General features: G+C 53.5%; 13 protein-coding genes and 1 pseudogene across 29 annotated transcripts; 6 read left to right on the forward strand and 8 right to left on the reverse strand.

The window, feature by feature from the left end:
* Positions 1-994: 994 nt before the first annotated feature.
* Positions 995-91,208, forward strand: LOC122363737 (autophagy-related protein 16-1-like). 4 transcript variants are annotated; one of them, XM_043333339.1, is made up of 15 exons: positions 995-1,279; positions 1,695-1,883; positions 43,447-43,551; positions 45,284-45,420; positions 47,109-47,248; positions 47,529-47,691; positions 47,856-47,944; positions 48,247-48,376; positions 49,323-49,428; positions 50,743-50,885; positions 86,030-86,153; positions 89,088-89,267; positions 89,594-89,675; positions 89,882-90,037; positions 90,393-91,208. In XM_043333339.1, exons 3-15 carry the CDS (start codon positions 43,455-43,457, stop codon positions 90,484-90,486), a joined length of 1,641 nt encoding a protein of 546 aa, XP_043189274.1. In that variant the 5' UTR covers positions 995-1,279; positions 1,695-1,883; positions 43,447-43,454; the 3' UTR covers positions 90,487-91,208. The 4 variants fall into 4 exon arrangements, with proteins under 4 accessions (XP_043189274.1, XP_043189272.1, XP_043189275.1 ...); XM_043333337.1 differs by having other exon boundaries at positions 1,012-1,279; positions 1,546-1,883; XM_043333340.1 differs by lacking the exons at positions 995-1,279; positions 1,695-1,883 and adding an exon at positions 43,027-43,240.
* On the reverse strand, positions 30,193-42,990 carry LOC122363739 (sodium/potassium-transporting ATPase subunit beta-like). Its single transcript, XM_043333343.1, has 6 exons — positions 42,464-42,990; positions 40,397-40,540; positions 37,045-37,164; positions 34,444-34,736; positions 34,023-34,197; positions 30,193-31,196 (listed from the first exon to the last, which is right to left on the reverse strand). Exons 1-6 carry the CDS (start codon positions 42,549-42,551, stop codon positions 31,093-31,095), a joined length of 924 nt encoding a protein of 307 aa, XP_043189278.1. The 5' UTR covers positions 42,552-42,990; the 3' UTR covers positions 30,193-31,092.
* On the reverse strand, positions 52,154-72,221 carry LOC122363736. Its single transcript, XM_043333335.1, has 4 exons — positions 72,106-72,221; positions 63,229-63,608; positions 56,611-56,815; positions 52,154-54,709 (listed from the first exon to the last, which is right to left on the reverse strand). Exons 2-4 carry the CDS (start codon positions 63,596-63,598, stop codon positions 53,188-53,190), a joined length of 2,097 nt encoding a protein of 698 aa, XP_043189270.1. The 5' UTR covers positions 63,599-63,608; positions 72,106-72,221; the 3' UTR covers positions 52,154-53,187.
* Positions 91,209-91,274: 66 nt separating the features above from the next.
* Positions 91,275-93,727, reverse strand: LOC122363741 (transmembrane protein 249-like). Its single transcript, XM_043333346.1, has 5 exons — positions 93,160-93,727; positions 92,614-92,779; positions 92,298-92,449; positions 91,914-92,034; positions 91,275-91,513 (listed from the first exon to the last, which is right to left on the reverse strand). Exons 1-5 carry the CDS (start codon positions 93,336-93,338, stop codon positions 91,451-91,453), a joined length of 681 nt encoding a protein of 226 aa, XP_043189281.1. The 5' UTR covers positions 93,339-93,727; the 3' UTR covers positions 91,275-91,450.
* Positions 93,728-94,082: 355 nt separating this feature from the next.
* On the forward strand, positions 94,083-110,333 carry LOC122363742 (monocarboxylate transporter 13-like). Of its 2 annotated transcripts, none has more exons than XM_043333347.1 (10): positions 94,083-94,230; positions 97,413-97,552; positions 101,339-101,471; positions 102,694-102,837; positions 105,682-105,817; positions 106,466-106,596; positions 106,899-107,098; positions 108,131-108,257; positions 108,571-108,735; positions 109,075-110,333. In XM_043333347.1, exons 1-10 carry the CDS (start codon positions 94,164-94,166, stop codon positions 109,830-109,832), a joined length of 2,001 nt encoding a protein of 666 aa, XP_043189282.1. In that variant the 5' UTR covers positions 94,083-94,163; the 3' UTR covers positions 109,833-110,333. The 2 variants fall into 2 exon arrangements, with proteins under 2 accessions (XP_043189282.1, XP_043189283.1); XM_043333348.1 differs by lacking the exon at positions 94,083-94,230 and adding an exon at positions 96,695-96,763.
* A 185-nt stretch (positions 110,334-110,518) lies between these two features.
* Positions 110,519-120,991, forward strand: LOC122363734 (solute carrier family 35 member F6-like). 3 transcript variants are annotated; one of them, XR_006253415.1, is made up of 8 exons: positions 110,519-111,145; positions 111,530-111,834; positions 115,722-115,892; positions 116,234-116,503; positions 116,793-116,947; positions 117,496-117,586; positions 119,216-119,671; positions 120,065-120,991. XR_006253415.1 is itself a non-coding variant. In XM_043333331.1 (7 exons), exons 1-7 carry the CDS (start codon positions 111,069-111,071, stop codon positions 120,154-120,156), a joined length of 1,161 nt encoding a protein of 386 aa, XP_043189266.1. In that variant the 5' UTR covers positions 110,752-111,068; the 3' UTR covers positions 120,157-120,991. The 3 variants fall into 3 exon arrangements, 2 of the variants coding, with proteins under 2 accessions (XP_043189265.1, XP_043189266.1); XM_043333331.1 differs by lacking the exon at positions 119,216-119,671 and having other exon boundaries at positions 110,752-111,145; XM_043333330.1 differs by lacking the exons at positions 119,216-119,671; positions 120,065-120,991 and having other exon boundaries at positions 110,733-111,145; positions 117,496-119,056.
* A 6,105-nt stretch (positions 120,992-127,096) lies between these two features.
* LOC122363744 lies at positions 127,097-132,942 on the reverse strand. Its single transcript, XM_043333350.1, has 4 exons — positions 132,775-132,942; positions 132,055-132,228; positions 130,925-130,998; positions 127,097-130,039 (listed from the first exon to the last, which is right to left on the reverse strand). Exons 1-4 carry the CDS (start codon positions 132,923-132,925, stop codon positions 129,785-129,787), a joined length of 654 nt encoding a protein of 217 aa, XP_043189285.1. The 5' UTR covers positions 132,926-132,942; the 3' UTR covers positions 127,097-129,784.
* A 913-nt stretch (positions 132,943-133,855) lies between these two features.
* LOC122363725 (DEAD-box helicase Dbp80-like) lies at positions 133,856-145,506 on the reverse strand. Of its 2 annotated transcripts, none has more exons than XM_043333295.1 (13): positions 145,429-145,506; positions 139,907-139,942; positions 138,954-139,021; positions 138,224-138,543; positions 137,920-138,012; positions 137,553-137,655; positions 137,312-137,426; positions 136,370-136,547; positions 135,940-136,050; positions 135,641-135,767; positions 135,218-135,380; positions 134,793-134,984; positions 133,856-134,512 (listed from the first exon to the last, which is right to left on the reverse strand). In XM_043333295.1, exons 3-13 carry the CDS (start codon positions 139,014-139,016, stop codon positions 134,448-134,450), a joined length of 1,530 nt encoding a protein of 509 aa, XP_043189230.1. In that variant the 5' UTR covers positions 139,017-139,021; positions 139,907-139,942; positions 145,429-145,506; the 3' UTR covers positions 133,856-134,447. The 2 variants fall into 2 exon arrangements, with proteins under 2 accessions (XP_043189230.1, XP_043189231.1); XM_043333296.1 differs by having other exon boundaries at positions 139,911-139,942; positions 145,429-145,503.
* Positions 145,507-145,809: 303 nt separating this feature from the next.
* On the forward strand, positions 145,810-154,822 carry LOC122363726 (leucine-rich repeat and coiled-coil domain-containing protein 1-like). Of its 7 annotated transcripts, none has more exons than XM_043333301.1 (19): positions 145,810-146,030; positions 146,214-146,346; positions 146,694-146,822; positions 147,433-147,622; positions 147,828-147,955; positions 148,293-148,415; positions 148,728-148,811; positions 149,341-149,481; positions 149,793-149,932; positions 150,452-150,625; positions 150,896-151,018; positions 151,276-151,375; positions 151,538-151,612; positions 152,181-152,329; positions 152,617-152,803; positions 153,333-153,485; positions 153,766-153,867; positions 154,187-154,300; positions 154,530-154,822. In XM_043333301.1, the coding sequence occupies exons 3-19, from the start codon at positions 146,706-146,708 to the stop codon at positions 154,644-154,646; spliced, it is 2,217 nt and encodes a 738-aa protein (XP_043189236.1). In that variant the 5' UTR covers positions 145,810-146,030; positions 146,214-146,346; positions 146,694-146,705; the 3' UTR covers positions 154,647-154,822. The 7 variants fall into 7 exon arrangements, with proteins under 7 accessions (XP_043189236.1, XP_043189239.1, XP_043189233.1 ...); XM_043333304.1 differs by having other exon boundaries at positions 145,810-145,871; XM_043333298.1 differs by having other exon boundaries at positions 145,812-145,871; positions 147,403-147,622.
* Positions 154,823-154,995: 173 nt separating this feature from the next.
* Positions 154,996-158,659, reverse strand: LOC122363727 (tetratricopeptide repeat protein 36-like). 3 transcript variants are annotated; one of them, XM_043333305.1, is made up of 5 exons: positions 158,606-158,659; positions 156,982-157,117; positions 156,455-156,646; positions 155,969-156,141; positions 154,996-155,684 (listed from the first exon to the last, which is right to left on the reverse strand). In XM_043333305.1, the coding sequence occupies exons 2-5, from the start codon at positions 157,097-157,099 to the stop codon at positions 155,586-155,588; spliced, it is 582 nt and encodes a 193-aa protein (XP_043189240.1). In that variant the 5' UTR covers positions 157,100-157,117; positions 158,606-158,659; the 3' UTR covers positions 154,996-155,585. The 3 variants fall into 3 exon arrangements, with proteins under 3 accessions (XP_043189240.1, XP_043189241.1, XP_043189242.1); XM_043333306.1 differs by lacking the exon at positions 158,606-158,659 and adding an exon at positions 158,421-158,463; XM_043333307.1 differs by lacking the exon at positions 158,606-158,659 and adding an exon at positions 158,264-158,283.
* Positions 158,660-159,091: 432 nt separating this feature from the next.
* LOC122363745 (transcription initiation factor TFIID subunit 4-like) lies at positions 159,092-169,665 on the reverse strand. The gene is made up of 13 exons (XM_043333351.1): positions 168,840-169,665; positions 168,318-168,494; positions 167,535-167,660; positions 166,697-166,813; positions 165,809-166,030; positions 165,465-165,587; positions 164,079-164,270; positions 163,384-163,526; positions 162,986-163,173; positions 162,549-162,679; positions 162,037-162,219; positions 160,950-161,099; positions 159,092-160,018 (listed from the first exon to the last, which is right to left on the reverse strand). The coding sequence occupies exons 1-13, from the start codon at positions 169,650-169,652 to the stop codon at positions 159,905-159,907; spliced, it is 2,679 nt and encodes an 892-aa protein (XP_043189286.1). The 5' UTR covers positions 169,653-169,665; the 3' UTR covers positions 159,092-159,904.
* A 1,235-nt stretch (positions 169,666-170,900) lies between these two features.
* LOC122363749 (differentially expressed in FDCP 8 homolog) lies at positions 170,901-179,992 on the reverse strand. The gene is made up of 7 exons (XM_043333356.1): positions 179,955-179,992; positions 176,476-177,184; positions 174,320-174,484; positions 173,561-173,730; positions 173,192-173,305; positions 172,769-172,993; positions 170,901-172,576 (listed from the first exon to the last, which is right to left on the reverse strand). Exons 2-7 carry the CDS (start codon positions 176,888-176,890, stop codon positions 172,112-172,114), a joined length of 1,554 nt encoding a protein of 517 aa, XP_043189291.1. The 5' UTR covers positions 176,891-177,184; positions 179,955-179,992; the 3' UTR covers positions 170,901-172,111.
* Positions 179,993-180,369: 377 nt separating this feature from the next.
* Positions 180,370-216,473, forward strand: LOC122363732 (dedicator of cytokinesis protein 9-like). 2 transcript variants are annotated; one of them, XM_043333329.1, is made up of 41 exons: positions 180,370-180,507; positions 183,882-184,003; positions 184,346-184,462; positions 186,445-186,617; positions 188,736-188,912; positions 190,328-190,430; positions 190,780-190,981; positions 192,287-192,444; positions 192,821-192,970; positions 193,234-193,434; positions 193,737-193,900; positions 194,163-194,318; positions 194,582-194,664; positions 194,899-195,149; positions 195,465-195,715; positions 196,149-196,236; positions 197,862-198,050; positions 198,442-198,471; positions 199,365-199,550; positions 199,888-200,088; positions 200,464-200,508; positions 201,340-201,486; positions 201,683-201,881; positions 202,193-202,371; positions 202,702-202,952; positions 203,905-203,990; positions 204,230-204,407; positions 205,152-205,334; positions 205,608-205,777; positions 207,790-208,044; positions 208,337-208,497; positions 208,802-208,922; positions 209,143-209,351; positions 209,660-209,801; positions 210,096-210,237; positions 210,671-210,791; positions 211,068-211,214; positions 211,518-211,643; positions 211,910-212,047; positions 214,678-214,797; positions 215,045-216,473. In XM_043333329.1, exons 2-41 carry the CDS (start codon positions 183,908-183,910, stop codon positions 215,393-215,395), a joined length of 6,447 nt encoding a protein of 2,148 aa, XP_043189264.1. In that variant the 5' UTR covers positions 180,370-180,507; positions 183,882-183,907; the 3' UTR covers positions 215,396-216,473. The 2 variants fall into 2 exon arrangements, with proteins under 2 accessions (XP_043189264.1, XP_043189262.1); XM_043333327.1 differs by lacking the exon at positions 180,370-180,507 and having other exon boundaries at positions 183,685-184,003.
* Positions 216,474-219,315: 2,842 nt separating this feature from the next.
* Positions 219,316-233,443, forward strand: LOC122363733 (annotated as a pseudogene).
* The last annotated feature ends 1,743 nt before the right edge of the window (positions 233,444-235,186 follow it).

Here is a 235,186-nt window from a genome sequence, read left to right on the forward strand (position 1 = left end):
CCACTGGCTTCAGGGCCGGCGCCGGACGCTGGATCGATGGCCGCCGCCCAGCCCGGCCGGTCGGTCCGACGGACCAGCACGGCGCGACGACAGGAATGCGGGCGCACCAGCGATAGCGACCGACGCACCTACCCAAACACCTGCCGCCGGACTGTGTTTGCAGGGGAGGTTTCCATGGGGAGAGCGGCATCTTCTGGGTATCGCTCGCGTCAAAGGTGGCTCATTGAATTTTTAATGACATTGGTTTGCCCACCACTCATCACTACACCTTCTTGTACTTACCACTGCATGCTATGTCAAAGCATGTCAGAGACGAACATAAGACTACGACACTGCGGAGTAAGGTCTGAACATTTATTTACTTTTTGCCAGTTTTGCTTGTCTGGGCAGTGACAAGGCCGTTGAGTGGTCTGACCCAAAGAATTATGTTCTAAATAGCCGGCTGGGCAGAAATGAAGGGTCGGACAGGCGTGCTCTCTGGCCGTCTCCATGCAGTCGGCCGAATGCAGGCCGGCGGCTGCAGCGGGCCGCCGCCTTACGAGCGAGCGGCACGGCGGCACGGCCGGCCGCAGGTCGATGGCGCCATGGTCAGACGGCGTCATCGCGACAGCGCCCGGCGGAGGCGACGGCTGACCCCTCGCCGACACCATGCGACCGAAAACGTACACAGCGTGGAAACGGGAGGAGCGTCCCTCCCCATCTATAGTCCTTCACACCATATACCATTCGGTTTTCATTGGTGGGTTTCAGGGATTGATGATTTGACCACGGACATGCCACATGAAAAGTCTGTTGAGTTATGAGCTACAGTAGCTTTTTATCCAAAGCAATATATCAAAATATTTATCAACTTCGTTTTCTCCTTGTCAGATTCAATGCCACAGTGCATTGAATCCTTGAATTGGTCATCCTTGCTGAAAGGGAAAGGAAGTTTTTTTTAGAATATGGTAGCACTGCAGGTAATTTGGTAGCGACGACAAACGCAACACGTTTTTGGCGCAAAACAATTTTGAGCATTCCACGGAGCATTCTGAACATTTGAATTGAAAATGTCTGTAAATATGGTCATGATTTGTCCGTTTTGTCAGATATTTACGGAATAAAAAGTGTTGGATATGTGTCAAGACTCTATACCAACATAAGAGCATACATTCATTGTACATGAGGAACTCTCAGTTTTTGTCTCAAATGACAATTGTTGCTCTTGTGACTCACCTGAAGCTTTCTGAGTTCTCTATATACCGTGCTGCCGGCTCTGGCTTTCCTGCGAAACTACACGGTAAATACGAGGCCTAAAATGGTTAAATATGTACGTTAATGAATTATCTATATTGCGAAGATAGTGATAGCAAAATGATTGGTGACGCCATGCACTCGTCGGTGTGCATTGTGATACAGGTAATCAGAAGGTGAAGTCGAGTTTAAACTTGGGCTCCCTAGGTATTCACCTCATCGTGAAGCTCATTACCATGAAGGTGTGTATGTGAAGTAATGCCCAAATTACACATGATCTCCGATCACAGATGAAGGTTTCCTTCTTTTCAGAAGTTTCATGTTCAACATAAATTGGTAGGCACACTCAAGCCGCATCCGCGTTTTTCTCCTGAACTGAAACAAGCCACGCCTTTAGATGCCTTTTCCTCTATCAGCGCCACGATTTTTATCCCACTGATGTCCCGTGTCCTGTCCTTTAGGGCGTCCCGTCAGCGATGGTGTTGGTGAAGCATCCAGTGTCCAGTTTCCGAGCGACCCAGCGCGGCTGCTGAGTGACACTGAACCGTACTGAACGACTCAGCCGACTCGTGACTGCGCGGCTGCCGCTGCTGGTCCGCCATTCCATGATCCTCCGAGATACCGGGAATCCGCCGATCGTCATCGGTGAGGTGAGTTAGTATGCATATATGATATGCGTGCCGTTCGTGTTGTGTGGTATAATCCATCTACAACTGTCCACGCAGAAACACTATGCTTTCAACAGCACTTCAAAAACAATTCATCATCGATGAAAGGTGGGTGGCTGATAGCACAACTCTTAGTTCCTCATTTGAACAAAAATGATTGAAACCTAGTTCAATGAACAAAGTTTGTAACGGTGACCGAAATGGGAGCGCTTTGTCAAAGTCCGAGGTTTTACGAAGTTGCCATTTGCTACCCATCTTTCAATGTTTATTCAATCAACTAAGAATTGTCTGGAAGCAATGCGCAGTTTGTAGCCGTATTGTGATTTTCCTTTGAAATCCGAGAAAAGTGGTGTCGCAACGTAACTGCGTCTGAAGAATGTCCCAACCAGACTTGTGACAGCTCAAGAAAAAAGTGAGCTCGCTCAGCTCAACTCCGTTTTATCCGCTCCCGCTCAGCTCCCGCTCAGTTTAACACGGCTCAGCTCAGCTCACGCTCCGCTCAAACCGGCTGTGCTCCGCTCACGCTCAGCTCAGCTCAGCTCAGTTTCCGCTCAGCTCAGCTCAGCTCAGTTTCCGCTCAGCTCAGCTCATCTCAGTTTCCGCTCAGCTCAGCTCAGCTCAGTTTCCGCTCAGCTCAGCTCAACTCAGTTTCCGCTCAGCTCAGCTCAGTTTCCGCTCAGCTCAGCTCAGTTTCCGCTCAGCTCAGCTCAGCTCAGTTTCCGCTCAGCTCAGCTCAGCTCAACTCAGTTCCCGTTCAGCTCAGCTCAGTTTCCGCTCAATTCAGCTCAGCTCAGTTTCCGCTCAGTTAAATTCACGCTTAGATCGTTCAGTCGTTCTTTTTAAATCGGACATGCTTAACCCTCGCCCGTATAGGGGGGGGGGGGGTCGAACGGACCCCCCTCTGTTTTTCGCGAATAACTCGCGTAAAAAGCGGCCGATCGCGACGAAACTTTCAGTACCCTCGCGATAATCAATTTTACACCTATCCTGAAAATTTCATGACCCTGACCCTAATGACCTTTGACCTGTGACCTACTTTTCGAGACCATGTTTGGCCGGAATCGCGATTCGGCGTATGTCGGCTCGCATTAGCCGCGCGTTAGCAGTCTTTTTGTGGTTTCAAGCGTTCAAACATGGGATATGATGTTGCTCCCATGCATTAGGGTGGGTGTCAAGGTCACCGGAAGGTCAGGTCAGGTCATTGACCTTTGATGACCTCGGTTCACTTTTTCGAGTTTTACATGTTTCTAGGCTAGTTTTTGGAGCTGAATTCGAATTTAGCAACCATTTGAACATTTACGAAGCAGTTTTGGTGCCTTCGTAACATGTTACGAAGCTGTCAGAGGCTACTACGAATACCCGGCAAAATCCTTACTGGTTGACCTGACCTGACCCGACCTGGCCTCAATGCATAAAGACATCATCAGTGATCATAACTAACATGATATTCGTGATCAGCACCCCGAAAAAACCCCATAGCAGCCACGTTTTACGACGTTCTAACAGGTCCCGATTTTCCCGACTTTTGGGTCATTGACCTGACCTGGAAGGTCAACCGATAACCTAGGACCTTAAAATTGGGTATCATCGGCTTCCTCTCGTCGCGGGCAGCACGCTCGTTTTTTCCGCGAAGCTCTAGCTCGATCAGGGGCGAAACGGCAAGGGGGGGGGGGTCCAACGGAACCCCCCCCCCCCTATACGTTCGTGGCTGGAAAAACACCAATACGGGCGAGGGTTAAAAAACAGACCAACTCTTGGCACATAAGTAAGTCTCCTCTAACAAGGAGCGAGGCAACTTACACAATGGGCAAAAGACTGCTCATTAAGACCTTGAGACTTTGCGAGTCGTGCGTCTACTTGGACTCAGACTATAGTTAGGTACATGAAATGGACTGTTCTTGGCAGTGTTATTACATGTTATCAGAGTGTGCACCCGCGATGTTAACATAACATATAAGTTCAAAATATACGAACGAAAAAAGTCTGGACGAAAAAGTTTACCGACGAAAAAATGTACAGACGAAAAAGTGCCAGACGAAGAAAAGTCGGACGAAAATCTGCGGACGAAAATCTGCTAGACGAAAAAAACGCCATGGAATCATCTCAACTAGGCGGTGTTTCACGGCCGAGAGCAGCACGCCCACGCCGCCATCCGCTCTTGGCACCCTGCCAGGAGCTGACGTTACATTTTGGGGTAGTGTTGGAACTTGGAGATAAGAGTTTGTTCATATCTCCATGGAAACCCCATTTGACACGTGTGACAGCAGCGTGCTGTTATCAGTGAAACCAACACCACCCTGATCTCAACCAAGGCAATATCAACACAATTAGAATTCATAGTCGGCGTGTGAATAAGGGAGCTTTTCCCATATTATGGACATCAGAAGGTGAGAGTTCCAGTTAGCGCCTCTGCCCCACCCCACTTTCAATAGGATATGGTTGCTTAGCCCACATTCAACCAACGAAGAGGAACATTATTTGCTAATTCCTAACTGTAAATATTTTATGCAGAATTGCAGAGGTAAGAACCCTTATTGATAAAATTAATTTAAATAACTGCTTAAATAACAAAGTGAAGAATGCTGAATTGTACATTGCGGAGCAGAGTGTCAAGGCGAAGCATCAAAGCCTGACAGTAGGTGTTCATCTTGCAGTCAGACTTGAAACTTGAGACTGGCTGTATTAGCCTGTAAATTGGCCAAGACCCTGGTCTTCCAATTTCCATGCAATATGGATGAAATAAATTAAGCTTGATTAGTGATTAATATTGATTTCTTTAGAGTTTTGATATTTTTAAGTGCGATCACGAAGGCAGTGTAATTGCTCACTCCATAGCTAGCTCATAGCTGAAGCATCAAATCCTGAGTTAATTTCCAAGCATGAACTGAAAAGAATTAGAACTGGATCAGCTCAGCTCAGCTAAATCAGCTCAGCTCAATCAGCTCAGCTCAGCTCGCTCAGCTCAGCTCAGCTCAATCAGCTCAGCTCAGCTCAATCAGCTCAGCTCAGCTCAATCAGCTCAATCAGCTCAGCTCAGCTCAGCTCAGCTCAGCTCAGCTCGCTTAGCTCAATCAGCTCAGCTCAGCTCGCTCAGCTCAGCTCAGCTCAGCTCAGCTCAGCTCAAGCTCATTCAGCTCAGCTCAGCTCAAGCTCATTCAGCTCAGCTCAGACAGCAGCTCAGCTCAATGCATTACTGAGCCGGCTCAGCTCACAGCTCAACAATTTGGCAAAATGTTGAGCCGGCTCATGAGCTGAGCTGATTTTTGAGCCGGCTCAACTGAGCTGATCACAAGTCTGGTCCCAACATAGGCTACTGCTCACTGCCATTGTAACGTGACAGCGCCTGAAGAATGTCCCAATATAGGCTGCTGGCTACTGCTCACAGCTATGGTGCTGTATATAAAAAAATACTGTGAAGCTGCGGTTTTATTGGTCTTCCATCACTTTGTTTGGAGTTTTCCCTGCAAAGTGTGAAGTGTGGGATTCTGTGTATTAATCCTTTTTTTGTGGGACCAGGAACCCAGTGCATGGCCTAAACCGCCGAACGAACAGGTCTGCAGACCGGTTATAGGTACCAGGGATTACGTTATACTTATTTCCCGGCAAAATAGCCGAACGTAACGAGAATCTGCTTCGTTGTACTAAAACACCCACGGCGCTCGACTCTTACCCGACCTGGGTTAGTTCATGACAACTTCTTTGAAAACAATTAACTTTTTAGAAACTTCTTTCATGCAGATTTCACTTGTTTAAGATGTGACCTGGGCCCAGTTCATATAAGAAAGGCCAGTCGGGCAAGTGTCACTTTTCCAAAGTACCACTTTTCAAAAGGACACTTTTGGTAACATTGGTGCCGGTGTGTAAGGGTGGCTATGCCTATATGAACCCGTCTGTCGGGTTCCTCTTTCCAATAAGTGTCCCTTAGCAGCAAAGGGGCTCTATATGAACTGAGCCCTGGCCTCAAATGGCCGTTCACAACAATCAGTCACTCCAGTGGCTGTCGTGCTGCCGGTCGCACAGGGGCTGCGTCCCAGTCCCGTTCAATACCCGCGGCGAGGGGTTCCACAACGGATGGGGGCCCGTCAGCAGGCCTTACCGGGCCGTCCTGTAGCCAGCTCAGCCCCAATCGCGCCATCATGCGGGCCCAAAAATGAGTCGGCCATAGTCGGACTGCAATGGAACGCCTCCGTTTCGTGAGGAAACTGGTTGCCGATACACAATCACGGGCTCAAGGACCGTCCGGGACGGCGCCGTGAAAGGCGTAGCATGACCGTCTATCCTGGTGACATGGGGCTTCGTGACAACCCTCGCGACGCTCGGGACTTTGCATGGATACAACCGCTATCCGCTACATCAAATGAGATGCCACTCGGGACGACTGGAGTCCAGTTTGGCGCATCATGTTTGCAGTTCGGGCTGCCTACCTTACCCTCTCGATCTGTGTGCTCTGTTCCGACTGAAGTTGTTGCTGACCGTCAGCTCTGGACGAGCGGTGCTGTTTGTCGGCGTGCTCGGATGACCGGTCGTTTACGAGGATCCCGCCACGTTGGGGTCCCTTTCCGCCGGGTCATGGGTCCATGTGTCAATCCTCATTTCTGAGGACCCCGGCCTACGCACGGACCCGAGAATGGGCGCCAATGAACGGCGATTGGAGCCATCAGAGGAGGCGAGGGAGAACGGCTGACGAGACCGGCTCACTTCCCCGAGCGAGGTCAGACGCGTCGCCGACCTTCCGGCAAATCTGGGCCGGCCTCGTCAGCTTTCAGCGAGCTAGATGTACTCGCAGGCAAAAACTTCAACGGGATATTGGCACATGTGTCTGAAGCTGTTTCCGTGCTTCTTTTGTGTATGCAACATCACTGCTTACATTTTGTTCAATTATTTAATGGGTCCCAGCTGACGTATGTCCTTTTTTAATGTCTGCTTTTACAGGTGCATGCGATTCGCACCCCATTATATTGCGGCATTTTAATCAACTACGTGACAGAATGCACTTTTTCCGGCGTGCTGTTTTCTTTTATTAGCCCCCAAGCGCCATGCCTGAAGCGACACAAAAACGACACCAAAAACAACATAAGAACGTAGCGTACCCCGGTATATAAACTTTTTACACCTGTTTCTCATTAGCCTCACGGCTGCGTCTGCTCCCATACCCAGCTGTGGCCGGCTCGCCGCCAGGGCCGGCGAGCGGACGGACGACGGTCGTGCCGATGTAGCGACAGCGCGTCCCCTCCCGGTCGGACGGCCCGGTCAGCGTCTGTCCACGTGTGCATTATGCAGTGACGCCCATCAGATGGGACCGTCATGAAAATGCGCCGCTGGTCCAGCCTTGAACCGCGCTGTGTCGCCGAGGCCGTGCCGAGGGGGCCGGCGGGTCGGCCTGTCACCAGGGCGGCCGGCGCGCCGCAGGAGGCCCCGCTGGACGGGGATGCGCCGTCCGATAGTGTTGGAAACCCGAGCCGGCCGCCTCTGCCGGCCCCCGGGAGCGGGCAGCGCCACCCGAGCCGGCGCGCTCCGCCCGGCGCCCTGTGTGTCCCACCCCACTGTCCTGCGGCAGCTCCGGAACTGTGTATACAGCGGGGAGACGAGGTGACCCGCGCTGCTCCCGCTCGGCCGGAGGACACGCGCACTGGGCGGCCACCCCAGGCCACGGCGGTGTCGACATCGAGTCGGACACCGGCCGTTTGTCAGAGCGACTCTCGGTCTGGGTAGTTTCCATTTGTGGCCGGCCACGAGACGACTCTGCTCGGACAGCGGAGCGGACCGGCGCGGAGCGGCGACACTCCCCTGACAGGGGCCAGGAGCCGCTCTAATGCCGCGAGGCTCCACGACCGCTCCGCTCCAAATGATTTCGTTTCAATTAATTATGTTCCGTTCATTCGTTCGCTCGTGTCAATCAGTCTGCGCCCCCCTGTGGCCGGGGTGTGTCCGAGTCCGGTCGCGCTGCACGCCGCGGTGCCAGTGACACCCCCGGGCGCTAATCGTCCCCCTGCGCCGGTCGATTGGCGCTGCTGGACTTTTCCATTCGATCGGCCGCGTCCCCGGGCGGGCCGACCACTCCCCGTCTGGACAAACGGTAACCAAACACATTGCACGGAAGCGTAGCGGCGAACGGCCTGCAAACGTCAGAGGGTGGTCCAGTTACGGCCCCGTGTGGCGCGGGCAGGGGCGTGGAGCTGCGCCCCTTCCAGTGAACGGCCGCGGAGGCTCAGAGCGGCCTCCAAGATAGCCGATGCAAGAAGGTTGGCGGCACTGTCGTGCTATCTCGACTAACGGAGAGTTTGATAAACCCCGCCATGTTTCGCTGCGCTCGGAATCGAGACGAGGGCGCCGGTTGTATAATTGTGCACGGTACTGTGAAGGGGCGAGCGGCGGCCGCGGTGACCGGTCTAACCATAACTTCCTGGTGTCCGGGGTCCTGTTAGGCACTCGGACCGGGAGTGAGACGGCCTCAGGAGGGACGCGGCGCCTGTCAGTGGCAGCGCGTCTGACCCAGATGCTCGCCACAGTGACACCGAACATGGTGTCTTCTGTCCGCTGTCTGCTCTCCATCACCGCTTTACAATATCCATTGGACGCAATGGCAATGATATGGATGTTGAGACAGCCCCTAGGGTGGACGATGGACATGGGTCGTTTCGGCCACGACCGCTGCTGGTATGGTGTGAAATAATGACCAAGCCCGCCGCTCCGTAGATTTTACATAAATTGAATAATTTTTGTTATCCTTCTGAGTTCTGAGAGAGCTGAGATTCTTCTGAGAGAACTGGGAGCACAATGCGATTCTCCCAGCCGATGTTGAATTGTTTTTGAGACATCGACAGCACCCGATCGTCTCACTAATGAGGGACACATCCGGCTAATTAGGACGGCCTCGATGGCTGGACCTGAAACCCGAAACCTGCACCGCGTCTGTCTGCCGGCATAAATAAAAGCTGACATTGCAAAAATTCCTAGCGTGATGGTAAAGAAGAGCCGTGAATGCTACGGCCTTCCTTTTTGATACGGTACGCTGTCATTTCGGACCTCCCTACCAATTTAGCTAATGGCACTAGGCTTTCCAGGGCCACTGTTTCCCTGGTCCCAGCCAGCATCGTGTTTACATAATTGGAAAGGTGCTTTGCCAAGCTCGTAATGTAGTATGGATGACACGCAAGCCGGCCTTCAGGAGGCGCCATTATAAATGGGACTTTCTGGTAACGAGAACCTGGACAAGTCTGTGGCAGTGCCGAGCCGCACCTTGTTCCAGTACCAAGTGGTCGGGTCGATACAGCTCAATGTTCACTCAATAGGTATTCAATCATGATGGTCGATATATGCGCCGCAGCTCTTCGAAATATGAACCAGTGATTGGCATTTTTTCCGAATATGCCTTGACTGGTGAGTGGGCGTCTTCCGTTGGAAAGTTACTTCTTGTAGAAATGCCCATAGCCAATACGTTGTTCTTCCAGGGCCTGGTAATGACGGTTTATGGCCGCTTTTGTCGGGATTTGTGTGGCCCATCGGAGTGAAGACACTATAACCAAAATTTACAGGATGGGCTGCAGAAGATTAAGATGGGTCGGCGACCACTGATTAGAGCAACTGAACTCGATTATGCCAAAGCTGTAAATCGGTTAAAATTGTTCCTTGTTTGAATTGTTCCTGCAGCCAGTTGAAATTGGGTCGGTGGCGAATGGTGGTGAATGTAATCTTCAGTCTTCATCGCGTATGTAGTTTATCTGCCGTTTTGGATAAGCCGTCTGTTTGACCTTATTCTGTCCTAATTCCTCCCTAAGCGGGGTGCTGCCGAGTCGCCTCTGGCCGGGCGCCGGGCGCCGAGTCGCGGCCCCTCCCTGCCCCCCGGAGTCTCGGCCCCTCCCTGAGTCGCCGCGGGTCACTCGGGCCGCCGCCGGCGGTGACGCGGGTTCCGCCCCCCGGCCGGCCGCCGCGCCGCCCGGTTGGCGACACGGCCGTACTAGAACTGTCAGCGTCGAGGGGCCGGTTCGGCGAACGCGTCCGGCGCGGCGTCTGGAGACCATCAGCGGTCCGACCGCCGCGTCAGCGCCGCTCCCGGCGGACGGAGCGGTCCGCGCTGACCGCTCCGTGCGGCCACGTGGGCGCCGCCTCGCGGCCCGCCCCCCGGCTGGAGCGGCGCGCGTGACGGCCGCCGCTGACGGTGACCCCCTTCTGTGACGACCCCGGGCGGCGCGGCGGGCCACGCGGCCGGGCCGTGAGGGCCAGAGTCCGACCGATCGATCCGCCCGGCGGCATCGGCCTCCGCCGCGCCGTGCCAACGCAGCACGCAGCACGCAGAGTCGGCCCTGCGGCAATCAGCCGGCCGGGCAGCTCACGTGTCGCCCCTCCGCGGGACGTGACCGCGCTGCGGGGCCGCGGGCCACGGGCTCTCGCAGACGCCGCTGACGGCCAGACAGTGCCACATGCCACACGACACATGCATTTTAATCACCGCGCCCGGCGAGCCGCGACGCGCTGCCGTGACGCCGCGCCGCCGACACGCCCCGGTCGGGCGAGGCCGGCAGAGCGGCTCGTCACATGTGTCTCCGAGTGATTAGAGTGACTAACCGGGATCGATCTGCCGCCGGGCCACTGACGATCGAGTGGCGCCCGTCGGTCCGTTCGACCGTCTGTCGGTGGCGGCCCACCCAGCCGACCCCGACCCGCGCCGGGTCGCCGCCGGTCGCCGCCGGGTCGCCGCTGGTCGCCGCGCCGGTCGCCTGGCCGTGCCGGCCGTCCCAGTGTGAGGGATTGGACCGTAGATGAGCCGCGGGAGGTATTGGACAGCCAGTCAATGGTGAATAGGGCCGACCGGTTCCGGGAGCCGGTGCGTGGCGAATGTGGCGGCTCGGCGGCGGTGAATGGCGCACTCCCGGCACCTGTCCCGTCCAGGCACACCGCTCGGCTCCCCGCGGCGCCCGGAGCGGGGCTGGGTGGGCGGGTCGGCGGCGCTCCCGGCACCGAGCCGAGCTGGTGTGGGTAATGTACACGTATCCCAGTAAATACACGGTCATTTGAGGTGGGTGGGCGGGACGGGCTGACTGGGAAGGTGACGTTAAACGGCCGCCGACAGACCGGGAGGGGCGGAGTGACGCCTCCCTGCCGGCGGCGGACGGTGCGCCCACCGCGGTATCGGATTGATAGGAGCCGCGCCGCTCCGGCGGACAGGTGGTCCAGGAGTGCGGCCATTTCCCCGGCCCACGCCCCCCCCCCGCCCGGTCACAGCCGGTGCGGCGTCCCCCGGCGACCCGGCACTGATCGCTCACTGTCCGAGCCGCTCTGCGATCTTGTCTGCTCCTCGCGGGACCTCCGACAAGCCCTGCGCGCGCGTATCTCTGAGCTATTTTTGCCAATAGGCTGGCACAGACTCTTCTTTCTTTGGCTGTTTTGCACGTAAGGAAAACAAACCAACATAAGCTGGCGTCTGGTTTTACCAAGAGGGGCGCGGCTCTAACGAGAAAGTTGGGTTCGAATCGCAACGGACCTCAACGGCCGGCGCCATTAATTCTACATGTTTGTGGTATCAGAAACGGTACATGTTTATGACGAACCGCACACATATACAGCCTGGAATGTATATGTTTATGCACGCTACTCTGTCGTAGATATCAGAGTGAAAAACGGTCACGAGACGGATACCGTTATGTATGCCAATAGTTAGACGTCAGTCCACTCCATACGTATATGGCAGTGACGCCCACTCTTATTTCTGACTAGCCCTTCGACGAGACGAAAGAATGTTCTTGTCATTTCTGTGCATCGGAATTCCATAAAATGGCAATCAATTGATAAGGTACCTACTTGGATTTGGACAAAATATAAGTATGACATCAATGCTCTCAGAACTCCTTTCAATTGACACCACTGCGTCGCTAAATTATTTCCGTAATGATCCCAGGTGTTGTATTACATCCTTTTAGTCAGACCGTTTGCGTATTTTTGGCAAAAGTTATAGTTACAAATTGAAAGGTTATGATAGCAAAAGTTTTGCTCCTCCGTCCAGCGTGCATGAATCTGATGTTATTCTTGCCTCGTATAGCTCGGTGCCCCTGATGCGTAAGTAGGGGAAGTTGGGGGAACGCCGAATACTTTTTTCTGACGCCCGTAGCACGCAAGGTAGACAACATAAGCTATTCTTGTTGGCGTCATTCGAGAGGCCAGTCTTTTGCCTTTCAAACATACCAGGCGCATTTGATAAATTCGCATACCGTTAAGCACACAAACTAAAAATATCAAAGAAGTGACTCTTTCGGCGTTGCCCCGGACTGCGGGGAAAGCCGAAAATGGGAGAAACTAGGGTTACCCGCGTGCTCCGCAACGCTAAGGGGGGATTTTTTGACCCGTGGGTTGGTCTGTGTCGATTTGGTTGGTAAATATCCATTTCGTTCGATTGCTTTTTGACGGCCAAGCATTTTGTAAGAAAACAAAAAGATACATCGCATCGAGGTGCCCGTGTCGTATTATCATGCGTTCTACTTTAGAATGATTCGAAAACTGGCGTGAAGTCTTTTGAGGGCCATCGATGAATTTCGCTAAAAATGACAATGTAATGGTTTGGAACATTTACATTTTTAAGGATACTGTTGCTAATTATGCAAAAATGAAGAGTGAATATTGGACAGAATTGAATGCTCTACCCAATGGTACCATATTCAATTGCCAAAGGTATCAGGTTATGCAGCAAAACCCGTGTGATTAATAAAGTGGCACAAAATTGACAAACACCATTTTCTCCTGTGATTTGCACCACCTTGATTTGGATCAATCAGCTTTTCATAATTTTTATATGAGAGGCGGTACCTTTCTCTTGCAAATAGGCGTTGATTCAACTCGCTCCATTTAACGGTCACCTAAAAATAAGATTAATTCCAAAATCCCTCAAAAACCGCAATTTTTCAAATAAAAGTGCCCTCTCCGGTGCACGTGGCGCGTGCTATCCTCTGCATTGCACACCATTCAATAGCCCGTTCAATTCTGTACACGATGCTGTTTTCCCCGTGCCGGTCGGATCCCTGGTCACCAAGATATTGCACGGGAACTGGACCCGTGTCGGCCAAAATTAGCCATTTTCGCCCGATTTCGCACGCCGATTTATACATGTAAAGTCTATGACGCGAATTTGCACTTTTTGAGCACGCACCACGCGCTCCCTATCGACCCGATCGAGCTGAGACCCCTCAAAGGCACGTCGCGCATCCTTGATCTATGAGTTGTGCAAATTTCACCGGGCTAGGTGCAACGGTCTGGCCTGCAGTCCACGCAAAGCACCATCAAGTCGGGACCTCGGTAACGGACAGACGCACCCTCCTCAAATAGTAGTATAGACAAGCGGCTGCGCCACTTGCTTTGCTGCGTGGTAGGAAAAATTGTGGCACCAGCCAATTTGCTTTCGAATGGTATTCGATTCAAATTGATGTGTCGTTTAGAAACATAGATATGGACGGATATGTGAAGAGAATTTAAAAAAGAACTGTTCTGAGGCCTTTGTTGGATGAAATTTGGCTGATACGGGGTCAAGACAGGTCAAAGGGGTCAGCCCCGGTCACTTTGGGTGAGGCCAGGTCACAAAGGTCACCTCTCGTCCGATGGGATCAGCCCGGGCCACTGTTCAACTTTTGCCTCCACCACTACCCCTTCCCCTACCACTACCCCTACCACTACCCCTACCACTACCCCTACCCCTACCCCTACCACCGCATCTACCACTACCACTACCCCTACCCATACCACTACTACTATCCATACTCCTACCCCTACCACTGCCCCTACCACTACCCCTACTACTACCCCTACTACTACTCCTACCACTATCCCTACCCCTACCCCTACTACTACTCCTACCACTACCCCTACCCCTACCCCTGCCACTACCCCTACCCCTACCCCTACCCCTATCCCTACCCCTACCTCCTACCACTACCACTACCCCTACCCCTACCACTACCATTACCTACCACTGGGTCATGTCAGGTCACATATTAATTGGATCCAATAAATGTTTTTAAAAATCAGAATTTAAAAGATCTTCTAGCCCCGCTCCTATTCGTGCCATTCCATTACCCTTAATCGATTTTGTCGGAAGTGGCGCTTTGTGACAAATGTGGCGTGTTACGGCAAACGCGGTGCATTTTCACCCGGTGATTGAGCATGCATCTTTGCACCAAATTGCACCCATATCGGACCATATTTGACAAAACTGTGCGATTTGCGGCAAAAATGAAGCCCTGAGATAATTGTTGCGCATTCCGGCAAACGCGGCGCATCTTACCTGTTGGTTGAGCATGCATCCTGGCAACAAATTGTACCTTTATCGGACCATATTTGACAAAACTGTGCGATGTGCGGCAAAAATGACGCCTTGTGACCAATGTGACGCCTTGCGGCAAATGCGGTGCATTTGTTGATTCCTATCACAAACAGTACCCATTTAGCGACAATCAACACATTCCCTCGCCACTTTTCATTCAAATTAAAAACTTGCCCATCCGCCAATGCGAGGCACCCGCCACCGATCGGCATGCATTTAGTCCACAAAGTTTGTCGACCCCGGCTCTCAATGAAGATCTACGAACCGATCAAAATTCCATTGGCGTTCTTCCAGCGCGCGCCACGCGCGAACCGTGCACCCCAGCGAGTGGAAACCTAGAAAAGGCGCTGACCCGCTCTATCACCTAGAAGGTGTGCAAATTTCAACCTCCTACAACAAACCGTCTGCCCTGTAGCCGTAACAAATTGAACCCACTACACGATGTGCGGACACACAGACTCACAGACTCACAGACGGATTCTGTTTGAATAGTAAGTTAGACAAGCGGCTGCGCCACTTGCTTTGCTGCGTGGTAGGAAAAATTGCGGCACCAGCCAATTTGCTTTCGAATGGTGTTTGATTCATGTCGATATGTCGTCTAGAACTATAGATATGGACGGAAATGTGAAGAGAATTAAAAAAAAACTGTTCTGAGGGAGTTGTTGGATGAAATTTGGCTGATACGGGGTCAAGACGGGTCAAAGGGGTCAGCCCCGGTCACCTTGGGTCAGGCCAGGTCACATAGGTCACCTCTCGTCCGCTGGGATCAGCCCGGGCCACTGTTCTGCTTTTGTCTCCACCACTACCCCTACCCCTACCAATACCCCTACCACTACCCCTACCACTACCCCTACCACTACCCCTACCCCTACCAATACCCCTACCCCTACTCCTACCCCTACCACTACCCCTACCACTACCACTACAACTACCCCTACCCCTACCCCTACCACTACATCTACCCCTACCCCTACCACTACTACTACCCATACTCCTACCCCTACCACTACCCCTACCACTACCCCTACCACTACCCCTACCCCTACCCCTACTACTACCCCTACCACTACCACTACACCTACCCCTACCCCTACTACCACTCCTACTACTACCCCTACTACTACCCCTACCCCTACCAATACCACTACCCCTACCAACACCGCTGGGTCATATCAGGTCACAGAATAATTGGATCCAATCAGTACTAAAATATCAGACATAAATTGTTCCCAGCCCCGCCCCTATTCGTGCCATTCCATTACCCTTAATCGTATTTGTCGGAAATGGCGCTTTGTGACAAATGTGGCGCATTGCGGCAAACGTGGCGCATTGCGGCAAACGTGGCGCATTTTCACCTGGTGATTGATCATGCATCTTTGTATCAAATTGCACCCATATCGGACCATATTTGACAAAACTGTGCGATTTGCGGCAAAAATGGCGTGTTGTGACCAATGTGACGCATTGCGGCAAACGCGGTGCATTTGTAAATACCTATCAAAAACTGCACCCATTTAGCAACAATCAACACAGTTTTCGCCACTATTTATTCAAATTAAAACTTTCCCATCCGCCAATGCGAGGCACCCGCCACCGATCGGCATGCATTTAGTCCATAAAGTTTGTCGACCCCGGCTCTCAATGAAGATTTACGAACCGATCAAAATTTCATTGGCGTTCTTCCAGCGCGCCCCACGCGCGAACCGTGCACCCCAGTGAGTCGAAACCTAGAAAAGGCGCTGACCCGCTCTGTCACCTAGAAGGTGTGCAAATTTCAACCCCCTACGATATACCGTCTGCCCTGTAGGCCGGCTAAATTGAACCCACTACACGGCGTGGCGGACAAACAGACAGACGGATCCTGTTCAAATAGTAAGATAGATGATCTACGGGAATGCCGAAATTGATGTTTTGCTATTTTCATTTTATCTCAAATTTTATCCAGAATTCGTCAAAGCTGACACGCGTTTTAAGAGCTTGAGGACGCTTGGTGCACACTGGAAGTTATAATTGTGTGATATAATAAGAAAAGGCCAGGTAAATCATTCCTTATGGTAACAGGCCGTTGTGTCGGTTGAAGGTGTAATTTGTGTGACTAAAAATACGCGTTGCTATTCTACAGCAGTAAAGTTCACGTAGCGTGCTTTAACGCGCGTAATTGCACGTTTTCGGCATTACCCCAGCCAGTCATACTTTCATTTGCAGGCCCATAACTTTTCAACGTGCCGTATAAATTTCAAATAGGCAGCACACTTATGCAAAGACTGCTGAAGATTACTTGACCGAATTCGCCAGACAAACGGTAGCATATGAGTAGGAAATGCAGCTTCGAAGGCGCATGTAGTACAAAGGAAACGTACCTTGAAAACGCTCTTGGCGCCCTCACAGCCGAAGTATTCCGAATGACGACTGGTAACAAACATGCGATGATTGGTAGTCACTTAAGCTTCAGTCGATCACTGACAGGTGGCATCCATGTCGTACGGTTTTCGAAATATCTCGAATTTCGGCTTTGCCCCAACTCCGGCATTGCCCCAACTTCCCCTACTCCGTCGGGCGCTGAAACTCTGACACAACTTAACCGTAACTTGTAAGTACATTCTTTTTAAATAATGTATTTTCTGCGTCCTGGAGCTCAAATTAGGTCTGGTGGCGTTTCTCAGAAGTGCGGGCCAGCATAGAATGTTTGTTTGATCGATGTGACCAGTGCGAGAGGCCAGACATGGACTGATTCCAGGCACGGGAGAGACCAAACCAATCGTCCCGGATCGGTAAACACTGCCGAGTGCCGCGAGGGGCTGCAGATGGCTAGATCTAGCTAGATCCTCGGCCCTTGTTATTGCTCTCGCCCTGTCATGGCGGCTAGGTCCGGTAATTTCCCCTCTCCTCGCCCCGGGGCACGTGCCCCACCCCCACCCCCATCCCGAGCACAACCCGGGCAGTGGCGCCCACCATCGACAGGTCCCTCCCCATCGGAACAGCCGGGGACGGGACGTGTTGCGTCACCGTCCCCGCGGTACGCAGGGGAGCCGCCGCCTGGGGGACACGTCTCGGGACTTCCCCGAGCTGACGCGATGCCCTGGAAGCGGCCGATAATTTGCGGTGGGCTCTCTGGAGGCCCCGGTGGGTGGGAGGGAGGGGGGTGGGGGAGCTGTCGGCGCACTCGGTCACCCCTCACAGGATGTGGGGGGGGGGGATGCTGACGTGCACGGCTTCGAGCCGTGTCTGTAAGGCCGGCTGGAAAAGATTACTACGTCTCAGAGGTTGGCGGCGAACGGCGGAAGGTGACCCAGGCGATGACTTGGTCAGTGGCGTCATGGCGCTGAGGGAGACATCAAAACAGGAAAATGGCCTCGGTTTGCAATGCATGCTGCATGATGATGGAATGTAAAAAGTGGTGCAATGACGTACTGGTAAATCAACTTTAAATAAAACTGGTCGCTTTTTCGCACACAAGTATGTGATATCATCCCTCTCGGCTCTTTGTCTACATGTTCCGCTTATTCATATTCCGTCTTATCAGTAGTCAGCACCATGTCTCGTGATGGCAGCGTGTCTCCGTCACTTCTCTGAACCGTCGTGGCGTGGTGCTACTACTCCTGTGTCGTGGGAGGAAATCTACCAAAAATGTGCATGGTTTCGGTCAAATTGCAGTTGCCGAGTGTGTATACATACTCGTAATGTGAGCTCATGCGGTGTTGGTGCCTCTACGCTAATGTCTCAGGTGCATGCATGGCAAAGAGGCACATAAAATGTGCCTTCGTGCATGGGAAAATGTTATGACTTTTCAGCCTGAAGATGCCAGCAGGCAACAATTTTGACTGACCTCAAAAGCCACCTTTTTATATGTGTAACCAGCGCACACACAATTGAAAGCCTTTTTATTATGGGGGAAGTGCCGAGTTCTTGTTCGTTTTCTGGCTACCTTTGGTGAAATTATATCTGCTAAGAAAGCGTCGGCGGGGGCGCCAGAGGTCTTCATCCTCGCATGATGCTGGGGCGGATCATGTAGCACACTAAAGCGTCGTTTAACTGCAGAAGGTGGTGCATTTTGCGGCACGGTTGGTCTCCGGCCTCCGCAAATATGACCACGTGACCCCTGCTCTCGCCGCGCTCGGCTGGCCCAGCGTGCGGGAGATGATCGCGCGTCGTGATGCGTTCAATGTGCACCGTGCTCTGTTCGCCGCCGCTGCCCCCGAGTCGTTGCGAGCTATGTTTCCCTCACGCGCTTCCGTCTCCGAGAGGGCAACGCGCGCCGTCGCCGCGGGCCCGGCGGTGATCGAGTTGCCCCGAGTCCGCCTAGCGGTGGCCAGGCGGCAGTTTCCCTGCCGAGCTGCCGCAGCTTGGAACGGCTTGCCGCGGGAGGTGACGGCGACCGCCTCAAGGCGACAGCTGATGGAGCATTTTAAAGTACAGCATTGATTGACGCAAAATTTGACTTATACTCTTTTATTCTTTGCATGTTTGTGCCTATATATGTGTGTACCTATGTGTTTTTTAGCATAGTTTTTTTTTTAGCAATGTGATATTTACATGTACTGACTGGGCCGTAATAGCCACTCTGTTGGAAAAGCCCTAATAAACGAATACGAATACGAATACGAATGGTAATGCTTTGGCATTTTGACTAATGTCTGCTCAGGCTAATGACTAATGGCCAGACTTAGTGGTGTTTCTTTGGATGCCATGCCGTTCTATTATCCAACCATCTTGTCTCCTGTTTGCCTGTTTGCCTTCAGGAATTAGGCGGTGGCGTTTTCTTTTTGGCTTTGCCGTACCTAATGGCTCAGTGAGTCAGTACGCCGCTACCTATTTCAGACCGGACCACCGTAACGGTGGCTGGATATATTCTTAGATAGAGGTGATTCGTTTCCAGTTACATAAGGCACTATCGCCGCAATATTATATAACTCCATCTGCTCGAATTGTCTCCCGGACTTTACTAATGGACTTGCCACACGACAAGTGACATTGATAGATGTCGGCCTGTATATGAATTTGTTCATCGGGTTGGGACCTCTGATCAGAGGAGCTCACTATGTTGAGACGCCCGCCGTGTCTCTGCACCGTGTCTGAACGCGACACGATCTGCACAGGAAGTCTGCAGGCCCGCCCGTGACGCTCAGTAATCAGGCGCCGCTCTGCTTATGGTAATGATAACAGGCGGGCTCATACTGCACGCTCCGGAGCACCAATGCGGCGGCCGTGTTTATCACCGAGACTGCGGTCTCCGGATCAGACGCCCAGCCGGTCCAGAACAAACCCAACTGCTAGCTTAGAGTATTCGTCCCCCGCCTAGGGGTTCAGCAGGTCTGTGAGCAACGCTCCATCAAAGTGGGATCATGATTGTGATCTGCTTTCTTCTAACATGGCTTAAAAATGCAGAAAAGATCGTCAGCAGTCGCATTGTGTTCGGGACTGCTCCAATCTCTGATCATCAGTCCAACAAAGTATTCATGGGCAGCTTGGTGATATGGTGCACATACTCTGTACGGCTGTCCTTGTGCCGTCAGCTCGTCATGAATGAAACAACAGAGTCCCCCAGGCATATCCTGAAATATCCGACTGCGACACGCCTCATGTTTTATGAAAAAAAAAGTAGACGAATCCTGTTGCCGCGCTGTGCACCTTTGCTTTACCGTTTTGAAAAGCTTTTTTATATTGCCAAACCAAGTAAACATTTATTTGCTATGCTGGTGCCTGGAACTAATCCTATGCGGCCCAGCCTCTGCCCGAAATGTGCTATATCGTGTTCAGTGATATAGTTAGCCTTACTTAGAAAACAAAAGCATTATATCAAGTTAGCAGTTCTATAAGTAGTAAACATATTTTCACCCCCTAGGGCAGTGACTTTCAGTGGTAGGTAGTTTGCTAAACCAAGTTAACATTTATTTTTGCCATGAACTTAGTGATATTCCGCTCCACCCACTTCAATTATTCGTTTTTTATCAAAGGTTGAGCTTCTTCATAATTCCACTCAGATATTTGGTCGCGGGTTCTGCCGCGAAAAAAGTTGCCTCTTCCCTTGCTAGCGCTGACTTGTTATCCCAGCGGGTTATTCTCCTGGCTACTGCCTCCAGAGCTTCAGTGCTCATTCGGACTTACCAAAGACCACATGACCACCGTGGCTCGTTCCCGACTGCGCCGTGAATGGCCCGACTGCGCCGTGAATGGCTCACTGCGCCGTCAGCGGTAGGTCGATATCAGTATAGCTCAGCCGGCGGCTGCACTCGCCTCTCCGTGCACACACGCACACACGCACCCGAGATCGATGCCTCGGTTATTATTGAGGGGTGCCGGTGGCGCGGCAATGCTCCAAGGCCGTGCCGCGCCGGAAAAACGGCTCTGGCGTGGAAACTGATAGGAAATCGTTACCACCCGGCGCCGACTGTATTCTGCCCAGTAGCGCTGATTATATTCTGCCCAGTGGCGCTGACTGTATTCTGCCCAGTGGCGCTAACTGTATTCAGTTCTGTGGGCGAGGCTGCCTATGGAGCTCCTGCAGTGAGTGCAGGGTCGGTTCTGCGAAGGTAACAAGCGTCTGTGTTGTAAGCTGTCGCCTCGATAACTGAACACGGTGGCTTCGTGTGCTGTTGCAACGTCCAGGCGCCATAGATCGACTGTACCGTGCGTCATAGACTCAGTTTACACTGGGGACGACAGCAGTCAGCCCGTCACTGTGTCACTAATATACAGCCAGAGTTTGACGTGCTGCACTCATAATCTAGTCAGATGACAGGCGCTATTTGCCGGAAGTGGTCCTCGCTGGTCCGTACACTGGCAGCAGATCAGCGCATTCCTGCAATTCTGTTTATTTCTCGCTGATGTCATTTCATGGGACATCGGAGACGCCCCCTGCTGTCCCGAGAAGCCGGCGTTCGATAATCGGCGGCTGTTACAACACACCCTTCTGGTCTCTGTGACCGAACACTACTCGATAACTTGTGATTCAGTTTCACCGGGACGGAGCGCCCGCCCCGGTAGAATGGAAAGTTTTAGTCTACATATGTAGTCTGCTAAAGTCAGTGCTTTGAGCTCCGGACACTTGTTTGCCTTTAATTTTTGAGCAAGTACCCACTATGCAAATGGAGAGGTGTGTGACTTCTTTATGTATCAATGGCATGAGCTCCGGACACTTGTTTGCAACATCAAAATTTTGGAAACTCTGCAATTGTCGACACGGCCGATTCCGAATGCGACTTAACTATGTAATGCTGCTATAATGGCCGATTTTTTTAAAATGCATTTGTTATCTCACTAGGAATTTAATTCAAGATGTTTGAGAACTTATTCGAAGAGCGTGAATGTTAGTGAGCTTTTTAGGTAGGTTTTGGATTTTCTTCTCAGCAACGGATGGCGCAGTTTTTAGGCCTCCAGCTTCATCTGGAATGTTATAAGAAGGGTCGACTTTGAACTAAAATATTAACCTGTCATCAAATCCTTCTTTGGATACATTTTACGAGACCAGAGTTGGCTGCTTTTAGTTGTGATTAGCTGATGAAGTGACGAGTCCTGTCTTTCAGAATAAGGACATCACTATGAAAGAAAAAATGAGCTATCGGTTTTCAATCTAGACCCGAAATGGAAAATCTGCAGACGTAGTACTGGCATATGTAAAATGAGTGCCAGCGTCAGTTTTGGGAGAGCTCACAAGGGAAGGGCCCATCCACTTATTGACGAGTACCTAACGTCAATAAGGCGGTTATGTGGGTGAGGGGTAGATCGGAAGCCTGCGTTGAAGATAAAAACGTGGAACCAGCTTTGCCAATATCCGGGTCTGTAGGTATATCTACTTTGTATTATGTTTCAATTCAAATTACTTATCACAGACGGCCACAAAGCTATCTGGCGGTCACGCGACGCGTTTCCTTTCAGGCACGCCTATGGATTTCGCAGACATTTAAAGCAGTTTTAAGCAGTCCCTCAACGTATAGCCTTTCTTTTCCGGATTAAACGGAAAAGGCTGTTAGATAATTGCGATCACAATGCTGCACGATTGGTAACATGCAATGTAGTAGGTCCAGGTGCATTACGTAACCATAAACTATAAGCGGTTTCCACGCGGAAAGGTCCAATCCCTAAAAGGTCATTTCATCGCTGTTACATCGGTGGAGGCTGATGTATGTGCTAATGGAGGCAAAACGTCTTAAATATATGTAAAACATTTGTGTGTACTGACTACTGTGTAGGTGTGTGCACGGATGAAGTATTTACTCTATCTCTAATCCATGGTATGTGTGTGGCGCCCAATCCTGCTGGCATCATTAAGGTGGCATGGCAACGTTGTGCGTCCGGGCCCTGGGCTTGTTTTCTTATTGTAAGCAATCATTATTTTTGGAGACATGCCCGTTTTGATGTGATTTTGCGCTGGAGCTATCAATGCCTTTGAAGAGCTGAACGATGAAGTATAGGTACAGTCCACAGCAGAAGTAATGTGGGGTTTCAGTCATGGGTATGTTCTGCTTCTGAAGCTTAGGAACGATTAACCAGACTACAATGAAACTTTGAATGTAGCTTATATGTATCGTCACCCTTGCAGCTGCAACTTTAGCTATTGACATCTTCTTTTCGATCACTCCGCATTAAACAATCGCCAGTAAAAGCCAACCGTTGAGATTGGTAAAACCCTACATTACTTTAGCGGTGGGCTGTACCTTTCTAATCTCATGGATGGTCATTGGTCACAGTTAATTTCGACGCCAAAACGACTTCCTATTGAGTGATTTCCGCATTAAACGTGTTCATAACGATTTTCATTCTGGGTTTATTGAGGGTAAAGTTTCAGTTGAACTTTTCCGTTTTTTTTCGGTCCTACACTGGGATTATCTCGAACAGTGGTTTTTATGTCACACATTTCGAGTTTATTTGCGTAGTCTGTTTTATAAGCGCATATGTAAGCAGCATGCTTCCATTTTATTGTCTGGAGCGGAATCAGGGGGCCATCTTGGCCGGCCGCCTGTCTCGTTTATTACGGGGATGGCTCGGCTACTGTGGCAGTGTCTCTTATCAATGTGCGAGTTTCGCTTTATGCTCACTCGAAACATTTTGGTCGCATTCGACTATGTTTTCTTTGCCAGGCTTAGTTGCCAATTGCCATATGGTTTCGTGCATATGCCGTTCAATTTCATGTTGGATATTCTTTTTACCGATTTTAACCGTCCTGCATTGGACGCGTGGGCAAATCCTTCGATGTGTCGGTTGAGGGTGTCATTTGTGAGCACCACTTTTGGTATTTGACACCGAGATAACTCGGGACACGCTCACTTCAGAGCAGTTTTTAGCTTTACAACTAATATCGTTCTTACACAAATCGGATTATCTGTACGGAAGGCCGCCTAGTGTGAGGCCGGTTCCGCGTCGCTCAAGGCCAGACCTCTCGTGTCATGCATTCGGCCAGTGGTCATATCGACATGAAATCAAGACGTGCTGCCGCAGTGCATTTTTCCCCGTTGTCTTACATTCCAGCTAAGTCTGGTCGCTCGTACCTGGTTACTGGGTAGTTCAGGCACCATACGCCATCGTGCTTACAGGTACGAGTATAATGAAGTCAGCGTGTGATGTGTATTGTGTATTCCTATGTCATGTTTCGGGAGGCCAGCGCCGACCACAAGCGTTCGGGTTTGAGGTGAAAATTTAACGGCTGTGAACATTCCTCTGCTGGGGCGCGGAGGGCTGACAGCGGAACAGGCTGCTCGCTGTCACGGGGTCAGGTCGGCGCCCTGATTCACGACACGCCGCTGCCAGACGTCAACAGGCATTGGTGCTCGCTTTTCACGGAAACGTAAAGCATAATTGCCAATTTTTCTTACGTTTCCATAGAAACCGAGCGCCAATACCTGGTAGCGTCAGGTAGTATTATGCGCTGGAATAGGGTCCAGGCGCTGGCAGGCCCGGCCTCAGCCTCGTCTGACAGCACGGCTAGGAGCGGCGCTCTCTGTCATATGGTGGCGCGGCCAGGCGTGGCCTGTCTGCCGGCTGGTGACATGACGGCTGACCTTGCAGTGGTCGGTCCGTCCTCTGCAGTCATTATGCACGCTCTCAGCGGCCGGGTCCGGTGGGCCGACCGTCCGTCCGCCACTCGACGGCGGCGGCGTCTGCCGGCACCTACAGACCGGTTTGGTGGGGACCCGGGGCGTTTCTAGCCGGCCGGTGAGCGATTCGTGTCGGTTCCACCGCCCGGAGACTGCGCCGGCTGCCGACAGGTCCCGGCACGGTATGCAGACGATAGTGGGGGCCCGACAGCCGCCTGGCGACACCCCGACCGGCCGATCAACGCCGGCTAAGGCTGCTGGCCTCCGCAAATCAGTGTCGATCGCGCGGGGTGCGCCGCTCAGAACCGGGCAGAGCTGGGCCGGCTGGGTCTCCAGGTGCGGGGTGGGTATTCAGATGACGGAATGTAGGCGTCACGCAGCCATCCCTGCTGCCTCTGCTGATTATTCGTGCCCTTGTTCGATACATCCTCTTCGGAAGGTGATTTTGAGTCGTGTATATTTTCCCGACATTAAAAACGAGCGAGTTCGGCTGGTGACGCGAGTGAGACGGCTGCCAAGAGCACTGGAAACGATGTTTTCAGCACTGTATAGTTTCCTCGCCGTGGCGGCTTAGGCAGATGGCGTGCACAACCGCCCGGTGATAAGCGTTACATGCATGCACGGCCGCTTATCCGCTTTTTCACCCCAGTGGTTCGGGTGAAATAATCTAGGTGGAATACTGACCTAGCAACGCCTGCTGCTGGATCCATGCAAATATTGCGGACGCTTCAGTTTCATTTGCAAAGAAGTATAGGGCTAGCTTCTGAATTAACGGGCAGCAACTGGATCTGTTCATGATCGGTTACCTGTCTTGCACCAATAAATGATTCGTGTTGCCAGTGTTGCATTTGGATTTCAAGCCAGGACATTGGTTGACAGTATGGTATTGCTGGAAAGTGCATACGTAGGTATGCTTCACGAAGGATTTTAAAGGTAGTGTGCCACCTTTGAATGATTTCCCATTTTATTTTTCCTGGGATAAGAAGCTTCTGTTTTTACCTAATATCGCAAAAAAAAAATCAAAAATGGGCCTAAAATAGTGCTTTTTTCGCCTAAAAGTTTATCGGTTTTTCGATATGTATAACAACTGTAGTGGGCTCACCTGCAAACAGGCGTCGGCAACAATCACGAATGCGGCGCACATGTGACAATAAGCAAAGGTCATTATAGAGTTACGACGTACGGGAATGAGTTATCAGCTGTCTAATCGTAGACAACACAATGTCGAATTTAAACTGTAAGCCTGTATTGGTATTGTTTCTTTAATTTGGGTGTCGAACATTTATTTATGGTTGGAAATATTATTTTATGTAAAATAATTGATATGAAACAGCCGTCTCTAAAGTTATGACCCCATCTCACCACATGAAAGTGGCAGAAATGACAATGATCAGCTGACGCATTTTTCTTGGCCGAAGTCAGAGCGCGCGGCCCGACGCACCACCACCGCGCCCAAAGCCAAGGCCCCGGTAACGTGAGGTAGCCGAGTCGGGGCAGCGTGCGCTGACCCAAGCCGGGGCCGCGGCTTTGGGCGCGGTCTACCGCATCCCCGCGGGCAGCCCCGGGCTATCACATGACACCGGGAGGACGCGCGGCCCCGGCTTGGGTCAGCGCACGCTGCCCCGACTCGGCTACCTCACGTTACCGGGGCCCTGGCTTTGGGCGCGGTCTACCGCACCACCTAACAGGCGTGTTCGAAACCGCAGGAGATGCTGATGAACGGGTTTATCGAAACTTGATTGGATGAGCCTATCGGTAATAGCGATTTCAGTGTGTGCATTTATTGTTCATCGTGGTGTGAAATGTGGTTGGGGTACGACCGACAACCCGTCGGGGCGAATTTCGCACTGGGTACTCAAAATTTGAAGAATTTAAGACGTTTCCATTAGTTTTAAAGGTATGGATAAGTTCTAAAAATCCGGTTCTCCTTATCTGGGCCATTAACTCCATACGGTCCAGGAAAGCTGGCACACTACCTTTAAGGGCGCCATTCAAAATGTGCCGGAAATAGAACCCCTGGCAACACCTAATGTTTATCATTAACTGTTGTGAAACGAGATGCACAACGAGATGCAGATATAATTCGTACGATTTCTGAAAGGACATGCTAAAGCCCTTGTTACACTGCCGAATTTTGGTACACGAATGTGCACGAATATGCAAGTCATCCTATGTCGCGGACCGATTCGGGATCTTTCTTCCACGGTCTTGGCATTTCGCAGACCAGTCGGTGCCCACCGCGCGACTTTTACGGTTCGTCACGACCGCCACGAATATTTCATGAAAAATGAAAATTTCGTGGCCGTTCGCCGAACTTATAATAAACGAACGTGATCGCCAAACACTCGCCGAGTCACCGCCGACATGTCGCTACGTGCGCCGACTTGTTGCCAAGGTATCGCCGACTATTCGCAACAGATTCGCCATTCATTCGCGATGTTCGCCGAATCATGGATCAGCTTCGACCCGCGCACGATTAGGGGGGCCCCCCACCCGTTATCTGCAAATCGGGCTCTGTCGGCGAACTGTCCGCCTCTGTCGGTGAACTGTTCGCCGATTTCCTACACGACGTGATTCGGCGACAGGGTCGTGGCCAAAATTCGGCAGTGTAACACGGCCTTAATAGACCAAACAACCATGCATGGCTGCTCTAAAACGGTTACGAGTTAATAGTTGACGTGCTGCTAGCCGACGGCTTGGCGCATAATTCGCTATTCGAAGCCAAGAAGTCGGCGGTGTGTGGCGATAATTCGGCCGACACCTGGTGGCACGACCTAATTCAGCCCTGGCAGCTCCTCTCAGAGTCCCCCTGTCCCGCTCCGAGTCTCTCAGTTCAAAATGTGCCCGCTGATGCCCTTGGTCCGCTCCGAAATCCCAAGGACCATCAATGACTGGCACAATGCTGTGAGGCGCATAGTAACCTTGGGGCGGACGGCACGCCATCGCTCTTCCATGGTGGCCGCGAGGGGAGCTGTTACAACAGCCGGGGCGACGCTCCGCTGCTTTCACATCGCGGCGGCACCAGCAGCAGCAGGCGCCCTGCGTGTGGCGCTCACACACACAAACGCGCGCGTCCGTTGCGAAATCGGCCGGCGCACGGACGGGTCTCGGGTCGGGCGCACCGTCTGCTGGCGGTCGCTGCGCCCCTCGCCGCCGCAGGACCGGTCCAAGTGGAGCACGCGCAGGGGCCGTGCCGCCGGTGGTGGTGTGCCGGCGTCCGACCGGGCCCGGCCTTGGTCCAGTGGCCGGTCAGCCAGCGCCGCCCGAGACCGGCCAGAGAGAGTATACAGGCCGCCCGGGGCCCCGGCGGCCGGCCGACCGACGCCCGCTCTCCAGACCCCGGCTCAGATACCATCAGCAGCCCGGCCCAGCCCGGCCCGGGCCGACTTGAACCGCGGCGAACGCCGACTCGGCCCGCGCCGGCCGCCTCCGACCATTTCTCGGGAGCCGGACCGGCAGCGGTGATGGCGGCGGCACGGCTGGCGGCCGATTTCTGCCAGATCGGCGGCCGTATAAGGCGCGCCTCGCCGCGATCCAAAGTGCCCCTCGCACGAACGTCCCGCACGGGCGTGCGCACGAGCGTCCCGCGTGCTTGTGCATCGGGCACGACGCCAGTATGCACATTGCACGGTCTAATGGTGTGCCCTATGAACGGAAAAGAGGTGCGGCAGTTCAAGGCGTGGTCTGCTCTGGCTGCCAGTCGTGACTGCATAAATAATACGGGCATACGCGCTTATATATGCGCATTAATTTGGGCATGGCTACTATGTGTAGTACTCGAGAACATGGGCGTGATTTGGCCCACTGTGGACCCGTGTGCGCTGTTACCTATTGTGTCGATCAGGGGGCGCCGTGACGGGGCGCCTACTCACGATGTATCAACATTTACCGACAGGCCGAGCTGTGAACAGAAGGCGCGGCGCCGATCCCAGCGATGCCAGCTCCCGGCGAGCTGCAAACAATGCCCTCTCCCCGCGCGGCGAGCACGAGCCGTGAGCGGGCGCCGCGGGGCGCCGCGGGGCGCCGTGATGCCGCCCGGTGATTGTTGACTCGGTACCATGGACAGCACGCTACCGACGCCATGACGGGCGATCTTTCAGAGGGCTGCGGTCGAGGCCGGCGTGACGTGCATGTCTGATTTACATTGTTGTGGAGGGGAGATATGTGAATTAGATAAGGTCCATTATATTTCAACGCGTTGGCTGGCACTGTTGTTTGAAATGGGAATAATAGTGCCGGCGTTGGATATTACTGTGTAGACTATGGATAGGTGAGTGCATCTCATTTGCCCGGCAGTCAAACCTAGGGCTGTAGTTAATTGCTGTTCGCAGGCTGTTCGTTAGGCCGTACTTCCGTAAATTGTTCCCATATTATGTACAGTTTATTAGGCGATGATCCCGTGAATTGTTCTGTTCGCTAGATTTCGTTCCCGGTTGCCGTTCGTTGGGCCGCTCTCCCGTCAGGTGTGCCCACCCGCGTCCGCTCATCAGTGGCTCCGTTTTCCTCGTTCGCCGATCCGTTTGATATCGGATATTTCCTCGGTGAGTGTCGGACGCCCGGTGTGGTTGCAGCGTCTCCATCTGTGCGGTGCCAACAGCAACACCGCTCGGCTGGACGGCTCCCAGCCGGCCGCGGCTCCTGTCTGTCCTACCGAGACCCACAGAACGGCCAGAGTCTGTCTGTCCTTCTGAGCCCTAACACAGCCGGCCGACCGGTCCGGTCTAGGGCGCGACCCGAGCTACCCACGGCACGGGTCGGGTCGTCACCGTGGGTAAAGGTCACAGCGATCGGTACCTCACGTCAGAGTTCGGCCCGGCTGGTGGCTGGGTCTGTTGGTGCCGCCTCTCGCCGGCCCGGACCGGAGACAGACGGTCGGTCGGCGCGCCGCAGCCGACCGGGGACCGCCCGCGGCGCTGCCAAATTCCGCTCCGGCGACGCACCGTGGCGGTTGGGCGGCGCCGCCCCAGGGCTGCGAGCGGCGCGGAACGGCCGCCCGGCGCACCTCAGGCCGTCCATTCAGCGCTCCCGCGGCACGGTGACCGCCGCGGCGCGACACGGCGCGTTATGTGTCCGCGGCTCCGAACCGAGCGGCGCGGCGCAGGAGCCGCCGACAGCTGCCTGTTTATCCGGCCCCCCGCGCCGCCCCGAGCGTCGTCGGTCGCCGGTGTCGGCCCGCCGCTGCGGGGCCATCGACGTCGACATGTACGGGCAGGGCCCATCGGGGCCGTCCGCGTGACGCGCACCGGCACCGCGCACGCATATTGCGGCAGCGGGACGGGCACAAAAAGTCCACTCTCGCCAGGGGCCAACTTAAATTTAACGCCGCCGGGTCGCCGGCCGGTATTTTTAGCCGGTCGGCAGGCCGGTATCGACCGCGTGACGTCACGGCTCCGTCGGAGGACCGCGCCCTGCGGCGGTACCGACGGCCGACGGCGCTGCGGCGGAGACCGGGCCGCCGCTCGGCCGCCATTTGGCAGCGTCCGCCGGCGGCCGGCTGGCAGCGGCGCCGCGCCGCGGCCGCTCTCCTCTCCTCTCCGGCGCCGTTCCCACGGAACGGTCCCGGCGGAGAATAGTCCCGTCGGCCGGTGACGGAGCGCTCGGCGGCTCGGCTCGGCTCGGCCGGTCGACAGGACAGGCCTCGACCCAGATCGGCGGCGTCTGTCAGCGCGGCGTCCGTCCGCCGGCCGGCCAGGGCGCGGCTGTTTATTTGAGCGTCGTGGCCATGTGCGCCGGCCGGCAGCCGGGCAGGCGGCGCCGGCGGCCGTCCTCCGCCGCCGCTGCCGGCCGGCAGCAGCCACCATCGATCCCCGCGCCGCTCGGCCGACCGACCGACCGGCCGAGCGACCGGTCGGCCCGGCGACCGCCGCACCGCCGGGCCCCACCCACCGACCGGCCGGCCGGACCCGGCAGCCCGACCCACGCCCCGCGCGTCCACTGCAGCCGCCAGACCAACGACTACTGTGGAAATTTATTTATCTAACAGAGCACTGCTCTCGTAATGCACCATATGTGATGACAGCCAACGAGTAAAACGGACAAGACACGGGCCCACAAGGCGGCGCGAGGCCGCACAGGCGGCTCCAACGACGCTGGAAAAGGTATATCTACAATTTGACAGCGTGTCACTGCGACTGGGCCTGGGCGGCTGCTGGGCCCCCGGGCGGCAGCCGGGCCGACCGCCGCCCGCGCTCTCCCTCCACCGATCGCATTCAACATCAACGAGACGTACGACGGTGCATGTAACAAGTACCTACCGCTGGCGATGCGCGGGTCCAACTGGGGGTGACAGGGCGCCGCGGGCGCGCCCGCTCGGCTGGGGCGCTACTACCGTCCAATATGGCAACGAGAGGCTTGAGCAAAACTAATTTAGAAGGCCGTTGGCGCCGTGAAAGCCTTGAATAGCTGGCCCTCGAACACAATCATATAAAACAAACGCAAAAACTAAAATATCTCGTCTATGGCTAAAACCGAGGGTTGGCATTACGGGACCTGCAGGGTGGGTAGTCCGACTGGCGCGTGACAAGATTGCACCCGGCGGGCGCGCGCCGGCCGTCCCACGCAGAGATTCGGCAGCTGCGGCGGGACCGCGCCGCCGGCCAGAGGCGCGCCACGCACACACGCACGCGCGCGCCGCACACACACAGCCACACGCGCAGACGCACGCACACACGCTCCCAGGCAGCTGAGACAGACGGCACACACAGACTCGCGCGCGCGCACACAGGCACACAGACGGCGGCCGGCAGCGCCTCGGTCCCCGGCGCTCGCTCGCTGGCACTCGCCCCGTCCGCTGTCCGACTCCAGACGCTCACTAACGCAACACTACGTGTGCCGTCGGGCGGCGGCGGCAGCACCCTCAGTCGACCATCAGCTCCAGGTGCACCGAGCCCTTCCGCTCCTTCCGGTCGTGGAAGATGTTCTTGGCCCAGGCCTTGCACTCGATGTTCAACAGGACACCACCTGAAAGGGGGCCGGACGGGTGCGTCAGCAGGGTCAGAGGTTCCCCCGGCTCGCCGTCCGCCGATCGGGCCCATCCAAGGACAGATGGGACAGTGACGCGACGCAGGCGGCACACACATGTCTGGGACGACGCTCCCCTCCCCTCCCCTCCCCGGCAAAAAGTGGCGCGGCGCACATGACCGGACTGGGCGTCCAGAGACAACAAACGGGCGGCCGGGACCGTCCGCGGCCGTCCGGCGCTGATACGAACCACTGACAGGTCGGCGGCCAGCGCAAATAAGCAGCACTCGAGCATCGTCAGTGGAGCAGGACGACCGCACAGCCGGCGAATTAACCCTCGCCCTGGCAGGGCATTTTTCATAACACGGCCTGGCAGGGGGGGGGGGGTCGATGCGACCCCCCCCCTCGCGATTGGCTCCTATGGCACCTAGAAACACCAAATTTGGTAGGTAGGTGGGCCCCCCGGAGTTCTCGCCCCTGTGCAAATTTGGTTGCTCTAGGTCAATATTTAGGGGGGTTTTGGGGGGTATAAATGTAAAAATTTCGCTAAAAACAGGTCAAAAGTTTTTCGCTTATAACTTTTGATCTAATTAAGATAGAGCAAAAAGAAAAGCACCAGTGAACTCAGCACGTCAAGGCGCGTCGAATGATATACTTTTTAGCTTGCTTAAGTGTACTTAAAGTTTTTCTTAATTTTTAAGTAAACTTTAATTAATCAATTAAGTTCAACTTAACCAAATTGCATCATATCGCATATCATTCGATTCGGCTGATCACCAGGAACACAATGACACCATTTTTTAAGCTCTAGCGTCATTATGTGCCAAGTTATTGGCAAAAACGTCATTTGACCTCAGTTGACCTCATTTGACCTGACCCATGGATAACTACACCAAACAAAGAAGCACCAAGTGACCTGCTGTTAAGCACTGTGGTTTCAAAGCACAAAAGTGATATAACGAAGCGGATATCTCCAGTATTTTCCGAATTTAGTATTTTCCCATAGGCTTAACATTACGACGTAATGACCTCTAACTGACCTCAGGTCAGTGACCTAAAAAAACCCGAACTATATGTTATACAACTCGGTGAACTTAGCACACCCTGAAAGTTTGAAGGAAATCAGTCCAAAACTGTGAGCTGGACAGGTGCATAAAGAAAGTTGAAATTTGACCATGACCTTGTACCGGTTTTTCTGACCTGGTGACCTGACCCAAGGTCACCCGGACCTGAAATTTTCAGGTCATGTGTAAAAAGGTTGCCCCATAAGCTGTGCCAAATTTGGCGGCGCTGCGCGCCGCCGTTTTTACGCTATCTCCGAAAAACCTGAGGGGGGGGGGTCGCATCGACCCCCCCCCCTGCCAGGGCGAGGGTTAACACGGGTGAGGTCGAGAAAAAAAGGAACGTCGATATCATAAAATGTCAGGTTCTCAGAATACCATGCGTGCTATCCTATCTTCAGATTTTGACGATCCGAACGCTGTTGTAATAACAAATGAAACGATAATTAGCTTGGTCATCGCAGGTTTCAGAGGCCGGCAGCTATTTTAAGCAGGCCGATCACGTATACTGAGAGATGGGAAGTGGAACATTCCACTTAATTTTGAAAAAATGTCGCCAGTCTTCGATAGATACTGACGAATGCCACACCTTCAACCAGGGGTCTCACGACAAACGTCGGCATCATATGAAATCCAGAGAAAGTCGCGCCCCTCCTTGCTTTGAAACTGAGACACGCACACTGGAAGCAAAGGCGAACTGCCTCAGCGATCTTACTATGGTATCAGAATTGCATTATCCATGATCCACGTAGGCATGTATCTTTGAAGAGGGTAGCGGCAGGCGAGTCTGTGCAAAACACTGCCCCGATTTTATCGCATCTTACTCCAGATGCGATGGCTTTACCGCGGCCGGCGGCTGCACTGAAGTGAACGGCAAATGGACCCGCGCCACGGCACAGAGCAGACCCGCCCTCCCCGTCTCCTCCGCCCTCCCCGTCTCCTCCGCCCTCCCCGTCTCCTCCGCCCCTCCCCGTCTCCTCCGTCCCTCTCCTCTCTCCTTCGCCATCCCTCTATTTCTATTCCCGCCGCTCCAATCGCCGAGGCCATCGGTCTCTCGCCAGAGGACCGTTTCTTGGTAACATGTCGTCACCGACGCGGGCCAGTGGCGACTCCCGGCCCCTCCGGGTCAGTGGCGACGCCGCTGGGGCCGGGCCGACACAGCCGCCGTCAAATTAGACGATTGTGCAACGTTCACCCGTGCCGGCGGCGATCGGGCCCGGCCAACAAACCGGTTGTGGTTGGCCGTCGCCGGCAGACGGCGGCTCGGCGGCTCGGCGGTGGCAGCGGTTAGCGCACGCCCACAGACCGCCGGCGTGCCAACGAACGTCATCGGCGGCTAAATCAGCCCGGCCGCCACCGCTGGCACGGCGCGCCGCGAGCCCCGCACATGGGACACCCCGGTGACGCCACCGACCCCCTCCCCTCCCCCTCCCGCCGCGCCGGAGTCGACGGAAGCCGTACCGGTGCCCGTCCGAGAGGCCCTTGCGACGCGGGATTTCGTCCGGCTTATGATTAGCTGGTCGAGCCAGTGGAGGAAACGCGAGCCACGAGGCTGATGGCTGGCCCAGGCGAGCCCTGGAGACGGTGACTGGCCCAGGCGAGCCCCGGAGACGGTAGTGGCTCAGGCGAGCCCCGGAGACGGTGACTGGCTCAGTCAGGCAGTGATGATGGTGGGGCTGGCTAAGGCGAGACGGACGGATGGTTGCTGGTTTAGGAAGCCGCGGATGGTAGATGGCTTAGACAAGCCGTGGAGTCATTCACTCACGTTTGACGCTGGCGAACTCGACTGCCACCAGTGGTGACTGGTAGCCGGGCTGGTTCTGGAACGGGTAGTAGTAGGCCGGCATGCCCGGGTGCGGGTAGTAGTTCACCTGCCCGATGTTCTCAAAGTCGTTGGGGTTCTCTCCCTCGCACGTGATCCAGACGTTTTGTTTGTTGATCTGCGGACAGGGCGGGTCGGGCGGTCAGCACGGCCAGGCCGCCGTAGCGCGGATACATCAAGTGCGAAGGACGACCAAGAGGTGCTCAACAATACGCGTCTAAAAGACCTTTGCTAGCGGCCCTGCCTGCCGGCTGCAGCTATTTGGCGAAGCTCGTGATTTGTCGATGAACATCGTGACTCATTGCGATAGGCTGTAATTTCTCAAGACCCGACCCGCGCGGCACTCCCTCCGCGAGTGTCTCACCTCGTTGGAGCCGGGCTCGGTGAAGTCGCGCGCGATCACCTCGCGCACGCTCTCCGGCATGTTGTCCGGCAGGTCGTCCGACGTCGCGTACACGTCCGGGCGCCAGTTGAAGATCTTGTTGAGCTTGACGATGATGCAGGGGTTGCCGGCCTCGTAGCCGAAGTTCCTGTCCTTGCTGCACTTGGTGCCGAGCTCTGCGATGTTGAACACGCAGAAATCGTCTCCCTCCATCTCGTCGCCATAGGTGCACGTCTTCATGTTTTTCTTGTATTTCTCAGGGACTTGCTTGTACTCTGTGGACGATAAAAAGAGGGTGTTATCAAAGCGAAACGAACTTCTGCAGCACTGGCAGAGGGACGGTACAGGTCACCGAAAGATAGTGGGTTCGACTCAAACTCGTTACGGGTTTCCACTGATGACGGGCGAGGTTTGCACTGTGTACTATGCAGGTATGTGACTGAACAGTTTTGGAGCGTAAAATGGATGCTGGTCTTGTCAGTACACATTTTTAGTCGCACCTCACCAGGTAGTACAACCATTTCCCACTCGTACAACTCCTTGTGTGGTTTGTGGTTTTACGCCAGTTGTTGTGCCTGGTACGCTTCTCACGCCGTTTGTCAAGTCAAGGCCGCCAGCGTTCCTGCGGTATTATGAACAGGGAAAGACCGCATTACTCCCAGACCTTATTCACAGCAGTTACGAGTAGGAAGAGTGGAGTTCGTGTGTAGAGGTTCCAAAAGAACGCACACCGCTGTTCGTAGGGACGATGGTGTTCCGTTTTCGCTCCTGTACCCCAGTGTCCCAAAATCATATTTTTGCTTGGGTGTCAGAGGGGAAAATTGCTGACCAAAAAAAGGATGAGAGTGAAAAATTGTCGGTCAGGTAAGGCCCAAAAAGAGTGGGAAAATGATCAAAAACATTAATCTATCTACAATTGTGACAGATGCAAAACAACCATTCACGCAATTGTTCCTTCTCGGTGGAATTGGGAGTGGAAAATTGGGCTTGAAAACTGGAGGTGAGAGTGAAAAATGATTTTCATTTGGATGTCGTTTCCCACCCACATCTACAACTTTTGGGACACTGCTGTACCCAGCAGGCAGCGAACGCTGACCGCCGTCTGGGGGCGCGGGCCGGTGCACCCTTCGATGGGCTCGGCTCAGCACCCGGGGGTCGGGTGTCGTATATTGAGTGTTGACGCCCAGCCTGTAAACTGAGGCTGCCGACGCCGCCCCACTGGCTGCTAAGCTTGCCGCTAGAGTGTTTGGCTTGTGGTGCATCGTGAATGCTACCAACTTGTTTATAGAAACGGCGCACGAGTCCATTTATGCCAACACTTAAAGATAGCGTATTTCCTCATCACTACAGTTTGTCAGAACATGCCTAAAACAGCGGATTTGGAGAGCAATGGGCTCAAGGCGACTCCAAACAATATGTTTTGTTCGAGGGCTAGGTCGGACACAGTTTGATGAGGTTGTAAGTCCGTTTGGACTCCTACACCGGCACGGTCACGGGCGAGCTCGACCCCACAGGTGCTGCTCGGTCCGCGGCGCAGTACCCCCTCTGTAGAGCGGCTCCGCTCGCTCTATCTCTGAACACTTGAACAGCGCTCTACTGTTCTTGAGCTCCATCGTGGCAGTACGTAATGACGAGTGGCGAAACACTGAAACACGGTCAGAAATATCTGATGATCGTTCTCGTATGACATTCGCGGTACATCCCTCGGGATCTGACGTCAAGCCGTTCTGACGTACATTCGCGTCACATGCAAATTTGGCCAACGATAACACAGGCGGTCCAAGTAAAATAAGATGTACAAAAGACTCGGCAAGCTTTGAAACAGGCTTTCATGTGACTGGCACAGCTGTTCCGTTCGGAATATGAGAATGGAAAACTATAGGGGAGAGTGGGGCAAAGCGGCCACCCTAACGCTTCTCACGATGCCAACGCTTGATTTTTAAACTTGGAAAAATTCTTTCTATACCAATGTGATCCCTATTAACCCGGCAGTTGCTGGGGTATTTCGCCACCCACCGTTTGCTGGGGGGGGGGGGGGGCGTTAAACGCCCCCAGCCGATAACATTTTATAACATTTTATAACATTTTAACTCTGTGGTTGAGCCAATTGCGTGAAGCAGGTGCACGCAGAGAAAGAGAATCGACCAATCTCAAGGCACGAAGGCACGCACCTCTGATACAATTTACAAGTGACCGGCCTTCACTAGGCAGAGCCATGCATAAACGCATGGGATGCAAATCACTCGTCACGGGCGGTGACACGGCACTCTCCAGCGGAGTGCGTGTGTGTGGAATTTATGGCCTGCCGCCGCAGCCGAGACAGCTCCGCCTCGTCACTCTGTAGTACCCAACGCACAAGGCTGTCGTCCTGAGCAGCGCCGAAGTTTGATGAGAGCGCACATCAAAGAAATTCTGTTTGAGGGTGCACCTCACTGATTGGCGACTCCACGCTATTCAGTCCCAGTTTTCACCTATTTGCACCAGCGCTGCGTCGGTGCAGCGTAGGCTGCACTGTGTTTCGTTGCGTGTATCCCAGAGCCCGCGGACACTGCCACTAGTTGTGACTCCTGGTTCCGTACTTACTTTCCGTGACATTGGTGAGCTCGCTGACCCAGTGGCCCCAGTTCTCTCCGGGGCCCTCGTTGAACATTACTAGTGTGCTCTCGATCCGCTCCGCGGGCGGTCGCGGCCGGAAGCCCAGACCTGGGAACACACGCAGAGGCGACAAGAGTCAGTTACAGGTGAAGTCGCAGACGATTTGCACGGCACGTACCTACTGTGCACAAACAACTGGGCGGCTTTTAGGATGGGATGCGACTATTCGCCACTTTCTAGTCGCATCGGGTCCAAATCATTGCCCACGATAGGTACACAACATTGAAATGCAATAAAACTTAAAAGAAAAAAAAGATACATGCAGCCATAGGTCGTAGGCCCAGAGAAAAAAGGTCGTGATGTAGCATATGAAAAAGTAGCAAAACTTTACCAGCCATTGCCCGCGGGTTACCATTTAATTATTGGGATATGCACAGTGGTCCACGATAAACCCACGCAGCACCTTATTGGAATCCTTACATCAAGCGTGATCAATATCCTAACCAAGTTACCAGGCATATTACTTTGGGATACGTGTTTACAGCTTGGGCAATACGCAGTGGACGTGTTGCGATGGACCTATCTAAAGCACACAATGACATAACAAACTGCAAAGATCTCCTTTGGCACAGCAAGCTCCGTTTTTCTGCGATTCGATTCTGGGCCAAGGCCGCTATTCGAGTCAATAACAATGCCTATGGCAATGTCATCCCTGGTAAGCCCTGGCATCCCGACCGTCCTGGTAAGAGCCGCCCATGGCGGGATGGCGATGTGACGGAGCCGGGTGCCAACCGGGACCAGCCGGCCTCAATCGACTCAGTCGACAGGACGCGGCGTCATGGCAGCAGACGAGGATGCCAGCTGTTACCGCCAATGGACGGTCCGTGACCCGAAACAGGGAAACGCTGGACCGGAGAGCCAAACAGCCAGCGGAGACAGTGCTGCGGCTTGAACTGGAAAATAATAAGACGATGCCGCCTCCATTTTAATATTTTTAGCGGGTCCATGTCGAATTTCATTCTTAAACCTTTTTTGGCACCATCGTTTTCACCGCAAGTAAAAGTTCCTGAAATACCCGTATCTAAGTACGCCAGTCGCCAGCACATCTGTTCCATGTGTATTTATGGATTCCATAGCATCGTTATCTCAAACATCGAACGCGTTTCATCCACTCCGAATATTACCACACTGTAGCCACACGCGCCACCCTCGTCACGTATTCAGTTGTAAGCGAGCATCAGCATAGGCCATCAATTGTGGTACTGTCGATTTCGCTGAGACAGGGCCAGGTCAAATAATTCCTGACGGCCAAACCACTCGAGACGTTTCCAAGAAGTGATCAAGCGTCCAAAGACACGCAAGCTAACGAGCCGCAATCCGTAGAGTATCGGGCGAAAGGAAAATGACAGTGGAGCTGGAGGGACCGTGAAAAGTTTTAGGCTTTTTTGCTCCTTTCCATGTGCACAATGCACATCTCGCTGATGCATCTGAAATGACGCACGGAAGGATCGAGGATGCCAGGTTGCTATAATCTGAAGGGTATCAGATCATGCCTACTCGGGGCTGATCTAATTAGTATTTTACATAGTACGTCGAATCTGGGGCAGAACGCGGTCAATGTTCCTGATAATTACGGTGCGCCCATCAGCCGGCGGGTGTGAGGGCTCGAACCGGGGAGCCGGCTCGTTACCGCCGCCCATTACTCGGAGCATGGCACACATGGCCACTAGTGGGAGGGGCGTATGAGCGGCCCGCTCAAGGTCAGGCCGCGGTCACGTGACCGGCCGCGGCCGGCGGCGGTGCGCGAGCGGCGGCCGCCTGGCCGGGGTCCAACTGTGACGCGGTGACGCGGCATCCTCCGACCTCCGCCCCACAGGACGCTGCCACCCCCATTTCACGCGCCCCCGGCAGAACGCACCGAGTGGGCGGCGCCGCGCCGGGGCCGGAGGGGAGGGGCGCCGAACGGGACCGGAGGGGAGGGAAGGGGCGCAGACCGGGACCTCAGACAGGAGTGGGCGGAGCCCCGCGACGGGTCTTCAAAAACAGTCGCTGTCAGACCATCGAAATGTCAAAGGTCAAAGAAGCTTCCAGGGCAGTCGGAACACAGGACGTAAAGCCAAAGTTGGGGCGTTTGCTAGAGACGTTCGCCATTCGGCCAACAAATGAGCAAAGATGACACCGGTGAGTCATCGCAATAAAATCGAAGATCCCAGATAAAGATCCCCGATTCAACCTCTTAGATCCATGCATGTCTAGCCGGAACCACCCGTGAGTCATCGCAATGAAACTCGGAAAATGTTTCAAATTTAGAGCGGAAAGGTTCTTTTGCATCGGCAACTGATACCGTGGTCACTGGCCATGCCAGATTAGCAGTCCAAAGTTGCGTCCACAGATCATCAATTATTCGCGAACAGACAATTTCGCAGGATAGCATTTCGAGCTTCCAAGATAACGTCTGCGAGCTGACACACTAACATGACGTTAACAAGAGTGGCAATGTAGGTATGCTCCAAACTCCAAAGCCTACAATAAAATAAACTATAAAGAATGGAAAACTTGATCGCCATTGCAGCTCAGTTAGTTCTAGACAAATTTTCTAAAGCGCTTTTTCATACCACCTCAACACCAGACTCATGTCACGCTGAATTTCTCTTTCAGACATATTCAGTATGCTTTTTGGACTGAGACTATTTCAGTCAAGTTCTCTTACCCATAGTTTTCACAATGAAGAGTAACAGAAACCCCGAAGCCCTTCTAATTCCATACACCCAGTGGCTAGTGCTGCTAGTTTTCCACGAAGTCTCATTCAAAAGCCTCAAAATTGAGCCATCAGCTACCTTTTGAGCACAGTTCTAGTATGGGATATTATTACCATGTATTTTGCAGCTTCTCGATAAATCACACACAGTTGCAACCGGCTATCAGCTATCCATGGTAACTTTTGACCACCTGACAAGTTGAATATGTATATGCATGACAAAATTCCCCCGGAGAATCCTTTCGCCAATGCCTCGCATTTGTATTTAGCCGATCGTAGCGCTGGTACACTACATTCTGGCAAAATGATCCGACCAAGATCAGCTCTCGTTTGACAGGGGTTAGGAGAGGGGAGGGAGATGGCCCTTGAGCTACCACGAGTATGACACCCGACTCGGGCAGTGTTGTGTTCTCCGGCTCTGGAAATATCCAGTGGGAGTCGTACGGAGCTGGGTGCCCCTCGTTGCCGTTCACCCCGCGCTGAGCGGTTCCACTGCCCCGCCCCCTCGGCCGCTCGGCCGACGGGCGCGTGGTGCGGATACACGCCGGGACGGCGGGCTCTGCCCCAAGCCGGGCCACTCACCGGGGTTTTTGCCGATGATGCTGCCAGTGTTGGTGTTCCACCTCGGCTCCTTGTAGCTGATGGTCTGCAGGAAGATGAAGAGGCATAACGACCAGAAAGCCGCCAGGCACGAGTAGAATATAATATAGAATACGGTGATTTTAACTGAAACGAGGAACAGAAACACCGGTTAGTCGTCGGCATTGCTTCACTGCACACATATATCTCACCGTTCCTGACTCAGGAGCGCGGGAACTACTTTCAGACTGGGGGGGGGGGGGGGGGGGGCACACCATCATAGAGATCAACGTAGGGTACCCCCAAATCTAGTTTTCTCACCGGTTTTAGGCCACTTCTTTTTCATCCCTTAGCTTTTTCAACAACAACAAAAAAACATTTGCAAAAAAGTGGGTATTCCGTCTCAAAGTTGTGGGGGCACCGCCCTCACGGCTCCAGAGTTGGGGGGGGGGGGGGGGGTAAGCTGCCCCCACTGCCCCCCCCCCGGTTCCCGCGCCTATGGTTCCTGTACAGTACACTTTTTCAGAAGGCGCCTATTTCGCTATTCGGCATAAGCTTTACATAGGACTTGAAATCACATGAAAGCTCTTGATGTTATGATTAATGCTAAACAATAAACATCATGAATGCTTCTAAGCTGGTGGGCGTGGCTTCACACTTAACTGAACGTCAGAGGATGCTTGAATGCCTGGCCAACGCGGCTACTCTCAAACAAGGCGTAACGAACTAAGCTGCTATCCTTGCAAAAAGACCCTCGAACACCAAATAGACGTGTTTTGGGAAGTTTTATTTTCAAGTCTTACATTACGCTCCCGGTGAACGCTGTGCCTGTATGTATAGTTTCCAACCCTCCATCTAGCCGGTTGATGCTCGGCTCTGACACCGCGCCCACGGTCGGGCCCACAGCCTTTCGCTTCAGCCGGGGGTCGTTCGTACGAAGTCGGAAAGTATTGAGCCGGGGAAAATCGAGCCCGCCAATCCGGCACCGTGATCCGTTCCATTCTCCACGGCTCAAGTGAGCTTGAACTTTTCGAAATGGATAAAAATGGCAGGTGGTTAATCGTAAAAGCTACTAAAATGAATACATTTTCACCAAATTCAGTCATCACTACGTTGTCACTACACGAGGAAACCGATCCTACCACTGATTTTTAATTTAAACGGTACAGGTACCCAATTATAGGGAACAGGGAATATTAGTGGCACTAGATTCCCGAATTGTCAAAAAGTTCCTTCTGATTGAGGCAGTTCCATTATTGGGGCGTAAATTGACCTTAACTAAATTTCAGGTCACGATCAGGGCCTGTCCTGAGTCCTCATTTCAAGTGCAAGGGACCAGCATGCAACGGGTCGGGAAGTTCCTCATCGAGCGATGGTGGCGGGGTCGAGTATTCGGCCCTCGAGAAATGCATCAAACTGCTTCAAATACTTTATCACTGACTCTGGAGTTCCGCTTAGAACTACGGTAACTGTCTGGTTGCGCCTCACAGATGACTTTTTGGTGAGCCTTCGGTTTTTGCAGATCGCAGCCCTCAGGGCTCGGCCAAACCAAACCCCTGGGCCAGGCTGAGACAAGCGGTCGGAACATATGTAACCTGAAGCTGCTGAGCTTGCATAAGTGCTGCTGCAGGTCAACGCAAAGCCAAAACATTAGGGGAGCCCATGTTGATCTATTACCGCCGCTAGCGAATGCTTCCACCCCTGCGGATCAGGTGATGGCACCCTTACAGTCTAACCACTTTGACACATTTTATGAAATAAAAATAAGGCTGGGTGGTGAAACGATCTATTCGAGCTGGGATTACTAGGAATCCGATGCTTGGCACCCTCAGGCACCCTCAATTTACGCAGCCAACCGGTCCGTACGCTCATCGGAGGCGGGGTCGATGAAGGGCAAGTTTGATACGGATTTCAGGTAGGAAACTGGATGTTACATGAAATATTTTGCACGGACAAATGCCAAAGATGATATTAATGACTTTCCGCGAAGTTATAAGCCTGAACCAGCGCTCGCCGTGGCTCAATGGGGCTGTGTGACCACAAAACCATGGGTCGATATCGGGTACTTACACCAACTAAGGCCGGTACGGCCCAGAACCGTCTTCTCCTCTCGGTTCCATAGAAATTCCGCGAAGCTAGCTTTCTGTGGTGCAGGCATTATCGTCCGATATAGGTCAACACTGTCTTACACTCTTGAACATATAATTCACTCTTAAAAAACACCCGTTCCCGCACACACTCACACTCCCCCACGGCCCCGAGACGACAGCGCCACTCTCCCGGCCGGCGAAAATGTCAACCACCGGGCCATCGACGCAGTGGAAAATTTCGTCTGCTAGACAAGTACCAGTACTTGTAGGTTTGTGCTGTACAATCGATGTGAATTGCATTTTATTTGATGAAATACTGTGACAAAAACATTGTTTATATTATTTGAAAAGTAAATTGCATTCTGTGACTCCAATACTATAAAAGTTTCTTAGATATTACTGTACTTGTTTCCACTGATTGAATGTTTCGTTCCATCTCTAGAAATACATCGCTGCTGTTTTTATTATAAGATCAGATCCATCGATAAAAACAATTGTGTTGAAAGTTGTTTTTGGGCATGGATGATGTACATGTGCTCTAACGAAAAATGTTCGTATTTCAGCATTTTGATGCTTCTCTCCTAAGTGCTTTCGTTTCTGTTTTCAGCGCCTCCGCCCAAAATTTTGCAGCATTTTAGTTACAAGCATTCTTTTGTCGCTCATGCGTTACTTTCCCTCCTTTCTACAGTCTACATGTAAACATTTGTGTTTTGTCATTTTATTTTGGCGACTGGTGGCAAGTGGTGGTGGGCAAGTGGTAGGTAGTAATTGTATATTTATTTTATGGTGCATCCCCTGGAAATGTCAATTAAATTATTTAGTTAAGCTTTTCGAAGTGATTTGAGGTACGCTAGTTGTGATGTTTGCTGCAAGTGAGCATTGACCTTGAGATTGATGCAACATTAAAAGTGAGGGGACTCTGATGCCAAATGTTCTGTTTCTTATTTTCCTTTTTCATTTCAGATTTCAACATGGCTGAGCTACCCAAGTGGAGAGAGAAGATAGTAGATGCATTGCGGGAGAGAGACATGCGTCAGGTGGAATGCTTCCGAGGACTAATAAATGATTGTAAGCAGGAATACATTCTATTGGTAAATTATTTCTACATAAGTCAATTAGGTACCTGTCTAACCAAGCAAAAAAATTGTTTTTTAGCTTTTTGCTGAGTCTTTCATGCATAAACATCTTTCAATAACTTAGAATGGCCTAATGACAGACTTGGGCTTTGGCATTCAGTGTAGGTATATTGATATTCTGATTCCCATTTCTAGGCTCTCGACTCTAGCCACCTTAGGTAATGAAACTATATTCCTTTTCTAATATAAATCTCAAAAGTTGTATGCACAAGTCTGCATTGGTTTCCACACAAATGATTGCTGAACCCTGAGGATGCCAAATCCAAGGAGTTAATAATACTGTAAAATGGGGTGTTAAGGGACAGTGGGGTGTTAAGGGACAGTTGCATGGGAAAAACTTTGAGTCATATTAACTTCCTAATTTGAGTAGGTTCAATAAAAACTTCAGTGTGGTAGTTGACACTGTTTTGCTCTTGACCATAGGAGAAAATGGTATGGTTTTTCATGCAAGTGATTTGGTTCAAAAATGGATTTGAAAATCATGCTACATTTTCACAAAATTGAAACACCTCCAAAACTTTGTGTGTACCACATAAACTAGTGGGTGTACAGGGAAAATGAATGCATAGGTGTATTGTCACATGTATTGCACATGTTTCCTGAAAAACTTGTGCAAATCCACCCATTCATTTATCATCCTCTTCCTCTTTTCCGGATACATGCATATTTTGAGGTGGATGTGGGGTGCTAAGGGACAGGGAAGAAAAAATAAAAAATAAAATCTAAATATAATTTAATTAAGTAGGCATGGAAAACACCAAATTCCACATAAAATGCTGGCAAGTTCATGCTTTTATCTCTAACACATCTTAAGTTATGTAACAAAACATCTCAACACTCTTTTACAATGATGGGTCAATGGAGACTGATGTAGGTAAATGTGATGTCATCATAAAAAGGCTAAAACAAAGAGGGCAACATAATGACAAGTGACTAGCTTCAACATGGGTTTTTATTGATGACAGAAGGGTACTTTTTGGTTATGTTTACCTTATAATTAGCACTTTTTCCACAAGCGTAAACTGCATTACACGTAATTGGCTAAAAAGGTCATTAGTGGTGAATGAACCTGACTTGTTTTGTGACAGAATATGCTAAACATTTCAATAAATAAATTGTGTGCCCTCCCACACCCCAATTGTGGGCATTTGATGACCATTTCTTGGAATAATATAGGTGTCCCTTAACACCCCACATTGGGGTGCTGAGGGACAGTGATGAAAAATAATAAAAAATAATATGCAGGCATAAATCTTAAAAACTTTAATGTGGCAGGCATGTAAAGCACCAAATTCCACATAAAATGCTGACAATTTGGTGCTTCCATCTCCAACCCTTCTTGAGTTATATAACAAAACACCTCAAAACTGTCCCTTAACACCCCATTTTACGGTATAAAGTATTTTTGGGGGGAGGTTGCCCCATGCATCAGATCACACCATGTTTCTGAATCCTTTTATGGTTCAGGCCATGCAACAGCACACAATGAAGCATATGCAAATAGATGTTATGCTTGGAAATTTCTGTGCTAACCCTAGACTGCATCAAGTACGTATGCAACTGAAGATAAGTACATTTGAAAAACAAATAGATAGCAAATGCATTGTCATAGATACATGCGCCCAGCTCAGCTCTCTGACCACAGTGTGTTTGTGTGCTGGCAGACAACCGTCTGTTTGAGGGTGCGGACAGCCTGCGTCAGAACATCAACAGGACGCTGTTCCAGGAGCGGGCCGTCGGTGGCCACCAGATCAGTGGAGACGCGGGGCCCGCCCTGGCCGCCGCCACCGAGAAGATACAGGTGAGGTGACTGCAGGGGTGACTGGACTTGGCTGCACCGTACCTTTGGAATGGTCTGCGATGGCAAGTCATGTGAAATTTGAAGATTGGCTTGCTGATGTACATACATACATACATACATAAAGGTTTATTTGACCACGTGACAGTCAACGACTGGTAAAAAGGCCGTAATCGAGCAAGTCCGGAAAAGAGCTTGCAAAATCATGATAGGATACGAAAACTACACCGACTACGCCTCTGCCTGCCAGCTCCTCAACCTCGAGACGCTGAGTGAGCGTCGCGATGCTGCCCTCTGCAAGCTGGCGGCCGACATCCTCGCCAACCCCGCCCACCCACTGTACCCGGGCGAGCAGCTGGCAAATGTGAGGCGCCCTCTGCGCCGGCAGCGAAAGTTTGTCGTACGGCGGGCCAAAACTGAGCGGTATAAAAAGTCCACTGTGCCTGTACTCATAGATCTAATGAACAGGATGTGATCCCCACGTAGATATGCTCGGAGCTCTTTTTAAATGCACTGTGTTTTTAATTTTTGTGATGCTTCTCACTTCTTCATGTCGTGCCACCATTGCACAGGAGCTCATGTGTCACTTGCTAAGTTGATGCTAAGGGCATTTGTGGTGAGATCAGGGAATTAGGTGTACTCGGTAGCAGGGCTGCGGAGTCGGAGTCGGAGTCGGTCGGAGTCGACAGTTGTGACCGGAGTCGGAGTCGGAGTCGGAGTCGATTTTAGAAACCCGAGCCGGAGTCGGAGTCGGAGTCACCGAAAATCCGTCGACTCCGCAGCCCTGCCAGGTCTGCGGAGTCGGAGTCGGGAGTTGGAGTCGGTCGGAGTCGACAATTCTGCCCGGAGTCGGAGTCGGAGTCGGAGCTGGTTTTTGAAAGCCGGAGTCGGAGTCGGAGTCGGAGTCGCTGAAAATCCATCGACTCCGCAGCACTGCTCGGTAGGGTTAAAAGGTCAAGTTTGGTGTTGCTGAACATTGCCCATCTTGCTTACACTGTCTCTAACTGACTGTGGCTGATTCCGCAAAATATGCTGTGCCATATCGTTAATGAGTCATGTTCCTTCTGCTAGAGTAGAACATGAGGTTGCATTATCGGAAACTCGGTGATTTTAACAATGCCAATAATCCATTTTCCGGTCGGCCAATGCGATTGCGTAGTTGAATATAATTGGATGGATTTTCAGAACTACATTTTTCTCAATCAATTTTAGGCACAAATGTATTGGTTTGTAAAGCTTAACCTTTGCTTCTTAGAGTTATTGCGATTTTACTACCATTCATCTATTCACCAGTAATACACCTTTTGGGCGAAGAACGAGCGAGTCACTACCACATGCAGGGAATCATTCACACATTCATTCATCCACCGACAAACTAATTTAATCATTCACACATTTGTTCATTCATTCACTTTTCCAAGCAGTAATTCATTTATTTATTTGTCCACTCAAAAAGCTCAGTGGGCTGAGTCTCCAACTCGGTGAGTCGACCCGTTATTGACTCCAAGCCGGGCCGCTTTAGCGCTTTCTGTTCGTCCCAAACCGCCGTGTACGCTGTGGTGTAAGTGACAAACTGCGCTGCTACTGTAGCAGAGATCGCGCTGTCTTTTTACGTTTGTCTTCATGACTGGTCGTACCCACTGAGCTGAGTTACCGTCACTGTCTGTAGCTGCACCCTCTGCGTGTGACAGGTACTGGAGCAGAAGCAGGTGCACATGCTGGAGGAGCTGACCAGCCTTCACCGGAGGCGGGGCGAGAACGCACAGATGATCGTCGACCTGAACAGCGACCTGGCCAAACTGCGGCAGCAGCTGGCCGCCACCGATCAGCTGTCAGTCTGAGCGGGGGGGGGGGGGCAGATCCGCTGGGATGCAGGGATACCATACGGCTGGTCATACATTTGGTCGGTGACTTGCTACCGCATGCGGTCTAAATGCGTTATGTAAGTCGTAACATGATTTCATGCTTATAATATTGTCGTTGCGCTGGGCGCGACAATGCTGGTCTTATTTGCGCCAGCACCGTATTAATTCATATTTACGTTACATTGCATATGAGGTGAATAGTAAGCACACTATTTACGCTCGCTCCCTCGTCTCTGTCCGCGCCAGTCTGGCAGAGTCGACGGCCGACTGTGAGACGCTCAAGGAGCGGATCGCCGCGCTGGAGCAGACCAACTCCGAGCTGAACGCCACCAACCAGACGCTCAAGGACGAGTACAACGCGCTCCACCTCATCTACATGCAGATGGAGAAAAACTTCAAAGAGGCCCAGGTTAGTCACTCCGGTCAGTAGCGGTCAACATCGACCCTTGCTGTGTGCTGGTTATGTGTAGTTGTGTTTGTCGTGGTGTGCAATGGCATTGCTCTTATCGGCGTGCTTGACTGAACTTTATTCTAACTTATCCTGCATATTTTTGTTTTAATGTTTCTTTACAGACAGAGCGTGACAGCTTGTTGGCGAGGTGTTTAGAAATCAAGTCAAATGTTGCTGAGAAGATGAACCAGGAAAATGAAGAATTTGTCAGGTGAGTTCTGAAAAGAAATAGGTTCCCCTACTCACAATTCACTCAAAAATTGCATCTGCATAATTTCCTCATTTTGTTACGCGATTAGTGAGTTCAATAAGTGAGCGCTTATTTTGATTTTGATATTGTACAAACTACAAAATTTGGTGGTACTTATTAAGCAGTTCATTACGGAACTATGATTTGGATGGACAGTTTGGACGTCGCAGCTCGATTGTCAAATGTCCGTTCCACTGTGCCTCTGTTCTTTATCGCCCTCTTGTGTCGAGTCTGGTAACCCAGTTTCGATGATCTGCCGACAGGCGGCGCCAGCTGCGGGTACAGCGGGAGCTAGAGGACGCCACCCGGGACGTGGTGGTGGTCCCCCCGGACACCAGTCGCGTGGCCGCCTGCATCGAGGCCGCCCTGCCCACAAAGTCCATCACCAGCTTCGTGAGTGATCGCCTCTATCCAACAGGCTCGTATGTCCTCCCCGCAGTGATAGTATCTGTTCAGGCATTCAGCAGTCTCGCAAATATCGCATGGCAGTCTCGCATTGCTCGGCTCTGTGTAGGATTGTCACGGTGTTAAGCGATGCGACTCGAGATTTGTTACGTTTTTAATGGGGGGGGGGGGGTGAGACTCAAACGTGGTTGGTATTACGGATTTCGTCCGGTCTACGACCCGTCCGGCTTTCTGCTGAGGCGGGCCGATCCCCCCAGTGGACCACCGTTAGGTGTGATGACAGCCGCTTAGCCTCCGCGTCATTTGGCCATGTTAGGCGGCGACCGCTCATCTTCTCATTACGTCACCGAAATCTCCCGATAATATGCCATTTCGGCGTCCCATTCGGCCCGATGAGGAAGGTGTGAAGATGTCCTAGTCACGGCGGAGAGCCACTCTGGCTGTGTCGGCGGCCGGAGTACAATGTGTCGGGAGGAGGCGGCAAACAGTGACTGGCAGAGACGGGGAGAGGCTGGGGTGGGCAGCAGGCTCGCCGGGAGAGACAGGGATGGACAGCAGGGCCGCTGCTTAGAGCTGGGACGGGCTTCGGGGCGGGGGCGTTGGTGACTTGATTTATCCCGCAAGCAACTTTATTACGAGTAGTGTGCCTGGTGCCAGTTTAGAATCGTGGTGCGTTTTGATAACATCCTTGGATGTCAATTAGTAATACCGGTGTGGAAATGAACAACAGATACTGTCTGTCACAGACTAGATATGCTGCCGTTTATCACTAACAGAGGCACTAAGTGCGTACTGCTCAGTGCATATTTCACAATAGCCATTTATGCCGCTCCAACTCGCCGTAGCAGCAGTACAATATCGCTGTATCTGTGATTGCTCGTCCCCGTCATCTCCCACTGACCCCCCCCCCCTGCTGTATCCCCGTGCCGGTCAGGACGCGCACGAGAGCGAGGTGAACGCCCTGGCCTGGAGTCCGTCGGGCGGCCAGCTGGCCTCGGGAGGCAGCGACAGGAAGGTCAAACTGTGGACCGTCAGAGGAGGTGGGTACCCGCGCTGATCGACACCCGCGCCCGTGTGCAGTGTGTGCGTGTGTATGCGTGTGTCAGGTGAAGTGTCAGGTGGATGGAGGGGGGGGGGGGGGGGGGACGCACGCTGCCTGTCTCGTGCGTGTGTGTTCACAGGTCATGCGCTCATTGACATGTTTGCTTGTTGGGCTATGTATTGTCTCTCGCTTGTCTACCACTGTAGAACACTCACTATTCGTGGCATGTTTGTTTCCTCGCGTGATGCATCCTGTTTCTCGTTGTAGCGCTCCCCCATCGGCACATAATTCACAGATGAACATCGGTTGTTTGATTGCACGATGTGTTTGCATACCATGCTAACTACTCGCCTTTTCAATGATGGTGGTCGGTTCCCATCACGTTGTCTCTAAGTCCGGCGTGCACGCCCCGCTGTTCAGAACTGTTCCCCGCCGCTCTCCCCAGCTGACCAGTCCGTGTTGAACAGCACTGCCCTCCGCCGCCAACAGATGTCCCCGGAACACCCCCGAACAGTCGCGGCGTGTCGCCGATATAAAACACACACGGCCGGCCGTGCGCATTGTCTCGGAGCTGTGGCCGCGGCGGTGGGCTCGCTCCGTCATGCTCGTTAACAGTCCCCGTTCTGTCTGTGTGCGGACGGCGTGCCGGCAGACCCGTGAATGCCGCCGTTTAGAGTGGGTTTTGTTCATCAGACAGATGTCATTGAGCGTCCCGCACGGTCAAAATGACAAACGGTGCAGCATTGAACCAATGCGGGGTAATACCGGTCATTGGACTGTGGAGGGGTGGGTGATTTATTGCACGGAGAATGTACTTTGTTTATTGCTGGTCAGTATTTGGATTCCATATTTTGGTTACGTGGTAATATATCCCCTTACCCTGTCATATTTCCCACAGAGAATGCATCACATGACACCCTGCATTTTACATCCATTACGGCGCTATGCTCCGTCCACGGTGTGATGAACCCGTGGGACTCGGAGGCCGGTCGGTCACCGTCAGACGCCTGCTACTGAACTCTGCGGAACACCCACTGCTGGCTCCGTCAGCCGCTGCTGTAGTCTGCCCAGTCACGGCTAGATAGGAGAGTTCACTGATCATCTCTGTCCGGATAGCAACCCCCGTCCCCATCCCCGTCCTATCCTTTCGAGAGTGCCCGTTTCATTTGGGCAGGTCAGTCTGACGGTCCCCGTTTCCTGTCGACAGTTCACTCCGACAGTTAACAGTCCCTGTTTCTTTTCGACAGGTCACTCCGACAGTCCGCGCTCCCCTCGACAGCTCACTCCGACAGCCCCCGTTTCCTCCCGGCAGGCCAGTACCAGCTGATGGGCCAGTACACGGGCTGTAACAAGGGTATCAACTCCGTGGCGTTTGATGACGAGGAGACGCTGCTGCTGGCGGCCGGTAACGACCTGGCGAGCCGCGTCTGGGGCGTCGCCGACTTCCGACTCAGGGTGAGTTGACCGGGGCCGGGGCTAGACGCGGATACGGATTCTGAGCAGTAATCGCCACGCACTTTGAGAATGTGGATCGCTCATGATTGTTCAATACAATACAATACAATACAATACAATACAATACAATACAATACAATAGGAGCTGGGCGCTGGGTGGTGTCTAAATGTGCGGGCTGTGTGTGTATGTGTGAGCGGGAACGGAAGTACCCTCGGTAGCGAAATGGGATGAGTGACTAAGGGATTGACAATCTATAGGGTCGAGGTCATCTTCAGTTCGATGTTTCTTTTGTGTTGTTTGATGTCCTGTCAAGTCCGTGTCACCCGTTCGGCGGTCAGCACCGCGATGCCGGAGATTTCTGCCTTCTCGGCCCGGCCCTACCTCTCATCTTACAGCAAACACAACAAGAATGTGCGAGAGTACACACGTACGCTGCGGCATTAACACATCCCACGCACACACACAGCCCTGATCCCTGGGCATACCAAAGTGACTGGCGGAGACGGAAGGCTGCATGACTTTACCGTGAACGCGTTGGGGTACTGTGATATTGACTTGTGTGTTCGAATAAATTGAGACATAACATCTCAATTCTTTGCATCATCTTATTACGAATAAATGCACCAAGCATTAGACGATGGAGGGAAAGCCATGATCTCCGCTTAAAGTGTGATTATCACCCGACTACATATAACGTTTTCCTGTAATTTGAGGAACTCTCGACATATGCACAGTTACAGTAAGTAGCGTTCATATTTTATTCATTTGATATTAATTTAGTTAATCAGTTGCTCTGCATCATTAATAAAGTGCCCTGGCGGCATCCGCCATCTGCCTTTCTCTGATTTTCGTTTGTCTGCTCTATAGTGAGATTGTTTTGGTCGTGCGGTTTCTATTGTACATTTCTGGCGCGCCACTTCTGACGGGGTTTACCGCGTTGCCCCCGAGTTTTCAGCGGTGCCGCGGTCCACTTATCCCTCCCCTATCGGACGGGCGCCGATCTGCGGTTTTCGTTCCCCGCCTCGTCTGTGGAACTTTGACTGGTGTTCTGTGAGAGGCTGATTACGTGACTGGGTCGTACTGGCGGTGAGCGGGCTGATACTGGTCCATTCGCCGTGTCACGCCATGTAATCCGCATACAACACGAGCTATTCATGTCGTCCTTGCCAGTATCGTGAGGCATATGGTCTTTTTGGTGGTGGCATATTATAAAGGGGCTGCTTTTGTTTTGACGTTCGATACAACACTCAATAAAACAACACAAGCGTCATACTAAAACCTTTTATTTACAAATTCAGAGTATCGTCATAGAACATTGGACGGACTCGGCGCACATCTCCACCGTTCGCCATCTCTCAGCACTACGGGCAGGCTGGACGGTGCGCCGCTCCGCTGTCCACACAACCCTCCCATCCACACACCCACACAGACACACACACAGACGGACGGACAGACGGGCTCGGCTCCGTCCGTCCCGGCGGCGGGGCGAAGCGGTGCACCGCAGCGGCGCCAAGGCGACATCCCCAGCGGCGCAGCGCCCTGGAGAAGCGACTGGGCGACGGGCTGCGGTACCCACCGCTTCCTAGCGCCGGTGCACGCACACAAAGATCACAGATATTGTACAGAATGCTCTCGTTCTCGCTCTCGCTCGCTCTCGATATGAGTGACACCGTGCAGTCGCGCCGCCGAAGTGTCGGCAGTCGCGAGGGATAAGCGCGGGGACTACTGCGGCCAGCGTGAGGCCGCGGCTACGAATGAGTGGTTGGCGGCGCGGGGCTGCCGAGGCGCGCCCGCGGGCCGCCAGGTCGAGACGCCAGCGGATAGGGCGCCGCCGCGACATCAATCAATGCCCTATGTCTTTGGCTGAGGCTGGGGCATGGCGGCGGGATAGAGGCACCGCCGAAGTTATGCGACATGTGCTTAGTTCGCCAGCGAATAAGAATGAGCACTAATATGTCCCACCCGGGGAAATAACAAGCAAGATAAAGTTAGCTGGAGGACGTCTGCGTGCCATTGGTCTGTAGCACGTGCAGATTAGTGCGTTTTAATGCCTCTGACATCATGATGAAGGCGACCAGCCTGAGGCTGACCCTCTCACAGTGCTGTGATGGACGGTTAGATGGGTGGCTGTCCTGCCTGGCAGGCAGCCCAAGAGACTGGCTGAGATTCCACCGTGGCAGACGTTGGCCAGAGGACAGGAAGGAGCTGTCCGCTCCTTCCGAGGGCAGGGGGGAGTTGTCTCGTTCCCCTGGCGTTCATATTCCTCATATTCTGATGTACCGGGCTGGCAAGATGCAGAGCTCAGGCGCGCCGGGCCGAGTAGCCCGAGTCGTAGAGCTGCGCCAGGCTGCCGGCGCCGCTGTCGACGCCCTGCGCGTCCTTGGCGCGCCGGCGCCGGAAGACCAGCACGGCGGCGGCCAGCAGTGCCAGCTGCACCAGCACCAGCACGGCGCCGCCGACCAGCAGGCCGCTGGTGTTCATACACACCGAGCTGGGCTCCAGCGTGGTGACGGTCGGCAGGCCGGCGGCGCGCGCCTCGCCCGACTCCTCGGCGCCGCCGGCGTCGCCCGCCGCCCGCCGGCTGAAGCGGTCGTCGATCCGGATGGTCTGCACCACCAGCATCTCCTCGTCGGAGGCGGCACGGCGCGTGCGGTCCAGGCTGCGCCGGCGCCGGCCGTAGCTCTCGGTCTGGCGCACGGCGCCCACGTAGTCGAGCACGTCGCAGACGGCCGGCTCGCAGCGCGGGAGGCACGGCGTGACCAGCGCGCGGAACTGGACCACGTCCGAGGTGGGGAACTTGAAGGCGTCGAAGGCGGACGCCAGGTCCTTGGTGCCGTTGACGCGCAGCAGCGCCTGCAGGATGCTCTCGTCGGTCGGACAGCCGGCGGCGTCGATGAGCAAAATCTCGTTGCTGTTGGCGCCGTCCATGGCGACCAGATCGCGGACGAAGATCTCGTAGGGCGACTGCGGGTCGACGATGGTGAAGAGCAGGCTGAGCGGGTCGCCGACGGCGGCGGCCTCCACCTCGCTGCCGTCCCGGTCCGTGATCCGCATCAGCACGTTCGGCGAGTCGACAACGGCCTCCTGCTCCAGCACCGGCTGGATGTCGCCCTTGACCTCCAGGTCCACGGCGTTACTGATGCTCTTGTTGCTGAGGTCGTACTGGCAGCGCACACTCAGACCCAGGTCGGCGGAGGTGACGATACGGTCGTGGTGCTGCAGCACCACCTCGTTGTGGTAGTGTCCCGGTCCGCCGCGCTTCACGTCACATTCGAGGTCGCTGTAGCCCATCTTGAGCTCGAAGTCGAGGCTGCTGGTGACGTCTGTGACGCAGGTGTTGGGGCTGCCCTTGGCGTACAGTTTGCCGTTGAAGAGCCGGCTGGTCTGGATGCGCGCCACCATGTGTCCGGCGCGGCAGTCGATGGTGACGTTGTAGCACGAGCTCAGCTCGTAGCTGGTCGAGCCGGGGATCTCCAGGTACGGCTCGAGGATGTTGGTGAGCGTGGCCACCGAGTGGTGGCTCAGCCGGCACACCTTGTCGCCCGTGTCGTTGTAGTCGTACGTGTGGCAGCGGAAGTTGGCCGACAGACACAGCTCCTTGCAGGCCTCCAGCGAGCTGACGTTCTGGTGAACTGAGTCGACCGTCTTCAGGATGCGGTCGTCGATCTCGGTGAACTCGCACAGTTTGACCGGCTCGCCGACGCAGTGGTTCTCCAGGAAGTCGGTGCCCTCAGACGGCTGGAAGGCGCCCAGGCCGGCCAGCGTGTGCCGGTCCATGTCCGAGAGGCGACACTCGCCGCTGGAGGCCACGTACGAGGCTGACCTGAGGGCAGAGACGGCGAGAGGTCAGAGACGGTGGGAGACGGGGAGGGCTAGCTGGTGGGAGAGATGGGGAGGGTGTGAGCGAGCAGTGGTCGGTGGGAGAGATGAGGGGAGAGCGGATGTGGCGGGTTGCATCAACTTCCCGTCAGCCACTGCTGCCGCTGTACCGCCCCGGCACGGGTGGCTGGGTCCTGTGGGATGGTTACGATGGCGTTGTGGTTTGGTTATGTAAGACAGCGTCAGCATGTGTCTGGATCAGCCGGGGTCAGTGGCTCGAGGACAGTTTAACGGGGAGCCTCCATCGGAGCTTAATGAGCTCGTTACGGTTAGTTTTACGGGTTATAAAGTACCGCCTTCCGAAACGGATGGGGATAATTAAAACCTAACCGTGAGTTGGTTTTAGTTTTTGTGACTTGACGTCTTCGAAACGTCATTTTTATTTTACAACTTCCGACAGAGTCCGTTACCATCTGGTTTCTGCGGGGACCGTTATAATTGGCAAATTGCTCCGTTTTCACGCGGTCTGCTTGTGGGGCTGCTTATAATGCGAATATAATTTTGATGGGAAAGGCGCCTTCCCCCTATTTCGCCAATCCCTTGCTGTCTGCCACTTCTGGGCAATTAATGCACCGCCGGGGAGCGGTGTGAACCGGCGCTAATCGCGCCTCCCGCCGCTCCAGTTACCGCCGACAAATACGGCCGTGTCGTGATGGCTGCGCTAATGACAAGGTCCGCTAATGCTCGGATCACACCGCGCCGTCTGCCAGGCGTCTGTTGTCTGTCGTCTGTCGCCTGTCGCCCTCCCGGACCGCCCAGGACCGACGCACTGGCTCAGACCGTTTGTCTTGCGCAGCTCGACAGCCTGTTCACGCGTCGGTGGAGCTCGTCCCACTCCCAGTTTCAGACTCCGCTCTATCTGTGAGCTTTGCCGATAACGACGAAGCTGGAGAGTCGAGAGAACTTCGTACGGTATTCTGTGATGCCGTGAAACGTCACAGCGTCACGGTCGGCCATGAGGCGGGCTGGGACTGTCCCGCGGATCTGGTCACGTCGAGAGAGACTATCCCGCAGCCCTGTCAGGTCGGGTGGGACTGTCCAGCGGCTCTGCTCCTCAGACTGCCGGTTCGTTACGGTAGCCGAAGCGCCGTGTCACGCCGTCACCTGGCTGGCTCCCGGTCAGACGAGGCGGCACGATGGCCAGCGATAGTGTCTCCAAGTGAGATCTGATGAGCCGATGGCTGGTCTCAGACTCGAGCCGACGACACTATCTGCCCACCGAGTCGTGGCCCGCCCCGTGACCCGCCCCGTGACCCGCCCCGTGACCTGCCTCGTGACCCGCCCCGTGACCCGCCCCGTGACCTGCCCCGTGACCCGGACCGGCGCCGGACGTGGGCTGATTAGTGGCGCGGTCGGCGCATTCATAACGCACCGCGCCGTGAGCGCCGCGCCGCGCCGGGAGCGCCGCTTTACGGCGATATGAATCAGAGGCCCGTTAGCGGGTGCCGACGCTCGTTTGGACGCTCCAACTGGAGAGTGAAGTGGTCTCCAGAGGTGCCGATAAGCGGCGGGCCAGCGCACGCGCCGACAAACACCAAACGGCCGCGGTACGCACGAGAGGTGCCGCACGCGCGGAAATGGCGGCGACGGGCCGATGCGGCGGCGCGTGGCGTTCGTGACGGTATTTGACGAACTTTGGCGTCCTGGAGTGTGATTTGGGGTGGCTATTTTTGGATGGTGGGCTGTTTGTCAGTTGACGGTTTTGCAAAGAGCGTTCAAACACTTGATGTTAAGGTATTTGTGGAAGGAGCATAGACAAAACAGCTGGCGATTTGAGTGGTCTGTAATTTCTAGCTTTATCGTCACTCAATTTAGAAGTCTGAATCCGTTGGCCGGCAGTCTCACCTGCAGACAAACTCTGTCTCGGCGAGGCACGCCTGCTCGCAGACCAGGCGACTCTCGGCCTCGATCGTCTTCTTGGCCATGCCGTTGAGCGTGTGGTTCTGCACGCGCTCGAAGGCCCAGGCGCTGTCGCAGCGCGGCGCCTCGGCGTAGCACATCTTCTGCACGTACATGGTGAACACGGGGTACTGCGACTCGGTCAGCGGGTCTGAAAAAAAAAACAGACGGGGGGCGGCGTGGTCAGACGGAGAGACGGGAGTGAGCCAAGCTGGTGAAGCATACAGAATGAGGGCGTTGGGCTGGGAAAACTGGCGTTTAAGGTAAGGTTATGTAGCGTTTTCACGGTAGTCAGGTGTGCGATTGCAAGAAACGGTCAAACTGTGTCTAACTAGTTCATAAAGGTGATTATGGCGTTTTGAATGTCAGTTTGGACTACTATTTTACCAGGTCGCTGCGCCAGGAAACCCCACCCATCCCTCCTTTCCCAGCGCCTCCCCGTCGCCGCCTGCTCCGTCCGTCTGCGGCTCGGCGCCGGTGGGCGGTCTGCCCGTCCGACGCGTGAGAACCGGCCCCGGTCGGCCCACATCGGAAGCTGCGCGCCGATTAACACGTTCCAGTGGCGGGACTGGTGTGACCGCCAGCTGCCGAGACTGTGTGTGAAGGACCGCCGGTGGGAGGCGGTGTCGGAGGCCCGCGGACGTTACCCGGCCCGCCGGAGGCTGGGGATGTGCGGTGGAATGGATGATGGACGCGCGCACTGCCAAGGACGTCCCCGGCGCGCGGAGGACGGCGGAACTTGGCTCCGCTGGAGCGGACTCTCAGCTGATGAGCCGGGCGGGGGATGAATCAGACTAGAGAACGGAGGAGGGTCTCCAGTGGGCCACCTCGCTGAGAGCGGAGATCTCCAGTGGGTCACCTGCTCGGCTGGTGTCGCGGAATGCTGCCACTGGATATAAAGCTTTACAACCAGATGACCGAATGTTTGCAAAGGTTTGACGGTGTGGAACGGTCTACTAAAGAACGGCCGCTGCTGCGACCCAGGGTGTTCTGTGACCCGTGACAGGGGACCTGCACCCTGCACTCTCCACACTCAGTCTGCTCAGTGGCCGGGTGGTCCGTGACCACCCGGAGCCCAGTGAACCGATACCGGTGCAGAACCCGGGCGACAGCCGTCCACACTCGGCAGCTGGCGGTAATCCGGCGCAGAGGCGGCGAACCGGTCACTCACGGTAACCAAACAAACCATGACCGACTCCGGACGGGGTGGTCGTACGGGTCGGACCGGACGGACGAGACGGACGGGACGGGCCCACGGCAGTCTGGGGTGCCTCCGACCCACATACACAGTCACGAGCGGCTCGGCGGCCGATTATTGGGCCGGTCGCGGCCCAGTGGCGCTCCGTGACAGCGGCCCGGTCGGTTACTGGTGAGCACGACCGGCGGACGGCGCGCGAGCCGCCGGCCGCCCCGCCGGTCACGCCTGGCGCCCGGTTACACACGCTGCCGTTTGCTGAACGGAACGGTGACCGACTGCGATTGGCAGCGGGCGACGGAATGGGTGACGGATGGATAACGGTGACGGCTGAATTCGGGTCGAGATAGGTGTATAGCTGAGTTTGGATAACTAAATGATATTCACTCGGGTCCATCATAACAAACGAAATCATCAAGCGCTACCTCCCGCTGTTACAAAGACGCTTAGGGGCCGGTTTCAGAGATTGATCCTCCCATTAAATGTTATGAGCTGATGAAGCGTGATGAGACCATCAGCTTACGTATGCTGCCTGTCACTCAGCAAGCGAACCTGTGTCGTCGCACCTGGCGAGCTCGGCATGCCGCAGGAGAGTCCATCCCACCTGTCTGTCTTCCGCCGCCGCCGGGCCGGTCAGAATTGCCTCTCAATCTGAGGTGACTGAGATCGAAGGACGCGGCCGCAGTGGCCGGTGGGCGGCTGTCCCTCCTCAGCCGGCGGCGGAGTAGTCATCCACCGGTCCCGCCCCGTCCCGCCCCGCTCCGTTCCGTCTCGCCGGCCGTTCGTGGCGCGGCCATTAGCGGCGTCTCTGTGTCCCCGTGCAGTCCGCCGCTCTCGAGTCGGACACTGGCCGCCGCTACCCGGGACAGGTGGCTGACAGCGAGGAATCCCGCCGCCAGTGACACTCCCGGCCGTTTATCAGACGCCCTCAGAACAGACCGATCGTGAAGTGATGCGGCCGTTTGGTTTGCTGGCTCGGCGTGGCGCGGCGCCGCTGGCCGGGCCGTTTTTCGCCCAATGTGCCTGTGATGCGGGACGGTGGCGTCCATTGTCGGCCGGGACGCCGCGTTATCTGTAAACGCTCTCGGCAGTGTTCTGCGCGGCGTCACGGCTCCGTCACGGCGCCGGCCGCGTTTGACTGGGGCGGCCTCCCGCGGCGTCACGGCGGCGTCACGGCGGCGTCACGGCCGGCCGCCGGCTGATGGACGGCCACCGTTACTGCGCGCCCAGGCCGGGTCATCGGTGGGTGCCCGCCAGCCGCTCTGGGTGCTCGCCCCCGGCGCCGGGGCAATTATGGACTGATCGGCGCCGACTCCGAACGGTACCGCCCGGCCTTGGCAAGGCCCGATCGTGGGACGGTGCGGCGATTGGCCGCCCCGGAATCGCGGGTGATGCGGGACCGTCTCAGCGGAGACAATTTGAGGAGCCAGAGAGGTCGAGCGATACTTCCCACAAAACCAGAACGCCAGAGCCATTAATTTTGGCTAATCGGCAAGTCGCCCCCAATTCGTGACGCATTTTAGAATACCACTAATCCTCATTTATTTTGGGTAAAATGCCGGGAAAGATATTTTCATAAAACTTTCTGTGGAGCTACGAATGTGCAGTTGAGATGTCGCCCTCGGCCTTACTATCGCGGACTGAGGCTAAAATATCACCGACTCTAATCCTGAGGAGCGGCCAATAAAGAGGACTGATCTGTTTGGACGGACGGGGCGAGTGGGCCGTTTCCGCAGAGATCGGTCCAGTGTGGTGTCTGTGGCGACGCTAACGGAGACAGATGGGCCGGCGAGGCTCGGCAATTATGGCGCGCTATTTTTGGTCCATGATTGAGACTCCATCGGAATCAAAGGCGCCAGGTGCGCCTGAATCTGTGGAGGTCGAAACGCAGCGACGCACCGTGAATTGTGGAATTAGCTACGACGTTTGAATTACCAGAGCCCATTTTTACTGGATTTCTCCCGCTAAATTTGAACGATTCTGAAAAATAACTGTATATCATTCGGCTTAGGCATATTTTTACCTGCTGGCTTTAAAGAATTACTCTGAGACCATTCCTTTGCTGTAACAGCCATCCTGTGCCAAGAAGCGCCCGTTCGCCCACGGTACAAATGGCTGCTGCTGGAATCTCCCAAGCCCTTCCCAGATACCGTTCTGAAGTTGTTTGATGTGTTTTCACGCCACCTACCACCGTGTGTTTTACGGCGCTGGGGATGATACAGTGCTGTCATTGTGTGCTCCGGTCGGCTGGAGGTTCTCCCACGCCTCCTGCCACTTTATCCCATCCCTCCCGTCTCCCGCTGCCTCCTCCATCCCTCCACCTCGCTGTCTGACCGTGGTCCCGCCTTCCACGTGACAGTACAGAACAATTTCCTCTGCCGGTCCGTCTCGTGACAGTGCCGTGCCGCCGTCGGTCCGTCTCGTGACAGTCCCGTGCGCCGCGGACGCCATCGGACGGTGTCGGACACGGGAACAGCCGTCTCAGCCGTGAAATGATACGTCTCTGCGCGCGTCACGGGCGGACGGGTCGCCGGTAGCTGCGGCTCCCGGTCCGACACCGCTGGGAGGCTGGGGATACCGCTGACCGGTGGGAACTCTGACTGTCCTCGTGTCAGTGACACACTGATGGAAGGGGACGGGGAGGGAGGTCATGGTGTTGAAGCTGGGCGATCCGCAATGTTCCGAGTCCCGAATGGACTGGTTTGTTCCCAGTGCTGGTATCTCGTAGAAATGGGGGTGCTCTGGTCTGGCTATAAGCCCGCGTCGGCCGCGATAGGCCAACTGGTCGGGTGTCGCGTTGTGCCGTGCTATATCGTTCCCGACTGGCGAGCCCGGCCGGCGCAGAAGGAGCCCGGCGCCGTCACGGCCGCGGCGCCCGGCATCAGTTCCGGCCGGGCCGCTCACGGAACTGTTTATTCATCAGTGCGCGGCGCGCGCGCAGCCGCCGGGTGTGAAGCTCGGGCAGTGCCCCCGCGCGCGGCTCCTCCGCGGAATGCAGCCGGCAGTCGTTAACATTACGGTCCGCGGTCGCCAGTGGAGGCGACCACCGTCCTCAGTGAGCCGCCAGCCGTCACTGACATTTTTATTCGACTGCGTGGGATTCCCATGAATATTGGACGGCATATTTCGGGTGGGTGTTTCTCGCGCGCGGCCTCGGGTGAGGAATTCTCGGGATGTGCGCACGGCGCTGGGCATGAAGGCTGGATGATCGTAACCAAGGCCGTGTCCGCCTGATCTGTGGCCGGAGATGTGCAGAGACAAAAGGGACGGGCCGGGAAGGCCGCGTCATCAATGTGCCCTCGGCCATTAGTCCGGTGACGGGCCGGCGCGGCGGTGCCCGCGGGCGGGCTCGCAGAGAGTACCTACCGCCGAGGCCGCGCGGGTCGGTGTCACTGCTCTGCTGGTGACGCGCCGTGTCGGACGCATTGTGCGCCCGCCGCCGACTCATCCGGCCAGATGTCGGAGACGCGCGATGACGTCTTTGTTGGCGATGACGGCCCGGTCTCCCGGAGTCGGCGGATGACGGGCAGCGGCGCCGCGCAGCGCCCCCGCTGTGTCTTTGAGCGGCGGGTGTTGGCGGTGGTCAGGCGTTTCAAGGTCTCAAGGCCGCTGCGCTGCCATCCTTTCTGAGATGTAACAGGTGCGCTGCCGGCCAGCCTTGCGTTCGGTCGGTGACGCTGGGTGCGACGGCCCGCCGAGCGGAGCACTACTCCGTCCGTCCGTCCGTCCGTCCGTCCGTCCGTCCGTCCAGTATGGCACGGCGGCTGTACCGTGGCGGCACGAGACAGGCGGTGGAACTCGGGACGGCCGTGGGGGACCACCGGGCGGTGCCGGGCCGTGGCACGGCGCGCGAGGTGGCGTGCCAGAGAGCCCGGAACGCCCCGGCGCTATACATACGAGCATACAGCTCACAGAATAAAAATGCCACCGATCGGTCACCTAACGACCGTTTGTGCCAGCCGTCACCGACATTGTGTCTGAGGTTCAGTTACTCGGTGGGCTATTTTTATGTCCCCCAGGGCTGGATTTCCAGGGGTCGGATTTGCCGGATGCGGTCTGCCCATTATCCTGCTGACTCGCGCGAATGGACCTCGATGGAATCGCGTCTACCGAGAAAGGGTAACTTGGTTGCCTTGTTTTGGCCACATCAAAGACAGTTGTGCTGTATTCTACAGAGAACGCCTTCGAAAGTTGTGTCGATTGGTCGGCTCAGCCTCCGTAAATCCCAGTCTGACCGCCCTTTCCTGGATTCGCCCAAACGGTCCGGTCACGTCTTCGCGAGTTCCATTTTCATTTCTCTCTCCCTTCCCACGAAGCTGTATGGAAAGCTCGGCTATTCTGGCCACGGCCGTTCGTTCACGTGCGCCAAGGGCCGGTCCCAAGGTCGTCTTCAGAGCATACATGTGAGTATGCCGACGGTGGGAGTGGCGGCTAGTTGGGACCTGAGCCATCACCCGCCCGAGGCCGGGCTGTGGGGAGGGGGCGCAGTGGACGGACGCCATTTGTTGTGGCCCACCGCCTCCCGGCGACAAAAACTCACACGGAGCCGGCCATTACACGACCGACAGCCGCCCAGGACGACAGCCGGTATTAATTGCTCCAATATTTGCGCCCGGCCGGCTGCTGAGGGCCGTTTTTGCCTCGATCGGGGTGTGTCGTATGGTTTATGTCCCTAGCGTCGTATGGTTTGTGTCCTTAATTCGCCTCTTTTATCCATGGTCACGCTAACAAGACCACCTGCCGAGATCGGGGCTCATCTCACCCGGCGCCCTTTGGACCACCCACTCGCCCGCTGAAACTCGTTACCAGCATGCTAATAAACAAGCACACATGCCGATAGCTAGATACAACTCATAAACCTTTGCCCTGTTAGTACTCATCTGGGCCTAACCCGAGCCTGAGACTCTCCCATGAAACGTTCATCATCTCCAGTCCGACCGCGTCCGTGTACCGGAGGAAGGGCGGCTACCCGGGTCTGTCCGTTGGCGGTGGACCCCAGAAGCACGCACAGACCCGTGTACCCATGGGGAGGGGGTCCCGTCGGCTCCCGGTGACTCCCCGGGCTACTCACCGGCCTCCTGTCCGTCGGCGGTGGAGCCGAGCAGCACACAGACCCGTGTACCCATGGGGAGAGGGGTCCCTTCGACTCCCGGTGATCCCCCGGGCTACTCACCGGCCTCCTGTCCGTCGGCGGTGGAGCCGAGCAGCACACAGACCCGTGTACCCATGGGGAGAGGGGTCCCTTCGACTCCCGGTGATCCCCCGGGCTACTCACCGGCCTCCTGTCCGTCGGCGGTGGAGCCGAGCAGCACACACAGGCCCGTGTACCCATGGGGAGAGGGGTCCCGTCGGCTCCCCGGGCTACTCACCGGCCTCCTGTCCGTCGGCGGTGGAGCCGAGCAGCACACACAGGCCCGTCTCGTAGTTCAGGGCCTGGCAGCTGGCGTTGCGGCGGCACAGGTCGATGCAGTCGGTCAGCAGCAGAGTGCCCGTCTGAGAGTCGATGACGAACGCCGGCGCGCTGTAGGCGTACCCGGTCACCACCTCGAAACTAACCGCCTCCTCCGGACAGTCGGAGGCGGCTGGGGTGGCGACTGGGCCCGCCGAGCCCAGCGGGAGCGGTGCTGCGGTCTCTTCAGCCACCGGAGCTGGGGCGGCCGGCTCCGGGACGGCCGGGTCCACCTCCTGGGCGACCGCCGCGGCCGCCAGCCACGTCAACAGAACGAGACTCGAACGCATCTCGGATACCCTGAAATGAGACAGGAGGGTGCGAGTTAGCAGGGAGGAAGCCGACTTCAAATGAGGTCCAATGTAATGAAGGAAAATCGACAAAGAATGGAGACACATTGTGTCTTCAGGGTCGAAAGACAAGATGCAAAGACATGCAATATTCGGGAATTGCAGCGCTCGATTCAATTCGACATTGCAAGCTAATCACCGTTTGTGATTAACGGTATCGTCTCGCCCCAGCACCTGTTGACGTGCCATCCCCGTCACGGTGGGTGCTAAACGCCTCGGTGATTAGCCACCTTGCCACAGTAGCATGTCACTGCCGCGCTGACAGCCGCGAGGTGTGCCCTCCACCTGTCGACTATTTACCACCGCACCTCTGACCCCGCGATGGGCTGTGACGGTTCAGCGCCCCTCCCCGCGGCACGGCCGGCCGTCCGTCACTGTGGGCGCGCTGCAGCGACCTCGGCGGCCGCTGCACGACCTCCGCTAACGGAGCGCGCGCCGCCCGGCAATCATCGCGCACCGGCACGCGTCGACAATCGGCGCCGCCGCCGGTGCGCGTCGTGATTAGGTGCACTGCACGTCACGCCGGCTGCGTCTGTCGGCTGTCACGGCACGCGCCACTCTGAGGTCACGGGATGGGAGCTGGACCGTCACGGGACAGATGGAGAGGCTCCGCGGGGTCACGAGACGGCCGAGAGGAGGTTTCCCGGTGTCACGGAGCCCCGGGCTGGGATTGTGAGGCGGCCACCGCTGGGATTGGTGTGCCATGACCGGCGTCCCGTGGCCGGCTCGGCGGAGATTCTCGGCTGGTGCTAGTGCCCTGTGCAGGCAGGCAGTCTCCAGCGGCGCGGTTAGGTATATGGTCTGCACTGCAGTCTCCGCCGCGGCGGTGAGCTGATCGCCGCGCCGGTCGGAATGCCACAATACCGGCGGTGCTAGTGGGATGGCGACTTCCGTGTGCTTGCATGGTTTTTGAATAATATTTTTTTCGAACACGAATATTGTAGAGCGTCTGTGATAGATGATATAATGTGAATTCGTTACTTCTTTCTAGGTCAAATTTTGAAGCTGCAATGTCACGAACTTTTCAAGCATACCGTGACTTATCGCGTTCACATTTAAACTTCGCCATAGTTGCCAAGGTTAATGCGATAGCGGCTGCATTAACATATTAAATCGTTTCTGCACAGAGATTGTTTAATTGGAGGAAGGACGGGTGATAAGTAAGGTTTAATGATATATTATTAGCTCAGTCATAAACGTGTTCTAATTTTTGTTGTAGTTTCTGTATAGCAATTTTCTGTATTTTAAGCTCGACCGGGAGGTTAACGAGGCGTGTCGATAAAACCATTATCCGCCGGCACCCTCTGAGCCGTCTGCCGGTCAGCGCTCGGCGATCCGGCGGGCCGCGGTCGGCCGGCTGGTCTCCACCTGTTCCGCGGCGGTGTCTGCCGTCCCAGGTGGCGGAGACGCTGGCTATGGCACCTGCTCTGACCACCGCGGGCGCCGCAGCAGCCGCTGAGAGTCGCCGCGACCCGCCGGACCGACACCAGACGGCACGGGGCGGCCTTTTTCTGAGGTCACCGACGGGCGTGACCCGCCGGCCGGCGAGGTGTCGTGCGCCGTGCGCTGGCCGGCCGCTGTGATGTGGTCGGTCAGAGACGAGCCGACCTCACGATACGCCGTGGAGTCGGTCGGCCGCCCGATCATTCCCCTGCCTTACGGCCACTGCCGGCCCGAGGTGTGATTTCAGAGGTTTCGGGTCTGTCGCCCGCTCCGTGCCTGCTGCCCTCCCCGTGCAGTGTGGGTGACCGTGAGTGACACGCGTTGTGCTCACCGCACGGGTCGTTTACCCGCGGCCTGCCGAGCGGAGGCCCGCGGCGCTACCCTCTGGCGTGTCCCTCCCATTACGCGCAGACCCGCCGCCGCTAGTGTGTGCGGTAATTACGGGTGTCGCGACGGAGTCGGGGACAAATTAATACCGCGTCCGCTGCCGCCGGTGACACGCACGCACAAACACTGAGACGCTCATGGCGCCGGGGAGACGGAAGCCACGTAACGGCCGTCACTCACGCCAGCCCCAGGGAATTAGTGATAGCGGTGCTTAAGTCACGCCGAATTTGTACAGGAAGGCTGTAAATGGAAGGTGTTGAACTTCCGGAAGTCGTCTTTCAATTAGGTTGTCTTGGAACAAACTGCTTGGTCATGGTGGCGATTTGGGGTTGTTTGTTTTTACCGATGGCAAAGCAGGCAATTGGGCGAGGTTTAGCATTGAGTCGGTATGAGCCGTGACATTTCGTGCAGGCCGTGTAATGGTCGCTGTTTGTTGGCAGTGTGTCGCCGGGAGGGACGTCCTGCGGCGCGCGGCGGCTGCGTGACCCGGCCGCGGTGCCGCCGTTCGATACGGGGGCGGTCGGTCGGCTCGGGTCAGTGGACAGCGGCCCCCCGGCAGGGCCGGTGACGGCGCCGCGGCGGGGCGCGCCGGCTCTACGGCCGGACCGCCGCCGCCGGCCGCCGCTCATAGTTCACACGCGGTGGGAGCGGCGCAGTGCGGAGGCGGGCAGCCCCAGGCGCGATGACGCCGCCGCAGAGGCCAGTGACTCGGCGGCAGCGGGGATGCGGCCAGCGGGGGTGGAGTATTGTACACACTGCACGCGGCGCACTACTCCCGGACCGCTGCACTGAGCGGGCGCGATTAACGACCACCTTTTATAGTGGATGCTGAGTATGGGACTACCGCGCTTACGCCCATGAGTCTGTCAAACTGTCATTAGGAGCATGACGCTCAGCACGGGACGGACCGTGTGGGTGGACTGAGACGCGGTGGATGGTGCCGGTTTCTGCTGACCGGTCACACCAGCGCCGCCAACTCAGCTGTCCGGGGAGGCTCTGAGTCCTCTATACGGACGGCGGCCTGCCCGTACCCCGGGCTATGGATCCACCGACCAGGGTGGTGCCAAGCTTGGTGCCAAGTGCCAAGGTGGTCTGATGAGGGGTGGTAGTTCGGATCCGCAGACTCCCGCGCCGAGGACGGTGGCCGGCCGTTTGCGGCGCCGGCCGCCGGGAGCCCGCGGAAGTTTCCCAGCGTGGCGCGGCGCTCCGGCGCTCTGGGACGGCCGGCGGACGTCGTAAAGCGGCCCCCGTGCCGGCGCGCCTGCCGGTCGAGTGCCGTCAATTCCGGCCGATGGGCTTATCATGCCAGTGACCCGCGCGCCGGGTTCTCGCTCAGTTCCGGCCCGTGGCTCGCGCCGCGCCATCACCATAATGAATGTGGTCGTTTTGTTTTTGTTTGCTCATTTAGTAAGGCCGATGAATGTTAATCGCTGCGCCAAACGTCTCGGAGCCTGGTTTTACCGGCGGGTAATTTGGCTGGAGGGGTAGCTGCCGGGTATAAACGGCCGGCCGGTGACGGCAGGCAGTCACGGCCCGGAGCGTGACGGACCATCAGCCGGTGGCGCGTCACGGTGGGGTGACCTCGCCGGGCCGGTGACCGGTCACAGGTCACTGTGAGCCGGTCACCTGTGACTGAGCGACCGTCTCCTGGTCCGCCGACTCGGCGTGTTTGTTTGCCGTGCCGGATTCCTCTGCGCTGTTTGTTGTGTGCAGACCGGGGAGGCCGGCGGCCGGCGCAGCAGAGGGGTACGCCACGGGCCGCCGCCAGTAGTCGCCACCCCCGGGCGTAATTAATGGATTCCGATGGAGTCGGCGCACTGATGGATGTCCACTTACCGGACGGCCCGGATGTTTTTTAACCGTTCAGGACACGCCCGCGGGCCCTCCGGCGCTGTGGTGGGCGCTGGGCTGCGGGGTCGGAGCGGCGCGGCTGTCCGTGGGTGGCTGACCGGCATGGGGGCAGAGTGGGCACTTTATGTCATCAAAAGATTGAGAACTGAAATCTAAATTTTCAGTATATCAATTTGGTTCGAACTTGGTCGCTGCAAGTTCTGTTCGTTTAAGTGGAAACTCGTTTACGGCGTGCCGCTTCACAAACTGTAACATTTTATCGGCTTCTAAAAGTGGCCGTATCGCGGCGTTAGCGGTCGGCGGGTCCCGTTCGGTCCATTTAGCAGGCAGTTCCGGCGTCTGTCCATGTTCGGCGGACGGCAGGTGTGTGCCCGCCACTCCGATCTCCGGTCAGATTGTCGCGCTCCGCCGCCGATCTCCGGCAGCCGTCTGTCGGCGCTGTCGGCGCTCGATCCGCGCCGTGAAGTTCACACCGCGCAGTCGTACCGTGAAGACGGCTCGGTGTGCCCGCGGGCCCGCCGCTGATGGATGGGTGACGGGGAGCCCGACAGAGCCAGAGCCAGCGCACTGCCCCTGAGCGGACCGCCGAGACGGACCGAGCGGACCCTGCCCGCTCCACGGACCCGCTGATCAATCGGCACACGGCCAAACGACGCTAAATGGAGCCGTGATGGACGACCGCGCCACAGCGCAGAGCAACGCCAAATCAGCCCGCCTCAATGGGCCTACACGGAAAGGCAAATCACCAGTTTTTGTATTGGTAATCTGATTCAATTGAACAAAACAGAATACAGATATCAAAACTATAATTTCGAGCGCGTTTACTCCCCATAAGCGCGGTTTTTGTGCTGTGCCGGGCAGCTTAGCAGTCGGTCTGCGGGTTTTTGTCCGGTTGTAATTGTGCGCCCGGAGGCGGTTTGCGGACATTGTGCACGAGTTCGCTGACTGACCGGGGCTCCTCCGGCTAGAGGCAGCGGCGGAGGGCGGCGCCATATGGTCATCATTAGCTCCTGGCTTTTTGTCCGCCGCTGCCGCCGCCGGGCCGAGCCGAGTTCGGCCGGCCGGCGGTGCGCCGTGGGCGTTTGCACGTGCAGTGGGCCGTGGAGTTCGGCGCGCACGCTGCGCCCGTTTGGGAGCGCCAGTGAAGATGTCATGGATGGCGGTCCCGGCCGGAAATGGGACGCCGACCTCATGTTGAGCGGCGCCGATGGATTCCGGCGATTCCCGCGCCGCGTTCAGGTGGACTGTGGAGACGCTCTCTGAAAACGTCCTCGGCATTGCCGCAAAGCGTGGGAACGAATTGCCTGTGTGCACTGTAACATCGGCCTAATCTGTGAGCTGGGATGGGTCCGGGCTGCTTTAGTGCCGTCTGTGTTCGAAGTAAATGAAGTCGCCAGGCTTACAACCATCTAATATCGACAGAGGAGGCTGTAAAGGCTTCTATTTCGGGATTGGAAGCCGGGAACATTTATGGCTTATGATTCTATCCGAAAACAAATTAAGAATGAAGGATTAAGGCAGATCTGAAGCCCCAAGAATCTAGCAGTTTAGCTCCATATGCGTCAAAATAAATGAAAGCTTGGAATACAAAGCTGTGCCTGCTCCTCTGCTCACGATCCTAACATTTGCACAGCTTTTGTTCTCCCTTTATCGACACATTCCTTCTTGACACCATCTTCGCTATGAATTGAGCACGTGTTAGCATTGTTCTTTGTTGTATCTTGGGCCTGACACTCCGAGCGGCAATTTTCGGGGAAGAAAAATCGCCTCTGAAGGAGGCGTGAAATAGAGAGCAATCTTTGGACGTCATCCGGTTATGATCTCACGTCACGTTTGGCGGCGCCGTTATTAAACGGCGCGTCTCGGGCGTGCAGGGCGCTGCTAATTCGTCACCGCACGTGCTGGATCGACAAATGATGCTGCCGGTGTGACAATGAATGGGCGACGTGTAATTTCCTGTATCGTGGCATCATCACCGTTTGGTGTAATAGGAAACCTTTTTAAAACATTTAAAACAGACTGAGCACCAGCTAAACAGTGCCACTCATTATTTATGACGGGTTGCACATTCTCCGTAAGTTGTGGGTTATTGTTTGATTATGGTTGCCATTTTTGCTCCGAGTTAACAATTGTAGGAATGAGCGTGAAAGGAGGATGCGACTGGGAGTTGTTAAATGACCGCCCTGCAATGAACGTGAACCGAACAGTTTTGCACTGAGAAAGAGCAGGCCTTCCTGGGCTTGCTAGTTGCTACTATTGGTATGATTGTGTAATTATTGAAGTAAATCGCTGTTTTCGTTTCATGGCTAGCTGCTGTCCGAAGCTGACTGATTAGAGCTAGATTTCGTGTTGAATTTTAGGCTCTTTGGTAAAATGGAGTGCCGGAACTGTTGTTTAGTTGGAATTTGCCATCTCCATAAACAGGCTATCAGCGTTCCAATTTTAGAAGCCACCTCTCCCCGATTTAGGGTCCCTGATGGTCTAATGTTGGCAGTAACACCGCCGGTCAATAACCTCCGACCATTGTCGTGAATTGTATCTCTGCTCTGGCCTCAGCACGCGTTTACCATATAAATTTGGAGTTTGGGCTGAAGACGTTTACGTTACTACGCATTATTGATTATAAAATCTGAATCCATTAGCTCTAAAACGCATTGATACCCAATGATTACGAGCGAGCGAGCGCAGCGAGCGAAGCGAAGTCTTTTCAATATAACGGAAAAATCTCAGTATGAGCGGCCCGGCCCGGCCCGGCCCGGCCCGGCCTGTAACGCTTTTGAGAGGCTTATATCTCAGCAACCGCTGGACCGATTGGCCTGCGGTCTTTTTTGCTGGGTAGCCCCATCCCTTCTACCCCGTAATTGACTACTTTTGATACATCTCAGTGACCGTCGTGGCACGTGCCACGTGAAAAGTCAAGGGTGTTCAAGCAGTTTTGCAAAAGTAATGATTTTGAGGGGCCCATATCTCAGCAGCGGCTTGAGCGATTGTCTTGCGGTAATTTTTATAGGGTAGCTGCATCCCTTCTACCAAAGGTCGGATACTCTTGATCTATGTGAGTGACCCCCACTGCACGTGCAAAATAAAAAAGAAGAGGTGCCAAATTTGTTCCCATTTCAGTAACTCGGTAATTACTGGGGCGATTTCGCTGAAATTTGGCATACAGGTAGGCACCCACCAGGCAATGCATTCCCATGTGTTGCGGTTAGGGTGCTACTGCACGTGCGCACGTGCAAGGGGCGTTTCCAGATCTCGAGAACGGCTGGGCCGATTGCGCTCAAATTTGGCACACGGTTGGGGACCGGTTAGTAGGGTGCCGTGCAAAAGTCATTTTGGACCCCGTTTGCACGCGCGCACGTGCAGAATGCCGCTTCCAGATCTCAGGAACGGCTGGGCCGATTGCGTTCAAATTTGGCACACAGCTAGCGACCGATTAGAAGGGTGCTTTGCACAAGTCCATTGGAAGTACCCTCTCGCCCTTCCGCACGTGCAGGGCTCACTATCTCGCTCGCTCGTTCTTCGCCCAAAAGGCGTTTTACTGGTTAATGGAATGAATGAATGGTATTAACGGTTTGTACGGTTGACTTTTTGCGTCGCAAACGTACAAAATCGGGCAGATAAGGTAATGATGTTCACACGATACATCGATAACAAATGCTATTGATCACTTTGCCGAACACGCGATCGGGTCTCGTACTGAAGGTGCTCCAAGAGGACTGTTGGGAGACACTGTAAGGGACCACGAGAGCGGACGAATGCTCTGCCGCCTGACAGAGCCGTCTCCGCGACTATACGAGTGACGGGGGCGGTGACGGCTAGCTTCCGCCTGGCGCGGGGGACCGAGCCGGGCCCGTTATTCAAATTACCCGTACCGTGGTGTTATCGTCACCCTTTGCTCGCGGTGCGTGGCCGAATAACGTCCATTAGCTGCGAGTCCATTTGGTTTAATGTTTGTGAGGAGCTGAGCTCGCTCAGTGTGTTCACACAGTGAAACGACATCTGTCTGTTTGTTGTGTGGGAGGGTATGCTGCCCGGTGCCCACTGCTCAGTGTCGATTGAAAAGGCTATTTGCTTGGATCAGAAGCCCATCATATTCGATAACTTTAATCTTATCAAGTTCACGCATGTATTGATATAGATAGACAAATTGAATTATAAGTGGAAAACAATGGGAACGTTTTTGATTATATTACTTTAAGTTGGCTACACATGTGTTTCGATATAAATCTTTTTCAAGCCATAAAGACAAAATAAAATGTAAATAATTCGCCTAAATTGTCTTTTTGCTAAATTTGTCTTTATGGCTTGAAAAAGATTTATATCGAAACACGTGTGTAGCCAACTTAAAGTAATATAATCAAAAACGTTCCCATTGTTTTCCACTTATAATTCACGCATGTATGTTTAAAAGGTTTTTGCTTTTGAAAAACTATAAAAAGTCTGAAACGTGCGCAAAGATTTGATCGAGCCGTGTTCGTGAACATTGAAGCCGATAGCTGCTATTAACGCAAACGTGCGCTGGAAGAGGTATGAGATGACATGCACCGTCAGAAATTGGACTTTCAAGTAATCTTCAAACTAACGTCACACGATCATGCATCCCATGCAATAGTCACCTATCATACATGACACCACTGTCTACCGTGAACAGCAAAAAATGGAGTAGAAGCTTCATTTTTTCAATTTTTACCGATTCAGTCACTTCAGAGGCACATATGCATGCATTATCCCAACAACAGAACCCCAGCCTGGTTTCAGCCACTCACCTGATTGTAGCGTTCCTGATCACACCGTCCGGTCCGTGCGCGCGCCGCTGTCCGTCTGTCTGTCTGTGCCGGTTCGACCCGTCTGAGGGCGAGCGGCGAGGGAGAGGGAGAGAGCTGCTGACGGCGCCGAGCTCCCGCACGGAATGACGCCGGCCGGCCACGACGCTCCGTTTTACCGGCGCGCGCCGACGCGACGCGACGCCACCCTCGGCGGCTCGAGCGGCCCTTGATCCCGCGGCGGCCGGGCCCCGAGCGGCAGCGGCGCCGGATCGGGGCCGACGGGGTTTTTGCGTGCGCGCACTCCGATTGTGTCGGCGTATTAGAGCAGTCATGAAAACAATCGGCACTTGCCGCGGCCGCGTCGGACGCGCTGCCGGCGACGTGAGAGGCAAAACAGCTCGTTAGCCCAGAAACAGACGCCTCTGCTGGGCTATGTACCGGCCACACTGCGTGAGACTGCCGAAAGGAGGGTGGAAATGTCCATTGTGGGCGTATTGGGATCATCATAAAGCTCAACACGAAGCAGATGTCTCGTCAAGTATGCTTTCTCGACCACGATGGCATGGTAAGTCTCAGTTCTTGCTTATCCGGAAATGATCGGGAACACTTTTTGTTGCGTTGGAATAAATATGACGTCGTCGCCTTCTGTCACTTTTTCGTATAGGTACTTCATTCTAAAAACAGCTAGTATCAACTATCAATGTTATAAACGGGGCGATCTGTCACGTTCAATATTCTGTCTCGGAATAACCACAATAACCTTCAATCAAGCGAAACCGCCATCGTTTTTGTTTGATGCAGTGGGGAAGTTTGCACATTCTGAAGGAATTCTTCGGAATCACTGTTGAAAGCAACACTATCCTGGCAACACTTACTTGTCACTAGAAATATTCGCAACCTTTAACCGTTAATGCCTTGTATTTGCTAATGTGAGGAAATATATTGTATGCATGCTAAGTGCGCTTTCTATTGTGATTTCTATACCATTTTCCAGATGGCAGACCCATGTCAAAGCTGCCTATTGGTGGCGCCTGATTTCAAACAGTTCCTGCTATCTTCCCCATTCCGCGCTCTTTTAAGTACCTATTTTTCTTCTTCGATTATTTACTCATGTTTTATAATTGTGAATAATTGGTTGACAACATCACGTCGAATTTACAACGCGTGGCCGGGATGTTTTTGAAGAAGCCTCTAATTCCGAACTGCTCGCTTCCAATGTCCTATAATGATTTGTTAAAACCCTCGTGCATGCAGTAGTGGTTCAACATTTCATACCAAGATAATCTTACGGTGAGTATTTTACAGATTCTATGGCAAAATAGGAAAATGCATAGGCACACGTAAAATAATATCACTGATGTCCCGCATGCGGCTATTTGTCCTGACCTCGGGAGAGTTTCTGCGGAACGCTAATTGCGCTGTCCCCGTCCCTCCAGAGACACCAGTTGTGTGACGGGTAACCCCGGGGGAGGCGTTCCCTCCCGACCGGTGACGTGACGTGACGTGACGTCCGGCCGTGACGCGACCTTGGAGGTCCCCGAGCACTCGTCCCGCGCTCTGCGGAACCATTGACGGAGCGCCCCGGGCGGCCGGGCGCGGCATTAGCGGGCGCCCGGGGCGCCGGGTCGGTGACGGGTCACCGGCCGGTGACGCCCCGTGACGCCCCGCCGCCGGCCGATCACCGTCATCAGACCAGTGGGCGCCCACAGAGGGCCGGGCGGGCGCCAGAGACGCCGGCCGGAAACAGCAGGCGGAATTGAATATCAGCGGAACCGGCATTTGAGTTTGGCGGCCGGCCTGACGCGGCATCGCCCCCGGGACTCGCTATCGGGAGCTTATGCATGGATTAGTTTATTTGGATTTAATGGTTATTTTATTTATTAGCTTTTTAGCTGACTAGGCTGGGACCATTGGATAACATTATCTGGGACCATTGAATATTATTTCGCTGCTGGTTGTGTATTTCCCTCGATGAGCCGACATCCCTGGGCCCCTGTCATCAAACTGGCTTTTCAGTTTTTACTCTAGCCTGCTGACCGAGCGACGAGCGCCGTCATCATAGGATTTGATCGAAGCGAGTATCAAAGGGTCATCTCAATGACCTGTAATGATACGTACTTACTTACAACGGTTCTGAACGATGTGAGATCGATGTCGATAAAAGCAAATCTTCCCAGGCTTGATAGCCATTCAAGCCGACGAAGAAAGGTGGACGTTGTGCCCACTTTTTGGGGTCTGTGTTAGTGCAACTAAAAGAACTGCATGGCGTGTGATAATTGGAGCGAATGAAAACGTATCCATCTTTAGATTTTCTCAAATATTTCACTAGCAAATGTGCCTCTTCCCTTGGAAACGGCCATAACACGCTGTAGGTCGCTTTGGCTTCTCTTGAGCTAGGTATGCGGGAGACCACGACCCACACATCGCCTCGGGGCGGCCCGAACTCTCGGCGTCGATCGTGCCGGTCAGCCTCCAGGACCCCCGGGACCCGTGCGGCACCGACCGGCCCGCGGCGGCGTCCGATTTGCCGCAGCCGAGCCGCCATTGTTTCTCACAGTCGGAGCAATTTTCCATACTTATTTCCGATTTATGGTGGCTCTGCGGCGCCGGTAAAAAGTCACCGGCCGGCGGTCCGGCGGTCCTGCCGGGTCGGCGGCAGCGGTCACCGCGCAGGGACAACATTAGGGCACCGATTGTGACCCGGTGACGCCAGAAGGTCATTGATCTTATCCAGCGGGTGCCTTTGGCATCTTCAGTTGTCTATTGCTGACTCCGTACCGGTGTTACGTCAACGTGATACTGGCATCTTGTGTGTAACATCTCTGGTTAGTGGTTATCTGGCTTTGTATGTATACAGTGTGGCATTACAATATCACTGGATCTGTGTCTGTATGACGTCACAGTTTCACTGGCTCTGTGTCTATATGACATCACAGGCTCACTGGTTCCGTACCTATATGACGTCAGCGGGTCGTTATTCCCATGCGTCTGCCACCAGCGGCGGCCGCGCCAGCCGCGGAGTGCGGCCTGGGAGCCGCTGAACCGCGCCAGTTGCGCGAAAATGGGACGATTTGCGCTCCTTTTGAGGACGCGGGGCCGGTCATGTGAGAATGGAGCCGAACCGGCAGTCTGCAAACGATCTAAAAATGATTTAACGCAGGCTTCTCACGACAGGTAGGAAAAATTCCACCCAGTGCATTCCACTGGCACTTCCCCTGCTGTCTTTCAGCGACTGTTCCGTCTGGCCTTCTTGAGTCCCTGGCTGGCTGTTTGTCGCGGCTGACGCCGGCTGTTGGCGCGTGCCGCTGCCTGTGACGGTGATTTGTGACAGCACGTGCCATTGCTCGGTGGGTGGCGGTGGGTGCCGGGAGTCTGTGACCCCGCTGGTGCTGTCACGGTGTACCGGCTGCCTTCTGACCGGCCAGTCACGGCAGCCGTGTGCGGTCGGCGGCCGGCGACCGGCGCTTCCGCAGCCACAGACGCCCGCGGCAGTGTCGTGCCACCTACAGACACAGGGTGGCTGCCGACGACCGTCCGCCACCCAGCGGACATGGGCCCCGGCGGCCGGCGCCAGGCGCCACCGACCACCGGGCTCCCGCTGCGGAAAGGGAGCTGGGCTCGGATCTGCCGCTGCTTGAAACCCATCGGCCCACCGGACTGTGTCCACTCTACAATCACTCCTCAATACATCGCGTTCATGGGCCCACCCTAATCAGATTATTTGACAGCCGTTATTTACCTGGTGCTGAGTGATTTGCTCAAGCCATTCATCCCGAGGCTTCCAACACAAAAAGGACTAGTCTGGCCTGTCTATGATAGTGACATTAATCAGAGCTCGTATCTGTCCATGTGCCTGGGGATTGCCCCGTCGGCGTCACGGTTCGTCTGTGTGATGATCCGCCGCCGCACAGGACCGCCGGTCGTCCCCCGCCGCCGCGGGGCGCCGGTCCCGTTCGCCCGCGGTGTTGGCGTCCGTGAGCCCGCACCGTGCGTGTGTCACCGTCTGCGTCCCGTCTCCACGGCCCGTGACGGTCGCCGTCACTTCGCACGGTATTGGTGACGGACTCGCTGCGTTTCCCCGGTGCCAGTCATGCCTTAATGCTACTCCGGACTCACTTCCGCATTTCCCGAGTCAAGTGTGCGGCACTGTCGTATGTCACACGGTGTAAGGCGGAGACGAGCGCACGGGTGCTGTATACGGTGAAGATGTTGAGTGTTTGCATGACTGTATCCATCGCCTTTTTTGCTTTCAGCTGTCACCCGAACCGTTTTCTTTCTCATTAGCGAAGGCGCTGCTCTTAAGTGGAGGCAATTGCAGACTACTGAAGTACTTATGCCATTTGCATTTGCACAATATCTGAATTCCCTTGATAGCCCCATCTGTGGTGACGGCGGCAATAAGACACCCATGGGCCGGAACGGGGCGCGCTCCGGCGTCACGGTGTTGCGCGTGTGACTGCGCAGGTGTCACTGCTCGCCGTAACACCGCGGGGTCAGCGCTCCGCCCGGCGACGCCGGTGTCATCCAGTCTTTCTAACCGATCTAACACGGGCTGCAGATTTATTGTTTGTTTATATTGCTCTTCAATTTCTGTAATGTCAGCACGGGTTGGGGATCTGAAGCAATATTATCTTTAGCCTCTTCAAAATCCAGTGTGATTGACTTTTGCGAACTGCTGCTCTAAACTAGGCCGAGTTACCCTCCTGTGCGTTGTGAAAACAATAGAATTGGTGCTGACCGACAATACCCATGTGAGTGATTCGGCCCCATAGCATTGGCCGCTTCGTCGCCACCGCATGTGGCAGGGTTCCGCCCTCTCCAGTCTGCTGTAATTGGCCGGGCCTAGCGAGCTTTGCGCTGGCCCTGGTGGTGGCTGGCTGGAGCTGAATCCGTTCACCGCACTCTGCCATGCGTTTCTGGCCGCCTGCGCCGGCTGGCTGAAACGGAATCTTTCCGTTTGCCACACTCTGCCGTGTGTTACTGGCCGTCCGCTCCGGTCGGTCGGAACTGGGTGACACTCCTCTGAGTCTGGACGGGCAGCGGCTCCCAGATCCGCGGCCAATACCGGCTCCGGTCGGCCGCGGAGCCGCGTCCGTCACACCGCCACCGGCCGTCACTTAACGTGACGCTGCGCCAGTTTCTGCGCCGTGACGCAGTGTGCAGTACGGAGCTGACCGGTCGGGCCTGCCGTCCCCGTTACCGCTCCGCGACACTGTTCAGCGTTCAGCGCCTCCCACGGCCGCGCGGCTCGAACGCCACACATCGGCCACGGCCCATCTCACCCTGTGAAGTGGGCTAGCCGCCCTCCTCGGTAGATAAATTATTGTGCGAACTTCGTATCCGCTAAATTGGCTAATGGCCATCTTAGTCCAGTCTTTATCGTCTTCGTGTGACAACGACGCACTCAGGTGATGGCTGAAGCTCGGCTATTTTTATCCAAGTGCATTCGGTACCCGGTGTCAATATCCAAACTGTTTACAGACCAGACGTCAGAGTCAGAGTCATTTATTAGAATTCTCCACATGGTGGGTATTACGAATTCAGTCATTGTACACTGGTAAAAGCATGGTTAAAAATGAGACACATTGCAAGACCTAAAACATTTGGTTTAAAACACAGCGCTGGTGATTCACTTGGGCCTCTCCGGTGCTATCCAGTCTAACTGCGTGTTAATTGGGCGTTCCAGGCGGATGCAGTCCTATAAGTGAAGCTCCGCTGGGTTCTCACTAGGCGGCATCTGGGAAGATCCAGGGTGCCGGCGGCTGCTGCTCGAGAGTTGCGCAGTGAGACATCGGCTCTCCGAGTGAACATTGCGGTTATGGCAGGCGGACATTTACCGTTCACTGCTCGCGCCACTAGAGCACAGTCGTGCGTGCGTACCATGTCGTCCACTCTGTGCCAGCCTAGTGCCGCAAGTGTGGGCGAGATGTGCTCTGAGCGGCGCACCCCAGACACCATTCTGGCCGCAAGGTTCAGAGACTTTTGAACTCGTTGGAGGTGGCACTGAGCGGCTCCTCCCCAAACGGACAGGCAGTAATGAATGTGGGGAAGGACATGTGTTTCGACCAGCAGCTTACGTACTTCAGGAGTGAGATGATGACGCACTTTGAAGAGTGATATGGTGATGACGTTGCACCGCCGAACGACTGCGTCAATATGGGGTTGCCAGGTCAGCTGCTGGTCGAGAAGGACTCCGAGGATTTTCACGGTTTTGGATGGCTGAATGGTTAAGCCGGATGAGATGTGGAAGTCGTGGGTTTTTGCCAAGGTTTGTTTGGTGCCAACGAGAGTAAAGGATGTTTTTCTGGGGTTCATCTTCAGGCTGTTCTGCTGGAACCAGGTTTGGAGTTCGGATAAGGATTCTTCGACGCGTGTTTTGAGGCTGGATAGGCCGACGACAGTGGGAGGGGAGTGGTCGAGGATCTGGGTGTCGTCGGCGTAGGATAATAAGCGGCCGTGGGTGATCAAAGCTGATGCAGTGCTTCTCTGACAGAAACACTGCAGGTGCTCATAGATGATCTAATCATAGTGAGTTTGCCTGTTGTGTGGCACGTATCGAAGACGTGCCCTTCGGCCGACAGAGAGCTTATATGGATGGTGGATCATGACCGATTCTCGTCGCAGAATGTCCGCTGGGTCAGCAAATCACTTTGTCTCACCGCCTGCTCACCCTCACCGCGCCGGTCAGGTCGAGTCAGGTCAGGCATTTCACCGTTCCTTCCGTTCCGAATCTGTCCCGACTCCTGGCGGATGGGTCGCGACCTCCTCCTATAATCGTCTGTTTCACCACTGGGACACCGGCGGCGTCGATTTATCATTCGTGGCAAATTGTTGCCCTGGGTGGCCGATAAAATATTGTGCTGCGAACATTGATTCGAAACGCCGATCACCTACGTTTGAAATAAATGTTACTATAAGGCCTAGATAGCGGAAAAGCCTCCGCGGCGCATTTGCCCTACAAACAATTCTTATACCCTGCTTTCTTTAATGTCCTACTATGAAAATAGGTCAAGCAGCTCCAGATTTGAGCTTTGATTGCATATGGGTAAATTGGTCACAGTTCCTGGTGTCAACTTCCAGTTAAATGTAACGCATTATTGTCCTCGATTGTCATATAATGGCCGCGGTCTGGCGCGGATGGCCGGCACACGGAACCGGTTGATACTGTTCACACGCCGCTCCGGGGCGGTAATTTTAGTTGTCACCGCTGTTAATGGAGGGTTCGGTGCGTGAGGAACTGTGAACGCGCTGACAGATTGAGTTCTATGGAGCCGTCCTCCAGCTGCCGGTCCCAGTGTGACAGGTTCCGGAATGAAGTACAGGTGCGCGGGATCGATGGAAACGCACAGCGGAGCTGTCTGGGAAAACGAGAACAGTCGCAATAGGCCTTCGAGGGCCTTCGAGGATGGAGTAAAAGTGGCATCGCTTGGTGTTGATGGTAGCGCCACCGTAAATCTGTTTGATATGTGCCCACTCGCAGAATCCTTTCCCACTAATCGCGCGCGGTCCGCGGTTTGAGTGGCGTCTTTGGCCACAACAGTACCGTTCCCGGTGCCACCTGTCCCCTGGGGCTGAACGACTCCTCATGCACGGCTCGGGGCGGCGGCTAACGGTAGGACGGCGCGCGGGGTGCCTGAGTCAGAGCCGTCGCTGCCTCCCACCCACCAACCGACGGGAACATCCTGGAGGGTGAAGGGTTTCTGGAGTCTGGACGGAGGGCGGTGGCGGGTTCCCGGAGGAGGGTGGTCGTACAGGTCAAACTCTCCAGTCCTCATGGATGTCTGGTGCTGTGACCCGGCAGGCGATCGACAACGAACCGCCGATAAAGAAGTCGTCTGCCGCCTCGTACTGTGGAAATATGACGTCCACGGCACCATTAGGGGCTGTCAGAGTTCGAGCTGCGGCCGCCACCCCTCAGGCGGTGACATTGTTGGCTGTTGACGGCTGTGACAAAAACTGTCCGCGTTTGGTGGTGTGAGTGTGGCTGTGTCGGTTGGTCGGGTGTTGACGCGGCTCGGCGGGGGGCGCCGACTGACCTGGCAGAGTCGGCCGCCGCCGCCTCCGGCCGGCCGGCACCGCCTCCCAGGTCTGGCCGGAAGCGCGGCCCGGGACGCCGGCGGTGCCGCGGGCTAAAAAACGTCCCGGCGCTGACCGGGGCCGGGTCACGGCGCCGCTAACTGCCCCAGGTGCGCCGTGAGCGTCACATTGGGGGCGAACAGCGGCCGCCGGCGCCGCCAGCTCGGTGCGGTCGGCATTGTGCCGGGTTATCGCCAGATCTGGCCGACTCCGGTGGACAACGGTCACCGCTGCTGGCCGCGCAATGGAACGTCGGCACACCGAGTTAGCCGGCAGCCGGGCGCGTCGAACGCGGCGCGCCGGTGCGCATTGTTCGCCGCCTGGGTCGTGGCACTCCCACGCACGTGCGTAGGCCGCCGACCGCTCGGCGAGTCTGCCATGACGGTCCGCAATAAAGAGCGCTGCCACGGCGCGCTGCCGACCCGCTGCGGACGCGGCCCGACCGAGACGCACTGGCCGGCGGGTCTGGGCCGGTCCGGCAGCGACTTCCGCATACAGGTGTCTCCCTTCAGACTTCCCTAACTGACGGCAGGTGGAGTCTGACGGCCGTGACCGCCGACGGACGGACTGAGTGGGTACGGAGCAGGGTCGCCGCCCGGTCACAGCGCTCTGTTTAGCTATGCAGATGGCTGCGCCGCGCCTGCCGTAAATAAACACGGCTCGTGAGCGCGCCGCGGGCCGCCGAGGACCCGCTGAGGGCTTCACGAGCGGCTAACGGGCCCTCAGCGGCGACTGGCAGTGGCGCCGCCGCTGACAGACAGACTGACAAACAGAGGGGCAAACAGGCCGGTGATCTGACGTTACTGTTTGGATAGAACAATTGGTTTGGGGTGTGCAATACTTGCAATAGTTGCAACGTGCAATAACGTACATTGTGCATTCGGCTCAACTTAGGTAAAAGAGTTGACTACATCAGCAACTGATCTGACAAAACTGGCAGAGTCCATGGAGAGGCATCACAAGCCTGCGAAGTTACGGCACGCAGACAAATCAGCAAACAAAATAAACCAGCAGCTATGCCGTGATGGCTTCGTTCACGGTTCGTTTTGGCAGCAGGAAGACGTTTTGCTCTATTTGCTGGACTGTGTTAGAACCATGGCTGGGCGGCGTGAAAAACTGGTGCATCGTGAGTCGTGACCGTCAATTTATTTCGGGATTTGTGGGTCTGATTTAGCGTCAATCGGATGGCATTTGTCCCATATCAATATGTAAAGCTAACTGTTTTGGGAAAGACTATGAATTGAGTCATGTGAAATAGTGAATGCCAAGCAGTGCATCGCTAATTTCCATTCATGCTTGCAGCGAACGATGTTCTTGCGCTATTGATTCAATGGTTCCAGCGGTTGATGACCTTCCAGAAGCCCCTCTCAGAAGACTATTGGAACATCTATCAAAGCCGAACTCCTATGGAACTATAGTTATTGCGTTACCATGCGGCGTGCCGATAATTTCCGGCGTCTCATCCTGCAGCAGCGGTGTCACCGCTCCATTGAGTGGTGTCCGGCAACTACCAGACTCGAGGCCGGCCAGTCTCCCGTAATTAGCTCATTTTCCAGCTGAATACCCTCCGGACGGCTGCCATCTGGGCCGCTCCGGTAGCACATCACTTCATACGCGGCATTGTTGGCCGGTGTGCGCGGCTCGCCGTCCATTGGACCGGCCCGGCGCACCGGACCCTAATGACGTGCAGACGCGCTGCATTGTGCACCGGCCGGCAGCCGTGAGGGTCCCATCGGCCGGCCGGGCACGCAGCGCGCCGCTCGGCGGCTCGGCGGTAACCGGCCGGCGCGGCCGCTGTCACCGGACACAGACGAGCCAATCGGTGGTGGAGATGGGCGTCTTGACCGGTCACTGGACCGTCTCAGAGTGGGTGTTACCGCTACCCGGGCGGCGGCGCGGCGCGTGCTGCCGGCACGGTGACACGGCGGGCCCGGTCTGTGGTGACGGACCGCCCTGCTCGCCCGGAACGGCCCGACACTCTACCGGATTATACGGCCACTCGCCTCTCTCTGACTCTCTTCATCATTCGCTCTCGCTCTCTTATTCTCTTCAAGATCGATAGAATGAAAACTAACTCAAAGGGAAACCTTTTAATACGCCTCCGTTCTGTCGGAGCTGAGAAAAGGTATAAGCAATATTATTTTTGCCATATGCCATTGGTTCTAAACCTGTGTTGTGTTCCGTCGTCCACATTATTGTTCCTATTCTGCCGTCCCTCTGCTCCCGTCTCGTCTCGTTCTGCTCGGCCGACGGTCCATTCGCTCTGTGCGTTCCGTCTGTCGGTCTCCGCCCCAGTTGTGGTCCGGTCGTGCTGCCCGCTGACCCGGCCGGCCCGCCGTCTGACCCCGCCGCTCCCGGCGCGCACCGCTCCACTATGGGCGCGTGCGGCCCGCCCAGTGGAGCGAGGCGCCGCTAACGGCCGCCCTGTCGGCGCCGCAGTGCCGTGTCTCGGCACCGACAGCACGCTGACACGACACTGGGGCGCAGTACTCGGCGAGTGTACACAGGCGACTCGACGAGTGTCCGAGTTACGTGGGACTGACGATGCTGGTTGGGATCGCGACACGAGACTATCTCTCATAGGATCTCATCATTCTCATTTTTCCTGTGCAGTAGTTTATCGGACGCGATCTCTACAAATGCTGTGGAAAGAAAGGTTGATGTGCCTCAGTATCACAGTGGGAATGCGTTTCCTGACCAGTGTCCGCCCCCTGTCGTCCTTTGACCCCCTCTCCGCCGCTCGCAGTTAGCCGGTTCAGTTACGTGTCAGCAGTTTTTGTGGCTCCCGTTACCTCCCCGCCTGCTCTCATTCGGCGCGCATCACTAAACGTCGGCGCCGCCGCCGTCTGGGAACCGGCCGCCCGGGGCAGCGCGCCCGCGGCCGTTCCGGGCCGGCCGCGCCGGGCTCCCTGATGATGGGTTTCCGATTATGAGGTTTTTCCAGCCGCCGCCGCGTCCACTTCTGCCGCTTCACGCTTGCCAATTGATAGGCCCACTTAGCATTTTGGAGTACGGCGCTGCGCGACATAATGGCATCGACTGGCGTCTGATGGCGCGTGTACTGCTGTCGGTCGGCCGATCATACACAGAGGTAACGGTGACGGACGCTCCGTGGCGGCGCCGTGCGCTAACGGAGCGGGTGTGTTCTCCACGGACTGGTGGACGGCGGCTGTGTCCTTCCTTCCCCGGGTCACCCACCGTCCCTCCCGTGTCACCCACCGCCCGTGTCCCTCCCGTGTCACCCACCGTCCGTGTCACTCACTGTCACCCACCGTCCCTCCCGTGTCACCCACCGCCCGTGTCCCTCCCGTGTTACCCACCGTCTGTGTCCCTCCGTGTCACCCACCGCCCGTGTCCTTCCCGTGTTACCCACCGTCCGTGTCCCTCCGTGTCACCCACCGTCCGTGACCGTGTCCCTCCCGTGTCACCCACGGGCTACCTCATCGGCCACAGGCGGTCCGCTGTCCAGGTCCCGCCTCGAAACCTCTGCGAGCCGCTGCCACTTAATGAGGTTTGTTTGTGATGTCTATACGGGGCGTGGAAGCTCGTATCGGATGTGGGTATTTACACAAGGAATACATCAATTGAGTTCGATCCTAGCTGAATGCTATCCACAAACAGGGTTGAAGCGAATCATATCATCCCTTGATAGTTGATGAGATGGGTGAACCTCGCGAGCGCGACCAATAGCTGGATGTTACTTGTAAGGAGCGTCCTTTGTAGTGGGTATGATAAGCTTCCTGTTTGTGAACTTATTAAGATATCGCGAAGCATTACCTATCCTTTTGTGTTGGGTGGTTGCGGTCATCCGGTTGCTTCCTCTTAATATTCTGAACAATTATTTTGTAGTTTTTCTTCGAGCGTGACCTTTGAGTGTCCCAGGGCATTAACCTTTGGTGAAAAAATGACCTCAATAATTAGTTGAGCGCTCGGGAGTAGGCGCGAAAATGGTGATGAGACTTTAATAACTGTCCAAGAGGCGTTGGTAATGAATTTGCCCACGATTTTGGTGCGCCAGGGACCATGAACGGGTGCATTGTTCTAAAATAAAAGTGTTCTCATTGTTTATAGGCAGCGATGCTTGTAACCTATCCTTAAGCCGTTCTCAGTTTTACGGCTATGTTCTCGAGTGTTTTGGCTGGACGGAAGTGGCTCTCATTGCATATGTAATCGTAATTACACCGCTACAAACAGAAATGTATGAAATTAAAGTTACATGTTTGAAGAGCATGATGATGCGCATCGCTCATACCTACCATTACGATGCAGATTGCAGAAGATTGATCAATATGCACGTCAGGCAATAAAAGGTACCTAGCATATGTTTGTCTCCTTTCTAATTATTTTCTGCTGCTCCATCTGCAATAGAATCTGCCGATTTTTTTTAACCAAACATCCTGAAAGTGTCGCTGACTTCCCGAGCTTCGCGTGAACAGGGCATGGTCATTACCAGCGATAAATCGCCCATATTTTAGCTTTATTCCTTATGTTACTGCCTTGCTGGAAAAGCCATTTGCCATCTACCTGGCGAACCTGTGCGGCGCTCTGCGCGCGTCAAATCACGCCGGCCACCGAGCGTGTCGCGTCCTCACGGCTCCAATTTCACGGCTGGGGCTGCCCATCAGACAGGCGCCGCGCTGGCGGTGACGGGCTGGCGGTGGCTGGTGCCTCTATCACAGTCACTCGGTGTCTCTATCACAGCCTCGGCGTTTAGTGCCAAGCTGTCGATGTCGCGCTGGCGGTGGCGGGCTGTCGGTGGCTGGTGCCTCTATCACAGGCGCTACTGGTGCCTCTATCACAGCCGGTGTCGGACCCGGGCTGTCGGTAGCTGGTGCCTCCATCAGAGCCTCGGCGGTCAGTGCCGGCCGCGGTATGCTCCAGTCACATGGGTGCCGTCCCGGCCCTCCATTAACCGGCCATGCCCGCCGAGTTTTCCATAAACGGGCCGTGTCCGTTGCCGCAGCGGTCACTCACAGGGAGTGATGGGCGGCACTGACCGGCGGAATCAGTGCACTGTCAAGGACGGAATCCATACCACCGGAGGTTCATGCACCGGACAGATCGTCAGTGGGCGAGCGAGACGGCGGCCAGTTCGCAGGTAGAAGTCTCGATACTGACGATAACATCCTGACAATGACATCTCGTAGTCTCTACCAAGGTCTCTACATCGGCACTCCTCAGAGTTAATACCAATACTCCTGTCCCGTCACAATTGTCCCGGTCCTGGTCCTGTCCCACCAGTCCCCGACACCTCAGTCCCTCCCGTCTCTGCTGCCGGCGGCGGCGCTCCTTTTTACCGGCGCTCAGATGACTCGTGCCCGTGATGCGTGACCGTGCCCGTGTCGTGTCGGCACGTGAGCGCTCCGTGTGATTGCTATCATCGCGGCCGATCGGGAGGATTGTACAGAGAGCCGCCCGCTGCGGGCCGGCGTCCCGCTATCTCACTGCCGGGATCTTGTTAGGCCGGTCGGCAGGTTTCTTGTGATGTACTGATGACACGTGTTTAGTCCCTAATGACTGCAGATGCGCGCGCGGTACTTACGATACGATATGGCGTGTTTTGGAGATGGAACATGGTAATAAGATGTGTTTAAAGATGTGTTTTTAAATGGCTACACATCAAATGACCATTAATGACTATTACTTGACGACTGATTGGAATGTGAGCCGTTTGGCTTGTTCGAACGCCATGCTGTGCTGACTCTTATTTGGCATGTCCTGTCCTATCTCCCACTAGCAGTTGACCTAACCGTTACCCTCTGTTCCCCACAGTATACACTGACCGGTCACAGCGGCCCGGTGATGGTGACCTGACCTGACCTGACTGTTACCCCTCTGTTCCCCACAGTATACGCTGACCGGTCACAGCGGTCCGGTGATGGTGGCCAAGTTCCTGGGCTCCAACACCAAGGTGATCACCGGCAGCCGGGACCGCACGCTCAAAGGATGGGACCTGCAGCGAGGCGGAGACTGTGAGTATACTGATACCGCGTGATGGGGTAATTCACGATAACGAGAGGTGGACACGGGCGTCGGGCAGTACATGGCCATCGTCAGTCAACTGCTGGTCAACATGATTGGGATGGAGGAGCCACTTGGAGTTTTATGACGGTGCAATAACTCGTTGGATCCGGTCCGTGTCATGCTGGGGCTATCGTAGCTGATTTTCCCATACTCTGTGACTGTCTTCTGACATCCAATGTTACCAGTGGCAAATGGCAGTCGTTTGTTCCGGGCGGTGATGCGGTGTCATTTTCGGTCAACTCTTTCAGCTGAAGCAGTAACTTTATAAAGTCTATGCCCCAGTGAGCATCGGTACCTGCTTATCGGTCAACAGCTCTGACTGGGCCGGCCGTCGGCAGAAACGAGATCCCGAACGAGAACCAAATCCACCACACTGACAGTGCGGTGGTCTTCGTTCTGCTTTCATTCAGAATGGAAAAGTCGGAACTTTCCTTCAGAGAGCCGGTGTGATCGGTGTGATCGGCTTATCATTCCAGGTGTGTTTTCTTGATTCGACGTGGAAAGGGATTCGCTATGTGCTGGTATGCATGCCATCGCAGAGACGAGAATCTATTTAGAACTAGGTGATTTTTGTGAATCTATTCGTTTTGCTGGACACCGAATCAGGGCATTGCCTGGCATTTACCCGGCGGTCAATTCTCATGTGCTTTAATGGTCTACCTCTTTATTCCTAGTTCGCTGGTACTTGGGCCGTTCATGCAGCGACCAAACTGGACAGTCGTGCGCCGTTTGTCACTGGGGACGTGTGAAGGCGCCCGCCGGGAGGCGTCGGCCGGCGTCTGACTGTGACGGAGGCGGCGGAGGAGGAACTCGGCCGGCGTGAGCCCGGGAACGGGTCCCGGCCCCGGGCGCCGGCTGCGGCCGGCCGCGGGGAAGTGGTCCGCCCGCGGCGTACGACCGGTGGGAGCGCCGCGACCGACCGACCGACCGACCGACCGGCCGGTGCCGTGGACGGCCACCGACTCTGGGCGGTGCGGGGGCTACTCACCTGACCGACTGTAGAGTGATCCAGAGAAAACTGTCTGCTTCGCCCTGATCTGGACTGGTTCTGCTCAGCTGGCCGCCACTGGCCACCTGTTACTCGAATGCAGCAGCGACGTTTTCGATGATTCCAACAAACGCACACCCACCCGCCAATCGACCTGACCAATGCCAGTATATCTCCTGACGTTGCCGCGAAGTATGGGTGCGTTCACAGTCGGGTGCTGTTTCTGTCTCGGCCAGACACCTCCGCGCCGGGCGGCATGTGCCGCGGTCATTGCTGCGCCGTTTGTCGCACACCCCTGCCCATTGTGAAGCGCCGGGTCGCAGTTAGCGCCGCTCCGTCTCGACGCGATTCGGTTCCGGTGGCGCCGCGGCAGGCACCGTATCGCCTTCATCCGGCGGAGCAGCCCTTCCGCGCCCAGCAGCCCTTCCGCGCGCCGGCTCTGAGTTCATGTGGGCAGGCGACCTCTGGGTCTCTGCACCTAAACGGATCTAGTGACGTCCTGAGTGTTTGGATTCAGAACCGTTTTGCCGATTTACATACTGGGGAAAGAGGAATCGTGGATAAGAAGAAAGACGGCCTGAAGAGGAAATGGGAACATCGGTGATAGGGTGGGATTGAGGTCTTTAGCCTTGCCCATGAAGTTTAAAGGTTTCAGAGCTCGTGCGAGCCTTTCCTGAGCTTTTTGCCGAGTTCCCTTTTCCATCCGGCCAATGACCGGGAATGGGAAGGAGTCGATGATAGTTACTGGTGACCGTATAGGGAGGGGTGACTCGGTGATTGGTAAGGGAGCTCTCCACTGCGGGTGACCTCCGGTGACCGCCGAGGGGAGGTGACTCGGTGATTGGTAAGGGAGCTCTCCACTGCGGGTGACCTCCGGTGACCGCCGAGGGGAGGTGACTCGGTGATTGGTAAGGGAGCTCTCCACTGCGGGTGACCTCCGGTGACCGGTGAGGGGAGGTGACTCGGTGATTGGTAAGGGAGCTCTCCACTGCGGGTGACCTCCGGTGACCGGTGAGGGGAGGTGACTCGGTGATTGGTAAGGAAGCTCTCCACTGCGGGTGACCTCCGGTGACCGGTGACCGGGCCGGTCGCGTGGGAGCGGCGTGCCGACCGGCCGCGCTCGTCGTGGACGGGACGGGAGCGGCCGGCCGCGCCGTGATGGGCCCGCCGGACGCGGGCGTCTCCAGTCGGCAATTGATGACCTGCCGGGGTGAATCAGCACCGGCCGGCTCCGGCAGATCGCACGGACTCTGTTCAGAAGGGCGGGGCCGCCCGTGAGATACCCGCTCAGCGCTCACCGACCGGAGAGCGCCGGGTAATGGCAGGGCGAACTGCGTGATTCCGGGGTATTCATCAGCCAATGTTGCGGCTTCAGCGGTCCCCGCGGCGGATGCTGGTAATGCGATGCTGTTACGCTAATCATTTTCGTATTGTGTATCTTTAAATTGCTTCTTGCCTGGCTCATCCACATGCGCCTGCCGCCTGTCCCCTGCCGTCGCGCTCCCACGCCCCGTCTAAGTGAGTTGTCGGCGGCTGTCCGTTAGCGCCGTGACCGCCCGCTCGGCCGAGCCTCCCCTCCGTCCGTCGGCGAGCTGTGTTTCCCGTCGGCCGGGGGACGCTCACGACGCGTCGGCCCGTCGTGGCCGGCGGCGGCCGCTCCCGTGGGAACGGCCGTACTCGACCGTCCCCGGCGGTCACGACTGGTGGCCGGGGCGGGTGGGAAGGGGGGGGGTCAGCGGTCATCGTGCACGTGAGAGGGACGTCCGTTCAATGGCGGAGTTCGGTGACTTACCGCCGGAGCAGCTATTGATTGTCAAACCCGTATTTTGACCTAGCGTTTCATCATTCAAACACAAGGAGCCTCAACGTTGGTCTTTTTTTTTTCTTCCGGCAGGCGTGATGAACATCTTCGCCAACAGCATATGTTTCGACATCGTGGACGGCGTGGGCGCCACCAACCTGCTGTCGGGCCACTACGACAGCACCATCAAGGTGTGGGACACACGTGACAGCCGGGAGCCGAAACACGTCATCAAGGTGGACGGCCACGTGACCTCTCTGGCGCAGGGCACCGGTCAGTACCGTACCGCCGCACCGTACCGTACGGCACCAGCGCGGCGCTCCTCACCGCCGCCTGGTGGTGGGACGGAGACACGGCGGGAGGGTGGAGCCGGCGGACCAGAGGGCGTACTTTGGCTTAAAGATTGTCATTTCTTGGTAACATCTTTGTTCGCTAGACCTTGATTCTTAATTCTTGCATGATATTCGGCTTACGGGCCTCCCCAAATGCTTGTATACTTATGTTTGTTAGGCTGCCATCTGTAGCTCGCGCATGGTGCCCTGTCGAATATTTGTGAACCAAGACCTCGCTAACATGCACCGTTCTCTGTTCGTCGGCAGAGTTTCGGGTGCTCTGCTGCACCCGGGCAGACACGCTGAAGGTGGTCGACCTCAGGACAATGACCGTCGCCAGAAACTACGAGTAAGTCACCGATTTCACCATTTCTATTTCATTTTGTATTGAGTCCTTTTGGGACTGCTCTCCGTACTTCATGGTTTCTAGTTAACGTTCGGTTTCAGACTATATTTGCTCCAGCGCCACCTTCCATCTGCCTCTCGTCACCTTGGTTCGTCTCCTCGAGTACCTGTGACCCCAATGTGACCACCTCTGTGCGCGCTCCCTCACAGGGCGGACGGTTTTCACGTGGCGTGCGACTACTCGCGGGCCGTGTTCAGCCCCGACTGCAAGTACGTGGCGGCCGGGAGCGGCACCGGCGACCTCTTCATCTGGAACGAGAGCTCGCGGCGACTGGAGAAGCACCTGCCGGCCGTCTCCAGCCCGCCGTGAGTCGCAGCGGCTGTCCGGGGACTGTGGGCTCAGTAATTTAGATGTGGCTGTGGTGTGTGGAACAGGGGCGTGTAGCACTCTTCTCTTTTGAGAACATGGTATCGATAACCCTTCCTGTGATATTTTCTTCGTTCACTCATATTTTATGATTTGCTGCCTGGTACTCATCCCTGAGTATTTCCGATGCTACGTTATAATGCTCAGAATCACAGCAGCTGATGCAGTCCAGTTGTGTTACAGGTACATTAATTGACACTATCTATCTATCTGTGGCAAGTCTCACCACTCAGAGGAGGGTATGTACCGCACCGCCTCCCCTGACTCTATTCTGACCGTCCGCCACTCCGTCAGGTCGTGTGTGCTCGCCACTGCCTGGCACCCGGAGGGATCCTGCCTGGTCAGCTCCGACAAGGCGAAACGCATCACGGTGTGGAGCGACATCTGAGCGCCCAGCTCCGCAGCGCGCCACGCGTGACACGCGTGACACGTGCGCCACGGGCCGGTGGGTGTCACAAAGCCGCGCCGCGGCGGGCGGCGTCGGAGACCGGTGTAGGGCGCGCCACCGAGCACGGTGAGTCCATGCGGTGCAGGGCCGCCGCCCCGGCTGCTACTTATATACGGTGATACCGTGACTCGCCCGTGAACCGACCGGCTGAGATGATATGATGTACGTGCCTGTCCTCGTCAAAAGCTTTATACTTCGCGCGGTTGGCTGTGCGCTGCTTTGTCTGTGACCTGTGTGGGCCGATAGGGAGGGCGGGTGCTGAGTATAATGATGGGTCCAGGTGACGTTTTAGCACCGCGGCCCGTGTGTGATTCGAGTCAGTGTGCCTGTCCAGTGTCCTGCCAGTGTTTATTATCTGATACGTTTGCGAAGACATCGCCCGAATGTCCGAAGTGTACGCGGTGTACTGTTTGCCAGTTGATATTGCATTGTCCGACGGCCGCTGTTGGTTTGTCTCAGTGTGGACTGCAGTGGCACCAACACTGTGTGGAGACCGGAGAGCTATTGGTGGAACTCAGTAACAGGAGCAGAGAGGAATATAGGAGAGACTTTCGAACACGTATTTGTGGCACTCGCGAAAGTTTATGTTGTTTGATGATTTGATCGTGTTTTGTGGAAAGTAACGCGAATTAGATCTCAGGGAAGGCTGGAATAAACGTAACATAAATCTAGAAGTGTTCGAAGGGAAAAATATGAAAAGAGAAAATATCTAGTATCTATACATAACATTTTTGGGTTTGAGAGTCTATAGCACTGACACAGTTTATTGATCCGCTCGAGGTTTCCTAAATAGGCAGGCTTTCATCGCAGCATATACACAGATACAAAAGTCGATCGCCCGGCGCTGAGGGTACCACGCTGGCGGCGCCGGCCGACCAGTGGGGTATGACGTCACACTGTGACGTCACGCCGGCGCCCAGGTGGGGATGGAGATCTGCACGGGCCGGTGTCTGACGTCATGGAGCGGCTGTAACAGCGAGAGATGTCAGGGGCTAGATTAACACGGCGGGGGAGGGGGCGATGAGCGTCCGGCGCGGGACAGGGTCATACAGTGGTACTGAACATTAGCGGCTGTACCCGTGTTTGTTTGGGCCAGCCGGATGCTAACGGCTTATGAAGATGCTCTGAAGATATATGGCATGATCCTTGCGGTCTGCTCGGTTTTGTCTGACGTGGTCCGTCATAAAGCTGCATCAGATAAAGTCATGGTCCTGGACAACCCAGCAACGCAGCGAAATGGAGGTCAACGGGCCAGTCATCCAAACTACTCTTCACCGACTAATGAGTTAATGACAAAATATTCAAAACAAGTAATGCGCGCTAGTCAAACTCGAACTCGTCACTGAATGAGTCGTAGTGTCACTCACCGATTCATCAATGAAATCGAAGTAGTTGATGCCGAGCTTTCGTGAGAGCCGTTTTCCGAGTTTTCTCATCCTGTCCTCGTACTCGGTGTGTGGGCTCAGCTTAAACTCCTCCAGGCCGACCCTGAAAGAAATGTGCCAAATAGAAATCGGACACGGCACATGCTTGTGTTGTGGGCCTGATTTCTTGCTGAGCAGTGAGCATGGACAAAATATCGTACCGAATTGTTACTTAGTAACATGATTTAGCGTGGCAGCAAGCATTTTCGGAGAATCAACTACGTTTTAAGTCCTGCCTCCCTTGAACATGCCCATGCCACCTTATCGCCCTAAATGGAACAGTGTTTTCTTAAAGCGTTTGACTCCTCCCAAATGCTCAATGCTCACCCTTTGAGGCACAGGTAGAAGAACCAGTTTGACGACTTGGACCCGCCGGGGCTCGGGTAGCACTTTTGTCCAATTAGCCTGATGTACATGTTGTACAGCGGCTCCGTAGTGATCAGCCGACCCCTCTTGTGATATTCATACACATTCTTTCTCTGTGGAAAAAGGTGGGCCATTTTATTGCCGAGCGTTACTAATATTTTCTGCATGAAAGGTATGCCGCTAGCGTGGCAGCCGATGATTAAAAATAATGAAATGTAGCGTTTAAATATGCTGTTAGCCGAAACAGTCGAACGTTTTTGTCCATTTTCCACCTTACCTTATCAATGATGATGATGTGCAATGGATAATGTACATAGGTCTTCCACGCCAGCACTACGGCCGAGACCGATAGGATGACGGTGAAGTTCAATGATCCGTGCTTCAGCACGACGTCCACCAGAATGGGAACCACGATCGCCAGTCCAATTATGTACGTATACAACCTGACAAACAAAAGAACAATCGGTGACCTGACAACAAAAGTAAACGATCGGTGTTGTTTGGTGGACCTTATTACTACGACGTGTGACCCGTACCGTACATTTGTCACACGATGCTCCCATGGCAATGTCCAATGACTGTGGGAATCGCTCGGTACCTGGGCTTATTTTGGTATCTAGTGGATCATAAAGCTACACAAATCGTCATTAAGCTAGTGCCTCATGAACATGCGAGCAGCGTAAAATACCTAAAACTTGAAACGGTAATGATATTACTACGTGATTAAATGTGTACTGAGTCCATGCAAGTGCTTATATGTGTTAATTTTGTTGCAAAGGTATATTTGTATTTGTATGATGTATCTGAAATATTTCTGCCTCACCATGTTTTCCTGTACCGAAGTTCCCACTTCCCATCATCTCGGACGACGAACGGTCGAGGCGGCGCTTCAAGCATCTTGTACAGCAAATACTCGGGCCCATCACGGGTCAAGCTATTGATGAATGGAAAGTGAGTTCTAAGAAACCAGCAGATCTCTCCAGTGATTCCTGCTAGTATCATACTTCTGTCTCATTTCCCCCATCATTGCAAAAGCATTCTTCTATGCGACTTTCTGGCGTAGAAAGCTTCTGCAGTTTACGCATTCGAAATTAAATTTGTAATCAATTGTTTTAAGGAACTCGAACCTTCATTGCGAGCTTATTCCTACATTATCAATATTTCTGTTTTGAACGATGGCAGATCGGTATCTTACAAGATATTAGCTCTGTGTACTCAATAAAATATACGCTTTTTACTCGTGTGTTATAGCTTGAGGTGGCAAGTTACCTTTCTTCAGAAGTTGCGCTTGAAAAATAAGTAGGGCGTGACAATAGTACTACGGCACTTCGTTGATTTATATTCATTGCATGTTAATTGTGTCGTGCAAATGAGCTTATTCCGCGAAAGCCGTCAGTGAGTGTAATATTTCGTGTGCATATTGCGCCAAATTTAAGTTAAGAAGTCACTAGGCGCGCGCTGTCAGTATTGATATGCAGTAGTCTTCACAGAATCCCACAAAAAGAGAGCACGAAATGGAAGGGATTCCTTGCCTCCCAATGTGCATGCCGCAGACACCTGTTAAAAGCGAGCTGTAATTGCCCAGCCCCGGTAATAGGTACGCGTGTGTAGCCGTCGTTACACCTGTTGGTTGTGTTACAGGCTGTATCCGTTCACCCCGAGTTTGGCGATCGAATCGACGTCGCCGGGCTCGAGCTGCGCGCGCGCGCGCGCAAAACGCCGATGGCGTTGTCGTGGTGGGCGGTCGGACGCGTCGGCCAGGCCAGTGGCGCTCCGACCCCGTCACCGACGACCGCGCGGCGTCCCGGCAGCGCGACGACGGCACCGATGGCCAGCCGCGTCATGGAAACGCTCAAGCAGTGCCTTATGCGCCGGCTGAGGAGGGGATCGCCAGGTTAGTGAAGCCGCTCCCGTCTGCCGAGGCGGCCACGAACCTTCAATGGTTCGCCTGGCTGAAAGTCAGTATGATGAGAATGATGTGTGCTGGGAGTATTCACGGCAAAATGAGACTCGTATATGAATGATTCGAAGTGAAGGGGATGTTCGTATCTGGTGCCGCTACATATAACAGCAGTGCGTCCTCATTGTACGTTTCCTTTGTTTTTACCTTTGACGAATGTCAGTATTTACCTTTTATTTTGACGTGTGTCGTGCCTTTTACAGATTCACTCAGGAATATCTTTTGTCTTTGGTTTTCAGATAATTCCAGATATCAATCACGTGTGTTCACCATGCTTCCCGAGCTTCCCAGTTTCCCTATAGCCGTTTTTTTCTTGCAAACCGATCTTTTGTTTGATTGGTAACGGCCTTATTCGTAATAGGGGAGGATCCAGGGAAGCAACCCTGTCCTGTTATTTCTCCGGAAATAGATAAGCACAGTTATAAAGATAACCTTGAAATTAGCTGCAACGTTATAATAGCCAGGGTATGTACCGTATGTACTAATATAAAAGCCGATTAAACGGCTCTCCATGACCCGGCCCTCCCGTGCGGGGTGCTCATCTATTACGGGTAATTACAACTCGGCCAGCCACTACTCTGTCACGTGAGCCAGGGATGCCGAGGGAGGGGCTAATCATACGACTGTTATGGTATCCATGGTATTTGGAACACCTGAATCATCTAATCATGTATTGATTTCAGAGGCTGGTCACGACCCACGCAAAACAGCAAAGCGTAGACTTGACCTCATTATACCTTTACATTATTTTGTGCTCTGAGGCCAGTTTTGGTAGCATTAATCGGTGATCTATGTAAAGAAAGCTATCTGAGCGGCTGTCGATATATGGATCTCGTAGACGTGGCAAATGCCCCAATGCTACGTAATACGTTTGTATCCATTTTGGGATGCCTAAACAAAGGGAACTTGAAGGTTTTTCTGAAAACCTGTGTCTACCTTGTAAAATATTGTCCATCCGATATAATATTTCAACAGTCGATCAGAGCAGCGAGCGTTTGCCAAAATACTCGTTCCACGACTAGACTCGACATCAGAGGGCACAGTTGTTGCCATCTGATTGTGTTCCAAATCCATCAACGGTAAGCGATCTAATGACAGACACTTTCAGTTACTCATTTTAGAAGCTCCGTGATGGCAAAACCGTGGTGCTGCCCACTGCCTCAACAATGTGCCCCCCCCCCCCCCCCATACCAATCCTTTTACTCACAAGGCATCTGCGAACTACGCATGACTCACATGTTCGGGGTCCTCATTTCATAACGCAATGCACGGCTAGAACCCATTCTGAACAAATTTGTGCCACATCACCATGACTAGTTACATATCGACTCGGACATGTCGATAATCTATTTTGCTTCGTCTGGCTGCCATGTTGGATTGCCCGTAATCCTAGGCTCCCCATGTGTACTCTTTATATAGGTCCCCTCCCGGACGTTGACTCCGTGCCCCGGGTCGATCTGCGCCAGCTATGGAGCTGCATGAGCTCCCCGTACCCCTGCATGTCCCCTGACCCCGCAGCGCCCGCCCGTCATCCGTTTCAAAGCTGCGGCCGCCAGCCAAGTCGGCCAGGCCCGGCCCGATCCGGTGGCGGCCGGCGCGAGCCGGTTCAATCCGGTTTCGTCGGCGTCGGCGGCCGTCGGTGGCGATGGTCGGTCGATGCGAGGCGAGCCCGGCGCGGCCGGAGGTGCCGCGGCCGCGCAGCGCCGGCCTCCGCTATCGAGCGGTCTCCCTGTGTGTCCGCCACACACAGAGAGAGGCGCCTATCTTTGTCCGTCCGTCCGTCCAGGAAAAACTCTGCTTACTTTGGAACTTATTGGAAATACATGGCTTCATTAGGTTCTAGCGCTGACATCGTTCTTGCCCTACAGGTGGCTACTACGAGTTCCACAAAAACTTGGACCGTTTATATGGTCACGAGCCACCTTTTGTACCGAACCCGGAGCGCCCAGACAGCTAGAGGTTGTTGTCCCACTTGGCACCTTCACCTTCCTCGTCTCACGTGTGCTCCTGCCGCCCGCGCTGCTGGAAGGGAACCCTGCTGCCCAGACACCCACCGCTGGCATTAACCCGAGCCCGGTGGGCGGCCATTACTGCCACTTTGGCTCACCCCGGCCGCCGCGTGTCGTCATTTCTGAGAATTGCTCGTCTCAGCCAGGCCGTTCTGTTCTTTGTGTTGTCTAGTTATGCCTTGGACGCCTTAGCCAACCGTGCACGGCCGTCCGGACCGAGCCGGTTCGGTCCGGTTATTGCTGTGTCTGCTGTTGCTAAGGCCGCTGCTGACGGTGTCCTATGGATGAGTGGGCGGAGCGGCTGGAGAACGGGGCGTGGTAGGGGGCTAACGAGGGGTCGGGTGGCGGTCCGAGGGGTCAACTGCGGACGGACCTGTCCAGGCGGCACTCGCAGCACCGAGCACCGGTCAGCAGGCTCGCTCCGGCTCCCGAGCCGTCCGCCGGCAGCCCAGACATGGGTACAGAGTACAGAGTCCCTATCGTGGTAGCGGCGACTCGGGAGGTGTTGGAAATCTTGGCATTCTTACGATCCTGTGCGAACAGCGCTCTAGTAAATGTATTTCCCATGCTTTTTTGGCAAGGGCAGATAGTGGTGCGCCAATGTAGCAAGCGATTTAGGACGCGTAAAGTTTACCGCACCTCTTTTCGTTTATCTCGAGGACTGTTTTCTTCTCAGACATTGCACGACGCATGTGTTTTAACTGTCGGTTTGTTCCTGTGTCTACATACTACAGGCTTGGCGGAGCAGCATCCGCAGCCGGTATTGACTATCCCTGTATTTATGTGTTCCTATTTCAGATATGGCGGAGCAGCATCTGCAGATTACGGCCATTACTGACTGTCCATGTGTCTGTTTCAGATATGGCGGAGCAGCATCTGCAGATTACGGCCATTACTGACTGTCCATGTGTCTGTTTCAGATATGGCGGAGCAGCATCTGCAGATTACGGCCATTACTGACTGTCCATGTGTATGTTTCAGATATGGCGGAGCAGCATCTGCAGCCGGTATTGACTGCCCTGTATTTCTGTGTTCCTATTTCAGATATGGCGGAGCAGCATCTGCAGCCGGTATTGACTGCCCCGTATTTCTGTGTTCCTATTTCAGATATGGCGGAGCAGCATCTGCAGCCGGTGCCGAGCTATGACAGCCCGTCGCCGCAGAAACCCTCCACTGACGGCGGGCAGATGACCCGCGAGAAGCCGGACGGAGGGTACGGCTGGGTGGTCGTCCTGGCCTCTTTTCTGGTGAGTGGACGGTGAATGGCGGGTTACGGTTCGACTGAGATAGGACGGCCGGGTCCGTGCGGGGTCGTTGGACTCAGTGTATGACAGAAGGGTAGCGAGACACAGGAGCTAGTTTCTTAAGCAGAAAAGCTGGGGACTTGATATATGAAGGGTTGGATATGGGGAACTCATATGTTGTTAGAGGGAACTGCTGGATGGAATAACTGAAAAAGATATCAGCGCTAAACACTACAAAACCGTGTGTGCTGCTTTTTGTGATTTGTCACTCGGTGAATTAGCTTACTTACACAATAAACTCATTGTTCCACTAATTGGATTTCGTATCTTGTCCGTGTGTTTGACACGGTAGATATATCCGCGTGGCCTTTGCTCGGTGTGTGGTTTGGGAGGACTGGTGAGCTCGGCACATACCGCGGGGCCCTCCCGACTGCCGGGCAGTGGGTCAGTGCCAAATGCGCTGACTGAGATAGTCGCACTATTCCGACACTGGCAGGTGTAAACCGGATGAACATGTGATTGATGGGATCAGAATGTTATGGTCGCCAAATCATGGTATGTGACAGTACGTTGAATGCCTACGCCATACACCAAACTCATTGTGTATGGCACACAACACAACCTTTCAATATGCTCGTCACTGGCGGTCCCAGGGGGGGGGCCACGGGGGCCATGCCCCCCCCCCCTTTGGTGCTGAAAGGTGGGGCCATACTATCTTTTGGCCCCACCTTTCAGATCGAACAAAAGTCCTAGAAAAGCTTTTCGTATGTTTCATTTTCTTTCTTGCGCCATCAAAGGACGTAAATTTCACTCATGAGTGGGCTCAGTTTCGCATTCTGTCAATTTGGCGGTCAGCGTCGCTGGCACCGGTTCACGAGTATGGCCGGATCTTATATGGAATATCAGCGTGGGTTTACTTGAGGCTCTCGTAGGCCCAGCAATGGCTGGCATGAGACCCTCTTCGGCAGTGGTTGGTGGGCCCTGCTAAAGGAGATTGGCTCTAAGACACTAAAGTAAGACCTCATGGGTTGGTGCTGTGCACCTCAGAAGCCCGGTGGTGACGCCGTATGCCGGCTTGGTTTCTTAAGGATTAACGTGGGAACTCCGGGGCCTGCATAGAGTTTGCATGAGCTAGTATGTAATCTCAGAGGCATGTGTGTAATGTGTACACAGTGGCGGTCGCGGGGGGGGGGGCATCAGGGCCATGCCCCCCAAAGGTCAATAAAGGGGGCCATCTTATCATTTGCCCCCCCCCCCCTCAAACAACCAATGGGCCCCCATATAGGTGTATGGGGCCCTGGCAATTATTCGATCGTCACGAGGCTCAAAAAAACCACGTCCAGCTATTAATATAGCTCCCACACCGGTCTTTGAGCGTCCTACACTGACCTCTGAGGGAAGTTCAGTGGCGGTCAAGCGCCCACGTTGACCGCTAAGAGCCTACATCAACCTCTGAGACCCCACATCTGGCCTATGAGGGCCCCTAACCGGCCTCAGGGATCCCAACCGGCGTCTGAGGGTCTCACACCGGTCTCTGGTGGCCTTATTTCTGTCTGTGGTGTCCCAAGACGAACCTTTAGGTGCCAATGAGGGCCCCGCACTGGCTGCTGAAGACCCGATGCCGGCCTCTAAGGGCCTGCATTGGCCTCTGAGGAGGGCCCATCTTGGCCTTTGAGGGCCCTCTGCTGGCCTCTGGGGTCCAACGACGGCTCATGCCGGTCTTTTAGGGCCCCACGCTGACCTCTGAAAGCCCATGTTGGCCTGTAATGACCCACATTAGCCTCTGAGAGCCCAACTCGGTCACTGATTGTCTCAAACTACTGGCCTTTGTAGTTTGCAGGCCCTGTACTGGTCTCTGAGGGCCCTAAACTGGCCTCTACGTGAAAACATACATGGGTGGGTTTCTGAAGATCAGAGGGCTCACGCAGTCTCCGGCACAGCCTTACGTTGGTTCTGATCGAGATTACTTTACGTCCTGATGGTCCCGCGCAGATTCCCTCATATTTCGACGTCAAGACCCCATGAGCCGGTGTGGGTCCTGGGGCTGGCAGAGACTGATGAAGTCCTTAGGGCTCAGTGCCAGTCTTTTTAGCAGTAAGACTAGGCAGGTTGAGTGAGCCCCAATAGAGCCGCTGCGAAGCCCCGCAGGAGTCGCGCGCGGCCCTCAGATGCCAATTTTGAAAGCTCGGAACCTGTGGGGGTCTCCAGAGGTCGGTGTACCTACTCTCTCCCGCCGCCACACAACTAGGTAGGTATGTTTAATGTTACCTATATGGGTAAATGTCATAGTCTGAAAATGCTCTCTGGGTTTCGCATGCTTGTTCAAAGCAAGAGGTATCTGTACTTTTCCGAATTGTTTTATAGTGGTAAGGTCATGAATCCGCGTGCCTGACCTTTCAGTATACCTATGCTACACCGATCCGTCGTCATGGTGCAGTGGGCCGACCGCGGTGGAAGCACCGTGGGACGGGAAATGGATCTGGTGATTTTGCCTTAAATTGAGCTTAAAGGTAGTGTGCCACCTTTGAAAGATTTCCCATTTTATTTTTCCTAGGATAAGAAGCTTCTGTTTTTACCTAATATCGCAAAAAAAATCAAAAATGGGCCTGGAATAGTGCCTTTTTCGCCTAAAAGTTTTTCGGTTTTTAGATATGTATAACAACTGTAGTGGGCTCACCTGCAAACAGGCGTCGGGCAACAATCGCGAATGCGGCGCACTTGTGACAATAAGCAAAGGTCATTATAGTGTTACGACCATACGACGTACGGGAATGAGTTATCAGCTGTCTAATCGTAGACAACACAATGTCGAGCCTTAAACTGTAAGCCCGTATTGGTATTGTTTCTTTTATTTGGCTGTCGAACATTATTTATGGTTTGAAATATGATTTTATGTAAAATAATTGATATGAAAAAGCCGTCTTATAAGTTATGACCCCATTTCACCACACGCAAGTGGCAGAAATGACAATGATCAGCTGACGCATTTTTCTTGGCCGAAGTCAGAGCGCGCGGCCCGACGCACCACGCGTATTTGGAAATTCCGACCTCGACGAGCATCAGAAGCCACCTAACAGGCGTGTTCGAAACCGCAGGAGATGATGATGAACGGGTTTATCGAAACTTGATTGGATGAGCATATCGGTAATAGCGATTTCAGTGTGTGCATTTATTGTTCATAGTGGTGTGAAATGTGGTTGGGGTACGACCGACAACCCGTCGGGGCGAATTTCGCACTGGGGTACTCAAAATTTGAAGAATTTAAGACGTTTCCATGAGTTTTGAAGGTATGGATAAGTTCTAAAAATCCGGTTCTCCTTATCTGGGCCATTAACTCCATACGGTCCAAGAAAGCTGGCACACTACCTTTAAAGATTTCACGCAAGAATCAGATGGATGAAGCATAAGTAATGCCAACTGCGCGGCACCTCGTGGACGTAAAAAATTAGCCGATCACCCCCCCCCCCTCCCGGTGACGGATAAATGTTATGTCCCGCGAGTGTGACTTTGGCCCCCCCCCCCCTTTTGCTAGCGGCTGCGACCGCCAGTGATGCTCGTTGCTAGGAAGCTTTGTCTCCACAATGTTTCGTTCAATTGACACGCTTCGTTATGCCATTTCCAACTCTCACATATCCTGCATCGTTAGGCTGTGTCAAGAACCACCTTCCTGTGACACGTCACCTAACGAGCCCAGAATCAATCGGTGACCGTTAGTATCCAGTGCTGGCGCCGCGGGCCGGGCCGCCGGTCAAAGGTCAGAGTCTGACGCCGCACGTGCCCCGTTCGCAGGCGCACGTGACCATCTACGGCGTCACGTGGTCGGTGGGCATGTTCAACATCATGTTCCTCGAGTCGTTCCAGCAGTCCAAGTCGGCCACCGCCTGGGTCGGCTCACTGCTCAACGCCGTCATGTTTGTCTCCGGTAGGTCACGTGCTTCTACACACCGTCACATTTCTGATTCTTTCTGTTTCGTTGCATTCCTTCCACTATTTGCTCGTTACATTTCGGTATAGTTTTAAAATGCACTATCTTTTTTTTTCCAATCTGTGAAGGTTTGTCGTAAAATGTACTTTTTAACAGTGCTGGGAAGTTCTGGTGTGTACCATTTTTAAATATTGAACACCATCAACACTACTGGACGGAATACCAGCTAAGATGCAGCAAGATAAGAGTCGCATTCTTCCCAGTGCTAGACAATAAAATGTTAAATGTTTGGTCGAGGAAAAATGCCGCTTCTCTGTATAAATGATAGTTTCGTGCAAACGCCTGTACAGACGCGTCTATACTTTATAGCTGTACACTGTACCAGGAATTTTCATGACGCCGCCGTCGTTGATCATTTACTGTTCCCTTGCGGTGACAAAGTAGCGTGACGGCCGCAGTCCTGTCGTTCAATAAGTATCCGCGGCAGCACTGGCACCACATGGCCCGGCCCGTTCATGGTGATAGATCGCCGGCGGCGGTCAATAGTACGGGTCATTCGGGACGGCCGCCGCCGAACGGCGCTCAATGAACGTCCCTGAGGACAGATTGCTGCTCGGCTCATGTACTTACCCCGACGAACTTTTTCGTTTTATGGAGAGCTGCCTCATTTCATATTTATGATCCATGACGAGTATTTCCGCCTTGAATGCTGAGATATCGGAGCACAGTGTGCTGCACTTGCGGAAGCACCCAGTCTCTCTCTCTCTCTCTCTCTCTCTCTCTCTCTCTCTCTCTCTCTCTCTCTCTCTCTCTCTCTCTCTCTCTCTCTCTCTCTCTCTCTCTCTCTCTCTCTCTCTCTCTCTCTCTCTCTCTCTATCTATCTCTCTCTCCCCCCCAGCTCACCTCTCCCCTGTCCCTCCAGGCCTGCTCTCCTCAGCCCTGGTGACTCGGTACGGGTGTGGTACACTGTGACCTCTGACCTCCCCCTCTCCCCTCCTCCCCCCTAGGCCTGCTCTCCTCAGCCCTGGTGACCCGGTACGGGTGTTGTACACTGTGACCTCTGACCTCTCCCTCCTCCTCCCCAGGTCTGCTCTCGTCTGCCCTGGTGACCCGGTACGGGTGACCTCTGACCCCTCTCCCCTGTCCCTCCAGGCCTACTCTCGTCCGCCCTGGTGACCCGGTACGGGTGACCTCTGACCCCTCTCCCCTGTCCCTCCAGGTCTGCTCTCCTCAGCCCTGGTGACCCGGTACGGGTGCCGGGCCGTGGTGATGGCCGGTGGAGTGCTGGCCTCCACGGGGCTGGCGCTGGCCGCCCTCTCCCACCAGCTCTATGTGGTCTACATCACCTTCTCGGGACTCGGAGGTGGGTGACCGCCGGGTGAACGGAGGGAGAGGGTGATGTGGAGCTGGTGGAACAGTCTGGTGTGAGGGGTGTGTTGTGAGCCAAACTGTGTGTTTCAAATTGGGTACTCTAGTGCAGTATTTGAGGTTAGACCAACAGCATTGCAATGCTTCGTTCTTTTGATTGGTATCTGCAGTAGTGCTTTCATAAAATTTAATACTGTCTGCTCAAGTTTTCATCAACAAGTAGGTACTTCTCTATTGGAAACAAAACGGAGGAGGTTGACGTTCAATCAAATATTAGTTCCATGGACGAAAATTTTCGTGATGTTTTCTATCAGCATTTGTTCTGGGAGGCCGCATTCATGTTTGAGCTAATATCGCTCACATCATTCATATCGAGATACCTACATTTATAGCTGGATACCCTTCATTTATTCATGGTTCTTTCCTCGGCGAGCCCCAGTTCTCGCCATGGCAGAGCCGCGCAGGCGGCGCCCCGCTCAATACCTACGGTACACGTCTATTGACGTCGCCGCGCCGTGGTGACACTACGCGGCCCGGTCATTGTAGTGGCAAACGGGGCAAAAAACGCCCATTGGCCCCAATGCATAATTATCGGCCCATGCCGAACACCCAGCGGCCGTTGCTAGGGACACACTGTCCTTATATTTGCTGTCCTGGATAGCATTGGCACACTGAGCCAGAGCGTGTAGGGTGAGCGCCATATGGGACCTATACGCATCGCTGAAGGCAGTAAGGCATATGTGACCGGCTTCTTGACAACCTTTGTCCGGTCTGCACACCCCGTCCCTCCAGTGCCGCGTACTGGATTCCCGTTATGGATGCTAGCGTCAGTGTCGTCCGTCATTACGCTGTTATGAGCCGCGGAGCTCGGTGCACTGGTCAGTTCGCCCCAGGGCAACCATTATCATATGGATGGTGCGACCGCCACACAGTACTGTACACCATTCACTGGTGCTTACCAGGAAACTAACCTCGTTAATTGCGCTACTCACGAGGGCCAGGAAATAAACCTATTTGGAACCCATTGACTGGCACGAATACCAGGGGGAAATCAATCGAACAAGTCCCGTGAGACGATTCTGATTGAAAGGCGGCTTATATCTATGTGATTTGATGCTGGGTTGATAGCTCAAGAATGGCACTCGCTGTCACTGGCTTGACGATATCGATGCAATTGTCAATTCATTAATTTCTTAGGCACTCTTCGGCAGTCACAAAGGCAGACACGTTAATCAGCTCACGCATGGGTAAGAAATGCTTTTGCAAGTCGGTAACTGTAAATCATCCAACCGAAAACGGGAGCTGCTTAGGGCCGACATATAATGACAGAAGGAAGATATACGGGCTGCTTTGCGTGTTTTATGCCCCTGAGGCTAATTCCGTGCTGTTGTACTGGTTTTCTATGTGTTTGCCATTGATAGCGTTCTGTGGTGGGTCTTGGCGTGCCGGTGGGGCTATATGGATAATGATGGTGTTTAGCGATGCTCGCCGCCCCTGTTTTGCGTTTGCGTGTCGTTGCTACGGCCGCGACCCGTCGCGAGTGTTTGTGTGGCGTTATGTTGCGCGTGCGTTTTCCTTTCGCAGGAGGGCGGGTCGGAGAGCCGACCGGCAGCACCGGCCTCAGAGTAAAGTCGCCGCTCGATATTTACCCACTGTCTGATCGCTGTGTGTGCGTGCGCGCGAGCGTGAGCGTGTGTAACACCTCAGTGACCTTACTCCACGGCCCACTCAAATTAAGACACAAGCGCCGGCACAAAAATATATTCAGCTCAATGTGCAGTGTGCACTCACACACATTCATGCGTAAATGCATTACGAAAGTTATATGAGGCTCCTCAATCGTAAAACTATCCAAAAATGACTAAGCGGGACGCATTACCTCGTCCGAAGCATCGGAGGGCCATCGGACTGATCATCCACTGTCCCGCCGCACAGCGCTGCACTGCGGCACAGCCTATGCTGCCCCTGTGGCCCGCGCGGCTTCGCTAAACCGGTGCGCTAAACGAACGTCGGCTCGGCCTGTGCTGAAACACAAAGCTCGTTCCCCGAGCAAGTATGACGCTAAAATGCAAATAGACTATGCATCTGAACAGAAATATTTGAAAAAGTGAGGCTATGTTTGCTTGCATTTCTGTCTTCATACTTCGGGCGCCCTTTCTTTTAGCTAATAATGTGACCAGCAAATATAACGGAAAGATGAACATGTCAGTTCACCGCCATCACACTCCCGGCAGCGATTTTGAGAACACAGTGTCAATTTTGCATTTTGATCCACTTTTCGCACCCCGTCCCGTGTCGTCTGTGTGCGCTGCGTGTGTGGCCCGTCCCACAGGCCGTGCCAACCGACAGAGCCGGGGCTGACTCTCTGCTCTCTGCTGTTCTCTCCACAGCCGGAGGAGCCCGCCGCCATCTGACGATTAACGCCTAACCCACCGGTCGAGGCAGAGCTCCAGACTCCAATGGCAGCAGTGGAACCAGCGGCGCCGACCGCCCCCGGGCCGCTGCGTGCTCCCGGCACCGTCCACCATCCCCGCTGACGTCCCTCCGCGCAGCCGGAGCCGCGGGGAGCGCCCCCGCCCGCCCCTGTGACAGCTGCGCTCCGCTCCGGTTTAGTCAGGCTAGGTCCGGAGTCGGACAGATCACGAGCTAGGCGACCCGATCCGGCCGGAATGTGTCGTGCACTGCGACTCGAGGTCGGGTCAGGTGTGATCTGGTCCGCGTTGGCGCGGCGCGGTGTCACCTGACCCGGTCAGGTCCGGTGTGGTCTGGTTAGAGCCGGTGTAGTCCGGCCAGAGCCGGTTGCAGCGGCCGCCGTCAGCCCGGCTGGCGCCTATTGCAGGTGTGGGGCTGGGGCTCGCCTACGTGCCGTCCATCGTCTGCGTCAGCCAGTACTTTGAGCGCCGGCGCACCATCGCGCTCGGCCTGGCCGTCTCCGGAGTCGGGTTCGGGTGCTTTGTCTTTCCGCCAGTCATTAGGTGAGTGACAGTGTACCCCAGGTAACCTTTGTTTGAGAGGTGACGCCACTAACCAGGCTGATCGAGATGAGGGTGACTGAGCGATGAATAGAAGCCGGCGGACTCTCAACGGGTGTTAGCTAGGCGGCGCTAGTGACGAACTGCACTCGCTAGATGGCGTGCAGGCCACGGAAATGTCAGGGCCGTGTGGACCGAATCCTAGGTTTGCTTTTAAGACCCTCCGGTGCTCGGAGGATATCGCGAATTGATCTTACTTTTCAATTTTGCGTCATTTTTCTTCTGCTTTATTGTGTTGTCCTAGTTAAAACAAATTTAATTGCTGTTTTTTATTTCTTTTTAGGTATTAACGATTAAGATTGTTGCAGCTTATGTCGCGGCGTGTTTTGTTTAATCCGACAAATTTTATGCAACCAAGGCAGGGGCAGGTACATACCCACCATAGGAGTTCAATTCCCATAATTTTCCAGAAAAACTTATTTTTGTGCCCGAAATCCGGCTTGTCCTGGTCGCCCGACATCTGAACCGAACTGATACGACTCCCACAGCGAGGTAGGTCGGGCCCATATACGGCCCACCGTCCCCGTCCCTACAGGCGCGGGTGTGTGCCCGGGTCGGGGCTCCCTCCGCTGACCAGTGTCGCCACTGCAGGTCTCTGATGGAGGTGTTCAGCTGGCGGCTGGTGCTCGTCATCATTGCCGTCATCGTCGTCTGCGCGCTGACGGCTGCCGGCGCGCTGATGGCGCCGCTCAAACAGACCTCCGCGACGCCAAACAAAAATGGTACGATAGTTATGGGAGAATACAGGGAACGTTTCGGTATGCTGAAGGTGATATTTTGCATCGGGTAATGGAACTATAAAGCTATACCGCAGCCACTTTGCTATTGGAAGCAGCCTGGCTGAGCTTTCGAGTCTTATTCTATGAAATGAAGAAACATATTACATTGGGTAGTGATCTGATTGATTTTCATCGTGAGACGTGTCATTTTTCTGTTCATTTACACGGGTCATGTCGATTTATTCTCCCTATTTCCGATTTATCTAGCGTGTCCTGGTAACGACATACCCCTGTTTGTTTTGCAGGTGGATATTTCACGGAGCTCCGCGGCTGCCTGGGCGTGATGCGCACCCCACCCCTGCTGGTGTTCAGCCTGAACCACTTTCTGTTCTGTTTCGGCCAAGCCATCGTGTACGTGCACCTGGGCGCGTTTGCCGAGAGGACGGGCGTGCTGAGCCGCTCCGGCACGGCCACCCTGTTCTCCATCATCGGCGTCTCCAACCTGGTCAGTGGCGGGACGAATGAGAGAGAGAGAGAGAGAGAGAGAGAGAGAGAGAGAGAGAGAGAGAGAGAGAGAGAGAGAGAGAGAGAGAGAGAGAGAGAGAGAGAGAGAGAGAGAGAGAGAGAGAGAGAGAGAGAGAGAGAGAGAGAAAGAGAGAGAGAGAGGGAGAGAGGGAGAGGGAGAGAGAGAGAGAGAGAGAGAGAGAGAGAGAGAGAGAGCCGAGAGCGGAGGGGCGAGCCGAGCTGAGAGCGGAGAGACAAGGCAGGACTTGGAGCCCTGAAATTCAAGTCACGAGAGCTGAGAGCTGATATTCGAGTCCTGGGTTTCGAGCTCTTAACTTTAAACTTCGAGCGCTGCCAGCTTCGAATTTCGAGTCTCGACTTCCGAAATTTGAACATTGAGATCTGCAATTTGAGCATCTTAGGTTTCGAGCTACGAGTTTAGAGCTCACATTCCCGGGCTCTCAGAGTTGAGCTACCAACTGTGACTCAAGCCCTGTGATTCGAGCTCTACGATTAAAGCGTTTTGATAAGAGCTCTGTGATTAGAGCTATGTGATTAAAGTTATGTGATTATAGCTCTGTAGTACCGATTCCGAGCTCTGGGCTCTAAGCTCCCGGCTATGTTCGCCCGGCTTCTCGATTGCAGATACTCGATATTGCCGAGATAACTAGTCCCGACTCGGGGCACTATCGTGACCACGCTGATAAAGACCGATCGAGTGTTCGGAAAGTACTTGATTGGCGAGCAACATGAGGTCAAGAGGAGATTGTTGACAGACTTTAAATAGGCTGGACGCTTTTGTGATGGGACGAATAAAAAAAAGGTTTGTGTGAGGAGAATGCATGTGAATCCCATTCCCGGTGAAAAATTGTCGATGTTTGTTCGATCCAGCGAAGTCTATTTGCACGAATCACAATGCGTTTACGCTGTTCACAAATAGCAGTCTGATATCTGGTAGCCGAATTACGCTTACCATCACGGCAGTCGAATGTGCAATGTTTCATGTTGATACAATCCCGTCCGGTGTCTCCAGGTGGGTCGTATCGCGCACGGCGTCATCTGCCACTTTCCGCGGATGGCCACCATCCTGGTGTTCACGGCCTCCACCCTGGTCACCGGCGTGTCCACCATGCTGTTCGCAGTGTGCCACACCGCCACCAGTGAGTCGCAGTTCAGGGCGGGGCTGGAGGAACGGTGCACTAAAGGGTGATGAGCTTCATATGGTTGGTTGGTTGGTTGTTTGGTGTTAAATGGTTGAGCATGAATTCAGATTTGTCTATGCTCGCTCATATGTACAAGTACAATGCAGAAAAGCCTGTTTGAAATATTAAGCTCTTGCACTTTTCGACGCGATTTTGGTGTAACCGATTATCTTCGCTGCGGTGTTGATTCTATTACAATGGGGCGCTTACTTGAGCCACTACTATCATGATATAGCCCACACGTCTTACGACTCTCCCCTGCCCCCGGCAGCTCTGTCGGTGTGCGCCAGCGTGTTCGGGTTCGCCAGCTGCTGTCTCGGTGCGCTCACACCCGATATCGTCATCGGCCTGGTGGGCGACTCCCGGCTGGCCGTCACATACAGCTACCTCATGGTCTTCGAAGCCGCCGGATTCATGCTCGGAGCGCCGTTCGCCGGTGCGTGCAGACAGACACCCCCAGTCGCTTGGTTTGACGGCGCTCGTAGTTCCTTGACATCTGATGTTTGTGTTGCTTTGGGAGAGGATGAAGTCTCGTGGACCGTGGCAGTGCTGGCTGAAACTCGAGCTGGGTCCAATAAGTGGTCACAATTTATGATTTGTTAGCTATCAACCGTCGATTACTTTGTCCTGTATGCTTCTTGAGTTCGTGTTTGTTTTACGTTTGTAAAACGAACAGCCTCTAATAAATCAAGCTATCGCACGATTTGATGATACACATTACACCCCCTCTAACAAACAGCGATATGTGACGTGTGTCCGTCTGCTCCGCCGGCAGGTCTGCTGTTTGACCACACGGCCACCTACCTGCCGAGTCTGTACACGGCTGGCGGCGTTCTGGTGCTCGCCGCCGTCATCATGGTCGTGCCGTGGAGGTACCGCGGCGCGCGACTCATCACGGACGCTGAGGGTGGCCTCTGTGAGGCCGGTGACCGGCCCGCGACTCCTGTTAAAGAGCCCGCGCACCCGGAGGATTTCATCTACCCGCCCTCCGTGGCCGGAGTCGGAGTCGGAGTCGGAGTCGGAGTCGAGGAGGAGGGCTCGCTCTGGGGCAGCGGCGGGCAGCCGGAAGTGGACCTGGGAGAGGCGGGCGGCAGCCGCTTCATCTGGCCGGGGTCGGACTCTGAGCTGAACCGCCCGCTACTGGAGGAGACCAGCTGCGCTCAGAGTGAGGGACGCACCTCCGATCGGCCGGCGCCGGGCGGGGGCGAGCAGAGCAGACGGCTGGAGGAACCCGTGGCTGAGGAAGAGGGACGACTGCTATCGGAGGACACCGTGGCGGGCGGCGAGGAACGACTGCTATCGGAGGACCCTGTAATGGAGGGCGAGCTCGCCGAGGATGTCGAGGACCGCTTGTCCTCGTCCGAGCCCGCGCTGGGGGAGGGTCACGCTCCCTGCTACGAGGGCTTCCCAGGGGAGTCGGCCGAGGGACCCGGCCCCCAGTCGGTGGACAGTCCCCTGACCTGCCCGCCCCCTGACCCCGCGGGTTTTACCGCGGCGGTCGCAGCGCCGGCGGCCATTGCGATATGTGTGTGAGGAATGTCCGACCGGTTCATCAGTTCACTGTGATGTCATCGAGCAAAGTAGCCCAGAGCTTTCCGAGGAAGGTTTTGAGAAGGAATGCGTCAGGGATCTCCCGATGTGGGCCCGTTTTTGTCGGTCTACGATCTATCATATGAGGCCACTGGGTACAATATTTGTACCGCGGTGGCGCTCCTCTGTGTACTTTGTGTTCTGAAATGTCACAAGGTCCACGCTCATGTGCTATCAATCGCGAATGTGATTACGATTACGGAAGGTCGCTACCTCGCGCCAGTGACAGCGATTTGTCCTCGGTATTTTTACCGATATCCGACCATCATTGTAGCGTCGTAATTTTCGGTCACGTAGGTACTCGTGCAATGGGACGGGCGCGGAGGTGCGCTCGACGTGTGATAGGTGGTTCTGTTGCCAGCAAGACAGCTGGGCAAATGGAACAGCGCCGATTGGAGCTGCAGTTCACATGTCAACACGTTGTCAATAAAAGTGTGTAAATCATCTGCGCTTTTATTTGCATTTAGAGACCAGATTCGTCAGGCAAAATGGATTAGCCGTCATGACATACGAACCCAAGGAATAACGTATGTTTTGAAAATTAAAAAAAAAACTAAGCCACGCTTTTACGGGATTTTCGCTACCTACCCGTACGGCTAGGTTAGACACAAATTGCACAGAAGGGCGCTCATTTTAACTTGTAAGAATGATCTACGATTCATGCTACAAAAGGGTACTGCAGCTTTCTATTAAAATAGGTGTTTGTCGTTTCAAGTTCGAACTGCTATTTCATTTCCGTTGTAATATATTCTGCTAAGTGTCTGCTCGACAACGATTTGGCAGTATTTTAGCTAAGGTGCAGTGTTTTAAAGACTAAATTGTCACAAAAACAGCGCAGAAGTAACGAAATATTGTTTACGTTGTCTTTTTGTTGTGCGGCTTCAAGGAGAGCATTCGCTGCACACCGTGGGAGAGGGGGTTGGGTGTGTTTGGACAGGCTGATATCGGTATAAGACACACTTATCAGTTATCTCGATGACCTCGATATAGCGTCAGTGTGGCCTTGTTATCTGCCGATGATAGCTTGAACTCCAGTCGCTTGGTGGAAGCGGAGCGACTCGGTTCGTGTTTCGCTTTCTAGCCGGCTCGCCATTAGCTAACCTCGATTTGGATTGTGCTTGAAACCAGTGTGAAGGTCTTGTGTTTTTTCATAGCTATTCACCTCAAAATATCAGAACTATGGCGTGGACATCTTATCAACTGTTTTTGGCTGGACTTATGGTCGTCACAGGCTCATTGAACACACTTTCAACAAAGTAAGTTTGACCTACTTAGAACTCTTGCCTGTAATTTCATAACATTATGTGCAGGGGATTTATACACTGTCATATTTCCTTAGTTCATGTTTTTGGTTTTGCTAAGCTTTCAATATTTAACTAAGATTGATTTGCCTTTTTTATAATTTTTGTGTTACCTAGTGTGTAAAGCACGTACCTTTGGTTTTGGACTGTTGAATTGAGCTTAGGTTATGTATCTTTAATCTTTTCATCTTCTTACCTTCTTTCTTAAGTTGTTTCTTTATGCATTGTTCTCACTGTTTTTGTCATATTCCAGTTAATACACGAAACTGAAAATTAAACAATCGTAAGGTTACTGTATGTTAATGCTTGGTTCACTAATAAGCAATTATTCTCCTCCAGATGGGCCGACCAGCTGAAGAGCATCAACAGCGTAGGCGAGCTGGTCCACTTCAACCATCCATTCCTACAAGCAACGTCCATGTTTGTAGGAGAGTTCTCTTGCATGTACGCCTTCTTCATGTTCTACTTCATCTTCAAGCACAAAGGCGGCGAGGAGCGAGTGCAGGCCAGCACCCTGACAGGCGGCAACCGGCAGTTCAATCCGCTCATCTTCCTGCCGCCGGCCATGTGCGACATGATCGCCACGTCCACGATGTACGTCGGTCTGAACCTGACGTACGCCTCGTCCTTCCAGATGCTGCGAGGTCAGTGCGCCCGGACCGCCGGATGGGGTGGGAACGAAGTTTGGGAACATGGGGAGGGATGCCTTTTAACTTGTATCTGGCATCAGTGCAACTCATGATAATGAAAGTAGTATTATAAAATGAGGACAGTTATCGAGTTCACACATCAGGTAGGGTTCGGATATGGTTTCAGTTCATTGCATATTATGGTTGTTTCGTGTCATTTAGGCATTATTACCGAGGAACCATCGTGACCGCCATTTTAATGAGTCAGAGTTTTGCTGCTTCAGTCCCATATTTTAAAGGCTTACGATTTTCGAAACATGTTTGGTGATGATTTGAGACTCGAATAGCAGACACCGGAATAACTTTAACGGCTTTCTCAACTCACAAGCGGAACAATAGACACAGCCAACAAATTTGGTCTGGGCCGTAGCTTATTTTACTCCGGCTAGCTCCGGCATTTGCTCCGGTCAAAGTACGGGCAAGGTCTGGGGCTCTACTGGAGCTGACACGACACACGAACCCGGAGCTCGCCCGCACCTGAATTACGCCGCATCAGCCGTGCCGTACAATCTCAACCGTACTTCGGCCACAGTAAGCCAGAGCAACTTCGAGGCAGACGGACCTGGCTGCAGGGAGCCGGACTTGAGCCAGACTTGGCGGTCCGAAACCATACCAACTCGGGAGCGCTACGGCAAAGGAATAGAGCCATATCATATCGACCCAAACCCCGGCTCTGACGGCGTTTCGTTTACACCGGCCCAACTCGGGCATGTCGGAATTGCCGGGGCGAAACGCACTTGAGCCAAACCAAATTGCTGGCTGGGAAACTCGCTGTTTCCCTAGATCCCTGTTTCCCCGCCTCTGTGGCCTCAATGCTCGGCTCGGCTGCTCTGCCGTATGAAGGTCTTTATACCCCGTTCCGTGCCGTTCTGGACGGGCGCACGGCGCTGGCCGGCGGGCTCTGTGGTCGGCCGGCCGGGCCGCCCCTCCGGCCTATCTCGGTGTCACGGGGTCGCGTTGCTCCGATAGCCCCCGCTGTCTCCGGCTCTCAAGTGGTGCGGCGGGTCCGGCGGGCGGCGCGGCCCACCCGGGGTGGACCGGCCGACCGACCCACTGACGCACACTGCCCGTCCTCGCCGGCGGATAAGATAGCCCAGTCTGCGCGGCCGTCCCGTGGTCGGGGGCGGACGCACCCGGACAGGAGACGCCTCGATACTCACACTTTCAGTCCACGAGCCCGAAATTACGAGTCACGAGCTAGTCTCCTACATGGAATCGGACTAGGTAGATTTTAGAAGCGTGTCTCATATTCCGTCAGCCGATGATAACGATATTTCGGAAGCTTGCCGGGGTCGTGCATGACTCTGAGAGCTGTCCCTCACTGGAGTCTGGAAGGAGACGCCCATCAGGAAGTGGCGACAAGTCCGGCTGCACGGCAGCTGACGTATACCAGGAACACGGTTGTGTCAGCGTCTGTGTGCTGCCGCCTGCCCGCGCTGACCGCTGTCTGGCAGCTCTCGCTCAGACTCTGAATCAGCCGGCTCTGTCCGGTTACCACCGTCCAAACGCTAGCGTGTGCAACATTGGAGGGCAGGCACTGCCCACCAAGTTTTTACAATGTATGTCTGGCTAGGTGTCACCGTGAATTACGGAGTCGGTATCTGAAGTGGGAATTTACTGCTCTGGCGTGACAGTCGTCCACTTACATTCCGTGCCATCATAGTGACATTTCTTTTTGCGTGATATTTGCGTGGTGTTCGTTTTTTAGGCTACTTCAGCTCATGAAATTTCCGTTTATTAGGTCATTGTCCCCATTAACGGTCATTCATTGCTTGGTTGCTTTGTTTTACGACGCTGCTAAGAATAAGTCAAACAACGATGTTTGCTCTGTGCAAATACGCACTCCTTCAAACACCGATAACCAAGACAACTTACATCCTCACAAAGCCGATCAGCCTACTGTGACTGTTCGTCATCGGTCTGATTTGGACTCCTATTTGTGAGTTGACGATTATCTACAATTGTCGGGCTGTTTCACAAGTGTTTGCGGCTGTATCCCGTTCGCCACCCGCCCTCACCAGTCGCCGTGTTTGTCGTGTGGCCGCGGGCGGCGAGTGTTTAGTGTTGGTGTCGTGTCGGCGGTCCGACCCGCAGCTGCGTCCAGCGGGACTGGCGCCGCCAGCTGGCCGGTTTTTGTGGGCGTACTTGCGCCGCGTGAATCACCCGGTTGGCGACACGACACAGAGGGAGGGGGGGGGGGGGGTACAGGGACGGCCGGCGTTGATGGGTGGGAGGAGAGGAGGAGAGGGGTGGGGAGGGACGACCGACGAAGTCGAGCCGGACGGCCGTCAGGGGAGCGCCCTGTTAGAGCTTGTTTAAATGCTTAATGATAATTGAGGGGAAGAGAATGTGAACAAAAAATTCTCCTGATGACTTCAATGAGGATAAAGGGCGTATCTGTGAGCTACTGCCACTCGGTCGCCGAGTTTTTATCGAGTTTTTTTTCGAAAGCATTTCCAGTTTCACCGCTCATTGTTCGAAATTCAAGACGACCCATTGTCGCATTACCACGCCATACTAACCCCGTGGGACTGGCTGTGAACTGCCCCGCTCGTCGGTCTGTCCGGGGAGGTTCAGGAATCAGGATCCGCGGGCGGTCTGTGTCTTCACACCTCGTGACTGGGCCCCTAGCAGAGTGTGAGGACGTCCATAGGTCACCTATCTCCCCCCTGAGGTATGTCCCGTGACCGGGCCGGGGCCACGTCACCGCCGGCGGGTCACAAGTGTCGGCCGCGGTCCTTTTTCTGGCCCCGCTGCCGGCCCGTATCAGCGGGATGGGCAGATTGGACGCCACTGAAAGTCGCCGCGCGACCTCATATCGGGACGAGTGAAGAGGTCCTCCATAAGATAACAGTGGTCAGGGGCCGGTCGACGGCGGTGTACCCATGCACCTCCTATTGATTTGGGAGCTATTGAGTTTTAGCTGTCGGTGGCTCAATATACCGCACCGACTCTCAAGTCTTCATAATTTTTTTTTTTCGGGATAACATTTTTTAAAACTTATGGTACGAAGCGTGTTTATCATCACCATCTCACCACCGGTTCTGTACCTATTGATTTACCACTTACGATCAGTCAATAGCACTCCCTTTGATACCATTGACGGTAAATACTCCTCTTGTTCTATATACCCTGGTAAATACTTCTCGTTTTCTCAGTACATACTGGCGGACTATCGCTAGTGGCTTGTTGAATCGCGCCAGCTTTGTCGCTGTCACTCAAAAGGGATATCAGAAGCCGTGATGCAGGTCACTTGTGAATATTTGCAGTGATCTCCGGCCGGCGTGTAGAACAGCACTCATGCTTGAGGTAGTGGAGTTGTTGGTACTGATGGCTTATGGTATATTTTCATAGTTAAATCTGCAATATCAAGCTTCTGTCGATAAGTGAGTGACCCCCGTCTCCGTTCCTTTTAACTTGCACGGTTTTACAGGCCTCCACAATCCCATCCCCACTACCGTCTCAAATTAGCCCCCTGGCATCCTTCTTCTCCCACCAGTCCCCTGCCTTCCGGCGTCTCCCGACAGTTCACTGACCTCTCCGTCCGTCCCCAGGCTCTGTGATCGTGTTTACCGGACTGTCTCCCCAGGGTCTCTGTTAACCAGACTGTCTCCGTTTCTCCCCAGGCTCTGTGATCGTGTTTATCCGACTGTCTGCCCAGGCTCTGTGTTAACCAGACTGTCTCCGTTTCTCCCCAGGCTCTGTGATCGTGTTCACCGGCCTGTCTCCCCAGGGTCTGTGTTAACCAGACTGTCTCCGTTTCTCCCCAGGCTCTGTGATCGTGTTCACCGGCCTGTCTGCCCAGGGTCTGTGTTAACCAAACTGCCTCCGTCCCTCCCCAGGCTCTGTGATCGTGTTCACCGGCCTGCTCTCCATGTTCTGCCTGGGCCGGAAGCTGAACGCTCGCCAGTGGGCCGGCATCGTGTTCGTCATCATCGGCCTGGCCATCGTGGGCGTCTCCGACTTCCTGCTGCCCTCGGACGAGGAGTACGATACCTCCAACGTCATCCTCGGTGAGTCCATACCGGCAATATAACGAGCTCCGCGTCAAAAATGGTGGGGCAAGGATGGAATATTCATGGGGAGGAGTCGAACCGGCTTTAAGTCTAGTCTCGTCTGGGTCTACCAAAACTTTTGCTTTGTAGCATGCTCGATCGACATATTCTTGATGGATGTAGGAACATAGCAAGTATTTTATCGATATTTTTTTCTGTTTTAAGCCAGCTAACTAACTAAGGGTTATCTGCACACAAGTGTTCTCTCTGTATGTTTTGTGTTCGTTCAGCAGTCTTCCTCCCTGTTGCAGCTCCGCTGTCCGTCCTTGTAACCCTTTGACGGCTCTTGTGTGTGGCAGGCGACGCGCTCATCATCGCCGCCCAGGTGGTGGTTGCCTGCCAGATGGTCATCGAGGAGCGTTTCGTCAGCTCGGCCAACGTCCCGCCGCTCATGGCTGTCGGCTGCGAGGGACTCTTCGGCTTCGTCGTGCTCTCCATCCTGCTCTTCCCCATGTACCACATCCACGTCAACTCGACGTTCAGCTCGTCGCCCGAGTACCGGCTGGAGGACGCGCTGGACGCCTTCTACCAGCTGGGCAACAACTGGCAGCTGTCGCTGGCCTTCAGCGGTGAGTGGGCCGGGCGCGGCCGGAGAGGGGCGGCGGCGCTATATTATCAGACAGCCGCGGTGCTTTTTCACAATCTTACTCAGAGACATCGAAAATACAAGTAAGACGGCATACAAATAAAGCAGTTATATGTTTTCCTCACTTGTCTTTATTTTGATAGTAGTCATCACTGCCCATAATTTTTCGATAATTTCCAGTCTAGCATGCTAGTGTTACATGCTTGCTCATTCTTCGTAATATACCGATGCTTCATTCAGCCAGCATTTCTTGCTCGTGCCTGACCCCGCAGGCACCATCATCAGTATCGCCTTCTTCAACTTCGCCGGCATTTCTGTGACCAAGGAGATTAACGCCACGACGCGGATGGTGCTGGACTCTGTGCGTACGCTGGTCATCTACCTGGTGTCGCTGGCACTCGGCTGGCAGGACTTCCAGTACCTGCAGGTAAGATGCAGGGGGCGGCGGGCCGGCAGGTAGGGCGTCCAGTACCTGCAGGTAAGATGCAGGGAGTCGGCGGGCCGGCAGGACTTCCAGTACCTGCAGGTAGCACGGCTATAGAAAGATCCGGCGAGCGACCTTCCTGCCTTTCACCATCCGTCCTCTCTTTCCATCCTTCCGTCTGTCCTTCGGAGTTGCTTGCTTTCTTTATCTTCTCCCTGGCCTTTCTTCTTTTTCGTTATCCATTCTTTAAGCCTTGGATGTCTAGACTCTAGATAGCTAATAGATATTGGCTTAGGTACTGTGTTTGTAGTTACGGCGATTTTGATGGATTAGCTGACACAAAATCAAGCAAGAGTATCAATTTATCAATTTGGGAAAGACAGCTGGATGTAATGTATGCGTTTAGGCATTCATTTCATGCAGCCATTTTGTCCTTGTTCACTCAAGCTGGTGCTCAAATCTGCTAACCGTGTTATACCTCACCACTTCCGGGCTTGGCGAGTGAGCGGACGACTAACGAGTGCCCCCCCCCCCTCCCCCCTCCCCGGCAGCCGATCGGCTTCGTCATCCTGCTGATTGGCATGTCCGTCTACAACGACGTCATCATCACGCCGTTCATGCGCGAGCGCGGCTGGATTGCCGGTGAGACAGCCGCCGCCGGATCCGCCGCTCCGGGCGGGCAGGCGCCGCCGCCCCCACTGACCGGTGACCCGGAGGACGCCGGGTCGGAGGGGTCGGACGGGTCAGACGACCGGCCGCTGCTCTCTGACGCCGAGCCGCCGGCCGTCGACGGCCCCAACGGCGGCGGTGACCTGAGGGTGTAGCGGCTCAGGGAGGGGGGGGGGGGGAGCGGGATCCATTATCGGCTGGCGAGCGTCGGCTGTCCCCTGCATGCCATGGTCCGTGTGTCAGGTCCTGTCGGGAGTGTCAGTTGGTGTCATTCCGTGTCATATCGTGTCGGCTTGTGTCACCTCCCATCGGTGCAGTCCAGTGATACTGGGAAGCCGCAAGAGTCAGCCAGACCGGCCGCTCGGCTCCGTCAGAGGGAGGTATCACACCTCCCGGCCGGCTGTCGGGTGTCTGGTGTTGTCCGGGCCTATGTCTGTTGGTCATCCTCAGAACGTCGCAGTGTGCTGGGACGGCGGGAAGTGGCTGAGACGCAGTTGGCTAGGGCAGTGGGAAGTCGGGAGTGGCGTCCGGGACTGTAAGGCGTTTGTCAGCGTGATGTCATTGTCATTAAGCGTCTATCATCAGCCGTGGCGAAGTTTGAAAACGGAAAGGTAGCACTGCTGATTAGCTCGAATCCATGGCCATTGACCAGTGGGGCACGGCCGTTCTCCAGTGATGACGTCACACCTCCAGCAGACTTCAATGCCAAAGATCGGTGGTTTGGTCAGCCGTACAAACGCCAACGGGATCTGCTCTGTAGGGCTTCTCTCTTAGCATTGATTGTTGAATCAGGCTGTGAGGGGTAAAGTTGTCCAAGGAAGTTAAGACTTATTAATGGCGTGACGCATCCATTTCAAAAGTGCCCATATATTATTGGAACTCTCATTTTCAAGGGTTGATGCTGTAGGGGGATCATGCCCAATTGTATCGTTAAAGTGGTATGAGAAATTGACGGTCTTGTTTGCCTGCTGTCATCTGATCAAAATCTCAAGTGACCGTTTCTTTCAAGTATAGCATCTGACCTATTGTGAGTATCTATGAAAATGATCTGTAGTATTTTCGTCAAAACTACCTGACTTTTGGTAGGGAAAGGAATTTGCAGTATTTTTTGTCATTACTCTACCTGGCTTTTATAGTGATACCCAGTGCCCTAACTCGAGCCCATATTCTCGCATTTACACAGACCTCATCGATATTCATTATCTAGGCAGGCTTTTAAACGTAGTGTAACTGTAGACCAAGATAAATTCATCGTATTTATACCACACTTGTGTTATTTCACTTACTAAATTGGGGTTCGCGTTATTTGCATTACATGTAGAAGCGTGAGTGTTTCGTTCGCCGGCGCTCCAACGCCAGTGGAGTGTGAGTGTGCAGCATACACATCACAACTTTATCATGTGCTATTCCTTGTTGTGAAAAAATGAATAAAGGACTTCTTTTGTAACGGTTTACTTCTAAATGGCTTCTGTCGCTTGATCGATAATTGTGAGGTGAGGGTACGTATTGTGAAGTGGTGTGCGTTTCTTTACTCGTGTATGTTCTCGCTCATAGACTCTTCCCTCTTCATTACTAATCCTTTTCCGAATGTCCGTTCCTCAGAGTCAACCCCAGAGGACGTTCCTCTCCTACCCTGATCCGCGGAGGCGGGCTCGTCGCTCCGCTGCCTGTCGGCAATCGCCGGAACCTCAGCTTGTGTGATCTTCCGCTACGATCGCACGGCGCTACAGTCGTCCCGGCCCAACCGCAAAGACACTGCTCCGAAGATAAAAAAAAAACGAATTGTGCGATGCCGATTATAAAGATATTTTCTTCTTTAGACAAGTTTACTGTTAAGGTGGTGTGTCCGTATATTATATGGATTATCTTTCCAGAAATTTATCATTGTTATAACTTATGGTCTCATATTGAGGCTTACTTTTGACAAAATACAGAAACAGGTTTATTTTTATGCAGTGTTCAGATGGTAAATTGCGCGATTTGACGCTGAAAAGGATTGGGAAAACTGTTGCTGTGAGTCATCTGACAATGCCGACCCGAAGGCAAGCCCCACCGACGGTAAGTCTGTCATTTGTCATTTGCCTTTTGTTTTGGTTTGTTTGCCGTCCATTCAGGGAAGCTTTTGTGCGTCAACGGCCAAATGCTAATGGTGATGTCTGCTTCTGCTTTGTCAGGCGAACCGGGAACGTCATATAAGTTCCAGTTACTTAGATTTAGGTGTTCTGGTGGGCAGCAAAAATTTAATGTTTGGTTGTTCGAATCTGTACCTTAATGTAAGAGCTCACCATCCTACAAGACATGGTTACATAAGCCGAATGAGTTCATGTACAATGAGTTCATGTATTTATCACAATATGTCTTGCTTGTTTAGTTCAGACTGAGAGGCGCTCATTGACCTTTACCCGTAGCCGTGGTGTATGTTCCGTTTCTGACCGGTGTTTGTGCCCCCAGCTGACCCGGAGGAGAGCGAACCCCCGAAGGACGACTCGCAGGAGGATCTGGCGGCCTCTGGACCGGACGACGACGCCGCCGTGTCCACATAGGTGCCCTGTGGGGACAGTAAGCGTCCACAGTGGGTGGACATCGTATCCACACGGAGCAGGCTGTCCACCTGGGGGCAGCTGCCCCAATATCCACACTGGGCGGCGCTGTCCTATACAGGGGTCAGCGCCCGTACGCAGGGGCCAATGCTCGTCCCCTTGGCGACGGTGCATGGGCTGGTCTGGCAGGGTGGGTAGGTATGTGGAGTGAGGGCGGCAGAGTGTGGCAGCTCAGAGTGCGGTGTCTATCTGAATGCATTTCAGATGATATTAGCGTTTGTTGAAATTTTGCACCCACTGGTTGACAGTTTTGTTGTTTGTTTTCAATTACATTAAAGGATAATTTCTTTCAAGAGCTGTTATTAGTAAGTGCTCTGTTGGCCAGTTTTCGTATGTTGTGAAAGACTAAAGTGACATTGAAAGCGTCGCTGATAGTAAAAGAAGTTGAAACTGTGGTGTGATAAGATTGCGCTAACGTAAAAAGCTTGTTTGGTGCCTGTTTGGCTTTTTCTTGTCGGCACTGTCGTCAGGATCTGAAGCCAAAAAGGCTTCGAGGGCTCGTCGATGCAGAGTATTGCTGTTCGATCGTTGAATTGACCGATCGGCCGAATTGGTTTCCAGGGGTATGGTCTCCAGAGAGAGACCGAGAATGGGATACTTTAGGTTTGAATAGGATGTTGAGATGCCGTGCTTTTCTCGAGCGTCATGGCATCAAGGAATAGCGCCTATTTGATATCGTGATTCTCGACTTTAATTCACAGTGACATTATCTTTGAATTACCGGTATTTGATGTATTTCATTATGCAGGAATTTGTGCAATACAATAATGTGGACTTACGTGAGATTTGAGGTGAATACTGAATACTGATGGGAGCTAACCGTCTATTGGTGAGTGTCTATTACGGCAGTGAATTGCCACATCTCTGTCTGGGAATCATTGCGGGGATAAGGCTCATCTGATGGCAGTCTCACCACCGCCACAGGAGTACTGACTTATTATCTTCGGCACCTCAGCACCTCACGTACCGGGGGCCGCGCCCTTGACTCTGCGCCCCTCCTAATAGTGCATGTATCGGGGTAAGTGTGCCGGCCGCTCCCCGGCCTGCACAGGCGCCGCGTGCACTGCACGAGACCGGCTACAGCCGCCGTCTGCAGCCAGTATCGCACGCCGCTGCATAGCCGAGCTGGCGCCGAAAGGGAAAGCGGTCGGTCCGTGTTGTGAACTCCAATGTCACGGTCGACTCGGGGACCTTGTCCGTTGTCTCAGTGAATTATGAGGGACCTTGTCGGAGCGGTCAGCGGCCGCTGGAGGGCCTAAAATGTGGAGAGGGGTGTCATCGGATCGCCCCCAAGATGGTATTGAAAGCCTTTTTGACAGTACGACAGCTTGAAGTCACTGCTATAAAGATGATTTTTTCAAAAGTCCTTCGTCGGTTTTATCAGCTGTTGGATGCGACCTATCCTGCAGTTTACCGGATATCACCTGCCCTGCAGTCCTGCATGGATAAGCTGTCCCTCAGCTGTGACCTAGCCGGGGCGTTCCACGACAAATCGACAAGTGCCCTGCACCCTCATATTTTATTTTTTGCTTAAAATTGGTCTAATGGGTTGTGATGGGCGGGGAAGCCAGCTGGGACAAGGATTTTTTTCTTCGAACAACGGTTTCCGAGATATAGCCTCGGGCAATTCCTGGAGGTCGCGCTGCAGCCCTATGTTTGGCGGCCTATAACTAAAAAACTATTGGTTTTCTACGATAAAAACTTTATATGGTTCAACTCACAATCAGCCAACAAACATTTTGGCCATCTCGGATTTTCAATTTTTGAAAATTTTGATCACGTGACCTTTTGATCTATTTTTCGAAGAGTGACCTTGATATTTTCCCCACTGAAAGTTGCAATTTTGTCTGATGACGATTAAAGCCTTATCAATTGTCATTCATATGCGAAAATAAAAAAAGTGGATATCGCCCTGCGTTGACCTCAGGTCAGGTCATTTTTATGACCTGTCCATTATTACGAGCGGGAGCGACAGCGAGATCTCGAGAATAAAGCAAGATAGCGACAAGCGGTAAACGGTGCAGGGTACACACTACACACGGATAATGTCTATAATTGCTACTGAGGTCATTTTCAGGTCAGGTCAAAGATGACGTCACAGGAGCAAAAAGGAAGTCAAAATTGCGGCACTACATATATATGAAGTTTTTCTCCAAGAACTTTCAAGGTATCCCAGCTACGAACAAACTAATATCACCATCGTGATCCTCTCGTCAATCCGCATCGAAACATATGTATGTTGACCTCGAAAGGTCGAAAGGTCAAAAGTTGACCTTAGGTCACGTGACCTAAGGTCAACTTTTGACCTTTCGACCTTTCGAGGTCAACATACATACTTTTCGATGCGGATCGACGAGAGGATCACGATGGTGATATTAGTTTGTTCCTAGCTGGGATACCTTGAAAGTTATTCGAGAAAAACTTCATATATATGTAGTGCCGCAATTTCGACTTCCTTTTTGCTCCTGTGACGTCATCTTTGACCTGACCTGAAAATGACCTCAGTAAAAATTATAGACCTTATCCGTGTGTACCCTGCACCGTTTACCGCTTGTCGCTATCTTGATTTATTCTCGAGATCTCGCTGTCGCTCCCGCTCGTCACGTGACCTAAGGTCAACTTTTGACCTTTCGACCTTTCGAGGTCAACATACATGTGTTTCGATGCGGATCGACAAGAGGATCACGGTGGTGCTATTGGTTTGTTCCTAGCTAGGATACCTTGAAAGTTATTCGAGAAAAACTTCATATATATGTAGTGCCGCAATTTTGACTTCCTTTTTGCTCCTGTGACGTCATCTTTGACCTGACCTGAAAATGACCTCAGTAAAAATTATAGACCTTATCCGTGTGTACCCTGCACCGTTTACCGCTTGTCGCTATCTTGCTTTATTCTCGAGATCTCACTGTCGCTCCCGCTCGTAATAATGGACAGGTCATAAAAATGACCTGACCTGAGGTCAACGCAGGGCGATATCCACGTTTTTTATTTTCGCATATGAATGACAATTGATAAGGCTTTAATCGTCATCAGACAAAATTGCAACTTTCAGTGGGGAAAATATCAAGGTCACTCTTCGAAAAATAGGTCAAAAGGTCACGTGATCAAAATTTTCAAAAAATGAAAATCCGAGATAGCCAAAATGTTTGTTGTCTGATTGCGAGTTGAACCATATAAAGTGTTATCGTAGAAAACCAATAGTTTTTGAGTTATAGGCCGCCAAACATAGGGCTGCAGCGCGACCTCCAGGAATTGCCCGAGGCTATATCTCGGAAACCGTTGTTCGGAGAAAAAAATCCTTGCCACAGCTGGCTTCCCCGCCCATCACAACCCCTTACACCAGTTTTCAACGAAAAATAAAATATGAGGGTGCAAATTTAATTTTTTATTTGTCGATTTGTCGTGGAACGCCCCAGCCGTGACCTGTCCTGCAGTCCTGCAGCTATGGTGTCGTTGCGCCACCGTCTGCGACGGCAGATAGATGGCCGGCGGACGGCCGCGGTTGCATCAGGCCGGTACGCGCTGGAATGTCGACCCGACTCGGCCCGCTGTGGGTGTGTCCCTCCCTCAGCGGGACGGCTGACACCGTGACCCAGCGGAGACAACGCCGGTCGGCCGGCCGGCTCCGGGTCATCCCGGCCGCGTCCTTGGGCCCTCTGACAGCGAGCTCGGTGCCAATTCCAGCTCCGAGTCGGGGACAGTTGTGGGACCGATTCCCTTCTCTCATATCGTGGTAAAGAGAACATACGTTCGAGCTCCGCTGTCATTCGGAGGCGCGCTCCCTCACGCGTCGTGGTCCGGCCGCCGACCCAAATATAGCCTCGCTCGGCGGACCGGCCCCGTATCCTGTAACCACGGATGCTCTGCTCCCGGCACCGACGCTGACGAACTGTAGACAGTCGGAATACACCTCTCGGCCCGTTCGGTTCTCTTCTCTCGCTTCCGCGCCCCTACGACAATGGTGGCAGCGGCGGTCGAGGGGACTTGTGCCCCTCACAACGGACCCCAGCCTCTGCATCTGCATTAACTTCGCAGACTGGTTAGTCCGTGCTCCGATACGGTGCGTCGCCCCTACGTCACGTCATCGACTAGGGAGCTGACCTGTGACCATCCTGGACTTGTCATCGTCCAGCTGCACCGTCTCCAGTGAGCAGCTCTGCCCGGCAACATCATCGGCCTGCGGCAACCAACGCCATCAGCTGCACTGGACCTCTACGGAGCCCGCCGACAGCGCACGGCTCATCAGCCTGCGCAGTCCTCCTCAGCGTTATCGAGTGATGGACACCACCTCGTATACAACATCTAGCCTGAAGGAGAGAAGAATGGAAAATTCAAGCTAAAAAAAAAACTCAAGAAAAAGTCAAAAATCATTCCACTTAAAAATCGTGATCAAGAAAATGAAAAAGATAAATGAACTCTTGATATTTTTATAAAAAAGTGACAGTGATTGATTGGTGAAATCTTGTAAAACAATTGTGAATTTGTGAAAAATTGTACTGTCATGAAATTGTTTTCGTCAGTGTTCTGTGTCGTTTGCAGTGTTTCTGTGGTTACTCTCAAAATTTTACGGAGAAGTACGCAAGTGCAGTTCTTTAATTTTACCAGCACTTGTCTTGTCATTTCGACAGGTAACGTAAATTGAGCATTTTGTAAATGGAATGGACAGTCAATTACGTGCAAATCGTGGTTCAATCACCGAAATTATATATTTGTCTCCAAAAACGGCCAAAGTTGCCGAGGGCCAGAGATGCCCATGGGACGAGCCCTGCCAAAGAGCAGAGGACTCGCCCAGCCGTAAGCTCCACGACCTTGACAGACACGCACAGCGGTCCGGCAATGGTCCTTTTTCTTACCATTTAATAAGATCAACGACCATTCAAGCCACCGTGGCAGGCAGTAGGTGCAATTGCCACGAAACACCTACTTATCTGTTCATACCATTTTGCAATACGCTCAACCAAAAAATTATTCTCCGTTAGCTTGACGTTTGCTCTCTTTACTATGGTCGCTTCGGTTCCCTACGCTTCCCTGGGGGGAGGGAAGATATTGTGGGACCGATTCCCTTCTCTCATATCGTGGTAAAGAGAACACACGTTCGAGCTCCGCTGTCATTCGGAGGCGCGCTCCCTCACGCGTCGTGGTCCGGCCGCCGACCCAAATATAGCCTCGCTCGGCGGACCGGCCCCGTATCCTGTAACCACGGATGCTCTGCTCCCGGCACCGACGCTGACGAACTGTAGACAGTCGGAATACACCTCTCGGCCCGTTCGGTTCTCTTCTCTCGCTTCCGCGCCCCTACGACACAGTCCAGCTTCGACCTCTGAGCCGCCTGTCCGAGCTCGAGCCACTCCAGCTCCGAACTCTGGTTCAGTCCCAACTCCCAGCTCCGAGCTGGCCTCGAGTCTTGGTCGGCTCAGTGTCACCGGTCAGCTGATGGTGGACAAGGGGTGCCGCTGTCTGATCTAAGCCTATCAGCCCGTCTACTGTGTCTACGTAGTCCGTCAGCGGCTGAATGTCACAGTGTTGGCTAACACGGAGACGTCCATTCCGCTGTCGCTCACCCCCCCCCCCCCCTCCCGCATTCCCCGCTGACGTTCTGTGGCTGATGACGTCTTTAATTATGACGTCGGCGACGTTTCTGCTGAAGACGGTGGCTGGCAGTGCCGAGATGGATTTTATCTGTCTTCGACTCGGGGATAGGATTACAAATCACGGTGTAATCTTGGTGTGGCTCGCTTCTGTCCTTATCTGATTAGGTATGTACTGTCGAGATTTTTAGGTCGACGTGGGCGCTCATGCATAGCTCTGAATCGGTTGTTGTGAGTCTGCGGTGACTCTCTTTGTCAGATTGTTTCTCTTTCACCTTGATTTGTGGTAATGACCGCTGATTCTGTTCGCATTTCATCTGCTAAACCTTTACGACTCAGTAAATGTGGTGGGTAGTTTAGCGCTGCATTACTTCTGTAAAGCCATCTACTGGCATCTTGCTGAAATCTTCTTTAGCAAGACGCATTGTCTGTTTGACAGGATTTGTCTGTGTTGGTTGTATCATCTGATCCCAACCGTACAGTCTTTGGGAGGTCTGCCAAACAAACGAGTAGCACCTGGCTATTCGGAAACTTTTGGAGCCCTTATCGGCCGTCCCGTCTCCAACGATTGTTAGCGTTGTCTAATTAAGTTTAATCTTCTTACCAGCTGATGTTAAGCAACATACGGGTTGTTTTATCCATGTAATTATTTTGCATCGACATCAGAAGCAATTTAGATATCGGAGATAACTAGTTAACTACGCATTAAGCGCCTACAAATAAGGACATGGACTTGTCGTCTGAGCGGCAGTTCGCATTCCTGAACAGAAAAATGATGAAATGTACAGCTTGATGAAATTCTTCATGAAAGGGACACCGGCTTACGCTCGATAGGCCACACCTGTACAAAAATGCTCTGTCGCCTTTAATCTGCTGACTCCTGTAGAGTCTGAGTAGCGTCCGATCACCTCTAAGTGAATCATCGGCCAAAGTCCCATCTCCATGTATCGTCAACTAAAAATACAGCCTTCCCAGGCGATAGATCCGTCATTGGTCTCACGCTAACCGCAGGCGGAAGCGGGCTCTGTAAGTCCTCTGTCACGATATTCCGTATGTGAGACCAGGGACTCGCATCTCGCCGCGGTCTGAGGTGCCAACCGTGAGGTCCGGGAATGTCCCACCTCTGTGTGGAATATCGACCATTGGGGGGGGGGGGGGATCTGGGCTGGGAGGTAGAGGTGCGGTCCAACGCCAATGGATCTGTCAGGATTCATTCCTTTTGGACTGAACTGGGCATCTGCTAAGTTTCGACATTGAGGGCACTGCAATCATGTGCAATAATGAAACAACGAACATCCGTAGCACGAATTTATTAGACATCAAAATTAACATCGATTCATATGCTATATACGAGACATCTCGTAATTTCACAATACTTCACAAAACATGCACTATGACATGCTACTTACAACTTACAATACAGTTTCATACAGTTGGCACGGCCTCCGCCTCAGTACCATGTCTATACACTTCTACACAATATCATGTTATCACACATGAATCGCAGTTCGCAGGATTCACTTTATACTTTATGGGATTCACGCTTTCCCAGGGCGCAACAAAATACACTCGACAGCATAACGAGATAAAGAGACGGTGCGGCGGAATCGTACAGCACAGTGAAGGGTGGTCATTGGTCACGTGACTGATGACTCGACATATCTCTGTCGGGCACCCAATTAGACATATTGAGCGGTGCATTTTTAGACACTTTTGTCGTCTACAGGGTCGTCTACAGAGCTTACGACTGGGACCAGTGGAGGGGCTGTCAGATAGGCTGAGATTCGTGACCACAACTGACTGGGGGAGGACCTTGGTGTGTCACGGATGGGGCCAGTCCGAGCCGGACCACCTGCCTGTGGAGGTGTAACGTCATAAAACGTCAGTGATCCTGTTACGTGGTTGTGACGCTGTGCTTATCAGCACCTACGGACCCGAGTAACCACCCAATCAGTTATAACGGACGGCCGTAAACACATCAGTTACAGACACTCTAGTGCAAATGATGGCTACGGCATTATTAGCGACTGCGAGCCTATCACAGGATCACCCAGCGATGGACAGCCTATTGTGAGACAAGCAAGCGCTAGGCCGACACGAACAATTGCCCCTTCACGGTCGTATTCACAGCTATCCCCGCCGGGCCATTGCCGACTGAGTGGGGAAGTGTTGGCTGGAAACAGTCCTGTGTTTTGAAGTTTATTGCTTGCGATCAGTAACCTTGCGTTGGTTGATTCTGGTTTATGGGACAGTCTGTGAGCGGGTATGCAAAACAGCCGGAGCCAAGGTCTGTGCGGCCGGTTCCATGACCCGGGCGACGGTGCAGCTCAGGGGGCTGTCGCCGACCCCGCTGTGTGACAGTGGAGCTCAGGGGGCTGTCTCCAGCCTCTCTGTCCTCTAAATTCGGCCTCCGATCGACACACTGTTCCATGAAGAGGTCGAGGTCGATCACTGTGATCTATTCGGCGGCCGAGTTACTGGGACTCTCCATCTCGCATATCTCGCTGCATTGAATTGACGACCGTTGAATCACGTCGCAGCCCAAACAGGTCCACCAATGTGCCTTGATGCCGTCCCGGGTCATTTATCACACATAGTGCGTCTCTGGCATGCGGCTGCGGTTCTCAGAAGTGTCACGGTCGGCTCGCATGCTTCAGGTCGCTGCAGTCCGGACGCCGTATAACTCTCGTTTCGATCGGCTCTGGATGAGTCTGTCATTTCCGGATGGCAAGGCTGAGTAGCATACTCCCACGCACTACCACACGAGGTTAGCCACGGTCAGCGAGCGGCGGTTACCTTGGCGGCTGGGATGGCCAATCTGCCTGGTCCGGTCTTTCTCTTGTCCTTTTCGCGTGAATTACGTTCTCTCTCAAGAACAGGTTCTGCTAATTAGAATGGTAACCACAGGACAGTGCGCCTGCCTTCCCACAGTTCTCCAGCGATAGCCGATAACAGCCGCAGTCACCGACAGTTGTCCCAGTCACTACCAGTCACCAGCAGCCGCCGGTATCCCTGCAGTCGGTGACGAGTGTCCTTGGATCCGGCGGCGCCGGTGCGTCGCGCTCCACTCCGGCGGAGGTCACTGCGGAGGTCACTGTGGTGGGACGGCCCGCACCGACCGGTCACCGTCTCCGGTATGGCACTGATGGTAGAATGGCAATTGTCAGTCGCACTGCACGGACAATCCAGCGATGGCAGCAATACCGTCTGTTGTTCGGTCCTATTGCCAATCCTGCATTGTTCCAGCAATATTCACCGGTTTACATGTGGAAGGTCGCGTAGAGCCGCGAGTTCGCCAGCAGATCTTCGAAGGACGTTATTCCCGGGAGCGGCATTCCTGACCCGGGCCGGGAATTGGCAGCAGTTGACGTTCGACAGGGACGGTTAACGCGGATTAGCGGAATCCCGTCGGTAAATCATTGGTCTCCGGCTGCCGTCCCTCGAAGGCAGCTCAGCAGTCCGACGGTACTGTGCGCCACTGGGTTTGTCCCACGGACTGCCGGAGATGATGTGCTTGGAATTCGGCCTTTCCAAGCCTGTGTCCAACCCATTTGGTCGATTTGGTAGGTATTTGCCGACATTATGTAAGCGCCGTCACGGTAGATTGTGTACGTCTTCTCTAAGATCGGTCGTTGGATGTCCTCTGTCCAGTTGGAGACTGCACAGTAACACCGTTCACTGTCGAAGATTGTTCATGTTAGTGTCTAGCTATTGGTTGGAAAGACACACCTAGCGTACATACAACTAACAACAGTTCCAACAGCCTCTGTTCTCCGCAGTCGGTCCATTCCACCATCTCTCCAGCCGCTGTACCCGTGCTCAGTCGCGCACTCCCGAGGCCCGCGACTGTCCACCCGTGTCCATACAGCCTCTCTCAGACTGTCAGCTTTCAGAACAATTGCTGCTGCTGCTGACTGTCGAACTCTGTCCCTCTCAGAGCAGCTGTTTAGACCAGCTGCTGCGGTCCGTCTCAGAGCAGCTATTCAGAGCAGCTGCTGCTGTTCGCTGTCGAAGTCGGCCGCCGCCCGCCAGGTGAGCAGTCGCGGCTGGCAGTGCGGCCGCACCCGCCGACCGGCTCCCAGCAGGCCCAGGGTGTCCAGCAGGCAGCGCGCGAAGCGGCGCACGAACACGGTCTCCTCGGCGGCGCGGCGCTGCGCCGGGTCGTGGCACCGGCGCGGCCCCAGCAGGTGCGTCAGACCAAAGTCCTTGCACGTGATGTGGCCGTCGTCGTCACAGTCCTGCCGGCGGCAGAGCGACGTCAGTGGGTGATCACTGGTAGTGGTGACGTCCTCCTAAGTCAGATTACACCGAAACAGAGGGTCCGGTGTAATATAGGCAGATATGTTGATCGTCAATCACTAAGTAAAGCCTCGATCGGTTGTTGCGTCACATGCGACCTTCAGCCTGGACGCTGGGTGCAGCATTATCAAATGGTACGCGGCCTTTACACGATGCTGCTTGACGATATGCCAAACAAATGTGCAAAGTAGTTGGCCTCGTGATGCCCCTCTCCTCCCCGTCAACCGTCAGATGGTATCTCCCCACTAACCGACGTATTACATTGGCTGCGGTTGCTTTAGTAACTTACCTTGCTAAGATCAGTTTCAGAGGATTGTCGTTATCGCAGATATCACCGATTCTTTTACCTACTCCCGTCTCCCGGGCCAGCTAACACCTAGTGCAGCGATGTCACTCTTTATTAGGACGAGGCCAATTGCGAACTTCATCGCTTTTTGAAACGGACGGTTTGGAACGTCCATATGAGTTCACCGCATGGCTACTGATTTGACGGTCCGTCTCTGTTGACAAGCGTCTCCTGCGGCTGCCTCCATTAGTTGCTGAGGATTCAGGTATAAGTAAAGCCAACTTGGGTACAAGCTGGATGGTTGGATGGAGTTTACCCAGCGGGGTGTCTGCGGGACCGGGTGAGCTCACCGTGGCGTGACTGGCCATGTAGAGAGTGACCGCCTGGCCGGCGCAGTGACCGCCTGGCCGGCGCACTGGACCGGGTGAACTCACCGTGGCGTGGCTGGCCATGTAGAGAGTGACCGCCTGGCCGGCGCAGTGACCGCCTGGCCGGCGCAGTGACCGCCTGGCCGGCGCACCGGACCGGGTGAACTCACCGTGGCGTGGCTGGCCATGTAGAGAGTGACCGCCTGGCCGGCGCAGTCCACATCCTGGGCACAGCCGAGGTAATCTGAAACACGGACACAGGTCAGTCAGAACAGCGAGGCACCACGTGAATCACGGGCACAGCGGAGGTGGTCTGAAACACGAACACACGCTAGTTGGTCCAGCGAGAATGCCGGGACACGCGAGCTCCCACACATGTGACCACAAGCTCATGAGGATGACGAGTGGTTGAGCAATGCTGCTGCATAGTCAGAGGATGACTGCTGGGCTAAGCTAAGACACATTTGGAGTTGTGGTCAAACAATGCATGCATGTTATGCCGAGTTTTCCAATTACTGGAGTGTCTCAGTCCTCAGGCGATGGCTTATCCGGTGTGGAGGTTACGAGGAGGAGGCTAGTCGCCGAATTCATTAATTTTCGTACAAGCACATGCAATGCAACAGGCGTAAAATTTGTAATTGGGCGTGTCAAGAAGCGATAGTAAATCAACTTTTGGTTGGCAAATCTTTCGCTCGAACCAATCTTATTAACGTTTTTTTTTTTCCTAAAAAGGCGGTGGACAAGAGATTGCGCTGTCCCGAAGGCTTGACCAGCGAAAGGTTGATATAACAACGTTATCTTCCGTTAACTATAGCGCCGCACAGACTCTGCTCGAACGTTACATTGGCTGATGATCGGCCGGCCGTCCCTCTCATGTTATGTCCATTCCTCCATTCCTTACGCGATGTGAGAGGGACGGTCGACGAGCTGAAAAAGAAAGAAAAAAATCGAACCCGACGGACGCTCCTCTCGGCGCGCGGGAGCGCACCTCCGCCGCGCGCACCGAGCGCCCACGCACTGGGGAAGCGTCTCCCGTCCCCTCCCGTCCCGTCCGAGAGGGCCGCGCCGCCGGCAGGGCCGCCCCGGGCGGCGGCGCGGCTATTCGGAGGACCGTCTCGCCGCTGTCCGGCGCTAGCCCGTTAACGAACATTTATCACCTTCCGCGTACATATGCAGCAAACGGCTGCTTGCCGTTTCATGCAATATTCATATTTCATATGCTATTTACAATTAGCAGATGCACTCAGCGTAGCTTCCTCTCCCTAATCTCCCCGCCGTGGGTCTTCCGCTCTCCGCTCACCAAGCTGACTGAAGCGCTGCTCGGTGCTGACGTTGGACGCCCTCCAGAAGTGTTCGGTCATGTAGAAGGGGCCGCAGAAGGACCTGCCGCCCACCTCCCGGCACGGCGTGTTCAGGTCACAGTCACTCGAGGCCACGCACAGGCAGGAGAGGCAGTACCGGTCGGGCATCACGGCTGTAACGGACAAACAGGCGACACTGCCATCAACAGGGGCTCAGTGTCACCGGCGGCGGACGGGCGACTCCCATAGAGACAGGGAGGCGGCGAGAGCTGGCGACCCGATGCGCCTGGGGTTTAGGAATGTACCCTGTGGTTTGGGTGCTGCTCAGTTGACCAACTGATGTGCTAGTAAGGAATATCGCCGTGGCCCGTGGCAATGGCCATTTGCTCCCGAGCGGCCGGCGTACCCAACTTCTCACCTAAGCCGGACGTGCAGTGTGCTCTCCGGTCGTATAAACATTGGTTGGCTTGTGTTTATCATAGCGCTGGTCGTAGTGTCACATATTGGTACCGATTAGACGGGATCAGCTTCATAAGAACGCCCACTTTCAGGGACAAATAACGAAGCTACCAGGCAAAAATAGAAATACGATTAGGCTAGCAAATTTATCATTGTTTACTCTTGAAATATTAATTCACACTTCACACCGGTTCCGACTACCCCTCAGCGTGTAGTACTAGCGATCCCCGCTATAGTCTCCGCTCCCCGAGTCTCCTCACCGTTGCTATTCCCTGCCGCCGCGGTGCCTGAGACCACCACCAGCACAGCCCCGGCCGCCAGCAGTAGTGTGTGGCGCGCCATGGTGTCTGGACAGACTGGAGACCGGACCGGCCACTGCCACTGCGCGCCGCCGACTGACGCACGGTCCATCTGCAGCCGGCCGGAGATGAGCTGCCGCGCCCCGCCGGAGCCGAGTCGACGGCAGGGGCACCCGGCGGAACGGGGGGGGGGGGGGATTACGCACCGGTGTGGTCGCGAGTGAAGTGAATCAGTCAAGGCATGTGGGATCATAATGTCATATTTGTACCGTGTTGAAGTCATCCTGATGCGCCAACCGAATAGGTATTCGTAGACATAAAACTGGTGGGAGGCAGCCATGAATCAAGGAACGCATAGAATCGAGCCCCGAACTTCATTCACGATCGAAACAGCGGCTCTCAGCATCGAATTTTACGAGCTCCGTCTGTGTATTCTTTTAGCATGTTTATGTTCGCAATCGCGTTGTGTGGGTAACTGAAGTGTCCGGCCACCCTGTTCGTTGAACAAGCGGCTTCTATTCACAGACGAGCGTCCGTAGACCGTGACACGGCTCGAAGGGTGGGCCGCTGCATTGTTCGCCGTGAAGGGACTACATTGAAACGCAGGAGATTGTGATAAGGGGGTTTGTTACAACCGAATTTGGATCATAGCCATTTGTTACGTTCTTTTTTTTTGGGGGGGGGGGTAGAGGGTTGCAGCGCATGTACCTCATCAATTGCCCTTCGGGCTGATGCCCTGAAACGTCCACATTGATAGCGCTGCAATCTAGCGCAGGTATGTAAGACGCTGTATCCAGGTGGATCAAAGTCGACACATCCTTTAGACCAATAGTGATTAGTGCTAAGCAGCTACCATGCTGTCTTGCGACCAGTGACCGATAGGGATGTGACCTCTAGGAATCGAACCCGGATCGCCGGCATTCAAGACAAGAGCGCTGTCATCGAGCTACGGTGCTGTACAGTTAGCCGCAGTCGCCTCCATGGCCGATTGACAATCCAGTCATTCATTGATGTCAGTGGGCGTGACCGTCACACATGAGAATGTGCACAAAGATAAAATGTATTTCCTTCTTGGAACGGACAAATGTGATGGCGGCGTGAAGCGGTGCACAGATCCGGTCCTCGCCGCCAACTGAAGCGTAACCAGCGACCCTCGCAGGATCACAGCTCGGCGTCACAGACTCACGGCGCTCCACAGCCGGGCTCATGGCGCCGCCAGGTTCACTGGCACGTCAGGTACCCGGTCAGGTACACTAGTACCACACTCACAAGTACCACCGGCACCACACCGCGCCGGCCCGGGTCACCTCACATCGATGTGCCACGTCCGACACCGAACTGACGTCTCGAAAAGGTCGGACACGGGGCCTGGCGGCGGAATCTTCAACAGCAGCAGCAGCAGGATACACGGGAGCATCAACTCCGCACAGAGCCGTGGAATTGCGTCTCGCCCACCGGCCCGGCCGAATGCACAGGTTCCCCAGCCCTGTGGCCAGAACCGTTTAATTGAGTGTAGCTCATCCGCGGCCCAGTCCCTCACACAGGGCCGTGGACCTGAGTGTCGCCCACCACCGGTCCGCTCTGTGACGATGGACGGAACGGTGGGCAATTGATTAGCTAGCGCCAACCACAGCCTAGTCCTTGTTGATCCTCTCGATTTCGTCGGCGTCTTCTACGTCCAATCGGTTGATTTTCCGGCCTGTGAAGAAATTAAATGTGATCAGAAGGACGAAAATATAAGATTCATTCACTGCACACCGATTACTAACACATGTTATAATTACACTTGATAACCCAGCTAAGAAATAATGGATAGACCAGACAACCTACTATCAAACATGTCTAAATGGCCAAAATAGAAATGCCACCTCGGGCAATACACTCTAACGTCTTAAAGCAAAGAAGAGTTACTTCTCATTGCACAATGCACATTGCACATATCACATGAGAACACTGTCCCAGCCCAGCCACGCCCGTACCGAAGTGGTCGATGATCTGTTTAAGCACAGCGTGGGAGCGCCGGCCGTCCACCAGGTTGATGGCGATGCCGGCCTTGCCGAAGCGTCCGGTGCGCCCGATCCTGTGCAGGTAGGTCTCGCAGTCGGCCGAGCCCGTCTGGTCGACCGGCAGGTCAAAGTTGACCACGATCGTCACCTGTTCCACGTCAATACCTGGAGGAACGACAGAGCGGGGTTAGTGAACACTGGGAGGGAGGGGGAGAGGGAGAGAGAGAGAGAGAGAGAGAGGTGCCTTTCTCCTCAGAATATTTGCTGATTGATGTTATGAGCGTCTCAATTATCAGTTCCCGCCCCACCTGACACACAGCAGCGCACACTGAGACAGCACAGCCCGGCCTACGAAGTACCCGCGTCCCTCCCTCAGCCCCTGGCGCCCGGTGACTGACCGCGCGACAGCACGTTGGTGGTGATGAGGATCTTCTCCTTGCCGTCGCGGAAGCGGTCCAGCACGCTGATACGCTGCTCCACAGTCAGCTCGCCAGAGAGCAGCGCCACGCTGTGGCCGTCCGCGATCATCTTGTTGGCCAGCCACGAGGCCGTCCGCTTCGTCTGTGGTCAACAGGGGTGGCTAGATGAGCTACACGGGTAGGTGAGGTTAGACGGTAGGAGGATGTCAGAATCGGTGATAGAAACACGTTGACAAGTAGCGACATCTGAGCTACCGACCAAAGGCACAAACTAACATCGCTTTGCAGGTGAGGAAGCATTGTCACCAGACCAGTTGACTCTGTGCTATCCCAGAAATGATCAGCTGCTCCTCTCAACAGCCCCCCTACCCCTCCCCCTCTTGTGCCGCCCGGCCGACTCACGTGGCAGAAGATGATGGCCTGTCCGATGGTGATGACGCCGTAAATGTTGGAGATGGCCTGGTATTTGGACTCCTCCGACATACACTCCACGTAGTACTGCTTTATGTTGTCCAGACTCTCCTCCTCTCTGGCGGAGCAAACAGTTTGTCAAGGCTCTGTCAGTCCGCCTACTCATACCACGTCAAATGCTTAAAGAGGCCTCGTATTGAAGTTGAGAAATGCGTTAGCTCACTTTACTCTAGTTAATACTTCGCAAAAACGCGCATCAAGGCAAAAAAGTAGAGCGCAGTGCGACTCACCGTTTGAGTTTGATGATGACTGGATTTGAGACGATGGCCTCTGCAAAGTTCATCACCTCGCCGTTATACGTGGCCGAAAAGAACAGCATCTGACACGACTTCGGCACCATTCTAGAAAAAAAAAAACGAGGCAGAGGGTTACAGCCGTCACATGTCACTACATTATACTTTACATGCACTGCTACATGTAGCTATTTTATTACACTTACTCTCAGCTGTGAGAACATTGAGTGAAGACCTAAAGCGGCACCGTAAACACATAACCAGGTAAAAAGCTTTCTTGATCGTGGAACAAGTATCAGTGACCACTGACCACTGCAGTTGACAAATCTCCTTTAGAGTCGCGCTATATTCTCTCCTCCATCCAGCCGTGTCTGACATTCAGAAAACCCTCCACTCTCCAATCACCCAGTCTCTATCGCTCACTGACTTGTGAATTCGGATGCTTTGGTCCTGGTGGCCCTGCAGTGAGATCATAACGTCCGCCTCGTCCAGCACGAACACGGAGATCTTCTTGATGTCGAAGAAGCGGAACTTGATGCCCCAGTCGAGCACCTTTCCCGGCGTGCCGATGATGATGTGTTCGTCCAGCTTGGCGCCGCGGGCCACTGTAGATAGACGAGTGGAGGGACGGGAGGGTCGTGAGCGGGTTGGCGCTAAAAAGCGCATCCTATGGCAAAAAAAAAAACGAACCAACGAGCAGCATCACTGGGAGCAGATGAGCAAATGAAGAGCTGAATCACAATAGCAAGACACCGTATCGCACGTCGAGGGCGTATAGCGAATGAATACCGGCAAGACCCAACAGCCTGTTCTACCCACAACCAAACAAGGCGAGCAATACTCCACACAGCCACAATGCTTCACTCCGCAGCTCACGTCCCACGTCAGACCACAGCCAGGGCGCCGTCCCTTATCAGCCGGGAGGGAACAGGACGTAACTTACTCTCCTCTCCGCGGACGGCATACCTGATCCGGATGTCGGGACAGTACTGGGCCATCCTCTGGCCACTACTAACACAGACCCCGGGGATAGAGCAGGTACTCAGTACTTACTCTCCTCTCCGCGGACGGCGTACTTGATCCGGATGTCGGGACAGTACTGGGCCATCCGCTGGCCACTACTAACACAGACCCCGGGGATAGAGCAGGTACTCACTCTCCTCTCCGCGGACGGCGTACTTGATCCGGATGTCGGGACAGTACTGGGCCATCCGCTGGCCACTACTAACACAGACCCCGGGGATAGAGCAGGTACTCAGTACTTACTCTCCTCTCCGCGGACGGCGTACTTGATCCGGATGTCGGGACAGTACTGGGCCATCCGCTGGCCACTACTAACACAGACCCCGGGGATAGAGCAGGTACTCACTCTCCTCTCCGCGGACGGCGTACTTGATCCGGATGTCGGGACAGTACTGGGCCATCCGCTGGGCCACGTCACCCGTCTGCAGCGCCAGCTCGTACGTCGGAGACAGGCACAGAACCTGAGGGAACCATAAAGCACGTCAACCGAATGAGAGACATAGGACATGCAGTCAGCTGAGAGCCGAGCTCACAGTCACGCTTCGTTTCGGCTACACGTTTTTGAGTTTCCCACTCCTGTGACTGACCTGCGGGTAGTTTTTGGTGATGTCCACCCGGCTCAGCATGGCCAGGACGAAGGCGGCTGTTTTACCGGTCCCCGACTGCGACTGGGCAATCAGGTTCTGAGGCCTGCCAAACACAGAAACATAACATACTGTTTCAACGAAACCTGTGGTGGGTTCGGTAACAAATGAAACAATCGAAAAAATACAGGGGCAGATACATCAGTTAAATGCACATAGAATAGGCAGCTGGTGAACCGTTGCCCAAATCGTTGGCGAAATCGATCGTTATGGTATGTAGCGTGTCGATCATTCCTTTATCGAAATATGCCTTCACCAGTTATAGCTCGAGTCACACACAGCCGGCTCCCGAGGGCCGGTAGAAACTCACGGGTCAGCCAGCAGGATGGGTAGCGCCATCTCCTGAATCTTGGACGGCGCGTTGAATCCCATCGCGTACACTCCCTTCAGCAGCTCCGGACGACTGGTGGGTAAGGGAGAGGTGGATGGTCAGTTCACGTAGGGCGGAGCTGGAGGGAAGGCTTGTGATATTATTCCGTGCACTGCCACATTGAGCTCATGTACAAAAGTCAAATGTAATCTAATTTACGTCGAACTCGAGGTACTACCATTTCACTACCAACTCCAAACTCTAGCACCACAGTACGGTTGTAGACACGAACAGTCGCACTCACAGATTGAGCGCCTCGAACGACTTGACCGAGTAGAGCGGGGAGCTCGGGTCGGCCCGCTGCACCTCGATGTCGTTCTTGTTGGTAATGAGGCCGGTGCGGATCACCTTCTGTAGCATGGACGCCTCGGCGGCCGAGTACGCGTCCTCGCTGGACGCCGGCGCCGCGCCGTCCCCGGCCGCAGCAGCCGGGGCGGCGGCGGCGGCGGCGGCGGCAGTGGCGGTGCGAGCGGCCGGCGCGCGCAGCGGGGCGGGGGCGGCGGCGGGCGCGGGGATTTTGGCGCCGCCCGAGCCATCGCCGGACCCAAGCGCCAGACCACCGACCTGTGCATGTAAGGATAGGTGTTAGCCTGGAACTTGCTGGGTGATAGATAACATTTTTACACATTCTGGCCAACTATCACATTGCAGATGAGATAAAGTATGTGAACAGTAGGTATATGAAATTTCTTTGTTAGTTTTGGGTTGAACAGATCTGCCACAAACTAGATTTATTGATCACAAGAAGCATTTTCATTTTTCTGAACTAATATTTTACAGAATTTAATTTTTTTAAGAACTGTTTTTAATGGAAATGTTTCAAGTAAAAGACTATAGATACCATAGAACACCTGACAGAAATATTAAAGAGGCATTCAATACATAACAAAATATCTAATGCTCAAGTCAAGGAAGAAAATAAAACATTTGGTTTCTTCTCTACAACCAATGGAATGCATTAAATTCAAACTCACCCTTGAGGCTAGTGTTGACTCCTGCTTATCAGCAGATTGAGCCCAGTCACCAGGGAGTGACATTATGCCTGAAAAAAACAATACACTTTTTTGATATTTCAAAGATAATTTTCCTAGTGAAAACAAATGCAGCACTAGGTACACCTATTACAAGGGTCGGCAGCCTCTAAAAACAGCTGCAGTTTGGATGAAACCTGCAGCATGTGGCATGCAGGCTTGACCAAATATGAGATTAACAGTAGCAATAGGTACCTACTTGATGGACATGATTCAAAAACACTATTTCAAGACACAAGAGTAAAATTTATGGTGGCGTCAGGGAGAGGTGGCCTGAAGGTGCGCACTTGGAGATAGCAACATGAATGACCACCAACAATCAACATTAGGTATGGGTTGCTTCGAGGTGATCCCTGGCAGTAGCGGCAGAACACCTTCAATTAAATTTGTTGTGCTATGTAATAAGCAGGGCTGCGGAGTCGGAGTCGGAGTCGGTCGGAGTCGACAGTTGTGACCGGAGTCGGAGTCGGAGTCGATTTTAGAAACCCGAGCCGGAGTCGGAGTCGGAGTCACCGAAAATCTGTCGACTCCGCAGCCCTGCTGGGTCTGCGGAGTCGGAGTCGGGAGTTGGAGTCGGTCGGAATCGACAATTCTGCCTGGAGTCGGAGTCGGAGTCGGAGCTGGTTTTTGAAAGCCGGAGTCGGAGTCGGAGTCGGAGTCGCCGAAAATCCATCGACTCCGCAGCCCTGGTAATAAGTATGTCATGAAATTTGAACATACCGACCTACACTTTTGGATAACTGACAAGCTGTGCCATTTGACAGCCTTCGTCATCGTGGTGTTTTGAAACCTGCCACGAGCCAGTTCTTAGGAGCACCTGACAAACTACTAGCCACTAGGTATGGATAAAAAAGTTATAAGCTAATTGGTGGGAAAATAAAACTCTAGCAACTCACCTACTGTTAAGGAAGAACTTAATACTCTGCAGAAATGGAAAGGCTCTCTCTATCGTCTGGATAAAAATAGGCCCCGCCCATCCCAATCAGCTGCTGCATGACGAGTTGATGACGACAACCACTACTTACCAGCAACCAATCTAGGGATAGCGTACGTGACAGTAATGGTGCAGCGGTTGCAAAATATTACATTGTTATTCAAACGGTTTTTGCTTTTAGGGCCTTGTTAGATGAGGATGAGGTTAGATTAGATGAGGTGTTGATGCAGGCAGGTATTTTTTCAAATATTTTTTTGACAATTTTTTGCCCTTGTTTTACTTAATAGCTGAACCCGGGACCACCTGAAGTCTAAACCTTATTTTATATAACATGTCAATGCCATAGGTGGGCACGATCCGTTCCTCCGTTCCTCCGTTCCGGAACGCCGTTACAATTTTTAGGAACGGAGGAACGGACTCGTTACATTTTAAAAAGGGTAACGGACCAAGTAACTTCCGTTACATTGGTTTTTCGTTCCTCCGTTACAAGTTGACAGTTTAGTCCGTTCCTTCGTTCCTCCGTTACTTTTCGTTGTCCGAGCGGGTTGATCTTTCAGCTAACCCACAGACATTAATGCAGCAGTGGAATAGTGGATTATTGAGCAGCCCTGACTTGAAGACGGAAGATGGCCTCAGTGTACAGTGTACTGGCCTTCCGCAATGAGCCGGCGTTGCAGTATGTGTTCGCAAAGTTCAACACGGGCGTCCCTTCAAGCGCCTCAGTAGAGCGCATGTTCTCAATGGGAAAAGATGTGCTACGTGCAAAAAGGGCTACCCTCTCAGAAAGTGGCAGCGGAACATCTTCAATTAAGGGAGGGGGGGGGGCACTGCCGACTTTTTGTCCCATTCTTTCCATGCAACGCACATAGGGCAAATGTTAAAATGCCAAAATCAAAGGGGGCACGGTGCGCCGGTGCCCCCCCCCCGTTCCGCCGCCTATGCTCTCAGATGCCAACCTGGAACGTCTAGTGTTCGTGAAGTGCAACCGGCATCTGGCAGGGAACAAGTGATGCGCATCAGTACCACCAGACGTTTCAAGGTTTAGTGTCCAATCAGTGCCCACTGTCTTGGTAGATTTGGTGGGCATTCCGCTTTCTCGGGGTTTAGTTTGTGTCAGAATGGTCTCAAAAATGTTTGAAATAAAAATACCCAACATTTTAACGTTTTTTATTTTGCTGTAACGGAGTAACGGACTAAAAGAACTTCCGTTACATTATATACAGAGGAACGGAGGAACGAGTAACGGAAGTCACGTTTTGAGGGAACGGAGGAACGAGTAACGAAGTTACAATTTTGGGGAACGGTGCCCACCTATGGTCAATGCTGATGCTGTCTTGAAATGTGAAATTTAGACAATGGTAATAGGAATAATGAATAGCAATTTCACCAACATTTTAATCTCTAGGAAGTGCAATTAAAATTAAAATCACTGTCTGCCACACTGCTCCGATCCTGGTCATGCAACCAACGTTCATGGGTGGTGTTTCACGGCAGAGCACTGCAGTGCGCTGCGTCATGTGTGTGTCAGAGCATTGGGTTTCCATGGCAGCAGGCAGTGTCAACAAACTTCACTGTGACGCTAAGCTATGACAGCATCCCAGACTTGATCCCAGAACGCTAGCACGCTGTGGTACCAGCACCAGCAGCATGCTAGCAGTATTTGAACTCAAACCTCTGTTCTTGGTACGGTTTTTCAGAACCTCTCACTCTGTTCCAAACGCGATTCATCATAAACTAAGAGATCACATGCAACGTTGTAGGGGTTTCACGCATCGGAACCTGCAACCTTTTATTGGTTCCCCCCATGTACAGACATTACGTTAACCAAAGTTACTCTACAATGCCCGCCTGCCACCCGGGTGTATTAAACTAAGCGGCCCGTATGATTGTTCGTTCACGTTCACCGTGTATCAGCCCGGCATCTGCCATTCCCCCAATGAAATATTTTGCTCACATTCCATTACGCTGTATTTTCGTATCGTTAGACCAGGGGCATTTATGGTTCACACACTTACGCTCACGCACACTACCCATATCACACCTCCAAACGCACACTCATTCACGCTACGCGCCGCGCCGACGAATATAATTTAGATGAGACTATCCTGGATATAACGGGGGTGCCCACCGCTATTTGCGGCGGGTCGGAAAGCCAAATGAAATCCAGGACATTTGTCGGGGACTTCCGCAGCGTCTGGGCGCTGCGGCATTAATTTAGGGGGGAGGGAAAAGTTCGCTTACCGAAAGATGTTGCCCCGACGACACCGCACTGGCAAATGCCACGAGAGACGGGCCCGCGAGTCCCAGGTGCCGGCCAGCCGCAGCCTTTCACCCGGCGGGCACGCCTTTCCCGCCGGAGGCTATCATACGGCGGACTGGCCTTACACGCACTCTGGTACTCCGGCCCGCCGATGCCACGAGAGACGGGCCCGCGAGTCCCAGGTGCCGGCCAGCCGCAGCCTTTCACCCGGCGGGCACGCCTTTCCCGCCGGAGGCTATCATACGGCGGACTGGCCTTACACGCACTCTGGTACTCCGGCCCGCCGCTCCTCTCCGACGTACACGTCGCGCTAAATTTTGCCCTTACAACGTCATTTGAGTGATGCTATGGTATGCCGTAGCTACCAGTGCACACAGTGTCTGGATGGTGAAACAGGGCCATTATTAATCACATTTGCTTTGCTTTGTTTCAGCAGAAACCTGTCTGCACATGGGAGGAGCGCAACAAAAGCCCATCAAGTTCATGCATGGCAGTGGATCTCAACAGGAGAAAACCAGAAAGAACATGGATGCTTGTAGATTGCAGTTGTACACTGCTGTTATCACCTGATGTGCGTGGCTGGCATTGCTCCTGGCAAGAACCACCTGCAAGTGATGAGATGGTGCCTCAGTCGTTGAGTGTGCTGCAGTGTGAGAGGCGCCCTGATCTCTACTTTGTGATGGGTTTCCATTGGAGGTTCAACTGGGAAGTGAGAACTGACTGTGACCATGCTTGAGCATGCCAGTGGAGCTTTACATGCTTAGGGCAGCTTTTGAACAGATGCTGACCATGGCATGTCCCATCCAGTTATCACGTGCACAGAATGGTGGGGGGAGGGCAACTCTGGGCTCTTGAGTCAGCCCTACTGCACAGGGGGTACAGATAGCCGCTTACGTTTGGTATGTCCTGCACTGCATTATCAAGCCCAGTCTGCACCACAGGCAATGGGTCGGCTGCACTATATTAAAGGCAGACTATCTTGCAAAGGAGGCTGGCATCCTCTCCCATAATGACACACCAATTGGCAATCATCGCTGCGATGATCACGAGGGTGTCCGCTTATCTGCCATGGTGAGGTGGAGAGGCAGCTGGCCTGAGGGATGGTTTTACTTAATCTGAGGCCCCCTTTCCCCGCCTGCCAGGCCCGGTCAAACGACCGCTTCACAGTGAACGACTTGCAGTGGATGCCGTCCCACAGCGCAACGAGCGCGCCGACCAGAGGCGGCGGCCAAGAGGCGGCCGCGCTCCCCCGGTCGACGTTCCCGGTGGACGTCGGCAACGCCCACCGCGCGACCATCAGATCGGCTCGCGACAGCGCCGTCGCCGACTGACCGCATGACTGGTATCTGTTCTTGATGTGGGACCGACTGCCACCGCCGGTCGCGGAAGGGCATCGCTCATCGGCCATCGACGTCCACCAGCTTCGCGTGGGTCACTGTTCGGGCTGCCACCAATACACCGAATCGGATGGAACCCTGTCGGCGAATGCGGGCGGTGCTCCGACATCGACTGCGCGGCGGCCAGTGCATCGCGTGCCGGGAGGAGGCTGGCACCCCCGATCGGTCATTGGTCACAAACCGTGTCCCAGCTCATGACTGCATCCAGCGCAGCTCTGTGAGATGTTCTGCTGCAGTCTGCCGCGTGTGTTGAAAGGAGAATGAACATGAGAAAACCTCAAAACTTTATGCCTATTCGTATTTGACCAGTATTGGAATAAGTTTGGATTTTGAGAATTTGTGTCCCTGTGCTTGTGCCTGTGTGGAAAGGCATGCTTTACGGTGTACCATCTCAATTTGTGCGGCTGCTGACAGGCCACCTGGGTGCCAACGTATGTGCGAATCCGCGAATACGTTGTGTTTCGTCAGTCAGTATCGTTCTGAAAATATTGACTGCAATAGGCTATATAGCGTATGACGGTTCAGCCCAGCATTAATATCTGCCACCATTGATTGGGCGAATTTTGTGTGGTGGTTCGCTAATACATAACCTAAAGAGTGTTTTGCCGGAATCGTTTAGTAGCAGAACTGACCGGAATATAAGTAGAATGCAACGGTTTGAATCGTTAATTTGTTGAAACGATTGTTCTCTGAGACCACTGTGTATTGTGTAACTTTTGACCTGAGAATCACCAATTATAACAATGGGGAAGCAGTAGGCACTGTAGAGTGTAGGCAACACTATATAGTTGGCACACTTACGGAAGCACACGACTTACGCAGTGGACATCTGCATCATGCATGTTAAGGTTTACTGGGAAGAGTGAGAAATTAGTCAGAATATAACTGACTAAGGAAAATAGGCGATATTTCCAATTGAGCTGTGGCGGAGAGGGGGAGGGGACGTGTGGTCAGCTATGCCAATAATTCATTCTCTTTATGCAGCTGTGTAAAAGGGCGTCCGTTTTTTGGGTGAGACCTTCCCCATCGGCCATTTCCAAGCTAAATCGTGGTGGAGAGTCTGGAGACCTCAGCCTCGGTAGTCGGTACCCTGCGGCGTGCGCGCTGCGCCACCTTGCGAAACATAAAGCAGCAGTCCTGACATCTACAGGCGTGACTTTTCATGAAAGCGCGGATGTGTTCGCGCTTATGCGAAGAAAATTCTTCCGAGTATGGTTGATAATGAGATTAATTGTTGTCATTTATTTATTAATTCATTGGCAAAAGTACCCTAATAAATCGGTAAAGTAGCTTGAACTGTATCGTATTTCCTTGGGAAAAAATGACGAACTCATCCTAAGACATCCAGATTATTGGATGCGTTCGTCAGTTGTAAGTAGTTCAAGTTTTTGGGAAAATTTGCTTGTGGAAAATCATAATATTTCAAAGATATGCCTATTTTCGAATAATTTTTGCGATAATCTGCATTGAAAATGATTGTAAAGCAAAAGTGCAAAAGCTTATTGTCAACTTATTTTCTCAAATCACAATTTACGAACGCACAAAACTCCAGCTTTTAATTTAGTGCGTGTGCGAATTGCGGTCAAGAAAAAAGATTTAAACTGTCTATATTCCTCTTAAAACAATGCAGGATGAATGAAGAAAACGCTGTTTTGAACAATTGTATATTTATTTTTCTTAATTAAGCAAAAGCACAAAATTTTCAACTATTATTACATTTGCTCTCACAAAACCCATCACTTTTTAGCATGACGTCATGTCAGCCAAATTTACTAGCGCCATCTCTGGAGAGCATCTTTCGAAACCTCCAGACGATAGAGAGAGCCTATGGAAACTTCCGATTCGCACAACAAAAACACGAGGAACTTGCGCAGAACCTCTCCAAAATATGACTCACGAAGGAATTCGTGAGGGATCGATCGTGAATCACGAGGAAGTGAGGCATAAATGGCGCTGAAGTTCCAATTGTATGAAGGAAAATATGTTCTTGAATAATTTTCACGAAATCATTTATAGATTACCTACGGATGTTTGCTTTGTGAATCATATTTGAACAAACCCAAATATGAGTTGTAATTATGATGAATCAATTTAAGGCAATTACACAAAATCAAAATAAAAGAAAAACACTTCGGTGCGAAGCAGGCTTTCTCTACCAGAAAGGATTATCCGTGAAATCCCTACCAGACTCAAATATGGCAGCAATTCACGTAAACAAACTATTTTTTGCATTGAAGAGCCGCGGAGTTTGAAATGGAAAAATTGAAAAGGTTATCCGTCCGAGACTCCGTCCTGTTATTATAGTTTTAATCGTATAGTTGAAGTAGTATATTTATAGTTTCGTTATATCTAGATGTGTAGGCTCGGTGGCTCGGGGCATATGAATCAGACTGGGTTATCATGATAGATCGTGATACCCTGATTGTTAGGTAGGTATCGACCAAGTATCGACCGCAGAATGCAGATTGGAGGTGCCGTGAATCACATCGTGAACTCACTGAGATTGAGATAAGATCTTGATTGTGCTCCGTTATTGATCGAAGCATTAAGATCCTGGGTTTTGCCACAAATCCATACCATACTGTGCAATATTTTGATTGTATGATTGCCAGAGCCATTACGGGGTTTGCCAGCTCCGATGTTTCGCTGAGACGCCCTCGAATTTTAAGGCCTTCAAAATGAGGAGTAGAAGTTTCCATCACATTTTGATCTACCGTGACGTGATCATCGGTCATTGAAACCAAGGTAAGCGCTGTGAACGGACTATTCTCAGAATGCCCGACTCAAACTCTAGCTCTTATTGGTTATTTCAATTTGAAAGCCAGTTCAAGTTTACCCCTTATCCCCCAATGACGAACTTTATCAGTGTGTCGTCTGGGTATGATGCTATTTTCGTGATGGAACTTTGTGTTTCCTTTCAATATTGGCATACCTATCTATGCCCAAAATGTCATTACCTAGGTAGTAAAAATAGGTGTACGGTGTAGGTAGGTACCGGTAAAACTAGGTGGACACCTACCTAAATAAACCTACTGTTCAGACTCTCGGGCTAAAAATTGTATTGCAACATGTAGGAACCCATTACTTTTCAGACGAGAGTGGCGATGTGGAACGAAAACTCCGGGTCTCTCCCGGATCCGGACACCCTAATCCAGTTTCTCCTCACGCCGATGAACAAAACTGGCGCCGAAGAAACGGTGCCGAAGAAAAATGAATCAAAGGTATGATATCTGAAAGGCTAGACACACTGCAATGGATTGGCGGTAGCCGGTAGAAGGATGAAAACCGTTTCTATTATTTCCGTGCGACGTTCATAGGTTTGTCCCGTAGCTCAGTTGGTGGAACGTTGCGCATCTGATGTGGAGCAGTGTCGAACCGCTGTGTGTCGTCTGATGTGTAGCAGTATCGATCAGCTGACCGCTGTGTGTCGTCTGATGTGGAGCAGTGTCAGACCGCTGTGTGTCGTCTGATGTGGAGCAGTGTCGGACCGCTGTGTCTCGTCTTATGTGTAGCAGTATCGATCAGCTGACCGCTGTAGTCTGATGTGGAGCAGTGTCGGACCGCTGTGTGTCGTCTGATGTGGAGCAGTGTCGGACCGCTGTGTCTCGTCTTATGTTTAGCAGTATCGATCAGCTGACCGCTGTAGTCTGATGTGGAGCAGTGTCGGAGCGCTGTATGTCGTCTGATGTGGAGCAGTGTCGGACCGCTGTGTGTCGTCTGATGTGGAGGAGTGTCGGACCGCTGTATGTCGTCTGATGTGGAGCAGTGTCGGACCGCTGTGTGTCGTCTGATGTGGAGCAGTGCCGGTCAGTGGACCGCTGCCGCCGGCAGGGGGACGAGTCCGGCGGCTCGACTCCGGCGCCGGCGCCCGCGCCTTCGCCGGCCGCCGAGTCGGACGACTGTGTGCGCAGTCGGATCCAGCGGCTGGAGCGGCAGCTGGAGGCCATCCGCGCCTCGCAGCAGGCGGCCGCCTCCCGGTCACCCTCGCCGCCCGTCCGCGAGAAACGGGTTACTTTCGCAGGTTAGTCGGCTGAGCCCGGCGACGGTCACCGTCGCCGGGACCGTAAAGTGACGATAAACGAGGGTAGGGTGACCACTGGCCCCGTAACGATCGGCGTATGTACGTTAGGCGATGATGGTGTGATCCGGGCACGGCATAACTATCGTTGACTGTTAAATGCTTGGCCTGTTGATAATTGTGCCACTGTTTCACGACGTACCGCCAGTGAGTAACAGCGAGCGGTCGGCCTCGGAGTCGGAGGCTGACACGGCCGCCGGCGATGTCCACTCGGACCCGGACGTCATGGCCATGCTCACACCGCAGGCCTGCAAACTCTGCTCCGCATACGCTCAGGTAAACACTGCCGCAGGCCTGTAAACTAAACCGGCGTACGCACAGGTGAACGGGAGGGGGCAGCGGGCGCTCCAGTACGGATCCATACATCGGAAGGATATGGTTGCAACATATGGGTTGAAAGACTGATGTGATTTATAGTTTGAGGAGCACGCTGTTTGACATGATTTAAATTTGGTTCCTTATAGCATATTTGATCCAGCTGTCAGAGGTCGTATATTTACGTGAATTGTAGCTCTAATGCTTGATTACTGTATCCGATAACCCGTTTCGCGAACCCTGATCGTCGCGCTTTTCTTCAGTCCCCCCCCCCCCCGACTTCCTCCCTGTCTACCAGCGTTACCGGGAAGAGCAGCGGGAGCGGGTCAAACAGGAGGTCACCTCGGCCACCCTGGGACAGGCGCTCTGTGCTGCAGAGGCAGAGAGGGACAAACTCAAGGCCGGCCTCGGACATATACAGGTCAGCGACACGGGATTCGTCTGGGAGGTGGGAACCGAATTAGAAGTTTCATTACGACGTTACTTGCGTGTAGTCAGTTATTGTAAGAATTCGGTGTGCTAGTTCACTTTTATTTTTTCATGAACGTGATGATTTTGTATATCATGCCACATAAACAGTCTGTAGGTGTTTAGTCAATCTGCTTGCAATACATTGTTTGCGCCACAAATATAAGACACCGAAAACGTAACGCTACAGCCGGCCGTGCGTCCCTAATTGTTGTGTGGCCGCTATCATCGGTTGACGATGAGCGACACCCGGTGTGATCCGCAGAACGAGATACAGCGTATGAAGGAGGAGACGGTGCGGCTGGAGGGGAGCCGGGACAAGACGGTCCGGGAGCTGCGCAGATCAGAGGTCAGGGAGCAGGGCCGATCCGGAGTGGAGACGGGGCTGTTCGTTCAGAGGTGGGGTAGGAGAGGCAGTTGACCCGATATTCTGAGTATAGAGGTGCCTAACGTCCTCAGACAAATGATGTTTGTCGATGGATAAGTGGGACAGACGGCAGACGGGAACATGGGAGGTATGAGGAGGGGGGAGGGGAGGCTGCTAGCGGACTGCTCAGTGAGCAGTGGACGCTCACTGTGTTGGAGAGACGGTGAGAGGGAGAGGGTCAAAGGACGTGTGATCGGGTGCCGTTCCGTAATAGCAAATATAAAGCCGGATTATTCTATCGAATGGAGTCACCGTTGACCTGTGGAGACGTTGTTTCAGTGGGCTATGACTGATCTGTGACGTCATTAAAAGGTTACTGACGTAGCATGTGACGCCAATTTGTGACGTCATTACTGACCTATATGACGTCAGGAGGACCGCAGCGACCTGCAGCTGAAGCTGAAGGTGATGTCCGAGTGTGTGACGTCACTACTGACCTATATGACGTCAGGAGGACCGCAGCGACCTGCAGCTGAAGCTGAAGGTGATGTCCGAGTGTGTCCGGAAGCGGGACCTGGAGCTGTCCATTCAGCGGCAGGCGCTCGACGACCGGGACCGGCGCATGAAGGACGCACAGAGCGAGGGACACGCGGTCAGTGGACGGATAATTGCCGGTGCGATACGCGGGAAGTGGGCGTAAGGCAACATCCCTAGTCGGACCAATATAGTATCTCCAGCACGGCGAACTGATGTTCTGTTGAAATGATTTTTAGGCTGCTTCTGAAGTCGCACGCTTTATTTAGTAACATTAAACGAAAAAAAAAACGAAAAGGACTTTTAAATTTCCGCTCTGGACCTCCCATACGAATAAAACCAAAACTGCAGAGCAGACGGTACGAAAGATATAGGCATTTGCGGACCTGATATTTCCGCGGCTGTAAATACGTATGTTTGCGTTTTCAGACGACCAACAAGCTGCTGGTGGCTCAGGAGCAGCTACAGCAGCTGAGGACGGAACACGCGGCGCAGACGCAGAAAATCACCGAGCTCAAGGACCTGCTGGCTGAGCGGGAGAAACAACACATGGCCGAGATGAAGAAAAAGTGAGCGGGATCTCCACTGGAGCCAGGAATCAGCTGCACACCATAATGGGCGCCGATGACAGGCCGGCAGTCTGGTCCAAGTTCATCATTATAAGACCGGCCGTGATGATTCAGTAATCCTACCGTAACTATTCCATACCTGTATCTGGTGCCTTATACACACAAAAACTGCTAGTTATTAACGTAGGCTAGCTATAAAATGCCGCACTATTTTATATTCAGCCCCTATCCTCTTCCGTGTTCACTTTTCTCGAGCAGCTATACGAACAACCCTCTCCCCGTCCCCCTCTCCCTCTGACCGTTCGCCGCCACCAGCGCTGCGCTGATAACCCGGCCGTGACCACCATCTCCCATCCTCCCCACTCTGCCTTCCTCCCTCATCCTGTCCCCTCTCCCTCTGACCGTTCGCCGCCACCAGCGCTGCGCTGATAACCCGGCCGTGACCACCCTCTCCCATCCTCCCCAATCTCCGTTCCCCCCTCATCCTGTCCCCTCCCCTCTGACCGGCTGCCGTCACAGGCACTGCGCTGATAACCCGGCCGTCCAGAAACTGATCATCAAAGCGGCGGACGAGGCCCGCACTGCCGCCCTGAAGGAGGCGGCCGCCGCTCGGGCCAAGGCGGAGCGGGAGACCGCCCAGCTGAGGAAGGACAACGAGAGGATGACCGCCGCGCTGGCAAAGTTCAAGGAGAGGTGCGGGACAGGGCTGAGAGCGGGAGGCCGCGGCAATGTTCTACAGTGCGTTACTGTTGTTACACATAGTATTCGAGTTAAGAGTGATCGATAGTCGAAAGTATACGGCAGAATTCCGTCGAACATTTTGTGCTTGTTGCATTAATTGCACACATGTCACACATTAGATGTTCATGATACGGGCTTACCGTTTTGTACCATTTACACATTGAAACAGACACATAAATGTCTCGTATCTCATTCGGACTGAACTGTACGCGTCTTGGTCAGGTTCACGGAGCTGGCGGACGACAAGTCGGCAGCGCTGGAGAAGATGGAGCGACAGAAGCGACAGCTGGACGAGGCAGCCGCCGCCGCCAAACAAAAGGACCAGAAAATCGGCGAACTTAATCAGTCAGTACAGCCCGCAAACAGCCGTAAAGACAAGCTGGGATAGCCTAAAGCGTCATCAGAGCGCGGGGAAAACCACGCTGAAGTCGATCCATTTTTTTTTTTTTGGTTAATTCACCATCTTACTCGTAAATCTTTTTACAACAGCTAAGCACATTAAATTTCAGCTAGTTCCTTTTTGCTCTCTACACAGAGTCCACTTGGTTCCACAGTCCGATCCCAGCCTCAGTGTGACAGTGACAGCACCTCCCTCCCTGCAGGACGCTGAAGTCGGTGCGGGAGGAGATTGAGAAGCTGGAGGCGCAGCGGAAGGCCGACCAGACGGCCCACAGCGCCGCCGTGGCCTTCCTAGAGAACAAGGTACGCTAGCGGCGGCTCGGAGCGGCGGGGAGCGCTGTGTGTGCCGGAGACCGAACGCGTCCCCTGGTCCCCTGGTCCGGCCGGCGGTGCCATGGGTGGTGCATGGTGTGGCATGGGCGCAGATTGACTGGTCTTTGACGGGTGTGATATATCTCATTACAGGTAAAACAGCAAACGGCAGCCCAGGATCTGATCGCCAAGGAGATAGCCGACGCCGAACATGTCAAGAAACAGCTGGTGAGTAGCTGAGAGACCGAGTAGTGTTCGAGACTGGTTTGTTGATTGGTAGCTAGCATTCTCCAAAAGCTTATTGTTCGTAGGACGACCGACGGTGTTCCCTTTTTGTGTTGGCTAACGGCGAAAGAACTGACGGAACCGATCCGTCAAGTTCATCAATCGTCTCATTCAATTGGTTTGATTGAATTCAATTGAGTGACTAAGTGGATGACTGATGAGCACGTTAGCAACCCTCCACTTCCCACACACCACCGAATAGCTGAACTGGCTGGTCTGGTGACTTATCTATCTCCGCTCAACGAACCAAACATTTATGTAATTTGACAGGAGAGAACAAACTAAGCTAGGACCGGGAGAATCATTCGGTATTGGTAATTCGGTACTGAGCTAGTATCAGTCTTTGAAGTGATAAGCGAGCTCGTTTCCCTAGGTTCAATCTCAGAGCTGAAACTCAAAACAGAGGCTCGTCTTTCGACAGCAAGTGTACAATATGGGACCGTTTAAATGAACACCCTATAGGACAGTCACGATGTGTGTAGCACCTCTGACTCCGTCCCCGCCCGATCAGGAGGAGGCGGAAAAGCGGCTCTCAGAGGAGACGACGCTGCGACGCGCCGGCGACGCGCGACTCTCCGTGCTGAAGAAGCAGCTGGACGAGATGACCGCCGAGCACACGGCCGGACTCGGCAAGCTGCAGAAACAGCTGGAGGAAGCCAGGTGAGGCTCGGGCCTCGGAGTCTGTCAGCCAAGGCTCACATTACCAAGGGAGACATTGACGAGTACTGATACTGGCCGCAATCGTAACAGATAAATGATGGTGTTTCTTCGACTCACGGCTTGAAAAATGGTTAAGACTCTTGCGTTATCGTATCCATATTTCAATCGTTCTACTGTAATTATCGTCAAATAATGGGCAAAATGTCACGGTTGTACTTGGTGGTGCGGCGGTATGACGTGGAGATCTCAGATAACCCGTCCCGTCCCGCCCTGACCGCGCTCCTCAGAGCCGAGCTGGCCAAGTCGAAGGAGGCGGTCGCCGCCAAGGAGAAGCAGGTGACGAGCGTCACCGACCAGCTGCGCCAGACCAAGCAGGCGGCGGCAGCGGCGGCGGCGGCCCACAACGCCTCCCGCGGCCGCGGAGACGCCTCCTCCGAGCTGGAGACCGAAAAACGCCGCAGCCACCGACTGCAGGTAAACGGGACAATGGGCGGTAAACGGGACGATGGGCGGTTAACGGGACGGTGGGCGGTAAACGGGACGATAGACGGTAAACGGGATGGTGGGCGGTAAACGGGACGATAGACGGTAAACTGGGCGGTAGACGGCATAGGGGACAGTATATGGAAAACGATATGGTAGACGGTGAACTGGACGATTGACGGTAAACGGGACGGGATACGGTAAAGGGACCGTAAATGTGTGTAATGACCTAAACAGAGCGACGGCGCGTAGGTAACGGCTCAAACGGAACGGCGGTACGCAACTGCCAAAAGCCGCGACTGCAATACTGCAGTGCTCGTATGGAAATCCGATGGAATAATTTGAAGAATACTGTAACCCATTAAGTTAAGACGTGTCCTTCCCTGTGTCAGGTGGAGCTGGACTGTCTGAGGGAGAACAAGTCCAGTTACTTCGCTAGTTACTTCGTACTAACGTTTCAGCAAACCCAAGGCTTGATCCATAGCAAACTTTTCTGTCATTAGCCCATGTCGTTGATCAGGTGGAGCTGGACCGTCTGACGGAGAACAAGGCGCAGCTCATCAGCCGGCTGGAGCACGCGGAGCGGGAGCTCGACCGGTGCGCCAAGAAGAACGAGGGCTGGTCCAAACTCTGGGAGGAAAAGGTCGAACTCATCAGGAAACTCGAGAGCCAGGTAACCGGGGTGGTTGAGCGGTTGCTCAGCGATGCTCGAAGGGAGCTGTAAACAAAGGTGTTATATTGATCGAATTGTCCCTCCCGTTTGGTATTCTGTGAAGTCACCGGGAAAGTTAGAATATAATCATTTATAACCGATCCACTGCGCGCATTTGCATTGCCTCCTGCCGGCTGGACGTTCACGCGGTATCTTTTTAACAGTACAGTGCGACTGACCTCTGTGACCGTGTTACTGACCTCTGTGACCCGACCCTGTATGACCTGTCGGTACCTTACAGGTGAAGATGGGCCGCTCCATGAACGATGATAAGGTGGTGAACCTGCGCCACGAGCGGGACCGGGCCATGGACCTGGCCAAACAGGCCGCCAAAAAACTGCAGGTGAGCAGCGGACCTAGCGGCACCCGAATCGGAACTACCAGGTGCCATCCCGCCCGGGTCCACGTCTCCATAACCATGCTGACACTTGGCAGTCAGAATTACGGCAGGTCATGAAGCCAGAATAGTGGTATGTGTGTAACTCGATTGCCCCACGCCATATCACGTAGCTCACGTCGTATCACCAGAGCGTAATTCTAAAGCGCTAGATACTAAGTAGTCCGCCTTATTCTATCCAGCACAAGACTCCCTCGTTAGCGTAGATCTCCCAGACGGCAGTGTCGATTCCCCGCCCGTTCACGTGACTCTGTGCCACCGGCAGACACTGGACTCGGAGTACCAGGCCAAGATGGACGAGATGCACGCGCTGTTCGAGGCGCAGCTGGACGGCGTGCGCGCCGCAAAGGACCACGAGCTCAAAAAGAGCGCCGAACGGGTAACTACGCCCACTCACTGTCCGTGATTAGAGGATTGCCATTGAGGGTTGTCTTTTGTACAAAGTAAAGCATGCTGGTGGCGATCTCAGTCTACTAATTGATAGACCATCGAACAATTCCAGTTCGGGCCTCTCACCTACTCGAGGTCAGTTTGTGATGATTGGAAATTCGATTAGTCACAATATTTTGATCAATCTAACCGATTCTCTGTCCTCCGGTGTCCGTCAGGCTCAGCAGATTGAGCAGATGCTGCGCGAGGTCTCGGCCGAGACGGCGGCCAGCCGCTCCTCGCTCGAGGACAAGATGCGGCGCATCCACCTCATTACTCAGAGTTTCGAGCCGTGACGTCTTCAGTCCGCCGCTCCGTCCGTCAGTCGGTGGCGCCCTGGTAAATTGTCCGCGAGTACCCTAGTCTGATCCTAGTCTGATCTCTAGTCCAGTCTAGTCTAGTCTGTTATCTGTGTCGCTCATAGTTGTTAGCAGCCCGGCTTCGGGTCAATAAATCGCCAGTGTATAATGCGGATCTGGTCTGTATGTGTAGACAACTGATATAAAGTCAATGTGGGTCCCTCGGGTGATAGCTGATTCTCGAGGTCACCTCAACGAGCAGTCTGCTAGAATTACTACGGATATCGCTACCCAATATCAAGCTTCGCGTCGAACGAGCGACTACCATTAGCCAGGTAAAGTACAATTTCCTTTAGAAAAGTATATATTGCACGTTCAGAGACCACTCCATAATAACCCGAGTTAGTTGGCACTTCGATACGTTCTCACCATGTCGCGGTGACTGCTTCATAATGGGTTGAGCTGGACACTGGCCTGGTTCTTGGTCCAATTATGGCACAATGGAATGCGGTGGCCAAAGTATCGTCACAAGTGAGCCACCAAAAATGCCACCGACACTACCAGCTACTGACCGTTTTCAACATCGAAACCCAGCCAAAAGGGCATGGGAGTTTGTAAAATATCTTATCTGAAAGTGAGCTCATTATCCAAGGATGCATGTTAGGACGGAATATCAGTTTGTACATCAATGACACTTGGCAAACATTATACCACCACCGTATAAAATGGAAATACCTATCCTTCGGTCCTCTCCTACTTGAAGCAGAACCGAGACAATATGTATCGAAAGAAGTCAGCCTCATTCGTGATCCGAACTCACGATCGTCCCAAGTCCTGCCTCTACTACAGCACAGGACGAGCGAAGTGACCCCTAGGAATGGCAGCTCGCCCGTCCTCTGCTGCAGCCCGTCCCCAGTGGACCGACCTCCCCTCGGCTTACGATTTGGGCTCGTCCGGCTCTCCCCGCTGCAGTCTGCCGATGACCTCTCCCAGCATGCGGTTACACAGGGCCGCGTACGGGTTCAGCGCCACCAACTGAAAGACACAAAAACGGCAAGTTATTTAACAATCTGTCCTTTCGGCACAAAATGTGTCAAGCGTGTTCCCACAAAGACCTGAATGGCAATTGGAAAAGCTATCGAATTTATCGCAGAGAAGACGATCATGATAATTTAATTATCACACTCGAATGAACAGAGATTAGTTTTGCACATTTACATTAAATATAATCAGATCCACTAGAGGGCTGTCAGGTACTGATACATATGATTCACTTCTTCATAGACAAGTGAAGCGTCGATGCCGGTTCCCTACCGTACCTGCGTTTTGGCGAACCTGCTGCCGAGCGCGGCGGCGCGCCGGTAGTCGTCCAGCGCCCGCTCCTGCTGCCCGGCCAGCTGGTGTAGCTGACCGCGCTGACACAGCGCCTGCCGGCCGGCCAGGCCGCGGCCGCCACTCAGCTCCACGGCACGGTCCGCGTCACTCAGCGCGTCTGAGGAGCGGTGCGGTAAAATGACTAGACATCAGATGTAGAGAACAAACTTGGGACCAGACCACTTCACACAGCCATTCTAATGCAAAATGAATTGTTTGAGTAATTGTCTGCGTCTCGAATCCCACACAATGACGCGTTTACGCCCTTCGTTGCATTTTCGAAGAACGCAGCGACGCGGTCGCCATTGAATGTTTGCGTGACTCGGATAACGGGCGATTGGTGAAACTGCTCGTCAAATCCGAGCCGCACAACAATGCTATCCCCCTCCCACGGTCCATGTCAACCACCGACACTCGCCGGCCCGGCTCACCGTCGTTGCGGTGCATCAGCCGGTAGAGCTGGGCGCGGTTGTTGTACGGGGAGGGCCGCTGCGGCGCCGCGGAGACCGCCTCCGTCAGCAGGCGGAGCGCCGTCTGGTGGTCGCCGGCCTCCGCGGCCTGGACGGCGTCCCGCTCCAGCTGCCGGGACCGGCGGCACTCCTCGCTGTCCGACTCGGCCGGCTCTAGGGGCGGGGGGGGGATGACAGATCGCATGGTGTGTAGGGCTGACAAGACACTACACACTTACACAGTGGACTGTTTTATGTGTCTGTGGTCACTGAAACATGATTGGTTTGTGTGACCTTCCAGGTATACTATATTGAGATCACAGCAAGGGCAAATAAATTTGCCAGTGCTTTCTCAGGAAGTCAGGATAAATATCAGCTGCAAGTAGAGCTACCCCTTTTCATCCCCAGCCTTGCAGAATGATTCAAAAGCACAAGCAAAGTTCTTCAACTCATCATGCAAGCTTATACAAATGTAGGTATACAGTTATACAGTAGTAACTCTGACCTACCATCAGGATCAATACTCAATATCTCCTCCTGAGGTGCCTCAAAGTTCATCACATCTCCCAGGGGCAGGCTGGGATCCAGGATGCTGTTCAACACTGCTCTGTCATGTTCAGTGGCCATCTTGGAATTGGAGAGAATCTGAAAAGAAAACTGGTAAGTGCAATAAAATGATTTTTTCAAAAACAATTATAAATGTCTTATTGATATGTAATGACCCTTGGCTTTGGATAAGTATTGTAACATGTTTTAAATGTTAGGGGAACAGTACACCCAAGGCTCCTGACATTTGCATGTCAAACAAAACAGTGGCAGTCACTGGTAGTAATATGAATGTAAATTTAAAATCCAAAACATCTTTGAGAATTCAAGGGATGTTTTCAAGAACTTAAGACTCCAATTGCAATGCCAAAATGAAATGGAAGGCCTTTACTACTCAGATCTCAACAGCATTTCAATTTTTATAAATACTGGACACACAGCTCTCTCACGAGCCTATTTGAATAGGAATAAAAGACATATTGATATTGATAATAAATGTGTATATTATTGCACTGATTTTCAGATGAACATTTATGAATGAAGCTGGAGCTTATTCAAATTCCAGCATACACCCCATACACCTAACCTGAACCTGAACCAAGATGTCACGGTGGTATCATTTATTGCACTGATCTGGTTTTGCCTGCTTGTATGTATTCCTTCTCGCACTGTCCTTTATCTATGTTCGCGCTAACATGTCCGCTGCACAACCGCATGTCATGCCTGCTGTCTTACCCCCTTGTGCATACATGCTTCCCCAACGCTCACATGTGCTCGTCCGCATGACCGCATGCGCACTGCCCCTCGCTGGGAGCTGCATGTATTTCCGTCCTGACTGTCATTGACTGTTTGTCTGTTTGCAGGTGCATGTTGCTTAGTTCTTGTTTCTCGACAATATACTCAGTCTGAGCACTCGGGACTGTTGGTGCCTCTAGGAGTGCGATCAGCTGAAGGCTGATGGAACGTCACATAAACAAGAACTAAGCAACATGCACCTGCAAACAGACAAACAGTCAATGACAGTCAGGACGGAAATACATGCAGCTCCCAGCGAGGGGCAGTGCGCATGCGGTCATGCGGACGAGCACATGTGAGCGTTGGGGAAGCATGTATGCACAAGGGGGTAAGACAGCAGGCATGACATGCGGTTGTGCAGCGGACATGTTAGCGCGAACATAGATAAAGGACAGTGCGAGAAGGAATACATACAAGCAGGCAAAACCAGATCAGTGCAATAAATGATACCACCGTGACAAAGAGGTGAAATCTCATGCCAAAGTAAAAGAGTGGTTAACAAATGGCCCCAGCATCAACATATACATTATCAATGCAATCCTGAGATGCCAGTCTAAGATAAACCCAAGATTCCTATGATAAACCTAAAATTATCCAAATTACATACCAACACCTATAAAACCACGGTTAAAACGAACAAAACAACCCACGCAAAATCACCTATGAGTAAAAATGAGTTTTGAAACATGAGCGCAATAAATGGACCAGAATATAGCTGCCATATTTTAGGGAAAGGAAGAAAGAACCAAAATTGCTTTGCGGTTATAAGTAAAGTAATCTTGTTGCGGTCACGGTCACGGTGCGGGCGACTGTGATGCTTCACAGCAACGAAACCGGTGTTCTATACACCCCGACGCTTGCCTTGACGTAACCGGGCGAGATTTGTCGTAGAACCAAAAGCCACAGGTCGGAATGCACATCGTCGGTACATACGTCACTTCACTGATAGGCATCCTCCAAAATATGAGGCCGATTCACGCACTTCGTGCACCAGAGAACACTCCAGAGTCGAGAATCGTTCCTTGATTGAATCTCCTGAATTTTCTAAACCATCCGGTAGATCGGCATCCGTCTAGAATTCCGGATATCACTTATTCATAAGCCGTGTTTAGAAGTAGGTCCTACCATTCGTTTCCAAACTGCTAAGCCAAGCCATCAATGATTGACGGTTATCGTGACATGATTATAGCTGCGTTTGATACTGGAAACGCCTCCAGGGCCCGTCGAACACCTCTAATCCCAGCAATCCACAAGCTCACTCGATGCCAAACGCCAGACGTCTCCCATAGTTATCTATTATTTCTCATGTTTCAATCACTGACGCGCCGGGCGTGATAGTGGGTAAAAACAGGCGGGCGGCGGCGGCGGCGGCGGCGCGCGGGCGGGGGCGGCCGGCGCGCGCCGCCCCCGCCCCGGGCCAGCCGCCGCCCATGGACGCGGCGCAGCGCGAGTGAAGGCGAATATGTCGTATGTACAGTGCTTTAACGGGCCCGCGACGGGCTATTACCACACGCGCACACACTCACACACTCGCAGTCACGGGCCAGCGCCGGGGCGGGGGCGGGGGCGGGGCGGGAGGAGGGGGCGGCACCGGCCGGCCGGCCGGCGGGTCGGTTTGTACTTGCGTTTGCCGGCCGGCGCGGCTCCAAAAACGGCGGGAGGGCGCGCGAGCGGCGCACAAGTGGCGCCAAGCGCTCGCCGATGGACCAACGAGGCCGAGAGAACGGAAGACGAAAGCCTATGCGTGGGGCGGGAACCAGAGACCTCAGCCGACCAGTCGGGGGTGGGAGCGGGCGGGGGCGGGGGCGGGGGCGGCCGCGTGAAAACATCGACGGGCACACGCAGCCCGTTATCACATACACAAGCAAAACCAACAACCGCTGATAAAAATACACGTGACTGTCCGGCGTTCAGACTCCGCTCACACACACACGCTCACACACTTGCACCTCTCCGGTCCAAACAGAGCGTCCGTCCGTCCGTCCGCGGGTCCGTGCGGACAGGGCGGGGCGGGGCGGGGCGGGCGCCGGGGCACCGAGGCAGTAACAACGGGCGCTAGAACACGCCAGGGCCGGCGGCGGGCGGGGCGGGCTACTTGTGCAACAGCTGGTAGAGCCGCTCAGACCGCTGCAGGCCGCGCTCCTGCTCCAGCACAAACAGCAGGTCGCGGATGTTGACCCGCTTCACCCGCGGCCGGACCGGAATCTGACGGACGGGGCACAGACACAGCTTAGTTAAACATCGGGAGCCGAAGGAGCAGGGACACAGACGGAGCTCAACGACATATCGGAATCTGACGGGAAAGAACACGGGTAAGTGACACACCGGGTCGGGGATCTGACCAGCAAGAATACAAAGGTCAGTAACTGACTGGAATTTGACGGGGTACAAGGGTCAGTAACGCACGAGGACCTGACGGGGAAGCGGGCATGCACATATTTACACATTAATCAGCTTAGTAACGTGCCGGGATCCAAGAGGTGACAAACGCATGCTGACATATAAATAAACATACCCGGAGATATGCGACAATGGCAAACGCCGAAAAATAAATACACAAGACGTCCATCGATAGAGATCACAAGGTGCAAGAGCAGCCTCGTTAAAAGGAGGCTTGCACGGAGTGCATGGAATGGAATTGTAACCATGAGTGTACACCTTTGTCACTTCCCCACTAAGTAATTCGGATACCGCTCTCGCCCTGAAGTTCAGCCAGTCTCCCAACGGGGCACGACAGAGCGAAAAGGTATAACAAAGCATCGCGAAGCCCATGTGAAGAACGGCTAGTACTTATTGCACTACACGCCATACACTTATTTGCAGAACGGAACAGCCAAAACGGGGCAGTTGTGAGCTAGTCGTCGATGAGATCTTGATGATTCAGGATCAGTAGCTACAGTGGTGCAGGCAGTTATAGATGCAGGCAGTTAATTCTGAGGTGAAGCCGTTAGACTATCGTTATTAATTTGCCACCTCTCACGTTTTCCAGCTCCACCAGGTGTCGCTCGTGGATATCGTCTGCCATGTCTGAAACACTCACTCTGCGGCAGACAGCTGCAGAGTCCCCCTGTACCCTCTCATCCACACACACATAGAAAACTCCACCCTCTCCCACCCGGCCGCCCGCGCTCCGTACCTGTCTCTGGCTGAGCTGGCCGGTCACAGTGGCGCCGTCCGCGGCGGGCGCGTCTCCCTCCAGCCGCGGCTTCTTCCTCGGACCGATGGCCATCAGGGCCGTAATGTTAGCCTCGCGCTGCCGCACCTCCTCCATCTCGACTCGTTGCATCTGAGGAACGGAGGAACAGGGAGTCAGCACACAGCACTGAACAGCGGCCCTCTCCTGCCGCACCTCCTCCATCTCGACTCGTTGCATCTGTAAAACGGAGGAACAGGGAGTCAGCACACAGCACTGAACTGGAGCCCTCTCCTGCCGCACCTCCTCCATCTCGACTCGTTGCATCTGTAAAACGGAGGAACAGGGAGTCAGCACACAGCACTGAACAGCGGCCCTCTCCTGCCGCACCTCCTCCATCTCGACTCGTTGCATCTGTAAAACGGAGGAACAGGGAGTCAGCACACAGCACTGAACTGGAGCCCTCTCCTGCCGCACCTCCTCCATCTCGACTCGTTGCATCTGTAAAACGGAGGAACAGGGAGTCAGCACACAGCACTGAACAGCGGCCCTCTCCTGCCGCACCTCCTCCATCTCGACTCGTTGCATCTGTAAAACGGAGGAACAGGGAGTCAGCACACAGCACTGAACAGGGGCCCTCTCCTGCCGCACCTCCTCCATCTCGACTCGTTGCATCTGTAAAACGGAGGAACAGGGAGTCAGCACACAGCACTGAACAGGGGCCCTCTCCTGCCGCACCTCCTCCATCTCGACTCGTTGCATCTGTAAAACGGAGGAACAGGGAGTCAGCACACAGCACTGAACAGGGGCCGGGCCCTCTCCATCTCGACTCGTTGCATCTGTGGGTAGTGTGGGACGGAGGGGTCGGTGTCAGCATACAACAATGAACAGCTCAGCCAGTCGCGTGCTACCTGAGCCAGCCAGCGCAGCCAGTCTATCTGTGGAAGGACCGGACGAATCATGACACGGCGCTCTTTAAGAGAGTCCTGGGTGAGGACAGAGTCGTAGGACTCGGGGCGAGGATAGTCAAGTGCCCGTCTCTTGGCGGAGTGTACACACAGTCCAGTCTATGTAGACCATTCTAACCTACCTCCTTTGCCTTGGCCTTGAGTTTGGCCTGCTCGGGGTCCTCTGTTTTGGAGCGGCTCTTGGCGGCCCTGAGCAGCATCTCGCGCTCCGTCTCCTCGTGTCGCTTCTGTTCCAGCTTATCGAGCTCCTCGAGGAAGCGCAGCTGTCCTCGCACGTCCCGCGATACGTCGTAGCCCGGCTCCGACTGGAGAGGGAGCAAACGGGTGGGGGAGGGGTCACATAGAAGTCACAGTGGTACGAGACGTAAAAGCCGGAATATTGGTTACTCAATTCTGCAACATGATCTTTTACTTTGAGGAACAAATGGGTAAACTATATCAAATTAGCCGTCACACTTTACATTGCGGAATTTCCGAGGCAAGGACCCACGTAAGTGTTGCTCTAATGCTTATTCCCATCACCGAACCGGCTAAAAAAAAAACTTGCAAAAAAAGGCTCAAACGATAACAACATCAATTTCAACTCATCAGCAGTGTGCCACACATGGTCCGTCTGATGTCACGGTGTCCGTACCTTGACGACCTCCATACGGTGTTCGGCGATGATGGCCACCTGTTCGAGCAGCGTCTTGAGCCGCTCCTGGGTGGCGTGAGAGACGAGCGCCACCACGTCCGCGCCGGGCTCCTCCAGACCGTGACGCATCGCTGGAAACGGGGTACACAGGTCAGACCACCACGTCCGCGCCCGGCTCCTCCAGACCGTGACGCATCGCTGGCAAAAGAGTGATTAGTGTGAAAAAGAGTGAAAGAGTGAAACCACACTAAGTCACAAGACACCATAGCGTGCACATTGCACACTGCACAGCGGTAGGCAGGGGAATCGATGTTCAAACCACATGGCGCGACGGGATCCCTTCTGCTGCTGCCCTGTATGCTAACTTCCGACTGCAGCCACCAGCCAGGGGTCGTTACCTCCGTGCCATCCGGCCCTCGCTGGTCACTCCCACTCACCGATTCGTCTGATTTTCAGCTGGAGGGCGGCGCTGGGCAGGAAGGTCTCGTCTTTGACGGATCGGATCTGGGTGCCCACGTACTCGGTGCCGTCCAGGATGTGCTGCGACTCCTCCTGCAGGTTCACCCCGCCCATCGCCGCCACATCGTTAATGTCGTCATCCTGACCGGACTCGAACGTCGACGACCTGCGGGGGAGAAGGGGGAGACGGTGTCACTGATAGGCCAGAGATAACGGATGTTCAACGAGGTCAATTTGACATATAAATCATTGGCAAAGACAAAAAATTATTCTATCTAGATGGTTTGATGTCTTTGTGATATCAGTATCGGTAACTTCTCGACACAAGATTTTGCCACAGATCTCGCCACAGACACCATCCCGCAACGACACTCACTTGAAGTTGAGTTTCTTGTTCTGCCGCACGGCGGACGGGGTCGGCTGCCGGTTGACGGTGATGCCCGAGACGGTGCCGACTGCCGCGGGGGAGGCGGCGGAGGCGGCCGTCACAGCCGGAGAGCGAACCACCTTGGTGGCCGACTGCGGACCGCGAGGGGGGCGGTTAGAGCGTAACTGCGGGCAGGAAGCGTCAGTGTTCACTCCAGTACATATACGACAAATAATTGAACAAGCAGGCAACAAAAAAGAGCTTTTGCTCCCAGAAACAAGCAGGCAACAAAAAAAGAGCTTTTGCTCCCAGAAACACATTCGTGGACAATCATGCTTTACAATCATGACAAAGCAAAGAAATAAATAATAAACATCCCGTTCAAAAACATGAGCGTGATAATATGTAGCAGCGAAACAAACAAATATTTTACATATAGCAGGCTGGCGTGGCAGCTAAGACGAGAACCCTGCCCTGTATCCGTCAATATCTCTGTATCTGTGAGCCGCCGTCTCACGTACTGGCTGCATGCCGAGCAGCGCCGGGTGATCTAGTGTGTCTCTGTATGTAGTTGTGCGTTTGTATCTGTATGTATGTGTCTGTAACTCCGATCACGTACTGGCTGTATGCCGAGCAGCGCCGGGTGTCTGTATCTGAGTCTCAGTATCTGTATCTGTGTGAGAAGCTGTGAGTCCTTTACGTACTGGCTGTATGCCGAGCAGCGCTGGGTGCCCGGCCGAGACGTTGCGCGGCTGGGCGCCGGCGCCGGTCACCAGGCGCACCTGGTGGCCGGCCGCCGAGCCGGCCGCACCCGTGGCCGAGACGGCCGCCGTCACCGTGCGTCCGGCAGCAGCCGCGCCGGACGGCCGCGCCGCCGCCGCCGCCGGCCGCTGCACCTGCCGCGCACACACAGACACACACGTACCGTACCAGTGCTGCGCTACCGAGACACACAGAGAGAAACGGGCAGAGCCGGACACAGAGCCGGCCAGGGGACACGGCCCACAGAGGGACGGCGGTCACTGAAGTAGCCCTGCTGCTGCAGGTCTCCTAGTACCAGAGGGGACGAGCGAGATAGTTCTGCCTTGGATGATGAATTGGGGCTTTTGAGCGCCCGGACTACAGTGGTCATCGGCGAACCCTGCCTTCAATGAAACGATCTGACATGAATTGGATGTCAATCTTTAAACATCGCAATTATTTGCCACAATTGAAACGTAATCTTATGTTGAATTGATGCCTGAATGACAACCCCTAGAGCATTAGAAAGCTGCGCCAAACCAAAATGCTTTAGGGTAACTTGAGTAAAGCGAAAATAGGCGAACTAAAAGCAAAGCGGCGAATTGGAGTCTTTGTTTAACCGATTAGGAGAAAAAGGCAAAATTGCATTCACACATCTGCAAAGTCAATTTTAGCTGCAAAATATCGGGACATTATTTAGGTGGTGGCAACTAATAACTGATATCAGCAAACGAGGAGCGATGAAGGGAAGCAGCGCGGCAGGGCGGCTGGCCGGGCCAGTAAAGTAATCTCGGGGCTGGCAGCCCGTGTCCCCTGGCTGTGTCGGCTCAACAAGCATAGCAAAATAACAATAACGTGCATCGCTGACATTGAGCTACACATCACAGCTGATTGAAAATCAATGCTTAAAGAATATTATTGTTTTAAACTTCATTCGCTGAACAAAATACACTGAAAACATTTAAAGCGTCGTAAAATGGCATAACGCGAAAATGCAACGGCATTAAAAGAAATATTGCGCAGAACCAGTGCTTGATAAAAAATAACATGCATTCGTTGCATTTTTGGCACTAGAGTGGAGAGCAAATGGCACATGACTTGAGTAGTTGTAATCCAGACTCAGGTCAAGGCGTCAAGATCAGCTGTGGTTGAGGTCGGATCAGGGCCATGTTAGGCAAAGACCATGATGTCACTATGGCATCAGATTTGGACGTCAGAATCAGCAGTCGGATGGGTCGGACCGTGACCTCTCGCCTCTCACATTGGTGTCCGGTCAGACCGATCCCTGACCCGTGTCAGCGTCAGCCCGACCTCACACAGCCGGCCGGCTTGGAGCCCCGCTCTCGTACCTGCATGACGGGCACGGCGCCGGCCACAGGGGCCGCCGAGAGCGCTGAGGAGGGCGGCGGCTTGACACCCTCGATGGTGATCTCACGGCTGAACAGCGACTGGCGCAGGAACGGCAGGCTCTTCTGCAAGGAGGACACGGGGTGGGTCAGAGCCTGCTCTCAACGAACGGAAACAGACCTCGGCAGACAGAGGCGGCTCCACGGTTAGCTTGTACATAGCATATCAGTTCACTGACAGACTTACGGTACATTATCTTGCCACGATACATTACAGCATGCTGCGTTCGGATGACTGCAGAGAAGAACAACTCGTTGTGACGGAGCGGTCCGTCCACGGCACCCACCTTGAGGAAGGGCACCAGGCAGGGCTGCGGCGACGAGTTGAGCTCCTGCTGCAGCCGCGTGGTGAACGTCTCCGGCTCGGTGCGGCCGTCGATCAGGCTCTGAATCAGCATGCGCACGTTGCGCGCCACAGAGTCCGGCTGGTCCTTGGCCAGTCGCAGCAGCGTGGCCAGGAAGTTGCGGCACTTTTGTTTGGCCGTGTCGGGCGCCATGGCTCCCTGCGGCTGACGGCAGGGACGGACGGGGCGGGGGCGCCGTGAGGGACGGGAAGCGGGGGCACCTAGTGGGCGCAGTGGCGGCACCTGGGGGGCGCCGTGAGGGACGGGAAGCGGCGGCACCTAGTGCACTTGGGGGCGCTGCCGCTGCGGCAGCGTCGCTCAGGGCTCCTCACCCGAATGGGCAAACCCTAAGCCCATCATGCGTCAGGCTTCAAGACGACTCGAAGAGTAACATTAGCCTGCATTGATATGGTCTTTGGGCTTCATCGGTGTTTTATTTGGAACCGGCGGCAAGAGAGCGCCAAGACAAGAGTCCCTAGCACCGGCCCTGGTCCCGGAATTTGTTTTTTGTTTTCAAACGTTTATTTTAAAAAAGGTCCAAGCCCGTGCCACCGAACGCAATAGCCTCTACAAAGTGAGTCGTCGAAGCAACGGGCACCTTCAGTAAAACGGAGCAAAGAATGGCTGCAGCACTCTCCGGCTAATGAGGTGAAATGCATCGGAATACAAATCCCACGACACACTTAGAATCCGTTGATCCAAGTGCCACGGCACACTGCATTTCCGCAATAGTGAGCTAGCAGACCCTCGACAGCGCCGACAGAGTTACTACCCGCTATAACTGAACACACGGCGGTCGGCAGTCCGCCGGCGGCAGCAGCCGCTCCTCACCTGGGCGGTGCTCTGCGCCGCGGTCTGCGCGGGCGCGGCCGCCGGCGCCGGGCTGGCTGCCGCCGTCACGGCCACCGCCGTGGCGGAGCGCGGGGTGGCCGCCGCCTGCACGGGGCTCTGCCGACACAGGGATGGAGGCCGGTCAGAGGCGGGGGGACAGCGCCGGACGGTCAGGGGGCGGGCCGGTATCAGCACGGTGACCTAGTACCAGAGTCGGGCTTTCAGCTTAGTTCATTCCTACTAAAATGTTACCACTTAAATGTTCAATGCTTAGACAAAATATCATAGCAGAAGCATTTGATCAGGACAGACTGAAACACACTCATCTTTACAGCTTTAATTCCGTTCAATACTCGAATAACATTATTCACCTGACCAAAGATCCAGAAGTTTTTTCAGGTTTAAAATGGAGCTATCTGTCAGGATGGTGCTGAAGGCAAACTCATAGCGAAACATTTAGCCTAAGAACACTATGAAATTGTCAGAGGACATGCAACTAACAGCTGAAATTGTATCACGAAAGAAACGTGCAACAATTAACAGCCACACATTTCAGCCATAGCATCAGTTTCATACCATAATCGCTGAAAAGGATTGGTTTTAAGAATGGGTCTGTTAGTGAGGCAGTGCCTAGCCATAAGTTCCCAAGCCTGAGAAGTTTACAGCAAGGGTTGAATAATGGCTCATTCAGCCACCGAGTTGTAGGAAGCTGAGGACGGGAGAAGCAGAGCAGCCACCTGCGGGGAGCAGCGGCCAGGGATGGATCGCGCCAGTCGGCCCCGCGCCCGGCCAGTGTACAGCGGCGGGCTCTGGGACAGCCAAGTGCGCCGTGTCGCACCTTGTAAATGGTGGGCAGCTGGTGGCCGTGCGGCGCATGCGGGTGGCGCGGCGCGGGCGCCGGCCGCTGCTGCGGCGCCGCCGCCGAGACGCCGCCGCCGCCGGCTGCGCTGCTGACCGCCACCGACTGTCGGACAGGAGACGGGCGTGTCACCGCACGCCGCGCCGCCCCTCGGGAGCGGCGCACCGACAGACCGTCTCCGGGCCGGCCGGCCGGGACCAGAGCGGCGCTGTACAGCTCTTATCGACTCAGGGTGTCGCACAATAAATACTGTGCTGCCTTTTGGCAATTGGGAGAGCCCTAGCAACAATGATGAGTACAGCAAGATAAGCACATTGATGAAAACATGCCAAGCAGAAGATATTAGGCATAGGGGCAGCACTACAATAGCAGGTCAAGAGTCATCACTGGGGTATCAGGAATCAGGAAGGTCATATCCTGTGTAAATTTCCCTGCCTTGCAATGCTACAAGGCAAGTAAAATCTAAAGTATTTTTCACACATGTTAGCAAGCAGTTACATCACAAATTGATTTCATTCCACAGACTGCCAATAGCTTTGCTACATGCACTGCAGATCATAGATTCTAAAGAATGTGGCCTATGTTGTGGAAAGTGGAAGAGATGTGCACAGATTACAAGCATGATCAAACCATAAGATTTTGAAATTCATTTAGCACCTATCATATAGAACCACAGCACAAAATAAATGAAAATAGGCATTCAGAACAGAGAGTACAGCGATTGGGTGCAGTGTGCAGTGTGCATGGCCGGCAGCTAATTACCTTGTACATATTGGGTGTGGAGGTGGTGGCTGTGCCCACAAAGCAGACAGCGGTGGAGGTGTTGGCGCCCTGGACCGGCAGCTGAATCAGCTTCAGCTGGCCGTTCTCTGTCTTAACCAGCAGGTGTCCCGAGCCGGAGCCCTGCAGACTCTGCAGGGTCTGCAGGGTGATCGGCTGCTGAACACCACAGAGACAGAGCGGTGCATCAGAGAGGAGCCGCAGAGAGCACCCCACACTCACAGTCACGGTAATCTGAATAAAACCAGGTGCAACCACAAACCTTGCAGGTATCTCATATCACCACATGCAACACCTATTAGCTAATCAAAGGTATCTTTTCATAAAAAATTAAATTAAGTAGCAGATCATGTACCTGTTATCTAACCTTAATCTAGTCTGACCCTTAGATGTGATATACATTTTAAACAAAATAGGTATAAATTAAGATTGTAAGAGTGATGACACTGAACATTTTTGAAATAAAAAAAAACATTTAACATTGAAAACCTTTCCAGTACTTACTCCTGGCTGTGCTGCTCTGTTGACAACTTGTGGGGACAGCAAAACACGAGGTGCAAGGGTCTTTTGCCCTTGGACACCAGGTGTCTGAGTTCGTGTCTGGCTGACATTGAGGATTTGAACCCCACTAGCCACTGAAGGGTTAGTGGCAACAGGAACTCCTTGGGCAGCCACATTTGCAGGTCTGTTCACTGTTATTACAGTGGGAGCACTCGAGGTCTGTGCTACATTTACCACTTTGTTACCTACTGTCATACTCTGTTTACCATTCGTTATCACACTTTGCGCACTGCTTGTAGAGCCATTTGGCAAGCTAGTGCTGTTGATGGTGTAGGTTCTACTGGCAGATGCTGATGCTTGCGTCACAGCAGTTTGCACTATTTTCATAGCACTAGCATTGTTCACAGCACCAGGCGCATTCCCCGCGCCAGCGGCCGTGCTGAGACCGCTGGCGGGGAAGTGAGCAGTTTGTATGACACCTGCTTGGCTGAGAACAGAAGCACTTCTAGGGCCAGCGCTACTGACAGCCACACTTCTGGGGACATTCAGAGAAACAGGTTTACTGTCACTTTGAGGAGTTGAAACCACATGCTGTGCGCCGTTCGCTGGCACGCGACCGTCCGCAGGCACGGCGCTGGACAAACTGACCACCGGTGCAGCATTGTTCCGTGGAATAACACCACTCGCTGTAGTTGTCACTGTGCCCTGGGCTTGTCCAGAGTACAATTGATCCTCCAATGTACCAACCAGTGCAGAAAATGCCCTTTCGTCCACTTTACTGTTCAAGAGATCGTCGAGCGACCCACCCGCCGCCATTTTCCCACCTGCCCTACTACGAAACTGAACTGCGCATGCGCGAATCCGAACTTCACGTATCTACCCAGAATGCAGCACAAACGATTTGAAAACATCGGCGTCATTCTGATATGACTTTTGCTCTTGAATCAGATGTTATAAACTATTTATTAAACAAAAATATTTTGGAAAACAAATTTTGGAAAAAAACATCGAATTATACTTATTCTGGAATTAAATAAACATGAAACCAAGAACTATTTTCAAGTGCTTAGAGCAGCAATTTACGCCTAAGTCAAACCCGTGTGAAAGCCGGGATCACCGAAGTCCGTCATTCAAACTTAAAATCCCACAGATCTCATATGACATCTATGATAAACTTCAGAATCTATCAATGCAGGACTGGCAAGTGGCAATAGTGCAAGGCATGTCCGAAGTTGTCCGCCCCATTCCCATATCTCAATTGATGCTGGGACTCGCGGTCAGGTTGGTAAGAGCTCGGTTCCCCGGCACATTTCCGGGGCTCGAGGTAAGTACTTCGGGGCTCGATGTGAGAGACTCCTGACGGGACAGTCTGTGGTTGTTAGGAGCGACCGCAGCTAGTTGAAATAAATGAGTGGACGTACTCGGTACTGCGTGCGGTTTTAAAGGCAGCAGGCATCCTTAATTGGTTCTAAATTGTTTCGGCCACCCGGAATTTTCGAACCGGACGCTGAAAAACAGTTTCAGTACATTCTCTGGAGTCCGGCCTGCAAACAATCATGCTTCCTGAATGCCCCCAATCCCATAAACCCTTGAACATCAAAGGAGCAAAGATGCGTGAGACCAAGAAGTGACATAGAGTCGGAGGCCGGAGGGATAACTTCGTCCGCCGTCTGGTGCCCTTCCCCGTTCATTTTTCCGTTTACTCCAGCTCCAGCCGTCAAAAATCAAAACATCACGCGGAACAGGGCTGGTTTTCTGGTTCATGCTCAGACGAGGTTCATGCGTGTCAGCTCACACCAGATGTCAGTTCAATTCAACCGATGTGAAGTGAACATCGGTTGTCAGTAATTGGTGATAGGTATCAGTGAGTCAGTAATTAATATGATTGTAAATTTGCATGGCAATTTTTAGTGCTTTAGCTAACATACTGTCGTGATCAGAGATAAAGTTGACCCCGAGAGTAAGATGCGCAACTTGCCAACTGCGAAAGTAAACGGAAATCGCATTCTGTGGTTACGCGTAATTTAGGTCATAATCGTTCCAGTCAGGTCACTAAATACGTGGTTATCTATTTGAACGTGTATTTTTACGTGAAAGACGCATCCTGTCTAGACGCTAGGGTTACACGAATAACATTGTACTTAACAGCTTCATCATGCGATGCGCTGAAACGGCCACTGAGAACCGTGATGACACGCACAATTTTACCGAAAAGCAATAGGTACCCGAAAACAGGAAATGCGCTTCCTCGACTGGTACACCGATAATTATGTGTCGATTACCGCAAATGTGGCGAGTTGGAGCCTAACTTGGCCGTAACACCGCACAGGAATCCAGTCGACATGTTCTGACCCGGTTTTCTAACACATGGAGCTGTCAACACTGGTAACTACGACGAGACAAAGTGCACGACACAGCTCAAAGAGCGCGGCAAGTGAATGTGCTACGCTGCCGCAGGGAATGGTTTGAGTACGACATTGCATATTACAAAACACGATACGAGCACGACACGAATGCACGTCAGGGCATCTAAACGTGAAACGGCTTTGGCCCAGCACTCACACTCTCAGACCGTCTAGTCTGGGACTCCCACCGACTCTTTGCTAGTCTGAGCTCGACTCTCCAAGTCTAGACTTTGCATAAGATGGTAGGGCGCTTGAGAAACGATGACGAAAGTTCAGCGAAATACTTGGCAAGAACTTAAACCTACGAGTAGCTTGGAGCTGCCAGATACAGAGATCATCGGTCTAAAAATTACACAACCGGCGCCCCAAACCTGTCCTTCGCTAAGGCTAAACAACTTAATCTTATCGTTCTTGGTTTTGAAAGGACCTATTGGGGAATCGTCAGTAACTTAGCCCAGGGGTAGATAAAAAGATACACAAACGGATCGAGGGTTCGTCTGACGCCATTTTGTGAAAACTCGACTTCCGTACTAAAACAGCCAAAATGAAAGAAAGAAATGAAAGAGCGAGTCACACCATTCCATCTCGATTAAAACGTCCTTACGTAGCTAAAATGACCTTGGAAATGACGTCGAAATACCCGCAAATAAGCACCGCCTTTGTAGACTCCGATGTCACTTCCTGCCGTATGCAATAGAAGCGTCAGTGAACCAGTCTCTGCCAGCTACCTATCGTAGGTCACCAGTGATCCATCACACACTTTACAGGACCTCTCCAGGTCGCACGATCTCCCCGGTCCGTCACGGTTCGGCCCTCTGGCGGCGCTCGCGGCCCGTCACGGTTTGGCCCTCTGGCGTCGCTCGCGGTCCGTCACGGTTTGGCCCTCTGGCGGCGCTCGCGGTCCTCCTGCTCCTGCAGCAGACGATCCTTGTAGAGAGCGCGCGCCCACGCCTCCGACATGGGTGTGCGGGCCAGCGTGCGCGGCGTGGCGCTGGCCGTGGTGCTGCCGGTACCGGAGCCGGGCCCGCGGCGCGCCCGGGCGCCGGGCGGCACCGTGCGTGCCGAGCTGGGCGGGTGTCCGCCGGTGGCTCCCCCGCCCCCCGGCGTCTCCGGCACGGTGTCCAGCTGACGCTGCGGGCTGCAGCGGCTCGGCGGCGGCTCGCTGCCGGCACACTCGGGCCGACAGAGGATCTCTGCACCCTCGGCGCGCGGCGGCGCGCAGTGCGCGTGCAGGTGGCGGCTGCAGCGCGCGCAGCACACCACGAACTGGTCGAACGGGAAGAGCAGCGCCGAGTTCTCACAGACGGGGCACTGCTGGCCCTTACTGCGGCACGTCTGGGGCACAGAGCGGGCGAGGTTAACATAGGAGAAAAGGGTCTTACGCAGATGATCCATAGAACGACTTCAGACAGCGTGATATAATTCAAGAGAAGCAACTAAAACAGAAAGCAAGAGCGGGCCACATTTTACGAAACCAATCTGAGAGAAAACAGCATTAATGATCCGCCTCTCCCGGCTCCCACTCACCAGACATCTGGCGCGGATGTGCGCGCGGCACAGGCCCACCGTCTTCACCAGCAGCTTGAGCAGCGCCTTGGAGCGCACCTGCTCCAGGTCACTCATGCTGTACAGGTCGGGACTGTCCAGCAGGTGCGGGCGGCCCTCAAAGGCGCTCAGCAGGCCCGCCACGCTCGAGTCCGAGCACGACTTCAGGAAGCCGCTGAACATGACGCTCAGGTCCCGGCGCATCTCCTGGACAGGGAGTACGGAGGGTCAGCGAGAGGGGACCATTCGATTTAATTAACGCAACTCGTACAGTTATTCCAAGCCTGTAACTCTGTCCCTAGTTAGGGCACTTTAATCGTAAAACGATTATTAAAATGATCAGTTATCCAGTCGTCACCGAATTTTGCGAAGATTGTGGTGTTCGTTTTTATGTTGAGAACTTACCCTCACTTGTCCCAGCTCATCCACATGAATGAAGATCTGTGAGTTGATTTTCTCGAGGTTGATGACCGGCTGAGAGTGCATATACTTCAGATATCGCATAATTCCCATCGATACCTAAGGGTGAAATAAAAAAGTTAAAAGTTGCAGGGTTAACGATCAACTATCCACGGCTGACGTTCCAGTTAACAGTCCGGTAAACGGTCACGGTTTACTTGATTCAGTTAGCAGTCCGTTAAATTTTTACGGGCTACTTTATTTTCTGAGCATAAAGGTCTGACTGCTTTCCGAAGTTTAAGCTAAATAAGCAGTATATAGAAAAAAAACGTTTAAAGTCGGCTCGTGGTATTCCTGGCCTCGCGTTACCCGTACCCGTCGTTTGGTCCAGTCCCAGTTTCGGATGACGCGCGCCGGGATGTGACAGCGGTGGTCGCGGATGCAGAGCACGCAGTAGTAGCGGCCGCTGTAGTCGCAGCGCCGGAACGAGCGGACCTCCTCGTCCCTCTCCCAGTAGAGGCGGCCGCGCGCCGAGCGATCCTGGGCTGCGGGGGGAGACGAGAGACGGTGGTCAGGGCCAAGCGCTCCCGGGCTGCGGGGAGAGGGAGATAGAGACAGTGGTAAGGGCTGAGCGCTACTGGGATGGGAAGATAGACGGCCGCGCGCAGAGCGATCCTGGGCTGCGGGGGGAGACGAGAGACGGTGGTCAGGGCCGAGCGATCCTGGGCTGCGGGGAGACGAGAGACGGTGGTCAGGGCCGAGCGCTCCCGGGCTGCAGGGGGGGGGGGGGGGGGAGACGAGAGACGGTGGTCAGGGCCGAGCGCTCCTGAGCTGTGGAGGGAGATATCAGACGGCGGTTAGGCAGGTTAGAGCAGGCACGAATGGTCGGAGACGGGGAGTCGGAAACAGTGGCCAGGGCGGGACTGGTAGATATCGATGGGCTGCGGGGGAGGAGACGGTTGTCAGGGCAGGTCAGCACACAGGACAGATCTAATGGGCTGGGGAGTCGGCGACAGTGCGAGCGGAACAGATCGCTCCCGAGCTGAGGAGAGAAGGTGACAGTGATCCGGTCACTATAACGACTACTAATTAGCACACGCCGCGGGCTCGGCCTCACCACACGGGTATACTCACGGGGCAGGATGCGCGTCCTGCATTCGGCGCAGCGGTTCCTCTGCGCGCCCAGACCACGCTCCGGGCAGATAAGCAGCTGAAACTTGGGCTCCTGCAGCGCCATGAGCGCCGCACACTCGCGGTTCACCAGGCCCTTGCACTTCTCGTGGATCTTAAACTTGCAGTCTGTCGGCAAAAGGAAAAGAGCGTATTGCAAGTGAATGCTTGTAAAATGTATTTGCTCGCAACGGTTATCCGGAACGGGACAAGAAATTGAGCCCACCTACGCGCTGTCTAAAAACGGTGAGGCCTACCCGTTTGTCCCATCCCAAACACGATATCGTATCAGTGATAAATTTTCCAGCAAACTCGTCTTTTTCGCAACCTGTCTCCCTCGGAGGGGACGGTTCGGCGGGCGCACGCAGGACCGCGCCGGGACCGCTATCAGCTGCGATATCGCCGCTATCTGCCTCCACGCACTTCCGCGAGCCATATGAGACGCCGAACCCCTCCCCCTCCCCTCCACGCACTGCCCCGAGCCATACGAGACGCCGACTCCCCTCCCTCTCTCCCCCCCCACGCACGTCCGGTCTCCCCGACCCACCGAGGGACTAACTGCCGCGAGATAACGACTCGGGATAGGGCGCTTCCCCCGGCGCAGCTGATAGTGCCGCCTGACTCCTGAGGACTGTGAGCGCGAGATAACGGCACTGGATAATACAGAGATAAAAATCTGGGGATAAGGCATCTTCCGTCTCAGTGTACTGGATGCAAACTGATTACACGTTTTTTGTTATCAGACTACTAATGCATTGGCAGTGGACACTGGACACGTCCTATCGGAAGGTGGCGACATAAGATTGTTGCACGTCTCGTATTCAGAGTGATAGGTTAGACGGCTGCCACGATAACAAACATGCGTGCTAGCATTCAAATGCTGACTTTTCGAATTTTGCTTAGCGACTTTCCATTACATTCTTCTTGTCGTTATTAGAATGAAGTACCATCGGAATTCGGAACCAGGTAGTTCCTAATTACCGTAAGCCCCGACAGTCCCTGTCCCCCGTCGGCACCCATCGACCGCACGCGGTCACAGCCAGCCCCCCGTGCCGCCGTACCGCCGGGATCGGTCTAATCGGTCGGCAGTGTGGGGACCGGGTGATTGGGGGATGTCTGACGGCCGCTGCCCACCCACTGACAGCCTCCCATTCACTCGGCGGCGCCGGTGACGGGCCGGCCGCCCGCCCAGGGGATCACTCACGGCCCGCCGCTACCCGTCGGCTCGGGTTTCACAGCGGGGGACCGACGGTCAGGTCAATTAGCGGACACCACTGTCGCCGCTAATAGCGGGGGGGGGGGGACACCGGAGACGCGCCGACAGACGATTAGCGGAGGGGGACCACAATGAGGTGTCAATCGGTCACAGGGGTAGGAAGGATCAGTCATTCACAAATCACTACCAGTACTAGACGCGGAAAAGGCGGATCTAATCAGCCGACCGTTCAAAGCAATGTCACTATAATCTAATCGTACAGAACAACCTCTTCAATTACCACTTGAGCAGCTATGACCTACCATTAGGCACTTCATATGCCCGTGAAAGCTTGATGCTTGAAATGTCATTAGCTGATTTCCTGCTTTTATCCTCCTGTCACATACCTACCAGCAGTCAGCAGTCTAATATTAGAGGACAGACGGTGACGGATTAGCCCGAAAGTATCCATAATTAACAATTTACAGCTAAGCCCCAATACGGCTAAACGCAAAAATTATCTAAGTATTCAATACCTATTCATGGACTAAATTGTCACTGTCGAACAGTAGGTACTGTGAGTCAATCAACACCGATTGGAATATACGACAATCAAACAACTTATGACACGTAGAATAGCCATCGAGAATTACGGATAACGGATATAGACGATTTTTCTAACATTCCGAAAAAGCCTGTACCTACTTGAATAACTGGAATCGAAGACTGGTGCTGAATGCTGATTGCAATAAATTCTTGTCACCGATTTACATAAATCCGATAAAAATAGTTTTACTAGAACTCAGAGCATAATTAGTGCACGAAAGCATTACAAACGAGAATCAATAGAGCATGCATACAGCACAGACCATCAGTAACTCGCAGTCGCGTCCGATCACCAATATCACAATCCCCGCCGCCTTACCGATGCAGACGAGCCACTTGTGGAAGAAGCAGACGATGAGCTTGCAGCAGTGCTCGCAGCGGCGCAGGCAGCGCGCCGGCATGCGCTGGTAGCGGTGTCCCATGCTGATCTCATAGGACGAGTCCTTCCGGCGCAGGTCTGCCTCCGGCGACTCGTTCATGCACGGGCAGGCCTGTGCGGGCCCGCTGCCGGGGAACGGGCACTCGCAGACGGCTGTGGGCGCCTGGCTCGGCGGCTTACTGAGCTCGACCAGCAGACGCAGCTGGAGGGCGGCCGCCGGGCCCGGCTGCGGCGGCCAGCCGTGGCTGCGCAGCAGCGCCGGATACGGAAATCCCGGGCACACGGGCTCGTCACCGGGCGCCGGCAGCGACGGCTCCGGCTCGGGCGGCGCCGGACGGCACAGCACGGAACCCATGGCAGAGGAGGAGTGCCGACACCGCGTCCCAGACCGAGACTGAGGCGGCCCTCAGCGGCGGCCCCGTACCCCGCTCCGTCCCCATCGCCCGCGGCGGGTGGCTCCCCTCCTCAGGGCACGCGCAGGCGGCGGCCGGCCCGACTTTGAACCCACTCGGCGGCGTCTTGGGGTAGGTTTATCGCGAGGGCGCCCCCACGGGCCGTTCTGCCGCCCGGTCTCCGAGAAGGGACGGCGCCGCCACCGTGCTGCTGACGGTCCGCTGTGCCGCCCCTGAAGATCCATGGTCCGGCTATGCTGGGGAAACGTGTGAACATAGTCAGAGTCTAGGCCGTATATGGTCAAAGCAAGTAAGCCCGCGGGCCGCGTACCGCCGGGCCACCGGTCAGGCACAACTGATTGCTCGGGCAGGCTACCCAGCGGCCCCTGTGGCGAAAAAACGGTGGCACCCTGTGCCCTAAGACGGGGAGTCAACTTTGGGTGTGCTGCTCTTCTGTATTTTTGTTCTTTATTGGGCAAGACCCTTCCGATCTATGAATATTTCAGAGCCGGAAGGATGTTATGTTACGCATTGGTCTGGGAGGCCACCCTCAGGGTAGGTATATTGAGTGGCCACCCTGGTGCGTCACCGAGGCTGAGACCGTCTCAGTCTCGAGGGACGAGCCACCTGACCCAGCCTCGCAAACGGTCACCGGTTTCAGGGCCTTGTGGTTACCCAGCCGCGCAAGAGCCGCTCCTGAGGAACTGCTCACGTAAGATAAATGTGACCGTCCCACCCGCATCGGGGTTCGAGGTGTAGAGGAGAGGATTGTGGGACGTGACGTGTTGGCGTGGAGGACGAGTGGGGACGGGTGGGTGAAGTGATTGACGGGTATAGCGGTTGGTATCCTGGCTTCGGAGTTCGGACTAGTGCGAAAGTGCTTGCAATTTTCTGGGACACGGATTAACAGAAACACACAATTCACAAAACAAGAAATCAAAATCTAAACGGACTATTTATACGGACACCGGCGAGCGACACAACATTCATTGCAATTTGCCAATTGCAGTGGAGGCCTATGTCCATGAAAGAATTTCGCTGCCGGACATTGGTCACGTGACCACATTTTCCGTGTGACCTTGAGTTGGCACCAGATTTTGTCGACAGACGTGGCGCAGCTTATTTTACTGCATTATTTTAGATACTAAATATTTAGGCGTGTGGTGGTAAATGATACCGTGCAAATAATATTGAATCATCGGGTACATAGTTACCATTGATACTTGAATAGCATCAATAAAATGCAATTAATCTATTATTACTCTTCCATTGATTTTATTGTGTTTGCAGGCATAGGTAGAAACTGAAAAGCTGAGCCTGCAGCTTACAGTTGTTCTATACAGTAGCGGCGGAACACCTTCAATTAAGGGGGGGGGGGCACTGCCGACTTTCGGTCCGATTCTTTCCATGCAACGCCCATAGGGCTAATGTTAAAATGCCAAAATTATAGGGGGCACGGTGCCCCGGTGCCCTCCCCGTTCCGCCGCCTATGGTTCTATAACTCTTAATGCATAAATCAATGCTACTGAGGGCTGCAAATTTGTTTTTTACCTATCTTTAATAACTGATGCCCTACCTTCATCTACCATTATCTGTAAGAATCTTGCATCAATCATCACCAGACTTCTTAGTTTTTTTTTTTTACATACCTACGCCCCAGCCGCGAGAGTGGGCGGGTACGACTCCCTCGCTATAATTGAGCTAGCCTCGCGGGAAAAACGAGCATGTGTGCCGTTACGGGACCGGGGACGCAGCGATTGATGCACGGTTTAAAAGTCTCAGGTCAACTGATGCCCTCTGAGGGTCAGGTCAAGTGCCCCGAGGGCCAAAATACGATTTCGGGTTTTGAAAAATAACTTTGTCAAAAACGGCGCAGAGTCGCTATTTTAGTACCATCATGTTTGTCATGCTCCGGTGCGTCAAAATGGTACACTTTTGTTTGGGTGGGGTCAACATAAGGTGTTCACATCGGATCAAAGCCAGGTCAGAGGCACTCAGGTCACGAACTTGGTCGGAGGAGGTTATATCGCATATCATTCGATTCGGTAGGTCTTCCCGAGTCTATTGGCGACTTTTCCGACTTGCCAGCTCAATTGTATCAGGAGTTATTGACGAAAAAACTTGTGACATTTGTGACGTCATGAATGACGTCACGCGAGGTTAAAGATGCAAAAGTGAAGCATTGGACATTGCAAGAATTGCATGAAATTGCGATTCCATGTGCTTGAGCTAGGTTTAGATCATTCTCGGCGTCAAAATTAGTTTCCATATTTTCCCCATTGACTTGTAATGGTGACGTCGCGCGATCGGCCTGACCTCATGTGACCTCTAGGAGAAATCTGAGATATACAAGTTTTGAGACTCCTAGAGGATACTAGGTCCTGTAAGTATCAGCTCGCTGTGACAGCTCCTCTGGCACCGAGGGCATTGCGAAGTTTCGGTATTTTGGGACTATTGCAGAGGTTCACGTGTGACGTCATAAGTCAGTGACCTGACCTGAGACGGAAATGCAATTGGTTTCCAAAGATGCGTATGGAAGCAAAGATAAGGTGTGCCAAATAGCAGCCCTCTAGCTGTAAGGTGTTTTGAGCTATCGCCAAAAGTCGTGAGTGGAGCGCTACTGACTCCTCCGGTCGGCCGCCGGGGGTAAGGAGGCGTGCAGGGTATCGGAAAACCACCTGGTACTTTGCGAATTTTGCCGATAAAAATACGTTTCTTATGCCAACTTGTAGCCAAAAGACTACTGAATCTCAAACCAGTCGTATCCTTGCACTAAATGGCTTGGTTTAGACACGATAGGTCTGAAAAGAAAAGGTCCCATGTATTATCTATGGGCGCCGCGAGGCCGTTGGCACCAGAGTTTCGGGAAGTGCCCTCGCCACAACCGCACGTGCAGATTTGGTCACGTGACCAAGTGCATTTGCCGCCACTGTATTTATATACACTGTGAGAATTTCCGCACAGCCAAAATGAAGTCAAGAGTATTTGTATGTCATCAAGAATCGCAAACTTCATTGCAATTCTCACTTCATTTTGATTTCCCATTGACAGAAACACACACGTTCTATATACCCTGACACACACCATCCACACGATCTTATGATTTGTGAATCAGAATGTGAGACGTGAGAAACCACGCGATGAATGACCTTGAATTTGTTTCGAAACATGCGCGACTGCTACATTCTTAGCAAAAAATACTTCTGAAGCTCAAAATACTTTTTGAGTAGATTCAGCCTGTAATTTTTTTGTACATTTTGAATGAAATCCTAATTTTTCACTTTGAATTGTTAAATCTTCAGCACAGTGAGCTTCTGGTTTCTTGAACTCGTATTTGATTTGTCACGAATGATCGAAAGACGATAAAAGTACCACAGCTACGCAGCATTAGTTTATTCAAGTACCATCTCTAAAATACACAACTCTTGGAACTGTTGGTCGGTGGATGGGGTGATGGGCGTGGAATTATTGTTTTTTATGGCTCCTCTAGTGCGGATTTGATGCATTGAATTGCATTATATAGTTTGCCAACATACCATACCGTTGATTCTGTTGTAAAGGACTTTGCAGACACACACAAGTAAGGTACCTACGTTTCTCATTACATCAGTACCTATTCCAATTCACCGCTAGTTTTGGTTTGAGGCTTGAGCTAAACCAGTTAAAATAGAAATGTGTGCTTTCTACCTGTACCAGCATGATTTGCTAAATATCCGTATTATTTGAAACTGATATAAATGTTTCCTCTGGAAACATTGATTCATTTAGGTTCATTTATGCCCTGCAACCAGCTGTCGGCTAGGAAATTTTGTGAAATATTGTTAATTTTTAGGAAAATATGCAATAAAATGTTATTGAAGTTTCATTTTGCAGCCTGTAGGAAGGTACTCTAAGTTGAAGTTGGAGTGTATTTTGGAATTCATATAATACATATTCATATTCTTACCTGGTAAGAATACCAGGTAAGAATATGTGTTCATCAGAAATGGTACCTGTGTGTTCACATGTCCCAAATGCTCACCTATTACTGGCTCATTAATATTACTGGCTCATTAATACTGTTTCAATAGATCCTGTCTACTCTCTCCCTTTTCTGTTTATTCAAATTTTCATGTCAATTTCTCCCAATACGCCATTCTCTTATTTGATTTTTTAAGCCAGCGTATTCCAGCCCGAAAGAACAGGATTTTTAGATGGAAAGGTTCAAGATGCAATGAAAGCTAAAAGTCACACTGGAGTCAGACAGATGTGTTACTGATGAACCAAGAAAAAAGTAAAAACAGCAAATGCGCGGTCTATCTATTTATTGAGCAGAAGTGTGTTCTATAGACTAATGCATTTCAACCATTTTTGTTATTGTTCAGCTTGATAAATCAATATTTAGGCATTATTTATCAGCTGACTCTGGTTTATTGTACATGCCTGCCTTATCAATATAAATGAGTTGGTTTCTGATAATGTAAATAAAATGTTTCCCTAATATTTCAGCATTACATGTTGTAGCTCATAAAAGGTCCTGTCAGCCTTTGCCTGTGTGTGTGTCCTTCAAATCAATGTCCAGTCCTGAACTGGTTCACCTTAAGGCAAATCCTTATGGCTCTTCTGGGCTTATATCCTTTTCAGGCCAGTACTATACTGTTATAAATTTGCTGAGGGAGGATGAAAGGTGCAGTTCAAAGTTCAAACTGTGAAACTAGGTGATTTGGATTCACCACTGCTATTGTTTTGCATGCAACATTCTACTTTCAAGGTCCATAGTGCTCTGTTTTAATGTGATGCTTCATTTAGGTTTGATTTCAAGATTTTAGCCCTGATCACAAGCAGAGCTTACTGGTCTGAGATGTTGAACCTCAAGCCAGCTCAAGATATTCATCTCATCCACTAAGTCTTAAGCAGGGTGCCTAATGATATCTCACTTAGTGTGATTAAAAGTTGTGAGCTGAGCAAGGAAAAAGCATTCTTTCAATGTCTTCCAGTGGTGGTGATCGCCCACTGGTCAGGTCTGACTCAAAAATTAAGTTGGCTCAGGTCTGACTCTTGAATGAATGCAGTTTGTTTGGCTTAAATAGGTACCTGTCTATGTGGAAAGAGTCATACTTCTTGTAGTAGAACTTAGAAGAAAAGCAACTACTGGTTGGCATGGTTTCTGCTCCAGTAATACCAAATCATCAGATAATCAGGAGTGATCTAATGATAGTTTGGAAGGTCTTGTGAGGGTCTTGTGTTTAGTTTGGAGGGTCTTGGGACAGTAAAATGCTGGTTCTATGTGAAATTAAACCCACCAACTTCACTGCTCTCAACTTGCAGGCTGCAGTGGCAATGCTGGTCTGTCCACAGTGCTGGTTACACAGTCAGCTCCTAGATGTCAGGACGGTCGCTACGAATGCGTCGGGCAAACTCCGAGGCTGACCGCCTCTGATCTTTAGGAAATGGGCCTGCCCGCTCACCACTGTTTTCCCTCACTTGTTAATTGTTGCCCATGATCTAAATCTCGGTCAAGGGTACGGGGGCTGGACTACCCGATTTGCAAGCCCACTTATCCCTTATCATGTGTAATATTTTTCTCAAACATTTGCATAGGACTAGTGGCTTGTGTTTACCGAGTCGTGATTACTTTGCTGAATCAATGGGGGGGGGGGGGATTACAGTGGTAAGTAGCTTAGTATAAGCATTAAGCAATGGTCATGAGTGCATACATTCACAGTGTTCTAACGCAGGTATTGTATGCAAAGTCAAGTTAATCCGCTCGTGCCATTTGACGCTTTATTAATGAATGCTATTTTTTTAAGGTATCTGACCGTATGGGCTCTCAAGAAATTTAACGTTTTTCCTGATGATTGAGCGGAGCTCACTTCTTCAGTTGCCGTATTTTGGTATAATACTTTTACCAACGTACCGCAACCGTAAACGTCCCAAAATCACAAAGGCTGCGAATGTTCCGAAGGTCGCATCATACTCGTAATGTATCGCATCATATACCAGAGTACCTCGACTTTCGGAATTGCTTGAGACACATTCACATACCGACAACGAAAGGATGGCGATCGGCTTATAGTTATTTAGTTATCTCTTTAACTAAATTGTAACGGTGGTCCGATTCTCCGTCAAGGATTCGTGTGTTCCTTCTACCTTACTCGGTGATTGCTAGCTGGGACGGGAACTCCGGCGCTGGTGTCATGTCGTGCTCGCGTGGTGCCCGAACTGTATTTAGGAGGGCCCGGTCCGGTCGGCGGCTTGTATGGGCCTACCACGGAGCTGCGGCGGCCTCGGCAGCACCCGCTCGGCCCGCCGCACCATTCCTGACACCGCCAGGTAGGGGCGGCCGCTCGTCGGACCGACCGGGCGATGGCGTGCGGCGAACAGTGTCCCCGGTAGTCCGCCGTCCCGACCGGCGGGCTCGCGTGGCAGCGGCAGGACAGAGGCAGCTCATTGCGGCCGCCGCCGAGCCGTCGCCTCGCCGCCAGCCGTCGGTTCGCGCCGGGCCGCGGCTGCCGGTCGGACCACAGTGCTGCGCCGCCAGCCGCGCTGTGAGCAGGCTCGGGAGGCCACTGCGAACACACACAACCGGACAGACTCGGTGGTGGCGGAACTGGGAGTGGTGCGAGCTGCGGGGGTGACTGAAACGCTGTGCTAACGATGAAGAGCGCTATTTAGTGATAAACTTGATTAGAGGGTGGTGAGTGGTGATTGGTGATAAACTCACGAGTTACGCCGTAGATCCGTGACTGGTGATAGCGGATACCGCCGGTGATTTCTGCGATTTGTGATAGCTCCAAGTACCGCCGGCTGACGCAGTGATCCCAGTGACCCGTCCGGCGATGACGGGGCGGTGATCGAGTGTCGTCAGTCAGTGTGGCGTGACCGCTGACTGTACCAGTGGCACTGTATAGGGACAGCAGTGTAGAACAGCTCCGACCGCCGTCTGAACCTCCGCCATGCCGTGTCTTCCGTCAGGCTCCGGCTCGCTCAGGAAGCGCAGTATGGAGCGCAAATTCACCCGGGTGCTCGCCCGGCCCGGCATGGCCGCCCAGCTGCGGGAGAACGTCAGTCAGGCCGTCAAGGAGACCACCATTCAGGTACGGTCACGAACGCACCGCGGCCGGGCGTGATGGCGCCAGGGTGGGGCCTCACGTGATTGAGGGGGAGGGGAGGGAGCGGGGCGTGTGTGACCTTCAAGCCCAATTTGTGGTCGCCTCATAAGGAGGAAGGTCAGAATAAAGTGGGCCAACGTTCGGCGGGTGAGTTAAGATGGCGTTTCCCTTTGTCAAATCTTATTATCATCCCAATTAGCGCATGTGTCATTATTTAGTCAAACGTAAATCTGATGGTAAACAGTTCAACAGGTGTGAGAGCTCTCACATCCTTCCGTGTCTGGCACCGCTGGCCACTAGCTGACCTTTCCCTCGAACGACCCACAGACGCAGCGTCACATCACCGAGCCCCTCGACTACGAGGGGTACGTGTCCAAGAACATGACGATTCTGCGGAACGACCCGCACCGCGAGCTGCTGCTCTTCCCACTGGACGACGTGGAGGTGAGTTCCCTCTGGGTGACGCAGCTGTGAGCTCATCACATCCTGCGGCGGTGACCGGTCAGCTGACCGGGCTGTGTGAAACCGGAGCTCAGTCGCTGGTCACCTGATCCTATATAACTCGATCCGGCCAGTGCAGTCAGTAGTCAGCGCACTACAATTCCATAAACAAGATTAAATTGCTTATGTTTGAGTTTTATCTTGCGCAGTAGTAAGTGCAACATTACCCAATCAACCAGCTTGCTTTCAAAACCCAGTTTTTCACCCTTGTCGAGATGCCTCTACTCCGTGACAATCCTGTATTCTGTGACAGCTGACCACACTCTCCCCTCAGTGTCAGGTGCTGCTCCCGAGTTCCTGTCCTCCTCTCCCCCGGCCCGGACCGCCCCCCCCCCCCCCCCGATGACCCGCCGGCCGGGCCTCTCCTGCAGTCGGGACCGGGTGCATGGTGATCGAGCCAGCAGCGCAGTCGTCACGTGCTGATGAATAGAGAACGTGTCCTGGCAACCCCTGACGCTCGCGATCGGCCGCCCCGATATATGTGGGGCCGCCACGGCCGTCGCCGGTGAATTAATTAGCGATTTCAGCGAGCGAACAGTCAAGAGACCACGGTTTGTTGCTGGATTCTCAGCCGTGAGGGTGTGATGGCTTAGCCCCACGGCTGAACCGGTTGCCGGGGCGAACAACAGCCGACGTGTCGTGAGGAGCCCTGTTCGCCTCCTCCGTGGTGACTGTGCCGGCACCGTGCATGGTATGCCGCCCATATATGGAGCGGCGCCCGGTCGGAGCTATGCGGGTCAGCCTACCACTCAGGGGACGGCTCAGGTAGCTCGGCAGAGATACGATCTGTCCGAACCTGGGCACTGCAGGGTACATTGTCACAGCGAGCCGAGGTAATTGGCCCCCCGGCCGCATTGTTTGGTCTCCAGGCGATCACCAGCGGCCAGCCTCGCCTGACATTGTTTGTGATGCCGGCGGAATTTCGCCCGTATTTCGGCAGCCGGATTTGGCGAGATCGCTATCGCTGGAGCCTTTACAAGGTCTAATGAAAGTATAATACCTGTCGTCGGCCTTCACGGCAAAATTGCCTCGTGTGTTCTCACGGAAACATGGCACACGAGTAGCTGTGGTGAGTGAATCACAGTTCCTCTCACTACCAGGCACTAGCAGTGATGACGTGATGGCAATCTGGATAGTGGACAGATTTTACCGGACGTGACTCACGCGATATTTATCCGTCAGCTAATGACAATATTGACAAGGTCATCTGCAATCACAATTTCGCTGCAGCGCTTATTGTAGACGGCTTATCACAGCGATATGGGTGTCATCAAAGCCGCACTATCTCGACTCTGAGTGTGCTTTCATAATCGTATGTTAGTTCATACTTGACCGCCGAGATTGCCGGGAGTGTTGAGGAAATGACGAGGCTTCATATGAATGGGAGGCTCTTATTACGTGGCCGGAAGCGTGACGGTTCTTACTGGTGAAGTTTTTGTTCGCGTACAAATTTGATCTACTGCTAAGTTTTGATGCGGTTTTATTCGTATGAACAATTTTTGATTTGTTGATTGTTTCAAGTAATTACGTTAAAAAATGAATCCATAATGCAACTAGCGCCAGCTGTGAAGGCTGTTCATGAGTGCCACATCCTATCCGATCCCCTCTGCCCGTCCCATTGCAGTTGCTGCCTTGACCCTGACACCATTCCAGCTCAAAGCTGATCCCGTGTGCGCTTGATAGCCTACATGAGCGGAGGCAGTCGCCCAAAAACTCCATCAGCCCTAAAAGCTGATCCCGTCTGTCCCTCATGCTCGACCCACAACAGCTGACGCTGTCTGTCCCCCTGTGTTTCTCCGCCAGTAACGACTGATCCCTTCTGTCTGTCATACTCATCCCTCAGTAGCGACTGACCCCGTGTGACGCCCTGTTCTCCTCCCTCACTATCGACTGACCCCGTCTGTCCCGCCGTGCTCCTCCCTCAGCAACACGTGCGCGAGCAGCACGGCTCGGCGCTGGGCGCTCCTCTGGAGCAGCTGGCTCTGCAGCAGGCCGACAACCACATGATCCGCGAGTGTCTGGAGACATACACGGCCCGACTGGTGTCCGTCAAATACAAGTACGACGCGTACGCGGCCACCTATCTACAGCTGCCCAGGTGGGTAGAAACGGGGAGAGATGGGGAGGTACGGGTCTCTCTTAGAACGACAGGTGGGTGGGGATGGGACGGGCCAGTAGAAGTTACGGGGAGGAACGGATGGGTCTCTGAAAATTATGGCGGGTGGGCCTTGTTAGCAATGAGGAACGTGTTGCCACCTCCATATGTCTAGTCGGAAATGGACGGGGAGTGTTAAGAGTTCAGGACATTCACAGGACGACAGACGGTCCTTGGTAGCGGTGATGGATGTTGCTTGCGAATGTGGGCCGGGTCGGACCGGACCGGGAGGTGCATGCGTCTCCGGGAGGGGGTGGGCCGTGACTGCGGTGGCAGACGTGTCCCTGTCCGGGTGATGTGCTCACTCACGCCTACTGGTGGGTGTGATGTAGGGCCTCTCGCGTGTTTTTCACGCCTTCTCGTGGGTGGGCTGTGTGGGACAGTACTCGATCCGGTATCGACTGCACATCGTGAGTGGGTAGACGCAGCGAGAACACGTTTTCGGCGGCGGGGCTGTTTCGTATGTAGAGCTGTCGAGATAAGGGTCTGATGTCGCGGTGGGTCTGACGGTTGGGACGAGTTGGGTGGATCCCTGTCCGGGCGACTGGTGGGAGGAGGGTTTGGTCGGGGTGAATCGGTGATCCAGTCTGCAGACCGGCTGCATTTCAGATTGTAAAGATGTCTGGTTGGTGCGAGATCACGTAGCTATTGTGGGCCGCTAGCATGACTCGTAACTATTGAATATTACATATCTTTATTGTGCTGTCTCACATGTGAGCGACTCCTCTTCAATTGCATTTCCTACAACCCTTCATTGCATATGTTCCGTTTTTTTTCTGTCTTCTTCTCGCACTGCCAGTATACTGCAATTGACACGTTTCAACTGATTACAATCGGCCAGCCGCCTGCCGCCTCCCCCCCCTCCGCCCGCACACACACCTTGGCTTACCACCTCACCCCCGCTCACCCGATTTACTTCATTGGCTTTGCCGCGTTTGCCGAGGCCCGTTTAATCGCCGGCCGGGCGTCGGGCGGCGGGCGCGCTGCGTGCCTGTCAAACAGTTTACGCCCCGATAGGTGGCCCCGTTTGCGTCACTCTCGGTCCGCGCACTGCGGCGCCGAACTGCGGACCCGAGCTCGTATGGCCTTGTTTTCTGTCAGTTTACGCGGCTCGGGAAGGGTGACGGAATTATCGCACCTTTGATTACGACTTTTTGTGACGTCTGTTTCATGCCAGTCGACTGCTTACTTTCGCCTGCTCCTTCGCGTTTTCCTGTTGGCTATTTCGGTATTGTTTTTGTTATCACTGCATCGGATCAAAATGGAGGACGGAATCTGTGCGCTCCATCTGCCTTGTACCGACCAGAGTTGCGTCACACTGTGCTTTGTGCAGCCTGTGCACCCAGGACAATGTTCAGGCTGACAGGGCAACCGTCCGGCGCTTGCACTCCGCCGCTTCTTCATAAAAACTCGCAGAATGTTCTGGGTAGCGCGGTCTGTTTGGGTCTCCGTTCGTCGATGTCACAACGTGGAGCGGGTGGCCGATCATCTGTTTACTCTGCTCCAGCCCGGCCGAACTAATCGTGCGGTACCTGTTTACCAAAGGCGCCGAGTATCGGGGCTTCACGTGCCGCGAATCCCTGTCCCCGTCGACCCGTCCTGACCTCACCATTCACGGCAGTGTAGCTGGAGAGATAGGTGCCGTGTTTATAGCACGCCATCGGGACCATTTGTATATTATGCACCGTCCCATATCGTCATTATCGTCACTGTGTAATGTGTGCATTGCTGTGTTTGGTCTTTCCGATCCAGGGTGGCATTCGTGTCTACTGTCTATTTATGTGGGGTGCTTTTCAAGTGGCAATACCCAGAAACTTATGCAACTAACCGACGTATATTTCCAAATCTATCTTTCCTTGCGTTCAGATGGCGCCTTCCAATTATGCATTTTCTATATGCTCGTACTTCAGTGCTCTCCCCCGAGCGACGACTCTTTTTAATGAGCCAACGTTACGCCTCTGTCGACTGAGTACTGCAGTTTTAAATCTCAATCACGTGTGTACCGATCCTCTGAGCGTGTTCTGCCGTCACCCTTCGCTCACCGTCCCGCCCCGTCGCCAGGTTTCCGCGCACGCCTCCGCTGCCGCCGTACGTATGTGAGTCCGACCTGGACATTGACTGTACCGACTCCATCGAGGTGCAGTCCGTCTCCAAGGCCGGCTACCTGCTGCGCGGGACGGACGGAGCCGGCGACAAGCTCTTCGCCAAGTCCTTCAAACGACGCTTCGCCAGACTCAGGTAAAGTGGTGCTGAGGGGAAGCGAGGAGAGGAGCGAAGTGATCGGTAGGAGTAGGGGCGGGTCTTGCAATACATCAGCCAGGACGTCGACAAAGTAGTCAGCGACTCTAAGGCCACAACATGTATGCACTTGTAAGTTGTAACAACAGGGATTGGCCATTCAAATATCGTTTGTGCTGCCTATTGACCTTCGGTTCAACCCGACGCTGTCTGGCGGCCCGTTATCACTACAGACAGTCCCTCAGTGAGCCAACAGACGCCTGCCATTGGGTCTGATTCGGTCAGAGTGGCGCACAATACACCGAGACTGTCTGAACGTGCTGTATGTGACGACTGGGAACCCCTGCCAGGGACAGGATTGATGGGTCGGGGATGGACCGTATTTGTGCAATGAAAGGGACTGGAGTCGGTGTAGGACAGGGTGGATGGAAAGGGGTGAGGAAGATTTAATGAGAGTTGCTTATGGTGACTAGCCTGTGAGTAAGACCGTGTTGGGCAGATTAGACGGTTGTTTGGGCTATGACAGACAGAGAGCGGCTGTTTTTAGAGGAGCTGCAAGATATGTAGATATTCCATTCGTTGTCCATGTGGAGCTTGAATTGAGGCCCAAGCCTCATTCCGGACATGCCGTTCGTGTTTCGGGTCCACGAGGAACATCTGTTCTCATTAACATACCAATCATGTATGCATTTGTCCTCTAGCTGTGTCAGTCTGGGACGGCGAAGGTCGGATGGCAGTGGCAGCACAGACATTACGGCGACCTCGCCCTGACCCTCCCCTCCCTCGGCTCTTATTGGTCCACACTGCGCGTCACATCACTCCGTGTGGCGTACTGGAAGTAATGATCCCACCTCTCCTCCCGCCGGCCCCGGCCGGTACCGTACTGCGCCTCATACTCGTCTATGTGTCGTCACTCCGTCTGTATCGGTCTGTTATTGCGATGACTAGCGTTCAGACGAAGGACGCTGGGTCACGGTGTCTGCTGTCTGGTCTTTGGTCTGTGGGGCCCTCGCGGCCGTGACGGGGTCATAAATTCAGGGGTGGTGTATTGACAAATGTCCTCATTATCCGTTTATTTTGTTTTGGCTTCAATGTGAGCCGCAAGATTTCTGAATGTGATATCACCAATCGGTGTAATTCCCCAACGAAGCTCGCGATGAATGACTTCTACCCATCCGCGTAGATTCATTGAAATGCTGTCCTGCAATTGCACAATAATGACAAAATGCTTTCAGCGTTTATCAAGGCATACTCCGCCTGTTTGTGGTTATTAGACACGATGCTTATGTTGCATGTATCCGATTCTCGTTTCTTTTCGTTTGAACTTTCCGCCGGTCCTGCTGAAAAACGATGTTAGTTATTTTATAACTATTCACTGTTCCTTACGTTTCATGCCCCCTTCTTTGCGTTGCCAGGCAAGGCGTGGACGGCAACTACGTACTCGAGTTCTACAAAGACTCCAAGTCGTCGGAGAGCAAAGGTGCCATTCCGCTGGACTTAGTCAGCGATGTGGTCAAGGTATGTGCTTGTTACCGCGCACACAAGTCAGGAACTCTATAGCTCGAGGTGCAGGATGAGCTTCTGTCCTTTCTTGCCTGATAGCTAGACAGGATGTTACATACTCAGTACTCTTATCGTCTGATGCGAGTATGATGTGAGATTTTGGACTGTTGGTCATGTCTCAATAATTGAGGCTTGTGAACGTAGATGGCTCTCTAGGAGACCATAAGGCGGACAGAAGTGGATACTATTCCGGCGTGGCTGGTCTATTACGTAGCAGCTGTTCGTAAGTGGTATTGCGCCTTTGCCTCGGACGATAAATCCCAGCCCCGCTGACTCCCTCTGACCGCCTCCGGTGGCTCCACAGGCGCCGAAGCGGGGCAAGTTCTGTTTCGAGCTGCGGTCGACAGATGGCGGTAAGGGCCACGTGCTGACGGCGGAGACGGAGGCGGACCTGCAGGAGTGGCTGGACACGGTCAGCCGGGCGGTGGCGCTCACCAGAGACGACCGGCTGTCGGTGACGTCAGAGACGGTCTCCACCACCGACGGACCCGGCACTCCGGCCCTGGGTGAGAGAGGGGAGGGGAGACTGTCTCTGCCACCGAGTACCGACGGACCCGGCACTCCGGCCCTGGGTGAGAGAGGGGAGGGGAGGGGGGACTGTCTCTGCCACCGAGTACCGACGGACCCGGCACTCCGGCCCTGGGTGAGACAGGGGAGGGGAGGGGGGGACGGTCTCCACTACCGACGGACCCGGCACTCCAGCCCTGGGTGAGAGGGGGAGAGAGAGAGAGGGGGAGGGGACAACCTGTGACCTCTGAGACGGGTCTCCACTACCGACGGACCCGGCACTCCGGCCCTGGGTGAGAGAGAGCGGGGAGGGGACAACCTGTGACCTCTGAGACGGTCTCCACCACCGACGGACCCGGCACTCCGGCCCTGGGTGAGAGGGGGGGGGGGGGAGAGACTGTCCCTGCCACCGAGTACCGACGGACCCGGCACCCGGCACTCCGGCCCTGGGTGAGAGGGGGGGGGGGAGACTGTCCCTGCCACCGAGTACCGACGGACCCGGCACGCCGGCCCTGGGTGAGAGGGGAGGGGAGGGGGGACGGTCCTCTACCACCGACGGACCCGGCACTCCGGCCCTGGGTGAGAGGGGGGAGGGGGAGGGAGCGAGGGACTGTGCGATCTCTGAGACGGCCTCGGCTACCGATGGACCCGGCCCTCCGTTCCGTCGTTTCCATCCTCAGGACGCTGAAATCCTTCTCTTCCAAGCTGCAACCCCCACTCCGGGCTGGACAGGCACCTTCATCTCATGCGGGCTGCTCCCTTGGAGCTGCACCGCTGCTCCCGAGGGAGCGCACCCCGTAGCCGGGTGCAGTGAGTACCTTGGGGGCTGGTCGGCCTGGCTAATCGGACGGGCTCAGCTCCGGTGACTCTAGAGTCTAGGATGTCGCCCAGACCAATGTCTCCCCCTAATTCCTATCATCCTTCCGGCTCTGAAATGGTCTTGTCAGACCGAAAGGGCCTAACCCAACAAAACAAACAAAAACAAAGACCCCGGCACACCGGCCCCGGGTGAAGGGAGGGGAGGGGGACAGGCCGTGACATCAAAGACGACATCCACTACGGACGGACCCGGCACTCCGGCCTTGGGTGAGAGGGAAGGGGAAGGAACGAAGGGAGCCGACAGGCAGACTGACGGGAAGAGGGGGAGCTGTTGGAATCACTTGCTGTTGGAATTTATTTGGTAGGACTAGGAATATCTGCGTTGTATTAACGTCTACCGCGTAGGTAGTTATTGAGCTGTCCTGGCTTTTTAAACATCTCCCTACCTAGCAAAACCGGTCCCTGACGCCCTCCTTGCTGCGCAGGTCCTCCGCCGGCCGACGACCGTTTCAGCACGCTGCGGGGTCTGGACCAGAGTCTGAACCCACAGCTGAACCGGTACGCGCACGAGACGGACTACCTCATCGGACAGGCGCGCACCGAGGGCCGCCTGCCAGTGTTTCAGCTCTACCCCGATATACAGGTCAGGGGATGGGGAGTGGTACGACTGGGGGGGAGGGGGAGGATCAGAGGGCCGCCTGCCCGTCTTTCAGCTCTACCCCGATATACAGGATCGGTGAGAGGTCAGGGAGCGGGTGCTGCGGCTGAGTGCTGGGGATCGTTGGAAGATTGGGAGTTATTTGGTTTATTTGTGGGAGCTATGGATAGTTTTAATGCTGTAATTTTATGTTAGATAATCGGGATTAACAGGCTGCTCGAGGCTATCAGTTTGTAAATGATGGAGGTTAATATTTTGAATAACATTCCTCCCATTTGTATGATTTAGAATAACTATGATATCTAAGTCATGAATTTTCGTCAATCTAACCTATGTTCTTCTTCCCCCTCGCTCCTTTCAGTCGACGCCGCTGTCTGTGGCGTCGAGTGAGGACCACCTGCGTACCGAACCGTTCTCGGAGGTGCACGGTGTCACCGTGTTAGTCCGCTGTGAGAGCCTCCAGTTCCGACTGCAGATGGCCGTCGACGAGACCGGAGACAACATGTCACAGGTCAGTGGGGATGAGACCGCCCCGAGACCGGAGACAACATGTCACAGGTAACGGTGCTGGGAAGGTACGGGACCAAGCACAACATGTTGCGAGTACCGGACGGGTGGGGACGTCATTAAGACTGGTGCGGGGTAATCAGCTTGTGTTAGTGCGCAATGTTATTTGGTGTATATTTCACCCCTCGACAATAATGCGTCTGTAATACCTTAAATGGATTTTTTTGTGAGGGTTACCTATTTTGACGTTACCATGGTGGTTTTCAGATCGAGCCCTATTTTGCCTCGTTATGTCTATACGACGCGAAACAGGGCCGGAAAATATCGGAGGATTTCTTTTTCGATGTGAACGAGCCCTACATTCGAAATCTCCTGCCAAAGAGCATATCTAAGAACAAGTCCCGGGGCGCGTGCCTGCTGCCGGACCTGACCCACGCGCCGCTGGAGTGGCTCTCCTATCCCAGACAGGTACGGTACAGCGCACCGATTCCTGTAGCAGCTAATGTGATGGTTACGGCAGCCAGTGCCGAGTTTGAAGGCAAGCTGCATGATAAGTCTTACGATGTTTTTTTTCCAAGCACAATGTGGACGGCTATGGAGTAGATTCATGGATGAGAGATTTGATGAATGCCCCCGGACTTGAGTGGTAAAAGCCCGAAGCAATTGATTAGATTAATTGCTGACCCGTTCCCGTCCCATCCGCCGCGACCCGTCCTCTATACCACCCCCACTGTGCGTTTCTGATCGTCCCGTTCCCCGCCCTGCGACAGGCGCTGTTTACGGTGCAGCAGCCGCACAGCGAGATATTTCTGGTGGCGCGCATTGAGAAGGTGCTGCAGGGCGCTGTCTCGGTCAGCTGTGACCAGTACTGCCGGACGGCCGACCCCAAACACGTGGCCAAAATGCACCACCAGGTGCGACAGTCGTGCGACAGGTCAGTCAGACGGTCACCGGGGTGTGGGAATTGTCATGTAATTGGCAAGTGGTGACCGATTTTTTTTTTTGTGTCTTACAAACCACAGAATCATTTTTGTCAAAATATTGATTACAGCATTTTGTTACACCTCAGCTCTACGAACGATGTCTCGATATCTTGAAGCCTTGCCTTTAGTACTCCGCTCCACTTAAGCGCACGATCAGTAGCTCAGCACTCAAACACCATTACTGTACTCGCCCCCGTCTCTCCCTCTCCTCAGACTGGGCGGCTACCGCATGCCGTTCGCGTGGACGGCGCGGCCGCTGTTCCGCTCCACGGCCGACCTGGACCCGGCCGACTTTGGCGCCCTGTACCGACACGAGCCCAACAGGATGACCGAGGAGGACGTCCTCAAACTGCTGCAGGACTGGAGAAAGTGAGTCTGACCGGGACCTCGGAAGTAGGGTGAAGGTCGGGCTGGGACGGGCTCGTTAGGTGCATTTTCACGTCCTACTTAGGCATCAGTAGGTCGACTCTAATTTCGATTACTTTCTGGAGCTTATTTTGATATATGAATTGCGGATTTTTAGATAAATCGGCTACAATTAATGCTCGGCATGTTTTCCGATGCGAAGATGTCTTGGCCCCGTCCACTGCCCGTATTTATGTGTCTGACTCAGCGCCGTCCTTGGTTTTCAGGCCGGACAAGCTGAGTCGTCTGGCGGTGATCCCCGGCTCTCTGAAGGTCACCGTTCAGATACACAGCGGACAGCCCATCAACAGTGAGTGGCGACAGTTATTGTTCACGCACTTAACGAAAAACTCCTCCGAGAAATATGTCTCATTTTTTGCTTCCGTCTATTTTATTGACGGTTACAGAGACAATAGTTACTAAGGTCGACACTCGGCCGATCAGACCCGGCCCGCCCAGCAGCTGCCCATGAGTCGCCCGTTCGTATTCCCTCCACAGATTGTTTGTCTTTGCAGTCCTCTCACCACCCCTGTCTCCCCCGCAGACTGTCTATCGCCGTCTCTGGTGCCGCTGAAGCCGTTCCCGGTCCCGCCGTCGTGCCCGCCGACTCTGAAGCTGCAGAGTCTGCCGGCGCCGGCGCCGGAGCTGGCCGTCCCGCACACCGGCTACACAAACCTGCTCTACGTCTACCCGCGCCGGCTCAAATACGACGCGCAGAAGACGTTCAAGGCGCGCAACATCGCCTGCCGCGTGGAGCTGCGGCAGGGGGACGACGAGAACGCCGCGCCCCTCGAGGTATGTGTCCGACGGGATCGTGGAATGGTAGAGATTCATACTGCGATGATACCGAAAATAGCCTCAGACAAGCCGGTATCTGAAACAATGTCGCTTCGCGTCTATGTGCTCTTTTGAGCGCGATGACTTCGGTTTGATGACCATGGATATTTTCGTCGTCTGATAAATACTATCGCACCGTCCTGAATGCACGTTTTCCATAGCCGTTGTCTTGTTTTCTCGTTCTTCCTAGTTTTTGTTTTCGTTGCCTCATTCCTCCGTGTGTCCTCTGGACATCTGTGTAACTCTGACCCGTCTCCGTCCCTTGCCCGGCAGTGTTTTTACGCCCGGCCGGGCCAGGGGTGCAGCTACACGACCAGCCAGCTGACCTCGGTGCTGCACCACGAGACGACGCCCAGCTGGGGCGGCGAGGTGAAGCTGGCGCTGCCGCTGGCCGTGGACGAGCGCCACCACCTGCTCTTCACCTTCTACCACGTCAGCTGTCAGCCCAAGCCGGCCAAGCGCGGCCAGGAGACGCCCGATGCCGTGGTCGGCTACAGCTGGATACCGCTGCTCAGCAAGGGCAGGTCCGTCGGCCGGCGGGAAGGTGTCTTAGATGGACTGATTTTGATAACGATGATTTGTACTGTTACCATTTTGTTCTTACCAATATTTGGGTCAGAATATTGACGAGTAGAGAATGTTGGGATATTGGAAAGTCGACAGGGATTACAGATATGTATTGTATTAGTGTGTTTGTGAGGAGAGTGGGTATTTGGGTGCTTGTGTAACCACTGACCAGCGTGTGTGTTTGTGTTTCTGTGTGTCACAGGCTGAACCTGGACACGCAGACGGTGGTGGTGCCCTCCCCCTCCCTTCTCCTCTGTAGCCAGTGTGTGTGTGTGTGCATCTATCACAGGCTGAACCTGGACACGCAGGACACGCAGACGGTGGCGATGGCCGCCCCCCCCCCCTCTGTCTGTATCTCCTGTGTGACCAGTTTCTGTATGTCTACCGCAGGCTGAACCTGGACACGCAGACGGTGGCGGTGGCCGCTCACCTACCGCCCGGTTACCTGGCCGTCGAACCGCTGGGGCTCGGCAGAGGGGTAAGTCAGGTACTGATCCGAACCCGCCGGTCCGCCGTCCGCCTGTGCGGCGGCAGCGGCGGGCCGGCGATATAACTGGCCTCACAGCCGGACCGGGGCGGAGCAAACACTAACGCTGGGCTGGACTGAGCTGCTGAGCTGAGCTGAGCTGAGAGCCGAGCTGAGAGCGGAGCCGAGCAGAGCTGGCTGCCGAGTCAGGGTCACTAACCGGGGCACTCAAGACGCAGGCGCTGGCGTGCTATTCTATCGGTGGTTGGTGGCTGCCTGAGGTAGAAAACTCGCCACTGTGCGTTTCTGGGAAACTGGTGGAAGACGCGCATGTGTGCATCGGTAGATATTGTGTGATTAACGGCTGGTTTGTTGTTATTGTTTGCTAGTCTTTTGGCGATTGACGGTTTATTTTGGATGAATATGTGATTCTATGTGATATGTAAGAGCTGACACCTGGCATAAGCATCAGTTTCCTCCTCTATCAATAGTTGTTAGCGGAGAGAACATTGTTGATAACAGTCGCATGATCACTAATGCTTGAAGTGTCGTATGTAGTTTGCATGCTTATTGTTAGTACTAACAGATAGTGTTTTTCCCTGATGTGTGTTTTTTGTGTTAACCCTGACTGCACCACTGTGATTTCTTTTCAATGCTCCCCAGCCGTTGTTCGGCGTTCGGCAGAGTTTTCGACATACCGGCGAGTTTGCTCCGACGGCAGTCCCTTCCGACAAAGTAAACCCCTGCTGACTGGTGTTGGGTGTCCGTCCGCCCGCCGGGGTGTGTCACTGTGTCAGTCGCTCGCCGGGCCCGCTGCTAGCTTTTGTCGGTGGCGGGTGTGACGTCTAATTTCGTCAGTTGTTCAGCGGTGGCGGGCGGGGGCTTTGAGGTCTGGTACAGGTAGACCTCGTAGTCGAAACACAAGCCAACGGTTGCTGTCCATTGCTTCCACCAGCTGAATACGGGGTTGTCCCATCTTTTTTTTTTGTCTGCTTATATGCGTGTGTTTTTTCGTCGTTCCCAAGACTTGCTCGAAAGTCATTAGATCCTGACGCTTTGTTTATGAACGGCCTTCATTTTTGTTGACCTTTTGCTGTCTTGGAATCTCAGTCCTCACGACGTTGATACACGTATGTGTCCAGCCGCTGGTATTGTGTGCTTTTCGTGATACTGGGCTCTGTAAATATGCCATTTCGACGTTTCGACGCGCGTTCGACATTTGAGCGGCTATATGACGTGCGTGAATCATCAAGCTGTAATCGTGTTGTAGATATGAGAACTACTGAACTAATAGCGAGAAACTAAGTCAAGCTATCGTCCAGAAAAATCCGTTATCCTGTGCTCACCGCACACGGCACAGTGCACAAACATCAAGCGCAACTGCCCGTAACATTTGCAACAAAAAGCGACACAGCTGCGTCAAAGTGCATGTCACACTTCCAATGTGCAATAGCCCCATGCTTCGGCGGCAACCACCCCCGCCCGGGACACTCTTTGGCCTGCGTACGACCTCCCGTGTGCAGCCTCGTGATTGACCTGCTTGCCCGTGGTCGACCTCCCCGCCTGTTAGGTCACGTCCTCTCGAATATCCGTATGTGACCCATACCCTTACCACCCCCCCCCCCCCTCTCCGCCAGTACGCGGGCCCGGAGATCCGCTGGGTGGACGGCCAGAAGCCGCTGTTCAAGGTCACCTTCCGACTGGTGTCCACCATCTACACCCTGGACCAGCACCTGCACAACTTCTTCCTGCACGCGCACCGGCTGCGCGAGTCCCGGCTGCCGACCGTCTACAACTCGGATAACGAGACCACCAAACAGGTCAAGGTTAGTGGGGTGAGGGAGAAGGGGGGGGGGGCACTTTGATGGGAAATGGAGAGTTCGTGGGTAAATGTGTAGTATTGAATCGATTGATGTGGTTAGTACGGTTTGGTAATTGCATGAGGTTATGAACTATAATTGGTTTTAGTTCAGATCTGTGTTACCGATTTTTGTGTGGGCAGTCAGCTGTTTTAGACTGTTTTTTCTTCACAGTTAACTATGAAAATGAAATGTGACGTGCGTGCCTTTCATGAAATATAATATCTAATATTTATTGAGTAATCCAACGTTCGATTTTTGTATCTTTGTGTGAGACGGTTTAACGGGAGACACCAACCGTAGTTGGCTGTGTGTTCATGTTGAGCTGTTATCGACTGAGTAACCTCCTGTTTTCTAGGTGGTGCACCATCTTCCCAAAATACTCAAGGTCTGGCCCATTTGTTGTGTGTGGGCGTTATGTGTGTCTGTCCGCCTGTCTGTGTGTTCCGTGTCTTTACTGCTTGGGCCCGGCTTGGCAGGAGCACCAAATGTCAACGTACACCCACTGGAGAACTCTCAGTGGGCTCTCCTCTCACTAAGTGTGCACGCTCAGGCCACCGCAAACTTTTGATAACGCTCGACTCTACATGTCGCAAATCAAGGGGGGGGGGGAGGCTTTAGAAAAATATGATTGCTTCTTATTCCAAAACTTTCTGTTTCGGTATGCTTATTTTTCTTGCAGGTTTGTTGTCCCCATTTGCTTGATCCCATTTTGCTGTTTTGATTATTTCTTCATAAGTTGTCTGTGTGCTGAATCTTCATTTACATCTCATCGAGGCGCAAAGTGAACTGCATGCTATTGTTGTGAATCATACCATTCTTTATTCGTCATGATGCCACTGAATTTCATTTCGATAATGTCTTGTATTTAGACGATCCATTTCGACATGTGTTTGTGTCCGGCTTTTCTTCAGCACATTTTATAGTTGACTTATTTTTTCGTGATTGGCATGAACACTGGATTGACTGACATATTTTGTTGTGCTAAAGCCGCGTCATTCCATAACTACTTATTTCCCCATTCTTGACATGCCTGAAAATAAAACGCATCTTGTAAACCTGCCTTGGTCTTATATGGAGGGTACCAGAAACCGAAATTACTTTACAGAAACTACACGGGCTCCTCCCTTACACATTTCCTGATCCACTCAACTCCACCCGTCTATGCAGTAATCGCCACGCACTTTGTATGTGGATCGCTCTTAAATGTAAATACAATACAAATACAAATACAAATACAAATACAGCTCTCATCAGCCTCCCCGTCCCCCTCCCCGCCAGGCGCTGCACGCGATCGACGTGGCCACCCTGATCCGGTTCCTGCCGACGCTGCTGAACCAGCTGCTGCGAATCGTGGTCAGTACCGACTCGGACGAGGTGCTACAGAACACGCTGCGCGTGCTCACACACGCCATCACCACGCTGCACCAGGTCGGACGGCAGCGGCTCGTCGACATCTACACCAGGGTGAGAGCGGAGCGGAGCGGCGGGGCGGCTGTCGGGGAGGTGCTGTTATGGAGGCTGGGGTGGACTCTGTGATGAGTGCTAACGTGGCAATATAGGGGTATAATTACATGACATTCACCGTATATGCTTTGTGATGATTTGTGTTTCTCTCGCCATGTGTGTCGCCGTTCTGTTTGTTATGTAAAAGGCGAATAGATGCGACTTTCCATTTAAAGCGTAGGTGGCAGAGGTGGCGTCCCCAGTTGGTACGTCAGATAGCTCTGTTTTCTTTTCACCTGTACCTGCTGACCTGTCGGTAACTGACCCTCCCCCCTTCCTTGGTCTGTCTTTTTATCAGCACGTGTTCTCTGAGCCGCGGCCGCCGCCGGCCGCCGGCCGCACCGTCCACGAGGCGCTGTGTCGCGGCCTCGCCCAGCTGCTGCAGCCCAGCAACATGGACTTCCTGCTAGTTCACAAACTGCTCCGGCACGCCAGCTCCCTGTTCGACATCATCGTCAAGTCAATGGCGCTGCACCTCCTCAACTCGGGACGCATCAAGGTGGGTTGGTGTCCCTGCCGCCGCGAGAAGAGTATGAGAGCGAAACGGTCAAAGCGTGCTGTTGTGGTGCGCTTCGGAACGGCTTTCGTAGAGAATATGAGGAGCTTGTCACTGATTGCAGGCGGTTGTGATGATAATTTTTGCAGTGTTTCTTGGCAGTAGTGCTATCTCGTTAGAGGTTTGCTCTATCCTAGTCGTAGTTCGCTGAATCTCATGTGATTTCTTCTGTCGCCTGTTGATATGTCAGTGCTTTCTGAGTTTATGAGCAGCGGCGGCCGGCCTGCACAGACTCTGCCTCTGTGGTCGGGCTGGGTTTGGGTCGGTGGGTGAGGACGGGTCGGGCCGCCTCTCAGTCCTCCGCCCACCGGTCCTCAGGTGCCGTCCTCGCCGCCGCAGGAGGACCTTGAGGACACCAGAGGAGTGAGTCCTCTCCCGCACGAGGCGGCGCTCCGTGGCCCGGCCCAGCCTGGTCGGCCGCGGCGTGTTTTAAACACCCACCGCTCCGCTTTTACAGACTAGCTGCGCCTTTTCCCGTGGGATGTTTTCTCGGATGGTTTTGCTCTAGCTGTGCCGTTTGCACGTGTGGTGTGTGTGCTGTGTGGACGGAAAGTTTGACGTGGTCACGGTTTTAGGTGTGGTGTGAGTACGATTTTTGGACGGAGTACCTCTCGATTGAACTGCGGCAGAGGCATCTTACCTACCATTTACCCTCCTATCCCCACCTAATATTTTATGCACTCTATATTCACGTGATTCCATCGCATTTTATATTTGTCGTGTTAGTTTCAACACACCACATCATTGTATGTGAGGTAGCGTTTGCCTTTTTATTATGTCCTATGCTCAGCACTTTGCAGTCGTTTTTTACTTCTTAGTCACAGTTTGGCTTATGTTTTCGGTATTTTGGCTATGACCTAATTAAATTGTAGCGTAGTGCCCGTACCTTAGCACCCTCTCATGCACCTCTGCCACGTCATGTTTTCGCATTGTTTTAACACGCTTTATCCCTGTCTGGATCCAAGTTATTTGGCAAGCATTATCTGCACTTGTTTTTTTTTTTTAAGCACGAAAATGGCATCCGCGAATTTATGAATTTGAACACCCTTTCGCACATTCAAATATATTTCCACGCTGTGTATTCCTCAGCCTGCACCCCACCTTCCGTCACCCCTCCCCACCCTCGCCCTCGGTCTGCTGTGGCCTCCCCACCGCCGCTGGCCGCCCCCTCACCCCGCCCCGGCCCGTCTACAGATGCAGCGCCACGAGCGGTTCTCGGCCTCGTTCAACACGCAGCTGGAGACGATGCTGGAGGCCTTCTACCCGTACATCCTGCAAAAGTACAAGGAGCTGCCCATCGAGACCCGCGAGGCCAACCGCAGCATGGCGGCGCTGCTGAAGGTGGGGTATTTGTCTGCGCACTCCATCGCTGGTTTAGCTGGTGAATTATTAATAGCTATTCTTACATGAACCGTCACCAGCTTAACTTCAGCAATGGCTGTTGCCGCCGCGGTGTTGTGTGGTACCTCCAAACTGACCCTCCCGAACGGGCCTTTTCCTAGGCTATACTGACTTGTTTTTGTCTGCCCATTTGCAGCGTTGTCTGAGTCTGATGGACCGCGGGTTTGTGTTCCGTCTCATCACCTCCTACCTGGAGAAGTTCAGTCTGGCCGACCCGCGCCTCCTCTGGGAGTACAAGTTTGAGTTTCTGCAGATGGTGTGTGCGCACGAGCACTACATTCAGCTGAACCTGCCCATCTTCAGCCCGGCGCGGGTCACCGTCCGCTCGCTGCAGGGTGAGGACGGAGGGAGGAAAGTAATACGTTGATTCCAGCTAATTTGCTTGCCGTGAGGCTGTATGTTTAACCTGGTATTTTTCATTTCTGAGCTATCAATTCAAGTGTGGTGTATATTTAGAAACAGATCTGTGTACGTCCACTGCGTTTTGGTCCTGTTCTCGTCCCTCAACTCTTCTGCCGTCGCGACGAACACTTCTTCATCTTCTTCATCTTCGTGTTATCGGGGCAAGAGGCACGATGTCCTGTAGGGCCCGTTCTCGCCGATTCACTGACTCGCTGACACTGACTCGCTTGTGTTCGTCTTGCAGATTTTGAGCAGCAGTACTTTATGTCGGAGCAGTTCAGCGCCAAACACTACCTGACCGGTCTGATGCTACACGAGCTGCGGCTGGCGCTCAGTCAGATCTCGGAGGTGCGACGGATGGCCATCCACGCCGTCCGAGATCTGCTCGTCAAACACGCCTACGACGACCGATACCAGACCAAGGTGAGGGGCTACGGCGGCGGGACGGTGTCGGGTGTGCGCCGAGAGAGTGCAAGGACAGAGACGTGTTCGTTTGCCGTTATAGCCGACGAAGGGTCGTGGCAAAATTGTGAAAGTAGATCTTATTCAAAATTGTGTTTTTGTCTTCTTTTGTGGCATACAATTGAAACACTACAGGTGATTAGTAATAGAAGGCAAAGAAAACACTTTGCTGCTATTTTCGTTTTCTTTTGCCATGTGGAGTTATTGTTAGATGTCTTCACGGTAATTGCGCCCATGATACCCATCCTCAGTCCGACCTGAAATCTCTGGCACTGTTAATCTCCGTTACAGGGTCAGAAGTCTCGGATCGCCACGCTGTATTTCCCGCTGGTGGGTATTCTGCTGGAGAACCTGCACCGGCTGGACGTGGCCGCCCCGGCCGCCGCCGCCGCTGCGGGCGCGGGCGGGGGCGGGGGCGGTGCAGCGCCGCCCTCGTCAGCGGCCGTCAGTCGGGCGGCCTCGCACCGCAGCACGGGCACCTGGCAGACGAGCAGCTCGTGGGTGATGGCCGACGGCACCTCGTCGCTGGGAAACAGAAACAGGTCAGTCAGTGGCGGGTATAGCCGGCTGGCATACAACTGAGCCGGGGTAGGGGATGGGGATATAACGGGCCTGGTCACTAGGTTAGGTGACGTGGCGAAGCGGGTGGCTATACTGGCGGCCCAAGATAGGTTAATGTTAGTTGTTCTTTGTACGATGTTGCAGGCCGTCTATCAGACTCCTGCCGCAAACTCCTGTTCCGTAGTCCGTATCGGGAAACAGGCATACACATAACTGTGTTCCTCGCGAGATTTTTCTAGCTACTTTAACGTAAGCCGGTCGTCCCCATGTTTTAGGTCTTGGCAGCCAGTGCGCACGTAAGTCGAGACGCTTGGTGGTCCGTCTTTGGTCCGGTCTCGCTTTCCTAGTTTATCGGAGCTGTTTTCACGTCTGTTCTGGGCTTGCTTTATCGTCTCTGTCATTTACTTGGTATGGCCTTTGTGTTGTGATCTAGAATTCGCCATTCGGTGTAGTTTTGTTACACTTTTGTTTGGACTTTGGGAATCTATTGCTAATTGTTATTACGTTGATCTTAGGTGGGTCGGCGTTCCTCCATTCCATATCTGTCTGTGTGTGCTCGGTAACTTATCTAGCCAATATTTTACTTGTCTCCGGCTGCGACTGAATGTCTGTAGATAAGAAATGTGTATTGAACATCGGCGTGACCCGGTGCGTAAAGCATGCCTACCCCTGACCCCCCCCCCAAAGAGTGCGAAAATATGATGACTGTAATTCCTACGAAATACATATTGTTTGTTGACAATTATCGCGTGTGCAATAGTTTAATTAATGCATGGTTCCCCTCTCTTTTCTCCCTCGCGTTTGCGCGATGTTGCAGTTTGTATCACTCGTTCATCATATTTGCACTACACCCAGTTCTCATTTTCTCGACACCCATTTTGTAAGCGTTACCATTGCCCCCAACTACCAGTCTCATCCGTCTGCGTGTTTCAGGTTCTCGATGACCCCCGATTCGTCTCTGAACCACTCGCGGGCCACACAGCGAGAGTCCACCTACCTGGCATACATCGCCGGACAGGGTACGTTACACGCACGGACGTGGCGGCCGGCTGGGTTATAGCGATACGGGATGTAGGGGAACTGGTGGGAATGGGGCTTCATGGAACTGCAGACAAAAGTGATGCCGAGGACGTCCGCGGCCGTGCGTCAGATCATAACTGCTTCCTGTGAGGGCCTGCATAAAAGCAGTCTCTGCCCGCCCCCCCCCCTTTCTCAAGTCAGCAGGCGTCTGACGTGCCACCGCCCCATCCCTCCTCAGGTCAGCAGGCGTCGGAGAGCACGGCGGCGTCCACAGTCAGCCTGGCGTCGACGGCCTCCTCTCAGAACACGGTGGAGTCGGCGCACCTGGAGAACGGCGAGAACGGAGTGCACCGGCCGGACGAGCCGGCAGAGACCGACAGTCAACCGGGCACCGCCAAACGGTCCACACACAACAGGTTAGTACAGACACCAACATCACACAGAACGGGGTACACCGGGCGGACGAGCCGGCAGAGACCGACAGCCAGCCGGGGACCGCCAAACGGTCAACACATAACAGGTCAGTACATACCGCCACACGTCATTACACAGAACGGGGTACACCGCGGAGACGAGCCGGCGGAGACCGACAGCCAGCCGGGGACTGCGAAAAGGTCCACACATAACAGGTCAGTACATACCGCCACACATTACACAGAACGGCGTACACCGGGCGGACGAGCCGGCAGAGACAGTCAGCCGGGGACAGCTAAACGGTCCAAACATAATAGGTTAGTACAGACTACACACTGTACACAGACACCACACATCACACAGAACGGGGTGCACCGGACGGACGAGCCGGCGGAGACCGACAGCCAGCCGGGGACTGCCAAACGGTCCACACACAACAGGTCAGTACGGACACCACATGTTACACAGAACGGCGTGCATCGGGCGGACGAGCCGGCCGAGACGGAGAGCCAGCCGGGCACCGCCAAACGGTCCACACATAATAGGTTAGTTGGGGGTACCACTACGAACGATCATTTGGGGATTTGATTGTGCTAGTTGGACATTAGCCGACGCAACTGATGCGCTACTGGCCTCTAGTCTTACCAAGGATATTGGGCATACTACCAACCAATCCCCGCTAGTTCTGCTACTACAGACTGCAAACCACATCCCGGCCTGACCTCCCTCCTCACGACTGCCCCCAGGACCCAGAGCACGGTTCACGATCCGGGCGCGCTGTACCGCTACGACAAACTGCTGGCCGGCGAGGCGCGTGACCTGCTCGTCTGCTTCCTGCACGTGGTGCGTCACGTGCCCGAGGAGCTGCTCATCACGTGGTGGAGGCACGCCGCAGAGGAGGATGTCATCAACTTCTTCACACTCGTCCAGTGAGTCATGGAGGAGCGAGAGTATATGCAGTGGGAGTGGTAGGGCTGGTTGGAAAGGAAATTAATGGTGTATCCAATTCTGAAAACTTAACTTAGATGATGACTTATGTAAATATTCACTTGTGGTTAAGATTGACGGTTTTGCTTTTTTGTACCCATGTTGACATATTATTTATGTTCTCACTTTTTTCGCTGATAACTTCAGAGGACTGATTAAAGTGTTGATACGGGTAACATTTCACGCTCACTGCGTACAACACCTGTCCGCTTCAGGCTGTGTCTGTCCCAGTTCCGGTACACGGGCGGCGTGGTCACGCGCGCCGCTCACCCGCGCACCTCCGAGACCAAGAAGGCGTTCACGCTGCCGGCCAGGATAGAGTCGCCCGGCGGGCCGGCGGCCGGGCTCAACAACGCCTCCTTCGCAGAGTCGCCGGCAGGAAAAGGTGAGACGCGGGTCGCGGGAGGTGTGGTACGGACCCCTACCGGAAGTCGCTGGCCCCTCACTACACCTTTTTAGCCGCGATTTAAAACAGTTGAACTCCATTTTAAAAAAGCTGATCTGTGATTTAAAACTGTTGAACGGGGTTTTAAAACACATGACTTCCGTTTTAAAAGAATTGAATACGATTTTAAAACAACTGACGACGTTTTTAAAACAGTTGAATTTATTTTTAAAATAACTGAACTGCACCTTAAAAAGCGGACCAGTAACACTCCAGCTACACTAATAATGATAATAGCTATATGCTCCCCCGTTTTGCGTCGTCTGCTAGAATTGAATGAAGCGCTGCTTCTTCAAACCGGAAGAGTTCGAGTACATAAATACAAAATATAAAATGTTGTTCTCGTGACTTTCCATTTTCCCACTTTTTCTGTTCAGTATATATGCAAGACTGCCACTCCCAGCGCACCAGGCCATATATAGGTCACTTGGGTCACTTGTCACTGGGCTCAACATTCGAGCGACTGTACATATACATAGATTCTACATAGTAGGTATTGCATTCACTTTATAAAAGGCATATTATATTCGCATTTACTTCAAGGAAAGTATCTACTTTAGACAATGTCATCACCCAGTATCGGTGACTTGATAGTCACCGATGATGAAAAAACTGTCACTGCTGTAAGAGAAGAAATAGCTCAGGCGGCTGCATAAGCTATGCTGGGTGTATAAGGTATGCTGTGTACCGGCTGCATGTAGAATGCCCGAAGATGTGCAAAGATAGATGCGTCACAAAAGCATGACGATTTTCTATGCAAAGTTACATGTGTACATAGTTTCGAATAATTTCGATGTCAGCTAACGACTGTTAAGCAGTGAAACCACTGTCAATGTTATCTGAATAGCCTTGCAATAAATGCAGTGGGATTTTTTATCTTTAAAAACATTGCAAAAAGCAATAATCATAACACATCGGCAAACAAAAATTAGTTACACTTTCAACAGAAAAGGCAAGGTATTAGATAAGGTTGCATGACAACAAAATGCAATAACAATGAATGAGATAATGCTACATTTAGCACACTTTAAAATGCAGTTCAGTTCTTTTAAAAATAAATTCAACTGTTTTAAAATCGTCGTCAGTTGTTTTAAAATCGTATTCAATTCTTTTAAAACGGAAGTCATGTGTTTTAAACCCAAGTTCAACAGTTTTAAATCACAGATCAGCTTTTTTTTAAATGGAGTTCAACTGTTTTAAATCGCGGCTAAAAAGGTGTAGTGCATCCCAGGGTTGTGCTTGACTCATGAGTCGAGTCAGAAATTTGACTCAACTCTGACTCAAATGAGTCAGATTTGAGTCGAGTCGGATAAAATGTTGAGCTGTTGAGTTGAGTCAGAGTTGAGTCGGACAAAAATATTAAGGTGTTGAGTTGAGTCAGAGTTGAGTCAGTAAAATAACTTTCGACATTGAGTTGAGTCAAAAACATTTAGGAACATGAGTCAGCTGACTCAACTTTCTAGAAACAATATATAGCATAAGTTTTTCATTCTCCCCCCGCTTAACAACTTAGGCCTGGCCCTGCAGCCGGATTTTTTCACCCCCCCTCCCGCTCAACAACTTTTTTATCTGAGTCAATTTTGAGTCAACACACTTGACTCAACAAAAAATTTGAGTCAAGTTTGAGTCAACTCATATTTTCATTGAGCCACTTGAGTCATGAGTCGAGTCAAGGGAAAAAATCAGCTCCTTGTTTGAGTCAGAGTTGAGTCAGGGCATTCTGAAGTTAAATGATGAGTTGAGTCGGCAATTTTTTTTTAGTCGAGCACAACCCTGGTGCATCCATTTTTTTTTTTGCATAGACATTCGAATTTCCGGGCCAGGCGACAGCTCACCCCGTTCTGAATCTACATGCCATAGCCGATAGCCATGACAACTTGCTCTTCGATATACCGAGTACCCATCTTGTCGCCTAGTTTGTTGGCCTCATGGATACGACCTCGCTCCTCCAGGCCCGTCGCCGTCGCCGCCCTCCACGCCTCACCTGTCGAGCGAGGCTGCGCTGGTGTCCCTGGACCTGTGCTGCCTGTACTCGGCCCACTACTCGGAGCGGCTGGTGCTGCGCGGCGGCCAGAACGCCCAGATGGCGCTGCTGTCGGGGGTGCTGCTCAGCCTGCTGCACCCGGGACAGGCCGAGGCCGTGCTCAAACACGTGTTCGCCGCACTGAGGATGTTCGTACAGCGGTACGGCAGCGCGCTCTATCATGGTGAGTGGTGTGGGACGAGATATCGGTAGAAGGAAACCCGGTCGGAAATGCGTCCGTTTAGCGGTACAAAGTCCTTTGTACGGGTTGGGATCAATGATTGATGTGATGTTTGATTATCTTGCCTGTTTGTTATAATTTTATGTGTAACCCTCTATTCAACAGTCCTAAATACGAGTATTCTTGTTATTAATTTGCAACAATCCGCTGAATTGAACAAAGACAAGCGTCGTGTTATATCATTCTGAGCCAAAGTCAAACCTACCGACCCTCTGACCCGTCTGTCCCACTACAGGCACTGCGGAGCTGTGCGGTCGTCTGTGCTACGACCTGTTACGCTGCTGTAACAGCCCTCTGGCCAGCTCCCGGCACGAGGCCTGCGCCGTCCTCTACCTGCTGATGAGGGGAAACTTTGAGTTCACCAACCGCAAGGCCATCACCAGGGTCCACCTGCAGGTGGGTCTCTGGCGCGGCCCTGCGGGACGCTGGGGGTGGCTGTGAGGACTTCTGGGTTGTGAGATTCTTGGTTTAAGTCTTTTGGCGACGGTCCGTTTCGCTTTTTTGAGCTGTTGACCAGTTTTAAGCGTTGTCTTTTTTCTTCTACGTCCCGCGGGAGCTAGAAGAATGACCGCAGTAATTCGAAGCAGTGCTCAATATCTTAACACTGTTGTCCATTATTGGGCTTACTGTTTTGGATCCTAGTGAAATATTTTGTATGTTGTGTTGAACGTCACATTGATGTCATTTCTTTATGTCGCAGGTGATAATCAAGGTGTCCCAGCTGCTGGGCGAGTCGGTGGTGCTCGATTCGTCCCACTTTTACGAGAGTCTGGCGCTCATCAACAGCTACGCCAACAGCGACAAGGCCATGACGCGCACCAGTGAGTGACCGACCACCGCTGGGCCGTATGTGGTCGACTGTAGCTGCTGCAACTCATTTTTCATAACCGGCTCGATTCGAAGTGCTTTTTCGATCTTCTCACGTGTACTTGTGTGCGATTCCAAACCTAAAAAGTGAACGCTGCCCGCTGCCCCATATGGATGTCCTAGTTTTCACACTGTGCCATTTCTGGCTCGTTTCTGACATACTCCTTCGTTCAGGTTTTGTGTCTGACGTGAAGGACCTGACGAAGCGGGTGCGGACCGTGCTGATGGCCACGGCGCAGCTGAAGGAGCACGAGAACGACCCGGCCGTGCTGGTGGAGCTGCAGCACAGTCTGGCCAACAGCTACGCCAGCACGCCCGAGCTCCGACAGACGTGGCTGGCCAGCATGGCAAAGTGCCACGTGCGCGATGGCAACCTGTCGGAGGTGGGTACAGACAGCGCGGAGAGAGGGGCCGATGGGGGAGGAGGGGAGGAGTAGGGAGAGGGATGGAGGCAGACCGGATGAAGTGCGCAGGAGTGTATGTCGGCACGATTGGATAAGATTGAATGTTTGGCTGTATCGCAGGAGCGATAGGCATTTGTAAACACTTATGTGTTTAGAATGATTGCTATCTGGTATTTTAAAAGCACTTTTGCAAGCCGAATAATCGAGCCCGTCCAGTGATTTGTATAATTTGACTGCCGTCCATGAGTTCCGCCCACTAACGCTGTTCGCGTGTGCCTATCCCACAGGCGGCCATGTGTCAGGTGCACATCGCGGCTCTGATGGCCGAGTACCTACTGCAGCGGGGAGAGCACGAGACCGGCTGCGCCGCCTTCCGCGCCATATCCGACAACGTGGTGCGGGACGAGAACAACCTGAGGCTCGATCACGGTGAGAGAAGAATGCGATGCTGAGGGGATGAGAGCTCAGAGTCGAGGGATCGCCGTGAGAGTCCCCGGTTGGACTGAGTCCCATTTCGTTGTCTGAGGTCTCTCGTCGCTCGACCTGCAGCGGTTGCAGTTCTGGTTGGCTCGTTTTTTGAGGTTATCGAATGTCGTGTTTTACCTTAAAATGCCGTTTAACAAGCATATAGACGACATGTCGTGCATCAGTTATCTACGCACGGACTTAAGCAAGTGATGTTCAGCTTCTGACCTTCCCTGACCTGCCCTGCGCCCTCGGCAGGTATCGGTGACCTCTGCTACACGGAGGACTCGCTGGTGGCCCAGCTGAAGGTCTGCGCAGAGGCTATGGAGGCGTGTGAGAGGCACGAGCTGATCGCCGACATCTACGACATCCTCATACCCATCTACCGGAAACGCAGGAGGTACGGGGGCGCTCCTTTCCCTTAGGAGGCCGTAACGGACGTATTGATCCGTATACAAGATTGATATTTTGCTTGGGGAGCCGGGAGGGGCCTCAGCGATAGTATTCACATTTCGTTCTGGAAGCTCTTTCCTTTTCCACTTTTAGTAAATATTTTTGTTTGGAACGTAACCAGTAGTTCTTTACTTGCACCGTCTCTCGTACGTTGTTTAGCCCTTGGTTTAGCCGTTTGTTGATGGTATCTCCGGACTGGGGGTGCTCTGTTGTTTTCCTTGCATTTACCTCTGTTCTCTGACCCTATTATCTCCCCGTGTTGCAGCTACTCCGAGCTGTCGCAGGTCCACCACCATCTGGAGCGGTGCTACTCCCTCCTGACCCTACTACCACCTCCGTCCGCTGGCCCTGACTGACCCTACTCCCTCCCCGTGTTTCAGCTACTCCGAGCTGTCCCAGGTCCACCACCATCTGGAGCGGTGCTACAACCGGATCGTGCAGCTGAACGCCTCCGGACGCCGGCTGCTCGGCACCTACTTCCGGGTCATCTGTCTGGGGCAGGTCAGTCACGGGGTCATCCGTCGGGCCTTCTGGTCGAGTGGAGTCGAATTTGTTTTCTGTGCACTTTCAGTCATGGTAGTTTGTCGCCTTTTGTTCCAAATATGGTTTGTTTTTCCTTATTTATTTGCATTTCGTATCAAAACTTGTATCATGGAAACTTGTTTTCGTGTCGGCTTGACGGTTTACGAATTTCGTCATTTCATCGCCGCTTTTTCAAGACTGTCCCACCAAACGTTGGCTCCACACCTGACGGTGACACTGTGCCACTGTCTGCAGAACTACTTTGACAAGGACCATGACCGCGAGTACGTGTACAAGGAGCCCAAGGTGACGTCGCTCTCGGAGGTCAGCGAGAAGCTGCTCCAGCTGCACGTCTCCAAGTTCGGCAGGGACTACGTCAGGATGATCAAGGACTCGGCGCCGGTACGTAGCGCCATCTAGGCCGTCTCTAACCCAGCCTGGACTCGGCTCAGGCCTCCTGCCACGTTTCCCGGATTTTGGTTGTTACTTGTTGAGGGGCTTTTATGTGGAACAAGTAAATGTGAAGGTGGAGCTTGACGTGTGGAGGGAGGGTGGAGGGTAAGTCTGGTAGATTATTCTTTTTATGCGAGCGACTTCGTATTTGTGACTTTTGACCCCTGACCGCAGACCTCAGACCTCAGATCTCTTACCCTTTACATTAGACACCTGACTGACCTCTCTCGTGTCGTGTGCCGTCTGGCTCAGGTGACGATGTCCGAGCTGGACCCGCGGTTCGCCTACATCCAGGTCACCCACCTGACCCCTCACTGGGACGAGGTCGACCTGGACGCGCGGCCCACCGAGTTTGAGCACAACAACAACATCAAACAGGTGCGTGTAGTGGTGACAGACCCGGTGGATCACTAACTGGGGGTACGGTGTCTTCAACGGTCGGCGGCGCTAAGGTTATTTTTAGTGTTTCTATAGGCGGGTTGAGGACTGGTTGCTTGGTTGTTGCTGGAAGCTTTCTAACCCCGGGATTGGACTATACATTGGACTGTATGCGGCAGAGGAGAGTACGCCATTGTATCTTTCAGTTTTTGCCGTATTGTGTGTCCGTTTCCATTTATGAAATATCTACGTCCGTTGTGTTTCAGTTTATGTACGAGACGCCGTTCACACGTGAGGGCGGCGCGCACGGTACAGTGGAGAAGCAGTGGCGCCGGCGGACGGTGCTCACCACCGACTACTGCTTCCCCTACGTGCGGACCCGGATACCCGTCATACGCAGACAGGTGAGGGGATTTAATACAGCGGGTAATACCGCCGACTACTGCTTCCCCTACGTGCGGACCCGGATACCCGTCATACGCAGACAGGTGAGGGGATTTAATATAATGGTATCATACCACCGACTACTGCTTCCCCTACGTGCGGACCCGGATACCCGTCATACGCAGACAGGTGAGGGGGGGGGATACCGCCGACTACTGCTTCCCCTACGTGCGGACCCGGATACCCGTCATACGCAGACAGGTGAGGGGATTTAATATAATGGTATCATACCACCGACTACTGCTTCCCCTACGTGCGGACCCGGATACCCGTCATACGCAGACAGGTGAGGGGGGGGGGATACCATCGACTACTGCTTCCCCTACGTGCGGACCCGGATACCCGTCATACGCAGACAGGTGAGGGGGGGGGGGATACTATCGACTACTGCTTCCCCTACGTGCGGACCCGGATACCCGTCATACGTAGACAGGTAAGGGGGGGATACCACCGGCTACTGCTTCCCCTACGTGCGGACCCGGATACCCGTCATACGCAGACAGGTGAGGGAATTTAATACAGCGGGTAATACCGCCGACTACTGCTTCCCCTACGTGCGGACCCGGATACCCGTCATACGCAGACAGGTGAGGGGATTTAATATAATGGTATCATACCACCGACTACTGCTTCCCCTACGTGCGGACCCGGATACCCGTCATACGCAGACAGGTGGGGGGGGGGGGATACCGCCGACTACTGCTTCCCCTACGTGCGGACCCGGATACCCGTCATACGCAGACAGGTGAGGGGGGGGGGATACCATCGACTACTGCTTCCCCTACGTGCGGACCCGGATACCCGTCATACGCAGACAGGTGAGGGGGGGGGGGGATACTATCGACTACTGCTTCCCCTACGTGCGGACCCGGATACCCGTCATACGTAGACAGGTAAGGGGGGGATACCACCGGCTACTGCTTCCCCTACGTGCGGACCCGGATACCCGTCATACGCAGACAGGTGAGGGAATTTAATACAGCGGGTAATACCGCCGACTACTGCTTCCCCTACGTGCGGACCCGGATACCCGTCATACGCAGACAGGTGAGGGGATTTAATATAATGGTATCATACCACCGACTACTGCTTCCCCTACGTGCGGACCCGGATACCCGTCATACGCAGACAGGTGAGGGGGGGGGGGATACTATCGACTACTGCTTCCCCTACGTGCGGACCCGGATACCCGTCATACGTAGACAGGTAAGGGGGGGATACCACCGGCTACTGCTTCCCCTACGTGCGGACCCGGATACCCGTCATACGCAGACAGGTGAGGGAATTTAATACAGCGGGTAATACCGCCGACTACTGCTTCCCCTACGTGCGGACCCGGATACCCGTCATACGCAGACAGGTGAGGGGATTTAATATAATGGTATCATACCACCGACTACTGCTTCCCCTACGTGCGGACCCGGATACCCGTCATACGCAGACAGGTGGGGGGGGGGGGGGATACCGCCGACTACTGCTTCCCCTACGTGCGGACCCGAATACCCGTCATACGCAGACAGGTGAGGGGGGATCCACCGACTACTGCTTCCCCTACGTGCGGACCCGGATACCCGTCATACGCAGACAGGTGAGGGGATTTAATATAATGGTATCATACCATCGACTACTGCTTCCCCTACGTGCGGACCCGGATACCCGTCATACGCAGACAGGTGGGGGGGGGATACCGCCGACTACTGCTTCCCCTACGTGCGGACCCGGATACCCGTCATACGCAGACAGGTGAGGGGGGGATACCACCGACTACTGCTTCCCCTACGTGCGGACCCGGATACCCGTCATACGCAGACAGGTGAGGGGTGGGGGGATACCACCGACTACTGCTTCCCCTACGTGCGGACCCGGATACCCGTCATACGCAGACAGGTGAGGGGGGGGGGGGGTACCGCCGACTACTGCTTCCCCTACGTGCGGACCCGGATACCCGTCATACGCAGACAGGTGAGGGGGGGATACCACCGACTACTGCTTCCCCTACGTGCGGACCCGGATACCCGTCATACGCAGACAGGTGAGGGGGGGGGATACCACCGACTACTGCTTCCCCTACGTGCGGACCCGGATACCCGTCATACGCAGACAGGTGAGGGGGGGGTACCGCCGACTACTGCTTCCCCTACGTGCGGACCCGGATACCCGTCATACGCAGACAGGTGAGGGGTGGGGGGATACCACCGACTACTGCTTCCCCTACGTGCGGACCCGGATACCCGTCATACGCAGACAGGTGAGGGGGGGGGGATACCACCGACTACTGCTTCCCCTACGTGCGGACACGGATACCCGTCATACGCAGACAGGTGAGGGGGGATACCACCGACTACTGCTTCCCCTACGTGCGGACACGGATACCCGTCATACGCAGACAGGTGAGGGGATTTAATACAGTCTGCGGTGGCTGGGGCGTTTTGATGTTAGCTGTACGGAAGTTGTGAGTCCGTGTTTGAGATAGAATTGTTTATGTATCTTTAACTCTTTAGTATGCCACTATTGTTTTCTCTCCTCGCATTTACATCACACCCTCTCTCCGGATTTTCACATCTCTCCCTCGGTCTCCTCCCCCGTACAGGAATACGAGCTCTCCCCGATCGAGGTAGCCATCGCCGAGATGACCCAGAAGACCCGAGACCTGCTGGACGTGGTGGAGCGCCAGCCGACCGACGTCAAAAAGCTGCAGCTCCGACTGCAGGTAATGACCGGGTGGAGAACCGAGTCAAAAACTACAGCTCAGACTATATGATTTTGTCTCGCGGGTAGGTTTTTCCCGTACCTATTAGTTCCTACCTATTAGGCAGTTCCTATTTTTCTTCAATTACAGCTCACTATTTGTTATTTTGGATGTTTTATATAACATGATGTTTGCTTCGGCACCTGCCGCGTCAGTTTAGTATGTTCCTCAGTGTGTCTCACTCTCCCGTCTGCTCTCGCCCCCTCAGGGCAGCGTCAGTGTGCAGGTGAACGCCGGCCCTCTGGCGTACGCCTCGGCCTTCCTGGAGGAGAGTGTGCAGCGCACCTTCCCCGGCGACAAGGTCTACCAGCTCAAGCAGGCGTTCCGCGAGTTTGTGGAGGCGTGCCACCGCGCGCTGGAGCTGAACCACCGGCTGCGCGCCGACGACCAGGCGGACTACCAGAGCTCCCTGGTGGCCGGCTTCCGTGACCTGGTGGCCGCGCTGGGCACGATACTCGGCGAGAGCTTCCCCGTGGAGCTGGAGTCGGCGGCGCGCAACTCGCAGCATCTGAGCGTCTACACGCTGCTCAGCAGTGTCACCGGCTCCAGCTCCGTGTGAGCGAGGACGGAGGTTGGGAGGGGCGAGAGACGAGGACGGAGACTGAGACATAGACACTAGATGGCGGTGGGCGATAGGGGACGGAGACGTAGATTGAGATGGAAACCGTAGATTGAGATGGAAACTCAGACAAAGGGGAGAGAGACGGAGGTGACGGATCCGCGGGAGGCGGTAAATGCGGACGCACGTCTGTACCAGCTCTCTGCTGTCTGGCTCGGCTGCTGTGGTGCCATATGCCTTGCTGAGGATGACTGTGGTGACTCCGGTATAGAGCTGTTGAGCTGAAAACCAGAGATAACTCGTTAGGAGGTTACTGTGTGATTGCGGGTCGTGCCCTGCAAACCTGTTCCGTCAGTTTGCGAACCTGCTGCGTCAGTTGATCTGTATGCCGATTTTATGAGTCTACTGCAGCGGGTCGTTAGCATGCTGCGTCAGTTAGCGCCTCCGCTGCGTTACTTTGTGAAGTTGCGCGTCACTTTGTGAAGTTGCGCGTCAGTTTGTGAAGTTGCGCGTCCGTTTCGTACCTGCTGCGCGGCCGTTCCCGTTTCTGCCGTTCGTTTGTGCCAAATGTGTGCTGTTCCGAGCTGGAGTACAGCCGAGCGCTGCAGGGTATCGTTACGGTCTGATCTGCGCCGCTGTTGGTGGAGTGAGTGAGTGTCCGCCCGCTGTCGGTGGGCGAATGTCGCGAACCTTGTGCGTTCCCTCCACAATGCACTCCGTAGTCAGCCGAATTACAGTTCGACACTGTCACGCCAGGCAATAATACCACAGTGCTCAACCACTGATGATGCGATAATGTTACAATGCTAGTCATTTTGTATTTATTTGTGTTTTAACTTTGTGGCTCTCCGTATTTAACTCCCTGACAGACTACTCCTCGCGCGAACTGCTGTGCTGCTCCGCGCAAATGTGTTGTGTTTCGTTCTGTCGCGAGCAGAGGTGAACCCGTGCCTCAGTCAGTGTGTCTGGTCCGGTATCCCTGTGCCTTCCCCGGTGATCACGGTGACGTGGACGGTGATGTGTGCCCATCGAGGCACGAATGTTCTCGTCGGAAAATAGAATTGCGATATTTCGGTGAGCGGCGTTTGAACGTGGTTCGAGAGGTGCTGCTGGAGAAGAATGGATTGAATCATTTTCTATGCACCAGTCATTCTTAATTCTCAGCTTTGGCCATGGATATAGATTCTTTATTCATTCGACTTCGAAACGTTGCGGAATAAAACTTCGCTGATAGTTATTGGGAGTTTTTTCGGCTTGGTAGGGGAAATTTAGCAGCCGTAGCCGTTTTGTGCTGCCATATCAAAGACATTTGTGAAGTGGGAGGGACGACATCCGCCGCACAACAATTCGCAAAATTCTGCGAACTGCGCCGTTCATTTCAAATCGTGGGAGCTCGCGGAGCGGTCATTTTTACGTGAATTTGTCAGGCTATTAAGGTAAGATAGTTGCCCTCTTTAATGTTCTTTTTTCTTGAAGGCTTCAACTCTAGAGGGCTTCTTTACAATAAAGTCAATCGGACGAAATTTGCCGAAAACTAAGTCGGAAGGGTGGTTGTATGCGGTATCGGTAACCCTGGCGTCACCGGTAGCGTTTTCGTTCAAGGTTAAGGTTTCCTGTATTAGGCAGCATTAGGCCACCGTGCCAAGCCGAAGCATGCTGTGACGTCACTGGGTAAGAGAACGTCTCAGATCGACTCAGAACGACTCAAACTGACTCAGACCGACTCAACCGACTCAAATCGATTCCGATCGACTCAGACCGACTCGGAACGACTCAACCGACTCAAATAGATTCCGATCGACTCAGACCGACTCAGAACGACTCAAACTGACTCATACCGACTCAACCGACTCAAATCGATTCCGATCGCCTCAGACAGACTCAGAACGACTCAGGCAGACTCAAACCGACTCAGGCAGACTCAAACTGACTCGACCGACTCAGAACAACTCAAACTGACTCAGACCGACTCAACCGACTCAAATCGATTCCGATCGACTCAGACAGACTCAGAACGACTCAAACTGACTCAGACTGACTCAACCGACTCAAATCGATTCCGATCGACTCAGACCGACTCAGAACGACTCAAACTAACTCAGACCGACTCAACCGTCTCAAGTCGATTCCGAGTTAACTCAATTAGTGCTATTACTTATAAAGGTATTTTTCCATAAAAGGCATCCAAAAAGTTCTTAAGGCCTGGCTACACTATGCGTTAGCTCATTCTACATGTTTTTTTTTGCGGAATGTTGTTCTAGAAAGAAACAACATTACCTATGTTTTTGTTATATGTTTTATATATTAACTTTTATTTGGTATCAACATTTTATTAACTTTTATATAAATATTAAACAAATTATATTAACAACTTTTCTAGAAAGATATTATGCAAAACACGCAAACTCACAAAAAACGCACACAGAAAACTCATAGTGTAGCCAGGCCTTTATAGAACTGCAGATTTACAAATATGTTCCTTGAAGGCCTGGCAGATTCTGATAACTGATTTAGGTTTTAGTTCATGGTTTCCTACAAAATAAATCATGTTTGCTACACAGACTTAATTCCCCAGCAATATTGTGATATACCTAGTTATGTGCTGATGGCTCACTGAGCTGTGCTGAATGCTGAGTGGCTGACCATGCTAGCCACAGAGGTGCACAGGCTGATTGCTTGTTGATTGAGATTGCCCAGATCATCTGAACCAGGTGGCATGTCTCTGTATGGGCGTGACCCACCAGGGCAGTCCTCACAGGGCCATACAACACATAGGCACAACATGACTCAGACTACTCAATTCCGAGGGTAACTCATTTTAAGTTATCATTCTGTGCATCAAACTGTTTGTGATGGACTTTGTAAAACTCGCTGTACTGGGAGAGCCATATTTTGGACTTAATTCTGCCGCTCTGCGTCATGCGTGTAGCAGGAATTACTGAATGGTTATAGCCATGGGTACTGTTTCACGGCACTCTGTCAGCGCATTTTGCGAGCTGGCGTCATATGTTATGGTCAAGTCACTCAATGTCGGAGCCTCCGAGTTTGTTGATGTCTCCATGGAAATCGAATTTGCCATGTGTGACTGCTGGCAGTCTGCTGGCAGCGGCCGTGAAACACTGTCATGGTCCGACCGTGGGCTGGATCTACGCAACAATCTGTGCGAATCATGAATCCATGGACGTTGGACAACCAACGACCAATGGGCTCATATTGACATTTTGTGAAGTTTGCTGTGCTCCCTTTACCTTGCGTTCGACATCCTGGAAATGAGGTATAATTATCCGGGATCACTTTGGTAATAATTTGGTATTGCAGGGACCATCGATGCAATTAATCACATTTTTAGATTGCTTTTGCTTCACTAATGGCTCTTTTACTCGTTGTTATGTCCGTTGTACACGGTGTTAGCCTAAAACACCGAATGATCCCGGTGATCCCGGAAAATTATCCCTGATTATCTGGATGCCGAATGCACGCTTAATATGCTGTAACACCCGACCTACAAAATGTGAGGTGCCGACAGCTCACAGCGTCAGTCACTCAGCGTCATGCAACCTCACTTTACCAGCTCAATGTGTCGGACCTTGGACGGGGCTGTGACCCACAGTGCAGGCTCATCATCCGCCTTTCGGCGGTACCTGGTAGTTCCGGTGACGTCATCGTTCACAGTCCGCCCGTGTTCGCGGTATTACCGCCCTTACTGCTGGGAATCCGTATCGGCCGACCGACCCTGTCGCCTGCCGCGGCTGCCAGGCCGGCTGACGCACCGGTCATTCATGGACGGTAGTAGTTCTGTTGGACTGTGGACCGGCCCTGCGGGCCGGCTCCTCCCTGAACTGTGACCCGCGGGGGAGGTCGCCTGCCCCTCCCCACGCCGTCGTGGTGCTCGTCGCTGTGCGGGAGGGGCGACTCGCAGTCGGTGACGGTGGACGATAGAGGGAGGGCGGCAGGCGGCCGGCAGCACCGCGGTACCCGACACGTGCGTCCCGTCTGTGTCTAGTCTAGTCTCGTCCGCTCAGGGTCGGTCCTCTGCAGTGCTCCTCTCTCACTCATCACAGAGTGACCGGCTGGCAGTTGTGTTCAACGGACAGGAACCAAACAGGCAGGTAGAGAGCGGGATAGTGTGGACGGAAGTGGAGGCCACACGTGGCCGTCAAATATTTGTCCCTTGCATAGGTATGTAGTGTTTTGGTGAATCCTGGCGTGTTCGGGGTAGTCACCCCCTCCCGTTGTAAGAACTAGGTGAAGTGGTTCGTTTCCTTTGTCCATCTGCCGGCCCGCATCTCTCCCGTGTGCGTGTGCCAGTGACGCGGCCCTGACTGAGCAGCTAACCGACCGCCGGTTTTTCTGCTACCGGGACCCTTTGTTGGCCGTCCACCAAACGGCCTTGCGGCTGGCCGCGTTGTTTTTAGGCCGCTGGTGGTTGTGCAAGTTACCTGTTTTGCTCAGGTGCGGCTCCGTCGGAATATTTTATCATGTTGTCTGATTGATGGTGGCGTGACGACGACTGCCTGTAGTCGGATTGTCAATACCGAGGGTGGCAGTGCCGGACTACTGTACTGCCTCAGCGTGCTCCAAAGGTCTCGTATTCATCGGTAAATAACTCTTGTTGGAATGTAAAGCCGACGTGAACTAGGGGCTCGGAGTATGCCGCAATGCCAGTTATTGACCGTAAAGCTTTCTATAATAACTTGATCGGACGCCGTCAAACTGGATTTCTGGGTTGTTGTAGCCTTGACATTCTGTATATGATATTAGATTTGCTTATATAAGCGACGCCTGGCGACGCTGGAACGGCTGCCAACTGCAATAACTCTAAATTATGTAACGTTGCCAAGCAATGTCATACTTCTTCCTGCAAATTTATAGTGCCTGGGGACACTCACACTAATTGTGAGGCATACCATCCAACAGACCCCAGTGCTCAATGGACCGTGCTCCGCTAATGTGAGCCTCTCTTAGTCTAATACAGCGTTGAGAATATCATATACAATATCTTAGACGTACTTCCAGTGACCCCCGCTCCCGTGTCATCCAGTGGTCCGTCAAATCTACACCGATGAACACATGTTTGTCAAGCATTCTTTACGCCCTATAACTACTTCGTTCCGCCGGTACAATAATGCAACGATGCTGGACGCCCTCGTAACCTCGCTCTAACCTCCCCGTCTTCTCTGTCTTCCCAGGTCTAACGATGCTGGGCACCGTCGTAACCTCGCTTTAACCTCCCTGTGTACTCTCTCCCCAGGTCTAACGATGCTGGGCACCGTCGTAGCCTCGCTCGGGGTGGGCGTGGCCGCCAGCGTCATGTTCGTGTATGACGTCATAACGCTACCAATCTACACCATCCTACAGAAGCCCTGGGTCCGGATCAAAAAGGCCAAAAAGATTCGGGTGAGTACATAGGACATGACTTTAACTCTGGGTTTGTTGTCTGTTACGGTCTAGCTCAGGTAGCAGTGTTGAATGTATTGTTTAGTTGTATCGACCGGTTGTCGTGCGATGCTATCAGTTAGCGTTAATGTTTGACGGAGGGGTCGTTGTAACTGCCGGGGGTGGCACGCGGTTATACAATCGATGGAGCTGGAAACAAACAGGTAAGATTGGAAGCACCTCGGTGCTGTTGCAGCGACTACGAATGCCACTATCTAAATCATCAATGAAAGCTTCAGTTAGCATTTGCGTAAGTGCTGTGCTGTAGCGGTGGAGCCAAGTTGAAAGAGGACTCCGGGACGAACCGAGCTTCACTTGCTCTCCATTAGTCAACGTCCTCACACAGCCGTGGAATCACTGGAAATCGAGTCCTCACGCAGTCCCCGTCCAGTCCTCGCCGTGTGTGGTCGGTCGGGTCGTGTCAGTCCAGCGGACCGTCCTCACATGACTGGTACGGAGGACAGGCGCCGACCCGACCTCTGCACTGGTGTCGTGTGGTCGGCCCGTCCACGGGTCGACTGTTTGTTTGACTTGTCGCCCGTGTTGTAATAATGCCAGAGACCGCACGGGTCCACTGGTGCTCTTTGGACGCAGACTGACACGGGATGTCCGATGTATCGAGACTGGGGAGAATCTACGTGCTGATACCAGGTCTTCCCGTAGAATGTCTCTGCTCACAGCTTTGCTTGTTACGGGGCACATGATCGTTTAATAACCCGCCCCTCGCCAAGATCCCTTGTTCGATCATTTCAACGCACCCCGTCATCATCAATAAACAATATCAGCCTGCTTCTTCTTCATTACCGGGGCCCCATCGGTCTGCGCCGTCGACTCCCCTCGCCCTCCGGCCGGCAGCCCTCAGGGGCGATACGCGACGGGCAGTCTGTACCGAGTCGCCCGGCCAATGTGCAAGTACCGGCGGCGTCTGCAATCGGGCAGATAATCCGCGATGGCCGTGGTACACTGTTTGCCTGGCTGTCGAGTGTAGGAGATACGGTGGCGACAACTTGGCCACAGGCTAGTTTGTCTACAGGCTAGTCTGCGCTAGTTTCCGCCAGCGATTGGAGACAACAGGGAGGGGATGATACGGTACTTGTGTTGGATAGGCCTCAGGCACAAATGAGATAATATCAGAACAAGGGACGGAACTGCATACGAGGTAATCCAAAGTCGATTTCTTGTTAGCTTGCAAAGGCTTAGAAATAGGTTGGGACGCACTGCTAGCTGTAGTTTTGCTTTTTTCGAAAGTGGAATATCACTGTATTCACCGGATGCTTTGTTGTCATTTGCATCCTTAAATGTTTCAGTTTTCCGACGTGCAGCATCTGGCGACATGTAATGTAACACACATCCGCTATAAAGAGTGGTAGAGTTGTCTCCTCAATGGATTATTCCTCCTGGCTCACTCGAACTTTTGTATTGAAAGCGCCCATCACCGGTCAGCCGCGTCAGCTAGCTCCCCAGTCCCCGCCTCTCCGTTGCATGCAAATGACCTTCACGGCTGCGTGTCGTTGCTGGGGCACCGTCCATCTGCCGGGCCGCCCATCGGTTACAGATGTTCCTCCCTGCTCTCTCTCCGGCTCCACACTCTCCCCAGCGTGCAGCCAGGTGCTGTTCCCCTCCCCTCCCCTCTCTCGGCGGGGAACAACACCTGCCCCTCCCCGCTTCGGGTCGGAGGGCGGCGACAGTCTCTCACTGCCGGGGAGTCAGAGGATCACGCCGCGCCGGCTGACGGCCCACGTGGCTCCCGCCCCTCGGCTCTGCAGACGCGGAGGAGGGAGGGAGGGGTGTAATGGGGCCCGTGGAGTGCGCGCCAAGTATGCACCAACACGGAACTGGCAGCGACACCGGCAGCACACTCACCAGGGGATATGGGGTTATGCTGAGGGGAGAGTGGCTCTTAGGGCCTGACCAAACTGTGGCGAAGTAAATAATTTGATATTAAGGACATGCGCGGCATTGTTCGCTATGTTTGGTATATCGCACGTGAATTGAGGAGTGGAATTATTTTCCGTTTCAGGCCAAGGAGGTACCGGGATCGGTATGTCGCTACAGGAACTACGACGACCCGATCGGCTTCCAGGTCACCATGAAGCGCGAAAAACTCGACACCGTCGAAAAGGTAACCGGCCTAGCGAAACTTACCTCTCAGAAGGCATGAGTTGGGAATCCAGTTGAAAGTGTGTTTAGGCGTTTAGGTTTTATGTGGTTTCGAAGTTTGGGGTAGTTTAAGTTTAAAGTTGTAATGATGACTCACACAGGGGCATTTTTCTTCACTAGTGACTCGTTCGTTTCTGAAGTTGCGGCCGCTATTGAACCTGAGAGTGCCTTCCTTCATTCTTCCGTCTTTCAGTTCCTGCGGATTTTGCGATGGAAACATCGCATGGTCCTTACAGAACCGATGAACGGTAACGTGTGAGGTTAGGTTAAGCTAGGACTGAACGTAGAGGGCCTCGTGGGTCCGTAAAAAGATACAGCTGAAAGGGACACAGCCAATTACGAGTCTAACACTATTATAGCCGTTGTTGTTGTTGTTGTGGTTTAGGGCGCTTAGCGGCGAGGCTCTTGCGTCCAACGTCTTGATTTGTGAAGTTCACATTCTTGCATTCATCTTCGTTGGGAAGATTGGGAAACTAAGCAGGGTAAACTAAGCGGTGAAAGGGATAAAGGATGGTTATCGCAGGGTAGGAATTTCAGCAGGGACAGGTGATAGGCGAGGACAGTAGACGTTTAAGTTAGTTTGGTTAATCATCAACAGTATTCTAAACTATCTACGCCTCCAGACTTCTGCAAAAAAAAACTTTGTTAGTGAAAGCATCTACATGATCAAGTGATACTTAGTAGGTATATGCTAAGTTGGGTAGCCAACCATACCGTGGCATCTAGACAACAATCGGGGGAAAACATGAGGAACAAGACATGATAAGCAACAGTGCATGGTGACAACTCGTCGATCACAACATCGTAAACAGGCGACAATCCTTAAGATATTGGAACACTGCATCGAGTAGCGCTGGCGTTTTATCACCCAACAGCGACCGAACATCCATTCTCACGTCATGTAGCAAGCAAGCTGTAGCTAGCTGTTGTCGTTCTCAACGATACTTAGGACACACTATCAAAAAATGCGTTATTATAGCCGTTAATATTATTATGCGTTAATAGTTATTACTATTATAGCCGTCCCTACTCCCTGATGCAAGATGCTGTCTGCTTCGTCTGCATGACCTCTTATTATTAGAGGCGACCATTCCAACCTGAAAATGATCCCGACTCTACCACCTGATTAACTGACATCTTCTATGTATAGCCCATGACATTGTGAAGCGTTGCTCGTTTGTAGAGATAGTGAAATTGCAACAAATTTATTTTGTATCAGCGTAATATAGGCTCGTTCTCAGTCTGCCCCTACATACTTACTCTTTACCTACCCATTAGCATTCACACCTCACAAAATGAATAATGTTACCGGTTGTATCGGATATCGGATAGTTGGTCTAATGACGTTGCTCCACTTACACAATGCGTAACACCCGATCGTATTCGGCGCAACTGATCGGTGGCCTTGTATGTCTTGATAGCTCGTACTTAATGGTGGACGGATCCCAGTTTATCTGTGGAATGTGTGTCGCTGTTACTGAAGTTGTGTAGCGCCTTCCGTGAGGATGGAGTCATCACATTTTGAGTTTCATCCCGCTCTGTTTCAAAATGACTTGGTTTTAACTTTAATACTAATTCTGTGTTCTTTTTGTGCGCATTTTTATATTTGTTCCCTTGGCATGTTACACACATCCATGATGAACAACTCTGAACACTTCGGTCTGTTATGTTCTTCATGCCCCTCGTTCTGTATTCCACGTTTCTCTTGGGAAGTCGTTTTTGTCTGGTATTGTTGGCTACGTTAATAATACCCGCGCCGTCCATGTCTGACGGTCTGACCCTGTGACCTGTGACCTCCAGATCGTCCGGTACGCCGTCAAACAGCACGGTGACAAGAAGGGCTTTGGAACGCGAGCCATCCTCTCTGAGGAGAACGAGACGCAGCCCAACGGAAAGGTGTTCAAAAAGGTACGGCATGACGCGTGGTGGGTGATTGGGGATTTGAGAGCCAGGGACGGATGAGTTGGGGTCACGGAGATCAGTAGATTTGAAGGGATTAAGTGACTTCTTCGACTAAGTATGACTTTGAATTGCTAACATGTGATGATAGATTATGTAACGGTAGGTCAGTCAATAGTCAGTTTTGATGGTATGCTATTTACAAATTATCTTGTAAATACCGGCAGGTGCTCATGCATACTTCTTACGACAAGTAAAAACCGTTGTCACCCAACCCACGCGACACATCGTTTAGTGCGAGGCTATCCGAGCGCACGCCGGGACAGCCCGGTGGCTCGTGTTTTATTGAGTACGTGTTTACGATAGGGGCGATAGCGCGGTGGGCCCGCCTGGTGCCGGGCAACACGACATTCGAGCATTACCGATAGCCGCGATGGACCGCCAACCCTGCACCCGCCAGACACCATAGCGCAGCTCATTCTATTCACGTCAGGGCTATGAACTGCGCCAGTGACACGCTATAACGGCGATTAGCACAGCCGGAGGACGGGGACGCGTGGCGGCGTCCGACCGAGAATTGGTAACTTCCTGCTGCTCAGACCGTCTATCGTTTGGGCCGGGGTTTGGGCGGGCCGAGAGAGACCACCCTCACCGACACGAATTTGGTGGTCGCGTGTCTCCGAGAAAGGATCAGTCCGCCAGCGTGGGATGTCTGTGTTCAAAGTCTGTCGGCTCAACCGCAGCGCTGGATACCTATGAGCCGGTTTATACCGATTCAGCCGAGTTTTCGGATCGGCGGGCGTGTCTTCTGTATATGTTCCGCCCCTCTGTGGCCCGTGCGGGTCAGGTGGTCAAGGTCGGGGATGATTGAGAGGAGAGGTACATACGGAGATACGATACTTCTTTCGACGCCCGTACAGGATTCCGTGTGTGAGAAATAATACATTTTTTAAAGGACATGGATTGCTTAGCGTTGGAGAATGCAGTACCGAAGGTTTGAACGAAGTCGTTAATTCTCAGTGGGTTGAGTGAGGATTTGAAGCTGTGATTACTGTGCGCCGAAAGTTTTTTTTAGTGCAATTAGATCACAGTTGTAAACTACAGGGACACGCCCCCTGAAACTCTGTTCCCGGTAGATTCAAGCCACCACAATCTCCGGAGTTTGTTTACATCCTCGAGTTTTGTGTATGCACTATGGAGTCTGGAGGCCGGTCAGCATGCTAGAAAATCCGTCGTCACGCAAGGTATATGTTTACTGATTCGCAGTTGTAACGGGCTCTGGAATTGGCCAGTGGGCGGTGGCCCCACCACTATTTGATAGCCGGGGACCCAGCTGAGGGCGGAGAGGAGAGGGGGGTGGGATGGAGGGGCGGCCTTGAACAGCCTCTCCGGAGAGGTGCTATCGAGAGCACCTCGAGCGGAAGGTCAGACCGAGACGGTGGGCCCATGTGTGACACGATAAGTACGCCCGCCCACCCGGGTGATTTTCTGTTTGATTATTTATGTCGTGGTGGAACTAGCGAAAGAAATGTTTACGCTTAAACCTAGGAAGCTTCACAAAAAGTTCATTGAATCGCGTATGGAAGCTGGGAAGCAAGTTTCTCTGGTGTCTGATTCGAAATTTTGCATCTCCAGAGCTGCACCATGGTACTGGTTCAAGCTATTTGCTCGCCATTAATGAGCTCTTTCCGAACTGGGTTTGAGCGTGATAAGTGCCAGATATTGATATTAATGTGCCGGGTGGTACCCAAGGCCTCGGGCAATAGCACTCGTGGTGAAAGGGTCAATCTGGTGATTTCGTCACTTGCGGGCCAAGAAGGATTATTTCAAACTTTGTGAGCTCGCTGAACAAGACTGTTTGGACATTTCTTACAACACAGAAAACTTACATTATTATGACTGGGTCATTGATTATTAGATGCTCCCGAAAGAACTACTTGGCTTCTTTATTCACTTTCTCCGTTCATCAATGTGTAACCACGATAAGCCGCCCATTGCTCAGTCGGTTTCCGGCTGTTCTGTCCCTGTTCGTCACGGACACCGCCCCTTCCGCGGGCCTGGGGCACGTTTTTGTGTGTAACGTGACTGTGATGGAGCGGCGTCCCTCCACCCCTCAAATCGCGTGCTCGGATGCCCACTTGACCGCGCCGTGCCACTATCTCAAGTACCGGACATATCTGAGGGTATCGGTGCGGCCGTGCACCGGCTATCGGCTGGACCGTGTCGAGCCTCCCAGGGAGCCCGACCGAGGTTACGGGGATCGTCGGGGCATTTGGCAATGGGTTGGGTGTCCATGAATGATGTCTACTAGGCTAGTTGCATTATAGGATGGTAGTTTGGGGCTGTCGGAATGCGCCCTCCCTGTGCCGCGCTTTGGTCGCTCCCCCTCGCCCAGCTTGGGTGCCGATGATGATGATGATGAAGTGCGGATGCATTTAAATCAAGCTGGGCAGTTGACCCCAACTGACTCCACTACTCTTTCGCACTCTATTATCACTCTCCGAAGTTCGTGATGGGCGACTACCAGTGGACGAGTTACGTTCTCTCACTCTCACTCTGTCTCACTCCCGCTGTTCGTGATGGGCGACTACCAGTGGACGAGTTACGTTCTCTCCTCTCACTCCGTCACTCTCCCACAGTTTGTGATGGGCGACTACCAGTGGACGAGTTACGTTCTCTCACTCTCACTCCGTCTCACTCCCACAGTTTGTGATGGGCGACTACCAGTGGACGAGTTACGTCCAGTTCGCGGCGCGTGCCGACGCGTTCGGCCGAGCCCTTCTGGCGGAGGGCGTGAAGCCGGGCGGACGCGTCTGTATCTTCGCCGAGACGCGGCAGGAGTGGCTGGAGGCCGCTGTCGGCGCGTTCACTCAGAATGTCACCGGTAAGGAGCGCTTGGGAGTGAGGGTTTGAAAGATCGTTTTGTGATCGGCAGGTGGGAGTCGGATGAGACAATGTGTTCATTTCAATGCTTCATTGTGTAACGAAAGCATCGTAGTAGATCGAAGTATACTTGATTTGGCCTGACCTAACCTGAACTAACTTGACGTGATCGACCCTTGTCCCCCAGTGGTGAGTTTGGTGACCCTGTACGCACGCCACTCTGGACGAGGACGCCATCTGACCTGACCCTTTGACCTGTGCCCCAGTGGTGACCCTGTACGCCACCCTCGGTGAGGACGCCGTCGCTCATGGTATCAACGAGACCGAGGTGGCTCACGTGATCACGACGCACTCACTGATGCCCAAGGTGAAGACGATCCTGAGCAGCTGCAGCAAGGTCTCGCACGTCATCTATATGGAGGACCAGGTCGGTGACGGGGCAGGGCGCAGGAGGGGGGTGATGGGGTGTGGGCTAAAGAGGTGATGTTATCGTCCCCTGAAAACACCCGTGCTGAACGCTTTACGGCGTTGCAGGGACATTACCTGTTATCGCAGCACCGGGGACAATAAAGGCAAATTGCCGTCATAGTGCTGCTGCGCAGCGCTTGCTGACTGGAAAATAATGGCGGCCACCAAATTTAATGATTGATTCAGCTTTCGTCCACTGAGAATGTCAGCCTTGACGATAAATGTGAGGGCTGATTTTCACCATGAAATAATTTTTGTCCTAGGATCAATTGTCAAACACGTAATGCTTCATCGGGGACTGCCCATCCTTTAAGTGGGATCCCACAGTGCGGCAGACAGTTGTCTGAACTTTTCTGGAACTGTTCTGTCCCATCCCTTAGCTGGAGAAGACAGACACCTCGGGAGTGAAGAGCGGCGTCAAGGTGATCCCGTTCGCCGACATGCTGAAGAAGGGACACGACGCCAAGTTCGAGGCACACCCGCCCACCAGCGACGACATCGCCATCATCATGTGAGTCGGAACTTCCGCTTAGCAGTTTGCTGTCTCTTTATTGCAGTGCTGCTTTTTCTTCAAATGAACATTTATTTATTTTTCTCTCGTATTTACACTTCTTTACGTATGACCTTATTTGTTCGCTGCTCATCTTGGGCAGAGCGTTACACACCCAAGCATTACTATCATTCAGGAATATTCTCTACTCTTCTTGATGTTTGGGATGCCTTACCACCCTGTGACTCACTTCCTCACCCTACCTCAGGTACACCTCCGGCTCTACTGGCACCCCGAAGGGCGTCATGGTCTCCCACTACAACATGGTGTCGACGATGACGGGGTTCGCGGTGGCGCTGGTGCCCTCACCCGAGGACGTCTACCTGGGCTACCTGCCGCTGGCACACGTCCTCGAACTGATGGCAGGTGCGGCCGCGGCTGACAGGACAGGGTGGAAAGGGGAAGGGTTGGGCGTACAGAGCGACGGAGTCAGGACTAGGGAAGGGGGACTGGTCGTACAAACGGCGGACTAGACAGGGCTGGTCAATCAGACAGAACGCTGAGTCAGTTCGGTGATGAGGGGCTGGATGCTGACAAAGCTAAATAAGATATGTTTGGGAAATTTGAGCCGAGCTCCAAAGTTCTAAAGCTGATATTGAATGTGGGACATGGTGTGACGACATGGTATGTGAGCCTTGAAGAAGCAATGTAAACTGCCCTCCCTGTGATCTGGGTCATCACAATGCGCCTGTAACCCCCTTCCCCCTCTGCCGCCACGCCGCGCTCTGACCCCTCCCTCCCCTCCCCCTCTTAATCACAGAGCTGTGCGCGGTGATGTTCGGCGTTCCGATCGGCTACAGCTCTCCGCTCACACTGATGGACAAGTCGAGCAAGATCAAGCGCGGCTGCCAGGGCGACTGCTCGGTGCTCCGGCCGACGCTGATGGCCGCCGTGCCCATGATCCTCGACAGGGTCGCTCAGGTCGGTGTGCTGCGAGAACGGAGAGAAAAGGGGGAGGGGGAGTCGAGATGGGGATGGTAGAGCTGTGGTATCGGCCGGAATATAGGGAGAAGTTGGCATATCAGCGTTGACTGGGACCAATGTGATGTGGTGATTGCCATCGAAGTTTCACATTCGTTGGCTCTGGTGTTGGCTATGTCTTTCTTACGGTCAACTAAGGTTGCTCATTTAACATCCGTTTTTGCTTTGTTCATTGGCTTCACAATTAATTATTATTTTTCCATTCAAAACTTCGAACTCATTGATTAATGATTACTATCTTTAGTTTGCATTACGCTATGTCTGGTGCGCTGCATGCAGTTGCTCTGCATTACTGCTGCCTAACTCAGAGGCTCCATCCCTTACCGCTTCAGTGTTCGCTGACAGAACCAACACACCGCCAGCTGGCACCTCCCACTGACCGTCACCCCCCCCCCCCTCCCTCCCCTCCCGCCTCCAGGGTATCAAGGAGCAGATGCACTCTGCGGGCCGTCTGGCTCAGGGCCTGTTCAACTGGTTCGTCATGTACAGGAACTGGTGGCGGCGGCGCGGATTCTCCACACCCATCCTGCACAGGTGGGGGTCTGACGGATAGTCGGAGAGATCGGGGCGGGGACGGGGGGGGGGGGGGGCTGAGGACCGTAACATGATGGTACTAGTTGGATATCATGTCAATATCATGGTAGCGATGATCTTAAGTAAGAGACCTATTGCTGTAGAAATGTAGAAGGCTTTTGTTGGCTTCAGGAGCAGTAAAAACCTTATTACAAGGCATATCGTTATATTCTTCATGTAAAATCAAACGTTTCGTCTCTGAACAAAGACATCATCAGTGAAGTTACACACAACAGTACATATTATGAGAAAGCAAGCAATCAGGCGACATAACAAGAGCAACACAGTATCGCACATAAAATCATGCATATCATGAACGTTTCATGTTTCACCAAGGAAATTTTTGACGCAATTAAACGAGACCATGGAAATGTAGAAGGCTAATGGCTGTGATTATTGTAACATAGTGTCATGCTGTTTTTAGAAGCGGCGGTAACACGTTTCAATTACCTGAGCTTAATTTAAGCTCTCAGTTGAGCTCAGCTTTAGCTTTGTTCTACGGTTGTAGCGAACCGACATGGCTTGCAATCTGTTGGATTTCCGCGTCGTCGAGCCCGTCTCTATCGCGTTGTGTGACTTCCTACTATCTGCCACTATCTCGAAACAGTGGCTCAATTTACCGAGCTTCTCAAGTGGCTGCCTTATCGTGGCTTAAGCAGCCTGCTCCAGTTACTGATTTCGCAATAAAAGTACAGCTATACTGGCACTACGTGCTAGATTTGTTGAAATATCATAAGTATTACAGCTTACAGTTCTCTAACACTACATAGTACATCGTACATTTGTATCCCAGCGCTTTCATTTCTCCCACCACGATGCAGGTGATGCAGGTGAGAGATGAAAGCGGCGCGCCCCTGACTGTTCCCCTCCGTTCACAGCCTGGTGTTCAGCCGTATCGCGGGCCTGCTCGGCGGCCGGGTGCGGGCCCTGACTGTCCCCCTCTGTTCACAGTCTGGTGTTCAGCCGTATCGCCGGCCTGCTCGGCGGCCGGGTGCGGGCCATGGTTTCTGGCGGAGCGCCACTCTCCGAGGTCACCCACGATCTGATCCGCTCCTGTATCGGCTGCAGCGTCATGCAGGGCTATGGACTCACCGAGACGACTTCTTGCGCTTCACTGATGGACGGTGAGAGGAGGAGAGAGGGATGAGGGATGGGTAGAGAGCTTGTTTTGTTGGGTTAGGCCCTTTCGGTCTGACAAGACCATTGCAGAGCCGAGGGTAGAGAGCAGCTGGATAAGGGGATATAAGTGGGAATAGTGAGATACCTGGGAGACCTTAGTGGATGGTAGTACCTTGTTCTTAAAAAAAACGCGATCCAATCGCTCGGGGTCCAAACGACGGATGACTCGATGCGGGGACCCGGTCATTTATTTTGCGTGTCCGACAGAGGGCAGGACTGTCGCTGTGACAGATGTGAGACTCTCTTGACTGACCTGACCCACCTCCTCGCCCCCGCAGAGTACGACGTGGCGGTGGGCCGCGTGGGTCACCCGGTCAGCTGTTGTGACGTCCAGCTGAGCGACTGGGAGGAGGGAGGCTACAAGGTCACCGACCAGCCCCACCCCAGGGGAGAGATCGTCGTTGGTGAGTAGGGCGGAGGGGAGGGGCGCTGCCCGGGTTAGAGTTCTTCTCAGGTGACTGAGAGGCTACCCACACTCCTCAGTTTCATTTCAAGTGTGATTGCTGGGTATGGGAGGGGAGAATCGACACTGCCGGATAGTCCTGATAATGGAAGCTAGTATCTTTCTACGAACAGCAGCTCAAATTATCCCGGCTTCTCTGTGCCATTATCTGACGTTTCGTGCCGTCCGCAGGCGGTGACAACGTGACGATGGGCTACTTCAAGCAGCCGGAGAAGACGAAGGAGGAGTTTTTCGAGTCGGACGGCCGCCGGTGGTTCCGGACGGGAGACATCGGCCCATCTACCCAACGGCACCATCAAGATCGTCGGTACGGCAGATACTCACAGACTTTTGATGGGAGTCGATTGACCTGACTGGGTTGTTTTCATCACTAATTTTCTCGCGTTCTGGGTTTTAGGGTTACAAACATCCGTAGGTAATCGTAAAAGAAATGTTTTTTTTTTGTTATATTTGGAAGTGGATGTATACGTGGTGGTAGGTATTCCACTTGTTACGATCGAAAAGTAAATGATTTTGTAGGACACTCGATGCTTAGGACCCGATGTCCTAAATGTATGACTCGGTGCAAGGCATGTTTCTACACCGTTTATCAACCTTTTAACTTCAGTTCCCCGCCTCTGACGTTCCTCCTCTGCCGTTTCCCCTTCGCAGACCGTAAGAAGGACCTGGTGAAGCTGCAGGCGGGCGAGTACGTCTCTCTGGGACGCGTGGAGACCATCCTCAGCACCAGCCCCTTCGTCGACAACATGTTCGTCTACGGGGAGTCCTCCAAGAACTTCGTCGTGGCCGTGGTAGTGGCCAACGCCAAGCAGCTGGGCTTGCTGGCAAAGGAGGTGCTGGGGTCGGAGGCCGAGGGGAAGTCGCACGAGCAGCTCTGCAAGGAGGAGCGTCTGGAGGAGGAGGTCCAGAAGCGGCTGGTCAAACAGGCGCGGCACGGTCAGTGGGGGCAGCGGAGTGCGACGGGGGGGGGGGGGTGATAAGGAGGGCAGAAGAGTGACATGGTTTGATTGGGAGTGGGATGCAGGTTGGGTGGGCTTTGGGGCAGGGTGTTTCGACAGTCTCAGTGCGGATTATTCATAAGAAATTCGGCTTTAGTGAATCACCCACATGTTCTTGTCGTAACTTAGCTTGTGATTGTGAGGAAATAGCGACACTTAAATGAAGTCCCCCATCCCCATCATCTATGTCGGCTGCCATCCGAAACTGTTATCAATCCCCTCTGACCTTCTGTGTCTGCTCCCCTCAGGTCGTCTGGAGAAGGCCGAGATCCCCGCCCGGGTGGCCCTGACCTCGGTCTCGTGGTCGCCCGATAACAACCTGGTCACAGCCGCCTACAAACTCAAACGCAAGGAGCTCAGCAACTACTACAAGGATGACCTGGAGCGACTGTACAAGTAGGCGGCGTGGTACCTGAGGCCGTACGCGGTACGGTACCGGTGCGGTACGCACTGCGGTACCGTACTGGTGTAGTGTGTCCGTTGGCGGCAGCAATATCTCGGCAGCCCGGGCCCTGAGGTCGGTTGTGTGAGGGGTTCCCTGTAACTGGCTAGGCCCGCCTGGGATGGGTTTTGTCTGGCAGAGTCGGTACTGAGGCCGGGAGGGTGAGCGCAGGGGACGAGAGACTTTTGGAAGGGAGTCGGTCTAGCGTTATATGTGGGGCCATTTACACTGACCTGACTCGTGTTTGGTTTGGTTTTGTGCCGACTTGACGTGTAACAGACGGTCAGAGACACCAACTAGCTGTCTCAATGGCGCTGTTTGCAGCTCATTGGCAGCAATTAATGTCGCCGAGTCGATTTGGAAAAGCCGAGTGAGGCTGCTCGTCGGTCAGCTTCTTGACTGGTTAAAAGTATTCATCCAGTGATGAAGTAATGGATATTACAGTGTTCAGGCTTTCTTTGGGTTTGATATTCATGGCTGCGAGTGGGGCATTTGAGCCGAAACAGAGTGGGTCGCCTCAGTTTGATTCGGTAGACGTATTCTTGTACGAACGGTAGGAGGTGAGACTGAGCGGACTGCTGAGTCAGTTTTCTATTTATGCCTCAGTGTCTCGTCCTGCTTCCCCCTAATCCGCTGTCTCATGTCCACCCAGAGGCTTTTAGCTGGAGTATTACGCCCGTCTACTGACACAGGATGCGACTTTTGGCTCCGTGTGTGAATATTCCTGTCACGCGGTGGCCGAGTAGTTTGCCAGTACATACTGCGGCTTATCAGTAGTTGTTCCGCTGTGGGCCGTTCGGAACTAGTCCGAAAGTGGTGTAGCATTTTGTAATCAGATTTGCATAGAGCGTGACCCGTAACCCACCCATTTTGTGCGTAGATCATTGCATTATACGAGTCGCGATTGTATGCGTGTGATGCGTTGCTAACTGCGATTTTATCTTGCCTACAAATGTCGCCTTGATTGTATTGAGTGGATCACAGCTCGACAGGGTGATTTTGTGTACATTCTGCTTCAACGATTTACTGCGAGCTTTTCGCGCTGCTGTGAGTGTTCTCGAGTGAGTGAGACGCCTGTTACTTGTGAGTGTGCCCCTCCGTTCGGCGGCCAGAGAACAGTCAGCAGAAAAGACAGACGGTTTGTGTGGGTCGGAGTCGCCCCCGACATGTATTTACAGTCTGAGGATACGGCGCCGGCGCCCCGGTAAAAATACACGCTGGCGCTGGACGGTCGGCGTGTCTCGGGGACCACGGGCCGCCCCGGCAGATGGGTGACTATGTACAGATGGACGGCCTAGTCAGTGCTGGCGGCACCGGGCCGAGTGAGAGATGAAAGCTGGAACCACAGCGGCGACGGCCGGCCGCCGAAACCCGCAGACTACGGCACTTAGTCGCCACATGGCAGCACCATTCCTGTGACACCAATAGGCAACTGTCTGTCGCGGCCCTCTAGCTAAAACCTCTAATACGCATCACAATAGTAAAATCAGACCTGACTAAGTCACAGATCGAAGGCTAAAAACGTTCGCACTCTATTCGCAAATATCGCAATTTTAGATGCACTTCTAGCTAATAATCGGCAGCAAAGATGTCTTTCACCGTTCAGACAACCTGGCCGCCGTTTCGTCCAGAGCTATATGACTTCTTCTCTGACAGATAAACGTTAATACAGTCAAAAAAATTAATGAATCTCGTTGAAGGACGCTCTCCCGGCATCCCTATGCCCCGAATCACGATCCTATGGTCCAGATGACATCAC

Source organism: Amphibalanus amphitrite, unplaced genomic scaffold (genome assembly GCF_019059575.1).
Source record: "Amphibalanus amphitrite isolate SeventyFive unplaced genomic scaffold, NRLGWU_Aamphi_draft 000637F_arrow, whole genome shotgun sequence".
Classification (NCBI taxonomy): Eukaryota; Metazoa; Arthropoda; class Thecostraca; order Balanomorpha; family Balanidae; genus Amphibalanus; species Amphibalanus amphitrite.

Coding starts and splice junctions, on each gene's coding strand:
- LOC122363742 (XM_043333347.1), top strand. CDS start 94,164: ATGGCCAGCCGCGTCATGGAAACGCTCAAGCAGTGCCTTATGCGCCGG. Junction 107,099..108,130: donor TCATCGGCGTCTCCAACCTG/GTCAGTGGCGGG, acceptor CGGTGTCTCCAG/GTGGGTCGTATCGCGCACGG. Junction 108,736..109,074: donor GCTCGGAGCGCCGTTCGCCG/GTGCGTGCAGAC, acceptor CTCCGCCGGCAG/GTCTGCTGTTTGACCACACG.
- LOC122363727 (XM_043333305.1), bottom strand. CDS start 157,099: ATGGCCACTGAACATGACAGAGCAGTGTTGAACAGCATCCTGGATCCC. Junction 156,647..156,981: donor ATTGAGTATTGATCCTGATG/GTAGGTCAGAGT, acceptor CCCCGCCCCTAG/AGCCGGCCGAGTCGGACAGC. Junction 156,142..156,454: donor GCTGATGCACCGCAACGACG/GTGAGCCGGGCC, acceptor ACCGCTCCTCAG/ACGCGCTGAGTGACGCGGAC.
- LOC122363737 (XM_043333339.1), top strand. CDS start 43,455: ATGGCTGAGCTACCCAAGTGGAGAGAGAAGATAGTAGATGCATTGCGG. Junction 48,377..49,322: donor CAAAGTCCATCACCAGCTTC/GTGAGTGATCGC, acceptor CGTGCCGGTCAG/GACGCGCACGAGAGCGAGGT. Junction 90,038..90,392: donor CCGGCCGTCTCCAGCCCGCC/GTGAGTCGCAGC, acceptor CCACTCCGTCAG/GTCGTGTGTGCTCGCCACTG.
- LOC122363734 (XM_043333330.1), top strand. CDS start 111,069: ATGGCGTGGACATCTTATCAACTGTTTTTGGCTGGACTTATGGTCGTC. Junction 111,835..115,721: donor GTCCTTCCAGATGCTGCGAG/GTCAGTGCGCCC, acceptor GTCCCTCCCCAG/GCTCTGTGATCGTGTTCACC. Junction 115,893..116,233: donor TACCTCCAACGTCATCCTCG/GTGAGTCCATAC, acceptor TGTGTGTGGCAG/GCGACGCGCTCATCATCGCC.
- LOC122363744 (XM_043333350.1), bottom strand. CDS start 132,925: ATGGACCGTGCGTCAGTCGGCGGCGCGCAGTGGCAGTGGCCGGTCCGG. Junction 130,999..132,054: donor GCAGCGCTTCAGTCAGCTTG/GTGAGCGGAGAG, acceptor TCCGTGTTTCAG/ATTACCTCGGCTGTGCCCAG. Junction 130,040..130,924: donor ACATGGCCAGCCACGCCACG/GTGAGTTCACCC, acceptor TGCCGCCGGCAG/GACTGTGACGACGACGGCCA.
- LOC122363741 (XM_043333346.1), bottom strand. CDS start 93,338: ATGATACTAGCAGGAATCACTGGAGAGATCTGCTGGTTTCTTAGAACT. Junction 92,780..93,159: donor CTTCGGTACAGGAAAACATG/GTGAGGCAGAAA, acceptor TTTGTTTGTCAG/GTTGTATACGTACATAATTG. Junction 91,514..91,913: donor TCGATTTCATTGATGAATCG/GTGAGTGACACT, acceptor TCGCTGTTACAG/CCGCTCCATGACGTCAGACA.
- LOC122363736 (XM_043333335.1), bottom strand. CDS start 63,598: ATGCGTTCGAGTCTCGTTCTGTTGACGTGGCTGGCGGCCGCGGCGGTC. Junction 56,816..63,228: donor CGCCGACGGACAGGAGGCCG/GTGAGTAGCCCG, acceptor TTTTTTTTTCAG/ACCCGCTGACCGAGTCGCAG. Junction 54,710..56,610: donor GAGACAGAGTTTGTCTGCAG/GTGAGACTGCCG, acceptor CTCTGCCCTCAG/GTCAGCCTCGTACGTGGCCT.
- LOC122363749 (XM_043333356.1), bottom strand. CDS start 176,890: ATGGGTTCCGTGCTGTGCCGTCCGGCGCCGCCCGAGCCGGAGCCGTCG. Junction 174,485..176,475: donor CAAGTGGCTCGTCTGCATCG/GTAAGGCGGCGG, acceptor TTTTGCCGACAG/ACTGCAAGTTTAAGATCCAC. Junction 172,994..173,191: donor ATGAGCTGGGACAAGTGAGG/GTAAGTTCTCAA, acceptor CTCCCTGTCCAG/GAGATGCGCCGGGACCTGAG.
- LOC122363739 (XM_043333343.1), bottom strand. CDS start 42,551: ATGCCTGCACCACAGAAAGCTAGCTTCGCGGAATTTCTATGGAACCGA. Junction 40,541..42,463: donor CCGTACCGGCCTTAGTTGGT/GTAAGTACCCGA, acceptor TCCTCGTTTCAG/TTAAAATCACCGTATTCTAT. Junction 34,737..37,044: donor GCTCACCAATGTCACGGAAA/GTAAGTACGGAA, acceptor TATCGTCCACAG/AGTACAAGCAAGTCCCTGAG.
- LOC122363725 (XM_043333295.1), bottom strand. CDS start 139,016: ATGTCACTCCCTGGTGACTGGGCTCAATCTGCTGATAAGCAGGAGTCA. Junction 138,013..138,223: donor TCGTTCGAGGCGCTCAATCT/GTGAGTGCGACT, acceptor CTTACCCACCAG/TCGTCCGGAGCTGCTGAAGG. Junction 135,381..135,640: donor AGGCCATCATCTTCTGCCAC/GTGAGTCGGCCG, acceptor TGTTGACCACAG/ACGAAGCGGACGGCCTCGTG.
- LOC122363745 (XM_043333351.1), bottom strand. CDS start 169,652: ATGGCGGCGGGTGGGTCGCTCGACGATCTCTTGAACAGTAAAGTGGAC. Junction 166,031..166,696: donor CGGCGCAGAGCACCGCCCAG/GTGAGGAGCGGC, acceptor CCCTGCCGTCAG/CCGCAGGGAGCCATGGCGCC. Junction 162,220..162,548: donor ACCGTATGGAGGTCGTCAAG/GTACGGACACCG, acceptor CTCCCTCTCCAG/TCGGAGCCGGGCTACGACGT.
- LOC122363726 (XM_043333298.1), top strand. CDS start 146,706: ATGTGGAACGAAAACTCCGGGTCTCTCCCGGATCCGGACACCCTAATC. Junction 148,812..149,340: donor GGGAGCTGCGCAGATCAGAG/GTCAGGGAGCAG, acceptor ATATGACGTCAG/GAGGACCGCAGCGACCTGCA. Junction 149,482..149,792: donor CACAGAGCGAGGGACACGCG/GTCAGTGGACGG, acceptor TTGCGTTTTCAG/ACGACCAACAAGCTGCTGGT.
- LOC122363732 (XM_043333327.1), top strand. CDS start 183,863: ATGCCGTGTCTTCCGTCAGGCTCCGGCTCGCTCAGGAAGCGCAGTATG. Junction 190,431..190,779: donor TAGTCAGCGATGTGGTCAAG/GTATGTGCTTGT, acceptor GTGGCTCCACAG/GCGCCGAAGCGGGGCAAGTT. Junction 192,971..193,233: donor CCGGAGACAACATGTCACAG/GTCAGTGGGGAT, acceptor GGTGGTTTTCAG/ATCGAGCCCTATTTTGCCTC.